This window comes from Canis lupus, chromosome 3 (genome assembly GCF_011100685.1).
Source record: "Canis lupus familiaris isolate Mischka breed German Shepherd chromosome 3, alternate assembly UU_Cfam_GSD_1.0, whole genome shotgun sequence".
Classification (NCBI taxonomy): Eukaryota; Metazoa; Chordata; class Mammalia; order Carnivora; family Canidae; genus Canis; species Canis lupus.
Genome location: NC_049224.1, coordinates 10558937 through 10814071, shown reverse-complemented (window position 1 = coordinate 10814071; position 255135 = coordinate 10558937). Strand labels below are relative to the sequence as shown.

At 34.9% G+C, this 255135-nt stretch overlaps 1 long non-coding RNA gene and 2 pseudogenes across 1 annotated transcript; 1 reads left to right on the top strand and 2 right to left on the bottom strand.

Moving 5' to 3' along the window:
- The first annotated feature begins 89889 nt into the window (after positions 1-89889).
- On the top strand, positions 89890-241020 carry LOC119876124. The gene is made up of 5 exons (XR_005356618.1): positions 89890-90260; positions 172903-172989; positions 176529-176625; positions 211595-211673; positions 240901-241020. It is a non-coding gene; the product is annotated as an uncharacterized LOC119876124 (long non-coding RNA).
- Positions 98975-99482, bottom strand: LOC100686919 (annotated as a pseudogene).
- A 10845-nt stretch (positions 241021-251865) lies between the features above and the next one.
- LOC100686831 lies at positions 251866-252499 on the bottom strand (annotated as a pseudogene).
- Positions 252500-255135: the final 2636 nt, after the last annotated feature.

The following is a 255135-nucleotide window of genomic DNA, read 5'->3' as shown; positions in this document are numbered from 1 at the left end:
TAGTTGTGGAAGCTCTAATCAAGGTCATTGTTAGAGAAAGGTAATAAGGTCTTTAAATGAAGTTACAATTAAAACTAAAACAAGGGACCAATAGTCTATTGCTAGCCCTGAATCAGGAGGGAAGGAAAGAGAAAATACTGGGGTGAAGACTATGCAGCAGTCAGTTGTGAAACGGGTCTTGATAGAGCCTTCTGCTCCTTCATAAAGCATCTTTGTTTTCTATAGAAGCAACATGCCTGCCACTGCCACATAGCCCTGTCTTACAAGAAGAATGTACTTTAAGCACACACAAATAGTCTACACACAAATAGACACAAATAGTCTACATCTTTCCCTCATCAACCATCTTGTGAGAAGCTGTATCTTATCATGAGACTGAGATTTTTGGAGAAGTTTTCCACACTATAGGAAGAGCCATGAGAAAGAAATCAAAGGATTTTGATCCAGAATCTCTTTCATGGTTTGCCAGGGACCTTTTCCAAGCCACTACTAGGAAGTGAGCCATCTTGCCCTAAAGAATTGCCACCCAGGAGGCAAGAGTTTAATTAATCATCCATAGTAGATGCCGAAGTTAGCTAACTCATACCAAACACTGTGCTTCAGACATTACATGCAGTGGCAAGTTCTCGGTCATATTGTTGTAAACTTAGAAATAAACTTCATGATAGCAAACAAGATCAAATCCCTTTTCTTCTTGTACCCAAGTGAGCACAGGAGAATCTATAGACTAGGGATTAAGAGTTGAGGACTGGAATAAGCAAAATAATCTGGAAAAAGAAAAAAAAAAGAGACCTCATGCTTCCTTATTCCAAAACACATTATAAATATATAGTAATTAAAAAAGTCTGGTCCTGACATCAAGATAGACATATAGTCCAATGGAATAAAGTCCAGAAATAAACCCTTGTGTGGACTATCCTATGTTACCTGACAAGGATGCCAAGATCACACGATGCAGAAAGAAAATCCCTTCAACAAACAGTGTTGGGAAAATTGATATTTATCTTGAGAAGAATGAATTGGATTCTTGTAGAATACATAATTAGGGGCATCTGGGTGGCTCAGAGGTTGAGCAACTGCCTTTGGCTCAGGTCATGATGCAGGGGTCCTGGGATCAAGTCCCACATAGGGCTCCCTGCAGGGAGATGCACAGCCCTCTGCCTGTGTCTCTGCCTCTCTTTGTGTGTCTCTCATGAATAAATAAATAAAACAAATACAAAATTAGTTCAAAGTGGATTAAAGACCTATATGTATAGTGTAAAACTATATAACTCTCAGAAGAAAACATGGGAAAAGCATTAGGATAGTTGATTTGGCAATAATTTCTTGAATATGACAGCAAAGCACAAGCAACAGAAGTAAAATTAGACTCGGGTACATTAGAGGAAATGACAGAGCGACTGGCCACCACATGGTGTGGGAGAAAATATTTGCAAGTTACATATCTGTTTAGGTATTAATACCAGAATATATAAAGAACTCCTAGAACTCAACAACAAAAAACAACCCAGTTAAAAATAGACAAAGGACTTGAATAGACACTTCTCTAAAGGAGATGAGCAAATGACTGGCAAACATATGAAAGGATGCTCCACATCACCATTCCCTAGAGAAATACAAATCAAAACTGCAATGAGAAATCACTTCACATCCATTAAGAGGATCATTATCAAAAGAACAAAAATTAGCGCGTGCAGGTGAAGATGCGGGAAAATCAGTTGTGCTATTGATGAGAATGTAAAATGGTGTAGCCTCTATGTACAGCAGCAGGATCGTTCCTCAAACAATTAAAAACAGAATTAGTGTATGACCCAGCAAGTTCATCTTAGGTAAATATCCAAGTGAATTGGAAGCAGATAATTTTGAAGAGATATTTGCGCACCTATAAATAGCACAGCATTATTCACAAGAGCCCCAAATTGGAAGCAACCTAGATGTCCATTGGCAGATGAATGGATAAAAAATGTGATTCATCAGTGGAATATTAGGCTTTAAAAATAAGGAAATCTTGTCACTTACTACAAAATAGATAAACCTTGAAGACTTTACCCCAAATGAAATGAGCCAGTTAAAAAAAGACAAAGACTGTATGTTTCCACTTATGAAAGGTACCTGAAAACAAAAAGGTACCTGAAATAATCAAATTCATAGTAGCAAAGTAGAATGGTTGTTTCCAGGGGCCAGGGAAGGAAGAAATGGGGTGTTGTTGCTTAATGGGTGTAGAGTTTCAGATTGTCAAGGAGACAAAGTTATAGTTATTTATTGTGAATACATTTAACATTACTGAACTGAGTACTTTAAAATGTTGAGAAGGTAAATTTATGTGATGTGGGTTTTTCTCCACATTTGGAAAAAAAGAAAAGCTTTTTGACCGGGTTGCATAGAGCAAGAATAGACACAAAGTTATCAGGTTGATGTTTAAATTTTATAATTCCAAATTTATGTTATTTATTTATTTATTTATTTATTTATTTATTTATTTATTTATTTATTATTTACAGTCTTGAATACTTAGTCTGGAACAAGGGAAGAAAGGAGAAGACTGGAGAGGAATGGAGGGAAGGGGAAATTTAAACTAAAAGGGTTTTTTTTTGTTATTGCTATTGTATGGGTTTTTGTTTGTTTTTGTTTTCTTTTGTGTGTGTGTTTTTTAAAGATTTTATTTATTTATTCACGAGTGACACAGAGAGGCAGAGACACAGGCAGAGGGAGAAGCAGGCTCCATGCAGGGAGCCCGATGTGGGACTGGATTCTGGGTCTCCAGGATCACACCCTGGGCTGAGGGTGGCGCTAAACCGCTGAGCCACCCAGGCTGCCCTGGGTTTTTGTTTTTGTTTTTTATTTTCCAACCTAGGTCATGAGTGAAGAAAATGTTTTGAATTAAAATTTTGGACATTATCATTCTGATTATTGGATTATATCATAAAATTTAATCAAAACAGTTTATAAAAGCAAAGAACAAAATCCTTGACTGATGAAATTGATAAGAAAAAGGAAACACATAAGCAAAATGGCTTATAAAAAACAAATATAGATTGCCCTTGAAGAATGAGTAATTTAGGGCTTTTGCTCAGATGTTTCTGTTTTGAGCCCAGGAAAGGATTTTCATGAGTAGTTCAAAGCCATCTTCAGCAGAAGGTTTTAATTAACCAACTATAAAAAGAAATAGCCAGCATAAAAATAGTTACAATTGCTTTGAGTCAGGCCATTTACAGTACAGACCTTAAAATGCTCATTTAAAGTGATTGCATACCAATTTACATAAAGTACTTTGTAAACGCTAAGTGAGTCTGTTTCCTTGACATCCATTAGGAAATGACCACCACGGTGGGCATAGGCCAGAGCAATGTTGGAATAGTGAGGGCAAACTACTGGCGGTGGCATTGTACACTTGTCCAAAACTGCTTACTTTAGAGGTCAGAAACCAAAGTGATAATCTAGTAATATGTTATAATTTATTTAGCTATTTTATTTTATTATTTTTTAAAGATTTCTTTATTTATTCATGAGACGACAGACAGAGAGAGAGGGAGGGAGAGAGAGAGAGAGAGGCAGAGACACAGGCAGAGGGAGAAGCATCCTCCAGAGGGAGCCCGATGGTGGGACTTGATCCTGGGTCTTCAGGGTCACACCCTAGGCTGAAGGCGATGCTAAACCATGAGCCACCCAGGCTGCCCCTATTTAGCTATCTCAAATATTGCTATATTTTTGTTGCTGAGAAGCAGGCTGCTATTAGGTTAGGTTAGACAAGCTACGTTATCTTTTCTGGTGAATTTCAAGATCAAAGTATTTCTCATTAGAGTTAGATCAGGACGTTATGCTAACCTCTGTATCTGAGCTTCCATGAGTAGCATGCTTTGATCCTTGTCATGTAATCTGTATAATTTGTTTTTAGTCTGTTATTGCCTCTTTGGAAGATAATGGATATTAGGACCTGCACATCACAGGAGGACGGATACAGCAATATTGGTCCACCAAATCAAATAGTTCTTTGGTATCGTGGGATTTATGATTGTGACTGATTCTTTGAGTCTTGTGTTCTTTGGAGAGCCACCTATAATGGAAATGTGGAAACTGGAATAGGAAGGAGGTCTGTAAGGGTAATTGTGGGGAGGCATGGGGAGGCAGCCAGAGAAGGCCTCCATATTCCCCTCTTTAAAGTTTGCCTGGCTCCTCTACCTCTCACACTTGGAGATTTTTATAAAATTGGAGAGTTAAAAATGTGTGGGGGGAGAAGGCTTGAGATTTTTGTCAAATTTGAAAGAAATTAATATAAAATAAAGAATATTAGGATGACATATATCTTTTACATCTTTGATTAGGTTTAGTCCTAAGTGTCTTACAGTTTTGGGTACACTTGTAAATGGGATTGATTCCTTGATTTCCCTTTCTGCTGCTTTATTATTTGTGTATAGAAATGTCACAGGTTTCTTTATCTTGTTTTTTGTATCCTGTGACTTTGCTGAATTCATGTATGAGTCCTAGCAAGTTTCTGGTGGAGTCTTTCCAGTTTTCTACATAGAATATCATGTCATCTGTGAATAGTGGAAGTTTTAGTTCTTCCTTGGTGTTTTGGATGCTTTTTATTTCTTTTTGTTGTCTGACTGCTGAGGCTAGGATTTCTAGCACTATGTCAAATAACAGTGGTGAGAGGGGACATCCCTGTCTTTTCTTGACCTCGAAGGAAAAGCTCTCCATTTTCCCCCATTGTGGGTCTTCTGTATATGGCCTTTATCATGTTGAGATATGTCCCCTTTATCCCTACTTTGTGGAGGGTTTTTATTAAGAATGGATGCTGCACTTTTTCACATGCTTTTTCTGCATGTATTGAGATGGTCATATAGTTCTTATCCTTTCTTTTATTAATATGGTGCATCATGTTGATTGATTTACAAATGTTGAATCACCCTTGCAGCCCAGTATTAAACTTCACTTGATCATGGTGAGTAATTCTCAATAAGACACTAGGAAATTGAATCCAACAGTACACTTAAAGAATTATTCACTGTGGTTAGGACGGCATAGAAAAAATCATTTCAAGCACACAAAAGCAACTGAAACAAAAACAGTGTGTTTTAAAAGGAGACATAATTTATCATGGAAGAAATTTAAAAACAAACACTAAGAAGGAGAAAAAGAAATTATTTAAATAACAGGAGATTTGAAAAAAGAGAAAAGAGCTATTAAAACTAACATTTGTAATACAAGGTTTAAATTTAAAAATAGTGTAAGTCATCTGGCCACCTCTTAGAAATACAGATTTTGGGACCACAGACCTACCACATGAAAAATTGTGAAGATGCAGCCCAGCAATCCATGTTTTAGAAAGACTTTAGGAGATTCCTGTGCTAAAGTGTGAGAATCACTGAATTACCTGAGCATGAGACGCATGTGGATTTCACTGACCAGTGGCACTGCGTCCATCATTGTGCGGGATGTATGGCAAAGGTTTAGGAGAAGCTTGTTAAAGAAACGAAAAAATAATAAATAAATAAAAGCATAAAATTCAGGGATCACTAAAAATAAAAAGTACAACCCAGTTAAACAGATTTAAAATATGGTAATTGATAAATATATGCTTAAATAAACAAAATACTATTTTGAAAATATATTACTAGTCAAGAATTAAAGGACCCTAGAGAATTTCCTGAGGCAAATCTGAAGTCCTTGTAAACATTGCACTGCTGAGGGAGCAAAAATTTCTTTGATAACTAGAGGAAAGCCAAGATGCAAAAAAGTGTAAACTTTCCTTTGTTTTTTTAGTTTGAGATCTGAAGCTCACATAATTTTTTTTAAAAGACTTTATTTATTTATCCATAAGAAATACACAGAAAGAGGCAGAGACACAGGCAGAGGGAGAAGCAGGCTGCCTGGGGAGCCCAATGCAGGACTCAATCCCAGGGCCCCAGGGTCACGCTGTGAGCCAAAGGCAAATGCTCAATCACTGACATCATTTTGGAGTCCTTTTTGCTTTAGTATAGTAGAAAACAAAAAAAGCATAGGACTCTTATTCACTATTCCCTGTTGATGTATTACAAGTAAGGATCCCAATCACTGCTATTATAACTCATTCTTTGGAATTTTCTTTGATTCCATAGCAAACATTGCTGTAATTTGAAATACCAAAGCTTTTCTAAAAGTTAAAAGAAGTCTTAAACATACAGAAAAGTAGGAAAAAATGTAACATATCCCCATGTAGCAGTACTTAGCTTTCTTCTATATGTTTTACCATTTAAATACATACGCCCTGTGTCTGTCTTATAACATTTTCTAGATCTATTGTTCCTCCCTCACCAATTCTGGCCAAAGATGAACTCCAGCCTGACTTACAATAACATAACTTATACCCTATATGCTAGCTAACTAGAATATACGTAAAAACTTGAAACAGAAAAAGGGAGAAAAAAAAACACCCCAATAACACAACATAGTTTGGCCTACTTTTGTACAAATGACATAATGTAGCTTTTTTGTGTTTTCATGTAACTTTATGTTTGTTAGACTTCATCCATGTTGTTTCATACAGTTGTAGATTGTTCATTCTTATCTCTCTTTGGTATATCATTGAGTGAATGTAAAACATGCTATTATGTTTGTTTTTTTGTAATTACAAATGTATTAATGGTAGGTATGTTTAGTGGATATCTTTTGGTAAAAGAACACATTGCTCTTGAGTACAATGTAGATGATGATGTAGGCCATTGACTTAGCTTTATATATAGTTAGCTCTAGTAGATGTTGCTAAACCACTTTCCAAAGTGGGCTTACCAAGTTAAACCCAATAGGAGGGCATACATTGATTAATATTCACCGCAGCTCTTGGTATTTTTTTCATCTTTTCATTGACCTATTATGGTGGATGTGTAATGGTCTTACTCTGAAATTTTAATTGGCATTTCCTCAGTAACTAGTAAAACTGTGCATATTTCTATTTGCTTGTTGGCCATTTGGATATCCTCTTTCAGAATTATCTGTTGAGCTCTTTTGCCCAATTTTTTTTTCTTTTTTTTTTTTTTAGAGTTTTCTGCCTTTGTCTTATTCTGTTTATGCTTTTTTATTTCCTGGTCCTTGAAATTCAGCTATTATTTGTAATTTATTTTTAGTCTGTCTTTAGCTTTTGCTTTTGTCTTTCAAAATGTTACCTATTCTGCAACTTGTCCGGGAGTTGTGTTATAACATGTTTCAATAGTATTCATTTGAAAGGAATTTTTTTCATATATTTTTATTTCAAAGATGAGCAGTCATTTTTGTACAAAGAAAATATAACATCTACAGTCATAAGAATAAGAGAAATATTTTCAATTATTTCAAATTTCCACAAAATATGCTTATTTATCTTAAGCTAATTTCTTTGGACTAGGATTTTAAATGGAGAATTGATGGTAATATTTTATGATTTACCTTTAAAAGATTAAATTATGAATATTTTATGTACACTAAAATTTATAGATTTATAGTACAGTTGTTTGTGTACCTTGTATATGTGAAAAACAAACCACACAACAGAAAAAAAGTCATTAAAAAAGCTGATCATAATTGGCTTGTATATGTCATTCAAAACTGGAACCTAGCACAATGCCAGTCAAAGAGTATAAAAATTTAATTTTTATAAACCAAACAGCCTTTATATTTATATTGTTTAGTTTATATTGTGACATATATGACATATATAAATGTATTTTAAACAGGTTATATATAATAAGTATGTTATAAAACATATATATTGTATTTATATTGTTTATATACTCATTCTGTGTTATGGAAACTCCTAAAAGTGAATAAGTTAGCTAAGTTATCTGGAAAATGAGAAAATTTAGGAGATGAGGAAAGTAGTGTGGTTATACAAGAGAGTAAGTACATTTATGAAGTTTAATAACTAATTAAGCCAAAATATGTTAGACTGATTACAGAAAATTTTAGAGATGAATTCTGGCTCTCATTTATAGACTGCCTGTTGCAATAATTCCTAATCCACCTGTGCATTTCAGTAAATTCAATATTCTTTATTAATGTGTCCTTAAAAACACTTCAATTATTCAATTACAACATTTAAAAAACCAGAAATATCTGATTTTATTTCTTCTTATTATTTCTCTTTTTTAGGCCCTAGAATAGAAGATCATGATAGTTCAGGACATAATTCTTTATGGAAGGATGTTTCTTAGTGTAATCTGGCTCTGAATTATGGGCTGGTTGTATCTGTTGCCATCTTTCCCACCATGGAATGACACAGAGGTACACAATAATAAAAAAATAAAAATATTTACCTCCTAAGGTAAATAGGCATGTTGCAGGAGACTATGAACTCTTTTTTTTTTTTTTTTTTTTTTTTTAGAAGGAAAACTCATTATTTTGAAAAATTTCTCTGGCTGGATAGTATGAACTGCTGGAAAATCAACTTTGATATCCTTTAATAAATTATAACTGCTTTTACCTTCTTTTCTTAAATCTTTGAAATGATGCTATAGTTGAACAGTCTGCTAGGTTTATTATTTTGCTTTCTCTACCAGATGTCTCTTCACTCACATTCTGTATTAACAGCTGCTCTTGGCCTTCCAGGGTTGTGCCATATTGCCCAGAACACCCTCCCAGGCTGGGCCCAGCATCCCAGCCTTCCCTTTGTCCTACAGGGAGACATTTATCAGGAACTAAGAACACAACAACATGGATAAGATTAATCCTTATGATGGGGAAAAATTATTTTAAATATGATCCCTGGGATCCCTGGGTGGCGCAGCGGTTTAGCGCCTGCCTTTGGCCCAGGGCACGATCCTGGAGACCCGGGATCGAATCCCACGTCAGGCTCCCGGTGCATGGAGCCTGCTTCTCCCTCTGCCTGTGTCTCTGCCTCTCTCTCTCTCTCTCTGTGTGACTATCATAAATAAATAAAAATTTATAAATACATAAATAAATAAATATGAGGTTGAAAAAACAGAAAATACTCATGTAAATAAGGAGATTAAAATCTAAATCTTGAGGAACAAAGACTCAGGACCAGTTATTTCTGATCAATGAAAAACCCAAACTGTGTTTGTTATGGCCTAGCTGAGTTAAAGTCTCATTAAGAGAAGAGAGATAGTCTGTTGAATCTCAAATAAGCAAATAAAAGAGCTTAGAATTAGAAATTGATGAAATTTGAAGGGAAAAACATTGGCTCTCAAGGACATATTTTCTTAACAATTAAAGATTTATATAATACTCTGAAGAGAAAGTATCATAGAGCCTTCACATTATCTGCCCTATTCTTATCCCATAACCTGGAGTTTGCACCATATTAGCCATTTCCAGACAAGAAAGCAAGTTCATAGCTGCTGGCAGATGAGTATTTAATGTCAGGGGCATTAATGTAGCTTTTTTTGTGTTTTCATGTAACATTATATTTGTTGGATTTCATCCATGTTGTTTCATATAGTTGTAGATGGTTCATTCTTATCTCTACATAGTATAAACCGAGTGAATATAACACAAACTTTCTATTCTGTTGTGTTCAGTGTGGGGAAGAAGGGTGGTGATGGTTAATTTCAGGCAAACTGTTTTGTGTGGAACCATCTGGGTGTTTGAAGGACACAGAATGACTGTGTTGGAGGAGCCAGGCAGAGAGGAGGGACTCAGGATGGAGGTGAAAAACTGGATGGGAGCAAAGAGAGTGGAAGTTTGAAGTACCAAGGGGGAGATAGAATGAACAATTAAATTTTTAGACCTAGGAGAACATGGCTCAAGAGTTTTGTTTTGAGTTGGAATCTTCTCATTGCTTTATGGATGGAGAAGTTATTTACCAAGTAAAGTTAGGATTTCTAACTGAACATTCCAGGTGCATGGCTCAGGAAGGCTGTCTCTTGAGAAGAAATGAGAACTCAAACCACTAGAAAGACACAGCCTGCAGTAAATTTGCATTCTTGGGTATACACTGTTCTTTGGTAATCTTTTATTGTTTTAAAAAACTATTTTATTTATTTATTTATTTATTTATTTATTTATTTATTTAGGAGAGAGCATAAGTGGGGCCAGGGGCTGGGAGAAGGAGAGGCAGGAGGAGAAGCAGACACTGGACAGGGAGCCAGATGGAGGGCTAGATCCCTGAACCCTGAGATCATGGCCTGAGCCAAAGGTAGACACTTAACTGACTGAGTCACCCAAGTGCCCCTGTTCTTTGGTAATGTTGATTAGCCTGATTCAATACCTGAGAGCTTACTAGAAATGGATGTAGATAGCAAATCAAAATGCCAGACCATAAAAGTTGAGGATCAGGCCATAGAATATAGTAGTCATTCCAAATACAGACCATTCTCTCAGTCTTCATCTGAGTGTGTGTTGGGGGCGAGGTTGGGAGTCACTTACTCTCCTTCTGGAATACTTAATATGCTGTCACTGTTAAACTGCACAAGCCTATGCGTTGCAAAAATGTAAGAGCTATTATTTGCAGCGGGACTGCTTTAATATAACCACTTCTTATATCTCGCAAAAATTAACTCAGGTATGGATATCCAAACTCAGGAATTAACTCAGGTATGTGTGTGAAGGTGTTAAATGTGCGCACATATGCTTAATTTAGTGCTGTGTTGTAAGTTAATAATAGCTGATTCGCACAGAATAGATGTTTTGAACATTTTTCCAATGTGAGCTAATATAATCGTGTTGTAACTATTTACGAACAGCTGCCTCATTACAAAAGTGCTGAGATATCCTTTACTGTATTGATGCTGATTAGTGGGGAGAAACTAACTCACTACATTACAGAGTAGAGGAGGTTTGTCTTTCTTAGGGATATTTTTATACTCCACGAGAATTTGACATTCTTTTAAAATGAAAGGTTTAGCTACTAATATATTTTCTCCATCAGACGCTATAAGTTTTTCTCCAAGGCTTCAAATTTAAAGGAAAAAAAATAAGCTTTGAACCTGTTCTCAAGAATGATTCTCACATTGGAAAATTGCTGTTCATTTCAAATCCCTTTTTGGAAGTGCATACATCAGTTCCTTTGTTCCATATATAAACTGGCCATTATGCATTATTGTATTTTAAGCACTCTGCTATGAGTTGAAGATAAAAAGATGAAATATGTGCTATTTTTCCTTAATAGTCTATAACAGAAAAGAACACATGTGTACACAGTTACAATTAAGTGTTTCATGTACAATGAGAGTGAGAGATGTACATGTTGTAGAAATAGAAGAGATTGTTATGTTCTGTGTTTGTAGGAGGGAATGGAAGACTTTGTAGAGGAGGAATCATGTGGACAAGGTTTCAAAAAATGGAATTGACCAAGCAGACAAAGAAGGAAAGCATTTCTACCACCACATACTGCCCGTGTGTTCCATTCTCACAGAGGCACCACAAATATGGGCAGCTAAAAGTCATTCAGTAGGGTTGGATTAGGAATGTAGGAAGAAAAAAAAAATGATCGGAGCTGAGGGCAGAGATGCAGGAAGTTACCAGTTCATAAAGGGTGTTTATGCCTTGCTAAGGAAGTTAGGCTTTGTCCTATAATTAATGGCAAACCACTAATTGGTTTGAAGCAGGATGATGATGTCTTAACATTTACATTGTGGCAAAATTACTTTAATACCAGATCTGGGGGTGGATGAGAGAGAGAAAGCTTGGAATCAGGAAGCAATAGTCCATGCATATGATGAGGAGGGTATATATTTAGCTGTTATCAGTGGGAGAGAAGATAAATTGAAATAGAAAATTATTTCTGAGGTAAATATACACAGGAAACAATGGGCATGAGTAAGATGGCCAAGGTCAATGTATGGTGGATTGTGAAAGAAAAAAAGGCTCTAAGCAGAATTGCAAAGAACATTCACATTTAGAATATAGATATGAAAAAAGAACCAGCATAAGACTGACAATGCACAACCATAAGAAAAGTGGGAAAAGAACTGAAAGAGTATGAGGCTATGGTTCTATATTCTTTTCTACATTTGCTTGTTGTGTTTTCCTTTTATGTAGAGCTAACTCATTTGATTTGAAGTAATTTCTAATTAATCTTGTTTCAGCACAGTCCTATGTCATGTCATATTTGAACAATCTATTTTCTGTCACTTGTGCTAATTAGCCTGAGGTTACTGAGGGTTTTTTTATACTCCTTTTTTTTTTATGTTGACACATATAAGCATAATATTTTTTGGGTAAAGGATATGGAGAATCTGATAAGATATGAAAACTCTTAGCCAAATATTTCATTTTTGATTCATTCCTAACATGAACCATAGTTTCAAATATATTCATAGTGTTGACTGGGAATTGTTTTCTGTAACTGAATATTAAATCTCATTTTTCATAATTGGCAACAACTAAAAAGTTGACAAAATCAAGTGCTGACTCTAGCCAACCCTGTATTGAGGGTGTGGGTCAAGGGGGAATTGTCAAATAATGTTTCTGAGGTGTAGTTTCCTGTTGAAGTTCAACATTTTGTTTTAAACACAAAATATGTGGAGGGAAAATTAGGCAAAATATTAAACTATAACATTTAAAGAGAAAAATTAAAAGATAGGAAATAAATTATATGCCTGACATATGTCTATGTTTTATATTCATTAGAAAAAGAATGGTTACATGGAAAGCCTGTTCATTTATGCCAAATCAATAATTAGTTAATGGTTCAAAGACAAATTTTCTAATTTTTATGTTGTTTGTCTTCTGATTTGGACTAATAGGATAATTATAATCTTCAAACATCCATTTTGTATGAGTGAAAAATTTTGGTTTTATTCAGTTAAATGCGCTGTCAGAAGACACTTTGTTTTCATTAATATATTGGACATTTTTTCACTATAGGGTCCCTTAACTCTGTTTTCTTTTTTCAATGTGCTTATAGTAAGAAAGTCCCGGTGAGTTATTTCCCACTTCTGATGTATAGAGGAGTAACACCTATAGGGCATTGGGGTGTTAATCACTTAAAAGCACTCATTGCTCATATTAACAGGGAGCACTTTGAATCCCTGATAAGACAACTAGTTTCCTCAAGAGTAGCCAATTCTCCATCATTGGATTATGGAAGACTATAATGTCCCTTCCAAAATTGACATTTTATTTATAGATGACCTTACTCCTGGTTTGGCAGGAAATACTTCATCAATGATGATTCCAACTCCTTTTTCCAGATATCCTTATTCTCATTTATGGACTAATTTTGTTGCTTCATCACTTTACTGGAATGAGGACCAATGTGTAGGCATGATGAATCATGGTGTGTAGTGTTACAGATTGATTTCTCAGATTTCTTCTTTCTTAGAGTGTCCTTCTTCTCATAGTGGACTTTTGCAGACCCTTGGGAGCAAAATTAGATTTTTGATATATAGATATTAACCCTTTACATAAATATATTAGTAATATTTGTGAAATTCTAGTAGATGTAGCCATTTTCTATAAAGAAAACCATATTACTAGCTAAGGAAAGAATTTTAAAAATAATTTATATTATTTTAAATAAAACAGATACATATTAAAATCATTTCAGTAGGGAGAGTTTTCTAGATACTGTACAGGACTGATTCTAAAAACTTTTTTCATTTTTGCACCCTGCTACACCAAAGTGTAGCTTGTAATAAATGGCATTTTACAATAGGTCTAAGCTAGATAATAGTCATAACTTAGTCATATGAAAACTTAATCTTAACACCTTCTTGTCATACCCATATTGTTTTGATTTCATTAAATACAGTCTTGGGCAGAAATATTTGAATACTAGCTGTTTAACAGTATGAAAAGCTGACAATGAATTTTCATTTTTTAATTTATCTCTATATTAAAAACAAATTATTATAGAATTGTTCTCTCTGTCATGATTCTTAACCATAACTAACTTTCAATCAAGCCATACTATTGGCATAAAAAGAGAAGAATTCAGATGGATTCAATCATTTGACCATTATCTCCTGTAAGATAAGTGGTATTATTCTGGGAACCACAGCCTTGGCTTGATCTGCCTGTGTGCATTTATCTCAGACTTGCATTTCAAAAATGATAGGGAAGCATTTTTACATAAGGATATAGCCTCTGTCTATTTCTTTCAGAGATGTAAATAATAATAGTAACAATTAATGTATAATTATCATTGTGGCAGACAGACTTGAAGGTGGCCCCATGATCCTGCCTCCTAATATTCATACTTTTGTGAAATACCATTTCCCTCAAGTGTGGGCTGTATAAATCTTTTATGTATAGCTAATAGACTCATTAGAATCACATAAGCTTCAAAGAAAAATTATAACTAGAGATGAAAAAGGATAAATAACATGTTTAGAACATTTCCCTTTATATAAAATAGGTAAAACGTTAAGTAAAGATACCTCAAGTCAAAACTGAATTAACTGTTGAATCAAATTATTTGATAAGATTATTTGGAATTTGGGATGCCTGGGTGGCAGTCAGTTGGGCTTCCGGCAGTTGGTTTCCACTTGCATCATGATCTCAGGGCTGTGGGATCCAGTCCTCCTTGGGCTCTGCACTCAGCAAGGAGTCTGCTTAAGGCTCCCCCTCTTCCTTTGCCCCTCCTTCCCCTCCCCTCTCTTCTCTCTGTGTGTCTCTCTAAAAGAAATAATCTTTTTAGCAAAGATTTAACAGATCTTTGAGAGAGAGAGCACAGAGTAAGCAAGAGAACACAAGTGGAGGGGCAAAGGGGTGGGGAAGCTCCTCGCTGAGCTGGGAGCCTCTTGCAGGGCTTGATCCCAGGACCCTGGAATCATGATCTGAGCCAAAGGCAGTCACTTAGCTGACTGAGCTACCCAGGTGCCCCTAAAATAAATAAATACATTGTTCAAAATTTATTTGAAATTTAGGAAAGCGATTTTCCCCATCAATATTTTCCAGCTCAGCATTTATTATTTTCATTTTATAAGCTAAGTAACTACCATCTTCCATGTGCTGTCATGCTGAGTCCCTTACTAAGGCCTTATTCAATGTCTCAATTCTCCATTAAAGTACTTAATTTATTGCATAAAACACATGGAAAAAAACACATAATATCGATCTTAATTCTGGCAGTGTGACTAGTACATTTAGTAAAAAATATTAGTTAAAATACAGAAAAAAAATCTAAGAATATTATTAACTAGTGTAATTGTAAGGAATTTCCATACCTCTCAGTGAAGCAAACCATGGAAGGTAAGTGAGTATCAAAGCTAGATTTTGGCCTTAAGGCATGAATGAGAAAAGAACAGGAAACTTGGCTGCTTTCATCTTGGTGTGAATAGAAGGAGGCAGTGTGGAAAAAGTATTAGAAAACAGAATTGCTTAGAATTTTCCAAAAGTTTTGATTAACAATAACCCTGATATTCTGGAAATCCAGGGAAGCTAAATAGGACACATAAAAATAAATCTCCACCTAGACATATCATAGTTAAACAGCAGAATATCAACTAGAAATAACATTTTTAAAGCTGCCAAAGAAGACCAACAGATCAAATAAAATAGCAATAACTGATAATCAGTTTATAATCAACAGCAGTAATAGGAGACAGAAGGTACTGGAATAATTTCTTCTATGTGCTGAGATAATGTAACTGTCAACCTAGAATTCAATACTCAGAATGAATGCTTTCCAGTTGTTAAAGAGAAATAAAAATATTTTCAGGAAAACAAAAACCTAGAGTTTATTATCAACAGACACAGACTAACGGAAATTTCTGAAGAGCAACATACCTGGAAAAAATATTATATCAAATAGAAGGCCTAGAACGGAAGAAAGGGTGAGGGGAGCTATTGATAAATACGAATAAATAGTATAGACCAACATTGCCTGGCAAAAATTAATAACTTATTTGTGAAATAAAGAGGGCTAGAATTAAAACATTGGACAAAGTAGCCTATGCGTCAGGATAAAAGTATTCAGAGGCCCTTTAATATTTTGTGGGAATTATGGAACTCTTCCTAAGTGTATTACTTTGTTCAGTTAAGAGGCATGTAAAATAGAAAATATAATGGTTAGCAGCATAAATCTAAATTTAATAACTTGGAAATAATAAAGAATAAGAAATGAAGAAAAAAGTAACTCAGTAAATCTTAAAGATGGGAGGGAGAGAAATAGAAAAAAAACAAAAACAAAAATAACCAGGAAACAGCTGGAAATACAGTTTTAGAAATAAACCCAAATATATCGATAATCACTTCAATTTTTCCTTTAAAAAGACTAGAAATGTCTGTATTTTTCTCTTTTTAAAAACTTTTGTTTTGAAATAATTATAGATTCATACTCATGGTCATAAGTTCAGTTGAAATGGAAAACTATTGTCACCTCAAAAATATCTCTCTTACTACCCCTTCTTATCCATATCTATGAATATAGTCTTTTTTGAGGTTCTTTTAATTTTTTGGCTTGCTTTCATTGTTCACACTGGCTGTTTCCCTTCCACTGATATTCACGCTCACTGATTGTTTTCCCTCTCTGTTCTCCATTTTGCTGTCAAGCCCATGAACTGAGATTTTTATTTTGAAGATCACATTTTTTAAAAACATTTTTTTTATTTATTCATGAGAGAGACAGAGAGAGAGAGAAAGAGAGAGAGAGAGAGAGAGGCAGAGACACAGACAGGGAGAAGCAGGCTCCATGCAGGGAGCCCAACGTGGGACTCGATCCTGGATCTAAGGATTACACCCTGAGCCAAAGGCAGATGCTCAACTGCTGAGCCACCCAGGTGTCCCACATTTTTCAATTCCAAAAATTCCATTTGTTTTTTCTGAATATCTTCTAGTTTCTACTGCATTTTGTATTTTGTATTCACTTGTTTTAGTCAAATCTATTTGCAGTTGCTTATTGAAGCATTTTAATTTTTATTATGGTTGATTTAAAATGTTTGTCAAATAATTTTAACATTGGTGTCAACTCATTATGGGCATTTGTTGGTTGTCATTTCTCATTTAACTTGAGAATTTTGTGGTTCTTGGTCTGATGAGTGATTTTTCAGCTGAACCCTGGAACATTTGGGGAATTATATGGTGAGACTTGGGATCTTATTTAAATAGGTTTGGGGCAAGCCTCCTGTGACCCAGCTCTGGTTGGCAAGAAGGTGTTGCTTCGTTACTGCCAGGTAGGGATGAAAGTCTCTGATGAGGGGAAAGGGACTGGCTAGGGGTGACAGGCAGGCCTCAGCTGATAGTACCAGGCTGGGAAGCTGAGGAAGAGTGCTCGCAATGTGGATGTGGATAGAGAGGCATGGTTTTGTAGCTGCTGAGCTGTGTGTAAAGCCCTGCTAGGCCTGCTCTGAGACCACTTCTGGGTGTTCTGGGTGGAGCTGAAAAATCTAGATTCAACCTGCAGTTTCCACTGACTAGGGTGGAGGAAACAGGGAGGTTGGGAGGAAAATAAGTTCCCTCTTGGTTTTCTAGAGTATCTAGACCTAGATACTTGTCTAGAGTATCTAGACACCAACCTAGACATAGGCAGAGGGAGAAGCAGGCTCCTCACAGGGAGCCTGATGTGGGACTCTATCCCAGATCCCTGTGATCCTGATCTCAGGATCAGGCCCTGAGCCGGAGGCAGACACTCAACTGCTGAGCCACCCAGGCATCCTTTCTTGTAGTGGTTTAATGGATTCTTGTTGCACGATTAGTCATGACATCAATTTATCCCTGTTACTTGCATGGTGTCTTTTGAAGCTCTGGTATAGGGCAGCTTTTCATTTTGATTATGCTAGGTTGGTCTGGACCTTTCTATGCTAATGAAGAAAAATAGGTACAGCGATTCTCCAGTAAACCATGGAAGACTGTTGCTAAGCATAAGAGAAATTTCTTATTTGATGCCAATAGGTCTCAACCACAACTATGGCTTAGGTTGCCATTTTTATTATGCTGATGTTCTTAACATAATTAACAGGAATAACATTCAGGTGATGTGTTCTAGTAAGAATGAACAAGTTAGGAAATCACTGAAATTATCTTGTATCGGTTGCTAAATAGTCCCTAAGTTTCTCTCCTCACCCCACTACTCACCACCACTGTGTTTGCTACCTTGCCCTCATGGAACTCTGAATTTTCTAAAGGATTATTTTCTTAGATGGTGGGGAACCTCTGGGACCTGGTTACAGTGCTGTGATCAGAATCTACTCAGATTGGAGTAGATACACACACATACATACCGTATATATTTTTTAATCTAAACAATTCTATAATCATAATGTAATGTTGAAGAAAGCTGACTATGTGATCTTTATTTTAATTTTCTTCCTTCAAATTTTTACTTAAATTCTCTTTAGTTAGCATACAGTGCAATTTTCATTTCAGGAGTAGAATTCTATGATTCATCTCTTATATACAACTCCCAGGGCTCATCATAGCAAGTGCCTTCATTAATCCCCATCATCCATCTGCCCACCCCTCATCTCCCTCCCTCCCTTCATCAACCCTCAGTTTGTTCTCTGTCATTAAATGTCTCTTACGATCTGTTTCCCTCTCTCTCTTTTTTTCCTTCTTCCATATGTTCATCTGTTTTGTTTCTTAAATTCCATATATAAGTGAAATTGTATGGTGCCATATATATACATTTTTTAACTCGAACTTGTCTCTGCAGGTTCAGCTCCATTTACCCAACTGCCTACTGGACATATGTATTTGATTATTCATGCATTACACACATACACAATCTTTCAATAAACCTAGCTTGTCATAGTGTTTATATAGTACATGGTATCAATGGATGGCCTTGAAATTTAGTTGGTTGCCTAAGCTAGAACTTGAAGGCAAATTTTGACCCTTTCTTCTTCACTTCTGACTTCTAATTAATGGTAAAATATCCCTTGTTTCTCCACTCTAGACGCCCTGCCCCCAAACTCACTGATTTCTCTTTATTTCTATTGCTTTTGCTTCGGTTGCTGTTACATCTCGCCCAGATGACTGAAGCATACTCTTAGTAGGTAGATCTGCCTTCCTATTCTTCCCACAGCTCTAGCACAGTCTCTTGCATTCTCAAATAGTAATTTATTTTCAAAATTGCAGATGATCTCAGCTGCAGCCCTCAAAGTGGTCTCCGCTGTTTCCTCCTTTGGCCCTTTGCTCCCCAGAGTGGTCTTGATCATTAAAATAAATAAATAAATAAATCTAAGCATAACACATCTTTATTTAAAATTATTCAGTGGCTTTCCATTTGTACCAAGATGGCATGCTAACTCTTTTCCTTACTGATATTTCATATTATCTTGATTCTGCTTCCCCATGCAGCCTCTTATTGAATCTTCTTCATTTCCTGTGCTTCGTACATGCTGGGGTTATTTCTCTTCATGTAACTCATGCTTTTTCCAGCCTCAATTCTTTTTTCTTTGTGGTTTCAAATTTGCAAAGTTGTCCTTCTTTTGGGTTTTTTGAAGTCCGGTTTGCTCTTTAACATTTGAATTCCAGCACTGCCTCAGAGATCTTGTCTAATTGTCCTTATAAATTAGTGACCTCCAGCTCTGCTGTAGCTCACTGTCATGTTCATTTTCTTCACAGTATTTATCACATTCTGAGCTTTTTTGTATATTTACTTTCAACCTGTATTTATTTTTAACATGTTTGTTTTTTGTCTTCCCCAATAAAATGTAAACTCCCTGCGGCCAATGTCCAATCGATCTAGTTCATTCTATGTTCCCTGGCATATGAACTGTGCCTAGAGCATAGTGATGATCATCATGATAAAGAAGAAGATGATGATGATGATGATGATGATGATGATGATGGGTAACTTGTGTTTAAAAAGAGCCAGGCACTATGCTAAATATGTTGTACCTATGATCTCATTTAACACATATGATGATGGCTAGAGTCTTGTACAAGTATTAATCCCATGGCTTTAGGAACAAAATCCATAATACAAACTATACCTGCATTAGCTCTAATTCTATTTTAGATTATTGGAAGAGAAATCATTACAGAAAAACTAGAAGAAATAGCCTTAGAAATAGGGTAGTTGGTTGCTACACTCGCAGTAATAACAGTGCCTCAGATTAGTAGAAAATAAACGAAAGGGAATATATTCAGTATTCTAGGAAGACAAGTTTTCAGTGTGTGGACTATCTGAGTAAACCATTGGGATTCTGGCTGATTTCGTGGTAATCTGGTCTGACACTTAATATCATTGATGAATCTTGCTTTTTAAGAACAAAACTTAAACTCAAATTTTAAAAGCCTGTTCCATTTATCATTGCCTTTAGTTGATGATAGGTAGGCATCTTTATTCTCTTAGTAAATTGGGCAATAGGCTTTATGGTGTGAAAATATATTTTTAAAATTTCTCTATATAACTGGCCAAATATCTTTCTCTCAATTCTGGGTACAGTTAATTGGGGGGCTCTTATGCCCTGATTGTACATTTAAGTATAAACTCACAGCCTCTTATTTACAACTCAGTTTTATTATCCACCCTCACATAGTGCATGCACTAAACATTTCTTATTCACTTTAACATATGACTCACGCAGTTACTGGGTATTAATGCTATGGCTTGGGGAAAACAATCATGTGGTTTCCAGAGTACTTGTCTGCTTCTGAACGTGGATGGTTTTGAGCTGTCCTCCACCGGACCCATCTGACATTTGAGAAAAACAAGGCATAGGATGATTAGTTAGCTTATTCATGACCATATAACTAGTGAGTCACAAAACCAGAATTTGATTCCAAATATTCTGTTGAGAGTCCATGCTCTTAAGCATGAATCTCTATTTTAATTCTATGATATGTAATCAAGATTACATGTGTCCCATGTATTTGAATAAATCTTCATTCATTAGGTCTTTTAATTAAACCTCAATGGCTTTCCTAAGAAAGCTTTCATTTTAATTATTTTCAATACTTATTGATTGGTAGCATTCATTGAAATGCTAAACATTTTTAGGTTTGATAATGACACTGCAAAACTCATATGTACTTAAGCTTTAAGTAGGAACGATTTTGGCAAGTTTTACACATGAGGGATGCATATTCAGTATGCTTCAACACATTTTATTTTTCATTCAAAAAATAACACGACTTCACTTAGCCCCGTATACTTCACTGAGAGTTGGGCTCAGTCAGCTAATAGCTTGGGCATGGGAACTGATAAATCAGAACTGCAATTGCCAGAGACAGATAAAACCAAGCAGAGAAAAGAGTGTGTAAAGTTGCCATCTCCTGAGAAATCAGTGGCAATTTTCCTTGGAAAAGTCAAGCTCCATCGGTTTGAGGGAAAGGATTAGAGAAGTTTCTTTAATTAGAAAGTTCAATGAACAAAGCAAGGAAAATCATTTTCCCTCAGCCTGATGACGTTCTGGAGGATAAAGAATCAGGTGGTTAATTCGGCTCCTCTTCAATGTTGATGCAGAGTCCAGGCTGTCGGTCCATTGATGGGTACAACGCCTACAACTCTTCAGTTTGTGTGTCAGTCCTCTCCGCACTGAGGAGACTAATGCGTAAATCCTAATAGAGAGGGTGGATGGTAGATTGGTTCTTAAAGCAGTCAGTAGCTAACAAATTATCATCCTGGATGAAAAATGAGGTCATGAAGATTTAAATGTGGCAAGAAAGAAGAAGGTGCTGTCTGTGCAGGAAAGATAGTGTGAACCCATCTGTGGTAATAGATTAATTGCCTTCATTAGCAAAGATATATAACGTACACTAACCATCAATAAATGTTTCAGATCTGCTCAGGAGTGATTACTCTGTTGATAAAAAAAGATAAGACTTACTCCCAAACAAAAGCAAAAGTAAACAAATATATTTCTAAAATTTTCTGTAATCTGAGATATAATTATGCAATAAAGAATAATTATGTATCAAGTTAAAAAAAGGATGACAAAAATTACCTTAATGAACTGCTTTACCTCTAATGACTACTTTTTAATAAAGCTCTACAGTAGTCTAGGAGGTATTTCTGGCTAGAGGAAGCTATCTTTATGGGCTGGAGTTTTTGCTTTGGCCTTAAGATAATGTTTGTAAAAAATCTTTTAATGAAGCTGTTCCCTATCTTGGGTCATAGTATTTTCCCCTCTCTGGTCACAGAGATGACTCTTGCCTTTCATTCATCCATTAGTATATCATTATTATATGTGATATATAGTGGAGAAAATAAAAATAATAATACAAATTTAAGTTTTATTTAAATAAATTTAAATAAATTTTTATTTTTCCTTAAATGATGTCCAAATAAGTGGTAGAGGATTTGGAAATTAATTAGGGAGCAATATCCATATAGCTCATATAATATGTTAGTTTATAGAATTAAATATAGTGGAGAATGAGATAATTATTGATATTTAATAACTCTTAATCTAAAGCGGTTGGAGGGAGACTTCAGGTTAACTATATATCAGGACTCCAGATTAACTCTAATTGGATTCTTCTGTGCCTTTGGCAACTGCAAACATTTCACATCTCAGAGATTTTTATTATTACCCCAACTGAAAGATCCTTTGTAGTCAGGGAAAAAGAAGCTGTCTTCAGTAGCTGGAGTGATAAGGACAAGAGAATAAGAACATGAAGTATCATCTTATTTCTTTTTAAATATTTTATTTACTTATTCATGAAAAGACACAGAGAGAGAGGTAAAGATACAGGCAGAGGGAGAAGCAGGTTCCCTGAAGGGAGCCTGATGGGGGACTCAATCCCAGGATCATGCCCCGAGCCAAAGACAGACTCAACCCCTGAGCCGCACAGGTGTCCCTGAAGTATCATCTTAAATCATGATATACCGAAAGCTCCATGATTGATTGATTGATTGATTCATTCATTCATTCATTCAAAAATATTTATTGAGCGCTTAGTATGTTACAGGCAAGATACAGGTTCTGGGATAGATCAATGCACAAAAGATACAATTTTTTTTTTTTTTGTAATAGAATTTGCATTCTAGTTGGACAGGACAAAATTTTAAAAGTAAGTTATATAAAATATTTCAAAGTGTTTAGTCTGAGGGGCAAAAAAATTAGCAGTGTTAGGGAAGCTGAGAATATGATGGTAGAAAGTGACAATTTAAATGGACCAGCCCTTGTGAATTTACCTAAAAAGATAACGCTCAAATACAGACTTAGTAGAGGTGAGGACGTATGCCACATGGAGATGTGAGGGAAGACTGTTCCAAACAGAAGGAACTAATGCAAAGACCAAGAAATAAGTACACTAGTCATGGCCAACTGACAGTAAAGCCACTCAGAGTGAACCAGAGTTAATCATGGAAATAGTAGAAAGAGATGAGATCTCGACCTTATACTTCTCTGTTACTTTTATTTGTGCTTTACTTATGAATACGCTTGCATGTAAATACATGTATAACATATACATTGTTGGCTCTTACTTAACTTATCCTGAAGAAAATATCCTATCATCAAATAAAAAGGCATTAAAGCAAACCTTACTCATTCTGCTGTTGCTTTGAAAAAGAAAAAAAAAAAAAAGGAAATGAAGATAACTTGCAATAAATATCTTTGTGGGCTTGTTTTTGTAACATTGGATTTCCTTTAAACTATTATTTTGATTATTTTTGAAAAATTATTGCTTTAATAATTTGATTTTAAAATATTTTTACAGTATCATCTCACCATTTCTTCTCTGTTGTTTTGAAAATTACATTTCCATGTCAGAAATGCCAGAAAGATCTTCCTTATTCTGAGATACTCTGTGTTCCTACCCCGCTCTGTCTTAAAAGGCCTAAAATGATCAGTGTCTGTCTTTATTTTCTGTTATGGCATTGAAACCTATCATATGCATATAGTTTGTGGAACTGGTAAGACATTAAGCATTACTATAATAGCTTGAATTTATCAGAGGGCAACATTTACATTTTAAAGCACTTTCATCACTTAAAAGCATTTTCACATAATTAGATTATTTCACTCCTTTGGGGTATTATCACCCCTATTTTGCACATCAAGAAACTAAAGCTTATAGAAATTTATGACGTGAACTTAATCATATTAGCTAATAAATAGGAAAGGCCAGCCTACACTTCAGATATGCTGATTCTAAGCAAACGTCTTTGTTTTACAAAGTGTAATGGGAGGGAAAAAGTAATTCACAAGGATTCCCTCATTGCCTAAACTCCAGATTCCTTTATAGGCAGATTTTATCTTCTTTGATCACAAATATTTAAAATAAATCTTGCTTGTTAATCTTTCTCATTGTACCTTGACTATTGCTTTTTTATTAATGTCAGTAATAATCTGTGTACTCATTTTGGTCTCTCTCTTTAACTAGAATACAAAGACCATGAGGTCAGAAACTGATGTCTTATTTAACACACTAGTGCTCTCTTGGACACCCAGCATGATGTCAAATATCGAGTTGCTGCTCAAATGACTGTTGAATGAATGAGTAACTATTCTGTGACTTTGTAAATGGGACATGTTGACTAAAAATGTATCAAACTGTGATTTAGTTCTTGTTATTATAGGGTTGGGACTTTCAACCCCCAACCCCGGACCTCTATGGGGCTGGAAGTTGAAACCATCACCAATGGCAAATGATTCAATCGATCATGCCTGTGTAATGAACCTTCCATGAAAATTCCCGACTTTGGAGAACTTCTGGGGTGGCAAATGTGTGGAGGTGCTGGGAGGGTGCCATGCCTTGAGAGGGTATGGAAGCTCCATTTCCCTTCCCACACGCCTTGCCCTTTACATCTCTTCTGTGTAGCTGTTCCTGAGTTGTGTCATGTTATAATAAACCAATGCTCTAGAAAGGAAACTGTTTTTCTGAGTTTTGGGAGCTGCTTTATCAAATTGTTGAACCCTATGAGAAGAGTCATAGCAATCTCTTATTCATAGTTGGTCAGTCAGAAGTACAGGTGACAACCTGGACTGATGGTTGGCATCTGAATTTGGGGGCAAGCAGTTTGATGGAAATGAGCCCTCAGTGGGTGGGGTCTGCACAAACACCAGGTAAATTGTATCATAATTGCATTGTAAGATACACAACTGGTATTCGAGATTTGCTGGGTATAAGACAAATCCCACACTTGTGGTGATCAGAAGTGAAATACTGAGAACAAGTTGAGAGGAGACACAGGAGAGTTTATTCTTCTCATGATTAAATGATGTTGCATATTTAAACTGCCTGTCTTAATTTTTGGCCCATGGCAGGAATTCAGAAAAGTTAAAGAGGAATCCTTTTTATTTTCTTTACCTTTTTTAAAAAAGATTTTATTTATTTATGAGAGGCAGAGACAAAGGCAGGGGGGAAGCAGTTTCCCTGTGGGGAGCCTGATGGGGGACTCAATCCCAGGACCCAGGATCACGCCCTGAGCCAAAGACAGATGCTTGACCTCTGAGCCAGGCATCCCTTCTTTTCCTGTTAATAGCTAATAGCAGCATATTTTCTTCAAACATAAAATGTAGCTCAACAATTAGCCAGAATCAGGCCCACAGTAATGATAGTCTGTTGTATTACAAAGGCCTATATTTCAGAATAGGGTGAGAGAATTTAATATATATTCTGTAATTCACCAAAGTGGGGCAGTTCATTGGTTGACTGCCAGTGGCTCAGGTCGTGATCCCAGAATACTGAGATCAAGTCCTAATCCAGCATTTTTGCCCCCCCACCACAGGGAGCCTGCTTCTCCCCCTGCCAATGTCCCTGCCTCTATCTCTGTGTGTCTCTCATTAATAAATAAAATCTTTTTAAAAAATTCACCCAAGTGACTGAATGTACCATTAATTACTGGTGATTTTTATTGAATCTCTCCAACTGTATTTTTCATTTTAATGAAAAAATGCACAAGTTAGGGGGCATCTGGGTGACTCAGTTGGTTGAACAACCAACTTTTGGTTTTGGCTGAGGTCATGGTCTCAGGATCAAAGGATCGAGACCCATATCAGGCCCTGTGCTCAGTGGAGAGTCTGCTTGAGATTCTCTCTCTCTCCTTCCCTCTGCCCTTCCCTGCACTCATGCTTACTTTCTCTCTCAAATAAACAAATCTTAAAAAAAAAAAAGAATGTATAGTTTAGTTTAAAATTAGAGAACTCATTTGAGACTTTTCCCGATGAGTATTAGAGATTTACAGAAATGGTCTGTAAATTAAAAATATGGAAACTTTTTGAAATTGAGTCTCTGAAGAAATCAAACTCAAACTTTTTCAAAGTTTAAATACTGTATGCCCCCCAAATGGCAGCTCTTTCTTCTTTATTCGTTGCAGTATTAGAGGACATTATTTTTTTATTTTCAGTTATTTTTTAAAGATTTTATTTACTTATTCATGAGATACACAGAGAGAGGGAAAGAGAGGTAGAGACACAGGCAGAGGGAGAAGCAGGCTTCATGCAGGGAGCCCGATGGTGGGACTCGATCCCAGGTCTCCAGGATCACACCCCTGGCTGAAGGCAGGCGCTAAACTACTGAGCCACCCAGGGATCCCCTAGAGGACATTTTTAAAAACTGCTTTAAATAAAAGATGCTTTGGAAAAAACATTAACTCTTTCAGGTGATCAGAGTATTTTTTTTAAATTATTGATCTCTTTGTTTTATTTGTAGAACAATTATCTAATGATGTGCAAGTCTTTCTAAACTCCTATGGAATAAAACGAACCAGAGATCAATTAAGTTTGTTAATTTTTCCATATTCAAAATAAAATCATATTGATGACATTGTTGATGAGCATTATAAGCCACAATTTATGATTCCAAAGTAGGTTTCTTCCAGCATTTTTGCCATAAAATAGTGAATTGTACTGAGTCGTGACCATGTTTATAGCTGTGCAGTAATGGAGCCATCTTATCAGAGTATTGTGTAGAAGTTAAAAGACAAAAATCTGGAATTTGCCAAGAGGAATTTTAGGGAATAAATCAAGATAAAATATCCTGCTATTATGTAGGCAATACTTGTTAAAAACCATAAGGAAGTGAATGAGCTGAATAATGGGGGTCTCTGGGAATGGATTACTCTCAACAGAGGGAAAAGCAAATGTTAAGTCCCTGAAACACAAGCCTTGGTTGTTTGTGATTAAGAAAGCAGCAAGGAGTCAGTGTGTCTGGCACAGAATGATGAAAGGGGGCAGGGTGAGTGGTAGGAATTGACAAGGACACCTGTGCTTGCTCTTTCCATTCCATCCTCCTTTGTGAGCAGATTTGGTCTTCTCTGACCACAAATATTTAATTTAAGCTTTGCCTGTTTATCACAGTACCCTGACTGGTGCTTATTTATTAGTGTCAGTAATAACTTGTTTGTTTTGGTCTGCCTGTTTAACTAGAATACAAGTGCCACCAAGTCAGAGACTGTGATGTCTTATTTATCATACTTGTGTTATCTCTGGCACTCAGCACAGTGCCAGGTACCTGGGTGGCCCTCAAATGACTTTTGAATGAATGAATGACTGTTCTGTGAGGTGGTAAGTGGAACATGTTGACTTGCTAAAAATCTATCAAGCTGTGACTTAGGAGTTGTGAGCTGCTTTATGTGCACATTTTATTTCGGTAAAAATTGATCCCTCCAAAAGTGCAGAGTAAAAATATAAACGATCAAAACTTAACAAACCTAAGGAGGTGATGATAAAAATGGAAAGAATAAAACCGGAAACAAATGGTGAACTGGACCAGAGGAGTATACAGCCATCTATTGCTGTTGGGTAGCCTCATGCCCACCCTCTCTCTGTGATGACTTTGCACTAAGTACAAGCTTCCCACTCTCCTTGAATCCTTTCTTTAGCCTCTGAAGAATGAAATCCCACTCCTGCTCCTGGTCCCAGGGAAGCAGTGGACAAGGAATCTTCCTGCCAACCTAAACTGAAAAACTGTCCTTTGGAAAGCTATTTTAACAAAAAAGCAGATATGATTTTAACTGGGATATCAAGCAGTGCTATAGTTCTGTTACATTTACAATTAAATCACCTTTAAGTAGCATTTGGAGAACTCATACCATTTAACTCACTGGAAACAGTAAGATCAGAAGACATAATTCCACATCACTGACCCTTCCTAAGTCCAACGATTGCATGTAATAAATGTTTAAGTAGTTTAAAAATAAAATATTTTTATTAATTCATTGAATGTTAAATATTAGAACAAAAATGAGCCTTCTGATGCCAATTGAAGTTACTATATATATTCCAGATGCCAACTTATTCCCTCTTGTTTGTGTTTAATTCGTACACAGAAGGTTTTAATAAATTAATAATGTACAACATACAGGAAAACCTGATTCCTTTGAAATAAATAAAGCAACGATTAGGTTACCCAGTTGAAGAATTCCAAGAGGTAGACTGAAATTTGGTTTATGTATACACAAGTTATGTAAACTTCTTCATCCCGTATACTGCCATTTACTTGATAAACTTACGCTAATCAATAACAATAATTTGAAAATTTATAATTAAATATTAAAAATCTTCAAGTTGGATAAGTGGTTTAAAAACATTTTCAATAGGTACCCCCACCCCCAACACACATACACACAATAGTTTTTTTTGTCTGGAAATCGTTGCTGAGGTATTTGGACTCTCCTTTAGAAGTAAAGAAAATCTAGTGGCTTGTGACTCCTGGGAAACAAATAAAACACTCCTTTCCATTTCACCCCACTCTCTAATTGTCCACCAAGTATCTTTAGAATTGGATAACCTAAATGTGACAGCCAGAGGTAGATGAATATATCATTATCTTTTTTATTTCCTGATCCCGCTAATTAAAAGGAAAGAAAGAAGGGAGGGAGGGAGAAAGGGAGGAAAGGAGGGAGGGACAGAAAGATAAAAAAGGAATAAAGGAAAAGGAAAGGAAAAGAAAGAAAAGCTTATTATCTGGGGAGAAAATGTATACATTTTTTCTATACATCAGCCCTTCTTGTTGACTGATTGTTTGGACCAGGTTGCTATTGCCTGATACAATTCACACAGGGAACAGAACTTAAATTAACCTTTTTACTTCTTTGTTTATGTGCAAGAGAATAGTTTTTGTTCCAATGACTGAGCTTTTATCTTGATATCCCGGTACCATTTGTTGATTAATTTGCAAAGTAGAGTTACCTCATGTACAGATCTTCTCAATCATTAAAGGTTTAATTGACTCATTATTTGGCACATGGACCAGGCTTCCTGGTCCCAACCTGACCCTGAAGGACGACAGAGTGGTCTTCCTAGACAACTGGCACACTGTGGTGTGACTGTAAAAGATAAGCAAGTGGCAACAACCTTAGATATAATTTTGAGGCCTCACAATAGATATTCTTGACAAAGTTATATTTTCTGCATTTAAGGGTATTCCTGGGAATGTTTTTATTGATCCTTGTATCTGCTTTGGTGCTGTGGTATGATAGTCATTCGATGGCTTCTCTAAAATACCCTGATTCTAAAGTGGAAAATTAAGATAGATTTTATAAAAGTGTGTGTCCTCTAACTGCATATGTTCATTTATTCAGTTATTCTTTCATCTGATATTTATTTAGTATTGATTTGTGTTTAAGGTTAGCAACCAGGCATTGGAAATGCAGTCACAAAAAGAGAGATGGCTATAGAGATCCATGAGTTTAACCATGAGTTCAGTTGGAAGAAATATCCATGCAAAGTGCAGGTCCATAGGGCTATAAAAATAGACCATAAAAGACCAAATTTTATTTAATTAATAGGAACTATTAATGTTAGTGTTTTACAACTTCAGTAAAAATTCATCCTAGTATAGTTTTAATGTAGTTGATATTCTTTGATTATAAAAATCTTATCTTCTGCATTCCTTTTACTGCAAGTTTGATAGTCATCCTACAAAGTAAAACATGTTGACATGTTTCAATTAAAATGCATTTGAAAAACTTTAAGAGCAAATGTGAATAACCTTTATGCTGTGAAAACCCTGTGCTCCTTTGATTGCAATAGTAAGAAAATTATTTTATTTAGATTTTTTCAGTCTCTGTAGAAAGATTTGTTTCTGAAAAGTATAACATGGAGGAGGAGAGAAAGCCATTTCTTGCCCTTCCTATCAACTGAGATTGTGGTTGGTGTTCCTCTGCAAATAACCAAGATAAAAATCTGCAGTAACTACCTATTAATGGTAATAAGGTGAGTTAGAATTAGTTTTACTAATCTCTCTCCATACTTCTATGTATTAAGCAGGTGTTTGTAACCTTTCTATTGGTAGTATTTTATTGCCTTTTTTATATAAAAGCAAACTTACATTGTTTAATTCACTAATATCTTCAAATTAGAAATATGGACAGTAGGAGTAAATAGAGAACTGAATTGTCAGTGTTCTATAGAAACATAGTTTTACCAACTTTAGTTTTGTAGAGAAGCGATTTCACATATTTTAGTCTGTAAAAATCTCCCTTCAAGAGAAATTTTTATGTAAAACTTCAAAAAATGAGCAGATCCCTAACCTTACATCCATTTTCTGTAAATCACCCCAACCTCACATGTGTAATCTGTGCAGGGGTACTAAACTCCACAATTTAAGGACACAACCAAAGCATTGTTGTCAAAGCATTCATTGAGTGGGAAATATCAGAAAGGGAGACAGAACATGAGAGACTCCTAACTCTGGGAAACGAACTAGGGGTGGAGGAAGGGCAGGTGGGCGGGGGGTGGGGGTGACTGAGTGACGGGCACTGAGGGGGGCACTTGATGGGATGAGCACTGGGTGTTATTCTATATGTTGGCAAATTGAACACCAATAAAAAATAAATTTATATAAAAAAAAAAAAAAGCATTCGTTGTGCCTTTCAGAGCATTCCTTACTCCTGATGGCTATGATAGGAGGCTAAAAGAACCAGGACACATTTTAATATGGGCTATACAATGGGTCTGGTTAATTTACCAAGAAAAAAATGGAGTACATCAATGTCAGAGGGCAGAGGTTACTTGGCTGACTTGCATTAAAAAGGACTTGTCTTATCTCTATACTTCCCTCAAAAGATATTGCTTTACCAATAGTTTCATGGCCTAAATGCCACAGGAACTTAGTATCCATTTTTCTACCCAAACTTCAACCAAAGTCCTGCCATCTCAGGGATACTGTGCTGGAAAGTGTCCCAGGTTTATGCCGCTCCTGGAACATGTAAACTTGCTTATTCCTCATATGAATGAACACAGCTACCAAAGGCACCACACTCATCACCTACAAGTGTCAGTCTCCATCATCTTTTTTTTTTAAAGTCTCGATCCTTCCAAAGCAAAGGCTGATAAATACCATGATTTTCAGGGAAGTTCTATCCCTACTGGGAATATCTCTTATTGAGACAGAAAGAATGTCTTATTTTATTCTTCTTTACTACAGAGACATCAGAATCTGTAAATAAGAAAGGCCCAAACATGTCTCAGTCATTTTCCTACAAAATAATGTTGGTGTGTGTGTGTGTGTGTGTGTGTGTGTGTGTGTGTGTGTATTCTCTGAATATGATAGCTAAAACATTGGAATAAGTTGAGATACTATACTTTTAGTCACAGTACCAAATGACTTTCCTCCCTAGATCTCTTGGGCATAAACCAACAGGTCTTTTGAGTCACAGAACTACTAGCTCCTTTGCTATGAGCCAGACCCATGCTACCAAGGACCCAGAAACCAGGGTAAATGCCCAGGATAACCAGTCTTCGAGGAGTAGATCTAATTCCCCATAATTTCTGGGTAATGTGCTTCTCCTAGGCTAGGCTGCCAAAGGACTCAGAAGTCACTTGATAATAAGTTATATATACCGTAATTCTTGAAAAACTACTTGAGTTCTCAGGACCTTGAGCCAGTTTTTTGCTGAGTCATGAAAGTGAGCATGTAGGCAATTCACTAAGAAACCTTGATGAATCTGAGAACTTTATTATCCAGTCCAACTCTATATGTAACAGAGAACAGGAGCTTTTGCTAAGGCATAGCTGGGATGGAGTGGGTAACATGGAGAACCCTATATAAAAAAAGGGAGGGAGGGAGGTAGAGATAGAGAGAAAGAAAAGAGAGAAAAGAGAGAAAGAAAAGAGACTTTTTCAGGTAATCATTACATGTTCAAGGGCTAGGAATTCTTACTTTTGTTAGTGGCCAACCTTTCACTTTTATCTCAGTTCTAGAAACTTAGACTCCTGTCTTAATATGTCACATATGGATCCTCATCTTGCTGTGTTTTCCTAGGATGGTAAAATAGGGTTTTCTTTTATTTATAGACTTTATTAATATAATTCTCCATGGAGACTAAAGTGGAATCTCTGAACTTCATTTCCTGTGGTTGGAATGTTAGACCTTCCTGTTATTATTTTTATTTTATTTTACATTTGGTTTGGTTTCCTAAACTAGCTGACAGATTTTTTTGTTGGTTAAAGATCTATACTATAGACCTGTACTCTAATGAATTTGCTGCTCTACATGGAAAGTTTATCTCAGTTCTAGCCTGTTCTAATATCAGCCAGTCAGATGTTTCTGGTAATCTGGAAGAAAAAGAAGATGCTTTCCTGTTGGGAGGAACCTCAATATGAAGAATAGATTCTTTTGAATAGGGGATAGGAAAAAGGAAGGGAGCTTAGTATAGGGAACTCTTTTTAGGTACTAGGTATCTGCTAAGCAACTGTGTATATGTATTATCCTTTGGACACTACATTTCTTGGGAGCTGGAAACATGTCTTATTTTAAACATAGAGTCTAGCACAGTATGCCTGGCACATTGTGAATAAACACTTCGTAATATATTATCACATTTTCCTTTCACATACAGCTAATAAGAAAGATACCATGACCATATTAGAGATATAAAAGTGACATTCAGATAAATTAGAAAGTTTGCCCAATAACACTTTAAATGACAGCCCAGCATTCAAATCTGGAATCCAACTCTAAAATATATATTCTTTATTCTATTTGATTATTACCATGTGTTTTCACTATAAAGTATAAAAACACAGTTTAAGAAAGAGATCAGGCAACTTGAATATTAACAGGTATATAAAAGGATAGGTTCTTAACATTTCTGAAACTTCCCGAATATATGACTAATTACATATAAAAATTCAATTTCAGTAAAAATTGAAATTAGTTATTTGCTTCCCTCAAGTGATACAATAACGTGAACTCTGGAAGATGAGGCCCAGGAAGATGCAATGAATTACATAGTTTTATTTTTTGACAAAATTGAAGTTGTTTTTGCTAGGACAATTTTTTTTTTGTGTGTGTGATAAATATAAAAGAGAAAACAAGCAAGACCAAACTTTTCTTAGAACTTACTGGAACTCAAGGACAAATAGGAATGATTAGATAATTAACAGTAAGGAAAGGTGGTATCGGTTTTAGCTTATGATACTATTAATAAGCCAGTGAAATCATCTAAGTGACAGTAGTAATACCAAGGGCTCATTTGAACCCTGAATCTCTGTAGTTTGTGATATATATTATGGGATATTTGGGGTTGGGGGCTCCTGATATAGGAATCCGTAAACAGAGAGCGGTCACCAAGGAGTCTTCTACACTCTTGAATTTATGTGTTTAATTTTCTTAAGATATTATTTTCTGGTATTAGTGCAAATAAGTCCATTCCAAAGGAGACTGAATTTCAAAATGTTATAAGTAGTTCTTTAAGATAATTATCAGTTGGGAAAACTACCCAACAATGTAGTAATTATTGCAAATACATAGAAAGTACACAAACTGCTAATAGGTGCTAAAGACTTCACAGGGCATACATTCTCTGAACCTCCCCACAACCCGTGAGGTAAGTACTATTATTATCTCCACTTTTATCCCCACTTTCTGGATAACTAAACTTGGGTAAAGAAAGATTGAGTATTTTCCCAGAGTCACAGAGGTATTAGGTAGTAGAGGTAGAATTTGACCCCAGGGATGTCAGAAAAAGAATTTATAAACCTAACTGCTATACCATCCTTTAAAGAATGAAAACGTCATTAGGTCAGGAAATCTTTGTTTTATTTTCTAATTTCCGTCAAATGTAAGGGTAGTGCTTAACTCATTGTACACATTCCATCAAAGTTTGTGAAATTAATATTTCTCCTTTCTTTCCTTCAAATATATACCATTACATCTGTGTTTTTTTCCCTCAAAATTCCATTCTTTTAATACATTCTATTGATTATTATTTGTAATTCTTATATAACCTCACCCACCACTTTTAACTGACATGACTCTAAGAAAGCCTTTAGTATTTCCTCTCCCTAAGATTTTAGTTACACTCCTGAAAACCTTCCCAGTAAGATAATCTGCGCTTGAAGGTTATTACACCCTATGAAGAAAGTTAAAATGCTTAAGGTCACAAGTAAATTTGAATTGTGAGACCCTGTATAAATATTTTATGTTTATTAAAGTAAAGCAATGAATCCAATTAATTTCCATTTATAATCTCTCAAGATATTTATATTCTACAATATTAAGATTCTTAAGAATCTGTTACTTCATCTACATAATATAAGCACACATAGTAGGAGGGTTTTAGCCCTCATACCTAGTCCTCATTATTTCAATTCTGATTTTGTGGCTTGGAATTTTAGTTTATTGTTATTTTTTTAGGGAATTTATTTATTTATAAGAGAGAGCATGAACAGGGGTGGGAGGGGCAGAAAGAGAGGGAGAAGCAGCGCCCCCCCCCACCCCCACTGAATAGAGAGCCAGATGCAGGGCTTGATCCCAGGACTGAGATCATGACCGAAGCTGAAGGTAGATGCTTAACGTATTGAGCCATCCAGGTGCTCCTTTGTGGTTTGGTATTTTATACTCCCATTTCAGAAAACCCAACCGAGGTCTTGGAATTCAGAATATTCTCATAGCTGACCAATACTGTGTGATGACTTAATTCCAGTACACATGAACATGCACTGTAACACTCTGACTTGATTTTTAAATATTTTTTATTTAAATTCAATTAATTGACATATAATGTATTACTGGTTTCAGAGGTGGTGGTCAGTGATTCATCAGTCTTCTGTAACACCCAATACTCATCACATCATGTGCCCCCTTCATGACCATTACCCAGTTACCCTGTCCCGCCATCTACCTCCTCACCAGAGACCCTCAGTTTGTTTCCTATGATTAAGAGTCTCGTATGGTTTGGCACCTTCTCTGACTTTGCCTTGTTTTATTTTTTTCTTCTCTTCCCCTATGATCTTCTGATTTGTTTCTTAAAGTCCACATATAAGTAAGATCATATGATAGTTGTCTTTCTTTGATGGACTTATTTTGCTTAGCATAATATCCTCTAGTTCTGTCTGCACTGTTGCAAATGGCAAGTTTTCATTTTTTGATGGGTGACTAGTAGTCCATTGTCTGTTTATACCACATCTTCTTTATCCATTTATCTAGTGATGGACATCTGAGCTCCTTCCATAGTTTGACTATTGTGGACATTGCTGCTCTAAACTCTGGGGTGCAGGTGCCCCTTCGGATTACTACCTTTGATTCTTTGGGTAAATACCCAGTCGTGCAATTGCTGGGTCATACGGTAGTGCTCTGACTTGATTTTTAAAATTATTATAAAATTTCACAAACTCAATACCTTCATTCAAAGAGTACCCAGATCTAGGAACATAATAATAGCAGCAGCCTGGCTCCCCTCCGCACCTTGCTACTTTCTTGTGGCTGCCCCTGCCACCCCACCCCTACAGGAGTAACTGGGATCCAGATTTCTCACACTGCAGATTAATTTACTTGTCTGATACTTTAAATAAGTAGAGTCATATGGTACACATCTTTTTTCCTTCTGACTTCTTTCCACATTAGGCTTGTGAGAACCACATATAATGTAGTATCTGTGGAATATTTGTGCACACGTCTTTTGATTGATATTCATTTACATTTCTGTCTAGGATATACCTTTGAGGAACAATGCTGCATCACAAGCATGTATATGTTTAGTTTTAACAGATACTTAGACTCTTCTAAAGTGACTCTAACAATTTTCAATCCCAAGGGTAGTATCTAAAATTTCTTGCTCCATAGCTGCATCAGTGGTATATTTTTCTCTTTTTTGTTTTAGCAATTATGAAGATTATTTAGTGATATCAAATTGTGTTTTTAATATGTATCTCTTTGGTGACTAAGTTACTCATTCTTTTACATGTTTATCGACAATTTACATATTCTTTTTTGTTAAGTGTTTGTTCCACTCTTTTTGCCAGTTCTTATGTTTTAAAAATACGTGCTAGACGCGGATCCTTTCTCAGACATGTGTGTGGCAAATATCTGCTCTTAGTCTGTTCATTGCCTGTTTATTAATGTCATATTTTGGTAAGTGACAGTTCATAGTTGTAATATACTCCAATGTATTTATTTTACGGTTAGTATTTTGTGCCTCATTTGAGAAAACCTTGCCTAGCTCAAGGTCATTTACCTTTATTTTCTTCCAAACACTCTATTGTTTTGTCTGTCACACATTTCGCTCTTCAATTCATCTGGGATTGATTTTTATACCTTGTATAAGCAGGGGTCAAAGTACAGTTTGTTTTCTTTATAGATATAAATTGTTTATAGATACTGAAAATGCGGTCCTTTCCCCACTGGATACTCTGACTTTATCTTACCTCTGAATTTCTTCTTGGCAGGAATGCTTTCCATTTTATACCCATGTTCTTCTCCCACCACCTACCTTTATGTCTTTCATTACAAACATATAGCTTAAAACCAGTTTATCTAGTTTTAAGAAAAACACGCAAATTATACACGAACACTGGGATTTTTTAACGCAGACCTTCATTGTCAGGACAGAGCACTGTGTTTAAGGACCATGATTGTGAAATAGTTGGTTCAGCAACTTCCATTGTGGGCAGGTCTGCGATCAATGGGGTGGAAGTGGTGTGCAGGGAGTAGCATGTGTTCCACTCCCCTGCTTGCATGCTTCCCTGTTCTGTGAAGTCAGCAAGTGTAGAAACTGAATAAAACAACAATCTTTTTATTGGATGCCTGGGTGGCTCAGTGGTTGACCATCTGCCTTTGGCTCAGGTTATGATCCCAGAGTCCCGGGATGGAGTCCTGCATCGGGCTCCCTGCATGGAGCCTGCTTCTCCCTCTGCTTATGTCTCTGCCTCTCTCTGTCTCTCATGAATAAATAAATAAAATCTTAAAGAAAAATATTTTTTTTCAGTTCCCCTGAGAACTAGGGTTTTGTATGTGGATAAGCTGTGCTCATTCAAGACTCGAGAAACTAAAAATCGCAGAGAAAGTGTTCCTGTGGCTTTAGTTGTTTCTCAAGTTCCAGTGTGGAGACCCTCGCAGGTTGTAGAGGGTACTCAGGCTCCTGTCTTACTTGGGGGGATTGAGAAATACTTATGTTTCTGCCTGCTTCCTAGACCAAAGCTCTGTTGGGTGTCTTTATAGACTGAAGGCTTGTTTTTCAGCTTTGTTGGTGATGGAAGTCAATAGTTTCTTCACTTGACCTTACCTGTAGGTCATTCTGGGAGCTTTGCCTGGACGTCTGGCTTAGAGCACACCTTCTCTGTGATGCTGACCCTTGGCTAAAGTGTCACACTTCCTATGGAAAACCTCTTAGTGCCTAAGTCATTAGGATGCCTTATTTCCTGCCATTGTGCCCCTTTGAATAAAGAGACGACAGAGTGTTACTGAAGGATGAAGTACTTGAGGAAAGGAGGGCAAAATGCAATTTGGAACAAATGGGTTCAAAATACAGTTCTGACTCTCAGAGGCAAGGTTACTCTAGTGGCAATAACAGAAGAGCACTGGTAGTAAAGAAATGATGCCACTAGAGCGGAATAGACTCCTTAAACATTCATGTGATATGATTTGATAAAGGCCTTCAATGAAGAGAAAGTAAGCTCCAGATTAATTGTCAACTTCTGCCATGCATTTACTAAATTGTTTTTCCCTACTTGTCATTAACCAAGACAGGTTGAGTTCACAATGAACATGTCTCCAACTTTGAAATCCAACTTTGCTTCATGATGCAGTTTTACTGACCCAAACTCCAATTTTGTTAGAGATCTTCCTCATTTTACAGTGGCGTTATGTCTCAAAAAGCCCATTGTACAGTGAAAATGTTCTAAGTGGATGATGCGTTTAATACACCTAAAGTACCGAATGCCATAGCATAGCCTGCTTTAAATGTGCTCAGAATGCTTATATTAGTTTATACTGTAGCAAAACGATCTAACACAAAGCCTGTTTCGTAACAAGGTGTTGACTATCTCATGTAGTTTATTGACTGCAAGGCGAAAGTGAAAACCAGAAGGGTTGTCCAGGCGCAGAATGGTTGTTAAGGTATCAATCCTTTACCCTGGTGATTGTTCCACTGAAGGGGAAGTGCACCTGTCTGCTGCTGCCCATCATCCCAAGACAGTATCTCACTGCCTATCAGTAGCCTGGGAAATAGTCAAAATTGAAAATTTGACGTACGTTCTGCTGAATGTGTACTGCTTTTGGACCATCATAAAGTTGAAAACCTCCATAATAAATGGGGTATTGCCTGTACTTGCAATAGAGATGTTTACCTGGAGGAAAGGAAAAAAAAGTAATTGGTTCTTTTCCCTTTGTTATTATTTTCCTTTGTTATTATAATTTACCTAAATCCATAAAGGATCTGAGCTAAATTATATAATAAATCATTAAAATAATGCTAAAATATGATTTATATGAAGTCAAAGATAATATCCATGCCACAATATAAACATGAGGCTAGAAACAGCAGCCGACTACAGAGTTCGACTTTAAACTTCCTAGAAACTGAGATAAACACTTTTTTTCTGTTACCTGTTACCTAAGAAAAGATAAAATTCCAGCCTATCAGAGTAAATAGAGATTTTTCAGGTATAAACTGAGAAAAACTTAGAGATAGGGTGTCAAATTCTGTTAAAACTGTAATTACAATTAAAATTGTAAGGCAATTTATAAAGTAATAAAATAAAGCTTAATCAAACATATTCTCATATTTGAGGAAGATTAATGGTAGGCACACTAACAGTTCAAAATATATTAAATTACTACTTTGGTTTTCCAATTACATTCAGTATTAATCATTAAAAAAAGTGGACAGTAAACTACTTAGTATGTATTTTTATATTGAGTTATATTATGTCCAGAAACAATGAAGTATGATTTATTGTGTTTATCATAAGGAATATTACTTTATTGACACTAATGATTTATGTGAAAATAAATATTTGAAAATACAAAAAGAGATAAAGTTGAAAATAAATAAAAGCAAAATCTTTATTAGTTCTTAATTTTTATTTTCTTAGCTTTCCTTCAAGAAATACTTTCTGAGAACATCTTTTGTTTTGAGGACTACAGGAAATCCAGCTGGTATAAAAGGCATTTAAGTCACCACACTTGCATGATCTAGTTCTTCTTCACAGACTCTGATTACTTTTTTTTTTAACATGGGTGACGGAGAAAAAATTAAACACCATTCTAATATTTCTCTTTCCTCTTTCTGACATCATTATCATTATCATTATTATTATTTTAAGCTTCCAACAGCCATTTTAGCTCTGTTATCCCGGGGTTGTGTCCCACCCCCTGCTCTGGGGATTTTTCTCTGAATCCTGGGATTCTTACCATTAAAACATTATTAAAGGGGATTACTTCCATATTGATAAATTCTCACTTATTCCAGTTTGGTTTGCACCCTCAGATTCCAGCCTGAGACATAGACTCCTTGCTCTTACAGCTCACTTGGTCTATGCTTAGCAGCTTATTTGTTGTCTACATTTTCTTTTCTTTTCTTTTCTTTTCTGTTTTTTTTAACTGTGAAGCCAAGCTGATTGTGGCTTAATGCTCATTGTTTGCTGGATTGTCAGAAAAGGATTATTTTATAAGGTGCCTATGTGGTTTGAGGCTTCTTTGCTGAGTTCAGGCATGGGGAGTGATAATCTTCTAATGCCATAGTCACATCCGTAAACCCAGTGGGTTCAGAACAATCTAGGATTTCAAGTTTTAGAACTGGACTTAACCGGATTTCTTTATCTCCACATGTGGGTCCACTTCTTTCCTATTATGGCCTTGACCTTGGTTTAGAAGACCTCCTGGAACTGAGAATTCAACATTTTTCTGTAGCTCTTAAATTATAGTGAAGCCCCAACCTGGTCCTCTCTGTCTGCCTTTCAGATATAAGTGATCAGGATTCCTATAAATGTTGCCAAGGAGACACTAGCTTTCATTTTGTGCCTTGAATTGGTGATTAATCATTCCAATCCTGTCATTACCTATCTTCTACAAATCAATGGAAGTCAGTAGCACTTAATTTCATGGCATTTATGATTAACTATCCTGTCCTACTTCTCTAGTAGCAAAGATCTTGCACCAGCTGGGTTGTCCCTTTGCACTGATATCCTATTCCAGTTAAACATTGGTGGAATCTTTAACAATTACATTGTTATAACATGCCACAGGCTGTCCACACTCCTCTTACTACCAATTATGGTTGCTCGTCACCAGCAAGGGATCCATTTCCTAAATCCCATATTAGAATATGCTTCCTCGAACTAGCCGTTGGTAGTGGCTGTCTTAAATTGTGTTTCCTGGAAATAAAACTCTGAGACAGAGAGTTGTACCAGAAGGTTTGTTGAAGAGTGGTCTCAGGGGACACACCTATGAGAAAGACAAAATCAGATGGAGAGAGAATCTATGCCCCAATGTTGTTGGAAGTGAGGCCTCACATACTTGTGGGGGGGACCTCTGGAGTTAAATGATGTTTCAGAATTGTCCGGAATTGAAACAAAGGAGCTAGAACTTGTATCCCTCTGGCAACCAATCATTGGTTTCACATCGAAATCTGAGTAAGGCAATAACTTTATATGAGGATGTTTCCAGCGGTAATTTCTAGTGATTGGCACACTGCATGAGCCATCAGCTGCCCAGCATTCCCAGCAACTGGAGGATAGCTGGATTGACTCTAGAGAGGAATGGGATGGGGTTATCTAGACAGAACACCATAGCGATCATTTTAACCTGAGAAAAGGTATGTAATACAATTTACTGCTGCCAGGATATTATAATGTATTGGAAGGAGGAAGCTGACATTTTTGAAACAATGGAAAGGACGTTTGTGTATTTAATTATGTTGTGAGGTATTTGTGGGTGAGTCCTACTAATCTATATAGATGGAACCAATTGGAAGAGATTGTACAAAGTCAACACAGGCAAAAATTATTCACTGGATTTTGCATTTTCCTCCTGAGTGTGCTCATAAATTTGGAACTCCCCTCATTTATGCCCTCTCTTGGAAGTACTATAGTAACTAGGCTTCTAACATCATCTCAAGGTCTTTATTTATCCCTTCTCTTGAATAAATAATAACTTTTGATTGTGAAATATTGAGCACTTGGGATCAGTTGGGTCTTGGCAGCCTGTTGAGCATGGCAGGTTCTGTTTCTGCACGACCTGGACTCTGGTCACTTGTGTTTCTTACACAGCTGTCTGCCATCAAAAAGGTGTGTGTTTTACTCAGTGCTGCCTTCTTCACTCACCAACTCCTTGAGAGAGCATTGGTAAATACTATATATCACTCAACCCATCGTCAAGTGTTCCAAGTTGTACGCTGGCTGCCTGCCTGTAGCCTTCTATTTCTTCTCACACATATAATCACATCTTGCTCTGCTTCCAAGGTACTTAATGCATATTTGGTTTATCTCCCTGCATCGAAATGATTCATTTTCCCCTTTGATATTGCTTGTTTGTGTCTTCCACGCAGCATGCATCCTGCAGAAGCATGACTGCATTTTATTCATTTTTTTTTCATTGGTTCATCAAATGATCTTTATTCGGAAAGGCACTAGGGGATACTCAGATACTTACCACAAACCACTGCTCTCAGAGAAATAACAATCTATTAAGGGAAAGCAAACTATAACAAATAAATTACAGTGTAGCACGATAATGTTCTTATAGTGTCTTTCCTTGTAAGCACTGAGTCTGGTACATTTTCACAATTGGGTGATCCCTGGGCACAGCATCATTAGGACCAACTTAGCTTTTGCTCATGCAATTCCTTTTGCATCAATTGTGGTTCCTTCATGGAACTAAATCCTCTTCTTTCTTTAAGACCAGTTGAACGGGTGATCCTATTTTGAGAAGTTCTTAAGCGATGCAATCATATATATTTAAATCTTGGGTACGTGAACTTCCTCCAAAATTTCACAGAAAAAAATAAAATTTGATCACGGTGCTTATTAACTAATGCCATTATTTGATAAGAGTTATTATTTATTAATAACTACTAGTTATTGACTGTTTACTATGTGCGGGCTACAACTTTACATATTTTGCATGTGTTTTTGCACTAATTATCCATGTAGTTTTAGGAAGTAAGTGTTATTTTCATTTTATTGAAAGTAATAATGCTTGTCCCTCAAAGGCAGTTTATTAGCACCTTAAAATGATAACTGCTGTCTTAAACCACAAATTCATTGTTTGCTTTATTCCTCTTGATAAAAACTGAAAATATCTTGTACCTGTTGAGAGACACTTCCTATGGAGGTTAGTGGAATAGTATATCTACGACACTTCCAGATGCTCAGAAACGGTACTATTTTTCCAATTAGTGACTTTATGTCTTTGGCTACCTAGATTTGTCTTATCTTTTGGTGTTGATTTTTACATTGTGGAACATGGCGAAATTTCACAAAAATATTCATTAGAATATGGAAATGATGCTGTAAGACTTTAGAAACATTCCGTTTTGTGGAGAGACTATGTGTTTCAAATCTAGGTAAATAATTCCCTCTTATATACAAATCTCTTTTTAAACTGTTTCCATCTGATCTTTTTGGAAGTATCATCCTTAGCCCTTAGGTAATTTCAGTCTCTTACAGATGTTCACCTACCTTATTTAATTTGCTGACAAAGAAAATAAAAGTGACTTAAGATGAAAATACTTCCTCAGATCTCTGTGATTTCTTATTCAGGCTTATAGAACATTATTAAATGTGAATCCAAACAGAAGACAAAAATATGTGTGTGTGTGTGTGTGTGTGTGTGTGTGTGTGTGTGTGTGGAAAAAGGAAAATGTGTAGAATATAATGGAAAAGAGAATATATATACACATACATAACATGTATATAAAGTTTATGTGTGTGTATGTGTGTGTGTAGACTCACGCCAAAATAACCATGAAATGTATGACTTTACAGTAAGAACCATTTGAAATTTAAAGCAATGTTTTAGAACCATAGGCTTTAATGTTTTTCCAGTTAAAAAAAAAGACTTTTTTTGGACCTTGAATCATTATCATATTGTGCTGCTTTTTATTATTATTATTGTAGCTATTTTAAGTATTATGTTGTATATATAGAAAGATTTTTTTATCATAGTGACTGATGTAAATGATTTCCCGATCACTCTAAGACCAAATGCTTTGCTCTCATTACAGTATTTTAATATCACAATGTTTTTTTTTTCCCCCTGGACTATTCAATAAATGTGGCTATTAGTTGATGGAAATCATTTCATGCTCATTGAAAAGCAAAATACATTTAAGGCTCATGGCAGTCAAAGAACCACTGAAAATAGATCTCAGTTTGCCTTTACAGCATCCATTTCTCTTTGTGAGTCAAAGAAGTCACACTGTGAGGAAAAACAGGTGCTTGGAAGCCTGCTCTTACTAGAGACCATTAGCCTCAGGAAATGTTAAATGTTAAGAAATATTTTCTTTTTCTTGATTCCTGTTCAGGTACAACTTTTTCTCCATTTACCTTGTCAAATGCCTCTGTCAACCCACGTCTTATCTCTCTTTCTGATTTCTTGTAATTGAAAGACTGATGCTGAAATCCTAGTGTGCTACATGCTAGAGCTCAAGATTTTATTAAGAAAAATAATTTAGGTTGCTGTGCTGCTTTTCTTCTGAAGCATTATAATTTTCTTTGTGAGAATAGAATATCATTTTTCTTATAGGTCACTAGTTTCAGGTAACATAGTATTTAACATTAAGATCCACCCCCTTGTAGGGTGAGAAGAAAAAAAAAACTGTGTTAAATTATTCCTTATTTGGAAGAGACATGAACAGATTTTTGTTGAAATTCCTGTTTATGGGAACAGTAGACAAAAGAATGAAGAAAGTAAATATATTTTCTTATCAAATTTCTTTTACAGTAATCATTAAAGTGGCATTATTATAGGAAAGTTCAATGTGCTTGTAAATACCAAGTATCTTACAAAACCATAATTATATACCATTCAGGTATACTTGAAATGCAAAGAGCTCTACTGGGCAAACCCCAAAACATGCATTATTAAAAATAAAATTTTATCTTTTACTTAGTAAAAATCAAAGGGCTCTTTGAAACTATATATATATATATATAATTTGTCCAGCAAATATTTTCTTGTGGCTCAGCTATGTTTGAAGAAGTTGAAAAGCAGTGACTAGTGTTACAGAGTTGCAACATTTTTAAGATAGTTCGTCAATACCCATTGTATTTTCTTAAAATTTCTATTTCACAGATGCCTGGGTGGCTCAGTGGTTGAGCGTCTGCCTTTGGCTCAGATCCTGATCCCAGAATCCGGGATCCAGTCCCAAATGGGGCTCCCCACAGGGAGCCTGCTTCTCCCTCTGCCTATGTCTCTGCTTCTCTCTGTCTCTGTCATGAATAAATAGATAAAATCTTTAAAAAAAGAATTTTGAAAAAATAAAAATTTCCGTTTCACATTGATGATTCATGATAACGTGTCATTGATAAAAAATCAATGCATGTAAAATAAGAATAAGAAAATAAGAATGTTTGTTGCTTATTTGCTATATACCATGCCAATTTACCAAAAGAAATGCATCCAACCATGCTGTCTCATCTGATTTACTGAATGATAACTGTTTATGAAACTAATCTTTTAAAGGTCTTATTTATTTATTTGAGAGAGAGAGAGCAGAAGAAGGAGGCAGAAGGAGGGAAAGGGTGAAGCTGACTACAGCTTGATGACTGATGATTGACTACAGCTCAATCCCAGGGCCCTGAGATCATGACCTGAGTCAAAGGTAGATGCTTAACCAACTGAGCCACACAGATGCCTCTATTTATGAAACTTATAATAGAATCTAAAGAGCCAAACAGTCATGTGCATGGGACAGTTACATTCAAAGATTGAAGACTTGGGATTAGATCTTTGACCAAGAGTGTTTATTGAAATTTTTTGTCTACATAGGATAAGTTTATTTACATTTAAAGGTGTCTGTCTCTGTCTGCCTTCCATTAGCTTAACTGTTCTAAATAATGGCTCTATGTCAAAACTTTTACTTGTAATTATCGATATTTTCAGTATTTTCTTCTTTCCTTCTAATAATTATGTTTGCTTTAGAAAGACGACTTTTATTTCCTCTCTCAGAATTGAAAATGTCAGAGTCAAAAAGCTATTAGGTTAGTTGTTAGGATACCCATGCTTAAGACTAGTTTGTCACCATTACCTGAAACTCAGTCTTGCTGAAATTTAGTTTTCCTACCTCTGTAACCAGAAAAACACCCAGTGCTTATTTTCACTCAGGTGGAAAGCAAAGGCTTGAGGTTGTAGTGCTTATATTTTATCTTATTTACAAATGTCAAAACAAAATGGAGAGAATATCTTTCTTTTCTATTCGTTTTCTTTTCTTTTTTCTTTTTTTTTCTGTAGTTTTGTTGTCTTTAGGAAGTGCATTTGAATTCAGTTGAAAATCTCTAAGTCCCCTTGTCTTCTGTGACTTCCCAAGAAATTAATAAAATCTTCCTTTAACTCTGAATCACAGAACTTGAGAATTTAAGGAAACAAAAGCAATGGAGCAAATTTAATCTGTATAGAAGTGTCTTGAGCTAATATGCCTTTCCCTTAATTCCCCGGTTGAATTTTCATAGGATTAACAAACATTAATAATAATCATTAATCATTGAGCTCTATGTAGTAGCAAATATATTTTATCTTAGTCACACAAAGTCTGAAGAAATGGTTTTCTTCCTATTTAATATGGTTACAAACAATTTAGCCATCTCTCTGAAGGGTTACAGCTTTTCTTATTCCACATATCACTCTTATTTATTTATTTTTGGTATTGTTTGATTACTTCCTGTTTGATTTTTCAAAGAAATACACAGTTATATTTTAAACTTAAAAGATTACTGTCTCACCTCAAGTGATAATACTTGGGAAAACATTTATTTGATGGTTAAAATTTTCTAGTAAATATTAACATAATTTCAAAGCTATTGAAGTAAAAAAATATCCATTTATTAACTGTGGATGGTCTTCTGAGATCCAGCAGTACCTGTAGTAGATTGTGGGAAACTCTATGTGTTTGAAAAACAGTTTTTTGATATATATATTTTTTTTTTTAAGTATTTTTTTAAAATTTTTATTTATTTATGATAGTCACAGAGAGAGAGAGAGAGAGAGAGGCAGAGACACAGGCAGAGGGAGAAGCAGGCTCCATGCACCGGGAGCCCGACGTGGGATTTGATCCCGGGTCTCCAGGATCGCGCCCTGGGCCAAAGGCGCGCTAAACCGCTGCGCCACCCAGGGATCCCATATATATATATATTTTTTAAGGAAATACAAAATAAAATCTATCACAAAGGAAGAAAACTTTATGTCTTTTTACTTTTCAGAGTTTCCATATTGTATTTTTAAATCATAACGAGGTGGGGGGAATTCCCTCACTTCTATGGGTGTGAGATACAATTGTTTACCTTTTCCCCCTGATTTGGACATATGTTATAAAGATGTGACAATATTTTAACTCCTGAAATATTTCAATTGAAGTGAGTAGAAAAGATGAAATCAATATTGTTTCAAGGAAATGAAAAGGATTTCACAGCGAAGCACACTATAGAGTGACATGGAGTACAAAGGGTATTTCATTCACAAAGACATGGAATTTGTTATCAGATATGAATACTATCCAATAAACCTAAGCTCTTTTATGGCAGAAAGGATTTTTCCCAAGGAAGAGGCAGAGTTATAATATTATGCAAAAACATAAATAAATAACCAATGCTAAAGAAGAAGTTCTTCAAATAAGCTAACAATTCTGTACTAAATTTCATAGTTCCTAAATGTTAATGTTTAGTATTTAATAATATGCCTTTCAATTCAAAGCAGCACCTTTAACTATCTAGAGTTTTGTTTTTATATTTCAGATTCATATTAAATTTGTAATTCTAGCAGCAATGATTTTATTTAAATGTTTTTAAGAATTGAAATAAGATAGTAAGTCTTCATTGTGATGTTGTCTCCTACAGTTTCTCCTACCAGACACATTTATTTAGATTTTCTATAAATAGTAATATATTCAGGCTCACAAATAATTTGAAATATTTTCATGCTAAAGGCAAACTGTGATTTTCTTAATATGATTTCCCATATTTATTATCTGTAGTCAAAATTGTAATGTTATCTACTTGTGAAATACATGCAGAAAAATATCCGTGAAATGGAAATGACCCCCTTCGCCCTTTTTCTTCCTTCCAAGATTGTATCTCACCATATTTTCTTATTATATGCATCAAATCTCTAGAATATTGAAATTTCATTACTTCTCCACCATGTTCAATTTTTTGAGTTGTATTTTGATGTTTCCACTGCCCCAAAAGTCTGATTCCCATCTCTTCATATATCATACTCATAGTTATTCTTCCAGAATCAGTCCAAACCTTTGTGAACTTTATCTCACTTTTGAATGCAGAGATTTTGTTTGTTTTCAATATCTTGTGTTGCCATAAAATTATGCTTATATACAGTAATTGCAATTATTTTGTGTTGTGATTGTTCTGTTTATCTTTCTGGGTTTCTTATTTGTGCATACTAAGGTAAAGATAACATCCTATTCATCTTGTATCGCAAAGCCGGCCTAATTCCTGGCTTTTAATATGCATTCATTAAATGTGTTGAAAGAATGATCAAATAAGTCACACCTATGCAGTGCTACAGAAAAGAGTCAAGGCTTTATTCACTGAAAAGAGAAGTTAGACAGGTGATGCTGATTGAATTTTTCTTTTACACTTGGATATTTGGACACCATAAACATACTGTGTTTGAGAGCAGGAGCTGTTACTGGGTGCAATAAAATGTTTTATTTCTGAGACAGATTTATCTCATAGTACTGTGGAAAATAAAGTAAAAGCAAGAAAAGGATTGGCATAAGAAATAAGTGAGAAAGCTGTAACAATAATATAATTATGAAATGATGCTGAAGAGATAAACTTGGGCAGACAGATTTAAGGAAAATGTGAAATATTTTAGAAGTCGTAAAGCAATATTTAGGGATAACTGGTTATATTCAAAATGGTGATGGGGTCTCAATTGGCAAGATTTATTATTTGGATGACATTCATAAAATATGAAAGTAAGGATAATGAAAAGATTTTATTTCTGTTTATAGTTTGGGACATGAGGGTAAAGAATATGATTTTCTAAGTTTTTAACATATTGTCATTGGAATCCTAATGGACAATTTAGAGAGAGCCAGAAGATAATAATAACGTCTAAGGAATAAGACAGAATCCTGAACAAAAAAATGAAGTCTTGGAGATCATAATCAGAAATATGATCATTTAAAGCAATAGTTTACCAAAGGCACGATTTAGAATGATAGGATCAGTGAAAAGAATGCCAGGAATAGACAAGTAGGAATAAATTTGTACAAAGGAAACTGAGTAGAAAAAAGTTAAGGAAAAATAATCCTATAGGGATGAACATCAAAAAAGCAAAGGGAGAGAGAGTGCTTTCAAGAAAGAAAAATTGTCAACAGCATAAAATCTATGGAGATGAAAGTAAGCTAAACTACTATTATAAATAGTCTGTTTTATCGTATTAGAAAGTTTCAGATTGTAGCCAATAAAGACAAATTTGGTGGACATTTCCTAACTACTAAAATAATGTAAACAGCAAAATATTTTATAAAAACACATGCACATGTAGAAAGGACACTCAAAATATGAATAAAAGAGGAATAGAAAACACAATATAAAATTCTTATGTTAAAATAAAAATATTCTAAAAAAATAGGCAATACGTTCTCTTTGAGGTGGGAGAGTCAAATGTACTCAAGGGGAAGGTTTAATCCAAATTGAATGCAGAATTTTTGTTAAATATTTATTATGTGTTGTCACATGCTTAGTATTATGCCACTTGAAATACTAAGTTTAAAAATTAATGATCTAATAAAGGTCTCTGAAAATGTTAATAGACTTGCTATAAGAATATAAGACAGGAAAACATTGTGCAAAGAGTCAGAATAGGAAATAAGTTCTACCAAACTTAAAACATGTGAAAAAAAAATCGTTGAGACTGCATGACAAATAGATTCTAAAATAAATTTGTTAATTGACAAATTATAAAAGTAGAATAAAATCTATGTGACCTTTTTGGTAAAGTGATAAGATATAAAATTAGCAGTAAAATTTTAGATACTATTAAGAAAAAAGAATATATTCCTTATGCCAAACAGAATAAGATTCCAAATGACTTACTCTTTAAATTTAGAACAAATAACAATTTGCAATGAATTGTATTTATTGATTGGATTATTCATTTTACAATTCGTACTGATGGCCTACAATGTAACAGGAATTTGGTTATAAGATGGGGGTGCAATGGTTTAAAAAGCCCATAATATCCATAATTCTATAGGTGTGTAGAGAAAGAATACCTATTTCATACTGGAAAATCAGAGATGCTGAAGGATCCTAGATTATATTCAAGAGAAGATGGTTCATAAGTTGAGGCCTCAAAGATGATTTTTTAAAAGGAATAGGATGGGTCGAAGGAAGAAAATTTTCCAAACATAGGAAAAAAAACCTTTAAGAAATGTTCTAGATGTGAAAGATATATTTGAGGACATTGAACTTATCTGAGTACAGCTGGATGAGAGGATAGCAAGATATGTCAGAGGAATTAAGGGCCTTGGAAAAAAACTTGCTTAGGAAATTGGACTTAGTTTTAAGGCTATTAAGATTGACTAAATGGTTTAAGTAGGGGAGTGTTAAATTTATAAGTAAGAAATAATATCTGAAGATGAATAAATGAGGATGAATTCAAGATATATTTTATATTCGATGTTCTCATCGAATGACTCAAGGATTTACTGCACTAGAAGATAAAAAATAGAGGGGAATTGAGAGTAACATCTTTTGGACTGATCAGCTGGGTAGATAATGGTGTTATTTACAGAGATGTGACTGACTTGGAGAACATATCTTATGTTTGCAACATGTTAATTTGATACACTTATTTATTGTAGTATGATTGCCATTGCTGTAATTATCAGGTCTGTTTAATGGTTAGAATAATTAAGTTCTAATCACTTAGCAAGTTTGATGCTTATAATTCAATATTGTTGTGTATATTCACTATATTGTATATTAGATCCCAGTGATGTATTTACTACTGGTCGCAAGTTTGTACCCTTAACAACAGACAAACAGACAAAGAAATAAGCACATCTGTTTTATCCCCTAGGCCTTTCCCCTGTCGAATACCATTTTACTCTCTGTAAAATTTTAGATTCCATATACAAGTGATATCCTAGATTACTTATCTTTGATTTTTCTCGCTTAGCATAATGTGCTCAAGCTCCATGCATTTTCACAAATGGCAGTGTTTTTGTTTTCTCATGGCTGAATTATTATATATATATATATATATATATATATATATATATATATATATAATTTCTTTATCCATTCATTTGTTGGTGGGTAACAAGCTATCCTCCATATTTAGCTATCATGAATAATGTTGCAGTAAACATGGGAGTGCAAATATTTCATTTCTTTTCTTTGGGTCTTTACCCAGAGGTGCACTTGCTGGGTGGTATGATAGATTTAGTTTTAATTTTTTAAGGTCATTCCAATACTGTTTTCTGAATATATAGCTGAACCCATTTATATTGCAGCTGACAGTGTGCAAGTGTTCCAGTTTTTCCAAATCCTTGCCAACACGTGTGTCTTCCTGTTGATAGTCATTTTAACAGGTGTTAGTTGATATTTCACTGTAGTTTTGACTCACATTTTTCTGATGATTAGTGATGTTGAACATGCTATCATATACCTGTAGGCTCTTTGGATTATCTACTTTGAAAAGTGTCTATTTAGTTCCTCTGCCCATTTTTTAAATTGGATTTTTAAAATAGTTGTATGAATTCTTTATGCATTCTGAATATGATATACGGTTAGTAGAAATTTTTTATACAGAAATTCTATAGGCTGCCTTTTCCTTTTGTTTCTTTTGCTGTGCAGAAGCCTTTAAATATAATGTAGTCCCACTTGTCTGACTTTACTTTTGCTGTGCCTATGCTTTTGGTGTCATATTTATGAATCACTGGCAGAACTAAGGTCATGAAGCTTTTCCTTTATGCTTTCTTTTAGAAATTTTACAGTTGGAAGTCATGTATTTGTCTATAATCCATTTTGAATTGGTTTATGTGAATGGTGTAAAATAGGAGTCCAATTTCTTTTTCTGAATGCGGATAAATAGTTTTCCCAGCCCCTTTTGTTGAAAAGAGTATCCTTTCCTCATTTCATATTCCTGAGACCCTTATCAAAGATCATTTCACCATATATGCGTGGATTTATTTCTGGATTCTCTATTCTATTGCTCTATGTATCTATTTTTATGATTACTATAGCTTTGGTGTACGTTTTGAAACTAAGAGGTGTGTTGTCTCTACCTTTGTCTTTCTTTCTCCAGATTGGTATAGTTATTCATGGTCTTCTGTGATTCTACTTGAATTGTAGTTATTTTTTCTGTTTTTGAAAAAAAAAATGCTATCGGTATTTTGATAGGGATTTGCATTGGATTTACAGAACATTTTAACGATAGTAGGAACACTTTAACAATATTAACACTTCCAATCAACAAACACAGGACTTTCCATTTGTGTCTTGTATAATCTCTTTCATCAGTGTTTTGTGTTTGTTTGTTTGTTTGTTTTTGTATTTTTTATTGGGGTTTGATTTTCCAACATACAGTATAACACCCAGTGCTCATCCTGTCAAGTGCCCCCCTCAGTGCTCGTCATCCAGTCACCTCATCCCCCTGCCCACCTCCCCTTCCACAACCCCTTGTTCGTTGCCCAGAGTTAGGAGTCTCTCATGTTCTATCACCCCCTCTGTGTGTTTGGTTTTCAAGTCTTTTGCCTTCTGAGTTAAATTTGTTTCTAAGTATTTTATTATTTTTGATGCTACTGTAAATGGGATTATCTTCCTAATTTATTGCTCCTATAGGTCATTGTTAGTTTATAGAAACATAACTGATTTTTGTATGTTGATTTCATATCCTTTAACTTTACTGAATTTAACAGTCCTAACAGTTTTTTTGGTGGAATCTTTAAGGTTTTCTACATATAAGATCATGCTATCTACAAACAGGGACAATTTTATTTCCTTTCCAGTTTGGATGCTTTTTATTGTTTTTTCTTTGTAATTACTTTAGCTATGAAAGAATTTTTCTTCTTATGAAGAAAAATGTTATAATAGATATCACTTCCTAGGGCTTGGGACCTGTGAATGTATTATGTGATAAAGCACGCAAGGATTAACATTGTAGATGGAAATGAGGTGCTAATTAGTTGACTTCAAGATAAGGACTTTATCCTGGATTATTTTAGGGAGCCTGATATAATCACATAAGTCCTTTAAATGTGTGGCAGGAAGGCAGAAAGATCAGAGACTGTTGAAAACACTATTTTGTTGGCTTTGAAAATGGCAGAAGGTACCACAAGCCAAAAAATGCAGGCAGCCACCAGAAGTCAGAAAAGGTAAGGAAATGGACTCTTCCCGTGAGTTTCCAAAAGGCACACAGCCCTGCCAACACCTGCCTTTTGGCTCACTCCGCTTATTTTGGACTCCTGGCCTCTAGGGCAGCAAGTTAGTAAATTTGTCTTGTTTGTAGCAATTTGTAGGCATTTGTTACAGCAGCAATAAGAAACTGATGTAGTTGGGAATGCTTTGTACACTGAAAATGCAAATGTTGTCGAGAGAATTTGAGGAAGACTTAAATAAATGGAGAAATACAACTTTTTTACTGACCAGAAGAGCAAATAATTTATGGTTGAATTCTTAAAATCTACCTGCCCAGATATGATTATGAATTCATCATAATCACAGTTTAAATTCTAGCAGGATTTTTTTTAAAGAAGTCGGCAAACTGATTTAAAAATTTACCTGTAAATTCAAAAAACTTAGTATGAGCAGAACATCTTTTTTAAAAGAACAATACATTTGAAGCACTAAATGCTATTTGCTTTCAAGGCATTATGAAGTTACAGTAATCAAGACAGTGTAGTGTTGGCGTAAGAATCGTCAATATATCAGTGGAACAGAATAGATGGCCTATGAATACGCCAACACATATGTGGTTAAAATATTTTAAATAAAGGTACAAAGGCAACTTAGTGGAGAAAGAATATTCTTCCACAAATTATCTGGAACAATTGGACATCCACATGAAAAATAATAAATATGTAAAAGTCTTTTGATTTACACCTCAGATCATATAAAAGTTAAACTGGATCACAGAAGTCCATGTAAAATGTTAGAAGTCTTTTGGAAGAAAACATAACAGAAAATTCTTGTTAAACTTGGTACTAAAAAGATTTCCAAGGGAGTTGCAAATTAAGACAAAATTGAGATACAACTACATCTATTAGTATGGCCAGAATCCAAAATGCTGACACCACCAAATGCTACCAAGAATATTAGGTATATCGGAAACTCTCATGCCTCGCTGTTCGGATTGCAAAATAGTACAGTAGCTTTGGAAGACAGTTTCAGTTTGTTACAAAGCTAAATAAAATCTCACCATGTGACCCAGAAATTGTGCTCATTTATATTTACTCAAATGAGTTGAAAACCTATGTTTAGACAAAAATTTAGAGAGGTTTGTAGCAACTTTATAATTTCCCACACTTGGAAACAACTTAGGTGTCCTTTAATAGGTGAATGGATAAATAAACTCTCGCATGTCCAATCAATGCAATGTTATTAGTGCTAAAAGGACATGAACTCTCAAGTCGTGGGAAGACATTGAGGAATCCCAGCTGCATATTACTGGGTGAAAGAAACAATCTACAAGGCTACTATATGATTATAACTGGATGACATTCTGTAAAAGTAGTAAGTGGAGATAATACAAGGATCAGAGTTTGCCAGAGGTTGGGAGAAGGAGGACTAGTCAGCGCACAGGGAATTTTTAGTGCACTGAAACTCTTATGTATGAGGCTGTGATAGTAGTTACATGTCATACATTTGTCCAGATGTGTAGAATGTGCAACACCCAAAGTGAGCCCTGATGTATTTTATGGCTTTTGGATGCTAGAAATGTGTCAGTGTAGTTCTTTTAATTATGATAAATACAACACTCAGGTGCAAGATGTTGATAGTGGGAAAGGCTGTGTGTGTGTTTTAATAAGGAAGGTGAGTGTAACCTAGACAAGGACATTACGTGAAAGGAAAAATAGGAGCTAATCTCACTCATGTTTCAAATTAAAAAAAAATATATGATTTAAAGAAAGGAAATACTTTCTTTAGTGGGAAGGCTCTATATTGTAAAAAATGTCTCTTCACCCCAAAATGATCTTTAGATTCAATGCAATCTTATTCCAAGTGCAAATGTAACTTATTGGAAAATTACAAGCCAAATCTACGATTTATATGAATATGCAAGACCAAAATTAGCCAGTGTAATCTTAAAGAAGAATATGAGAGTACATGCTGTACTATATATCAAAACTTATTGTGAAATTACAGCAATAAAATCAGTGCTGTATTTCAGTAAGAATAGTCAAATAGACCAGTGGAGGTGAGCTCTATGATTTGTGTAAGTCAACTTCGACAATTATACCTTGCTTTCCACATCCATAAATCCTTTAGGCTGTGGTACATTTTTTAAGAATGGAAAGGGAGAAAAAGTACTAGGATTAGTTGATGCAGGGATGACTCTTTCTTTATCCTTGGTATTAACTGACCAAACCCTGGAGACAGAATATGACTAACAGCTCTTACCAATGCAATTTAAAGGCAATAGATTTAGACCTAAAAGTATTAACTAAGTGAGTAGAAAGAGAACATGAAACAGAAGAACAATTAACAAAAACACTATTTCCTGACTGTTAATATCAACTTTGGTGCAAATTAGGCCTTTAAAAGAGAAAATAAGAATATTGGCAGAAAATGAATTAAGATCAGATTTTCTGTTTGCTGAAAGCCTTCCCAGGCTTCAGCGGCCACTTTAACCTATATATTTACTGGAAAAGTAAATCACTTATAACCATTGATTTCCTGCAAGCTGTGGAGTCTGGAGGGTATTCTGTTGAAGGCCATTTTGTGGGGAAAACATAGTGGAAGAGTAATCCTTGCCAGCAAGAATTCTCAGAAAAAAACATTTGGAAGAGGGTGTGTCACATCACTAATACAAGATAATGCTGATTTAAAGGGATTATTTGGGTTGTCAACTGATCCCAAGTGGCTGCAAGCTTTTGTGAGCAGGCCATTATGGGCCTGAAAACTAATGGGCCTGAAAACTAGTTTCTAGATATGAAAGCTAATCTGTCACAGTGGGTAAGAATAAGGGAGTTTTCCACACTTACCTCAAGAGGAGAAGCTATCTTTCTCCATCTCTAGCAACTAGAATCCACTTTTCTGAAGAAGTAGAAGTATCACAGTTGCTGGCCTCCCAAATTGGCTGTATGATGGTAAGGATACACATCTAAACTAAACTGAGGTTGTTGGCATAGACCATGGTAGATACTGTAATCCAGTCAGTTCCCTGCTTCTCTACTAATTTTGGGATCCCTGTATGACTCTGCTGGTAAGTGCCAAGAATATATTCAAGAGGTAGAACTGATGTGCTAGTTTAGTTTGTCTGCCTGAAAAAGCTGGTGGTGCAAGAGAAAAGGTATGGTAGGAATATTTAGCCAGTTGTGATGACAAATAGCTATTGAAAAATAAAATAAGAAGGGAAAGTTAATTGGATTGCCAGTAGAAAACACATCCTCAAAATTTGGGACAGAAAAGAGAGATTTCTTCTACCTGTAGCTGTCAATTCTGGTAGCTATAACATATTACCATAGACTGTGTGGCTTAGACAATGGAAATATTTCTTGCATTTCTGGAGCTTAGAAAGCTTAGGTTCAAGGTTCTTGGTAAGAGCTTTCTTCCTGGTTTATAGACAGATGCCTTGTTTTATTGTCACATGGTAGAGAGAGAGAAGAAACAAGTGTCTTTATCGTATTAGGGCACTGCTCTTATCATGAGGACACTATCCTTATGACCTATTACCTTCCAAAGACCCCATCTCTAAATACTTATTAGGTTTTCAGTATATACATTTGGGGTTAAACAAACATTCAGTCCATAATATGCTACTCACAGTCCCCCCAAATGGCACATTCATGCTTCTTAACGTGACCTATCAAATTAACTCTGAATGGTTTCAAGCTTACATGAGTTTAATCCTGTTATAAGAACAGAAAAAAACTTGAACATGGTGCTGAATTTGTGCTCTCATATAAAGAAATAAGACGTACAGTGACTGAGAGAAGGGTTACAATCCAATCATGAAGACCTTAGCAGAGAATCCAAGGCCTTTCACAGATGGATGGATGAGATGGTCTGGGCATAGGGTAGGGGATTTCCAGGAATTACTAGTGGGCAATGATCCCACAGGAGAGGAAGAAAGCACTCTTAAAGGGCCATATGTGAAACCTAAAGGGCACACAGATCTGAAGGGTATAGCTACAGATTGGAAAGTGTGACTGGAGACTATAATCCAGGGTTCTGTTGCCCTTACTGGAAGGTGAAATTAGAATTAATATTACATGCAAAAGGAATGCTATCTAGTTTTAATTAGACATACCAATGGGAATCTTTGTATTGCCCAAGCACTTTTCTGTAGGAAAATTAAGCAGTATAGAATTCTTAAAGTACAACATCACTGTTCTTATTAAGGAAATAATTGAAGTAAGAACATTAAATCCCATTCACTTGTGGGATGTGACAGTAGCCATTGGAGAGTATAACGCAGTGATTCTCCTCATTACTTACACCATAACCAATGTAGTGAAGACTGTACAAGAAGTGTGACTGACCAAAGACGATTGGTATGCCATACTAGATTTAGCTAATGCTCTCTTTTTAATATCTGTTTGGAACCTAGCATAATGCTATTTGCATTTTCGTGAAATAGTATTCCATATATGTGTGTGGTTGTTCTGCAGGGATACTTAAATTCAAAGGGACACATCATCATTTCGTGTAGTGGCATCTGACCCTAATAACCATTAGGAGCAAGTTGGTTCCTTGTATTGATGATATGATCATTGCTTTGCAGAAGGAAGGCAGGCAGGAGAGTCTAAGTTTTTCACATCACAAGTAATGTCTGGCTGAAATATAAGGCTGATCAAGTGTTAACACTTTGAGGAATAAAATTATCCAGAGACAGCAGAGATATCCTGCAAACTGTGAGAAACAAATGAGTATCTTTTTTTTTTTTACTTAAAAATTTATTTATTTTTATTGGTGTTCAATTTGCCAACATATAGAATAACACCCAGTGCTCATCTTGTCAAGTGCCTACCTCGGTGCCTGTCACCCAGTTACCCCCATCCCCCGCCCACCTCCCCTTCCACCACCCCTAGTTCGCTTCCCAGAGTTAGGAGTCTTTCATATTCTGTCTCCCTTTTTACTGATTTTGCCACTCACCAGGAGGCCCCCAAACAGGTGGGTCTTTTGCATTTTTGTGAAATCACATTCCCCACTTAAAGACTTTTATTTAGTCCCAATTCAGGAACACACCAGAAAGAAGGTAAATTTGAATGGAGCCCCGAGCAAAAACAAGCACTAAAAGATCCACTTGAAACTTCTCACCTGATTGTCAGCTGATTTACTAGTGTCTGCAGGTCAGATACGCTGACTGGAGACTGGCAGAAACTGGAGATTGTGTTCAGCAGAAGTCATTAGGGATTTGAACTCAAAAGCTGAAGCTATCTCAAGAGATGTGGAGGTTTTTCCAGACCTTTTGAAAGACAATCACCAGCTTGTTACCATAGACATTGGTGAAAGTGACTCTAGCAGTGAATGACAACTGATTATCCTGGGACCAGACATACCTTTCGTGTTTTGGGTGGGTATCTGGAAGGATAATCAAGGAGTAGTTTAGTAAAAGTCACTGATAAAGTGGAAATATTATATTCATTGTGCCAAAAACAGAGTGCTCTGTGGATCTCCTCCCTATCCACCTCCTTATTACCAATTTCTACATGCAGTGATGTCAATAATCAATTTGCTTGCTTTGCTGATGGGAGTTCCTAAATCTAGGATTGGGAGCAACTGCACATGGGCCACAATACATCCTGTAGATGGTATAGTTCTGATGAAAAAGTAAAAGTACATCTGTACCTTTCAGACCTATTTCAGATCTATTTATAGATATTTATATATTCTTGTGCCCGAGTTAATGGCATTTCTGTATAATCTTAGACATGTGAACAATAGCCACAGCCCTCTTGTCAATGTGGAATGCTTCATTTCTCTGAGCCTTTAGAAAAGGCAGCATTAACGTATTATAAATAAAACCCACCAAAACGATGGGGACAGGCATGCTGGGGCAGATGCCTTAGCAGAAAACTCTAAAGCTAGCTCCCTGGGTGCATGAAATAAATTGGCAGTCAGAGGGGCAAGATGCCAGGCTAGACACTTTTGGAGTAATGAAAATACATTTCCTTCATATCTTACTGTGCCAATAATGTGGGAAGGACCTCTATTCACTGCCAATTAGAGAAAAATTTTGCTTGAAGATGAACCTGTGCAGAATTGCTGATGTGGCACTGGACACCTATTAGTAACCTTGTAGGGGCTACAAATAGATGCTGACGGTGGGTGACATCATCTTACTCTAGGTGTTGCTTATTCTGAAAAACAAGAAACTTGAGAGAATGCAAAGAAAACTTAGAAATGATGATTGATCACTTTTGTCCACATGACTGTATTTCATCCGATAAAAGTTTATACTTCATGCCACTAATGTTCGAAAATCAGATATGAAAAACATGTGACTTAGACATATCACTTCCCATATAGACCTCAGAGTAGCATTCTCATTGGAAAATGGAATCAGCAAAAAAAGTATCTTAGAACTAAGATAAGTTCTAAAACTTAGAACTGGGGATCCCTGGGTGGCTCAGTGGTTTAGCGCCTGCCTTTGGCCCAGGGTGTGATCCTGGGGTCCCGGGATTCAGTCCTACATCTGGATCCCTGCATGGAGCCTGCTTCTCCCTCTGCCTGTGTTTCTGCCTCTCTCTCTCTCTCTTTCTCTCTCTCTCTCATGAATAAATAAACAAAATCTTAAAAAATAATAAAACAATAGAAATTTTGATGTTGGTAAGGCTATGGAGCAACATAATCTCTCAAATTGCATTGAGAAATTTTAAATTCATACAATTATTTTTTTTTAAAAATCTACCTCTAGGGGCACCTGAATGGCTCAGTTGGTTAAACATCCAATTTTTAATTTTGGCTCAGGTCAGGATCTCAGGGTGGTGAGATGTGGCCCCATGTTAGATAGACTCTGTGCTCAACAGAATCTGCTTGTCACTCTCCCTCTGCTCACCACAGCTCCTGTGTTCACTCTTGCTCACTCTTACATACATACATACATACATACCATATATACATACATAAAATCTAAAAAAAAATGTGATTTTTAACAAAAGGTAAATATGTACTCATTCTCTGGCTCAGCAATTTTATTGCAATAGAAATGCATGTGTGCATATACAAAGTGACATATTCAAGAAGGATCATTGTTCATAATAATTAAAAACAGAAATAGAGATTTCCTAATAGTAAAATAGCTAAATACAATAAAATATTGAACAGTGAATTAACTATAACTCTTTGGAATAAAATGGATAAAAATTGCAAATGTAATATTAAATGAAGGAAGCTTGGAACAAAATAAGACTCATGTAAGTGAAATTCAGTAAGAGACAAAGTACATTTATACTGTTATATTAGAAGACAGTGTTTAACTTGGATGGACTCAAGGATATAACTGGAGTGAATGAGTGGACAACTAGCTGTTAATATATTTTATTTCTTACCTTGTTTTATATGACTGATAATGGCCAACCAATGATTTGCACTTAAGTCAGCTAATTATAAAATCTGCATTGTATACACCACAAAGCAATGTTTCCACACTAAAAATCCTTCTATCATTGGTCATTTTCATGTTTCAAGATTGCCTATATCCACAGCATAAGCAATCTAGTCTTAAATACTACATTTTAGAGCATGTATTTCCACTAGTGGCTGGCCTTGAATGTCTCAATTCAGCCTCTCCATTTATAGCCAATCTGATCTTCACATTATGGCAATCTTTTAAGGAGGTGCCAGGCTGGTCTTCTGTAGCTCTATATTTAAAAGGAAATATTGCACTGGGGCATCTGGGTGTTTCAGTCAGTTAAGTGTCTGACTCTTGACTTTGACTCAGGTCATGATCTCAGGGTCATGGGATCGAGGCCCGCATTGGGCTCTGTGCTCAGCATGGAGTATGCTTGTCCCTGTCCCTCTGCTCCTACCTCAGCATGCCCTTTCTTTCTCCTCCTCTCTCTCTGTCTCAAATAAATAAATATAATCTTTAAAAAATATATTGCCCTAAGTTGGTCCTGATTAATTTTGACCTTTAGTTTTCATTTTTCAGTAAATCATCATCCAACATTTCCTTTTATGTATTTCACCTGTCACCAGTGAACATATTTCTCTTTACAAACTTGGTTAGCAAAATAAAAATATGTTCCAACTGTCTATTTCTGTTTAACAAATCATTACAAAATCTAATGGCATGAAGCAAAAATATATTATCATCTTTCATGATTTTGTCCTTTGGTTAGGTTCAGCTGGGCTGTGATTTTGGGGGAAGTTTCACATGTATTTGAAGACAATACATGTCTTCATTTGAAGAACCCAATCTGATGGGTTGCAATAATCTGAATGTTTATTTAGATAACTGGATTTGCAAATGGTTTCTTCCTTTGTAAGTCTGGTGTCTTGGCTGGGGTATCTGAGACAACTAGGAGTGATCATTTATCTCTACACGTAGCCTCTCCCATGGTTAACTTAAGCTTCTGCACATCATGACAGTCTTAGAGTAAAGGAGACTTCCTACATCTTGGCCATCTTCTCTGAGAATATTCTAAGAGACCACAGCAGAAGTTTTAAGAGTTCCTCTAACCTAACTCCAATCATGAAGTACCACTTCTGAAAAAAAAAAAAAAAATGAAGTACCACTTCTGTTACATTTAATTTGGCCAGCCTAGATTTAAAGAGAAGAAACACCTATATAAAGATGTTAATATATACATTACACAAAGATGCTCATTGGAGGTTGTTGAAGACTAGCTATCACAGTACACCTCTGGTTTGGTTTATACCACTCCTACATTTATTTTTTTTTTTAATTTTATTTATTTATTCATAGAGACACACAGAGAGAGAGAGAGAGAGAGAGAGGCAGAAACACAGGCAGAGGGAGAAGCAGGCTCCATGCAGGTAGCCCGACATGGCACTCAATTCTGGGTCTCCAGGATCACACCTCAGGCTGCAGGCAGCGCTAAACAGCTGCCCCCACTCCTACATTTAAGAGTTCAAAGGCCCCTAAAGCATCGTCCTATTATAGCGAGAGGCTCAGGATTTAAGTCTAGAGTATTATTGTCCAAGTAAGAGTCAAGCATGGAAGAGTTTTCTCAGGTAGAAATCTTTGAATAAAATTTATCTCAATTAACACCCAGAGAGTAAAGGGACAAATTGTCTCGAACCCACATCCCCAATACAGAATGGTGATACATGAGTAGGATAAACTTTGGGAATGAGAGGTCCAGAGGAAGCTTTGAAAAGTTCCCACATAATTCTTAGGTATTCAGAAGGCCAGGCACATGTACAAGAGAGTACATATGTCCAGGAAAGTGCAACAGTCAACATAGACCTAAAAAGGCCCTGTGTTCTCACTTCTGGTTGATATTAAGGTTGTGAACCAGTAGGAATTGAGGACTTAGCCAGCATTGTAAACTGCCTAGCTGAGTGCTTACGGCATTCCACTGTATGTGTGCAGAGCACCTCAGCAAAGACTAGGAGACTTGTTGGTTTTGGGCATGTGAGGAAATCTCTGTCCAATCATTAGCTGACCACTAGGTTAACAATCAGAAAATTCAGTGACCACTCAGGACAAAGAATAGAGACTTCAGAGATTGAATTCAGAAAAGTCACAAGATGATAACTACAACAAATAGCAACAAAATCAAACCCCGGGAGGAGAAGAACCTGATTTCCCACTTAGTCATGGTGTATAAATCCTTTTATTTGTTACCATATTTGCACTCCTCTCATTTTGTTGAGGATGTTTACATCTCTATAAGGGATATTAATCTCTAGTTGCTTTTCTTATGATATTTTTTTTGTCTGGTTTGGTGTAAGTGTACTGATGAAATAGAGTTGAAAAGTATATACTTCTCTGTTTTTAGAAGAATTTTTGTTAAGTTCCACTCCTAGTTATACACCTAGGAGACGTGAAAACATATCTATACAAAAATTTGTTCAGGAAGAGCAACACTAGGGACCCCTGTGTGGCTCAGTGGTTGAGCATCCGCCTTTGGCTCAGGGTGTGATCCCAGTTCTGGGATTGAGTCCCCACATCAGGCTTCCTGCGAGGAGCTTGCTTCTCTGTCTATGTTTCTGCCTCTGTGTGTGTGTGTGTGTGTGTGTGTGTGTGTCTAAAGAATAAATACATTAAAAAGGAATAGCAACACTATTCACAGTAGCCCACAGGTAGGAACAACCCAAATGACATCAATTGACCAATGAATAAACAAAAACTTTATATCCATGCAACATAAGATTATTCAACCATGAAAAGGAATGAAGTACTGATATATGATAAAATACAGGTAAACATTAAAAGTATGCTAAGGAACAGAAGTCAGACACAAAAGGCCAAACATTATGTAATTTATACGAAATATTCACAATATTAATGAAAACTGATTATTAAGTGTCGCCAATAAATAGGTTAAAAGGTTGAGAAGTACCTGCTGACAGGTATAGGGTTTCTTTCTGTGGTGATAAGAATGTTCTGAAATTAGATAATAAATATAGTTATACAATTTTATCAACATACTACAACTACTGAATTGTGCACTTGAAAATGTTGACTTGATGGCGTATAAAGTCTATAAAAAAACATCCTTACAAGCCCTTTTGTCTAGCTTAAATATTCTATGTTCTTCTATCTTAGATCTTTCTGAAGTAATAACAAAGGTAGACCCCATTGCCCCATCTGAGGTTTGCCCCGAAGGCATTTTTTTCTTTGCACATATTTTGTGAGGAGAGATGGTGAAAAGAAACAGTATTAATTTTCAATTTAGAAAATCATGTTTCTTTATGTTCACTTTAATTCTCTTCAGAATTGAACATTTCATTATTTAGTTTTTCAGTCCTTTTTAATGATTTGTCATAGACATATGGAAGATTCTAGATGTTATAATTCTCTGTTTTTCTGGACAATCTCCATAGACCCACAATTTATTAGATACATGTGTTTTCGTGTTATCGAAAGTGACAGTGTTGCCAAACTCCCTGCCATTACATGGAATGTGTTATTCCCCCATCTCCAGTAGCATTGTCTTATCTGTCCTTCAGGCTCTGATGAATCATCTCCTCCAGGCCTATCCCGTTTACACGAAAAGCTATTCAGGCTCTTGCAGGTCATACTTACTCTTCAGTTTGAAAGCCAATGCTAAATGTCCAGGATTGATACATTGCCCATTTCTAGGTACCAAATTTTATTCTTGTTCATCTATTACTGTGTAACAAAAATGCCTAAAGCTAAAAACAACAATTTGTGATGTGAGGCATTCAGGTAGGGCTTGGCTAGGTGAATCTCTTGTTCCAAATGTCAACTGAAATCATTCATTGGTAGTTTTTAGGTTGGTTTGGAGGGTCCAAGATGGAAGAAAGGCTTTGGCTAGTTGGGGCTTCCTCACAAAGTGAGTAATGACACAGGAACCAAACTTTTTCATGGTTCTCACCCTCCAGTAGGATTCCAAGAGACCAGGGCAGAAACTTCAATATGATTTTCTGAACCGGCCTCATAGGCCACATGCTATCATCGGTCACACATTATATTCTTCATAAGAAAAACTTAGACAAATCCAGATTTAAAGGTTAAGAATAAGAAAGGCCTGTGAATAGTGGGAACTGTGTTTCATTGGGGAACTGGGCAAATTTGTGCAAAGTTTTTTCATATTTACTTGTACTAAAATTCCATGTTATCTTATGGATATATACATGCATAGACACATAACTTCCTAGAGCTAAACTTTCAACTTCTTCTGCATTTGGTAGCTGACTGTCCTTTAGCTCTTTTGAACAGTCTATACTGTACCCATTTTTTTTTTTCATATTTCTGGTGCAATGGAGATCAATCAAAAAATAAAGTAAGTCACATGTTATTGATTCCAGTTCAAGCTGTAGGTTCTCTTTAACATCTAAGTAACAGTTTTTTGTTTTGTTTTGTTTTGTTTTGTTTTGTTTTGTTTTGTTTTGTTTTGTTTTGTTAAGATCAGCCTTGAGGGGAAAAGATATCAGCTTCCTAAATGTACAGAATCCTGTTAGATAGGTATTATTCCTTTGAAAGATTCCTTTTCACTCCAACTTCAAGTGTAGCAAATTTTCTTTGTTATAAATAATGTAACAAAATAGAGTTTCAGTATAACCTATTTAATCAACTAGCCTTGTGCATTGTAGTTTGGGTACAAAAGAAAAACACGTTGTGTCATCATTTCCAAAAAGGTCACTTGTCTTATACATGGTGATTTTCTGTTGTTTGGACATTTTCTTATTTTCAAGCATTGTCACATCTGACCTTTAGTTTAGAAGTAACTTTTGGCCTTTTGCTGCTACTGTTTCACTAAATACCTTTAAAATAAATGGAAATATGTTGCAAAGCTGGCATATTTAGGGAAGTGTAGCGATACAAATGCAGTGTAAAAAATAGAAAGAAAATCAGATGATTATATATCGTCTTGCTTAAATATTTCTGGGTTGGCAAAAGGTCTAAAAACAAAACTTACTGGATGTTTCTTTCAGATCTTTATTTGTAGTCACAATTTTGTGAGGTTGTTGTTGCTGTTGTTTCCTTGGTTTTATTTTTGTAAGTGAACTGCAGTGTTTTAAAAATCCTTGATGGGGGGATCCCTGGGTGGCGCAGCGGTTTGGCGCCTGCCTTTGGCCCAGGGCGCGATCCTGGAGACCCGGGATCGAATCCCACGTCGGGCTCCCGGTGCATGGAGCCTGCTTCTCCCTCTGCCTGTGTCTCTGCCTCTCTCTCTCTCTGTGACTATCATAAATAAATAAAAATTAAAAAAAAAATAAAAATAAAAACCCTTGATGGGGAAAAAAGCTGAGAGGAGAATGCACATGAGTAGCTCTTGTTGTATACAAGTTCTCAGTCTGCCTTCACAAGTATATAGTACACTCAAAAGCCTAGATTTTGCAAGTCCCAATTTTTATAAAAGAAAAGTTGTGACTAATATTTATTAAGAGACCAATGTCACCCAAAGGTAAAGGCACCAGAGAAAAATAGATAAAATGAACTTTAATATGCAGGTTTTTTTTTTTTTTTGAGCCATTAAAAGAAATTTACAGATCTGATAACTGAGTAGCTGGACTTTTTTTTAAGATTTTATTTATTTATTCATGAGAGGGGGGTGGGGCAGAGACACAGGCAGAGGGAGAAGCAGGCTCTCTGCTGGGAGCCCAATGGGGGACTTGATCCCAGGACTCTGGGATCACAACATGAGCCAACCACTGAGCCACCCAGGTGCCCCTGGCTGGACTTTTTGAACAAACAAACAAAATTTTTAAAAATCTGGATGTGAGAAAGTAAATATATGGGTTATAAAAGCTTCTGTCTGAAAATATTATGTATAGTTTTAAAAGGAAACACAAGTAGGCATTGTATCTTCATTTATATGTATCATCTTCAAATCATATTTGTATATTTCTATAGAACAAATTGCCCCCAAACTTAGTAACTAAACAAATATTCACTATCAGACATGTTCAGTGAGTCAGAAATTTAAGGATGGCTTAGCTGGGTGGTTCTGGTTCAGGATCTCTCATGGAGTTATAATCAAGATGTTGGTCAGGGTTGCAGGCATCTGAAGACTCGATTGGAGTGGGAGGATCCAAAGCTCATTTATATGGTTGGTGGCAGATGTCTCCATGGTGTAGAATGGCATCTGGCTTCTTCCAGAAGGTGGGAGAGAGAGTTAAGGAGGCAGAGTCATTACACAAAAGGGAAGTTATAGCATGTTGTATAACCTACTTCAGAAATGACACACCATCATGATGCCATTTTATATTGGTGACGCAGACCAACAATGATATAATGTGGGAGAAGACTATAGAAGCTACGAGTACAAGGTGGGGGGAGGAGTGGGACAGTGGGAGCCATCGAGGTGAGCCACAATCCCAAATAAGATATTTACCATAATAAAAAATATATATATTTTACCATAATAAAAAATATATATACATTAACACAATATATCTTGAAACATACTGAAATGTCTTTCTCACATCTCTATTTTATTCAATTTGTTGTTCTATAAATATGATAAATAATTTCAAGATATATTATGATGATGTAAATCAAATGTCTGAATATTTATAGGTACATAATATACATTGCATAGTTTTATGTATGTGTATTTGTGTACATTGTATGCTAATCCAGTCTATTTTCCTTACGTAGTTTCCTCTTTCTTTTGTTCATAAAAAGAAAAAAGTTCTTGCTGTATAAATTTTTACATCTCAGTAGGAAGTCATAAGCTATTACTTGGTTAATAATTACACTTCCTGAAAACCATCTCTTAAAATTTGGCGACTCTTTAAGAATGTTATTATATGTTTATATTATTTTCTGGGTGGAGTGATAAATAGTGGATTGAATTTTCCTCTGGCATGCATAAAAATATTCTAATACAACATCACTGAAAATAGCTTGTATTTTAATATGCAGTTATATTTTAAGTGATAATCTTCTCATATTAAACCAAACAGTGATTGACAGGACATTCATCACGGACAATCAGACACGTATTTTTAGGCTTGATTCAACAATGAACTATTTAATAGTACCTCTTAATTTAAAAATATCACAGAGATAAATACAGTATTTTCTCTGAGGAGTAATTCTGAACAATTTTATTGAATTGTAGGGTATGACAAATTAATTTTAAGCTAGCATATGTCTGAGTTGATTAGCTTATACATTATACCACAGCATTTTACATTTTTTAATTAGCAATAAAGTGCCAATAACTCACAGAATTCTTTAATTTTGAAATCATTTACAAGTAGTATTTAAAAAGTATCTTAAAATACTGTGTTTTTTTTTTTTTTCATGAAATCAGTTCTTGGGTAATTTTTTTGTCTCAAATTATCATATAACAATAGTTTAAATTCCAGCAGGGAGTTATGACTTAAATCTTAGCTATGTTAGGCATTGTTTAGCTTTCATCACATGTATTATCATCCCCTTCCTCAAATTTGATAAGACTGGTTTAAGTTTTAACTGGGATAAGGTGTTCACTCTCATTACTGAGAGGATAATTGTTGAAATAGATTCTGGTTCAGTTTCTATAAGCTACTTTTTCCTTCTTTCATATTGAGGGTCATTTTATGGATAAGTATAATGTTTGTACTACTGACTCATAGGTTTCCTTTGTGCAAATATACCTTAGTTAGAAGTTTGCTATTTGTATATAAATGTATTATGAGTTCAAATTTTACTTATTTATTGATATACTTACCCATTTAAGGAATAAAAATTAGTTGAAGAACTACATAAATAAAACTTTTTTACGTTTTTTTAATATTTATTTATTTATTTATTTATTCATTCATTCATTCATTCATTCATTCATGAGAGACACAGAGAGAGAGGAAGAGACACAGGCAGAGGGAGAAGCAGGCTCCATGCAGGGAACCCGGGATGGGACTCAATCCTGGGACTCCAGGATCACCCCCTGGGCCGAAGGAGGCGCTAAACCACTGAGCCACCCAGGGATCCCCACCAATTTTCTTCTTAATGTGCTTCTAAAACATTATCTCTACTGTGATGAAGGGAGCTTCACCTAGAAGACTCTAAGGCTGCCCTTGAAATAATACAAAGGATTCTTCATTCATGTATCTAGCAACTGATACCAGCTGTTACCTAGCTGACAAGTAGAAAACTGTTACTTTTATAATTAATTCTCTCTCTCTCCAAAATATTTAAGAGGATTAAGATAACCATATCAGTCATTTTGAATGTACTAGGTGGCACACATGCAAAAAAGTTTAATCATATAAATAATTTTTAGTAAACATGTATAAATACCTGTCTAATCCATACTGAAATTTATTTAATTGAATAAAGACATTTATTCTTCCAAAGACTATGAAATTAAATTGTCGGCCACTTAGAAAATTATCTTCATTAAAAAAAAAAAAGAAAAAAGAAAATTATCTTCCATCCAAACATTTCTGAGATGAATATCATTTTTCTGATGCATATGGAAATGAGAACAGACTAATTGAGTGGCTTATTCAAGGCCATGCTGAAGAGAAGTTGTGGAGACAGAAACAGCTGTCTTGCAGGGCTTTCTAAACATCCAGAACAGCTGTTGTAGAAATGTCTCCGACAGGAAGAGAACGCATTTTCCAGGTTAAAATTGCTTCTACTCATACTAATCAATGAAAGGTCCTCTCATGTAGGTCAAACAGACATTTTTCATTCTTCATCTTATATGACCATCTGTTCTACTAGGCTACCTCCTTCCTACTCAAGACTCCTCTTATCATCCATTTCACAACTCCAGATTTCCTTTGCTGTAGTCTTTGCCTCATCATTTTCAGCTCCTTTCTTACAAGTTGTTTTTCTGAGCAAAGGCCCATCTCATCTTCTCTTGTAATTCCATAAGGGAACTGGCTTTTTGTCAGCTTCTGATTTTCTGCCTACTATAGAGCTCTCCTTGCTTTCTGATCCTTCTAAGTTTAGAGTAAGAAAAGAAAGAAATTGTTTTATGCTCTTTGAGATATGGCAGGATTTTAAAGATGACATATTTTGGGTCATTTCATGCTTTCTTTGGAGACAACCCATGCTGGTGATGCCATGGTTACTACTGGCTGACAGATCTGTCTTTCCATCAAACGTCACCCACATCCAGTGATCGTCCACCTTTTACCTTGCCAGACCCCCTTACTTTTCTAGGAAGCCTTTTGCACAGAATAAAAGACAACACTGTGCTGTTTCTTTGTTTTGTTTTGTTTTGTTTTCTGTGTAGCCTGTATCCAATTTGCAGAAATGCTCTAGCTTCTTGGCCTCGACCAACTGTGGGAATGGTGTAATTCTCAGGCCCTTTGTCTGATGCCACAGTCACTTCCGCCAGCCTTTGGCTCTTTGGATTCCTCGAACACAATCCCACCTCCCTACACTGAAAGAGACACATACCAAGCCCTCTAAGTAATTGTACTAAAATCCTTTTCTCAGGAATTCTAAATAGGAGGCAGTACTCCCTGCCCTTTTTCCCTGGAACGTTGGGCTCCTAGTTAAGTTCTCACCAAAGAAATAATCTTCAGGGGGGGCTAGGTGTCTCAGTCCACTAAATTTCTGAATTGATTTCAGGTTAGATCTCAATCTGAGGTTCATGAGGTTGGGTTCCACAAGGACTCTGCTTGAGGATTCCCTCTCCTTCTTCCTCCGTCCCTCCCCTCACACTTTTTTCTCATAAATAAATAAACAAACAAACAAATAAATAAATATTCACTCATTTATGATTTTATTTACTTATTTGACACAGAGAGAGAGAGACAGAGAGCTCATGCCGCAGAGAGCACAAGCAGGGGAACACCAGAGGGAAAGGGAGAAGCAGGCTCCCCGCTGAGCAGGGAGGCTGATGCAGGACTGGTTCCCAGGACTCTGGGATCATGACCGGAGCTGAAGGCAGATGCTTAACCTACTGAGCCACTCAGGTGTCCCCAATAAAATAAATCTATTTAAAGAAATATTCTTTAAAAATAATATCTCAACCTCCATCCTCCTCATCCTTTCATACCCTTTGGGATGCGATATTTCTAGGATATCGAACTTCTAGTTTACTTTCTCTTATAATTTTTGTGTTTTACCATATAACTTACTTTGGAATATGGCTTGTCTGATATCTTTAATAATTGATTATAGTAAATGAAAAAAATCTATGACTAAAGGAATATCTAAATATATTTCCTAATTCCTTCTTATGTGAATGTTTTTCCATACTTTATCTTATGAGGCCATAAACAAAAGGATTTTCTGTTAGTGCTAATGATTTTCAAATTTGTTCATCTCCTTTAAGACAAAAGTTCCTGTAGCAAATTCAAAGGTGCTCAGGGGGCAATGTTTGAAGTGTGGTTGTGGGTATGGAGTCGGGCACACCTATCAGAAATTCAGGACTCCCCAACCTGACATGGAAGAGCACAGAATTTATATTCAAGAACTCTCATTTTCTCTATTAATACTTAACTAGTCTATGATTCAGAAATATTTCAAGAAAATTTAGAAAAATATTTATATTTTAACGAACAATTTTAAAGTTTTTCTTCCATTGGAGTTCAATTTGCCAACATATAGTATAACACTTAGTGCTCATCCCACCAAGTGCCCCCCTCAGTGTCCATCACCTAGTCACCCCAACCCCCCACCCACCTCCCCTTCCACTACCCCTTCTTCATTTCCCAGAGTTAGGTGTCTCTCATGTTTTGTCACCCTCACTGAAATTTTCACTCATTTTCTCTCCTTTCCCTTATTCCCTTTCACCAATTTTTATATTCCCCAAATGAATGAGACCGTATAATGTTTGTCCTTCTCCGATTGACTTACTTGACTCAGCATAATACCCTCCAGTTCCATCCACGTTGAAGCAAATGGTGGGTATTTGTCATTTCTAATGGCTGAGGAATATCCCATTGTATACATAAACCACATCTTCTTTATCCATTCATCTTTCGATGGACACCGAGGCTCCTTCCACAGTTTGACTATTGTGGACATTGCTGCTATAAACATTGGGGTGCAGGTGTCACAGCATTTCACTGCATCAGTATCTTTGGGGTAAATCCCCAGCAGTGCAATTGCTGGGTTGTAGGGCAGGTCTATTTTTAATTTTTTGAGTAACAATTTTAAAATTAATGTAAAAAATTAATGAAGCATGAAGCATAACAATTGTAATTAAGTGTAAGTTATTTGACAATTAGTCTCCAATATTATTATTAACAACATATCACTGTCCCAGTTTGTCTCATGTAAGTATTAGAACACACTGGATGCCACAACAGGAGTTAATGTATCAGGAACAGACATCTGCTTACTTATTTTTACCCCTAATAGCAATATTAGAATGCTCCAGTTCATTCATGGTTCTATTTATTCAGGAATTTTTTTAAAGATTTTATTTATTTTTTCATGAGAGACACAGAGAGGCAGAGACATAGGCAGAGGGAGAAGCAAGCTCCATGCAGGGAGCCCGATGTGGGACTCAATCCCGGGACTCTGGGATCACACCCTGAGCCAAAGGCAGATGCTCAACCACTGACCCACCCAGGCATCCTTCAGTCATTTTTTAAAAAAGAAAACAGATTTAACCTAGGTAATTTTGAGTCTATTATCTAAATAGTATGACTCCAAATTTAAATAAAAATATTGAAAAGAGGGTTCCCATTACTGATCCCATGTCAGGCACTCATCTGAGTGCTTTGATCGCATCACCCCATCTAATTCCACAAATCTATGAGATAATTGCAAGTACTATTTCCATTTTATACAAGGAAACTAGCTTAGAAAATTGTTTAAGATTGCACATATGGTTTGAGTGGGGAAGTAGGATCTCACACTTGTTTTATATGTGGACACAGCACAAACTCCTAATGACAACAATGCTCTGAATGTAATAATTCCCGATAGCATTTGTAGTCAGTTCAGAGACACTTCCTATTAATGGCAGGATGTTATAAGCATGTTTTTAAAAATCGAATTTATACTAAATTATCTTACCAAATTATGCAGATAATTCTTACTTCTTAGTACAAAATAGAATATATGTAATCAGCCATCTATCTAAATATCTATACACATAGGTGTAGGAAAATAGGACCTGATTACATATTTCATTCAATCATTTTTTTAAATTCAAGATACAGAAGGTTGAGCTATTGCTTTTTAAAAGTGTAATAAGTATACATATTAATCAAATGCCCAAATTATCCTGCAATTATATATATATATATATATATAAAATGTATATATATGTGTGTGTATACACACACACACACACACACACACCTGGTTCTCATTAACATTGATAAGAATTTAAAGTCTGGGGAAAGATGACTTAGTAAAGATTGTGCAAATAAAAAGTTAGGTTATGTTTCAATGACTTGAACTGGAAGAGTTTACACAGTTTTAATAATACCTGCAACATTTACATCAGATCTGAATCATGTTTCGTTCTGGTATATAAAGCAGGGAAGCTAATGTGATACTGTAGGGGGAAAATCCACATAATGAGTGATCAAAGAGCCTAAAGGCCTCCTATTATATGTCTTAGGTTTCATTTTACCTCTCATTTATGTGTAGCAATGAGGTGTGAAAATTGTGCTTTGGTTGTCTTAAGTATCAGTAAACTGCATCACACCACACTTCTTTACTACTTAATGGGAATGAATGAGATTCACTCTACAATTAATTCCTGCATTTAAATGAAAAAGGTAATATCTGAATGGTGTTATACTTCTTCTTCAAGTGAGGTTTTCCAGTGAATGATTCATTAGTTCTTTCAAGTCTAGTTAGCAATAACTTCTCTTTCGTAAGATTTTGTCTTTTATTTTTTTTTACATTGAAGAGCTTTCCACATCCATTTTTTTTAAAGATTTATTTATTGATTTATTGAGAGAGAGAGAGGCAGGCAGGCAGAGACATAGGCAGAGGGAGAAGCAGGCTCCATGCAGGGAGCCACATGCATTTTTGTACAAATTATACTCAATAAAGATTAAATTACCTAATGAAATATGTTTCCACTGGAGTGATAGGTAGCTGGAGCAATATCTAGTGATACTGATCCTAAGATCTATTAAAGAGGCAACGTGAAGCTCTCACCCCATAAAGGACTGAAGAAATGCAATTTTTAATATTACTATTACTAAATAAAGTTCTTTGCCTTGTGTAAATCACTATTATTCACAAGGTATTAAATTTGTGGTTTATGACCGTTTCATTTCAAAAGAGGTTAATTTAATAGATATCCACTAAACTATCAAGAGTTTGGTCCTAAGAAAAAGAAATTTTTTTAAAGATTTTGAGAGAAAAAGAGACGAAAAGTTTGTGTGGGTGAAGAAGCAAAGAGAGAGGGATAAGCAGACTCCCAATTGAGCAGGCCCATTTCCAGGATCCCAAGATCATGACCTGAGTTGAATGCAACGCTTAACCTACTGAGTCACCTAGGTGCCCTGAAAATAAGAATTTCTCTTTACAGCTGGTCAGTGTTATGGAATGACATGTTTATCCCCCTTACCTCTTGCCCCCGTTCTTACATTGAACCCTTAAGCCTCAGTGTGATTGTTTTGGCGATGGAGCATAGGCAGGTGGTTAAATTTAAATGATGTCATGAGGATGGAGTCCCTGGGGTGGGATTAATCCTCTTCTAAGAAGAGAGAGAGGCTAGAGGTCGTTCTCTAGGCCCAGTGTGGACATGGCTAACTGTAAGTCAAGAATGGGCTCTCATAAGACATTGGACCTGCTGGTACCTTTATCTTGGACTTCCCAGACTCTAGTATTATGAAACAAATACTTGTTTAAGCCACAGCCTATGATATTTTTAGCTCTTCAAACTGACTGAAATAATCACCTTCCATTTACTTCTGGAATTAGATTGCCTTTCTACCTTTCTACTATGTTGGCTGAAGTATTTAATTAGACCTTGAGAATGAGGAGTAATAGCCAATATCTTTCATAACTTCTTGAAAAGAAACTCAAAGAAGGCAGTGCAAGAGTAATTACAGGAGCAATTCAGAGTGGTGCCATCTCTTTTTTCAAGACCTCTCTATTTATTCATTTACACAACAATTTTTTGAGGTCATATTTGATCCAAGTGCTGCTTGCTCTTTATGATGGAAGTCTAAAAAGGTTAAGAAGTGGGGCACCTGGGTGGCTTAGTCAAGCATCTGCCTTCAGGTCAGGTCATGATCCTAAGATCCTGGGATCGAGCCCCGCATTGGGCTACCTGCTTTGTGGGGAGTCTGCTTCTCCCTCTCCCTCTGCTATTCTTCTGCTTGTTCTCTCTCTCTCTCTCTCTCTCTCTCTCTCTCAAATAAGTAAATAAAATCTTTTAAAAAAATTAAAAAAGTTAAGCTTATTGCTAAGCAGTATTGTTAATAATTCCTTTTCCATGTTTTTGCTTCATTCTCTTCTATTTTTCATTGTGGCTACAATTATATATTATCTTGCACATTGCTAATATGGGCAAATAGGTTAGGACACAGATTTGCAATAGGCTGAAAGAGGGCTCTTTTGTATTCATCCAAGTTTAACGGTATAATCAGAATGTTTGTAAGGCTTTGAAGTAATGGCATAAATTTACCAGATGTTTAGAATTACTGCCTTTTTCATCCCACTGCTCCATATCTTCTTATATTACATGGAAATTATTTGACTTAAAGAAGATTTTCCTTGTCAAAGAAGTGGCCTTTTTTTGGTCAACTGTTGAAGAAGTCAGTTCTCTGTTAGAGAAATCAAAATTCTTTTTCCTAGACTTTTCCCTCAAAGATCTTCTAGGCTTTTTGCAATCCCAAATTGCTATTAAATATTCTTGCTCAAAACACCTGGGATTTTATCTTTAAAAAGTCTGAAGATGGGTAGCCCAGGTGGCTCAGTGGTTTAGCACTGCTTTCAGTCTAGGGTGAGATCCTGGGGACCCTGCATGGAGCCGGCTTCTCCCTCTACCTGTGTCTCTGCCACCCCCCTCTCTGTCTCTCTCTGTGTTTCACATGAATAAATAAATAAAAATCTTAAAAAAATATCTGAAGACTCTCATGAAAAATTACATATATTTGAACAATCTTCAGTAATAACAATTCATCATATTTTGATGAACTTCCTGGAAAAATAAAAAGTCATTATAATCCAGTCCAGCGAATTTAGAGAGTCATCAGTCTAGAGAGAGCCTTTTGTGGGTAAAATTATGAAGTGTTAATAAAAAGGTTTTTTTCTTAGTTGCTCCACGGGCAATTTTTGTTTGTTGGTTTAGAAAAGGGAATGCTGTATTTTAAAATACTAAAACAATTTTTCAAAAAGATTTCAGAAGTAAATATGGGCTCTCATCTTCATCAAAACATCTTTTATGGTAAACTTATTCTTTTAGTCAGAGCTTAGGAATAAATTATAATAAAGTATACAGTGCTCCACATGTGTCAGGAAGACAAAGAAAACCCTGAAATTTTTTCCTCGACATCTAAAATATGGGTTGATGTAAGGAGTCTATGTCTTTGAATTGATTACCCTCTAAGATCAAACTATATAGTTTTTCTCTAAATATTAATCTCTATTGTATATAACATAGTAATCATGTCATGCCAATATATGCAAATAATTTGGAAGATTTATAAAATACACTAAAATGTGTTCTATTGGCTAGTTAAAATAAGGTCTCTAAGACTTCATATTTGGTGGCATTTGGTTTTTCTTAATTATTCAAAAAGCTCCTTCATAACATTTTGCCCTCTTGCTTCTAGGTCCCACAGTCGCCTGAATATTGTATTTTTTTCTCCCTGTAGGCATGATAAATACCCTTTTCTTTGTAGGTAACTTGTATCTATCCTCCAGTCCAACCTCTCATATTCTCTAGATTTAATGTCTCTGTGTGGACTATTTGTAGGTGATAATGAAAATGCACACCATGTAATGACTTGTAGTTTTGCTAAAATCCAATGTGAATCACGTGCACTGTGAACTGGTGTGGTAGTGTGGTGGCTTGAGTCTTTGCTCTGGTCACAGTGTCTAATTGGGTCCCCAGTAGCTGACTTTCATGAGTGGTTTCTGGTTCTATAAACTAATCTTCTGAAATTTATTTATTTTCTTAAAGAAGGAAGAGAACTTTGATTCTTTCTTAATATGACCATAAAATGAAAAGTAAAAGTTATTACTCTAAAATGCAGATATTTTTGAAATCACTTACCTTAACTCCACAAACATTAAATTTGATTCCTACTGCAGTTCTCTAGAATGTACATTTAGCTTAGTAGCTCAGTCCTTACAAGAATAGGCTATTTTGTTTTGTTTTTGTTTTTGTTTTTTTTAGGGTTCTCTTCTTTTTTAAAAGATTTTATTTATTTATTTGAGGGAGAGAGAGTGTGTGTGAGAGAGAGAGAGAGCACACATAGGGGAGGGGCAAAGGGAGAGGGACAAGTAGACCCCTACCCCACCCCCACTGAGCAGGGACATACCCCTCCTCCAGTCCTCCCCATCCAGGGCTTGGTCCCAGGACCCTGAGATCATGAGCTGAGCTGAACCAACTGAGACTTGACCAACTGAGCCACTCAGGTGCCCCCAGGGTTCACTTTTTTATCTTTAGATGAATGTGGTCTTCTTATGGCCATCTAATAAGTGAATCACATCTGTGTGATTGGGTGGTCCCTTGGGAATCTTTGAAAGAGCTTTTATTGTGATCCTGAGCAGGGAGCCCATATGTCAATTGTTTTCTCATCTTTGTTAACATGATCCACGTTCCTTTCCCTGAAAAAAATTATTTTTTGTTAACTTTTCTCAATAATTTCATCATAAAATTAACTATATCCTGAAATTGATTCTGAGTATATTGCTTTAAGCTGGATTCAGTGAGGAAACGCCTGGAACAAAAAGAGATGAGGACCATAAAGTCATTGCCTCTGGACAGTAATTTTTTTTTTTTCCTTTTATCTCCACATGGTGTAAAAATAACTGTGTAAAAAAATTATCCAAGGCAGGCCGTTCTATTGATTAGAAAAGAGAGGCTTCTAGTTGGGGACTTCCATGAGTATGTCCCATTTTCATCTCTCTGCAGGTGAACAAATCTAGTATCTGAAAAATTAATAACCGTGATAGTGGAGATATACTATAATAACATTGTTCATATGTTTTATTAAGTTAAAGGCTCATATTATTTCCAGAATTATCCCTAGGGATATAAAAAATTGTGAACTGTTAGTGATACTTAGATTTTCTCACAAATTAGCATAAGGCTTTGATACTGATGATAAATATAATTAACACCAAAGAACCATATAAATAAAGTCACTGTAACTGCTGTTATTTATCTGCAAAGCTCGAGGTTGCAATATTAAGACATTTATTGTATCTGCTTTTAAAAGAATTTTGAATAATAATCAGAAACACTCCATAAAGGAGAAAATCACAGAAATATAGAGAAGGATATAAATATTAACTACAGAAAGCTATTGTAGATATGCAAGTATTATTTTCATTACAAAGTGATGTTTTGAGTAGAAAAAAAGTGCATATAGTTGAAACTGTAATTCAACGGTTGAATTAAATATAATATTTCTTACACAAAAAACTTTACCTCATTATGTTTCCTATCTTGTGCCCTGTATTTCAAATACAATTATAATTGTCTTATTTGAATTATAGAAGAAAAATATGTGTGCATACTCTTGAGACACATTTATAATTTTATTTACCTACATGTGCAAAAAGACAAAATTTGGACAAACTTGTAAAAAAAAAGGGGGGGGGGAGGTTTTAAATAGTTTTGGCAGTGACACTTTTTTCTTCAAATAAAATCTTGTTTTTTAAAATTAATACACTAAAATGAAAATAACAGATCTATTTAAATACTGCCTGGTTCACTTTTCCTCTAACCTTCCTCCTCATGGTGGAAATCTCAGAACTTTCAGGTCTGGAAATCAGTTTGAAAGCGTCTTCCCAAGTGCATCCTTGAAAACAGAATTGATCACAACTACAAACTCCCAACAGTTGACTTAGTCACACAGAGCTTCACCCTGGGTCCATTCATTAGTAAATATGTACTCAACCTTGGGTCCTTTAGTAGACTTCACAAAGGAGGAAAGAGGAAATTGCAAGTAACAGCATTAACTCTAAAGACGCTGGGCACAGTATGCTAAGCCCTAGTCCTAATTACATAAAAATACCAAACAGAAATAAGGAGAGAGAAAAAAAAAAGGATTGAGGAAGAGGATGAAAATGAAACAAAACAAAACACAACACACATTCTTGAGTACCGTGTAGAACGTCTTACCCAGTGTGGTAGAAAATATAGAAATGTTGAATGTGTGTCATGAGACGGAAGCTGAATTCTTAGTGTAGTATGCATTTATGTATGCTAATGGGGGAGAAGCACAGCACTTAACCCAGCCAACCAAACATCATTAAATGTCATTTTTCTTGTTTGGCTTTTGGATTGCCATGGGACTCTCACTCAGTGCATTTTAGATACTTGCCTGTTCCACCTGTACCCTTCCTAACCTGTCCTGAAAGAAGGAAGTCCAGTGGGACATTGTGTGATATGCTGGTGGGCTTCACTCATTAGGAATGATTTTTTAATCTGTGGTGCATCTGTACTTGACTTCTGCTATGGAGACTTACTGACATCGCTGGTTTAAAGTTTTCTTGAAAAAATTTGATATTGCTGTTCACTGATTCCATCACTGACGTGATTTACATTTTTGATGAGTAGACTCTTGGGAACTCTTCATACTTCAGCACTGAAGGAAGGAAGGTTTGAACTTTTTTCATAGTTGACTATTATACATAGATGACAAACCACACAGAAAATGTACTTTATTGCTACACATCTCAGTTGCTATCATGGACATATTATTTAAGGAACAGGGGAGGCATTCTACTTTGTAGGGTGTCACAGCTCACTTGTGGAGTGGTCCTTGGTGGGAGAAGGAAAAAACCTCTAGTCAGCAGCTAATCGTGTGACCTCATGAAGCTTGAGTATGGAATGTGACAAGGAGGAAATAAGAAGCCGTTTTTTACCGGTTTTCATTATCTTGGTCCTAATATTTTTTTAAACAGTATTTTCTTTTTTAATTGCAAAAAATGCTAGTGTCTTCCTTCTAAATGGTAATGACGACTTTTTAAAGGCCTCTACACATGAGGTGATTTTATAGTAATCATTGCTTAAGGAGATTTTTTGCAGTATTGTTGCCCAACTTTTGACTCCTTTACAGTTACAAGACTAACCTTATTTAAATTTTTAGATATTTCTTAGAATTTTGCATTGGCTTTTGCTGCTTGTAAGTGATTTCCTTGTTCAACCATAGTATAAGATAATTTTCTTCAATTTCAAGTATATTTTTGGAATTCTTAGAGATTATTCCATGCTTATTACTGTTTCAGATGAGTTTTTGGTGTCCCGAAATTTTCTCATTAATATGTTTAACTTAATTGACTATGCTTATCCTTCAAATGAGCTATATATAACCATGGCTATAACCATAGTTAAAAATATAGTTTAACATCTGAAAAAGGAGAATTAATAAATGATAATAAAATTCTCAAAAGTCAGACATTTTGAGATTCTGTTTTCTTATTGGAGAGCTATCTGAAAATTAAAAAAAAAAAAACCCATAAAATAAATGTACATATTTCTAAAGTGTTTCATGGAATCTGAATTTGCTAGGAACTTCAGTAATTTTATAGGTTACTTTTAATGGTTTGATAAAAGACCACAGGGGAAATTAAAATAAATTTTGTACCTGAGGAGGTACACAGCACACTTGGAGAGAGCAAATGGGAAGGCAGTGTGCAGACAGGGAAGAGCAGCAGGACCTGGGGCACATGGCTTTGCTAAGGTCCACTGCAGAGGCCTTTGCGATTCCTGACGTAAGACTAGATTGGTCAATTTAAACCAAAAAAGAATGGCGTTCTATAAGCTCTCAGCGGTCTTATGTAAGAGGTGCTTATGGGAGGATATCTGGGTGACTCAACAGTTGAGCCTCTTCCTTCAGGTCAGAGTGTGATCCTGGGTCCTGGGATCGAGCCCCACATCAGGCTCCCCATGGGAAGCCTGCTTCTCCCTCTGCCTGCGTCTCTGCCTCTCTCTCTGTGTCTCTCATGAATAGATAAATAAATAAAATCTTAAAAAGAGAGAGAGAGAGATGCTTAGGGAAAGATCCTAAGAGGCATGGGAGACTGTTGCCCACAAGGAGTGTTGGAGAAGTCATCTGATATGAGCTTAGATTTGCTGTGAGTCTGTGGGTTGCTTTCTAGGGCATGCAATTATGGGTTGCCTAGGGACATTTCAAGTCCTCCACAACTTGCTTGGCCACATAAATGGATGCTAAAGCAGTAAAATTGTGGAGGGGTTTAGCTAAGCTCTGAACTCACACTCTCACCCAGATAATTACAAGTAAAACTGGGGAAAACTTGAGTAAGTTTGGCGAAATGTGTAAATGTCAACATATGGGTTGTGTTATTTACTATAGTTTTGCAAATTTCATTGGTGGAAACAGGGTGAAGTATACATAGAATCTCTACATCTCTTACAGCTTTGTGTGAATCTGTAATTGTCTCACTAAAATTTTTAACTAAAATGTTAAAAAAGATACATATTGGTTATAAAATACTTAGAAAAGACAAATAGACCCAAGAAGAAATTGTCTCTGTATAGGTATCTGTGGCCACTGTTTTCCTCATCTTCTTCAGGGCACTTTCCAGAGAGTGAAATAGTGTGATTCGGCTTCCATTAGCAATACAGTCTGTCCCAACTAAGGTCATTGTGCTAAGATTCAGTCAAACATCATTGACTAAGAAAGAGGAATTGTGGACTGTTAAAAAATATTATGCAATTAATACAGCTTCTTTATGACTGTGGGAAACACTTCCCTACCCAGTATAATGTTATAGCAGAAACTATAACATTTTAGGGTTGGAATGGATCTCATGTATTATTACCTAGTCCAACCTCTGTATTTCCTATATGGGGAAGCAGGTTGAAAGGTGCTCAGTGACTTACCAAGGGTACACAGCTGCTGAGTGACAGAGGTAGGATCACCACATTATGCTCATACTCTGACACTCTACACCCCACGGTGGCACCTAATGGCATTTAAAAGCATTGTCTATACTTAATGACTGTGTAGTTCTTATATTTGAAAATTGCAGTCTCAGATGATAGAACGCATATGAACAGGAGGCCTGGATTAAGCATGATTTTAGAACAAATTGAATGCTTCTGGAAATGTGTTCTGTTGAGATCTTCAAAGTTATCAGGCATACAATGACTGCTAGAGTTTGACATTAATTTCTCAGGATGAAATAGCAGGTTATTCTTTTTTAATATTATCTGAAGTGATGAAGGTTTAGATGAGTGCTCATTACTTAATTCATAATTATTCTAAGGAGTTTGTCACCACTCATTTATTCTTCTTTTCACACAGTCCCTCATTTGAGCGCTTACCTTCATCACTTTGTTCATTTGGCATCTTGGAATATTTCTCAGAATTCAGTAAGTGTTTGTGAAGCTTTATAATGACTTAAAAACTGTGTGTCAGTGTGTAATTAACATTAGTCAAATATATCTTAGTCTGAGAAACTTCAGTGTAAGAAGATTGAATAAAATAAAGATTAGGGAAAAAGGGGCATTTTTCACATCACAGCTGGTACATTCCTGAATGAACGTGTGTGCCCACTGCAATAAAATGTCTTACCTAAAAGTATTGACAGGCTTCACAGAAAAATAAACTGTAAATATTTAAAAATTATTAAACTACCACACATTTAGGAAAAAAATCAGTAAAAAACACAGAAGATAGAAGGCCATTTATCTTGTTTCTTTTTCAACTTCATACAAAATCCAAAGGTTGAATCAGGAGAGAAACCTAGAATAATGTTCATTTCTGAATGCCTAGCCCCAAATCTGTCTGCTTCTCTCCATCTCCTCTGCCAGTTGTACCTGTCACCTTTCCTAATACAGTAAGTCTTAAGGCACCTTCCCCTTTCCAAGATTATCCCTCCTGCTTTCCTGATTATCCTGTTTTAATCCACTGTCTGCTGGCATCTGGACTCATTATTGTCCCTTTCATTTAAAAAGGAAAAGAGAAGAGGAAATCAGAGATAGAGGAACTGGAGGATGTTAGATATGCTTCACTCTGGTTGTGGCGATGGTGTCCAAACTCACCACGTTGTACAACAGGAAAAGTGTGCAGTTTGTGAGAAATGAACAAAAACTATCCCTGTGTTCCCATTGTCCTGACAGTAAAATCCAGAATCTACCTTCTCACAAGGTCATCTATTAAGAAGACCCTGTTATTTTTCTGATTTCATCTAGTGCCCATTTCCTGGCTTCACTATGTTCCAGACACACAGACTTTTTGATTGTTTCTTGTAAATGCCAAGTCCTTCCACATCCTATAAACTTCATGCTGATATTCCTCAACATTGTTTTCTCACCAATCAGATCTGAGATTGTACATTTTCTCCTGAGAGAAAAACAGAAGTGGCCTTATTAAGGAAGGAATGTCAAGGGGTCAAGGGAAATTTGGTAGTTGCTAGTAGAGTGTGGCCAGCATCCTGCCTCAGTTTCCCTCCCAATACCCCCCCACCCCCCACCTGCATCTAGTGTCTTTGAATGTCTCTCTGATCATTCTATCTAAAATCATTTGCATAATGTCTCACTTTTTTTTTTTAAATATATATCTCAGGTAGAAATCATGTTGTATAATTCCTTGTCAGTCATTAGTTATCTCTCTCCCTTTGCTCCAGTTAGGCTCCATTAAGCAAGGATCTTTTATACCACATTTATTACTGTATTCTCAGGATCTATATCAGTGCTTAACACATGTCAGACACTCAAATATTTCTTAATGGTTGTGTACCATCTCCTAATCCTTGGTTGCTTCATATGCCCTATGAAGTAAGTCTATACAGGGACAACAAAGTGCTCAATTTGAGAAACACCATTAAAAATAGTTGTTTTTAGTATCCCATGTGATCATTAACTAGTTTCCAAAATTGTTGATTATAGACCAGTGAGTATAAACATTGATAACTAATATTTAAAAGTCACTCCGAGCTCCTCTCTTTGTTTCATCACATACATGATAGAGACAAATGATCTTTTGGAATGTACATCTATAAGGAATTTAATGGTAGAGAAAGGTCACAGCTATCAGCTGGCTAGATTGAAAAGGAAAAAAACAAAATTTAAAAAGATGTAAATTTTTCTCCCTAAGATTCTGGCTGTAATTTTTTCCTCTCAATAATTTTTCTGTTGCATATTTTTTATCAGAGATACTCTGTGAGTCACTATCACAGCTAGGAGACAATTTGACTCAAGGACTTCATGAAATAGAGTCATACGATTAGGTAATTGGAAATCATTCCATATTTGCACCAAACTAAAAGACTACCCTTCAAAGGAAAATTATCACAGCTTTCAAACAACGATTCTTTTATATTCTGTATTATAGATACTAAATTGTTAGGACAAGGCACTCTCCCACACACAGAATATTACATAATCAATTTTCCACTCTTTTATCTGCTTTCCCTAAGCATTGACAAAGAGTATTCTGTATCAGATGCTACAATTTCACAGTTATATTGAATCTTTCTAAAATTATAAAAATCTTTCATGAATTCAATTATATATTATTTTTAAAAGTAATTTTTCTTACTTTGGATAAAAATGTTTATTGATTGAATCCAAACAACAGGCACAGTACTTAGAAGGTGACAGCAACATCAGGAATGTGAAAATTGTATAATTTTATCATCATATTAAGAATTGAAAATTATTTCTTGAATGTTGATATCAGAGAAAGATGTATATGTCAAGGAATTACAGATTATCCAAAAACTTGGCTAGGTATTTATAAGAGAGAGTGGTGTGAGTGGTTTTGTTTATTTGTTTTATTATTTGATGAAGTATTTAGCCCTGAATTGTCTAATATTTTAATTTTCTGGTTCATATTTCTGGCTTACATCAGTTGATGGCAAAGATGTTTCTGACTGCCTGATAAATACAATATAGTTTATATTAGGAAAAAAATGATTATGACACAATTACTTTTCCCTCATGACAAATTAGAGCTTATATGCACACATAAAATAAGAGGGGAAATATTACAAGTCAAATTTTTAAAAATTACAAGATGCTGTAAAAATAGATAATGGTGATGGTAGTAATAGAGACCTCTTAAGGTGGCTAGGAGGGTCTTCTGGGGAAGTTGAAATTTAAGGTGAAGCTTGCATAGTAAGAAGTTATTAGCCACGACTACATCTAAGCAAAAAAGTACTGCAGGCAGAGGAACCAACAATTCAGACTCTAGAACAGGGAAGTATCATGTAGATTCCAGCAACTACAAACCAAAGTGACTAAACCATAGTTGAGTGAAAGGGGAAAGACATGCTGGATGAGGTTGTGTAAAATAGTAGACCTCTTGGCAATTATGTGGAATTTTGTATCTTCATTTAACAATCAAATCAAATTATTTTAAACAGGAGACTACAGAATCTGAGTTTATTTTTCTTTTGTAATTATAGTGTGGGTGTTCTGTGCATTATTAATTTGAGTGAAAGGAAAAATAAAAAGTCAGGAGACCATTTAGAACAATACCATGGTCTCAGAAGAAAGGCTTGATCTAACATTGTGGCAGTGGATGGGGAGAAAAGTGAACTGGCTTTGTTATAGATCTTGGCAACCATGATTTGATGGAAGTTGGAGGTAGATAAGAAGGATAGCTCTTGGGAAAAGCAATTTTGGGCACACAACGTTTGGGCTTCCACTTGGATACATAACAATAGGCCTTGGGCTTGCAACATTACCTTACCAAGAGATAAAGAGCCAAGAGCTTGTGCCAGACTTAACACTTAGCGTGCGAATATCTCTTATTTTTTCAGGCTCAGTGAATGCTCTTAGATGGTCTCCACTTAAAGCATATGCATCACATGGCACATGGCCAACTCCACTGGTTACATCTATTCTCCAAGAGGAGGGAACTGGATCTTTCCTCCTGTGGTGGACGAGGGGTAAATGTGGGCAGATTGCCCTGAAATAGCTGCTTGGAGAGATCTTCTAGCCATGGGGGACCAATGCCTACTGTTGAAGCTGTTCTTGCTCTGTGTTTTCTCTCTGTAGGGCATTGTTCCATCTAGTGTCTGATTGTGTTGTAGATTTTGTTAACGTATACCAAAATGCAGTGGGCAGAAATATGTAGAGTTCTATCCTGGGATTGATAACTGGTATGCAATACACTACTCCTCTGGGATTGATAACTGGTACATGGCACTTTCTGATAACAATGTGAATATTTTAAACTTGAGCAAGTGAATGATGAGAGGGGTACAGTTTGGGATAGGATAAAGTCAAGAGTTCAGACTTGACTATGCAGGTGTATATACCTCAGAGGAAAGATCTCTCATTTAGCCATAAGCAACTCTTTTAAAGTCATGAGAATGAGATCATCTGTAGAGAGAGAAGGTAGGGTCCAGGACCAAATTGCAAGAAATGACATTTTAAGGTTTGGCTAATATAGAGAAATTTGCAGAGAAAAATGTGAAAGAGAGGGCAGAGAATTTGGTGGGAAATTAAAGTTATGTGTTGTCATAGAACCTAAGGGAAAAGCAATTTATTAGTAAACTGGGCTCAAGCAGATTCATTGAACTGGGTGGTGGATGGGGATGGGTAGAAGTTAGTTCAGAGTGGTCTAAGAAGTGATGTGATGTCAGAAAGCGGAGGTGAAAAATGTAAGCAATTTTTTTGAAGAAGTTCACGGAGGCTTTTGCTGATAGGAATATGAAGTCAACAAAGGCTAAAAAATACTTGATATGGGAAACAACAGAGCAGCTTGACATGTGAATGAGAATGATCTAATTAGGGAGATATTGATAAGTAAAGAGATAAAGGGAAAGACAGAGAAAATTATATTTTTATTGAGTCATATGAAGAAAAAGATTCACTTATAATAGGAAAAAAAAAGCCCAAATATTTGGTTCATTGTAAGTGAAGAAGTAGGAAGTAAAAGGAGACACAGGTAGGTTTGCAGATTTTGTCACAGGGAATGAATGAGCAGTACTCCAAAAGTGTGTTTCTCAAAGATAGGAAAAGTAGTCAATGGCAGAAAGTAAGAGGGGAGAGAATCAAGAGAAATACGACTCTAGGGGCGAGCTTAATAACTAAGTTTGAATGTATCATGACAGTTATTTTATAATGTCTAATTTCATAGTATTCTCTCATGATGTTTGGCTGCACAGATTACTAGCAATCTTGGCCTAGGTATATTCACCAAAGTGGATGGTAGTGGAGGGTACACAGGTGTAGGCATGGAAAATCTGAATGCCGAATTTCATACAGACATTGCAACTGTTTTACGGTCGGACTACCGTTGTTTAGTGGACATGAACTGTTAGCAATCTAAATACAACTAGCTATGCTACTGCTATGGCATGAATGTGAACCCCCAAAATTAGGAGGTGGGGCTTTTGGAAGGTGATTAAGTCATGAGAGTGAAGCCCTCATTAATAGGACTAATACCTCCTTAAAAGAGGCTCCAGAGAGCTCCTTGCCCTTTCTGACGTGTGAGGCTATGAGAAGTCTGCAACCCAGAAAAGAACCCTCCCTCAACCACACTGGTATCCTGATCTCCAACTTCCTTCCCCCAGAATTGCGAGAAATGCATTTCTGTTGTTTCTAGGCTATCCAGTCTGTAGTATTGTGTTAGAGAGTAGCTTAAGTAGAGTAAGACAACTACTGTGGGTTACTTGAGATATTTAAACTATGTGCCTCCAGAATTATTAACCAACTGTCTGAAAAGAATATTCTAAATATTCTAAATATCCCTGCTTCCGTGACTTCTAAACAATCACCTCCTGTGTTTCCTCTCAAAATATTGTGTGTATATGCACATATGTGTTTGCATAAGTATATGTGCATATATATAATATATATAAAAATTTGTGTATTTTCATATCTATCTATCTATCTATCTATCTATCTATCTATCTATCTATCATCTAATCTATCTATCATCTATCTAATCTTCTTTCTGTGTCTATCAACATAGGGGGGAAAACCCCAAGATATGACCTTAAATCAATTGAAAATACTCAAATTTAGGATCCACCCTAAACCCAGAGGGATCCTCAAATGAAACTGCTGAAATACCTAGACATCACAGATCAATGTGCAAAATGCTTAAATTCTATTTTTCACTTATATCTTTTTCCATCATTTTACTCACCATCTCTATCCATCAGAGTTTTCTCCAAGTTCTGGCATATTATTTTAAACCAAACTTCTTAATAACTGATTAGAATTTTGTAGTATTCCATAATCAGTCTCTTGCCCCTTGTTTATATTTTGACAATTGTGATTTCATCTGATGTGTTCTTTTATCTAATGTGGCTCCCATTGCACCATGTATTCACATATTTGGGAACACACATAGATCCTTTCTCCCGAAGTTTTCTCTTATTCAATTGGTTTTATTGCTCTATTACTTGATAGAGAGATGTTGACTCTGAGCCTTTCTCAATAACAATACTATTCGTGCAACTGGGTACATAGTTTGTGGCTGTTTTCTTAAAAAATGGGTCACTTTTACAGATATGAATGGTGTCATGATACAGTAAATAGAAAAAAAAAAAAGGCAAAGGCCAGACCCCCAAAATAATACACTAACATTTATGATTCAAAGTGTGTGTATGTACTTGTATGACTATAATGTCTCTGAAAGTATACACAAGCAGCTATCGACAGCATATAGTCTGCGGTGAGGCTGGACTGCAGGATGAGAGACATGTGGAGGAAAAACTTTACCTTCTATGGTTTATCAATGTGTAATCTGTTTATTATTTTATCTTGTCATCTGCATGCACTTCAGATTATAGTAAGTATTTTTAAAGAATAAAGAAATAGAAATCACAAATATTCAAGAATGATGGCACATTGATGTCTGACTTTGTTTCGATTTCTCTGGAGTAAGAAGTTTCTGACTTCTCGATTTCTCTGGAGTAAGAATAAAAGCCAGGGAAGGCAAGCTTACAGATGCCAGGGCACGCAACTGTCAGCTTCAGTTAACTCTCCAGAGCTGGGAATTCTTGCGCCTTCACCCTGGGTGAGAGACAAGTTAAAAGTATCCAATAGCAGGGCTTGGTTTTATTCTCTGCTTGAGGTGAGACTCATCCAGTTGACTAACCAAACAACATGTATAGAGAAACTAATGAAACCAAATCATCTTGAAGTGCCTCAGGCTGGTCAGGGCTATTTCTGGTAGACATGGGGAATTACAGTGTGGCTGAGAGTTGCCACCTACAGGTTGGGAATCTGGGAGCACAGGTGTTCCCTCCTTTTCTCTTAGCACAGAAATTGGAATTTGGTGTTTCTGTTTGGTGGTATCATCACCACCAGCCTTCTAGAGCAGAGACTATTATACTTTGTTTCATTCTGTCATTCCACTTCTTGAGAAACAGACTGACCTAGTGCTGAAGAAATGAAAAGTGATAAGGAGGGAAGGAAAAGTGAAAACTTGCTTTCCAATACTAAGGCATGGGAGAGAAGAAGACAAAAATAGTCAAGAGTTAGCTTTTTGAGCTTAGGAGTTTTTGTTACAGTCCTTTGTGAAATGTATGGAGTCTCTCAAGGAGAAACAGAGTACAGGATTTTTTTTTTTTTTTTTTTTAGCTAAAAGATAGAAAAAGTTGAAGTACAAATTCAATACATATACTGAAAAGGAAGATAGCGAAGGAAAGTCTAGCCAAGTATATGCTGTTATGTTCTAAGGAAAATTATTAAACTTGACTAAATAAAATGTTTTTGAAGATATTGAATTAATAACAAAAATATCCTCAACCAAATTCACTTTAATTCACATGGCCTGACAGAGGTATTCTATCAGTATTTAACATCAAAATGACTCCTATGTAATATATGCATTTTTAGAACATATAGATGGGAGAGAATGGTTCAAAGTTAAGATCTGAAGAAAACAGCCATTTTCTAAAACCAGATAAAGGCAGTGTATGAAACAGTTTTAGGACCATCTTACTTAAAATACTTAATTTCCTTTAGAAATCTTAAATCTAAACTAATAATAACAGTAAAATGAAAATACTAGTACATCGTGACCCAAGTAGGAATGAGGTGTTTTAATATCAGGATATCTGTTGGTGTAATCTACCTCAGTGAGGGCCTAAAAAAAGAAATGCAGTCATTATCTAAAATAATGGAGAAAATACACGATAAAATAAAAAGTAGTTATGATAAAAAGTGTCATCATATTAGACAAAATTCCTTAGTTTGACAAAGCCTATCTAAATAACTAAAATTAAATATCATACTTTACGGGAAAAATGTTCATTCATTACTCCTAGTTTATAAATGAAAAACTGAAAGTTCTGACTTACCAAATAAATGAAACAAGAACACATAAGAGTATGCAATGGGAAAGAGAAAGGGCATTACTTTTAAAGGTCTGGGATTAAAAAAAAAAAAAAAAAAGACACCAACATAGAGTAGCCACTGTACCAGAAAAAATTAGAGCTAAGCAAAAGTTGCAGCAAGTTCTCCAGGTATAAAATTAACCTAAAAGTCAATAAAAGCCCTAGGAAATAGCATAGAATAAGATGTATGTTTAGAAATCTTGCTAATGAACTAGCAGTTCCCCTCCTGACTACAGGCACAAAGTATATCTAAAACTGACCCATAAGGAGGTGGGTTAAAAGAAGGCCTACTCCTAAGTTTTCTTTCATTAAGAAAATGGATTGGTATGTAAAATAAAATGTATACTTGACCTAGGATATAGCAGACAGAAACCATAAATTTAATGTATATTTGGCTCAGGGCATCAAGTCCCACATCAGGCTCCCTCCCAGGCAGCCTGCTTCTCTCTCTGCCTGTGTCTCTGCCTCTCTCTCTCTGTGTCTCTCATGAAAAAAGAAATAACATCTTTAAAAAAGAGAGAGAGAGAGAGAGAGAATCTTGGCATTTTCCTAGGAAATAGGACCACGGTTTGAGGTAATATAAACAAGCAAGGTTTTTTTTTTTTTTTTTTTTTTTTTACATCTTTCATGGAGTGACAAAATTGAACTTGACAGTCAACAAACACACAACTGGGGGTTTCTGAAGACATTTGCCAATGTGTGAAGCTTTCTGGAGAGGGCTCTTAAAACAAAAACTCTCTAAGTGGAATGATGATTTGGCATTCTCTCTGTGCTGTGGAGACCAGGAGCAAAGTTCAGGGTGTGCTTGGGAAAAGGACAATGATGTGTTTACCAAGGAAGCTAAGACACCTGGAAGGTGAAGCTTTAGGAAGAGTGATGTTATCAGAAGAAGAAACTGAACTGAAATCCTTAACTGAGTGTTGATAACATAATGAAGAGTAACCCTTTCATGAAAAGAAGAAAGAGTGAAACCTGACTGGAGAAAGATACAGCATCAGGTACTCCTATATTTTCTTTCTTACTTTTTTATCCCCCCCCCTTTTTTTTTACACACTACTATTTTGTTAGAAGTCAGGATAGAGTTTATATGGTCCAGAATGGGGCTGGTGTCAGCAAAGGGGTTTCTGAGATTTCTGAGATGCTGCAATATATATATATATATATATATATATATATATATATATATATACACACACACACATTCAATTGGTGAAGTTTTATCAAGCATTTCATTAAAAAATTTGTTCTTTCATGTATGCTATACTTCATTTAAAATCTTACTTAAAAATCACATATGCATAAAATAATTTTAGTTCCAATAGTTGTTTTTTTGTTTTGTTTTGTTTGGCTGGAAGCAAAGATATTCCTGAACTTTGCAAATAGATGAGATAATAAACTTTTGATAGACTAGTTATCAACTGTTGAGACATTTCTTAAGGTTAAGTCATCTTTCTATTTCCCAAATAAACCCTATTAAGTAGTATTATGTAATTATAATACATTCCACTTACATCTTCACATCCTAGTTCATAATTGATTTTTGTAAAACTGTCATCAGATTGTTATACTAAGGTCATGTGGCTTCTTAAAACTATTTGAGGGATGTTCCATTTTTTTGTTGGGGATCAGGAAAAAAAAACACTCTAAATGTTATTGAAAAGATCTGTTCTGTAAAGTTCAGATAGAACTTGAAGCAGATAAATTCAGCTAAGAGGTTAAGGAAATGTGCTATGCTGAGTTGTTCAAGTCTAGCAAGATGTTCCATCCCTGGGTTCTGCTTTATTTGGGAGAGCCTGAGTTGAGACTGAGGAAAGAACTTAGGTCCCCACAGAAAAATTGGGGCAAGGTTATTAGAGGGTGAAAGGATGCTTGATGGCAAGATCAATCACTACCCAACGTAAATAATCAGACAGTTTTCAGTCTTTACACTTATATGCAAAATACAAATTGTTGACTTTTTGGCTTGTTGTACTAGGATGATTCCTCAATAATCCACTTTATTTAAAATACATAGTTACACTAAATCACACAGCTATTTATAACAGAGTTTCTTTTATTATAATACAAAGAAATTTGAAGTAAAGTCTTTGATTCTAAGTTTTCCGTGCCCAGTGTTAATAGTCCTAGAATCTTCAACAATTCAGCCTACCAGCTTTGGATATATGACAGATAGAATAGTGTCCCCCCTCCCAAGTATGTCCACACCCGAATCCCTGGAACCCGTGAATGTGTTACCTCGTAGGCAAAAGAGACTTAGCAGATGTGATTAAGAACATAGACCTTGCAATGAGGAAATTATCTTAAATTATTCAGGAGACCCAATGTAATCACATGAATTCTTAAAATCCAGGAACAGTTCTGGCTGAATAAGAGAGATGAGATGGAAAATGAGGCAACAGAGATTCGGAGCTTAAGAGGGACTTGATATTGCTGGCTTTAAAAATGAAGAAAGAAGACCTTGAGCCAGGGAGCATGACACTGTCTAGACTCTGGGGAAGGTCCTTGGTCAATAGCCAGGAAGGAAGTGGGGGTCCTGTAACCTCTAGGATCTGAATTTTGCTAACAATGCAATTAAGCAAAAGGTGGATCCTTGTCTTGAGCATGCAGAAGATGAGTGCACCCTACACACCTTGGTTGTAGCCAGGGAAGACCCATGTTGGGCTTCAGGGCTTCTGACCTACAGAACTAAAGAGTAAATTTATTCAAGCCACTACATGTGTAATAATTTGTAATGGCAACAGCAGAAAACTAATACAGAATATTTTACACAATAAATTCTCTGAGAGCTTTGCACATCCATTGTACTTCTTAGAGCCTCTACAATTCAGTATCTTGTAGAACTTTCTGATACCAAGAACCTATGAGAATAAGTGATTGCTATGTTGTGTGCTTAAAGAAACTAGAAATCAGTTTATTTCACAGGAACGAGGAGGTGCAAATTTATGCAGTTTTTATCATAAGGTGTATCTTTTCATCTCAAACTTGGTCCTTAAATTGATGCTCGACTATGTACAATACAGTCCATTTCCAACAGCAATGAATGTAAAAGAAAAAAAAAAAGAAAAAGGTTTTGTGAAAAATAACATTCCTTATTTTTATAGCCGAAATTATTGGACAAGAGTCCTTTCTGTGAAAGTACAATGAATATTTTAATCATGCATCATTTTAATGTCAGTTGTGAAGCTACGTGAATAGCATCGGACTCTTAAGGAGGAAAAAATGAAAGGAAAAGAAAAGATGAGGATGGAGGAGAAATTTTAAATTCAGGACTTTTCATTTTGTGTCACTGAAAACTCAAAAGGGAAGTTAAAGATTAATAAACACAAATTTAATGCCTATAATTTTAAGACTGATGAGGCAGTTATTGTAATGACTGTCATTATCACAACATCTCTGTCAATATGAGGTCTATAACAGGCGACACAACTCTCTCTTAATGTGATGCTTTAAAGAGTGAGTGCCTATATAGATTTAAATTTCAGATGAAATCCATTTAAATGGTGGCTCACAGTATTTAATAATCTGTTTCTTTTGTATTCAAAATGTGCTAAAAAACACCATTCTTATAGAGGTCCTTTACTTCTGGAATTCTTTATTTTACTCCTTGTCAAGCTATCTATTATTCATGCCTCTCTCCGGTACATAACTCTTTACTACAGTTACTGCACTTTGAACACTAAATACCCTCATGGTCTGAAAGAGTTAATGTAGTTCCCTAGGCATCTAATTTAATACATGAGAGTGACTTGCCTGCTGATGATGAGCTAGCTCAATATATATTATAGAGAATCAGTCATCTTGTGAAAGTAGCGGTTAAATACACTTTAATTGAGATTTTTGTTACAAGTGGGGAGTTTTAAAAGTGCTGATGAATTAAGAATTCCACTTAGAGTCAGAGTTAATGTTTGGCTATAGGGCTAATGTCTAGGGTATATTTAAGGCACCATGAAAGTGGATGTAGACATAAGTAGGAATAATTCATGCATCTGATGGATGGTTGAACTAGATGACTTTAAGGTCTTTTTTAACTCTGAGAGTACATGATTCTATGCACTATGCATATTAGAAATTTAGCCCTGGAACAAATATGCATGAGCAGTCACACTATAAAATCAGAGCATAAAGAGGAAACTATAAAAATAACTAGAGTGTGGGGGAAGATGGACAGTTAAAATAAGAGCCCTGCTTTGAAACGGATTTAAAATAACTTTAAAATGCCATAGTTTGAGTGTCCTCTGGCTAGTGATTTCCACGTTTTGGGGGTAAAGGCTAATTTTATCTGATAGTTTTATTATTTCCTAAATTGATTACATACTGTTAGTATCTCTTGATACATTGTATGAAAATAAAAAAAAATATTCCATGTTTTTAAATGATTTTGTATGTTGATAATACTCAAATGTGTGCTGTTTGCTTATGCAACAAGTGCACAGGTATATAATGTTTTGTGAAAATAATCCCAGGCTCTCATAAAGGTCCAGGGACACACAGATTATGAATAACCTCTTTAAAGTATCATTTCTTAATAAGATGATTATCTTAAGATGATTCTCTTAAGACTTGAGATCGGTTCCTCAGCTGACATTTAGAGGGTGAGTGTGAAGTCCCAAGGCACCCGACATGTAGTAAATATTGTCAGAAGCTGCACACACCCCATGCCCCCTATCAACAGGAGAAGATAACTAACATGTTTTCCCTTTACCCAGTTTGCTAGGAATAATGTGAAGACTTTCCTATTACACCTCACAGAAATCTTAAGACTCATTATTACAGTTATTATAAGGTTGCTAAAAAATAAAATATCAAGATGTTAAATAACTTACTTAGAGATAAACAGACTTCAACCCCAATAGTCTATCATTCCCACATACTCTTTTCCCTTCACTAAACAATACACTTATCACATACAGTGCAGTTTAAGCAACATTAGAAAATCAATACGAATATATTGTAAAATAGTGCCTTGTATTTGCAAACACATGAAATTTAAAGTAGCAACTTTCAGTATTATTTTCAGTTCTATAAAGCTTTTGACTTTTCTCATAAACTCTGTGACAAAGAATATCAGATGGTAAAAATATTCCCTTTTTTCTTTCTCGTAATTTGTAAAACACTATTCCCGTGCCCTGGAAATCATATTACCCATTTTAACACTTTAAATGATCACAGCAACACCTTAAGTTAAATGCTAGTTTTACCTCCATTTTCCACATGCACATTCAAAGGAAGGAAGTGGTTAAAATGACATCTCTTAAATTTTATGAATAGCAAGTGGCAGGACCCAGAATATGAGCTAGATTGGTCAGATTCTAGAGTCTGTTCTCTTAGTTCTTTGCACATTGCTTTAAATAATAATACAGAATGCCTGAGCAAATACCACAAATATGCATAAAAGGACACCTGGAAAGCAGTAGAAAAATCTGATGTCCAAGAAACCCCATTTAACACCACCTGGCTGGATGATCAAAGGCAACATAAATACCTTTCCTTGGATTGGAATTTTGCAATTCTCAAGGGATTTAGAATATATCCTAACATTTAGCCATAACTTTTTGAGGGTGGTACAGGTTATTTTTATCCCTATTTTATAAATGCCTAAATGTGAAGAGGCAAAGTCTCCCTTTAATAAGTGGTAGCCTTCCATGGGCAGATTTTATCCTGGCTCAAGCCGTCTATCCATAAGGTAAATTAGACAAGTAATTTACTTGTTTACAGGATCATTTTTTGAGATCTCTGGGATTGATACCTCTGGATTTGGAGATGTTTGATATAAAAACCTTCTGGCTGAATGGATTTGACTGAATATTTTGGGACAGCAAGAGTTCTAAAGTAAAAGAAGAGGTAAAATTAGTGGCTCAAGTAAAAACAACAACAAAAAAACAAAACAAAACAAAACAAACAAACATTGACTCAAGTGTGACCATCTCATTAAACTTGAATTTCAGTCATAAAGTTGGTGAAGTAACAGAGCTATATATGTATGCATATATACAGATGCGACCAGAACAAAATCTGTATTAATTATCAGTTTTCCCATATTCGTTGTACCCTTTTCCCAGCCAATTCCATACACACACAGCTACTTTGTAAGGAAAATTATCTCTGTAACTAATCATTGTTGAGTTAATGGTGCAGTAAATGGAGATAGGGAATTAGGCAAGCCAAAGGGTAGGGAGGGGTAAAAACATACGTGCCTGGAAAAAGATGGAGACATCTGGAAGGAAAGAACTTACGATAGGAGAAGTCAGGAGTTAGCCATTGGGAGAAACATGTGAGGGGAGAACAGCAGTGTTATAAAAAGAGGAGAGATGTTTGAGAAATGGAAGAAGGAGACAAGAAAGGAAGAGAAAGGGATCCCTGGGTGGCGCAGAGGTTTGGCGCCTGCCTTTGGCCCAGTGAGCGATCCTGGAGACCCCGGATCGAGTCCCACGTCAGGCTCCCTGCATGGAGCCTGCTTCTCCCTCTGCCTATGTCTCTGCCTCTCTCTCTCTCTCTCTGACTATCGTAAATAAATAAAAAAAAAAATTTAAGAAAGGAAGAGAAATCAGCAGCTGCTTTGAGAAAGAATTTTGAAGAAAGGGAGAAACTTTGTAGCTGTTCATCAGTACTTTGGTAGTTGAGTGTGTGTGCGTGCACAGGATTGCAGATTTTTGTATTGTTTATGTTCCTTTATAGCATTTGCGAGTTTTTAAGCTTACCTGAAATACAAACCTAGAAGGGCTTGTTTTATTTGGGTAAAAAATGGAGTGATTATAACAACAGGACACATGTGACGTCTTGTTCTCCTCTGTTTTGTCTTCTGTGTCTACTGATGTCTTTGTGCCTTTGCTTCTCCATTGAGTAGTAGAAGAATTGCTATTTCTTTCTACAATCCGCTATGTGGATGAACTAATATCTCTCAAATGATATTGTAGCTTTCAAAGTACACTGCTTTGTGATTAGACTATTGTTCTATGTTCTCATTCAGCTGAACAATGCACCTTTATCTGTAGGGATCATTACACAAGATGCTAACCTGATTTCATTCTCTGGTGACAGAAAGACGGGGACACTATTTTGTCTCCTTTGGGTGAGGAAGATGTAATATCTTGTATATAGAGAACAAATTGACCTTGTGAATACTATAGTTAATTAAATGAAGACCATAATTGAATGCCAGTTTGCACTAAAAAATGGTCTGCCACCTTCCAAGATTCATCTAAGAGCAATTGAGACAGTCGATGTGTAGGTGTTTATGGGCTCGACATTAGGTCATTGCAAGTGTTCTATTAGCAATTACCACCTTTATTATCCTGCTTCCAAAGAATGTTAAGCTTTCCTCTTGCTGGATGTGCATATTACTTAATATCCTAGAAAGTGTGCTGAGCATTGATTGAAAAAATTACTTGGGCTCAAATGACCTGTGAAAAGTAAGTGGTTGATTTTAGGAAGGATTCTGGAGAAATCTACACACCCAACAATTTGGAGCATGGATCTCTTGGCATATGCTATTAGCTATATTTCCTACTGCTGAAAATAGTTGATATTTATAATATAATTATTTATTCTAGGGAACATTTGCCAGAAGTAGCTGTAGTTCTGCTGCATACGATGTTTGTTAGAACTGAATGAAGGTAAATAATATATTACATTAAATACAAGTAAATAATATTAAATAATATATTAATAAATTATTATTAAATAATATATGATAAATTATTATTAAATATTATTTTATATTATATTTCATTATTATTATATTATAATAATTATATTATTTTGGCTGTTTTCTTGTTCAGTAACCTTACTCTCTATTCCTATGGAGTGTACATCTTGACAGTCTGTTTAGAGAGGAGATCAAATTTCCATTTTCTTTAAAAGTTATTAAACTTTATCTTGTTCAGGTAGATTTTGTCACCAACCACACGTAGCCTCTTTCAGGTCATATCAGAGAATTGTGATAAGATAGGAAGAGTTAATTGTTAGATTTTTGAGAGTTAGCCAGTCTGAAAGGTTTGTGGTAAATATTCACCTCTGGCCTGTTGGTAAGCAAATGCCAGCTCAATTCCCATATAACTACCCCAAACAGGAATAATGAAGTACTATTTTGAGTTTCATGTCCACTCAGAAATCCACATTCTCCATTATCATACTCTGAAAGCAACGTCAGAGTGTACTTAAATATGATCTGTGAGTTATGGGGTGACAAAAGAATGCTCAGAATCCTTTGACTATTTTCTCTTATTTGACTTTCTAACATCTCCATTACCCATAGCTTTTTAAAGTTTTTATTTAAATTCCAGTTGGTGAACATACAGTATAATAGTAGTTTCAGGTGTATAATATAATGATTCAACACTTCCATATAACACCCATTGCTTATCATAAGCGCCCTCCCTACTCCCCATCACCTATTTCACTTATACCCCCACCCACTTCCCTTCTGGTAAACATCAGTTCTGTATAGTTGAGAGTCTGTTTCTTGGTTTGCCTTTCCTCTTTTTTTTCCCTTTGCCTATTTATTTGTTTATTAAATTCCACATATGAGTGAAATCACATGGTATTTCTTTCTCTGATGGACTTAGCATAATACTCTCTAGCTCCATCCACATCATTGCAAATGATAAGATTTTATTCTTTGTCATGCATGGGTAATTCTATTGTGTATATATGTACACAGTATGTGTTTATATATTGTGTATATATATTTCAGTGTATTTATACATGTTCTTCTTCTTTATCCATTCATCAGTTGCTGGATACTTTGGCTGTTTCTGTAATTTGACTATTTGGATAATGCTGCTATAGACAAGGGGGTGCACATATCCCTCTGAATTAGTATTTTGGGATTCTTTGGGTAAATATCTAGTAGCACAGTTGCTGGATTGTAAGGTAAGTTCTATTTTTAACTTTTTGAGGAACCTCCATTCTGTTTTCCAAAGTGACTGTACCAGTTTGCATTCCCAACAACAGTGCAAGAGGGCTTCCATTTCTCTACATTTTTGCCAACATCTGTTGTTTCTTGTGTTGTTGATTTTGGCCATTCTGACAGGTGTGAGGTGATGTCTCATTGTAGTTCTGATCTGTATTTCCCTGATGATGAATGATGTTGAGTATCTTTTCATGTATCTATCGGCCATCTGGATGTCTTCTTTGGAAAAATGTCTGTTCATATCTTTTGTCCACTTTGTTGTCTTCCAACTGTTATTAGTCTCTTTTTTATTCTTTTGGTGATCTCTTCCAGAGTTAACTACTTCCATTTGTAGGTGACAAAATGTGTAAGGAACCCACTTCAAATGTTGACCTGACTATGAGCATGGTCTTTCCCTTTCCTTGAACTCGGAATTAAGACTTTTGGTTCCTGTTTTTTATATTCCAGTCCCAGAAGTAGCTTTCACTGTAGAAGTTATCTGTGGGTAGTCTTATGCTTTCTAGCAGTAGTCTATAATCAGGCTCTAGCTTCTTCAGGACACTATATAGGATAGATTTAAAAATGTGTTAAACTAAGAATCATTCTCTCAAATGGGTTTAAATGCATTTCATTTTTGGACAATCTACATGACACATTTTTTTTCTCAAAAGCAATGCCTTCACTCCAAATAAATCAAGGTAAAATAAATGAAGAGCTCAAGGTGATATCAGTCCCATTTGTCTAAGTCCTGGTGTTGTGTGGATGTAGAGCAGCAGCCAGTTAGGACAACAGGTCATATATCCAAAGTAATAGCCAAATTCATTAACATTTTTCCATTTCTAAACCACCCTTAAAGAAAATCATATTTGCGGTCACACCATCCTCACAGTAGTCCAGCAGAGCAACCACACCATCTGGATTAATGTTTTCACCAATAATGAACAGGTCATTTTTGAAATTAATAAGGATGTGTTTGATTTGTTCTGAAGCCCTGTCATAAAAGGTTTTACTCTTTCTGGCTCTGTTCTTAAAGTTTGCCTTTGATTGATTTTATGTAATCTTTGATGTACTTCTTGTAGGCTTCTTTTGTGAAGCTGGTTTCCTGCAAGTGATGGTTGATGACAATATCAACACCAGTGATTACTGTGGTACTTTGGTACCTTTGCCCTCTAGGCCTTCAGTGGAGACATTTCCACCAATGAGCGAGTCATCCATGTTACCCTCTGTCCTACTGACCATCTCCCCTCTACCTCCAGGCACAGCCCATCTGCAATCACCTGGATCTTGTAGATGTCAGAGAACTCTCATCATGGGTGATGAGGTCCTGATTGATGATATTACAGCTGGAGAGAGACGATGGAGGTGCTAGCTTAGCAGGATCCAGGAGCTCTGAACAAGTTCAGTGTAGCCAGAGCGGCACTTGAGGGTGCTTCTGCCCATTTTTAATTGGATTATTAATTTCTTTTGGGTGTTGAGTTTTATAAGTTCTTTATTTATTTTGGATACCACCCCTTTATCAGATATATGTCATTTTCAAATATCTTCTCCCAGTCAGTAGGTTTGCCTTTTGGTTTTGTTGATTGTTTCCTTCACTTTGCAGAAGCCTTTTCTTTTGATGAAGTCCTAACAGTTTATTTTTGCTTTTATTCCCCTTATCTCAGGAGACATACCTAATAAGAAGTTGCTATGGCCATGATCAATGTTGCTGCCTGTCTTTCCCTCCAGGATTTTGATGGTTTCCTCTCTCATATTTAGGTCATTAATCCTTTTTGAATTTATTTTTGTATATGGTATAATAAAGTAATCCACTTTTTTTCTCTTGCATGTTACTGTCTAGTTTTCTCAATATCATTTCTGAAGAAACTGCCTTTTTCCCATTAGATAGTCTTTCTGGCTTTGTTGAAGATTCATTGACTATATAGTTTAGTGCTCATTTCTGTTTTTTCTGTTCTGTCCCATTGATCTTTGTGCCTATTTTTAATGCCAATACCATAAATTAGCAAGGAAGAAGTAAAACTTTCACTAATTGCAGAAGACATGATACTCTATTACTCATTACATTTTAATTTAAAAAAATCAAACGTGGGGGCACCTGGGTGGCTCAGTCAGTTAAGGTTTTGACTCTTGATTTCAGCTCAGGACATAATCTCAGGGTTCTGACAGTGAGCCTTGTGTTGGGCTCTGCACTGGGCATGGAGCCTGCTTAAGATTCTCTTTCTCTCTGTACCCTCGTTGACTTGGGGACTCATTCTCTCTTAAAAAAAATGTCATCTAACTTGGCATGTTCATCAACTTAGGCTAAGCTATTCTTAGCTACCAGTTAATTCCTGAAATATTCGTGACATAATATTGGTGGCCTAAGTTTATTTCTCCAGAGAAGTAGCCTTCCAAGTGAATTTTAAGGTCTTATTTTTAAGGTCTTATTTTCTCATTTTTCAGTATAAACATGAAGCTTTCAGGGTCAGTGTCATGATTTGAGCAGGCTACAGAGTCAATCAAGTGCTTTTAAATATCTCAGCCAAGAAATGACAATGTCAAATTTTGTTTATACTCCATCAGCTGGAAGTAGCCATATTGCCCTGACTAATTTTACGTAGGCTGGAAACTTGTCTGCTGGGTGTTCAGGAAAGAAAGGAGAAGTGAATAATGATGAGCGTTGGTAATTGCTACCACCGCCAGCAGGGCATCACATCTAGTTATAAACAGATCTCCAAAAAATTATATATGATTTTTGCTTGCTGTTGGGTAAGCAAAAATTGGACTTGTGAGCTTTTGAGCCTACAGAGCTAAGTTCTATAGATATTCCAATTCTATATTCCAATATCTTGGTTTCCTCATGAACTTCTTTGGGTTGCCTAGATCTGGTTAATTTCTAGTTATTGAAGGTTGATCCATCTCATAAAATTATCTTGCTTTCAATATCATGGGAATTAGGAGATGTGAACTGAACATTTGTAGCAAAATTCACATGATAGTTGATTTCAAATTATTACTTTTATAAGGAGAGGAAATAGCTCTTTATCATTATTAACCACTAATACATGATGAACACCTATTGAGTGCTTATCTTTCTAAGAAGCCTTGATGATGGCAGTAGAAGGTTTATAAAATCCTCCAAAATGAAAAATATGCATATTGTTTTAGACCAGGCATTCTTAACTCTGATGCATGAAACCTTATAGCATCCAGATGGCCTTTGGTGGGGTATATATATAAGACCCTTAAGTCAAATGCAACATTTTATACATATACATATATGGGTATTTTTTTCCTGTAGTCTCAAAAGGATCAGTGGTCCAAAAAAAAAGGTATAAATATGTTTAATCAGGAGAACATTTTTATTTTTTATTTAAGGACATGGGAGAAACAGAGTGAAGAGGATTTAAAGTAAGAAATGAAAATGTCTTATAGTCATCTTAGGTCACTAGACTTTATGCTTGGTGTTCTATTTTTTGAATAATTGTTTAAAGATATCAGCTTGGAGCTTAAAGCTTGGAATTATCAGTTGGGTTTCTATGGTCCAAAAAAAAAAATACTCCTTTTAGATATTTTTTAAACCCAGGAATAAACTGTTTTTGGATTAAATTATTCTATATTTCTTACCCTGAGTGGCTGACTTATATCCTCAGTATTAACAGTATTGCATTTATACATGAATTTAATGAAATGAAGGAAAATATGTTCATAAATATTTTAGGTTGCTTTAAGAATAAATTATTTCAATAAAATTATTTTTGTGTTTTTTTTTAATATGAAAGAGTTCCACATTTTCTATTAGCAATTCAGAAATAAAATATACAGTATGACCAGTATGACTTGCCTAGAGCATGAATAAAACAACATCTGTGATTCTGTAACAGTAAATTAGCTTTTGGGTCTTACAGGGACATAGAAACTGCATGTGACTAGTTAATAGAAATGAGGCATTTGAATACATTTGCTCTTCCACTAATTTAAAGAAAAAGAAATTGATCAGAATGTCCATACTTCAGTTCTTACAGCTTTTCCTCAGTCTAGGATATCCTTTTTTGTGACCGTTTCCTTTAGAGCAAGGAAAGGCTCAATTTTTGGAGTAAGATCCTTATTTTTGTCCCCAGTGTGCTACTACTTCTGAAATCTTACCCTTTGCAAAATAAGTATGGCTGTTAGACCTGCACATTGACTAGTTTAGACAAAGCCATATCAGATCTATTAGAAGCAAAAACAATACATTAGGAAACTCATGAGAGAATAGACATATTTATAAACATGTGCATACTGAACACAAATTTACTGAGAGGTATTTTTTTTTTTTTTGCGTGAAAAAAGAACTGAAAGTAAAATTATTTTATTTAATTCTTTATTTAAAAATATTTTTTTACCACTCCATTATTTCTGGAAAATTAAAAAAAAAAAATGAGACCTTTATCAAATCTAAATACTGTCGTCTATGACATGGACTTGTTACCAGAACACTTGTGTGGAGATCCAAAGCCATTTCCTTATGCTCAGAAAAATCATTGTCCCGTTCTATAAGAAAGCAAGAGTACGTAAAAAGATAATGCTTAAGGAATAGATTATTTTATTGCAAGTTATTCTATGGTTGTTAATAAAATACTACATAATACGGATCAGTCTCTCTGTCTCTTGAATTTAGTAGTTACTATGGGACACATCCTGAATTTTTTTTAAATAAGAATTATAGAAAGATTTCTTTCCAAGTCATGTATATATGACACTCTTCTCAGACAGTAAACCTAAGATGGAAGAATTTTGTGGACTTCAGTCTTATTGGATAATTTTGCATGTGTCTATAGTGCACATATTTTTTTCATATGCAAAGGATAAATAGGGGAATACAACAATCAAAACATGAAAATGTGTCTGCTCATTTCTGATATCTGATGAGATGATTTGGCAAAGACCTAACAAATAACAGCTAAAAGCAAAAAAAAAAAAAAAGTCATCAAGCTGAGTGAACAACCCATGAGTATGCACCCTCCAGCCCCCCGCACATACACACACTTGGTTGACTCATTGACTTTCTCTGACTCCAGTTTTCCACATATGTTGGTTAATTGGTGTACACTATGCTGTTATCCCAGAATTGTTGACTTTTCTGACAAGTGTTTAACACAGCATCTCGCACATGAATGAGAATGTTCCTTTTGAGAATCCAAATAAGTGAACAAAAGGGAAAGCCTTAAGTAATGAGAAGATTTAAATACTAAAACACTTAGAAAGAAATGGAGAATCAAGCCTGAAGAAATCACATTGTAATGTGAGACGGGGCTACATAAATAAATAAATTAATAACAATGAAAGCTTTACACATCACAGTTATCATCTCCTTTAAATGGAATTGAAAAGCATTTGCAATGGATTGAAATTAACAACTATAAAACTGGGTATAGGAGGATACCATTTTGTAGCATCTGTTCTCACTTGGCACCATATGAGCAATTTCTTTATGAGGTAATTGGCCAAACAACAAATGTTAAGTTTCTATTTTAAGCTAATGCATTAAAAAAAAAAAAAAAGAAAAACAGGACAATGAAGCATAATTATTAACCTACAAGGTTAAAATAATATTCTTTCCGATATCTCTTTTGACTTCAAAGAGCCACAATGCTTACTATGTTCAATTCCACCAAACAAATTTACAAAATTCTTATAAGAATTTTGTAAAGATAAAGCACTATATTTATTTTAGTGTTATTAGAAATTTAGGATGTTCAAAACTGGTGATATTTCTACTGGTTGATTTCCATTTATTTAGAATATTATTTGTGAGTCTTTGTAGATTCTTAGTGCTCTGCATCTAATTTTGTTTCCCATTGTTATTTATTTGCAGAACTTTATAACAATATGTGTACATATATAAAATTATATGCTGTATAATTACTGTGTATACTGTATTACTATGTATATTATATATATATATATATAACACATATATAATAGAAAAATAATATTTGGATGGCCAACCTAGATTTTCTGATAAAAATATATATATTTTTTGTATCTGTGGGGAGAAAAATCATATAATTAAAAAGCCACCCTAACTTTTGACTGTATTTTCTTCATTAGAATATATAGAGAATATAAATTTTTATAGGGAAGGGTTAGATTTTGTTCCTTTTATAATTTTAGACACTCCCCATATAGTAGTACTGCATTGTTTTCCAATGAAATTAAAGTGAATAAGACTTCTCAGAAAATGCATTCCTCCCATTTCACAAACTATGTTGGCCATTTTAAGAGGTGTACATTATTGGAGGCTCTCATCAGCATCTCTGAACAACTCATCATTGATTTTTCTCATTTCTCATAAATCTAATGGTTATAAGTTGATCCTTTGCTGTAACTGTAGCTAAGAACTTAAACACTTCCTTGAATGTCCTATAGGCATCTCAAATTTCGCATGCTTAAAACTGAATTTCTCAACTATTCCCCAAATTATATGTCAATATCATTTCCTTATTTGACATCTCTGGCAATATTTTGATTATTCTGCTCTCCCAATTTCATATACAATTCCTAATGACTCTGCCTACTGATGACCTTTCAAATTCACCTACTTTTTTTTCATCTCCTTTTCTTCTAGCTGGCAGTCTACTGATATCTCTTACTTAGGCTACTTTAATAGCATGTCCAAACTTGAAAAAACTTGCCCTTTTCAATATAACAAAGGCTCCTTATTATTAATCTCCCAGCAAGCACCTCTAGTGATCAATATGAGATGTCCTAATGAGCCCTCTCCAATATTCTGGTTGCTGAACAGCTGTTTCCAGGGACATTGCAAAACTTCACTGAGGTTACAGAAGCTAGCCCGTAGAGTGGAGACATAGAAGTTGTCTTAGCCCTACCTGTCAATGATGTGATGATGATGTGAAGTTTATTTGCTTGCTCTCTTAAGTTACAGACTCATTCCAACTGAATCTTGCCCAGAAATTTAAAAAAAGCATGCTTTCTAACTGTTTGAACTCAGGTCACAGGGAAATCTGCTGAAATAGTAATTTTCTACTAATAAGTTTTTCTATTAACCATTGCCTTCTCTGCTAGCACACTCTTAATATCAACACAAATATAAAAATTAAAATTCGATTTCAGATAGAATAGGGATTTTAAAGTTATCTAAGTTACCCAAACAATAAATATAATTGTTACCCAAATAAATATAATTGTTTGAACCTCAGGATCATGCCCTGGGCCGAAGGTGGCGCTATACCACTGAGCCACCCAGGGATCCCCAAATCTCTGATTTTTAACAGCCTCCTCAGTCTTTATTTTTATAAGACTTTAAGTTTAGTTAATATATATACACAAATTTCTAAAACCTCAAAATAAAAAAAATTCTATAAAGCAAGAAGTCTTCCTTTTACCCATGACTCCCTATGCTGGTTCTCAGCATCTGTTACACTATTATTTATTTCTTCTATATCATTCCCTGAGATTTTTATGAGAAGAAATTTTATGTATTGATTTTACTGAAATACACAAGTTCCATTTAACACAAAGTATCTATTTTTCTTTCTAATGTGAAAGGCATTTATTAAATAGATTAAACAATTAAAATTATTTTCAAAAGTTTTATGTTGAAGACAATTCAAAAAAGTGTGTCAAAGAATTTTAATTTCTGATCCTATATATAAATGATTATGTAATTATCATATGTAATTATTAAAAGTCAACTCAGCACTTTTTAAACAACAGATTTATTATTTTTGCCTAGCAAAAAAGTCTGGTTATATTAAAACTCCAATACTATTAAGTTCAAGGTTCAATAATAATCTCAGACTTCTAAATTATTTTTATCTTTCTACTCTATCAGTATATCACTTGCCACCTAAGTGAATGGTTCTCATGTTTGCAAGAAGCTAAAATAGTTCCAAACTTCATATCCACAGACAATAATGACTAGGCCAGGCCAAACCCACTCATTCACCTGCCCCACTTTGAAAATGAGAAATCTTTTATTTTTTATTTTATTTTTTTTAATTTTTTAAAATTTGTATTTATTTATGATAGAGAGAGAGAGAGAGAGGCGGAGACACAGGCAGAGGGAGAAGCAGGCTCCATGCACCAGGAGCCCAATGTGGGATTTGATCCCGGGTCTCCAGGATCACACCCTGGGCCAAAGGCAGGCGCCAAACCGCTGTGCCACCCAGGGATCCCCAAAAATGAGAAATCTTTTAATGAAGCATTTCCCTTCCTAGCTCATTTGCCATCACATCTCATTGATTAGAATGTCTCACATACTCACCAATAAGCCACTAACAGTAAGAGGATTTCTTTCAGTGGTGTTTTTTTGTTTTTTTGTTTTTGTTTGTTTATTTGTTTTAGATTTTATTTATTTATTTACGAGAAACAGAGAGAGAGAGAGAGTGAGGGAGGAGAGAGATAGGCAGAGAGAGAAACAGAATCCCTGTAGGGAGGATGCAGGACTTGATCCCAGGACCCCAGGATCAGGACCTGAGCCAAAGGCAGATGCTCAACCACTGAGCCACCCAGGTACCTCTACTTTCAGAGGTTTAAACAAGCACAAGCATAACATAATTATGTTGTAAGAAAGAAACACTAGAATGAATTTCAGCCTTGTCTAGTGAGAAGGAAGCCTCAGAATAATAACCAACAGTGTTTTCTATATTTCTTGTGATCCTCATTTGAACGGAAGGAAGGAAGGAAGGAAGGAAGGAAGGAAGGAAGGAAGGAAGGAAGGAGGAGGGAAGAAGGAGGAGAAAAAGACGAAAGCAAGTAAAGAAAAAAAAAGAAAAAAGAAAAAAAAATAAACGAACCGTAAGTAAAAAAGAACCCTAAAGAAATAAATATCAATATGCAGGATTATGGACCAGGAAATGAAGGCAGGAACTTGGATGGGGAACACTTAAAAAATATGACTAAAGTGATAAAAAACACTGAGTAAATTTTTTTTTGTAAAATTTTATTTTATTTTATTATATTTTTTTAAATTTATTTTTTATTGGTGTTCAATTTACTAACATACAGAATAACGCCCAGTGCCCGTCACCCATTCACTCCCACCCCCCGCCCTCCTCCCCTTCCACCACCCCTAGTTCGTTTCCCAGAGTTAGGAGTCTTTATGTTCTGTCTCCCTTTCTGATATTTCCCACACATTTTTTCTCCCTTCCCTTATATTCCCTTTCACTATTATTTATATTCCCCAAATGAATGAGAACATATAATGTTTGTCCTTCTCCGACTGGCTTACTTCACTCAGCATAATACCCTCCAGTTCCATCCACGTTGAAGCAAATGGTGGGTATTTGTCGTTTCTAATAGCTGAGTAATATTCCATTGTATACATAAACCACATCTTCTTTATCCATTCATCTTTCGTTGGACACCGAGGCTCCTTCCACAGTTTGGCTATCGTGGCCATTGCTGCTAGAAACATCGGGGTGCAGGTGTCCCGGCATTTCATTGCATCTGTATCTTTGGGGTAAATCCCCAACAGTGCAATTGCTGGGTCGTAGGGCAGGTCTATTTTTAACTGTTTGAGGAACCTCCACACAGTTTTCCAGAGTGGCTGCACCAGTTCACATTCCCACCAACAGTGTAGGAGGGTTCCCTTTTCTCTGCATCCTCTCCAACATTTGTGGTTTCCTGCCTTGTTAATTTGCCCCATTCTCGCTGGTGTGAGGTGGTATCTCATGGTGGTTTTGATTTGTATTTCCCTGATGGCAAGTGATGCGGAGCATTTTCTCATGTGCATGTTGGCCATGTCTATGTCTTCCTCTGTGAGATTTCTCTTCATGTCTTTTGCCCATTTCATGATTGGATTGTTGGTTTCTTTGGTGTTGAGTTTAATAAGTTCTTTATAGATCTTGGAAACTAGCCCTTTATCTGATATGTCATTTGCAAATATCTTCTCCCATTCTGTAGGTTGTCTTTTAGTTTTGTTGACTGTTTCCCTCACTGTGCAGAAGCTTTTTATCCTGATGAAGCATGAAGATTTATGCTTTTGTTTCTTTTGCCTTCTTGGATGTATCTTGCAAGATGTTACTGTGGCCGAGTTCTAAAAGGGTGTTGCCTGTGTTCTCCTCTAGGATTTTGATGGAATCTTGTCTCACATTTAGATCTTTCATCCATTTTGAGTTTATCTTGGTGTATGGTGAAAGAGAGTGGTCTAGTTTCATTCTTCTGCATGTGGATGTCCAATTTTCCCAGCACCATTTATTGAAGAGACTGTCTTTCTTCCAATGGATAGTCTTTCCTCCTTTATCGAATATTAGTTGACCATAAAGTTCAGGGTCCACTTCTGGGTTCTCTATTCTGTTCCACTGATCTATGTGTCTGTTTTTGTGCCGGTACCACACTGTCTTGATGACCACAGCTTTGTAGTACAACCTGAAATCTGGCATTGTGATGCCCCCAGATATGGTTTTCATTTTAAAATTCCCCTGGCTATTCGGGGTCTTTTCTGATTCCACACAAATCTTAAAATAATTTGTTCTAACTCTCTGAAGAAAGTCCATGCTATTTTGATAGGGATTGCATTAAACGTGTATATTGCCCTGGGTAACATTGACATTTTCACAATATTAATTCTGCCAATCCATGAGCATGGAATATTTTTCCATCTCTTTGTGTCTTCCTCAATTTCTTTCAGAAATGTTCTATAGTTTTGAGGGTATAGATCCTTTACCTCTTTGGTTAGGTTTCTTCCTAGGTATCTTATGCTTTTGGGTGCAATTGTAAATGGGATTGACTCCTTAATTTCTCTTTCTTCAGTCTCATTGTTAGTGTATAGAAATGCCACTGCTTTCTGGGCATTGATTTTGTATCCTGCCACGCTACCGAATTGCTGTATGAGTTCTAGCAATCTTGGGGTGGAGGCTTTTGGGTTTTCTATGTAGAGTATCATGTCATCGGCGAAGAGGGAGAGTTTGACTTCTTCTTTGCCAATTTGAATGCCTTTAATGTCTTTTTGTTGTCTGATTGCTGAGGCTAGGACTTCCAGTACTATGTTGAACAGCAGTGGTGAGAGTGGACACCCCTGTATTGTTCCTGATCTTAGGGGAAAGGCTCCCAGTGCTTCCCCATTGAGAATGATATTTGCTGTGGGCTTTTCATAGATGGCTTTTAAGATGTCGAGGAAAGTTCCCTCTATCCCTACACTCTGAAGAGTTTTGATCAGAAATGGATGCTGTATTTTGTCAAATGCTTTCTCTGCATCTAATGAGAGGATCATATGGTTCTTGGTTTTTCTCTTGCTGATATGATGAATCACATTGATTGTTTTACGGGTGTTGAACCAGCCTTGTGTCCCAGGGATAAATCCTACTTGGTCATGGTGAATAATTTTCTTAATGTACTGTTGGATCCTATTGGCCAGTATCTTGTTGAGAATTTTTGCATCCATGTTCATCAGGGATATTGGTCTGTAATTCTCCTTTTTGGTGGGGTCTTTGTCTGGTTTTGGAATTAAGGTGATGCTGGCCTCATAGAACGAATTTGGAAGTACTCCATCTCTTTCTATCTTTCCAAACAGCTTTAGGAGAATAGGTATGGTTTCTTCTTTAAACGTTTGATAAAATTCTCCTGGGAAGCCATCTGGCCCTGGACTCTTGTGTCTTGGGAGGTTTTTGATGACTGCTTCAATTTCCTCCCTGGTTATTGGCCTGCTAAGGTTTTCTATTTCTTCCTGTTCCAGTTTTGGTAGTTTGTGGCTTTCCAGGAATGCGTCCATTTCTCCTAGATTGCCTAATTTATTGGCGTATAGCTGTTCATAATATGTTTTTAAAATCGTTTGTATTTCCTTGGTGTTGGTAGTGATCTCTCCTTTCTCATTCATGATTTTATTAATTTGAGTCTTCTCTCTCTTCTTTTTAATAAGGCTGGCTAATGGTTTATCTATCTTATTAATTCTTTCAAAGAACCAACTCCTTGTTCTGTTGATCTGTTCCACAGTTCTGGTCTCGATTTCGTTGAGTTCTGCTCGAATCTTTATTAACTCCCTTCTTCTCCTGGGTGTAGGATCTATTTGCTGTTTTTTCTCTAGCTCCTTTATGTGTAAGGTTAGCTTTTGTATTTGAGTTCTTTCCAGTTTTTGAATGGATGCTTGTATTGCGATGTATTTCCCCCTTAGGACTGCTTTTGCTGCATCCCAAAGATTTTGAACGGTTGTATCTTCATTCTCATTAGTTTCCATGAATCTTTTTAATTCTTCCTTAATTTCCTGGTTGACCCTTTCATCTTTTAGCAGGATGGTCCTTAACCTCCACGTGTTTGAGGTCCTTCCAAACTTCTTGTTGTGATTTAGTTCTAATTTCAAGGCATTATGGTCTGAGAATATGCAGGGGACGATCCCAATCTTTTGGTATCGGTTCAGACCTGATTTGTGACCCAATATGTGGTCTATTCTGGAGAAAGTTCCAGTGCACTTGAGAAGAATGTGTATTCAGTTGAGTTTGGATGTAAAGTTCTGTAGATATCTGTGAAATCCATCTGGTCCAGTGTATCATTTAAAGCTCTCGTTTCTTTGGAGATGTTGTGCTTAGACGACCTATTGAGTATAGAAAGAGCTAGATTGAAGTCACCAAGTATAAGTGTATTATTATCTAAGTATTTCTTCACTTTGGTTAATAATTGATTGATATATTTGGCAGCTCCCACATTCGGGGCATATATATTGAGGATTGTTAAGTCCTCTTGTTGAATAGATCCTTTAAGTATGAGATAGTGTCCCTCTTCATCTCTCACTACAGTCTTTGGGGTAAATTTTAGTTTATCTGATATAAGGATGGCTACCCCTGCTTTCTTTTGAGGACGATTCGAATGGTAAATGGTTCTCCAACCTTTTATTTTCAGGCTGTAGGTGTCCTTCTGTCTAAAATGAGTCTCTTGTAGACAGCAAATAGATGGGTCCTGCTTTTTTATCCAGTCTGAAACCCTGCGCCTTTTGATGGGGTCATTAAGCCCGTTCACATTCAGAGTTACTATTGAGAGATATGAGTTTAGTGTTATCATGATATCTATTCAGTCCTTGTTTTTGTGGATTGTTCCACTGAACTTCTTCTTAAAGCGGAATTTTAAGAGTCCCCCTTAAAATTTCTTGCAGAGCTGGTTTGGAGGTCACATATTCTTTCAGTTCTGCCTGTCTTGGAAGCTCTTTATCTCTCCTTCCATTTTGAATGAGAGCCTTGCTGGATAAAGTATTCTTGGTTGCATGTTCTTCTCATTTAGGACCCTGAATATATCCTGCCAGCCCTTTCTGGCCTGCCAGTTCTCTGTGGAGAGGTCTGCTGTTACCCTAATACTCCTCCCCATAAAAGTCAGGGATTTCTTGCCTCTTGCTGCTTTAAGGATCTTCTCTTTATCTTTGGAATTTGCAAGCTTCACTATTAAATGTCGAGATGTTGAACGGTTTTTATTGATTTTAGGGGGGGATCTCTCTATTTCCTGGATCTGAATGCCTGTTTCCCTTCCCAGATTAGGAAAGTTTTCAGCTAGAATTAGTTCAAATACATAGTCTGGCCCTCTGTCCCTTTCGGCACCCTCGGGAATACCAATTAAACTTAGGTTTTTCTTCCTCAGGCTGTCGTTTATTTCCCTTAATCTATCTTCATGGTCTTTTAATTGTTTGTCTCTTTTTTCCTCAGTTTCCCTCTTTGCCATCAACTTGTCTTCTATGTCACTCACTCGTTCTTCCACCTCGTTAACCCTCATCGTTAGGACTTCTAGTTTGGATTGCATCTCATTCAATTGATTTTTAATTTCTGCCTGATTAGCTCTAAATTCTGCAGTCATGAAGTCTCTTGAGTCCTTTCTGCTTTTTTCTAGAGCCACCAGTAGCTGTATAATAGCACTTCTGAATTGGCTTTCTGACATTGAATTGTAATCCAGATTTTGTAACTCTGTGGGAGAGAGGACTGTTTCTGATTCTTTCTTTTGAGGTGAGGTTTTCCTTCTAGTCATTTTGCTCAGTGCAGAGTGGCCAAAAGCAAGTTGTATTGGGAAAAAGAGAAAAAGAGAGGAGAGAAAGAAGGAAAGAAAAGAGAAAGAGAAAAAAAAGGAAGAAAAAAAAACGAGAAAAAAAAAGAAGAAAAAGAGAAAGAAAAAGAAAGAAAGGAGAAAAAAGGGGGTGGGGGAAGGAAACAAATCAAAAAGCAAAACAAAACAAAAAAAGAAAAAAAAAAAGAACCACGGGGGAGTATCTTCTGATCCTGTGTACTTTAAGTCCCTTGGCTTCCCCTGGTAGTTGTCCGTCCAGCCGGTCTTCTGGGGGAGGGGCCTGCTGTGCTGATTTTCAGGTGTTAGCACTTGGGGGAGCTGCTGTGCCCCTGCCTGGTGCAGGGCTCATTGGGGGTTGTTTACCCCGTGAGGCCCCAGGAGCAACAGCCCTAGTGGCGGGGCCAGCTCTGCAGCCCTGGAGTCAGCCCCCGCAGTGACTCCGGAGCTCTCCGTCTGCAGGGCCTGGAGGCTCGGGGCGGGGCCGCTGATCTGCTCAGCTGGGGCAGGAGCGTCCTTGCTGTCCTGGGCCCTCCCGGCCTCTGCCTGTCCCGGGGGAGGCGGGATCCTGGGCTGTGTCCCGGCGCCCTGGGCTCCGAGGCCTGAGCTGTTGGATTCACGCTCCCGGGGCCGTGCAGTCCCCTCCGCGGAGCCGCCCCCGAGCCCCCCGAGCTGCTCCCGCCCCGCAGCCCCCTTCGCGGAGCCTCTTCCTCCGCCCGAGCCCCCTGAGCTGCTCCGGGTCCCGCCGTGCGCGCTGCAGCCCTTAGGGAGCTCGGCGCACTCTCCGGGGCGCAGGTGCCTGTTAGTGTCCCGGGAGCCCGAGGGCATCCCCGCCCTCCTGGGTCCTGCTCCACCTCCCTGGAGCCCCTTTCCGCCCGGGAAGGTCGGTGCAGCTCCTGCTCCTCCGGGACGGGGCTCTCCTGTCCTGGGGACACTCGCCCCGGCCTCAGCCCGGCTCCTCGCGGGGCCCCTCCCCCTGGAGGCCTTTGTTCCTTTATTTCTTTTTCCCCGTCTTCCTACCTTGATAGATGCGCGAACTCCTCTCACTGTAGCATTCCAGGTGGTCTCTCTTTAATTTTCAGGCCGAATTCATAGATTTTCAGGATAATTTGAAGGTTTTCTAGGTAATTTGGTGACCCTACTCTTCCGCCATCTTGCCCCTCACTGAGTAAATTTTTAAAAAATACTGTAGGAAACTAGTTTTGAGAAAGAATCTGTGGTTAACAGATAGATTGTCATGAACCACTTAGATGTAAGTATTAGTCAGCTCAGGCTGCTATAACAAAATATCATGAACTGGATGGTTTAAACAACAAAAAATTATATCCTTACAGTTCTGAATGTTGGAAGTCCAAGATCAAGGTGTTGGCCAATTCATTTCCAATGAGAACTCTTTTCTTGACCTGCAGATGGCTGCCTTTTTCCTGAGCCCTCACCAGTTTTTCTCTGTGTTCTGGTAGGGAGAGAGAGAGTAAGCTCTCTGGTATCTCTTAAAAAACAAACAAACAAACAAACAAACACACTGATTTTATTGGATCAGCACACCACCCTTATGACCTCATTTAACTTTTATTACCTTCTTAAAGGCCCTGTCTCTGAATACAATCACATTGGGGGTTAAGGCTTCAACATAAGAATTTGGGGAGGTCATAATTTAGTTCATAGCAATGTACCACTGTTAATAGAAATAAATATTCCAGATTATAGTGGTATATATATATATATATAGAGAGAGAGAGAGAGAGAAAAGCAGTGACTGCAAAGCATCTTTCCAAAACGTACAGTGAAAACAACAACAAAAAAAAGCCTACACTCTTGAATTAAAGCTAAAAAGTGACTTTGAAAACCTTGCTAGCAAATATTACCATAACATCTTTGGTAATGATTATTTGGTGCTTCCAGCAACAGTAAATGATTTATATAGTGTTAGTAATACTTTCAATTTACCCTTTGACTGGTTTTATCACCCAAACATAAACAGGGCATGCTGCCCTGGAGCAGACTTACTTGTTTTTGATTCTGTAGACTTTTAATACTGTAATTCTTAGACACAAGGTCAGGAAAAGGAGAAGCCCTGTGAGGATTTCTAAATCATTGCCTTTTTCTCCAGGAACACAGCTTTAATTTCTGATCAATTCAGTTCAGAAACAACGACCCTTTGAGACCTAACTTGTGAGTTCAAGTAATGTTGAGTATTTGCTTGTGTTCCTCTTTAAACTATGTTAGAACAGAAACCATTTTGTTGAAGCCTGAGCCAATAACATATGGGGAGACAGACCCCAAGATAATACTACTTTCCTATACATAGAGGCATAGTATCAAAATGTGGAGACTCAGAAAGGGCAATTGGTAGATGGTACTATTTGCTTTGTGGTTATTTACATTACAGTCCCTAAACGAGTTGTGAAATATTATCTAGGAACTAAACCCCATGAATCATAATGAGTATTAAAATATAGCCGAAGTAAAAATATAAAAAAAAAAAATAAACTATTAAAACTATTTAAACAGTTGATGAAAAGTCATACTATTGAAAACAATACTTGTATAACCCTGGCCGACCTAGAGGCTGGTTAGTAGGTCTCTGTAAAGAGAAGCTCATAATAAGAAAGCTTTTCTGAGGCAGGGGGCAGGCTTGAGTTTAAGAACACAGACAATACAAAAGACTCTAATTTTCACTCTTCAAAAATGACAAGGCACTTTATATCTAAAACTGGAAAAGCTCTGAGTTACTTGTTTTTTAATATTTTTTTTATTAATTTTTCCCCTATCAGCCTTAACCCTCTCACATCAAATGAATATTTCAATATAAAGAAGAAAAAAATGATAAATATGCAGCACAGATTACAATATAGTACATGATTTATATGAAAATCAGCCTTCAGCGCAGGAGGTGGATGGAGATAGCTTGCAATATAAGCATAGAAGATAGCAGCCTAAGAAGTGTTATTGAGCCTTCTGGAAAATCTTTGTTTCTTAAATAATGTCACAGTTTACAAAAATAAACTAAAACATTAATAAAAGTTAGGGAAATAGGAGAGTAATTGAAAATTCTTGAACTATATTTGGATCACTTCTTTATAAACTACAATAGCTCACATCTTGTGGAAGAAATTTTCCCTCATATATATTTTTTTCACATCAGTAAGTAGGCTTTACTACAAAGTGTTAACATGCTATAAGTATATGATGTACATATTATAGAGATTTCGTTAATTTATACCTTGGTATAATTAGTACAAAAATAGATACGCTTTTAAAGTCCCAAGCAAATTAACATAAAGGAATTTTATCAGTATATATCATATAAATGTATTTTTTAGTTATTTAGTTGCTCTAGCTTGCTCAGTTTTTATCTTATGTCCCTTCAGTTTCACTAGTTCATCCAAAGGACTCCATTGCACGTAATTGTTGTATCTCCATAGGCTCCTGTTGGCTGTTAACAGTTTTTCAGACTTGTCTTGTTTCTAATGACCTTGACAGTTTTAAGAATTGCAGGTTAAATATTTTTTTAGAATGATCTAGAATTTGTCTGACATCTTTCTCGTGACGAGATTGGAATGAAGAGTTTTGGTAGGAATGCTACCACCGGTGAAGAGTCATTTTCATCACGTTGTATTCAGGGTACATAGTATTAACAAGACTTATTACTGTTGGTATTGCCCTTGTCGTGGGGCTGAGGGAGTGTTTGGTTTCTCTACTACAAAGTTACTGTTTTCTCCCCCTTTTCATTCACATATGTATGAATATTTCTCTTTTTATTTCTTTTTTGTTTAAATTCCAGTATAATTAATTAACAGTGTTATTTTCATTTCGAGCGCACACTACAGTGATTCAGCTCTTCCATTGCTTACTATGGTGAGTGAATTTCTTAATCTCCACCACTTATATCACCTATTCCCCCATCCTGAATATTTTGATATGTAAACATCTGTATCTACATTAAGCCAACTATGAGTTTATACTAATGTCTCTAATCATTATCACATGAATTATTTTAGCCTTTTTTTACACTGCGTATTCCCTCTCCAGCTGTGAGAAACTTGATTACTATCATTCATCACCCATTCATTGAATTGTTCAGTTGCAATGTACTTATAATAGTATTAGAATATTTTTCCATATTATTTTAGGGCACAACTTTATCAACTAAAATACTGTGCTTATGAGCAGTTCCTTTTGCCTTCACTCTCACAGACTCCCCTTATTTCCAAAATTATTTGGTAAGCACCTTTTCCCTCAATACCCTTCTTTGAGGTTATTCTTACATTTGTGGTACAATTAGAGTCCCTTGTCACGGTCTGCATTCCTTCCTGGGACCTGCGATCTCCTCGATGAACTTTTCCTAATTTTTTATACATTAAGCCTCACTCTTTGTGCTGTAAATTTCTATGTAATTGCATGCCAGTATCCATCATTAAAATAATATATACAGTAATTTTGCTGTCCTAAAAGTATCTTTTTCTTCATTTGTTCATCATTCCCCTGCTACCCCAGATTTCTGCATACCACTGATTACTCTCCTGTCTCTGTAGCTTTGCCTTTTCCATAATGTCATTTAATTGGAATCATACAGTATGTAGTCTTTTCAGATCGGTTTTGTTTCACCTAGTAATATGCATTTAAGTTTTGTCTGTGTCTTTTGGTGGCATAATGGCTTTCTTTCTTTCTGGGTGATATTCTATTCCAAAGCATAGCTTATTTGTTCATTTATGGAAGGACATCTTGGTTGATTCTTGTTTAGGAAATTATGATCAAAACTACTATAAACATTTGTGTTCATGTTTTTCTGTGAACCTGAGTTTTCAAACGAACTGGGTACATACTTAGGAGTGGTATTGCTGGATTCTGTCGTAAAATTGTGTTTAAGTTTGTAAGAAACTCCTAAAGCTTCTTCCAAAGTGGTTGTACCATTTTGTTTTCCAGCCAATAAGAGCTACATAACTGCAGGATTAACTTGCATATTCATAAGTGATTCATGTAAACAAATTTAAAATGGAAGAGATTGATAGCCATAAAATAAGACACACAGGGGTCTAGGTCATTAAAGTCCAAGTGTCACATTCAAACTATGGGAGGGAGGAATCATCACTGAAATTTTTTGATAGATGAAGGAATACGGTTACTTAAATATTAAAATTATAATTTTTGTAGCAGTGTTAAGAATAGAAATGTCAGAAAAGTTGGAATAAGGAAAAGAATTACATTGTCAGACAAAGAAATCTGAGTCATGGATGACAATAGAAACAGTGATGGAAGATGGGAAACATAGAGCTGGAAAGGTAGATACATTCTAAATTGTTAGGGAAATGCAACTGATAATGGCTGGCTGGATGCAGGAGGTCAGTGAGGAGAATCTGGCTAGGAGTCTTCATTGTCTCACTTGGTTTATGGCACCATTAACCAGGATGTTGAACAGAAGAGAAGTCTGGCATAAAAATACAATGAGATTAGGTTGATACATATTGAATTTAAGCAGCCTGAGGGATATCCAGGTTTAGATATTATATAAGACATTTCATATAAAAATTTGGAAATCAGAAGACAAATCTTGAGTGGAGAGACATCTTGGGTGTTTCTGTGTAAAATGTTGATTGGAATCATGGATTATAAGCAAAGGATGCCAACCAAAGATGAGATGGGAAAAGACTAACCCAGTAGCTCTGGCTTTATAACCAACATATAAAATATGAAAAGAAACCTATGGAGATTAAGAAACTGTGAAGGATGCAACTGAAAATGATCATGCTTGAAGAAAAAAATCAGAGGAAAACACAGTAGTTACTTGGAAAATGAAAAACAAAAACAAAAGATCTTTTGGATTCTATCAAAGATTTACTGAATCACAATCCCTAGGGGTTTGAAAAATTGTATTTTAGGGGTGCCTGGATGCCTCAGTCAGGTAAGCTACTGCCTTCAGCTCAGGTCAGGATCCCCAGAGTCCCAGGATTAAGCTGCATCAGGCTTCCTGCTCAGCGGGGAGCCTATTTCTCCCTCTTCCTCTGCCCCTTGCCCTGACTCCACCTCTCTCAGACGCTCATCCGTTCTTTCTCTCTCTCAGATAAATTTTTAAAAAAGAAAAATTGCATTTTAAAAATTCAGTAAACATAGTCTTTACTATGAAAGACTTTTGAAAGTAAATACCATTTTGTAATGAATTGAGGGCATACAGAAGATGAGGAGATGGAGGCATTGAATAGAATTTCCATACTCATAAAATTTGGCAGCAAAAGATAGGAGAGAAACTGCAAGTGTAGGACGGATGGAGAATAAATATGTATTAAACATGAGGAGAAAGAATGAAAGAAAACTAAAGGGAGAGGATTCTTGGTGGGAAAAAATCAACTTAAAGATGTACATATTTATATATTTATATCATACATGTGCTTATGTATATTTTATATATGTGTGTGTGGGCTAAAGAGTCTCCACTCTGGAAAGTGCCAGATGTGACTTTTTGAGCATGTTACTTGACCTGTGTTTCAGTGTCTTTGTCTGCATCAGAAAAAAATAATAATAATAATAATACCTACTCCCTGACAGACTTTGGGAGAACTACATAAAATGAAGTAGAAAAGACTTGCTGTAATATTTGCTACATTAATGAACATGAGGTAGATGTTCTGCTAGTGATAGGTCTTCAGTTCCTAAAAAGGTTCTGGCCTAGGATAAAGCAAAAAATCCAGAAGTCAACACCCATCCTTTTCGGATTTCAAACATAAACTAATTAGAAAGAAAATATACTTAAAAATAAATAAATCTCTACCTTTATCCCTTTTTTCAATAGAAATCCTCTTTAGTAAGACCGTAAAGCACTCGAGAAGGACAACTCCAACATTTCTCAGCTAGCATTCCCAAAAGAAAATCCCCAGCAGCAATACCTCCAGCTCTATAACTTAGAGGATGAGTTTTTTGTACAGTTGGGGGAAAACATGCTCTTTCTGTGCTCTCTGAATATGCTTTGGTTGGTAGAAATGGTCTACTTTCCTGCAGTGAAAATTTCAAACGTTGGTTGATTTCTAGAAATGTAAATGTTTAGATACCTGGATTTTGTATTATTCTCTTTGTTAGTCAAATGTGGAAATAAGCCCCTGAGGAAAAAGTCACTGTGAAAGTTTCCCAATTATAATTAAGACAAAATATGGCACCCAGGTAGGCAGATATTTAACTTCTGAGTGAATCACATAAAGATTGTGGTTGGTGATTAGCTTGGCTGCCCTCTCCGTGGTTAATGCCTTCCTAGCCGCGATATATGTATAATTTATAAATGCACAGGATGTACATAACACACAGAAGTGGAAACAAATCTTTGATCCTTGCCAATGCTCATTCCAGATAAGCACACACTAATTTATACCTGGGTTTGGCTTTTAATTAGGTAAATAGTAGATTTACTCCCTTATGAATAATATGTAACGTTTTCCTAGGTAAATAAAATATATTTGTTCTTACCAAAGTATTAGCTGGCATGGCATTCACTTAATAATAAAGTCTTGGATGATTTTAAAATAATATTTTACTGTATTTGCATGATTGCATGTACTTTATAACAGCTTTATGCTATAAAATATTGTGTACTTACAAAGCAATTAATTATAACTTAAATTTAGCCATTGCAATAATAAACCAAAATCTTTTACTACAGTAATCCATTAGGATTACGTGCTGAGCATGTGAATGATTTTACAATATTTTGTGGTCCCTATCAATTAGGAAAATATATATTTTGATGAATTAGGAAAATATATATTTTGATGAATTAGGAAAATATATATTTTGATGAAAGTATTATATCAACAACATTTTCTAAACTAGAAAGTCACTTTACAATTTAATTACAATTTACAATTCAATTTACGTTACAACTTACAATTCACTTCCCTTCAAAATGTCTATATTTAATAACAAATGAGATATTTGATTATGTCCATAGTATTTAAGTGAATGTCACTTATTTTTCCCTACAGTTAGAATGTCTTATGAACATTGGAGCTCTAGATTTGATATTGTAATTTTAAATAATAAATAGAAATTCTGTTATTCCTCAGATCTAAGTGGGCTTACATCAGGTATGTACTAACAAAGAGTTTTATGTTTGAGACAGTGTTAATACTGTGGAAACGGAGGCTGGGAGCTGAGCTAACTTGGGGCTTTTTGGCATATGTAGTAAAGTATACATAACATTTTGACTATTTTTTAATGCACAATTTAGTGACATTAGGTATATTTACTTGTCATGCTAGGCTTGGGTTTTAATGATTAACTAGTAAGTCCTATAATGCATTTGTTCAAAATTACTTTGGCTTTCAGAGTATGTGTCCTATTAAGAAAGGAGGATCTGACTCATTAGTTATGTTTTAGGGGTATTTTAATGTGTAAAAGGGATGAAATTGCTTTTTAAGCAGGAAGACTTGCTTCCTTTGCTTAAAATAGGGTAAAACTAGGGCCCCCGGACTCAGTGCCATAGATACCTGATGCCTACAGAGACCCAGAGAAGGAGGGCTTCAGGCCCTCTTGCCAAGAAGGTTCTTGGCTTTGCTCAAGAATTCAAGAGCAAGCCATTTAGAGAAAGGCACAATGATTAATTAAGTATAGATGTAACAAAGGAGCTGCTTCATAGACAAAATAGTAGTGTCTCTCCTCAGTTGAGAAAGAGGACCCCCTTCTGTCTGCAATAAAATGTTTTATATATATATATATATATATATCATATATAATATATATTTATATATTTTTTTCCAATTAGCTAACTGTATAGGGAGGAGCTTACTCTTTAATTTTGGGTTTATCATTCACTTTGGGCAGTTAGTTTTTCATTGTTTTAGGGTTGTGGAATTACCACGGAAAGCAATTTTCAGAATGCCCAGCCTGAAGAAAACCTTAACTTAAACCTAAACCTTTAGGTTAAGGGTCACCCTAAAATCAAATTGGCTTTACTTTGGTCAGTTTGTCTCCTGAGTCTCCCTTCCTTCCTGCCTTCTACTCATTAGTAGGAATGATAATATTTTGGTTGTTTATTTGTTAATACTTTTCTCTTATTTTCTGAATTGTTTCTAAACTTGGGAGAAGAAAGTATTTCTTACTCTCTATCAGAATAATGAACCCTTAATAAAACATTTAAAATAGATAATAAGAGAAAAAATGCTTTATTATTACATTGAAAGGATGCATGGTAACATCAACTTTACGGCTTACATGAAAACTTGGTTTTCCATGTTCATCTGCTTCTGGAAAAATTGGCATCTTTCTTTCTTTCTTTTTTTTTTTTTTAAATTGGCATCTTTCAAATGGATTCAAGGCTAAGGATGAAAAGACAGAAGTAATTAGTTTTTTAATTAGTGAATATTTGTACCCAGGATTTAAGAATATGTGCTATTAATTTAGAAATCTAATCTGTGCCCAGTAAAGATCAATGTAAGAGGTTACTGCTGATTCTTGAAAAGGTAAACATTCAAATAAGTGTCATTTACTATGGCTTTAGAATACTATCAATTTTCACTTTTCTAAAAAAAATAGCTTATTCATCAAACATACTTTATAGGTACAATTCATTTTTCCGGGCAGAAGAGAAATCTCATCATGTCATCAATTTGTTTTGTTCTTCTCTTCTATATTCATGGAAACTCATCAAATTAATAATTTAAGTTTTATTCTTCCAAATGTGCACTCATTGTCAAGGAAATCAGGTCAAATAGATTTATATGTACACATATATTTATATATGTAGGTGGCATGCTGGGAATTTGTGTTACTGTTTCATTCACTGCAGAAGTCCTGAAATTCTCTTACATGACCACTTATTGCAGGCTGAATAAAATGCTCATATCCTTACTAGTCCCTTTGAGATTTGGGGACATACATTTTCAGTCTGCTAAGGACATTTTTTATTTCCCACAGTGTGAGTTATCTTCAGTAAGATGATTGTATCTTTAGGTAAAATATATTAAAATTGGCAGCCATTTTAAACATATTAGCTCAGAATGGATTTCTACTTATTAGTGCTGAATACTGCTTCCTGAACACATGTCTACGTAGTATTTCCTTAGAGAAATCTTGTTGAAAGATTGTCTGAATCTGATCCATATTTAGGCTGGCATTCCCATTATTCCAATTAGGGAAATGTCAGCTATTACAGTTCATTTACTGAGTGATGGCCACTGTTGATACTTATAGTCTTTCTTAGTGTCTTTCTTGATTCATCAGGTTTACACTTTTTTTTTTTAACAGAGTTTAAGTCTCAAATGCAAAAAATTATATTGTAATTCTTAAGGCTATTAAGAAGCAACATGGGCTGAAAGGATGGCAAGACTCACAACAGGAATTACTCATTACTAGTTAGCAGGTCCAGCGTATAATGAAATGGTCAAAAGGTTAAAAAAGAAAGAAAGAAAGAGATGATAAATAGCTGAAATTTGTCTCCAGGCCACCTCTTCTCTTCCATCACTTTTCTGTTCATATACATTCTTGCCTCCTCAGGTCCTCATTGCCAGATGCCAGAGTCCCCAGGAGACAGCGTTCGTCGTTTACCTTCCCTGGGAGGGACTTATTTTGTATTTTCCCTGTCTTTGCTCCTTAGAAAAATAATAATATAGAGTTACATTGGGTCTGCCCACTCAGCCAATGTGAATTATTTAATATGGATGTGTTAATTTGAAGTAATAAGCTGTATCACAATGAGGTAATCTCATCATGCTTTCCCCTCTGGCAAAGGGGATTTTCCTCCATACCTTACCAGCAATTGAGTCCAGCACATTGTCCTTCATGTCCCAACTCATTCTCTTCCTATTTTAGTGTTGGTGATTTAGCTCAGATCTATAACTCCTGCATGATTGTAGTAGTCTTGTAACTTGTCTTGTGTGTGGTATCTACATTCTCCAACCTTTCAATCATTGTAGACATTCTAAACACAACCTGCAATTTGTCAGTCTGCCTTTGCAGCATTTGGTGGTGATTTTTAAGGCAATATGGCTGGCCACATACCCAACAAAATTGCTTCCAGTACAGCTACTAAAAATACTAGATAAAATATTTTTTAAATCGACTTTATTGAGCTATAACTTATATCCATGAAACCCTACTGCAATCAAGAGATAAGACACTTTCATCACCCTGAAAAGTTCTCTTGTGTCATTTATAGCCAATCACCCACCAATACCTTGGCTCTAGGCAACCCCTAGTGGATAAAATATTTTTAAGAATTATTTTAAATTAATTGTTGACCTGGGAGCCTCCGTTTCATTGGAACATTATAAAAATTGAATACACACTAGGTCATAAAGCAAGCCTCAACAAATACCAGCAACAAAAATTATAGAGATCATATCCTCTGTATACAAAGGTACTTAAGTTGGAATACGTGAAAATATATTTCTAAGTTATTCAGAAATCTAAAAAATTAAAGTGAAAAATTTTAAAACAGAATTAAATTATTTTTAAAAACTTTATATTTAAATGGGTGGGATATGCCTAAATAATTTTAGAAAGGCAAACTAGTTTTAAATGTTCATGTTTAAAAGGAAGAAAGAGTTTCTGAATTCAGAAATTAGAAAAAGATGAGCATACTACACTGGGCATGTTCTTCCTGAAGGTGACAGGTGATCTTGAACCAGTTAGGATTTAATTCCTGAAGGGAAACTTGGGCAGTGTATCATGGAATCCATACCATCTTCACAACTCTCCTAGATTCCTTTGTGAATTTTTTGTGTCTCTTCTTTAAGCTTAGGAAAATCATCTCAATAGTTCTTAATTCTGAAAGAGATCATGACTTAAAATCAACTATGAGGGATTTTTTCATTTAGAGAAGCTAACTGTAAAGGGCCTTTGAAGGGTTTCCATTTGACTTGAGTCAAAGGAAGACAGAAGAAAGAGTAGAAGTGGCAAGTAATAATGTTATGTGTTATGGGAAGGGGAGTATATGACAAACATGGGTTCAAGCTGTAGTTTAGGGTGATCCAAATGCAACACAGTTTTGGGTTTTCCATCCACATCATTTACCTGTCCTAAGGAATCCTTAAGGAAGCAATTTTGGAACTCAAGATCTTTCTTTTTTTTTTTTTTTTTTCAGTCTTCCTTCTACCAAGTCTGATTCTAAAGCCCATGTGGAGGTTCTGAAGAAACTTAATATTCATTAAATGCCATTCTGCTTAAGCTGGCTAGAGTAGAGTTTTTGGTCTGTAACTAATATTCATAAATTGATACATTATACTTCCAGCAATTAGTAACAAAAACTGTCAAACTAGAGTGCTGAACAACCTATCTCTTTGGGCTTATGGTCAGTATCCTTCCTGAACAAATGGATACTCTTACTGAGACGTAATTCATATACCATATACCTATTGAAAATGTGTAGCTCAGTGTTTTTTAGTATACTTAGTGTTGTGTAACACCAAACATCATGAAAATATAATTTTAGAACATTTGTTACTCCAAAAAGAAGCCTATACACATTATAAGACATTTTCCATTCTTTCCCAGCCATAGGCAACCACTAATTTACTTTCTGTCTCTGTAGCTTTGTCTAGTATGGATATTTCATATAAATGGAATGATAAAATATGTGGCTTTTTTTTTTTGTCACTGGCTTCTTTTACTTAGCATGATGGGTTCAAGGTTCATGCCTATGGTACCATGTATCAGTACTTCTTTCCTTTTTATTCCTGAATAAGTTTCCATTCTATAAATATACTACATTTTAGTTATACATTTTTTTATTTAAAAACATTTGGGTTGATTCCATAGTTTGGCTATCATGAACAATGCTGCCATGAACATTTGTATAGACATGTTGAGTGGATGCATGTTTTCATTTCTCTTGACATGAATCTTATATGTAAGATCCCATAGTGATTCTGTGTTTAATGTTTTTAGGAAATACCAAACTATTTCCAAAATGGCTGTAACGTTATATTTTATATAACCACCAGCTCTATATGAGAGTTCATGTTTTCCCATCCTTAATATCATCTTTTTTTATTAGTCATGTCAGTAGGTATAATGTGATATCCCATTCTAGTTAGTTTAAAACTGAATCTCTCTAATGACTAATGATGTTTAGGATATTCTCATGTGCTTATTGGCCATTTGTAGATCTTCTTTGGTGTAATGCATATTCAGAGCCTGTGCTCATTTTTAATTAGCTTGTTTTAATTTATTGCTATTCCCTATTCTCAGTTCTGTAAGAAGACTTTCAGTGAACTTTCTTTTTTTTATATTTTGGAAGTTCTCCGATGTGACCAATTAATTGTAAATTATATTTGCTGTATTTTGCTATTTAGAAATAAAATAATAAGAATTGGAATTATATTAAGAATCCTATAGGAGGCCAGAGTCTGGTCAAGAGGAGATGTATACCTAGAATGAAAGAAACTCGTGAAAATATCTTTGATCAAATATGTTGTGTAAGTATCATATATCGCAGGATTCCAACCTAATAGTTGTTCCTTTTTCAGTTGGAGAATGGACAAATATACAGCCTCTTATAATAGATGATGTTTACGTGGATCTTTGCTGTACCCCGACTCCCATAAACAAATCAAGATTCGAGAAAAGTTTTCCAATTATTTGAGAGATAAGTCAAATGAAAGATTGATTGATAAGGAATCTAGGCTGTGTGACCTCGCACTTGTTATTCCTTGTAGCTGTCTTGAAAGACAAACTTAGCTGACCTATATTTGTCCTTTGCCTTGTGAACTTCCTCTTACAGACAAACAACTGAAAGAGATGAAGGCAGGTAGAGAGAGACACATGGTGTCATTAGTAAGATGACAGATTTTTCACAAAGTAATTTTCGAAAGTGATCATTTTTTCAAAAGATTCTTCAAACATAAATATACATTCCTGGGATACACAATAAACTCAGTGTTTCGGATTTCCAATATAGCACTTTGTATTCAGCAAAAACCATAGCTTAGCATTGTAAAAGGAAAGCTCTAGACACCTCAAGGACATTTTCTCAAGAGTTGGTCTTAAGCCATGGCAGCAAGGTGGTTTCCACTGGATCTTGGTGGGGTCTCCAGAATGTTGAAGATGACGACCCTACTATAAAATTAACAGGAAAATCTGTTGATCAAGCAAAATTAAATTTATTAAACTTACTGCAGCAGAGGGAACACGAACTTGGCAGAGTGAGGATAGGGAAGGTTATTTCAAGAGGTTCAGGACCTGGGTTTGGTGACTTTAGGTAGATTTTTCAAGGTAAAGAACTGACTGGAATTAAGCAGAGTTGATGATAGAATAGCTTTGTTTTGGTAGGAATAGCACAGCGATGATCTTAGAATGAATCTTGATGATCTTACTTTTAGGTTTGACATGTAGACTGTTGTGGTTTGGTTACAGACTTAATTTCTAGGAGGAAATACTTCCTGCAGCCAACTTTGAGCATCTTTTTTGTTGGTCTCAGAGTTGTTTAACTAGGAACCTGAAAATACATCCATCTTCATCTTTTACACACAAGCAGGTAATTCTATTGGCTTCGTTTCTCACTACATTCTTTATAAAGAGAAGGAATATGCAGGAAATAACAGGAAGAAAGAAATTGGTTGCACACTGAACATTTAGAACTTAATTACATTTGTTTTTTAAACTTTCTATGTGTAATCAACATCTTTTAATTAACTTTGATAAAGCAAAGCTTAACCTGCTATTTTTTTCTACTAAAATTGTATATTTTTATGGAAGTTATTCAGATAAAAATCTGAAGTGATATCTCTTCTCAGGTTCTTTGAAATGTGGCTCTTCATTTTAATATTGTTTTAAGTATTTGGGATTATTCTTTGGTCCTAATAATCTGATTTAACTCTGTGATATTTTTTGTCCCCATTAGTTTATTATCATCTTTCCCATTTCTCTTGTTACTGGTATATAAATAAAATGTACAGAGAGCCAGTTTGGGTCAAATACATAATTATTAGGATTTGTATTATAATGGCTAAATAAATATTGTTCAATTCAGAACCAAAGGATGTGCTATGATATCTATCTTTCTTTTTTGCCCACTGTCACTCCCTCTCCCTACTTATTGCCTGTATTTTTCTTTTCTTCCTTTATAACATACACTTAGGTTGTGCCCATATCTCAATCTTTGATGTCACTTGCTGCTTTTGTTCTTGGTGTTTTGTTTTGTTTTTTCTTCTATCTATAGACATGTTAGAGTCCTTGCCTTATCCTCAGTACTATCCTCATAAATTTTATCACCATATATGTTCATGTATTTCTCCTTAAGTGTGAAGGGTGATTTTAAAAAGCCTATGTCTCTTAAAATCTAGGAAAATGGTATAAATGTTCTCACAATCAGTCTATCTTCATCTGAAACTGTTGGATTTTCTGAATTTATGTTCTGAATTGATGTTCTAGCTATCCTGTATTTTCTACTTGTCTTTTGTTCTACATTTTGGGGTGTTTAACCTTTTAGGTTTCTAATTTTTTTTGTGGCATTTTAATTTTTTGCAGTTATATTTTTAATTCCCAAGAGTTCTTTCCCACTCTCTCATAACTCCTATTTCACAGTATCTCTTGCTCTTATTTTATCATTAAAACAGCTTCTGTAATTTAACTGAAACTACTAAATCAAGTTTAGTTTTCATTTTTTCCTTCATTTTCTTCATAATTTCCATTTATCCTAACATCAGATTGTGTATTTCATTATCTTAGATTTTTTTTTCTCTTTCCTGCTTCATTTTTCTCTAACCCTCAATTTTCCTCTCTTTTTAATAATAAGACAATAGAAATACTCAGAAACTGTGTATATGGATTAGGCACATCCAGGGACACTTAGCCAGTAATAAGTTCTATTTTAAGGAATATTCAAAGATTAGCTTGCATTCTGTTCTCCACAATGAAATGTTAAAATATTTAAGGCTTCAATTAAGGAACTAGGTCACTATTAGATACACCATAGATTCTTCCCTCCATACTCTATGTCAGGCTGTATTTCAATCTCTTTTTTATTATCACTGGTATTTTTTTTTAATACTTACCTGTAATTGGCAAAGTCCTGCATGGTGACGATTCTGGACAAAGAACCAAGAAGACACGTGGGGAAGTTTGACTGTTTCAATAGATCCTTAATGAATGCCACCTCTCCTACTCCTGCCCTCCATTGAAAGTGCAGTCATTGATTTCATGTCTCATAGGGTATAAACTAAGTCAAGTAATGAAGCTCACCCCTCCAGCCCCTTTTTGTGCGGCATAACAATCAACACTATTCCCTCAGTTTTCAGTCTTTGAGAAATCTGTTGACGTCTCTTGCCTGCTGAGAGCATGACCACGATTTCCTTCCCAATTTCCTGATGCCTTGAGCTTGCCCATCTTTTTCAAATTCTTCATATCATTCTGCTGGATTTTTAATAGGACAGGAAATAAACTCAAAAGCTTAGCGTGACATCCTTAAACTTACGTTTTGACAATAGTGTGTATATCCCTCTGTTTCATCACATTCAAAACCGCTTTTCATCTATGATATAAGCAATGGTTGGAATGTATAAATTGTACTGCTGTTGTTGAGAGGTAGCTGAGATCCATATCCACAGTCTGCTTAGAGCAATCTATATTGCTGTGGCACTCCTGGAAAGAAATTTGGCTGTGTAGATCAAGATACTTAAAGATTTAATGCCTGGTAATTGTAACAGTCTGTCCTAAAGAAATACCTAGGGACTTATTTGAAGAATTCATAGTATAAAAAATGAGAAGTTTGAAAGAACTCAAATGATAGAAGTTTAGGTAATTATTGAATAACTTATGGTATCAGTCATGCAAAGAATATTTCATCAAATCAGAATATGCTTAAATGATGACAATATGTTAAATGAGAAAGCAGGAAAAGACTATGTATCCAGTATAATACATATTTTAACTCAAATCATATTGAATTACCATTTTTATCAGTATAACAGTCAAACATTGGCAATTTTAAATTAAAAATATATTAAGCAATTGTAATAAATATAATTATATACATTTTATAGGTTAAAAGGAATTGTATGAAATATACATAAAAATAAATATAAGAAAGGAATACCAAGGGAGGTCATGTTGAGATTATTAGATTTCAGTTGGTTTTTATTTTTAAAATTATCTATAGAGAATGTTGTACTTGTGATCAGAATAAAAAATGCTGTTTCTACCTACATTTGGGGGTTTACACTGTGAACAAATTTGAAATTTCAAAATGTCTTAATTATTAAACACTTACTGGGATGAATGATGTAAAAGTAGGAAAAAAAATACCATAGGTCTATTCATTACAGTGTTTCTTTAATTTGCATGAACTTTATCATTTAACTTTCAGGGTATTTATATTTACATCAGTGTATACTGAATATGTACATTGCTCTAAGACAGGATTTAATATTACAGATTCACAAATAGCTGGGTCCCTATCCTATTGAGATAGTTGCGCTTTACTATTATTTGGCTTATTTTCTGCTGCCGTAGGCATTTTCATCTACTGCATAGAAAGCACCTTTACTCTGTTAAAAGTTCAGCACCATTCAGAAAGATACTGGCTTAGAAGAGAGTTTGGGACAGCAAGATAAGAGCCTTTTAAATTAATGCATTGACAAGTCTGAAAACTAAGTCATCTTCTGATATGCTTGCTGAGGAAAAAAGTTCACTTGACTGGATCCTTCTATCCATTCATTGTGCAAGAAGCTGCACTCATCTTCAACTGCTCTAAAATTGATGGCCCTATTTTTTGCTTGGTTGGGAGCTCTATATAAATACATCATATTTTCTTTATTAAAGTACACTTTTTTAAAAAGTGTACTTTTAAAACCTGTAATGCATTTTAGTATTCTCAAAAACTTATTTTTGTAAAGAGCTTCTATTAAATTTTCAGACCCGGCCAACTATAGCAGTGTTATGACACTGCATGTTATGGGTTGTAAAGCACACTTTATGTCAGTCATTTGCAGAAAACAATTTTAGGCAGTAATATAATAAGATAGATTATGCAGTTTTTAAGGAAAATGAATAATTTCTTAGTGATTAGACCTTTATTCTGACCTTTAATATTGTGATTCAGTGCAGCTGGGTAAATTTGTGCATATGCATATATCTGACAGTTTTGAATTTCTCGTTTTTCTCGTAGAGTCTGGCTACTGTAGTAGGTCTTCCATGGTAGCATCTAGTTTTGTAAAAAGACCTTTAAAAAAGAAAAACATAAACACACACACACACACACACACACACACAAAACATGTCTGTGAATTTAAACTTACAGGATTCAGATCAATATAAAGAGGTATCTCTGGATATAATAAGATTATCTCATATGCAATGAACATGATTAAAACCAAAAAGAGGCTGATGACAAGATTTTTTTTTTTTTTAATTAGACTTGTATTCTTTTGAAAATCTCAATGTCCAGGGGCGCCTGGGTGACTCAGTGGTTGAGCATCTGCCTTTGTCTCAGGTGGTGATCCCAGGGTCCTAGGATCCAGTTCCGCATCAGGCTCCCCATGGGGAGCCTACTTCCCCTCTACCTGTGTCTCTGCCTCTCTGTGTGTCTCTCATGAACAAATAAACAAAATCTCTTTTAAAAAAATCTCAATTTCCATTCATACATAAATGAAAGCTAGAGCTACACCTTCAACCATGGTGTGAAAGACAAAAAGATTAGAAGGATTTCACATGTCATGGGCAACTTCACCCTCTTCCTTAGGAAGCAGCTATGACCAGTAAGATCCACTGGGTAAGACAACACTGTTTGCCAGGCACTTTGGGGAGAATCACTTTTTAAAGAATATTAAAGAATATGCTTTATTTACATTTGAAATCTCCATATTTCATAATCCTAGCTATCTAGTTAATATCAAAGAAGACAATAATATGTGAAGTAGTGAGCATGTATAGAGAGGAAAATACAAAGACTGTGAAATTAAGGTGGCACCATTATAATTATCTTTAACTTAAATATTATCACTTTTTTGAGGCATGACCAAAATAAAATGTCAAACTCCTAATATTTGTCAAACGCAAATTGACAAGAGGTTGTTTAAAATAATGGTTTAGGGGAATTTTTAACCTGACAAAAATTCATAGTAACCAAAATACACTAATCATATTCATTCCTGGATTCAAGTTAAGAATAGCTTTCCCAAGGGAGGATATTTTGAATGCCTGTGTAACATTACTAAATAAAAACCTCCCTTCTCTACCAGCAGTAGGAGGTGTTCCTTTTTATTCTTTATTTCTTATTCTTTTTTAAAAAAATATTCCTAGTCAGCTATATTTACATTTGAAGTTTTATATTTGTTTTATATGGCTCTTTGTTATGTTGATTAAAATCCTTAGGTCTGGTTGAATTTCTGAATTTAGATTACTTTCATTTTTAATTTAGGAAAATTTGAAACACATTTCAAATGTTGGCAACACCTCAAAGTGAACGACATTAATATTTCTGCATCAAAATGTACAAACATTCAGTAAATGTATTAGACTCAATGGAATAAATAACAAAACTGATTTTATGTAAATTCTAGTCAGGTATTATTATCAAGCCAATTATGAAATAACATTGGATCTTTGATTTTAAAAATTCTGGATATTGATTGTATACCTATGGGTATGTTTTGTTTGTTTTATTTTTGTCTGAGAAGTTTTTTATTGAAATTGAGTCTCTAAATTAAAAAAAAATAAATGTCAGAAGATTAGAATTTTCAAACTAAGACAGTCATCAGTCTTTTAGTAAAGAAAAATCACCAAATTAATTATTTCTTGTCTAATTTTCCATTGTTGTTGGAGCATTGTTATTCCCATAATATAGTAAGAATAAGGGTTCCAAATTCAAAGGCTTATAGTCAGGTACCATAAATGTATGAGATGGTCAGATATGATGCAGTAGGGAGTGAGAGGGCATATGTACTGAAGATGAGTTACCTTGCTAAAAGCATCCACAGTCTCTCTGTTTTTCTGTCCCAGTGTTTCTCTTAAACGTGCGCATGAATACACACACCCACATATACAGAGCCTGATATGATCTTTGAGTCAAAAACAGTGTGTCTTGTAAGGAAAGATGAAAAATAATTTGGAAGAATTTCTGACAACCTAAATAATCTTTCACCTGAAGCTTAGTTGTCGTTGCCAGTTTTTTTCTACTTCTCTTAAAAAAAAAAAAATTACCTAACCTATCTTTTAATTATTCATCCATTTATTCAGTTAGTCTTTGAACAAATAATTATTCATTTTCTACTCTATTAAAAATGACTTGTAAAGCTCTGGCATATAGAAATGAATGAGGCAGTTCATGCCTTAAAGATGAGCTGAACAATGTGCAGTTACCATGCAGATGAAAGAGCATGGTGCTGCAGGATTCCAAAAGATGTGCACCCATCCTATTAGTCTGAGGATGTTAGAGAAGGATTCGCAGAAGTGACAAACTGTGTCTTGAAGGAAGAGTAAAAGCTAGTCAAGCAATGAAATGAGACAAGGAATTTCCAAATAGAGGAAGATTGAAGGGACAGGTGTAATTGAGAAACTAAAGGGAATTCCTTAAAGCAAGAGCCTAGGATGCAAGTTTATTTACTCTTTTAAGTAAGCAGGGCAAAAATACAGCTACCTCCATTGTTGAGGATGTTCAATTTTTGTCAATTCCACCTTTTATTCCCCCTTTCATCAGTTAACTGCAGTGTGATTTGAATATAAATACTCTTTAGGTGTCTACACTACCTTTTTCCCCCCTTCTTAAAAAGTCCCCCTCTGGACTTCCTCTACTCTGAAAAGGCCAAAATAAACAAAACAATCAAAACAAACAAAAAACAATCCTTTGATTATACTTAATAAATGTATATCAGAGAGAAAGAGAGGAAATAAAAGAATAGGAAGAAACAGAAAATGAGAGGAAGAAAGAAACTGATTAGTTCTTTCCTAGTAATTTCAGAGTAATTCCGTCTCCTGTTTCAAGGAGCGAATGCAATTTGTTTCACATTTAGGATTCAGTATTATTTTTATCATGTCGATATACTTTAATATAAATCTCATCACATGGCTTGAAACACCAAAAGAAGAGGATGCAACTAACTCCAAAGCAAGGCGTTCAACCGCGTGTTAAACTCTTACACAATAGCTACCCAGGAGAAATTGAATGACAAAAATTATATATTGCCCTCTTCTTAAAAATTCCTGCAAATGGAATAGAATATCTGTATTCCAAATGCATCCCATGTTATGATATGAAAACTGTAACAGAGCAACAATAGCTTGAAAATCCATGGGGAGAAACTTCACACTGACCTGGGTAAAACTGCTAATTTAATTTTATCGTTTCAAGTGAAAGTGACTTGAAACCAAGGGAGACTAATCTGAACAGTAAGCCTAATTGCAAATGCCTCAGTACATTATGTAGATAATAACAGCTCCCATGTGGATAATAGAAGTTAGAAGAGAACTGAAAATTACACTTTCTTTTGCTATAGTGAAAATGAACCGATATTGCATCTTATCTCCTGATCCACATACTAAAATGGAAATTGCTTTCCAGGTTTTACTAATTTTACTGACAGGATATTATGTGGAGGCTTTTTTTTTTTTCCTTATGCACTTACCCTGATTAAATATAAAAATAGACCCACTCACAATATTTGCAACTGGCAGAAAAATCAAAAAAGGGAAAATCTCGTCATGTGGATGTCTAATTTCATATGGCTTTATCATCCGCATTCATTACAATATCTAAAATGTATCGAGAAGATTCTGTTTCAAATCACCCCATATTATGCAAAAGATATTCTGTTGATGTGCCTGTGAAACTGAATGTATCCTAAATTAGCATGCGCTGCTAAACCATACACACCAACCTCACACTATTTAATTAAACACCATAAATGCCTTTATGAGTTAGTATTGAGATGTTTAATATTTGCATATAAATTTATTTTCAGTGAATGATATCTCAAATTTAAAAAAAAAAGGCTTTCATACTTCAAATAGATTAAAAACCAAGCGAGGTACTGGGAAATTATGCAACCACATGTGTGGGAGTCCAAAAGCAATCCTCCAGCACAGCCTTCTCTAGGCCCTGCAGTGAGGACACCAGGCTCAGATGGCAAAAGCTTGAGTTCCTGTGCTCACCCAGACCTGGACTGCTTGCAGCTCTCGAGAGCAATAGTAAATCAATGATGTGCATTATAATTGTACTTTGCCTTCGTAGATGTCTGCAGTGCTCTCGAGGATGTACACTCATCGGCACACATATGCACGTGGAGGTGCAGATGTTCAAGAAAATATTCTTAAACAACAAATTGTTTTTTTCCAAGTTACATTCAGAATCCAAGTCCTGTTTCCTTTCCAACATTGTGTTCTGTGGCAGGGTACCAGTTGGTGCAGTTTTTGTTGTTGTTGTAATTGTTTATTCATCAAGCTTTTTAAAGCATCTTTAAGCAAGTTAATGAAACACAGAATATTTTAAATTAGGTAATAGAACAGGATACTCTTGTCTCTTTTAAAATTCTTTCGATCCCCAATAAGATGTTTAGTAAAGTTTCTGGGGTCTGAGAAATTCCAAGCTCGTCTGAAAGGTACTACACTGGTCTCTGGAACATCATTCTGGGAATCTGTTCACCTTTCCTCACCTAAAGACTCTAAAGCAACTTAATAAAAAGGTACATGAAAAGGTATGAGAGAAACTTGAGAGTAAAATTACCCCTTATACTTGGGTTTTATTCAGGGGATCCACTAAATTAATTGAACTTACGATATTTTATTTCATTAGTGGTATGATAACCTCAGAGAAAATTTGAAGTAATGTTACTCTTTCAGTAGAGTATTTGGTTCATTTTCTAAAAGTCATCTTAAGGCTAAAAATATGCTTGTAGTGTTGTTACACCACCAGCACGTTACGTTATATGGGTCAGTGGGAGGGATGTTTGACCATAACTGTATTACATTATATGTAATGGAAAAAATATCTTTGACTGGAGCTCATTTTGCCCAGGTATCCTAGTCAAATGAAATGTTTTTTGATGTATTGCTACTTTGATGCTTAATAAGTGAAAGATTTTGTACCAAGTGCTGGGAATAATGTGGAAAAGAGATACCACCTCCATCCTCAAGAAGCCTATTGTCCAGTAAGGAAGACAGATAGTTACATAATTCCATAAAGAAATATAAAGGGACAGCTTGCTAAGTACTCTGAGGATGACACGGTGCTGTAAAAAGCATATTGTATTTGACATAGGCTGTGAGATGAGAGATGACTCCTTGGATTTTCTGTTGAGGAAGCACAATCTTAAATGTTTAGATGAATCTGCGCCTGCAGTTGGAAGGGGAGAGCTGTTCTTGCTCTAACTATAACTTTTAATTACAAACATCAGTACGGACAGTCTTCACAGCAATGCGATAAGCAAAACCTTCAACTTCTGGCATTTTGTCTCTGTCACTTTTTGCACTGAATAGTCTAAGAAAACATGTCCACATGAAAGCTGATCTTACGTTGTTAATGTCCACACACCCTGAGATCCTGCCTTATTACAAGCTTTTACCCATTCTTTCCTAGTTGGTGAGTAAGGAAATATTCCATGAGTTTCTTTAGTAGGACTATTCACAAGTCCATATATTGGCAAATCTTAATATTTAGAAGGGATTATTATCTTTGCGTGATTTACTGGAGAGGAAATGCTTTCACATGTTCTGCTTTTAGGAAAAAATATATTTTTTTAAAAAAAGAACTAACTGTTTCGGACAAAAATTGTAACTTTGTAAGAGAAAGCTAGAAGTACAAACTCAAATCTCTTTTGTATAGTCAGATTTAATTTTTGGTATAACTTGGGGATCATCTCAAGTCTTGGTTTCTTCCTTCATAAGGGACTGCTAAAAGTTAATACCTCTCCATAGGAGTCTTATAAGGATTACAGAATTAATGTATTTACATTTTTTAGTCTGAGATGAAAGTTCCTAGATGAGTATAAAATATTATTCAGGACAAATGCTATGGTTAATCTCACATTCAGGTTAATAAATGTCATTTTAGATCAAAGGTTTATTTTGTGCATTTCTGCAGAAATATGAAGGAAATTATTTATCTTCAATATTCTGCTGACAAGAATTTTTTTGTGTCAAGAATTATTACTAAGGACTGAAAGAAATCGTGTTTGACACTTTTCAACTCTGTATTTGTGGCATTATCTATAAAGCTATGCTTTACAAATGGCTTTCAAAATTAAAAGCAGTACTTCTGGATCAAAAGAAAAAAGGTATCTATCAAGACATGAACAATTTATGAAATGAGAAATTAAAATTAGGTAATGTAGATCAAAGAGAACAGAAAAGAAAATGGTATCACTGGGAAGATTATGGCAAGTTTTAACGTTTTGCATCTCTTTTAAAATCTAAGTATCATGACCAAATGAAAATTCTTTAATTTTCATTAAGATGAATGAAAGTATCACTGAGAGTCACTTATTTTAGGCAGAGATTGATTTCCTTTATAGAATGTTGTATCTAACACTAGTTTATACTACATTTGGTTTTTAAATTAGCAGAAAAAGTATTTTAAAATCAAACATTAGATTGTAGGAAATGATCTTACCATATTTTCTCTTTATGATTTTACACATGTGACATATTACACACACAGATATAGTGCAACTATAAATACTGTGTAAGACAAACAGAAGTAGTTTAAGGTTTTCTCACAGTGAGAAATTCCTGGCTTAAAGATTTTAAACTGTCATGTGTACTTCATTGATATTTATATTTTTGTTGACTCTTGGTTTTGTTGACTTTTGGAAGGAATGAAATGCAGTGGTTAGGGATAAAAATAAGAAAATTCCATCATTTCTGTTTGTTCCCTCATTGACCTGAATGAACGAAGTTAAGCAGCACGTTGCCTACATATTTATAGAATTTTGTCCCTGGGTGAAAAATAAATACTTAGCTTATTCTACATCTGTATCAGAATTATAAACCTATTATGAAATGTACTAAACTATAAAATTATATTGTGAGTGGTTTTTCCTACTAGTACTATTTTTTCTTTTAGACATCATAGAAGTCATAAATAAGCAGAAGCTTTTTGAGATTCTCAGAAAATGGGTCTAAGACATATTACCTTGAGCTAACTTGTAAAACAGTAATTAAGAGAAATTCTAAAATAAGCATAATATATATCATTTAAATATGTGGTTGAGGATTTTTTTAAATTAGTGACAAGAACAAATAGGTCTGAAGGCTAACTTGTTTGTAACAGGGTATAGTACCTGTTGAGGAAGGTCTAGGATTGGGGCGCCTGGGTGGCTCAGTGGTTGAGCGTCTTCCTTCGGCTCAGGGCATGATCCCGGGGTCTGGGATCGAGTCCCACATCAGGGTCCTTGTAGGGAACCAGCTTCTCCCTTTGCCTTTGTCTCTGCCTCTCTCATGAATAAATAAATAATAAAATCTTTAAAAAATGTTTTAAAAAAAGGAAGGTCTAGGAATGAATGGTCTGTCAACTGCTCAATTTTCTGATAGGTTAGGCAGTTTATAGAGAACTTTATTACCGTATACAACCACACATGTGGACAGGATCTTAAGGATCATCCGGTCTAGTTATTTTAAAAAACATGTTTCTAAGAGGGAGTCTCTAGATTGCTACAAAGGTAGACGCAGTGGATCAGTTCTGAGTTTACTTTTTTACATATAGCAGTTTCATAAAAGATTTCATTGGAAGAAATGGCTCAGCTACTTGATACAGTTTGAAATGAACTTTACAAAAGTTTATTTGCTTTAGAAAACTTGTCTTTCATTTCTGAGAGAGTCGGAAGGCCCAAGTGATTTTTATGTCATGAAGTCAGTGCAGTCAGTGAAGTCAGACTTCAAAATGACTTTGAAGTCATTCAGTTGTTTTTCCCCAGGACCTCAAGATTTCAATGATATGTATCCTAGCACCCTCTACTTTGCCCACTCTGCTATAATTACAGTCACCCCTGTTTTTCCTTTAATAATCCGTGTATGCTCTTGCCTTAAAGACTTGGCCCTGGATGTTCTGCAGGACTGTGATGATCTTTCCCAAGATAACTTCCTAGCTCTCTCCCACAACTACGTATTTTTATTCAAATGTCAGCTTTTCAGTGAGGCCTTCCCTTTTATCCTGGCATAACAGATTGATTGTAAAAATGGCCATGATTTTTTCCATCCCTCTGACAGTGTTCCTCACAATCTGACTTTGCAGCTGTCCCCATGATAACAGAGATTAGATGTTTTCCACCCTTTGACTCTGAGATGAATTTTGACTTGCTTTGGGAGATAGCCTGCTGTGCATGTGATAGGTTCCAATCCCAAGCTGAGGCCTTAAGAGAACTTGCACATATACATTTGATTCACACTTTTGAGCCTGGCCTCCACCAAGAAAATGAGCCTATGCCAGGAGGAAGAAGGACTTTGTGCATTAGAGGCAACTGATTTCAGCTGAGGTTAATGTAGACCAGCAGCCTTCAGCCTTCCAAGTACAGATATGAAAGAAACTGACTGAGATCAACCAAGCCTGGTCCAGATCACTAGAATGAATGCTTAGCACCTTTAGACCCATAAAATTTAAAAATGGCTACTGTTTTATCTGCTAAATTTGGGGAAATGCTCTTATGCAACAGGAGTGAACTAACATCTATGAGTTGCCTAGCAAACAGGGCTTGAGACCAAACTTAGGTAAGATTATGTAAGAAAAAGGAAGTAAGGCTGGAAAAAAGAAAGAAAGCAGTGTAAGAAGATCCTGTGGAACTGATGATGGCCTCCCAAGGAATCTAACTGTTTCTTAGATCACTCAAGCCATTTCCAGAAGTGGCCTATGGAATCACTACTTCTTGAAAATGACAAACAGGGAAAGAATGAGCAGGAAATTTAGAATGGTTTGTTTGTAATCTCCTATCTCTCATCAAAGGGTACCTCTTTTGGTGTAAATTCTCAAACACTTCTAGCCATTTTTTACAGGTAGTCACTGTGGAAGACAGATCGCCCGTAGTGAACTTGAACTAGGGTGCAGAGTTGAGGCTCTCTCTCTGGTGCACATGAAGAGAATCATGTGGAAGTTCTTTGATTCTGGGGAAAGTCTAAGAATAACCAAAGGTATTAAAAGATAAGATAACAGTGGGAATGTCTGAGTCTTTTATGACTGCAGGTCTAGCATGGTCTGGGCAAATCATGCTGTGGCCACTGCAGCTAGGATGTGGGGTAAGGGGACAAAGTCCAGGGTTCGTTAGGTCATGTAGAAGAATAAAATCTGAGATGTATATACAGTGGTCCCAGCACACAGCGTGAGCATACTTCTTTTATTCCGTTTTTCTCCTTAGTTCTTTCACATTTATCATATTATAGACATTGATTTTATTTTGAAAATTAGTTTCTTCCACTGTAATTTACATTTCATGAGGAAAGGAAATCTTATATGATTAGTTCACTCCTCTTGTCTCAAGACCCAGAACAGTGGTTGGCACATAATGGATTCTCAGTAGATATTTGATTATTGGAGGAACAGAATCAATTTTAAACAATACTTGACTAGCAAGATGTTAAAATAGTACAGAACTATTCGCATGCTTTTAAGAATTAAAGAATTCTTAAATTTAGACTATTCTTTTGAGGTCAATTATGCAATAGTAGCAACATTTGCATTACTAAATTCTATTGATAAGAATTAGTTTTAAAGAAAACATCTGTCCCCCTTTTTATTAATATATGTGGATCTAATTGGAGAGACAACTTAAGCGATTATTTTTAGACATATGAAAATCATCTAACAAGATTACTTTTTTGATCATTATGTAATCAGTTATTCACTTAGCTCACAAATTTAGGCAAAAATCTTGATTAAAATTACCACTGTTATTTTAAAATAATGTAATTCTGCTTCTTACCCTGAACCAGACACTCATTCTGCTATACTCATCCGGGGGATTTTCTTGATTAAAACGTTGAGTTACCTCATCACTTCTGTGCCCTATAAATGTATAGCATATGTTGAAAGTGTAATAGCATGTGGCTTTTAAAAATAGATTTTTCTACTTATCCTTTTTACTCAAAAATTTAATGCATATTACCCTCTTGTCTTAAGCATTAAAGATGCCCAGTAACCTGCATTAGTTTTTTTTTTTCCTCCCTGTGTTATGCTCATTTCCATTTTTGGAAATATTGTTAATGTTTCCTACATATACTTATGGCAATAACAACAGGGAAAAAGTTATGATCTCTATAGGATAACTCATTATTTCAGTTATGTCTTGGTTCTTTTATTTCAAACAAGTATTTTTCAAGTATATGAAGATTTCATATAGTCTAGAAAAATTAGAATTCATTAAAGTACATATAAAATAGTACTAATCAAATAATTAATGTTAGTTAACTTTGTAACTCCTTATTATCTAGCTTATTTGTGTTTCTCCATAACATTTCTATGTAACTGTGTTTTTTCTTTTTTGGACTGTAAAAACTTATAGTCTCTGAACCACTCTTATTAATTTTTTTAGATTTTATTTATTTTTGTAAAGGGTGTATGTGTATATGAGAGAGAGAGAGAGAGAGAGAGAGAGAGGGAGAGAAAGGAAGACAGAGATTCTAGTTTGAGAGTAGACTGTTAAACTTTGTGTTTCAGAAATGACGTCCAGATATGACTATACTTGATTAAGTAAGAGTCTGTTTCACTGAGGAACCAAGTAAAATTATTGGGAAACACTAATTCTAAGGGAGGAAGGTATCAGAACCAGTTGACTATTATATGTTATTTTCATATGTAACAAATTTATTAAGCCTCAATTATTATTTTTAAAAATTTGTAGAATTAAATTTAAATTAAATTAAAATTAAAATTTCTAGATGAACGGTCATATCATCTGCAAAAAAAGCAAAAAGGGAAGTTGTATTCTCTCCTTTCTAGTGCCTCTGCTTTCAAATTCTTTTTCTGATCTTACACTATTGACTAAAGGCTTCAGTATTTTATTGGTTTATGTTGTGATTTTTTTTTAAATTAACATTTGTAAAGTAGAGCCCTAGTATTGAATAGTGAAATGAAATGGAGAAGTTTATAACTCACAGGTCCTGGGGACAGCAGAGGGCATGTCTCCAGAGGCTACAATGACAGGTCAAGGCAGAGTGTGTGCTAAAAACACAGCAGGACGTGGGTCATGTGCCATTGTTAGGGTTCTCAGAATGCTTTAGGGTACTGGAGCTAAGGCCAGATTGGTCAATTCAACCCAGAAAGAGGGGGGTTTTGGTAAACTTCACAGGGGTCTTATTTAAGTGGTGCACCAGGAAAAGGCTCAGGGAATAGGTGGGAAAGACACTTTATCAAAAGGGTCTTTGAGGGAGTGACATTAAGAACTTAGATTAATTTGGGACTCAGCGACGTATTATTTCAGGAAGAGATTAGTGTCACCAGTCCCTGCAGGCCACTTGGTGACACAAAATGATTGCCCAAGGCAGCAATATTATGGAGCAGTTTAGCTAAATTCTTCAGTGTGGTTGAAATTTCTCATTATTGCTGATTTTAAAGGGAAAGTTTATTAATTATCTGCATTTAGGAAACAGGTCAGGTTTTTCTTCTTTGTTTGGTTTTATGAGTATTTGTATACAAAGCTAAGAAAATATTCTTCTTAAAGCTTTTTTAAATATGACTTGATATTGTGTTCTATTAAGCAAACCTCTCATTATCCAGATATTTTAAAAGCTACACATTTAAGTATTATATTAATACATAAAAATAATTAGAAATAAGATTATCTAAAGACCTTTTGTAAATCAATTTAAAAAAACACAAATGCTTGTAAAGTAGCAAGAGGAAAAAGGAATAGCCATAGGTGAGAAAACACACTTAGTTAACTAGCACATAAAGAGATGCTCAAAATTATTAGCCAATCAAGAAAGAGAAGAGCAAATCAAGATCACCATGAAATACAATTTGATGCTCATTTGAAGTCAAAATTAAAAAAAATAAAGGTCCATTTGTTAACATCAAATGCTGAAGAGCATATAGATCCACAGGATATTTTTTTTAAGATTTTATTTATTTTATTCACGATAGACACAGAGAGAAAGGCAGAGACATAGGCAGAGGGAGAAGCAGCTTCCCTGTGGGGAGCCTGATGTGGAACTAGATTCCCAGAGCCCAGGTCACAACCTGAGCCAAAGACAGATACTCAACCACTGAGCCACCCAGGTGCCCCAGATCCACAGGATCATTAATCACTAATGGGTGTGTTGTTACAATCAGGGGAAAGGTTGGCTTTATCTCTTAAATGTCAACATTTATATAGGATGATTCAGAAATTCTACTCCTAGGTTACTAGCTAAGATAAACTTGCATACATTTATAGCCAACATATATAAGAAGATTCACAGCAATATTTTTCAGAGAAACAACAGCAAAATGAAAAACTATAGTATATCCATGTAATGAAATATTGTGTAGTAGTTACAATAGATCCAATAGATCCGGTGACACACAGAGTTATAGCTGAATATCACCAATATTATACTAATCATAAGAGTATATCTTTAAATGTAACATACAGCATAATATAGTTTATATAAAGCAAAATAATCCTGAAATTTAAAAATGTTCTTTAGAAAAACATGTGAATAGACATAAAGTTACATGAAAAAAACACAAAAGATTAAAGGTAATGGTTAACTCAGGCTAGGAAAAATCAGGATGTGAGTTGGGGTTTATCAGACGCTTTAGTATAGATTTATATCAATGTTCTGACTTTTGTCTCAAAAACAAAATTGATTGATTGGCAGGTGCTTATTTTGATTTTTAAGTTAACAGTGAGTAAAAGTAGACCATACATTCAGCATTGGTTGTGTCATGAAATAAGGATAATGATTAATCCAATTTTGTACATGTGTGATCTATAGACAAACCATGAGTGGCTTCCAGAATAAAATCCCTTTCTAAAGCTAGTTCTCAGCTTAAGCTTGTGAGTATGATTAGATATTGTATAAACAGAGTTTGTAGGGAAATGTGGTCTCTGGAAAGAAAGAATTCTGAGTCCTGATGGGATGAGAATGATTTGGATTCATTTCAAGTTCATTCCTTGGAGAGCTCCTTTCCCTGAACTCAACAACAGTGTGAGGAAGAAGGGTGGGACTGCATGACTCTTGACTTTTCTGGCTCCCTTCCCAGTTTCCTTCTTTTAACCAGTGGTTCTCAAAGGGATCCCTTTACCAGAAGCATCAGTATCACTTGGGAATTTAGAAATGCAAATTCCTTGGTCCCATCCTATACCTTCTAGATTAGAAATCTTGGGACTAAACCCATCAATTTATATTATACCAAGCCTTTCAGATGATTCTGACACAAGCTCAGGTCTGAAAAACATCACCCTTGTCTCTGCATCCTATACATTTTCTTTAGTGTTTATCTCTTACTAACCTTACCATTTCAGGTAAAACATTTCAATTTAAACTAAGCTATGGCAGTGGTTTTCTTTTAGGTTTCTCTAATTCAGAGTTGCCATCTTCTAATCCTTTCCCATTTAGTGAGAGTGATCTTCTTAAATGTGAACTTCTTGTGATTATAACTTCAGTACATAACAATTGCCCTTAGCATAACATACAGATTTTTCCACATTTTGGCAATGTCTTTCAGATTCACTTTCCTGTCGCCATTAGGTTCATGTTCAAACTACCAAACTCTTACCAGTTACATAGTCTCTTCCATATCTAGTGCTTGACACTTGCTGAAAACTTTCCCACTGCTTCCTTCTTGCTCTCCTCCTTTACTTTTAACTGGTAGCTTCCAGCCTGGATTTAATTTTTACTATAAAATTCTTTAACCTTGGAATTCTTTTTTTTTTTTTATGATAGTCACAGAGAGAGAGAGAGAGAGAGAGAGAGAGGCAGGCAGAGACACAGGCAGAGGGAGAAGCAGGCTCCATGCACCGGGAGCCCGACGTGGGATTCGATCCCGGGTCTCCAGGATCATGCCCTGGGTCAAAAGCAGGCGCCAAACCACTGTGCCACCCAGGGATCCCCTGAATGTTAATTAACCTTGGAATTCTTTATCTAAAGTTAGTCATTCCTCTTGCTTTCCATTCTCACCCCTCTCCAATATTAACATCCATTATAGTTAATTATAATTAACTTTTAAGTTGTTTGGCCTCATACTTCTCAGGTTAGATTTCATCTGCCTGAATCCCCAGCATCAGAACTTTAGTTTTCACATCATTAAAATAAAGATATAATTGTATTTCTGGGATAGATATAAAAATAAATAGAAATCACAGCTTTAGCACAGTACCATTATTAGTACCTATAATGTGTTGAATGAATGAAATATTAACTCTATCCAATTGCTGTGAGTTGTAAACTTCATACTTAATACTACTTTAACCATAATAGGAAACATGCTTCACACTATTTTCATTATGGTTCAATATGTGTAAATTAGGAAGACAGCTATTCAAAGAAGTTGCATACACAGTGAATGGTGTCTTTTTAAATGTGTATCAGAATTGTTCGCTTTATTCCTGTATATAATGTGTAGGGTAATTGACATGTGGGATTTATAGAAATCTCATTGGGAGCTATTTAAAAAAATCTGTTTGCTGGCAGACTGCCAAGAAAGAAGCATGATGTAGTGAAAACGAGTCAAAATAATGCTTCATTTGACATTGCAATCATAGAACCTGGGATAATGAGTCTAGCTACTTTTCTTGATGATGTGCTGGTCCTGGAAGCGCTCTGAAATTTTATTCAGGAGAACTTACAAGTTGTATCTCATAATTAGCAGGTGCTGAATGGCTGGAATTGAATCTTTGGAAAATCAAGGTAAACTTGATGGGTAAACATTGGAATGTGCTATACTCAATGCATTAGTCCTGTGTTAAGCTAGCCAACTTTTAAACCTGCAAGAAATGAATTCATATGTATAGTCAAGAACATTACTCTTAATACTGGGTTTCTTTTCAAAATGATCTGAATGTCTAGGGATACACTTGTAGACATTGAATAACCAAGAGAAAGTTTTATTTTCTTTTTTCTCATGAGTTTTTTAATAGTACAAGACTTTTTTCTGTCTATCCTGGAACTTCATCATTTAAAAAGTGTCACGTTATGATAAATTGTTTGGTGTTGAATCAATTGGATTGTGTTGTGCTTTTCCAGTAAGCCAGTATGAAATGCCTGATAAAATCTGACATGACAAATTACAAAGATGAGTCACCTGGGGTTGACAAAAATCAGTATTCATTTGTGTACTTCAGAGGACAGGATGTGTTAAAGTGAACAACCTCCATTAGTCGTAAAATATATTAAGAGAGGAAGGACCAGGAAGGGGAAATAAAGGGTATTCATCACAGAATAGTTAGTAAAATGATTTGGTTAAACAAAGATAAAACCTGCAACCTAAAGGATTTGCTATTTGTTAAATATACATTTCCTAAAAATATCTCAAAAATTTGTGTGCAAATTTATGTGCAAAGTACATCATCCATGAACAATTGGAATACAGTTACATTCTCTACTTCATGTTGAAGAGGCAAATACTCAGAAGTTTTTTTTTTTAATTTTTTTTTTTTTTTTTTAGATTTTTATTTATTTATGATAGTCACAGAGAGAGAGAGAGAGAGAGGCAGAGACATAGGCAGAGGGAGAAGCAGGCTCCATGCACCGGGAGCCTGATGTGGGATTCGATCCTGGGTCTCCAGGATCGCGCCCTGGGCCAAAGGCAGGCGCCAAACCGCTGCACCACCCAGGGATCCCCAAATACTCAGAAGTTGAAAAGGTTTTCTTGTGGATACTGGAATTAATTGAGACATGGAGGTACCAATTCGTATGTATGAATTTGTCCCTACAAGGAGGACTCTGAAAGCACAAATTTCCGCTTTTGCATCAGGCTGTTTGTCTCTAAGTTATTGAGCAGAAAGTTGTTTCGAAGGAAATCAATCCCTGGAGGCCTTAAGACTTTGCCTTTTACTCATGATTGTAGGTTAGTGTTCCCTGGAGGCTATCATGCTGCCTCTTATCCTGTCTTAGCATCCCTTCTCTGCCTTGGAATGTTTTTTTAGAACTGAAACTGACACCCTGTACAAAGGTGAAGAGACCCCTACAATTATCTTGAAAAATTCCAGTCAAATATGTTCTTTCCTCCTGTTGCAACTTTATCTTGAAATGCATTTCTTTCCTTTGTCGGAGAAAATGTTTGCACACCGTGCAGCAAAAGAGCTTTCATGGTTGATGATGTAGTTTAGTATTTGAGTTCTGCCTCCTTCGAGGCAATTAGTATCTCAAATTCTCTTTCAACCAGTTCTAAAGGATTGTTCAAACACTTCTGTGATATTGAAAAACTGCTATTATACACCTCTAATCTTGAAATAGGAATAGAATTCAACTATTTACCAGCACAGCAAGACCCCTATGTTAGTCTAGAACTCTGTTAATTTCTTTCCTGAATTATTACAATAGAATCTTAACTACCTCTCTTCTGCTTTGACCCCTCTTCAGTCTGTTTTTAAGAAAGAAGTCAGTTGTACTGTAAAAATGTCTAAGTTTATGCCACTCTTCTGCCCAAGCTTTGCCATGATTTGTAATGTCATTCTGAGTAAAACCATGCTATGAATATATTTGAGAGTCTGTGTAAGCTGGTTTTCCATCCCTTCTTCCTTCATTACTCCTCTTTTCCTCTCATTGACTCAGCCACGTTGACTTCTTCCCTATTCCTCTCCTATAACAGGACAACTCTCAACTCTCAGCCTTTACATTTGCATTTCTTCTGCAAGAAATGCTCCTCCATAATATATGCATAAAGCCCCACTCCCTCATTCCCTTTAGATCTTTACTTCACATTTATATTCTCAGTTAAATCTTCCCTTTTCATCCTGTTGCCAGTTTTAACCACCTTCCTGACACTACGCTGCCCTTCTCAGCTTCGGTCTCCTCTTTGTTGTTATCATTATCCTAGTTTTCATAACGTATTTATCTTATTTATGGCTTACTTTCTTCACCACAGTGTCAGTACAGTGAGGACAGAGATGAATTTTCTTTCTGTTCTCCACCCAGAAGGATTATTCCAATTGCTTAATAAATATTTCTTTAATTGTTGAAAAGATATATGATTATCCTAATATATGGCCACTTGCTGAGAAACAATTTTGTTATAAAAATTCTATGTGTGTGTACATATATATATATATACATATATATGTACAAGTGTTAATTGAAAGTGGATTTATTTTATAATCTTATTCTTTTATCGATAATTACTGTTTTGTATGGCTCTGATATACATGGATTTCAATTTAGAACAGATTAAATAGTACCAATCTCCCGACAACACAGGTTAAATTTCAGTTGTTAGAATATATTAACTGTGAGTAATTGTGTGAAGTACAAACTTGACTGCCTTACCTCAGTCCATAAATCACTATGTAAATAACATAGATCTGCATCATAGTCAATACCCATCCCTTCACTTCTTTCAAAATCTGTTGAAAATTGGTCACCACACACATACTCAGTTTCTGCATACTTAGCATGTAGTTGTACTAATTCATTGTCCCTAGTGATAAGCCCATGTGATATTTTAAAGAAATGAGTTATTGAATTGGCCAACAAAGTTGAAAGTGTAGCAAAGAAATAAAAAGTGATAACACTGGAAGTCAACTTTGAATCAACAGAAGTGGAATCAGAGAAGAAATAGCTGACCGTGGGAATGTTGACACTACTGTTGACAAGTCTTTAGATATAATGCCGACAGGACCAAGTGAAGGCAAACTTAGAGACATAAAGGAAGAAAGCAGTTGTGAAAAAAAGGTTGGAAAAATCTCAGAGGAAGTTACAGTGGCCAAAAAACACACTGGAAACATTGAATGTCACTGAAAGGGCAGAGGATAAAAATGCCACCATTTCATTTCAAATGAAATTTAGAAAGGCATGTTACAATTTTAAAGATCTATGAAAGATGCTCTTTCTCTCTTTGGATCATAAATTATATGACTAGAAGGTAAACACTGTTTAAACTACTGCTATGTCAACAAAGAAATGAAATAATCTCATATGTTGTCAAATACAGTGCATTAAATAAATATTAGTGTATTAAAAACTACCTTGCACATTTATAACTGGTAGGATTTTAAAAATTTTGACAAAAAATGTTAAAATTCCCAGAAGGGTTATTAAGATAATAAATTGGACAGTAATTGTTATGGTCCCATACTACCATGGATAGAGGGGACTATGGGGACTGCCTATTGTTAAGTGTTTGGGAGTTTACAGAGATTTATCATTTATTTTACATCAATTGATACAAATCGGTAGAAAGCAATCAAAAGAACATTTTATTTTATAAATGTTAGGGGCACAGTTGCAAAGCGGAGAACACACAGTCTCTACTGATGTCGTGTTTTTATGCTGGTAGCAACTTAAGTGGTATCAAGCATTTCAGCCATTTTTTGATGTGCCTTTTCACCTATAGAACTGCAATACTGGACCCCTGAACATTTTTACTTGTGAAGCTTTAAATCAGTTCACAGGCTTCCTAAGTCAACCCAGTTTTAAGTACTTTGATTAATATACCATGTTTACTAAACTGATCTTTTATCTCTATCATTTGCCTGCATATGCAGGATCATGGGTGGTCTGTGTATGGAGAAAAGAAAACAGCATTTATTTAAGGTTTTTCTATTTAAAAAGTATTCTATGTACATTATTTAATGGAATTTTGCAGATTTAGAGCAAAGTGACTAGAATTTGACGGATTCAGTGCCATGTCATCAACTAAGAAAATAAAGATAGTGTGGAAAGATGGATTTTGAAAGTGTAATTCTCATATGCTGTCTAGCATGTAATGCTAACTGAACCACAATATACAAATAGCTTTTTTTCCAGACTAGGGCATAGTCTACATGTTACACTGTGGTGATTTCAGTTTTTTATATTGATATTTATGAACTGAATTGTTGTTTTTTTTTTTTTAACATTTTGAATGATTTAAAATAAGTTTAAATTTTTTTTCCTTCTTGTCTTTTTTCCTTCTTGTAATTACTCACTCTTTTTTCCTTCTTGTAATTACTGCTTACTGATTCAATGCCTATTTGTAGAATAGAGGTTTATCATTAGGACAGCACATATCTTCTTTACATTGTTTCTTCTTTATTGTGTAGTATATCCACACAATACAAACCAACCCCATCCATAGTAGTCAGGCATAAAACAATGAATGTTAAATCTGGCATTAAAAATAAATGTATTGGGACACCTGGGGGGCTCAGTGGTTGAGCGTCTGGTCGGTATCCCGGGTTCCTGGGATTGAGTCCCACCCATAGCGAGCTCATTGCAGGAAGCCTGCTTCCCCACCTGCCTATGTCTCTGTGCCTCTCATAAATAAATAAATAAATAAATAAATAAATAAATAAATAAATAAATAAATAACAAACCACAACTCAACATTTAAAAAAATGTATTTCTAGCAAAAGAGGTTTTTGTTGGATTTCCAGAATCACTGGTGATATCTATTTTTTTTTGTTTTTAAAAATAAGGTTTTAATTTTAAAATTGATTTTGATTTATGGAAAAGTTGTACAATAATACAGAGTTCCCATCACCCTTATACCTATTTTCCCTTATTAGTAATAAATAAGTGTGTGGTAAAGTTGTCAGTTAACAAACTGATATTGATACAGTATTATTAATTGAAGCCCATGCTTCATACACATTATTTTAGGTTTTTAAAACTTTAATCTTTTTGTTTGTTTCAATATCCCAACTAGAACATCCCATTATATTTCGTTGTCACATCAAATTACGTTCCTCCTGCCTATAACAGTTCCTCAGACTTTTCTTTGTCTTTGATGACCTTGATAGACTTGAGGACTCTCAAATAATTTGTATAATGTTCCTCAATTGGGATTTATCTGAAATTTCCTTTGATGATATTGAGGTTATGGGGTTTTGGTAGGAAGGAAGACCCTGGAGGTGTAAAATGCCATTCTCATAACATTCCTAACAAGGGTAAATGCTATGTATATGACATTACTGATGATGTTTTCATGATCATAAAACCAACGTCACATTTGTCCTATTTCTTCACCCTATAGTTACTCTTCTCCCCCCATCCCATACTGTATTCTTTGGGAGGAGGTCTCTATGCACAGCCTATACTTAAGGACTGGGGAGACATGCTTGTCCTCCTTGATGGTGAAGTGTCAGCATATATTACTTGGAATTCTTCAGGATAAGAGATTTGTTTATTCTTCTGACTTTTTTTTTTGTCATTTATTTATTTGACACAGAGACAGAGCATAAATGGGGGAGGGGCAAGGGAGAAAGACAAACAACCAAGGCTGAGTGGGGAGCCCAACAAGGGATTGATCCCAGGACCCCAAGATTGTGACCTAAACTTAAGTCAGATGCTTAACAGACTGAGCCACCCAGGCGTCCCTGTTCTTGACTTTTAAAATTTTATTTAGTCATATATTTATATCATTGTGGACTAATAGATATTTATTTTATACTTTAGGTTATAATTAAATTATCCTTTTAAAAATTTGTGGCTGAATTTTGTCCAGCCTTGGCCATCAGGAGCTTTTACAGTTGACTTCTGTGTGGTTTTTGTTTTTTTGTGTGTTTTGCTACTTTGTTTTCCATATATTCAATCATTTATTTCTTTTTGAGCCCCTTTTTATGTTCTGGCATTACAAGATACTCAAGGCACATCTTATCTCATGCCCTCCAGTGCTCCAGAGTGTTTCAGTTCCCTTTTTTGCAAAATTATATTAGAAACCGAGATCTAGGTAGTAAGTGTGATCATTGCTGGTGAGACATTGCTGCTTCTAGGTTCTTGGGTGAAAGAAAGGGAAATACATGTATATGAACTCAAGCACACACTCATACATAAATGTCTCTCTGTGTGTATATCCATCTATATCTCTATTCAACTGAACATGAGCTCATGATGCATGATCCATTACCTTTGGATCTTTCTAGCCTTCTCCCATGGACTATCTCCCATCTTCCCACTTCAGCAGTGAAGAAGACTGACTTCTACCCTCTGCAAATTCACTTGCTTAATTTTTCATATACATTATCCATGAACTGCTATGCAGTATCCAAATAACTAGCCCCTAACTCCATGGAAAACAACCTATTCAGATGGAATACAGTGCTTGTGTGCAGTTTGCTTTGCCTTGCCTTTATTCTCATAACCCACTTACTTCCTGAACATCTTACATCATTGACTTCCCCAAGCCTCTGAGTGAGGTTATTTCCTATATTGTAATACAGTTAGAGAGTTGGGGAAGGGGGGTTGTTTGTATTTATTACAGTCCATTTTTCTATGTGGGGACCTCCCAACCTGCTAAATATTTTTTTTTCAATTCTCTTACATTAAGGTTGATTTTGTCCTGTAAAGTTCCATTTTTTATTTATTTTTTTAAAGTTCCATTCTTTAAAAAATAAATACATAGTTGCATGTACCCACCATTACAGAATCACATAAAATAATTTCATCACCTTATAGGTCTCCTGTTCTTCATCTATTCAGCTCTTCCTTCTCCCAAACACCCAACAAACCACTGCTGTGTTTAGTATCTCCATAGTTTTTCCTTTTCCAAAAGTGATGTGAAACAAAACAAGACAATAGCTTTTTCAGACTGACTTCTCTAACTCAGAAATAAGCATTTATGAACTATCCTTGTCTTTGTGTGGTTTCATGGCTGATGCCTTATTATAGCTGAAAAGTTACAATTCCATTGTATGGTTTCTCACAATTTTTCTATATTTCCTTGTTGAAGAACACCTTGATTGCTTCCAGTTTTTGGAGATTATAAATAATATATATATTAATATATATACACTTTAATATAATATATGTTATATGTATTATATATAAATTATATATATAATTTATTTATTTTAAAGAGTTTATTTATTTATTCATGAGAGACACAAAGAGAGAGAGAGAGAGGGAGAGAGAGAGAGAGAGAGAGGCAGAGTCACAGACAGAGGGAGAAGCAGGCTCCATGCAGGGAGCCTGATGTGGGACTTGGTCCCAGACTCCAAGATCACGCCCTGAGCCAAAGGCAGGCGCTAAACTGCTGAGCCACCCAGGGATCCCCAAATAAAGTATATATAAATATTGGTATGCAGTTTCTGTGTGAACATAACTTTTTAGATGAGTTAAGTAAATACTTAGGAGTAGGATTGAGGCATTATATGGTAAACTATAGTTAGTTTTTGAACAATCTGCAAAACAAGCTATGGATGAGACTTCCAGTTGCTCTGTATCTTCTCCAGCAAGTTGTATTGTCCATTTTTAAATCATATTTTAGTCTATGCTAATAAATGTGTAGTAATATCACATTGTTGTTTTAATTTGTATTTTCCTAATGATAAATAATATTGAGCATCTTTTCCTATGGTTGTTTTACAACCATATAGCATCTTGAGTAGTGTCTGTATAGATCTTGTGCAAATTTTATAGTTGGCTTATTTGTTTTTATTTGTTGAGTTTTAAGATTTCTTTGTTTATTAGATGTTTTGCCAATTTGTTTTCTAGTCTGAGTCTTTTATTTTTATATACTTTATTCCTCTCTAATGCTCTAAAACGTATCTATTGAAAATAGGACTCAATTTTAGTAACTGGAAGGGCAAAGGTGAACAAAAAATGCTTTTCTTTTTTTGTTCCTGTAATTAATTCCTCTTGGTCATTCTGGTTCCATTAGTATTCTAAAATAATTACTGGAAAGAGTGACTTGTTATTTTTGTGCACTTCAGAATATTTAATGTGTGTGTGAATTTTAGTGATGAAGATAGTGTTCAATAACATATGTGATTAAGTCTTTAGTTGAAAAGTGGCAAATATATTTATAATTAAGTGTGGATGGAACTAACATACTATTTTCAGAAAACCTACTGAACTAGGAGTCAGGATTTCCAGACTAGAGTTCCTGATCTTTTATTAATAAACTATGCTACCTTAGATCAATTACTTTACCTTTCTTTTTTTTAATAATAAATTTATTTTTTATTGGTGTTCAATTTGCCAACATACGGAATAACACCCAGTGCTCATCCCGTCAACTGCCCCCCTCAGTGCAAGTCACCCATTCACCCCCCACTCCCCGCCCTCCTCCCCTTCCACCACCCCTAGTTCGTTTCCCAGAGTCAGGAGTCTTTATGTTCTGTCTCCCTTTCTGATATTTCCTACCCATTTCTTCTCTCTTCCCTTCTATTCTCTTTCACTATTATTTATATTCCCCAAATGAATGAGACTAAACAATATTTGTCCTCCGATTGACTTATTTCACTCAGCATAATACCCTCCAGTTCCATCCACGTCGAAGCAAATGGTGGGTATTTGTTGTTTCTAATGGCTGAGGAATATTCCATTGTATACATAGACCACAGCTTCTTTATCCCTTCATCTTTCGATGGACACCGAGGCTCCTTCCACAGTTTGGCTATTGTGGACATTGCTGCTAGAAACATCGGGGTGCAGGTGTCCGGCGTTTCACTGCATCTGTGTCATTGGAGTAAATCCCCAACTTTACCTTTCTGAATCTGTTTTCTCAGATTCGACTTTGCTAGGTCATCTCAGTACAACTGTCCCATTCCACGGTGTTCTATAGCTTTGCCAGAGATTAAGCTTTCAACACCAGTTATGCTGCTGTCTGTATTTCGGGTATGAAAGAGATTGATATAGAGGGAAGAAAGAGAAGGGGTATATTTGGGATTTGGAAAGACATTATCGTCGTTGTTGGGAATATTGGATGTTGTAAACTTTATTCCTAATATTATCTTGATTAGACTTACTAAAATCAAATATAAGTGTATAACCAGCTATTTTTCTTTTATTTGTGAGATTACTAAATAATGAGTAGGAATTTTTATTTCACATAGCTGATTTTGGAATCATATTTAGCTTGTTCTTTTATGGTATGTAAAGATATCTTGATTCATCTGAAAGGCTTATGGAGTGATATATATTCCTAGTACCATTCAGACTTCAAACCATTTGCTTCTTTGTTGTCCTTATAACTTAGCAAGAAATACTAGTGATAAAAATATTTTTTAAAAATTTTTGTTATATTATTTCTAGAAATTTCCACTTAATCTTCTTGATACCTTTAGTGATTGATACTATCACCATTTTAAAGATAAGGAAACTGAAGATTATAAAGTGCAGGTAAATTAATCAAACCCAGCTTTATTTATGCTTTCTATTATATTAATCTTTCCATTAATCTCTACATGGTGAAATTAATATGGGAGTTATAGACACCAATGCCAAGGAAGGCATCTAGATAATGGAAGTGATGCTGATTGGGTGAGAGAAAGATAATAAAAGCATCATGATAAATAGCAACTGATAAATTAGCTTTAGACCATTTTTGCCCATATAAAGATTTAATGTTTATCAAATACACTAACATGGCTTCTCTTTTTCCTCCTTTTCATTCTTCTTATAAAAGAATAAAATCAAAAGAGCAGTCACATATCTGAAATACCCGAATTATTCAATATTTGCAGCTAACACAAAAAATGTGTTGACATTTTGGTAGATCAAGTAAGTCTGATGTGTTGTCTGGATGTAACTTGTGTGCTAGAAGTTTCTGATGTGTGCTTTAAAGACATAGTAGGAACCGTTATCATGCTACTTTTGGTCAGCTAGCATGTATACTGACAGGTGCCTGTCATGGAGCACAGGCTATGCCACACTGTATATATACATTTTGCCATTTACTTCACACTGTTTGTATTTTATTCCATCAGAAGTATAAAATCCTTGATCAATACATGATAGAGAGTACCCAATTCCCATAACATATAATGGGAAAAATCATTAAAAATGTCACCTTTAGATGACTAAGCTGATAGACATTTTGAAATTTAATCGTGCTTGATTTATTTTTAAAGTATTTTCTCATCTCGCCATAAAAGATAAATAAATAAGACACCAGGCAGAAACAACAGGCAATGGAGTGATAGTCTTCCTGATTGGTGCTTCTTGTCAACAACTTTATTAAAAATGAAAACTCAGATGCCTAACACATACAAAATATTTTGTAGCTAGACATGCTCTCCTTCAGAGCTGTTGGCACATTTGATTAACTTGAATGTGTCAGTCCACACCTACCTCTTTCAGATAAAAATACATAATATCTCATTTTATTGATAAGGGATTGGTACCAGAGAAGTAAAACAACTTTCCAAAGGCACATGCAGACTTTTTTTTCTCACATGGTTACTGTTGGAGTAGAAGCTCAACTATATATATATATATATATATATATATATATACACACACACATAAACATATATATACACATATGTATATATATATTTAAATGTTTTAAAATTTATATAAAAATTTATATATTTAAATATATTTATATATTTAAATGTTGCCTTTTTTAAAAAAATGAGATCATGGACAATTTACAATAATATCAAAGAAGATTACAAGTTTCCAGATTAGTTCTCCATTTTAATTACAATGAGAAATGAATCAGATTATTTGGGAAGAAAAATGTATAAGAAGACAGAGCAAATAGGATTGCCATAAACTGTAGCCCTGTGTGAGTGTGTGTGTGTGTGTGTTTGTGTGTGTGTTGGTGTCACATGGGTCACAATTAGGGATTTTTTTGGATGGCCTATAACTTTCTCTGATTGAGAAGCTTACCTAGATTGCCTGATTTCCTTTCTCATTATCTACCTCATCTTGTAAGCTTCTTGTTTTAAATGGCCTCTGTAATTTTGCTAGGTTGCCCATTCTGAATTCAATTGAAAAAAGTAATTTCTATTGAATGATTTCTTTCATTTTCATTTATCATTCTGAGTGGTTTTTGATTTTTGAATTATTGTAGTATGAACTACTTTCCCATCCAATTTCATACCAAGATTTGGAGAGATTGAAGGCTCCTTAAATGACATTTTTAAAAATGAAATCCTTTGGCCGCTTCTCTTCCTATAGATGCAGTTTTTCTTCCTGTTAAGTCATTCACATATTCAGCTACTGCATATAGCCATCGGAAGATATATTTGTGAATTTAACCTAGTGATCTCTTAACAGTCTGAATGGGATGTGTTACAAATTATACAAGTTACCTAGTTTATTTAAATAATATGATAAAAAAATAAAAATCTCAAAGCTTTTTGTCATATCTTTAAAGTTGGAAACCTGCTTAGATTTTGTTAAAGGAAAATCCTAAAATGGTAAGTGCTGTATAATAATGCATTGTACCAAATACTCTGCATAGTACGCTTCTAATATATTAACTCTTTCATTTCTATCCCTGTTAGAACTAGGCCACTGATACTAATTTTATGAATTTATATATAATAATTATATATAGTTATAACTGTAATTTGGGAATTTATGTAAACTAAAGAATAATGATACAGAATTTTAATACTTTGCTTTCTTTTACTTTATATTAGATCAAGAAAATCACATTTTTAATATTTGCTCTTATCATTCTTGATAATCTTCTGTAGTCACTTGGACCATATTATCAATACAAAGTAAAATCTCTTTAGTACTCCAGTCCAAATTTGAAAGAATCCATTCTGCTTTATTCTTGTGTTCAGAACTCACCTTACCCTGGTTAAACTGCCGAAGAGTAGAGAGAGAGGTTTTTTTGCTTGATTTTTGCTTCTCATTTGTTTCATACCAGTTAATTTCCTTTTCCATAAGACCACATACCAGATGTGTTTTCCTCAGTTTTTTCTTTTAGAGATATTGCTTCTCCTCTTTACTGCTCAAGAAAGAGAAAGATATTATTTCCAACAATCTTTGGTTTTGTATTTTAAGGAATGCTATATTAGAAATGAATACATGGATCGTAAAATATTAGTCTTAATAGGATCCTGAGCAAGAAGAGATAATCTATTGAAAAATAATGATGGCAAGTTGAGATCCCCATACAGTTGAAGACAAAGTATAAGTGAGGTCAGAAAGGAAAGAGCGGGATAAAAAGAGTGCCATGCGTTGATTACCAGTTGAGCCTAAACTGGGATTCAAGCCCCTGAAGAGCTCCGTGAATGCATGGATGCACGCAGTGATCGGGGATGAGGAAGACAGAGGGCACCTATTGTGCATATGGGTCCCTTGCCAAGGCATAGAAAGACAAAGATCCATGATGTCTCCTGTCACCCCAGCTCCAAAGACAGTGCCTCATTTCCACAGAGAGTGGGATTGGTCACAGCTAAATGGGCCATGTGGACGAAGGAGTCTTTAAAACTAAGATGCAGAACTTAGGCCAGGTGATACAGATTGCAACACGCTGACAGATTTCACATTTTCTTCAGGAGGACAGTGTGGTCCCAGCAATGACACAAAAGCTTTAACAACAGTCCAGGGTTTTTCACTTTGGAGAACATTCTGGAGTAGAAATAAGAGTGACTTGTAACCTCTTTGGTAATTTTATGAAATTAAGTGAAGCTCTGTTTCCAGAGGAGACTGATTTTTTTTTTTTTCTGTCAGAAAACTATAATAGTATATGGATTTTTAAGAATAAGACAATGTATTGCTAGCTGCTGGAAACCTGCTCTGGTAAATATGCAAATCTATTATGTCCAAGATGTGAAAGCTGTCCCCGGGTGTATGCCGTACAGTGCAGGGGGTAAAGTCTGGTAGGAAAGGGGGATTTTCCCAGAGGACAGCAGCCACAAGGTCAGGGGCATAGAAAGATAGCACGTTCCAGTAGCTTATAGACCTCAGTAAGATAGGCAGGGTGGAAAACACGAGTTTTACTTGTGCATGAGTCTCACCCTTGTTAAATTCCAGAAACAAGGGAGGTCATAAAAGGAATTTCCAAAGAAGCTCACTATTAAAATTTAGTATTAATATTACGTTCCTGTGCAATTATAAATTTTGCTAGGTACACTCTATCTCCTTTTCTTTTGCAGAAAGATTTAAGTTAAATTTCATGATGTGCTCCATTCACAAATCTTTTGTTATGAGATCCCTGGAAGAAAATAAATGAGACTCTGCCCTACTAATGATTTAAGTCAAGCCCTCCGATGCTTATGTCCAATCATTTAACTCCTTCAAATGATTCCTGTCAGGCTATTTTAAGTGTTACATTAATTGTTTACATATTAGTTAGACAATTGTAGATAATGAGAAAAAGATACAATTTTTGTGAATTTTTATCACTTGATTTCCACAGGTAACAAGTTAAAAAGAGTGCAATGAGTTGATTCACAGTTGATTCCCAGTTCTTTTCTTTTTTCTTTCCTTTTCTTCTTTCTTTCTTTGCTTGCTGGGTTTTATTTCTTGAGTGATGATCTGTCTGGGAGGGCGGGAGGGAGGCGGAGGTGAGGAGGGAGCGGGGGGAGGAGGGGGAGGGGTCGGGATGGAGGGGTGAGGGGAGGGTGTCGGTGAGGGGCATCGGGGGATGCTGCGATGGAGTGATTGGGGGTCTCGTCGTCCTCCTGTCCTTTCCTTCCTTCCTTCCTTCCTTCCTTCCTTCCTCCCTTCCTCCCTTCCTCCCTTCCTCCCTTCTTTTACACCTCTTCTATTACAGACAATTCTAAATTTGAGAAGCACTTCATTTTTCTCATAATAGTTATAGTCAGGGATGCAGATGTGGTTGGGGGAAACTGTATAGAATGTGCCGTGCTATTTAAGTATCTGGCAAACTGCCTGATAAATGCAGCGTAGTCCTTTCTTCCCAAAGGGCCTACCCAAATAAATTTTTCTCAAACTTGTAATTTAAAAGTGAAGATGTTCACATGCTTTCATTTGCCTTGGCCTGCTTCTTCAGCAGGGTGTTGTGTTACTGGAATTACTTGGTAACCACAGAAAGGCCCTAATGAGAAGCTGCCATGGCAATCTTGAAAATTCTACAAATGTCTTGCTTGTAAGATTCATTAGGGCTTCATTATCATATTGAGTTCATCTTGTTTGAAACATTGTCATTATTTCCTTTTGGGCTACGTAGGATTAAAAGCCAAGAATTTTGCTGGGGAAAAAAATGCAACAGTTTTTCCCCCCCTATACTTGACTAGTTAATTAGAAATACATTTTGCTATTTCTGACCTTTATGAGCTGTAGCAGCTCAGGATTTTTGGGCTCTCTCCAACAGTAAATGCTTCAGAGACTGTAAGGCAATCACAGATTCTAATGATGACAGACCACTTTGTATTCCATTGTAATTGTCACCTCGCAGGGGTAATGCATTGCAGATGCACCATTGTCACGGAGCTGCCATAGAGACCACATCTTTTGAAATCAGGAAGAGGCTTTACCAAGATTCTATCTGTGTGTGTCATTTGCAGTATTCTTATCCTGATGATTATTGTCATTCATATAGTACAATTTAAGTTGTTCCTAAGATGCTTTGTATATTCGATCCTACTCGTTTCCATGTGGAACTTCTAGAGTTTAGCAAATAACTCTTGCTTGTCATACAGATTATTTTTTAAACTCGATTTCTCAATCATCCCAAGATCTGGTTTCTTCTCTTCTTTTTCCATCACACCCTTACGTTTGTTCTTCTTATGGCCTTCAGTCATGTATTATTAATCTTCTTCACACAAGGATACTTATAATTCTTATATTTTTCTTCCTTCTTCTATAGCATCTATTACAGTTCAAGGCACATGGTAAAAAGCCAGTCCAGTGGAATTCCTCTTCCACCCCTCCTTCCTTTCATTCTTCCATCGTTTAATTCTGTTGAATACATGTTCTACATATGATTTCATTATTGTCACAGATTTTTATTTTTTTAAGATTTTATTTTATTTTATTTTATTTATTCATGAGAGACACAGAGAGAGGGAGAGACAGAGACACAGGCAGAGGAAGAAGCAGGCTCCATGCAGGGAGCCTGATGTGGGACTCGATCCCCGGACCCCAGGATCACACCCTGGGCCAAAGGCAGATGCTCAACCACTGAGCCACCTAGGGATTCCCTATTGACATAGATTTAAAGAGGTACCAGGCTGAAATGATCACATAATCTGCTAATTCTTAGCAAGGTGTGAAAGACCACAAGAATCCCTTGGAAAACCAAAGAAGGGAAAAATGGATATGGAAGATAATACATATGCAGTGACTCAGATACACTTTACTAACTGCTAAAAGAGCTATTATTAACTTATTCCCATGATCTCCAAATATGGCCCTGGATTTGCAGGATTGGCATCACCTGAGAATTGTGTGACACGTAAATTTTTGAGTTCTACTCCAGAACTGCTTATTTAGAAATGCTGAGGCTGGGGACTAGCATTACAGTTTCTAACAAGCTCTCTTGATGATTTTGAGGCAATCTTGTTTGAAAACCACTGAAGTCCAAACCTACATTTACACATAGGAAACAGAGAACAGAGAAGTTTAGTGGTGACTCAAGGTCATAGCTAGTTTATATAAACGCACTTGTCTACACTCCAGATTCACTTTACCACACCCTGAGAGAATTAGTTCCAAGTTTAGGTCTGCCTTTGCGTGGCAATTAATGTTCCTCCCTCAATTCAACATATCTGTGTAAAACTTAATGTTATGTGTGGCCATCATCGAGGGTGTAATAAGCATATACATAATACTTAGGAATTGGAATTGGCTGAATGATTTCTGAATGTTCAGATCTCAGTCTTCTATTATACTTCATTTGACAATTTGTTTCTTAAACCCTAAAATCTTCTTACATGTATAGTTAATGTAAAATTAAAGCAGAGCTACTCATATTTTCTTTTATTAAGACATCTTGATTCTTTTTTGATAGCACACTATATTTTCACAAATCCCATCCCTTTACCCTTGTATGCAGCACCATAAAACTTATACTCCCTTTGTGCACATTTTTTCTATCATTTGGACTTTTCTTATTTATACAAGTCTGCCTACTGGTTATGTTTATATTTACTTGAACTACTTTGTAGGAGAGTGCCTACATGAATACTCTAGAAATGAACATGAGAAAAATGAAGCCCTAATGATTCTTTCCTTAGAAATAACCCTTTATTGATGCTGAAAATTGCACTGTAATCTACCTACTGTGAATGACTATATGACTATCTTTCCTTTCTTCCATTTTTTAGACTTATGAGGAGAAAAAAATTATTTGGTTTTTGAAATAAGGTTTCCAACAGAAAACGTATTCAGACAATGGCTGAAAGCTATCTAAAGATAACTTACAATCAAGAAATGACTGTTCTATTTTCTCGCATCTTATCTTGAAAATTCCTTGGAATCATTTCATAAATGTCACCATTTCCACATACGGTCCAGGTCATGAAGCTCTCTATATAGTGGTTAAGAGTGTGGCTTGAGAAAAGTGGTAGACAGAATAATGCCCCATCCTCTACCCCAAGATGTCCACATCCTAAATCCCAGGGACCTAGGAATACATTAAATTCCCTGGCAAAAGGGGATTTAAGATTACAGATAGAATTAAGGTGGCTAAGTGCCTGACACCAAAATGAGGAGATTGCCGTCAGAAGGGTTCTTGCAAGTTGAAGAGAAAAGCAAAACACTGGAGTCAGAGGGAAATGTGAATATTGAGGGAAAAAAAGGTAATGTTGGTTCTGAAGATGGAGGAAGAAGGTTAAGAAAGATGGACAGCCTCTCTAAGCTGATGAAGGCAAGAAAGCAGTTTCTCTTCTAGAAAGTAACACAGCACTGTCAGTACAATGATTTTAGTCCTATGAAACCCACATGGGACTTTTAACTCACAGAACTATAACATAAATTTGTGTTGTTTTGAGTCAGTAAATTTATAGCAATTTGTTACAGCAGCAATGAAAGATTTATACAGGAAATAGTATAGATCTGGATTTGAATCTCAGCTTTACCTCTTCCTAGGTGTGTCCTTGAATAATCTTCTTAAACTCTGAGCTTCAGCTCATTCATCAATAAAATGCATGTAGAATAAAATAGAATTTTAAAAACTCTCTTTTTGCTAACACTCCAGTGCATGTGTTGTGTTTCATTAGTGGTTTTATTCCAGTTGATAACACAAGGACACAAGATCTTCACCTCTGTTAAGGCTTTGGATTCCTGTGAATCTAGCTGGCATTTGGGAGAAAAAAGATGGAGGCAGATATTTCTACTTTTTAATCATTTTTCTCTAGAAGTTACACATTTCACTTGTGATCACATTTCCTTTAGAGAATTATTCATATGGCCACACCCAGGTGTAAGCAAGCCTGCAAAATATAGTCCCCAGCTGGTGAACCCTGCCAGGTGACAATTCTAAACCATGAAAAGAGAAGCATACCTTTTGGTGAGCAGTGAAGCCATCTTAACCTCTTTACTGTAGAGAGAGAAAAAAAAAGAAGAAGACCTAAAAGAGGGCCCAGAATTCATCTGCCGAGGACCTAGATCTGTGTATACTCATTAGATTTTCTCCTTTAAAAACAAACAAACAAACAAACAAACAAAAAACGGGCAACATGTTGTCCATTAGTAAATGCCTTATTGTACCAGAGTCTGACCAATACAGGAGTATCTTTTGCCTGGGTGAGCCAAATACAGAGATTTTTTTTTTTTTTAAGGCGTGTTTAGTGATGCTAAAATAGAAAATATTCACCTGACCTTTATTTGGGAAAGATATTTAGAAGCAATAAACACATACATGATTCTAAAAAGAGTAAGTGTTTTCAACCACTTCCAGATAAATGGGAGCCACATATTTATTCAGTGTTAATATCACAGCTTATGAGGTTTACCTCAAGCATAATTATTGGTGGTAATTAGGAGACCCAAGATTTCAGTTTTTCAGAAGAAATTCACTTCTTAGAAATGAATGAGAATGTAGTGCAATCTGTTATTTATTCATCATTAAACATATGTTGTTTTGGTTCATTCATAATGAAAATAAAGACCCAATTTAAAGTGTCCTTAATTTATTTGCCAAGTTTTAAGTATATTTTCCTCTTATCTCAGCATGACATATATTTGTGCAAGCCCTTTTGGCTTATTTTTGAAAGATGAATAAATGTCTTCAGCACCTACATGTGCTGTGTATTCCTCTAGATCTTTCAAGAAGTTGTGTTTTTTTGTTTGTTTGTTTTGTTTTGTTTTGATTTGATTTTGCTTGGAGCAAGATGTGACATAATGTTAAGTATTCAACCGAAGGAAGTCACAGGAAGATAACATTATCTATGTCATCTACCATGACAGTTTTTCATCAAGCTCCCTCATTTGCATGGCAGTCTTCAAAGACACAGTCATATGATTTTTATAAATATGTAAAAGTAATAATAAATTTTAACTTCATTAAATTATGATCACTGTGCCTTTCAACTCTGTTACCCTTCATCATGCTTCCTCTTCCAAATTTAGATATACATAACTTTGCTTTGATTCTATGCCTTTTACAATTTTTAAAATCTTTTAAAAAATTAAGTTCCTTAAAAGTAATTATATTGTTTTAGGAAATACTGAAGTTTTCATAAATTAAATCAGAGGAAATTCCCAGGGACTGTGATTTTGCTGCCAGCTTTCAGTAGTGGTATCTTGTTGCTATATGCTTTTAGATAAACTACAAGTTGTTAGTATCTACAGATCTTATGTGCTGCAAATGCTGCCTTAATAATTCATACATGTTCCCTTTGAGCTTTTAGATGTCTTTGCACATGGACACTCCACTAGAGATTTTTCTGTATAGCAGATGCTTTTAAGTATTGTGGGGGTTATAACAGAGATGATCTAAATTACTGAAGTTGCCTGGGATTCTCATTCAGTGGTATGTTTTCCACACTTTCTTTCCTGATCTTAGGGCCTGGGTAGAGGTATTTGAAAGAATAAGTGAGAATGAGGAAAGAATAAGTAGTCTTTAACTTCTCAAGTCCATTCCACTTTCAGTAAATATGTGGAGGGGAATGCAGTTTGTTCTTTAGCATTAGATGGGTTTAATGCTGGGCTTTTGGCTGGGAGTTGGAGCAGGGGTTGGGGAGAGGATACTTTTCTTTCCATGAGAGAAACTAATCTTGGAAGATACAAATTCACCCAGAGGAAATAATATCTGGGAGATTTTCTGGCAATCATTGATTCACTAGATTCTTGTCTTCTTTAAAGTTACTTCCTGCTCTTTTGGTGACTCAGCACCCTCTTTATAACCTGCTAACTAGGATCTGCATGTTCTTGGTTATCAGATCTCAGTCTGAGATGTTTACATGAGAATGAAACTAAATGAATTTCGAGTAAGACTAGTACAGTAAGCAATTCAAATGTTCTCATTATTTGTACTTTAAAAATCTTATTCAACACCTACATTTAGATAACAATATTAAAATATCTTAATATGTAACAATGCTTTTATAGTATTTTGAATAGGGTCATCAGCAGTAAGAAAATGTTTTGAATATGAAGCAAAAATATGTATTTTTTTGAGAAAGAGAAAGAGAGCGTGACTAGGGGTAGCTGGCAGAGGGAGAGAGGGAAAGAGAATCTCAAGCAGACTCCATGCTCAGTGTGGAGCCCAATGCGGGGCTCAATTTCACAACCCTGAGGTCAGTCATGACCTGAGCTTAAATCAAGAGTTGGATACTTAACTGACTGCTACTCAAGTGCCCCTGAAGCAAAAATATTCTTAATCAGGATACAAAGAAGACATAGTTGGGTATAATGCTTCTAAATGTCAATTTTTTCAATTTTACCCAATTGAATGGGTATGAAATGTATCACATTGGGATTTTCATTAATATTTCCCTTATGACTAATATTCTTGAGCACTTTTTTGTGTACTTATTGGTCATTTTTAAATATTTTATTTATTTATTAGAGAGAGAACATGAGAGAGCACAAGCAGAGGAGGGGGAGAACCAGGCTTCCCATCAAGCAGGGATCCTGATGCAGGGCTCAATCCCAGGACTTTGGGAACATGACCTGAGCCAAGGCAGCTGCTTAACCAGCTGAGCCACCCAGGTGCCTCTTTATGGCCATTTCTATTATCTGTTGTGAATTATCTGAGTTATCTCTTCTTTTCCATTTTTAAATTGGTTGTTTTATGTACCATTGGTTGTGTGTTTACTTGTAAGATTTCATTCTGTATTATGAATAATAATCATTTGTTAGATATTTAGATTGTGAAAGTGCTCCAGTCTATGATTTGCCTTTTAATTTTCTTAAAAGGGCCTTTTGATGAATAGGACTTTTATTTTTTTTTATTTTTTTTTAAATTTTTATTTATTTATGATAGTCACAGAGAGAGAGAGAGAGAGAGAAGCAGAGACACAGGCAGAGGGAGAAGCAGGCTCCAGGCACTGGGAGCCCGATGTGGGATTCGATCCGGGGTCTACAGGATCGCGCCCTGGGCCAAAGGCAGGCGCCAAACTGCTGCGCCACCCAGGGATCCCTAAATAGGACTTTTAAATTTGATGAAAGGCAATATATTATTATCTTTTTAATTTTATAGTCAATGCTTTTTTATCATCTTTTAAGAAATATTTGCCTGTTCCAATGTCTTAAAAATATTTTTCTATACTTTCTTCTAGAGGCTTTATTATTTTTTTAATATTAAAATTCAGGTGTATAATCCATCTTACATTACTTTTGGTGTAAGCTGTGGGGTAGGGGTTGAGATTTAACTTTTTTCATACATTTGTCCAAACAGTGTATTATATTTTTCATTTCTGGTTTCTTTACTGTTCAATTTATCACAATATCTAGGATTATGCTAGATATCATAATTCCTTGATTATGTAGCTTTATAATAATTTTTTAATCAGTTAGCTTTATTAAATAATGAAAATTAAACTAGGTAAATTTTAAATATTGATCTGGCTTTGTGAATTAATTAATAAATTGGGCAGCATCCCATCTAACACCAGTACAGGGGAACTCCAAAGGGCTATAGAAAGGAATAGGTTTTTAAAGGCCTGAGAAAGAAGTCATACGCAGAAGAAAATAATCATATCATGTAAGCTAACCTTTCTTTGGGAACAAAAGGGTCTTATTAGGTGGATTATCTCATTTTAAAAAAGGGTCTTATTAGCTGGATTACCTCCTCTTCTTTTGGGGAATGAATAGGGTCCTGTGATAGATTGCCTTATTGGTACTGACTGGAAAAGCCCTACCAGTGAAGACTATATTTCTGGGAAGGTCGGAACTATAATTAAGTTGGGTATTAAGCCCTCATTTGGTAACCACTTAAATCTTCTAACATTGTTCTTCTTTCTTCATCATTGTTGTGGCTTTTCTAGTTCCTTAGCATGTCATGTCATTTATTAAGTTCTTACCTTTCAATTTCAAATATTCCTAGTCTTTTTGTGATGCTGGAGATTTGATTCTTTTTTTTATTTTTTTTTTATTTTTTTATTGGTGTTCAATTTACTAACATACAGAATAACACCCAGTGCCCGTCACCCATTCACTCCCACCCCCCGCCCTCCTCCCCTTCTACCACCCCTAGTTCGTTTCCCAGAGTTAGCAGTCTTTACGTTCTGTCTCCCTTTCTGATATTTCCCACACATTTCTTCCCCCTTCCCTTCTTTTCCCTTTCACTATTATTTATATTCCCCAAATGAATGAGAACATATAATGTTTGTCCTTCTCCGACTGACTTACTTCACTCAGCTGGAGATTTGATTCTATAAACTACATTTCTCCTTTGACAGTTATCTCCATATTAAGCTCTGCCAATCCTGCGCACTACAGTCCCTCCAAGGTGAGGGACTATGCGTTAGTTGTTTGTTTTTGTTGGGAAACTTTCTGAAAGCTTGAAGTTCCTAGAAATATTACTTTAGAATCTCCCCAGTGGCAATCAAGCCCAGGCTCTCATCCTTCCTTTATACTCCCAGCTCCATTTGCACTATGAGGGCCTCACATTCAAGGTTTACCTGAATTTTCTATGTGGCCACCACTCAAAAATAGATATACTCTCATCTGTGGCATAGCCTGTTTGAACCAGAGAAAAGGCCAGAGATGCTTCAAGTGTGGTGTAGAAGGGGATCTCAGGCTCAGGTCCAGTTGTTAATTTGGTAACATAGGCCTTCTCACCTCAGGAAGGTGAAAGAGAGCAATAGTGAATGTCCTAGAGCACAGAGTCCAGGGCGTGGAAACTCTTGCCTGCCTCTAAAGGTAATTCTGCTTGTAACACACATTAATATATTCAAGACATGTAATAAGGTTTATGTATTTTGTGACTGACTGTATAATATGCCAATTATTGAACAGCCAACAAGAAGTAGCCCTATTTTTCCAAAGTAAGTATTCAGGAAGAGGCAATTACTTCTTCTTACAGTGCTCTATTGTTTGGATTTGTTGTAATGAGTATATACAAGCTGTATAAAAATAGGCTGAAAAAAAGACATGTGCAGTGCTTAAAACTGACGGTGAAATAATATAGAGAACATCCAAAAAACTCTTGTGACTTAACATGAAAAGTAGAAATACCACAAAAGAAGTTGGCAAGGGATATGAGCAATTTAGGAACAAAAATAAGTAAGGGACCTAACAAACATAAAGAGAGAATCTCAAAATCCTGCTCATTCAGATAATGCAAATTGAAACAAGATTATCTATCACTATTTATTACTAGATCCTCACAATTTAGAAGTCTAAATAATCCATCCTAAATTATAAAAATATCTCTGCAACATAAACATTGGGTAATGGCAGGAAATTGGTCATTAAATCATCAAATATGATTTTAGGCAAGTAGTTCCCAGTGGTGCATGGAATATTAAAGAGGGCAAAATATAGTACATATCCTGTTGGTGCTTATAGACTTTTTGAAGGTAAATTTAGCAACAGTCTATAATAGGGAAAGAGAAAATCTAATGCACTAAGGAAAATATATGTGTTTCAGTTTGAGCTGCATCTTGAAGAAAGTTAAACATGAATGATCAGATAAAGGAGAATGACCAGAAACCAAGAAAGTAGGAGCAGAGCAGTCCAGAAGGAAATTAATGATTTGAATTACTGTGTGTGTATAAATACAACAAAAATATTAATATACTTCCGGATTCCATGGTAAGATTTTAGGTCCCCATGCTCTGTAAGACAGCAGAAGACAACTGCAGGCACAGAGTGAAATTATCATATTCACATAGGAGAATTATGATGTCCATTAGATTATCATAGTCATTTGTTTGCTCAAATTTTTGGAATCTTTTTAATCTCCCACCATTCCTTTCTCTTTGTTCATGCCTGATGTTTCAATGGCAGTTGGAGTTAGTCCTACCAGGCCAGCATCCCAACATAACCAAAAGGAAGATTTCTATCAGGGGACACACACAAGAATCCAGGAAATGTTTTTAAAAAATTAATTAATTAATAGATGCCTAAAATATATAAGTTTTAAACAGCAGGATTTTACTTTGTCTTTCTGTGTTTATTCTTCTTCTTATTCCTTTGTTTTATATATCCATTGTTTTACACACACACATACACACTAATGTGTGCACATAAGCACTCACACACACACATTCTTTCTAAACAAATGTAAAGGGATTAGCCCCTTACATAGTTTATCTTCTGGAATGTATCAATTCTGAGTCTATTGGTTGTGAGCTTTTTTATGTTAAGAGTTCTAGAAAGTAATTTTACAGATACTGTTGGGTACAGAATTCTGTTAGTTGAGTACCAGGAATCTGGATCCTTTTGGTCACATTTTAGTTTGTTGCTCTAAGAATAAGATGAATAGCACCTTCTATGCTTCTAGAATTTCTCTGAAGCACTATAGTTAGATTGCTTTTATGTAGATTTATCTCAATGTACAGATGCATATTTGTAAAAAATAAAGAAACTTGTCTAGTTGAAGAATGATTCCAGACAAGTGCATTTTTAGCTAGTGAATATAGCTTCAGACTTTTACTAAATTAAGATTGGTTTTCTATTTACTATTATCACATATATTCACTCTTCTAGTTAAGTAGTAAAGGTCACAAATGCCTACAAAGAATGAAGGGTGGAGTCAGTTCTAGGAATTGATTTGAATGAATTATTAATATAACAAAGGCAAGAACATCATGAAATCACCCTTTTGATTGTGTGTGATTAGTAACAAAGAATCCAAATGGAAAGTCATTTTAGAAAAAAAAATAAAGAATAATCAAACTGCTTAGCATCAGTTAATGAATATTGATTGTGCACTGTGTCTCCATCAGTGTTTTGCTAGTCAAGACTGTGTTGCAGATGAATATTCTTCCTATTACTGTCTTCACTTGTTACTGAGTTTTAAGATAGAGGCAAAATTCTTCATTTAGTATTTGAAGTAGCGTTTGTACCATTTAACTTAGATAAGTAATGTTATCTGAATTTGTAACTTGCAATTGACCAAGAAGAAAACTCTTTCACCCAATCATTTCATTTAAATTTATTTTTATTCATATACTCAGAAAATGCTTTTATTTCAATTTATTTCATAAGGTCTTTTTAAAAGTTCAAATATATGTGTATTAAAATGTATTACTACTCCACTCACATAGTAATGTCCTTTGGTTAGAAAAGTCAGTTCACATTTATTGCATTCATTTTAGTCTCTCTGATTAGATTTTAACTGAAACACTTTGAGTTGCTCTAGGCTAGAACGCTTAGAATGGAAACAATGCTTCTGCTTATTTCTTTTCCCATTGTATAACTGGAAAAAAATATCTCGTGGGATTCTTGTTCCCCTGTACTTCTGGGAAAAACCACGTCAGGTTCTTGTTGCCCAGGGGTCAATTACTAGCATCAAGTACATGGCCTATAATAAAAGTGACACTAATCTACCTATTATGATTTCCTGTTTTTTAAAATAATAAAATATGTACATTCTACATTTCTTTTAACCAGTTGCTAGCCTTTGCTGCTTCTTTTACCATCAGAAAGGAGCACTTGACCAAAATGTATGGAGTTAGTCCTATGTCAGATGGTATAAACAACCCAGATCTTCAGTATTATAAATTTAAGGAGTTGTGCAGAACTTCAGATATCAACATCAAATGATTCCCACTGATGATCTGTCTCTAATGGTGTGGCACAGTGATGATAATGGCATCCTCTTTTATTCACTTGTGCCTACTATATACTGGAAACTGCTGTGGACAGTTGTTGCTTTGGTCAACTAAGCATCATTTTTCCTTCTGGTAGAAGCCTACTTGCTTACTTTTGGCAAAATACCTTTTCCTGTTGCTTGCACTTATGATCTACCACATTGATGACTTATTTTCAATCCATCAGTAAATCCTGTTGGCCTCCTACTTAAATTATATCCATTACTGGCCCCTTTGTGTCATCTGAAAGCTACCCCTGCCTCTCACCTAAGTTATTTCAAGAGCCTCCTTACTGGTTTCCTGGCCTTCTGTCTTCCCCAGCTTAGCTCTTTATGCTCTGTTCTCCACATAGCAGCCAGCATGATTTTACTAAAATGTAAGCAAAACAATTTTATTTGTCTTCAAGATTCTCCATTCTTTTCTCATCTTACAATAAAAATCAAAGTCCCTTCTGGGACTTCCATGATCTAGCCTCCTGCTGTTTCTTAGCTCCGACTACACCCTACACTGCCCACCTTCATGCCACTCTAGTCACATAGGACATTTGCATTTTCTGTTCTTTCTGCCTAAAAAAATCTCTTTGCCCAGATGTATTCATGAATTGCTCACTTACTTCTGAGTATTCAAACAGTGCTTTGATCTGAATATTTGAACAGTGCTCCATATAGAGTAAATAATCATCACATTTTTACTGAAGGTCTGACTGACTGCCAGGCAAGGTTCTCTGCCCCCCTCTGACAAGGGAGAGTCACATATCCTAGGAGTATTAATCTCAATTTCTCTTTCACTCTTTCTTTCTCTCACTCTCTTTCTTTCTGAGGAAATTGGTTATATGTAGTAAGATCAAAAAGAGGTAAAATTCATTCTTGATAAAAATCTTTGATTTTTTGATGCTCAAAGATTTGAGTTCTAAACATGATCCCCAATGTTTTCTGACTAGTGTCAGATTTTTAATTGTCATTTCCTTTTCTTCAGTATAAACTCCTCTCTGTTCCCAGTTACTCAACCACCTGTGCAAACAACCCCAGTAGTATCAGAATCCCTTCATTCCCATTCCACTTCTGTGGGCCTCTGAGGCTCTCTCTAATCTTTAAGGACTGTAGCGCATCCAGTAGCAGAGAGAAGTGCACTATATAAACATGCTCTTCACATTAGGTCAAACATTTTAACATGAGTTGCATCATAGAGACTATTTCTAGTTCTGATGGACTATAAAAAGAAAAATATGAAAGATACCAAAGACTTGGTTAGAACATGGGGACTTTGTTAGAACATTACATAAATATGAAATATACATAGCATATGGAAAATATATAGAATTTTTAACCAAACATATATTCTTCTAATCAATATTTTCTCATATAAATTGCCATGCAAAGCAGTTATAAATTTATGCAATGATTTTCCCTTTCCCCTCCTCAAAACCCCACATTAGAAAACTTGAACTTCCTTCTTTTTTTTTTTTTTTTCCTTTGAGTTCACTATTCTAGGTGGCCCAAAAGGTCTATAAACGATCTTCAAAACCCCTATCAAGTGAATACTGGTTACAAATGGAGACGTGAGATCTTATGACTTAGAAAAGGCAAAAAGCATATATTCATCAATGCATTAGTTTAACAAATATCTGTAAGCCCTCTACTATATATCAGGTGCTCTCTTTTTTTAAGATTTATTTATTTTAGACAGAGGAGCACACAAGCAGAGGGAGAGGCACAGGGAGAGGGAAAGGAAGAGAATCTCAAGCCTACTCCCTACTGAGTGTAGAACCTGATGCAGGGCGTATCTCAGGATCCTGACATCATTAACTGAGGCAAAATCAAAAGTTGGCTGTTTAACCAACTAAGCCACCCAAGCACCCTATACCAGGTACTCTTACAAGTTCAGGTATCCAGTGGTCACTAAGAAATGGTCTATGTTACCATATTTCTTGATAGACATTTGCCCATTTGCAATTAAATTCTCTACCAATTTTGTGAGGACAGTCCTCCAAAGATTTTTTTGCCTTTATTTTTCTTTTCTTTCTTTTCTTTCTTTCTTTTTTTTTTTTTTTCTCTTTTAGAGAGGGAGAGAGAGGACAGGAAGGGCCAAAGGAACAGGGAGAAACTCAAGCCGACTCTGTGCTCAGTGTGGAGTCCTATGTGGGCTCAATCTCACAACCCTGAGATCATGACCTGGCCCCAAACCAAGAGTCAAATGCTAAACTGACTGAGCCACACAGGTGCCCCTGAGGATATTTTATATTATTAAAATGTTTATCTCTAAATTAAATATTCTATTTGTAATTTATTGTTTATTTTACCAATTTTATTAGAAATAAGTAAACAGATTGTGTCCCCTTTCCAACTTTATCTCTAAAATCTATTTGACGAAAATAGAAGTTAAAGAAATATGCACTACTTGGAGTGCCTGTGTGGCTCACTTGGTAGAGTATGCCACTCTGGATCTCAGGGTTGTAAGTTTAAACCCCACTTGAGGTATAGAGATTACTTAAAAATAAAATCTTTAAAAAAATAAATAGACACTACTTCTCAAAATAGATGCTCAGTCGTGGAGGATAATTATATGGAATAAATATATTTTTTCAAGACTTAGGTAATTTTAAATGCAATGATGGATTATCTGATTTTGTTTACCTTTATATATTTACAATAAAATGTTACTTATAAATTATGTAATAACTCTTAAAATTAAATTCCATACTACATATTAGTTACTATATAGAAATCTTATATAATTACATAATTCTACACAAAAATATTCAAACTTTAGTATTTAGTAACTACAATATAATGTCAACATTATTATTAGTAAGGGTGTTCAAATTTAGTATACTGCTGGACTTTGCCAAAATTTAGAATTTAATATACTATGAATACTAGAAAATAAATTTTGCTTTCTAAAGGTCATAATTATAAAAAATGAAAAGCTATTTTTCCTCCTGGGTTGAGCATTCACACTTCTAATTAAATTCACTCCTAGGTCAGAGCACACTCGTCCAGTATAAGCCATTCCAAATTCCCCTGATGACAGCATGACACATTGTAGGAGCTTAAATAGATTCAATAGGTGAGTTATGAGCAACCAGACAAATGTCATCATGGACAATCTACAATCCTAAAATAATCCATTTCAAGAGATTTAAAATTGTGTATATTGATTCAAAAATTCTTTCATCTCAGAGAAAATAACCACATTTATTTTTCTTAAACTGCTTTAAAACTGTTTCTTCAGAAATAGATTTTCCAAGTGTCAGTGATTTTAAATGTCAAAAAAATGAAACTTTCTACAGTTAGTTATGATAAATCAAAAAATGGATGAACTCAGTAAATGAAAGAGTAAGTAAAGAAGAAATGAATTTCATTGTTTCCCAATGAGATTGAGTTTATGTCTAATTGAGATGATGTATTTTCATGTTTCTGTTCTCCAAATTTGACAGTAGTGTATTGATTTGGATTTTTCTCTGAGTATTGCATGCAAATAAATATTTTTTTCCTTAAATGCATTTGGCCCCCCTTTGCCAATGCAGAAATATTTATAATTCTAAAATCTTTTTTTTTTAAATATATGAGTTTGAAGTGAATCTAACTGCAACTTTTTGTTTTTGAGGCTAGTCCAACAGCCTATATCCAATGTGATATTTCCTTATAATTCATTCACTTTCATAGGCATAATTAGCCCCTAAAGTTTGGATAAAAGATGGAAAACCCTTATTCCAGGTGTATTTGCATCTTTGAAAGTTCACCAAATGTAAGGAAAAATAACAACAACCAAACCTAAAAAAAACAAGATTACAGAATTGGCTACACTACTTGATTACTCTATTACCTTCAGTAATTTGTCTCATATGGCTTCAATATGTTTTTTTTTCTTTTTTTGCAGAGAAATCCATATAAATAGGGTTTAAATATTTTTTTTAATCTTTGAAAAAAAACTTATATTTGGATAGGTTGGGGTAGGTTTTGTTTCTTTGCCTGTTTTATTTCCAATCTAGACAACTATACAGATAATAATTTGTAGTATTTGACATCCTTTTCAGTGTCATTGTTTTTCAGTATTCTTCAAAATAACTCTTTTTTTTTTTAAATAACTCTTTAATATATTTTTTGAGTTTCAAAGCTTGTTTGAAAGGTACAGTATTCATTTTTTATTTTGTATGGTTTATTTGGATTGATTTTTGGAACTCACTAATGTTTCTGTGTTTCTCAACTTAGTGCTATTCATAGCCTTCAGTTATTTTTCTGTCCTAATTTTAGCCCATTTATTGTATTTTCAAAATATATTTCTCACTGAATGCTGAATAATGCCTGCTTATAAACTTCACAAATCAAACACAAAAGATATGTTTGGCTTACAGAAAATAGTGTGACAATCACTGATCCCATGAAAGGTTAAAAATTTATAAAACATGTCAGGTGTCATGGACATTAAATGGGGGAAATTGTGGTCCTTTTAGTTTGCATGAATACATATAGCAATTTGTAGAAGCTGGGCTGAAACAACTGAAAGATCAGGACCCCCAGAGCACAGGGCATCTATCCCTGTTCATAGTTGTAGCGACCCTAAAGAAGCACATATTGCAAAACTACTATTGACAGTTTGGACAGTGTGGACTTACTCCAGCTGGCACTGAAGAGGCATCCCAAAGGGAGAATGTACTGGGTTACAAGGGCCCAAATGTCCATCATCCGTCAACCATCCACTCATCTCTGACTTGGGTTCGTTTCACTTTATCTTTGGGACACAGACACCATGCCTTCCATGGCATCTGACAGAAACCACACCAGATTGTGAAAATAAAAATAAATTTTTATAGCTGAACTTTCAGATCACTCTTAATGTTTTTTTTGAAAAGTCTGTCATTTCTATTGGAATGCCTGCTTAGTAAATCCCAGATGTGCTGACTGATATTCCGAAGGGAGTTACCATTCAGTGCTTGATAAACAATATGGGCCAGTGATAGTTCATTTCCTCATATTGAGTTGCTTTGCTTTGCCAGTCTGCTTTAGTAATCAACCCCGTGACTTTATGGGCAACCCGTCTAAGCAGCCCTCTTTTAGACAAAGAGTATTTATCTTATGATAAATGAGATAGGTAATGACCCATAACTACTTACACATAAAATTCCATCACTGATTTTTACATGATTTTGTTATGTCTTGCTGTTTTTTCTTTAAGATGTTTTATTTATTTACTCATGAAAGACAGAGAGAGACAGAGACATAGGCAGAAGGAAAAGCAGGCTCCCTGTAGGAAACCTAATGAGGCACTTGATCTCAGGACTCTGGGATCAACCTGAGCCAAAGGCAGGTTCTCGACCACTGAGCCACCCAAGTGTCCCTGTTAATGTCTTGTTTTAATTTCATTTATACTATTGGCTCCTTTGCATCCTGTTTTATATTGTAATAGTCGTGAATATAACTTAAAAGTTTTCATTGTAACAGCAGAATGGATAAAACCATGGAAATCTTGAGAAAATCTATTTGATTCCCCTTTCCTAATACTGTTATCACAATAGATTGCACAGTACTGTCTATAAAATAACATGAAACAGAGATTTAACTACTCTTAGTAATTTTTTTTTAACAAAGGTTTTTTCTTGGATATCATGACATGGTCTAAGCTTTCTTCTTTGTTTGCTGTTATATAGATTGCCATGATTGGAAAGGATTTGTGGTAATTTTCTTACTGTGTGATTTACAGCCAGTGGTATCTCCTCATTTTGTTGAAGTCTTTCAATTAGCCAACCATTAACACCAATTGCTATATATTAATAGGCAACACCTTAATTCTCTGTTTGACATTGGATCTTTTTATAAGCAACCCAAATTGCACTTTATTGTGATGCTTGGAGTTAGGTCCATATCCAGCAGGAACATTTTTTTTTGTAGTCTCTAAATGCCCTACTACTTTTATAAACCCATACAGTATTATTGACTCATTGAACTGTGGGAATCCACTTAATCAGCCAACAACTCTGAGCAGTCTATGGTCCATAGAGAAGTAAAAATGAGATTCCTTGCCTTCAGCATTCTTAGGATATTTTGAAGGTGACAAGCCATGAATAAAAGGAATCAAAGAAAGAATTGACAGAGGGCAAAACATGGTAAGACTGATCAAAGGGAGTTGGAAACCAAGGCCGGGGGTTACAGTGACCAGAGCCCTCTGGAGAACAGTTGAGAGTGAGAGCAAAAGTAGAATGCCAAGGTTGATGATAGATAGAACTAAACATTAAAGGATGGGTAGGTACACATTGGCAATTTGAGGAGATGGCATTTGAGGAGGTTGATCCTTACAGGTGGAGGATTGGAAGTCTAGGCAGAAAGGCACAGACACAAGAAAGCAAATGGAATTGTGAAAAAAATATGGTTAAATTATTTTGCTTAGTAGTGATATGCATATAGAGAGGTAAATCCAGTTGAAGAGTTTGGATTCCAAAACTCAGAGTTTTATATACCAGGTCAAGTAGCCTGGGTCTACTAAGTAGGCTGTATGAATCCCATATGATAAAATCTAATTTCAGAAAAATCAGTAGGTGGTATGAACGTGAATCCTAATAACCAGGTTAGAAGCAGGAAGAAAAGAGAATACTCCTTACGATGTTTCAGGTGGTATGCAGAGGTCTACAAGAGAGTGTCAGCCGTAAGAATGGAAAGGCATGGCAGGACCGAAAGTTACACAGAAACTAAAGAGCACATAATCAAGGTAAGCCTGAAATTGGTTTTGTCAAGAAAATTACGACTTCAGTTTTTGAAATGCCAAATACGAAATGAAAACGGAATACCTCTTAGTTGTTTTAGATGCAGGATCAGAATCTAGGAAGATTAAATACAAGGGACAAAGATTTTGGAGTTGAGCTTCGAGGTTTCTATGAAAATTCTGACAGCACAGCTCAGTTACTAATTATCAGTGAAGCTTCCTAGAACACTAAATCCTTTCACAAGTGTTTGCATTGAGGAAAATGTGCTTTCCCTTACCAAAGGCTAGATTCCTTTGAAACCTTTCCCCTATTCCAGTGTCTGTGAGCTATATGCCATAGTTCACAAATTCAAAACCATCAGTGAAAAATTAGCTCCAAGTACCCATCTTACTGCCATTAGACTAGCAGCAAGATTTATTTTTATGAATTTCCATAGGAAATAACACATTCCCATAGGACAGAGACATGTTTTCTTTTTTTAAAGCACTTATCCAATATCACATACCATATATGTACTTCATACATTCTTCCACTGATTATTAAGAATTTCCACAAGTACTTCATTGTTCACTCAGGATACATGTATCAGGACAAAGATTTCAATCTCTCATTTTATTTCTTGATAAACACCCTATTATTAAGTATCGATTCAGTCCTAGAAGTAGGAATCAGTGTTCTGCTTACTTACATTAAAGGCATTTTTGAAAGAGTAAGAAACAAGTAAATATCCAATGAGATATATCTCATTTAGATTTATAACTTATGAAATCTATGCTGAAGGGAACTTGGTTATTCGACATTCACTTGTATTATAAGCTATAATATCTATTAACATTATGAAAATTAAGTATCAATGATATCAGATATATTCCAGAGTTTTGCAAAAGCTGTATCTTGCTCAAGAAGCCTCAATCAAATTAAAACTATTTTATAGCGTTTTGAAGACTGGGGAGGCCCTTATCTGACCATCCTCATCTTTAAAGCTGATTGCCTCATTTCTGGTCTCGAGGATCCTAGGGTGACTGGAACCTGCTAGACTCTTAGAGTGATGGATTCAATATGGGTGCAAATCCTTTTCCATTCCTAACCTAGAGAAAGGGAATCTATATTTCTCTCCCTCTGAAACTGGGCTAGCCTTAGGACCTGACTGGACCAACAGAATGTGGTGAGGTGACCTTGTATAACTCCTGAAGCTTCACCTTAAAAGCTCTGCAGTGTCCAACTTTACCACTTGACAAGTTCTCTCTTAGAAGCCAGCCGCATGTCAGGCATCCGACTACTTTGACCCCACCATGCTGTGGAGCGGCCATCTGCATGACCCTGCCCAAGTCACTTAGCATGCTAACTTGAAAATGAGGAGAATAATATCTCTTGTATTTTCTTGATATTCTGAAGATTAACTAATTGGCCAAAAGTTAGAATGTTTATATTAGTGTATATATATATATATATATAAAGATTATATATATATTTATATTTTATATATAAATATAAATATAAATATATTTATATAAATTAATTAAATATAAATATATTTATATTTTATATTTTATAATATATATATATATTTTTTTTTTTTTTTGCTTAAGTCACTTAGCATGCTAACTTGAAAATGGGGAGAATAATATCTTTTGTATTTTCTTGATATTCTGAAGATTAATTAGCCAAAAGTAAGAATGTTTATATTAGTATATGTTTAATTTTTTAGTATATATTTCTGAGCACATGTATTTTTATGAATATGTATTTAAAAAGTTAAAAACCAACTCTGCAAATGATTCTTTTGGTATTTAAGAAAAGGCACTCCATTTATTTTTAACCAAACATTTTCATGTTGGATGTGGAAAACTAAGTGATTGAATAATATTGAAAAACACAATGAGTGAAAAACTTAAAGTATATCAACAGAAAATGGTGACTGTGTTTTGTGTTGTCTCGCATGCCTGTACATGTGTGTGTATATACCTCATGTATTATGTTGTAAAAATATGTACAAATTCTTTACAGTAAAGATCTTTATAAAATCCTATATAATTCTCTCTTGAAACCCTACCTCCTTCTTAAATCTCCTTTTGCCCTCCTTCTGTGTTTCAAAATTCCTGGATCAGCACAACTATATTCTAGTTCATCCTACCAGCCTACTTGTCACCTCAGTTTTATATACGTACATGTTATTCTTTCTCAGGAATCTCATTACTCTGGATATAGATCTGCTTTCTAGGTTACCAGCTTAAAGAGTAATGTTTAAATTTTTTTTAATTGAAAACAGTCAAGTGTTATAATTAAGGCACGAATAAAAATGATTAGCCGCCACATACAGTTCATTACCTCAGTGCTGTGTCCTAATAACAGCTTTTTACATCAGTAAATCCACGTCGGGATCTTCAGCATCGTGGAAGCAGAGGGTAGGATGCTGTTTTTGAGCACAGCACAATCTCGACTCAGCACATTAGTGCCCTGTGCACCCTCATCTGTCCTCTACCTGGAGGAGTGGTGTGGCTGTGGGAAGGTAGCCTGTGAGGATACAGGAGGCCTGGGCTTCGGTCTTCACCATTAGTAACTTTTCTCGCTCTGTTTACTGAGGTGTATAATGGAGGATATCATTACTTTCTCAATGATTTATAATTACAAAATATGAAACAGTCCCTATGAACAGGTAGGAACAAGTAGGGCCAAATAGGATATTCTAAGGTGTGGCAGTGACATTTTTTGCATGGGTCACATAGGTCAAAGTTGCTTGGAATGATGGTCCCTGGGTTGGGACCACCATGGATTATCTTATTTCACCCTCTGCACAATTTGCAGTACCAGAGAGTAATGATATGATCTGAATTGAAAAACTATGCCGATAAAGAATAGAACTAAGGGGAAGTAGGCACTGGAGGATGTTTGCCTCTTGGATAAGATCCTATTTATTTTCTTTTGTTGGTCTGTGACCTTGAGAATGCATGGATTTCATGGGATCCAGATAATATAGTATGAGATCTAGAATGATAGAAATTTCCATGGTTACATGTGCAAAGGTAGCTTGTCTCAGCCAAGACTATGCTGGCATATGTGGCACTGATTCTGTATTTACATTATTTGTAAATTGAATAAACCAACATGAGTTTAATAAAAGAAGAGCTTTATTTTGAGGATTCAAACAAGTAAAAGAATATATTCAGGGCTCAGAAAGCAGTGAAAATAGGAAATCGGAATGTATTAAGAACCCAAGATATTCTCACTTGTAGTTCTTTGTTTACTTTCTTGTTGCCTTTTTTTTTTTTTCTTTGACATCTGGTTTTTGGACTTCTTGTTGTTTGACAACAATGTTGTCAAAGCACTGGAAGAAAATTGTAGTATAGTACCCAGTGCTTTAAACTTCCTTTTTTGTTTTCTAAGAGACCAGCATATATTAAAAATATAATCCCTTAGAAAATAATCACCTAATATCATTTTCAAATTCTGAGAAGTAGATTCTAATTGTCTTGGGGTTAGCTCATCACTTCTTGTATGGGCATTTGTAGCTTTGGGGAAGGGACACATTGTACTGACCCAACCACTGAAGGGCCAACCCTGTGAATTGATGGGTAGAAACACAGATTTGATAGGGAAAAAAAAATGAGATTATTGGCTTGGACTGGGCAGTCAATGTAAAGCTGTCTTCAGGTCGTTATTAGTGGAACCTTGAAAATTATGTTGATTTGTCCTGTATTAGGATCTCTTTTAGATTATCATTATTCTAATATTATTTCTGTTGCCTTCTTCCTTTATCATTAAGGTTTCAGTCAGAGAGAAGTGACCTATTTGATTTCTAGCTGAGAAAGCATGTAATTAAATAATACCCTTGGGCTCATTCTATTTTCCTGCCTTATCATGAAATAAGAACGAAAGGTCTCCTGAAGGAGAATTAAAGAAAATGCTGATACATAGCAAATGATAGTTTAGTTTTGCCTCCAAGGGCATTCCTCTTTCTACAAAATAAGTGAATATACTGTATTAGAGAACTTTGCAGGGGGAGAAAAAAACTACATAAGCATCATAAAAATGTTGTAATGTAAGTAGTTTTTTCATTGTTTCAAAACAAAAAGAATATTAGGTTATTTTCCATTTTTTCTGCTTCATTATCATCAGCAGCAGTGTCATCAGGAGCAGCAACAGTATGTGTGACTTCAGTAAAAATGACACTAAGTATATGCTGCATTCTTGGGATTATCTCAGAAATCAAGACTTTTAAAAAGAGACTTATTTTCAATTTATAATAAAGATAATATTAAAACAGAAAACTTGTAAAGGAAAATAAAACATTTAAATGTAAGGTGGATATTTGAAGGTTATGATATACTGTACACCAAATAGAAGCTGTTTTACTTTTTCAATTTCATTATTTCTCATCTTTTCATTTTTTCTCATCTGTCCTTACCTTTTATGTGCACTTGAAGGAAATGAACAGAATTGAAAAGAATATTAGTAGTGGATTAACACAGAAATATTGCTTACAAGGCCGTTAGTTATAAACAAGAGACAAAATAAAAACCAGGCATAAAATTAAATGCTACCTTAAGGAAAGACGCAGAGGATCTTAACAATAAGCATAATAATTTCTATTTGTATAAAGTATCATACACATGGATATTGTGACAGACATAATAATTCTGTTAGTTTTAATTTCTAAGCACATTAAGATATTCAAGGAAATGAAAAACCAAAGTTAAAAAAAAAAGTCAAAACCTCAAACAATAGAATATACTTAGAAATATTTGGAAAGTTAAAACATTAGAATTCAACTAAAATTGAGGGTAATTCTGACTGTATTGATTATCCTATAAAATAAATAGACTTTTGGTTACTTAAGAAATTATTTAATTTATATATTTGATAACTTACAAGTGACATATTCAGTGAAGTCATAAAACAGATAACTTCCAGTTTTAAACAAATTACTTTAAAAATCTGGGTTTGGGGGGATCCCTGGGTGGCGCAGCGGTTTGGCGCCTGCCTTTGGCCCAGGGCGCGATCCTGGAGAATCAAATCCCACGTCGGGCTCCCGGTGCATGGAGCCTGCTTCTCCCTCTGCCTGTGTCTCTGCCTCTCTCTCTCTCTCTCTGTCTATCATAAAAAAAAAAAAAAAAAAAAAAAAAATTGCTTAAAAATCTGGGTTTTGGGCAGCCCGGGTGGCTCAGTGGTTTAGCGCCGCCTTCAGCCCTGGGCCTGATCATAGAGACCCAGGATCTAGTCCCACATCGGGCTCCCTGCATGGAGCCTGCTTCTCCCTCTGCCTAGGTCTCTGCCTCTCTCTCTCTCTCTCTCTCTCTCTCTCTCTCTGTATATCTCATGAATAAATAAATACAATCTTAAAAAAACAAAATAAAAATGTTTTTTAAAAAAATATTTATTTATTTATTTATTTTAGAGGAAAGAAAGAGAGAGTGCGTGTGCACATACATGAGAGTGGGAGGAGTGATTGAGGGAAAGACTCTCAAGCAAACTCCTCACTGAGTGTGGAGCCTCCGTGGGACTCCATCTCATCCCTCTTGAGATCATGACCTGAACCAAAACTAAGAGTCAGACACTTAACTGACTGAGACACCCAGGTCCTCCTAAAAAATAAATTTTATAGGCCCATAGTATCTTCCAATTTCGTTTTTATTAGGATATTATTATAACTACTACGATATCACAAGGCAAATTATTAATAACACATTAGTTTAAAATTCAACCAATATGTACTGAATACATAATACTTACAAATCAAGTTATAAATCCTAGAAATCAAAGATATAAAAAGCATGCAGCATGTTATGAATCACTATCGAGTATTTTTTTTTTTTACTATCGAGTATTAAAATAGTAAATACACACAGTACACAAGATTAGAACAGACTGGCAAATAATTGCTAATATATTTAATCAGAAGTTCTGGTCCAAGGTACAGTTGATGTGCTAATTGAGAGAAAGCGCTGGATAGGTTGAAGGTGTTATGATTGGTTAGGAGAGAACATTTGGCTTTCTCCACCTGGTTGTAAGTTGGAAGTAGACCCCAGTATGAGGTAAGGTATCAGTTATGATTTAGGACTAACTGGGGTTGATTGCTATACTTGAGGTGGTTTAGCTTCTTGCATTGGTCACAGGAGAATGTGGGTCAGGTCTATTTTTATATACGCTCTGGCATTGTCCAGGTGTATATTCAGTCTCTTATTGCTAAGGCAGTGACATCCTTTCATTATAAAGGTTCTCAGGAAGACTTTTTATGGCTTCTTTTATATCATCATTCTCATATATTGTGACATCATCTTGAGTTAACCCTATTTTATCCAGCCCTCCAGCATTTTTGAAATAATGGTAATTAAAATAAATGTCCCAAATAAGTAAATTTAATGTTACAGTTTAAAGTCTCTCTTTTCAGACACAGATATCTGTTTTATGAGGAGGGAAATTAAAATTAATTTTCTAAAGATTCTGTTTATTTATTCACGAGAGACACACAGAGAAAGGGAGAGACATAGGCAGAGGGAGAAGCAGGTTCCCTTGGGCAGTCCGATGTGGGACTTGATCCCAGGACTCTGGGATCATGACCTGAGCCAAAGGCAGATGCTCAACCACTCAGCCACCCAGGTGCCCCAAATTAAAATTAATTTTAAGATATATAGAACATAAAAGATTTGAAGTTGAATGTATTCAAGTCACTAGGACTTAGAAGAGTCACAAAATAAGTAGAGAAAAATGATGGAATCATGAAATGGTTTGCATTTGTTTGATAAAAGAAGTGGGAAGAGTTCATTGGAGAGTAGAAATTTAATTTTTAAAAAGATTTTATTTATTTATTCATGAGAGACGCACACACACACAGAGAGAGAGAGAGAGAGGCAGAGACACAGGCAGAGCGAGAAGCAGGCTCCATGCAGGGAGCCCGACATGGGACTCGATCCCGAGTCTCGAGGATCAGGCCCTGGGCTGAAGGCAGGTGCTAAACCACCCGGGCTGCCCAAAATTTAATTATTACAGGACTAGAGCTAAGGTCGGACATGCCCTATATCTTGTTCGCTGCCCTCCTCCTCCTCACCTTATGGTAATGAAAGGTAAACAAAGTAGCCAGATGATAGAGTTGGGACCACTTTTCATCTCTGTGCCTCTAAAAGCTCTAGAGAAGACTTTGAGAAACTTAGAATAAAGATAAATTGGTAAGGCCATAAGGAAACTTACAAGTCAAGAATGTAGGAATTACCTTGAGTTTTTCTATTCATGAATGTTTCTGAATTTTGAGGATGTCCTCTTTCACATATTCTGGTTAAGGTAATATAGATATGATTGCACATAAATATTTCTTGTTTTATTTATTGGCAACGGTGCCTAAAAAAATCCTTTAACTGAGAAATTGATGAAGCTCATTCTATTTGTTTACTATGTAAGTTGCTCAGGGGCCTAGAACATTTAATTAGGCAATTACTTTGATTGCCCTCTCTATCCTTACTATCATGCAGGTCTCAGTACAAACAGGCCATGGTAATAGAGCAGAGTCAATATTTACTCTCAAGTGTTTGTTAAATCTACATAGGATTAAGTATTCCTATGATAATTTATCATTGAATATTCTAAGGAATTAAGTACTTCTAAGTGGAAGTCCTACTATCTTATATGTAAGACCTCATCCTTGTATTCTAGTATGTGATTATTATGGAGAACTAGACATGTGCACCCTTAACTCTCATCACAGATTCAAAAGTGTGTAATGTCTAGAGGTGCCATAAAATCATTGACGTTTTCACAGCAGATAGCATGTGCTTTCACTAGAGGTGAACGAATTCATAGATCAAAGACAGTCCTATGAAGGAATTAAGATTCAACTAGAAATTAAATAATAGGATAAATTTACATTTGGGGAAATACGAGAGGGGCTACCATCTACCACGTGATCTCCTCTAATTATTTATGAGCTCTGTGGTCTTCACAAAAGCCAACAGTTCATTTGTACACCAGATCCATCCCCTTTTACCCACTCACGGCTATCATTCAGATTTCTCCCTTCTTTTTGCATAATCACATATTTATTTCCTCTCCATCAATAAATAAGGCTGTATTTTTCCACCTTAATAAAATCTTCTCCCGACCCATCATCTCTTTCCAGTGACTACCCTGCATCCTTTCCTCTCCTCTTCTCTCCTCCCCTCTCCTTCTTGAAAGACTTTTCCATATTTGCTCTTTTCATAAGTCACTGAACCACTCTACCAAAATTATTTTCTCAAAGTCAGCAGTAACCTTTGCTCTGTTAGATCCATCAGTCAGTTTCTTCTTAAAAGAGCCTATCCACTAGCATTCTTAATTTAGCTTTCTCTAGTTTTTCTCCTACTCCACTGGCTATGTTCAGTGAGTGTTTTACTGATTCTACTTATCTTCCTATGCTCCAAACACTACTTGGCCAACCTTTGGTCTTTCTCCGTTTTCTATATATAGGCAATCTCTTGGTTCACTGAGTATCATCTACTTACAAACAACTGCCAAATTTACATCTTCAGCCTTGATCTCCCCCTGAAATCCAGGCTTATGTCTGCAGCTGCTTACTTGATATTACACTTGGCTGTTTAATTGGCATCTCATATGTAATACATCAAAAGATAAACTTCTGAGAGTCTCAGCGCAGTCTTTCCCTCCTCAATAAATTTTAACTTCCTACTTCCAGGTGCTCATGCTAAACTTTTCAACTTCCCTTCTTCCCTCACATCTGATATTCAAACTTTCAACAAAATCCTATTGACTCTGCCTTTCAACTAGTAGGAGATTGCTTCTCAGCATCTTCATCCTCACAGTCATAAAGCCACTGACCCAAGCCATCTTCAGCCCTGAAATGAGTGGTCACAATAGCTTCCTATCTGATCTTCCTCCTTCCTTTCTCCCTTTCTTATTATCATCAGGGAGCCACAGTGTTTCTCAGTGGGTATATGCCCCTCTTCTGCTGAAATCACTTCAAAGACTTATCTCACTGAAAACCAAAGTCGTTAAAAATATCACAAATATTTTGAGATCTGATATCTCTTTCCCATTCTTCCTTCATCATCTGAAACTTTTCCCTGCACTTCTTCACCTTAGGCCACACTGTCATTCGTGATATTCCCAAACAAACCAGGAATCCTTCCCCCCAAGAGATATTCCCTTTGTTCCTTTGATTTGGGATGTTCTTCTCCAGATAGGTGCACTACCCAATCTCTCATCAACCCCAGATTTTTATTAAAATGTCATCTTCTGGGATCCCTGGGTGGCGCAGCGGTTTGGCGCCTGCCTTTGGCCCAGGGCGCGATCCTGGAGACCCGGGATCGAATCCCACGTGGGGCTCCCGATGCATGGAGCCTGCTTCTCCCTCTGCCTATGTCTCTGCCTCTCTCTCTCTCTCTCTGTGTGACTATCATACATAAATAAAAATTTTAAAAAAATAAAATAAAAAAATGTCATCTTCTAACAAAGGGAGACCTGCTCTGACAATCCAGTCTCTCTCTCTCTTCCCTTTCTCCCCTTTCTAAAAAACATCAACAAATGACATTTTGTATTTTAATAATTTGTTATGTCTATTTTCTGACTCTTCCTTCTTCCTACCACCACTATGAGGATGGAAACTTTATACTTTTTAAAAAAGTGTCATTGAAATTGTGAAAATTTAAATGTATCTGTGATATAGTTGTATATACAGATATTATTTGAATTACTACCTATCTTAAGGAATTATTGAAAAGTTAGAGGAGATAATGTATATAATCTCCGAGCACATTTGGTACCTAATAGAAGCTCAGTACATGCTTTCTATTATTAAGGTGATGCCATGAAACCTCAGAGTTGTAATCATGCCCTAGCATATGGAGGTGGTCCATGGAGAGAAGGAGGTACATTAATGTCTGTGTTGGTACATGAGGAACATTTGATTTGAAGGGTCAATAATAGGCTATAGATCCTTTTGTTATCCTAAACAGAAAATAATTTTAATTAAACTTAAGAGACTAAATATTGAATGCATATTTAGATATTTTTTTAGAACAAATACTGTATTTCCATTAAATTAAACATTGTAGTATAGAAGTCTGTGCCATTTCATTTTGGTTTTACAAAATGTATTTACAACAGTAAATATAAATACAAATTTTATAACACAAGTAATGTTACTAAATTTATTTCTAGTCTTTGTTATACAATATTGGTGATTACAGTGAGAAATATTTATAGTCAAAAATGCTCTAAAATTAATGAAATGTTTAAAGTTTTCAGCTTAAAAGAAAAAGTGTTATTGTCTAATTTTCAAACAGTTCCTCTTAAAAAGATTATTTGAGGCAGTTTTGTATCAGTTTTTATATGTTTAATTTCATGAAATGAGAAGTCAGATAAAACTTTCTGTATTTTAAGAATAAATACTCTAGATCTTTGTACCAGTTAGTGATGACAAAACTGAAATGTTATGGATAGCAACTTACCCCTTACTAGGTGGGAAGGATGAGATAAGGAAAATAAAAATTCTTCAAATGATTCCAAGTTATTCTTCTAGCAAACTAATATGTTTAATATATAGGAATTATAGTTTGCTTCTAAAAGTTTTTCACTTAGCAATTTTTGGGGTATTGTCACAATCAAAAATTAAATCACATTTAAACTTTAAAAAATTAAGTGTATTTTTAAAATATGTTGTTTTCCTTAAAATGATTTTGATAGTGGTGGCCTGGGTGGATCAGTCGGTTAAGCATCTGACTCTTGCTTTCTGATCTCAGGTCGTGATCTCAGAGTCATGAGATCTATGTTGATTCTCCCTCTCTTACCTATCTCTCACTCCACTTTTGTGTGTGCTATCTAAAATAAATAAACAAACAAACAAACAAATAAGTAAATAAATAAATAAATAAATAAATAAGTTAAATAAGTTAAATAAAATAAAATTATTTTGATGGGAGTTTGAGTCAGCTCTTGTGAGTACCTACAGGTTAGAAACATATGCCTCAGTCCTCATAGCATCTAGTTTGAGATCTGGTACATTCCCAATGCTCAAAATTTACTTGATGCAATTTATTGAAGATTTTGAAAAGTCCCTTTATAATATAGTTGAAATATATTTCTCACACATTATAGTATATTTTCCTTATTCTTCCCATTCTCTTTATAAAAAATATAAACACTGGAAAATCAGTTCCAATAATTATTTGCAGATAAGGGAAATTTAATTATTTACTTTGTTTATTGAATTGCTACCTTTGGGTAGACTAAATGCTAACTAAATAACAAACTATGTGCCTCTTTAAAAAATGTTTATAAGTTAAAAGGATATGGGGCTTATTTATTTTCTATCAATAGTATTGTTAGACATATATTAATAGAAACACAGCCAGACATTCTTTTACTCTTAACAGAAACCAAAAATATTTTGAGCAAATAACTTTTAGTGGAAGAGGAAATGTAGCATCTTTTAAACCTGAAAATACAGAAAGGGAACAAATACATGCTTTTATTATGTATTAGATTTATAAAGAAAAGTGTTAGGCTTCAAAATTGAAACATGCAGTCTCTAAAGGTAATGAATAAGAGCTGTGGGGGAAAATGTCTTCTTATTGTGTCTACAAATTAGTTATAGCATTTTCTGCATTGTATTACAGTATCCTAGCTAGAAATTGGTTTAAATAGCTTTACCAGGAGTTTCTTTTCCATGTCTTTTTGTTTAAACATAATTATATTTTCCAAATAGGTGATGACTTAGTCAAGATAATCCTGAGACTTTTTGTAGGAAAGGAGGGGCATGGTGACTTGTCAACACATCATATCTGTAATATTCAAATAAGAATAGATATATGGTAACTATTGAGAGCAAACTGAGGGTTACTAGCAGGTAGGTGGTGGGAGGATGAATGAATGAAATAGCTGATGGGAATTAAGGAGAGCACTTCTGGTGAAGAGCACCAGGTGCTGTATGGAAGTGATGAATCACTAAATTCTAAACCTGAAACCAATATTACACTGTATCTTAACTAACTGGAATTTAAATAAAAACTTAACTACATGGTAAAAAAAGAGTAGGTATAGTGGTTCTATTTATAACCTTAAAATTAGACATTTTACAAAGAAATTAAAATCTTAAAATAATACAAAATTCTAAACATATGTAAATAGGATTTTAACCATCTTACCAAGAAATTTAGCTGGTACTCAAAAATCTATGCAACAAGAAAGCACTCGTCATGAACACTTTTATATTGAATTTTACCAAACTTCAAGGAAATCAGATACCCTATCTTATACCATTTCTTTCCTGACAATAACAGAAGGGGAAAAACTCCCACATCATTTATAACATTAATTGCAATCTCCAAAAATATCTGCACAAAATGACTTCTTCATTAAAATATAAATAAACTTGATTCATTTATGTGTAAATAAAATAATACATTATGACCAAGTATGTTTTAAATCAAAGCTTTATTATGCTTGGATGATAAAGTATTAAGAAAACTGCTCACACACATATGAATATTAACAAAATGTTACTTTCTGTTCATATTAAAAATTTACTATGTGCAAAGTTTTATTTTTTTTTTTGTAAATAAAATGCCTACCTAAAACTTCTAGTAATTATTATTTAACATTGAAACATTAGAACCACTTTCATGCTGATTAAAAAACTGGGATTGAGACAAGACTGCTAATTACCAGAGCTTCTATTCAATATTTTATTGCTAATTGTAGCCAACATAATACAACAAGAAAACAATGGAATAAAGGATAGAAAGCAAAAAAAAATTTGCAAAGATAGAATTATGTATCAATAAAACCAATGTCTACTCAGACACTACAATTAATGAAATTCTGAAAGTATGCACATGCTGACAAATCACTATATAAAAATTGTGAAGTTTTGTTTTACCCCAGCACACAATATAAGAATAAATAGATAAACAAAAGTTTGAAAATCTGGCCTAAAAGTACTATCCTATAAAGGAAATAAAGTAAAACATAGATAATGAAATAATAATACCCAGTAACAGTTTAGATTTATCTGTCATTCTATTTTCAAGTATACACTTAAAAAACCTAGGGACACTTTGACCATCATAGGAAGACGTAGATCAGGCTATTAATTTATTATAGGCAAATAAATGTATAGTGAAATTATAAAACATGGATGAGGAAGAAATTCATCAATTGACCAATAATGATTACTGTTGGGGTGGAAGAGAGAATGGAATTAGAGAGTAAAACAAAGGAGACACACAAGAGTTAAGCAACATGAGCACTGAGCTAGATTTACGGATATGTATCAAATTTCTACAGCAATAACAGAAGATACATCACCTTTTCAAATGCATATCAATGTCTAAAAATGATGAGAGAGAAAATAGTAATTTTAATGAAATAGAAATACATCCTACTTTCATCACAAAACAATGAAACTAGAAATCATTAATAAAGCAAAAGATAATAAAAAACCAAAAGTCCTTCCACCAGAAAATTAAAGAAAGCCTTTTATTCAAATGTCTCTTGGGTGAGAAATACAAATCTAAAAATTCCAGGGATATAGTAATAATATTCATTCTTTTAAACCTTTAAGACACACAGTTGTTTTGAGTTGTATGCAGTAATAAAAAGCTCTTCAAAGCTATTTTAAGAGCTAGAGAAATCTTAAGACCAAAGTGGATAGTAATACTAATATAAATCAATGTCACTTTAACATATAAATTTAAATATCCGAAGCAAAATATTAAAGGATAAAATATTTATGCTTTTAGAAATATTAGGGCTATGGACTATTTAATAAAGAAATGGAAATTTGTTTCAATAATTTAAAATATATTAATTTAATTAACTGCATTAATAGTAATAGAGGAAAATACCCCCCAGATGCCTTTTATAAAATTCAACACCTATTCCTCAGCAAAGCAAGTGCTAAGTAACCAAAGACCATATAATAGTCATTTCTGTTACTGTTTAAAATACACAGGACACTGAAGGCAATTTGATAAATAAGATAAGGTTCTTATTTATATAAAGAGGAGACAAATCTGTTTTTAGAACCTGTGTTTAAAACCCCAAATCTCGTAAGTCCTTGTGCTTATTCTTCTAGGATTATCTTCTTGCAACTCTCTCTTAGCAGACAAACTATTAGGTATACCTATATATTACACGTGCATATAAATAGATTGTGTACATGCATATACACTCTTGTAAATATATGCTATGTAACAATCTACCAGTATTTTAATGATTTTATTTTCTGGTGGACACACATACATGCACACACAAAAGCTCTTTCATACTTTCATTCTCCACAAACCAGCTGTAGAATCAGTAATTTTGTATTTTTCTGTGTTGCTTTGGTATATGAACTACTATTATAAATATAAACACTAGTATAGAATCTAGTCCAGAAGTGAAAATTGTGCACAAAGGAATACAGAGAATGTCATCCACACCCTTCTATCTTTCAACCTTCTTGCCACCCACTCTTTGTAAGTAATCAGTACCATTAGTATTTGGTTTACTTTCTCTATTTTTATTTTCGCAAAGAAAAGAGTAAATAAATGCATTTGTATTTTTGCCACATTTTTTATTATAAGAAAAAATGATTCACTATAGATATTCTTTTGTACTTTGCTTCTTTTGGTTAAAAATATAATCTGGAAATCACTTCCTATCCATTCATAGACATCAATATAATTTTTATAGCTATATAATACTTCATTGTGTCGATGCACTGTCTGTTTAATCACGCTCCTATCAATGGAGATGGTATTTCATTTTTTATTTTCATTTACAGTTAATACTGCATCATTGAGTATGCAAATGTGCATTTTCAAGTTGTTGTTTGATATATCTTCAGCCTAAATTCATAGAAGTGAATTTGCTGAGTCAGAACTTAAATGCTAATGTACTTTTGTTAGATGCTGACAAATTCTTCTCTAGTTTGAAGTATATATGATTCCTATTTTTCCATAGATTCATCCTTGGAGTATGTTGTTATACCTATTTTTAATTTTTAGTAGATGTTTAATTTTTTTTAGCAATCTGAGAAATGGAACGTGAAAAATTTAATCACAGTGTAGTTTAATTTACATTTTTCTAATTATGAATTATAGCACTAGATTTTTATTACTTTTGTTATTCATTTTATTTTTGTTTTTCAAATATCTTTGAGAGTCAACCTGAAACATAAACTGCAATGATTCTGTCTTCTGTTATTAATTACCTCCTTATGTAGTCCGCTTCCACAGTGACATAGGACTTACCTTTGCAACCAATAGCATACTCGATATGTGATGGTGTGGTAGTGCTGAAAATAAGCCATAAAAGTCATACCAGCTTCTTCTTTGGACCCTTGCTTTGTTCAATCAGTGAGAATCCAACTAGATACTGTGAGAACACTCAACCTATCTTTTGGAGAGTCTTTGGAGAGAACAACTAAGGTCTCTCATCAGTAGCTAATCCTAACTTCAAACCTGTGGAAGTCCATCACCTTCAAATCAGATCATCCGGCCCCATTTTAGCCTTCAGATAACTGCAGCTGAGGCTGGTATCTGAACACCACCTCCTGTAAGATTCGAGTCAGACATGCCCAGCCACTTTCTCCTGGTGGTGATTCCCGCCAGAGGGTTTCCCCAGTTTCTGTTGCTCTGAAACTGTCTTTCAGTTGTCATTATCTTTGGAAGAAGATAAGGGGAAGGCTTTTTCCCCCTGGAAGTAAAATACTACTGTTTGCAGTTATTTTAGCACTTAGAAGATGGAAATCCATTATTTTTTTGTGAATATAATGCTTACTTTGTTGTTCTTTTAAGTGTGAATTGCAGGTTTTTTTGTTATTTTTAAGCCTTTTGCTTTCATTGTCTTCCTAGACACTTCTATTATGATGCTAAGTGTGTGCTAAGATTTATCTTATTGGATTTTATAGACCTCTAAAATTTTTATAGATATCTTTCAACATTTTTTTTTCAGTTTTATCAACTTTTCATCCACTATCTCTTCTAATAAACTTTGCCCTATTATCTGTCTCCTTTCCTTCTGGATCATATATTTTTTTTATTTATGACCATTTCAGGACTTTTTGTTTTATGTATTCTCATATTAATTTTGTCTCTCTACTTCATTCCACTTCTTTTCTACTAATCTGTCATTCTCTTCAAATATTGTCTTTTTATTGGTGTCTGTTTTGTTCTTTTTTTATAGAAGATTTTATTTATTTATTTTAGAGAGTGAAAGAGCAGGGGAGGGGAAGATGGACAGGGAGACTCAGAGGATCTCAAGCTGACTCCTGCTGAGTGCAGAGCGGGACATGGGGCTTGATCCCATGACCCTGAGATCATCACCTGTGCTAAAAGTGAGAGTCGGAGACAATGCACTGAGAACCCAGGTGCCCCTCTAATTTGCTCTTAATTTCATCTGTTGAATTTATCCAAGATTTTATTTATTTGAGAGAGAGAGAACAAAAGAGAGCACTAGTGGGGTGAGAGGTAGAGGGAGAAGCAGGCTCCCTGCTGAGCAGGGAGCCAGATGTGGGGCCGATCCCAGGACTCCAGGATCTTGAGCCAAAGGCAGATGCTTAACTGACTGAGCCACCCAGGTGCCCAATCTGCTGAATTTATAGTTTCACCTACTATATATTTCAGCTTTAAAAGGCCTAGTTCATTTCTTTTATAAGTTTCAATTTATTGCTGAAATTTTACATTCATTTACATTTTTAACCTTAATGGTTAAAGACAATATTTGAAAATACTGATATCTGGATTGTCTAGGAGACTTTACCTATTTTTTATTTTGATGTTTCTCTTGGTCTTATTTTCTAGTATGATTCTAATTTTGCATTGATGTAGATATTATTGTGAGATTCTGAATAATGCCATCTTTGTGCCAAAGTGTATATTTTGGTTCTGGAAGCATTTAGAAAGGGATAGGTAGATGATTTGATTCACTCTTGGACTGGGGTGATTCTAAGGAGTTTTTTTTTATTTTATTTTGATTGGTTGATTTTCATACTGCTCTTCCTTTAATATGTCTCTCTTCAGGATCTGTCCTAAGGCCTACTATTTTTCTAGGGATCTTATGCCTTTTATGTACAATGATCTCCATAATAACTGCCAAAAGCCCTGTTTGGCTCCTGAGACTATTACCTATTACTTCATACTTAATTATCAGCCTTTCTAAATTGCTGCACTCAAAAACACATTATAAGGAAAAAGTTGTACAAAGTGTAAGCCTCCATTTGACTTTTTGTTTTCTCTAAGATTTTATAACTTCAATTCATAAAAGTCCTAAACACCATCATTTTTCTCTTCAGCTCTGCGTAAAACCCTTATTATATTTCTTACCTTTTTAGTTACAACTTTCCACTCAGCTCTTCACATCTTTACCTGTGCCACTTATGGAAAATGCCTCTGGGAAGAGGTAGCAAAATATTGAAATTCACCTCATTTTATTTTTTTCTTATTAGTATATCAACTCCTAATTCTGTTTAAATAAGAATTTTTCATATAAGGTACACTTAAATAGCCAAAAATGAAAGTTTTCTTGCTGCCTTATTTGTAAGATTCATAACATTAAATTCTACTTATAATTTTCTATTTGATATTGTCAATTTGTATATTTGTGAGTTTTTTCTACCTTTAAAAAATTACATTTAAATACTGGTGAGGGAGGTCTTGAAGTCTGACTTCTTTGTACATTCTTTACCAATAATTATCAAGATGTCACCTTTTTTGTTTTAAAGATATCACCTTTCAAATAATTCTGGATCAACGTCATTGTCCATTTTCTTTCATTGTAAACTTGGTGTTTTTTTTTTTGTTGAGGTGCATTGAAAAGTTTTATTTTTCCTTTACTTGGATATTTAATTATTGTTTTTGTATTGTGAAAATTGTTAGGGATATATTTGCCCTAAGTTCAATGAGATAACCATTATTTTATAAAATAGAAAAAACATATAATAGTGCATCTTTTAATGAACTATATAGTTATTATGATGAGTGTTGATATGCCATTATTTATAAAGATAATTCAATCCGATGGAAGTAGCACTACATGAGTATCAGGAGTTTTGTCCATGCTTCTTACTGACTTAATAGCCTTGTCTACATTAATTGTCCAAAACTCAATTTATACCCATCTATGAAATTATTCTAAAGAGGGACATATGGGCACCTAGGTGGCTCAATTGGTTAAGCAGCTGACTTTAGCTCAGGTCATAATCCCACTCCGGGGATCAGGCCCCATATCAGGCTCCCTCCTCAGCAGGGAGTCTGTTTCTCCCTCTGCCCCTCACCCTGTTTGTGCTCTCACTCTCTCATGCTTTCTCTCTCTCAAATAAATAAATAAATTCTTTTTTTAAAAAAGAGAAACATACGATTTTTTCATAGTGATTACATAGTTGAAAATTTTAGTTCTGCATTGGAACAAACCAGAATTTGTGAGATGTCATTATCTTTATACATAGTTCTTTCTAAATATACAGACTGAAAAACTATGTAAGAACGTAAAAAAAAAAAAAAAACAGTAGAAACTGCATATTTGCCAACCTAAAAACAACAAAGTAACTGCAATTTATCTACATGATTATTTTTGCAGCCTATCTTAAATACTGAATTTTGTGGGGATTGTATAAACATCACTATCTATTCTTTTATAATTACACAGTGCTTCAGCTTTTCCTTGGCTGCAGTATTTCCCGAGCAGAAATTCGTATTTGTTCATGGGACTGCTTATTCAGTCTTATTCAACTGGAAGAGAAGTAACTTCCTATCTGTTATACTCTAATGGATACCATTTGGCACGTGTTTTTTCAACAAGCTTCACCTTATTCCTGAAAGGATCAGGCATTCTCTAGGCACATGAAAGATAGTAAATCAACTGTAGTGTTAATCAATAAAAGTAATCAGCCTCTGAAGCAAAACCTGTCTATTGTAATATGTAACAACTAGCTCTTGGGTGGACTTTAAAACACAGCTTCCAGAATGAACAGAGTTGTTCTGCTATTTTTTCTACTTTATGTCAAGTAACATTAGAATTTTAGATGAGACTAGACTTTAAACAGATTGTTTGAGAGTATGTGCACTGATGAGTATGAAAAGAATATGGAAAAGAACAAAAGAAGCAATGGAGATTGTGAAAAAATATTCTCTGCATGTGATGTCATGAAAGAAAATAGGCTCTAGGGTATAATTCTAAATATGACTTTGCATGTGAAATAAAAATCTATTTTTGTGGCTCATGTGCCATCCAAAGGTTTTACCTAATTTCCAGATCATTTTCTTTTGTGTAATTTCTCATCCTATAAGCAACTGTCAATTTGGTGATAGAATTCTCTTTCCTTTTGAACATTTATTTGCTTGAATTATTTGCACTTTATGCTTCGATTATATAGGTTTCCAAATTAATTAGTCAACTACATAAAGTACTTAGTAGAAAAACTAGAATAAGAGTTTAGTATTGAAGCAATCAATTAAAGAAATTATTAAAAAACAATTAAGTCAATGAAATTGTTAAAGAATGTACTGAATAAAACTTAAAATCGGGATTTTTGAGGATGGTTGGAGGAGAAGAAATGAAAATCAGAAATAGGAAAATTTATACTCTACCCATGCAATAAAGAATGAAAGTTTATTTAGGACACACATTACTTTTATCAGTTTTTTAAAACATTTTATCATTAAAAGAAATAGAATTATTTTAACCACTGATGAAGTGAACTTCTCTTATGCTAAGTACAAAAATCTTAATGGAAGATTATCTATGAACTTAAAGTCTGTGATGATAAATACAATTATTTATCAAAATTTCTAATGATATTCATTTTATAAAAATATCATTAACTAATATACAGGGATTTCTAAATGTCAAATCTCTAATATTACTAAGCCAGGATGGAATAATAAAAATTATAACTGACAGAAACAACTAACACTATTGTTTACTTTATAACATGTGGTCTCTGTATTGCAAGTTTGCAAGTAGTCTTCCAATATTTGAAAAACAAAACTTAAAACTTTAGGGTGTATTTGGCACCATTCTCACATCTGAGCTTTACCTTAAATATCTGTAACCCACAGGGAGCCTGACACCTTTCAGACTAAAGAACTCCTATGAGCAAGTCAGTTTGGGGAATAGGAAGATGTAAAGTACAAAGAATGCTTGCTCTGATGATCTCTTTATATTTTTGGTTGCTTAAATAGTAGGTAGAGAGAAGCACTGGGAGTAGCAAAATGCTCATGTTGCTGTGTGGTTGGTTCAGACACATGAGAGCCAGGATGTCACTTCTTACCTGCTGGGACCTCATTACCAGACTCATTAAGGACTTCAGCTAGAATTAAGCACTAAACTATATTAGCTCCAAACAGCATGGCAATTGGAGTATGGGGGCAAAATCTTATATTGTGATTTGTCAGATTAAGACCTGATGATGGCTAACTTTTAGGATGTGTACTATGGATTGCTTTTTCAGTTATATAATATTCCCTAATTAAGCATTTTTAGTTACTTATTTTTGTAATCTCAAAGGGTATATGTAAGATCCAATGATCTATATGTGTAATCATATTCAATGTCTAACAGTTGATAGGTATGCATGCACTATTCCATTTTCCCAAGAGATTCATGTTTTTAAAGATTTTATTTATTTGAGAAAGAGAGAAGGAGGGGGAGGGGCAGGGAGAGTGAATCTTTAAGCACACTCCCTGCTGAATAGGGAGTCTGACTTGGGGCTCAGTCTTGTAACCCTGAGATCATGATCTGAGCTGAAACTAAGAGTTAGTATTGACTTAACCGACTGAGCCACCCAGGCACCCTCACAAGATATTCATTTCCTGGTCTTTGTCCACTATATATGATAGCCCCCAAGCTTCTAGAAAAATGGTCTGTAAACATGTTCTTCCAGAGAGACCCAAATTTATCAAGAGAGTATTTACAAGTCGGATTGTTAAATGTTTAATGATCTTAAGGTTCTCAAAAACAAGCTCTTTTAAAAGCATGTTTATTTACTCCTTCATATGATATAAAGCCTCATTTGAAATAAGGCTAATGGAGTTTAATTCTCCAACTCTACTAAGGTGATTGTAAACTTTCACTTAACAATATCACTTCAGCTTTTGCTGGCAATCCCCCGAGGTTAAGAAATGGGCCCAGATAATAGTTAAATCACAATTATTTTCCTTACTACAGCTGTCTCTTTTCACACATTTAACCATTTAGAATCACTGAAAATCATTTATGTTGGTGAATGGTTTTTAATACTCTAATACAGGCCGAGTCTTTCACCAGTTTTCACTGCCACCTGGAACATATGAGTCAGCAGCTGCTTTCAACATCAAATAGACAATCAGCATCCAAGGTCACAGGGTAATAAGTTTAATTATAGGACTTAAACTTCTATCATGAGGCTAGTAATTTTGCCTTGGTTGTTAAACTCTGCAAAAATAACCTGTCTCTTCTTCTCTTCTGTTCCAGCAATTGAGTTAGTTATTTACTGTCTCAACTTGCATAACTGACTGACGAACCCTAGGGGTTTCTTCAAAGTCTATAACACAAGTGTTAACAACCATGCTTTAAACCTCTAACTTGAGTATAAAATGACTGTAGATGATGATAAATCTCAGTGTGTGTGATATGACTGATTTATAGTGTCAAAGCATAGTCTTCTAAGGCTGAATCTTATCTGTCATGTATCTAAAAATCAAAGCTCTCAAAACTCCAAAGTGTAAAATGAAATTTAAGAAAGGTCTAGATAATGTAAATCTCCCTGAAACTTGTGAAAATAATTAACTCGTTTAATTTTATCCTTTTTTTTTTTTTCATTAGCAATGAAAGCAGCTTTAAGGGAAACTTAGTGAAATTGGCTAACACTTTCCTATCAAATCTCTGTTAGGAATGCTTTCCCAAACAAATTTCTTATTAAGTTGAATAGCACGATAGCCATATTCTTTATCCACAGTAATATTTAATTTCTGTACTTTTCATTCTTTCATATATAACTGAAGTAACTCAAACATGAATTACAAATAAAAAGGTAGACATGCTAGAAGGGAAACTTGGGCTCTTTTTATTTGTTTTATAATAATCCATTTTTTATTCAAGTAATTTAAGTACATTAAACACCATTAAAAATAAAGTTGAACAAATGTTAGAAAGCAAAATTAAAATTATATCTAGTTTTAACATATTAACTGTTAATTAAGCAGATTAGAATTAGTACATTTAGAACATGATGAAGATTGTTTTCAGATAGTGGATCGAGCACTATGGCAGGCAGCCTTCTCTTCTGTTTCAAAGCAATAAAAGCACCAGTAGCCCAAATTTTATGAGGCATCTCTGAAAAATGGCAAGTGGATTGGATAATATTGAAGAAGCTAACTAAATTTTTAACATTTATGGGATGGTATATTGGGTGTTTGGGGTGGGGGAATGAATGGTTTCACAGATATTCAAAAACCTGAAGTGGTATATTCCAGAAAGAGGAAGGTTAACTGTTTCCAAGGAATGCTATAACAAGTTACCCTATTTTGGTGGCCTCTGAACTACAGAAATTTATTCTTTCATAAGTCTGGATGTCGGAAGTCCAAAAACTTGGTATTGGCAGGTCTGTAGTCCCTACGAAGCTTGAGGAGAGAATCTTTTTTTTTTTTTTTTTTTTTCCCATTTCCCAGCTTATTGTGGCTGTCAGCTTTCCTTGTCATTCTTTGGCATTCACATCTGTCAGATTCTGCTTCTATCCTCATATTCCCTTCTCCTCACTGGGTCTGTGTCTATTTTTCTGTCACTGTCTCTTATTGGATTGACTGACCACTTGGATAATTTGGAATGATATCCCCACTTCACACTTAATTGTATCTTTAAACACCTTCTTTCCAAATAAGATATTATGCACAGATTCCAGGGATTAGGACATGGATATATCTTTTGGAGGCAAGATTTATTATTATATCACTAGAATTATTTCTGGTAATACTGCGTTCGGATCATTCATACAAAATAATAATTTTTCCCCACTGTTCACATCTCCTCAGCATAAGGATTTAACAATAGAATGGTTAGTCTTTCGGTTGTGAGCAGTAATTTCAGATTTGTGCTCATGAGAGGTAAGGACACACGCGTAGGCTTGTTATAGCTGTTAGGCAAGAGGAGTTCAAGATCCTAAACAATTGAACACAAAAGCATAATTTTCAGTAATAAACTCACAATCATGGGAGGTAAAATGGAATATGCCATTTTCAGGTGCATATCCTGTATTTCACCCCTCCACACACATACGTACACTACCGTCAGGAATGATTAATCTGGGAAAACTGTGTTGTGAATCACTAAGTACCTACAAACAGATTAGATGAAAACTGCACTCATTGGAGAATCACCAATATTTAAGAATAGTGAACAGCAGGAGAAAATAACATAAAACTAACCAAGAAACCGTTTCTTACCCAAGAACAAAGATTTCATAGAAAGAAAGACATTAGAAAACACATTCTCAGTGAGCTCAGCAAAATGTAAGACGCAACCTTCACCACTAATAATGAGAAAACTTCAGCTTCAAAATTGAAAACAAACAGCTCTTGAAAGGTGCCAGGAAACATCAGAGACAGCCAGAAATCCAGAGGCTAAGATCTTAGAGAATCGGGCACCGACAAAGCCCCAGATTCATCAATGATATGATGCTTTAGAGAATCTGATCATTTGCTGCTGACTCCTGAAAAATATTTAGGATTTGAGAGCAAGTGTGAACCTAGGCCCCACTGAACTCTAAGCGAGTCAGGGAGAAAATAATTATACACAGTTCAGCACTACCATGCTGACAGGGCTTGAGACATAATCATGAAGGGGAAAAAAAACTATAAAAAACGTCATGCATGAACCTAATATTTTATAGGCAATAACACACATAAGGCGTTGGGCAGCCCCTGAAGGGAAAGTGCGGAGAGTGAGAAACAGAAAAAGCAGAAGGCAGCTGTTCTGTGGCTGAAAACTGAATCTGAAAATTCTGCAATATTGAGACACTGTGTACACACTCGATCAGTTCTTTTGTCTGGGGAACTCGAATTCGATATTTGACTCTTGTTAGCCTGGTGTGTGTGTGTATGTGGGGGGATGTACTTTGTGGTTCGGATTTAGCTGGAGTCTCAGCCACCAGTCCTGGTGTCCCTACCCCTAGATGTGTTTCTGGGCCCACCCCTACTTCCATTCCTCTTCCAGGTGCATGATTTGGTGTTTGTGTTTGTGTCCCTTTCCTTTAGATGTCCTATCTTTAGTTCAGTGCCCAGCAGTGTTAGTGATGATTGTTCTTAACCTCCACATATTGAAAATTTTATTCCAGAAGAGAGAGAGTGGAGAAAGGAGAAGGTGGAATTGTATGTCCTTCCCTTGGTACCTGCCATTCTTCCTCCAAGTCTGCAACATTAAGGACATCTTCTTATAACATGATCCAGTAATTTCCATGAGCATTTGACGGGGTTCGAGGAGAAAACTCTGAAGAGGAAGTGGACTCCCCAGTTTCTGAGGCCACAGGGGCTTCCCCCTCCCTCAGCAAGGCCCCTGGTGTCCACCAATTCACAGCCTCTGCTACATAAATTCTTCCTTGAATCTCATTGCTTCATCTGACACTGCTTGTGGCCCATCTTTCCCTGCAGGCATCTGCTTAGATTTGTTCAGTTTGTTGACCTGAAACCTCAGTGCTTAGAAAGGTTCAAGGAAAGTTGTGAACCTGTAGCTTGTTTGGCTTCCTTCTCCTGTAAAATTGAAATACTCTTCAGGTGTCTCATCCCTCAGCAGATACCAGATGCCAAATAGATTTTTTTAAAGAATTTTATTATACATGTTTCTGATCCCCAAACCAATACTTTATACCAAAGCAAACTTGAAATATTAAGCTTTGGAGGTTATTTATTTATACAATGGTTTGAGTAAAGCTTTATTTTTTCTCCCCTGCTCTTTTTCTTTCCTCTACTTTTGGTGAGATTCAGGTTCTAGTATTGTAAACAATACAGTTCCAATGTTTTCTTGGGGTCTCATATAATTTGGATTTTTTCCACTATGTTTTTCAGATATAAATGGTATTATATTAGTTTCAAGTGTACTACATGATTTGATATATACATTACAACATGCAATAAACCTAGTTAACATCCATCACCACGGAAAGCTATGCACATTTTCCTTGTGATGAGAACTTTTAAAATCTACTCTCCGAGGAACTTTCAAATATATAATACAATATTATTAACTATAGGCATCATGCTGTACATTACATATCTCCTCACTAGGATTCTGTACCTTTTGATCCCCTTCACCCACGCTACCCATCCTCACTCCCTGCCTCTAGAAACTACCAATTTGTTCTCTCTGCAAGTTTTTATTTCTTTAAAAAATTTCACAGATAACTAAAATCATATGGTATTTTGTCTTTTCCTGCTTGACCTATTTTGCTTAGCATAATGCCCTCAGGCTCAATCTATGTTGTTGTAAATGGCAGGATTTCCTTCTTTTCTATGGCTGAATAATATTCTCTCTCTCTCTAGATATATGCAATGTATATAATATACATAATTATAATTATATTCTATATATTTTATATAGAGAGTATATATTTTATTTTTATTTATATACATACAGATATATAATCTCCATATATTTTTATCCATATATTGAGTTAATGTTTTCATTTCCTTTAAGTAAATACCATAAGTGGAATTGCTAGCTCATATGGTAGTTCTCTTTTTAATTTTTGAGTAACCTCCATACTGTTAGCCATAGTGGCATTCCCACCAGGCGTTCCCTATGCTCCATATTCTCACCAATACTTGTGGGTTTTGTTTTGTTTGTGTGAGGTAATATTTCATTGTGGTTTTGACTTCCATTTTCCTGATGATTAGTGATGCTGCACATCTTTTCATGTACCAGGTAGCCATTTATTTATTTTCTTTGGAAAAAATGTCTATTCATATCTTCTGTTCATTTTTTAAATTGAGCTGTGGTATTTTTGGGTATAGATTTGTATGAGTTTTTTATATATTATACATACTAACCTGTTATTAGATATAAGATTTGCAAATATTTTCTCTAATTCTGTAGGTTGCCTTCTCATTTTGTTATTGATTTCCTTTGCTGTGCAGAACTTTTTAATTTGATGTCGCCCCATTTGTTTGTTTTGCTTCTGTTGTCTTTGCTTTTAGTGTCAAATCCAAAAAATAATTAGCAAAACCTATGTCAAGGAACATAACACCTGTGTTTTCTTCTAGGGGTTTTATGGTTTCAAGTCTTACATTCATGTTTTTAATCCATTTCAAGTTGATTCTTGCATATGGTACGAAATAGTGGCCTAGTTTCATTCTTTTGCATGTGGCTGTTTGGTTTTCCCAAGACCATTCATTAAGGATATTGTTCTTCTCTCAGTGTATATTCTTCATGAGTTAAATGACAATATATGTGTGGCTTTATTTCTGGGCTCTCCATTCTGTTCTATTGATATAAGTATTTTTTTTTATGCTGGTACCATACTATTTTGATTACTGTAGCTTTGTAATATAGTTTGAAATCAGGACACATGATGTCTTTGGTATTGTTCTTTCTCAAGATTCCTTTGGCTTTTCAGATTTTTAATGAAAATGCTTGAACATCTTGGTAGTTATTTGTAATAAAAATAATCTGTATCTTACATTGTGTGTAAAGGAAAATATCCAGTTAGAGATACAAATATAAAAAATGCAACCATACAAGTATGACAGTCAAACATGGGTAAAATTCTCTTGAATCTCAGTGCAAGGGATGGCTTTCTAAGATTTAAAAAAATCCAAAGGCAAGTAAAAAGATTGATGAATTTGAGTATGTTAAAGATTTTTAAAGCTTTTGTATTAAGAAAATTGAAAACTGTGAAACTAGGAAGAAACTTTTGCAATAATCAAGAGACTGATATTTTTAATGTTAAAAAAGCTTTAAAACTGATGAGTTAAGTACCAAAACTCTGATTGAAAAATGAGAAAAAATATGTGTACAGCAAATACAACAGAAAAAAAAAAAAAAGAAAACTGGTTTTTCAAAGATAAAAAAAAAGCATTTTCAAATTCACTCATGGTTAAAGAAATACAACCAAAACAATGAGATACTATTTCTTTTTTTTTTTTTTGAGATACTATTTCTTACCCAACAAATTGGAAAACAAAAGTATGGAAAAAGGGTGTTGATGAAGCTGTGCTATCCATCATTGTGAACCTTGCTGGGGGAAATGCAAGCAGATATGACACTTCTGGCTGGTATTTGACAGCACCTCACAAAAGTATACATCAATCTAACTTTTAACCCAGAAATCCTACTTTTAGGAATCTACCCTGAAGACTTATATCTTATTTAATGAAAATACATTTGAGCAAAGTTAGCATTGTGGCATTATTTGTCATTTCAAATATTGGAAATAACATAATGCCAATACAGAAAAAAGTTAGACTCTGGTAGTTTAAGCCTCGAAAGAGCTGCCAAGTGCCCTAATAATCCACACTACATGGAAAGTCCTCACTTGAGGTATAGGCTTTACCTATGTCATTTTTGTTTCTCACATCTTAATCATCACTATAAGCCAAATTAAAATGAATGAAAACTCTGACTTGCTGCTGTAGTGATGGTGGTTAGGATGGGTTCTTTGTGCTAGTCTGGACACTTGCATGGAGAAGATGTAAAAATTAAGCGAGGCTTTTAAAAAATATGGCCTAAAATATTCTGGGAAGAGTCCTTACGATGCCTGGCCAGGTAATTTGAACCCTATGAAGTTTGCAGGTCTGCCCTCTAGGGATGGTGCCTGAGTTTTGATTCCTAAATGATAATATTTAACCATGACTAACCAAGGTTCTTTTTGCTTGATGTCAAATATAAGAGTAGAATTTGGTCTCTGTTATTCTGTTATTTCAGTTAAAATGAAACTTTCTTGGGGTGCCTGGGTGGCTCAGCGGTTGAGTGTCTTCGGCTCAGGACATGATCCCGGGAGTCCCAGGATCAAGCCCCACATCAGGCTCCCTGCATGGAGCCTGCTTCTCCCTCTGCCTGTGTCTCTGTCTCTGTCTCTCATGAATAAATAAAATCTTTTTTAAAAAATAAGAAACGTTCCTGAGCTAGTAACCAACTAAGATTTTTAGTTAGATTTCATTGATCTGGGAGGGCAAGAGAAAATATCTATATAGCACAAAGTGTGAATAATCTTATATATATATATATATATATATATATTTACTTAAACTTTTATATATTACTGACATATTTTTATTTATCTTCACACACATACATATTTAAACATTTATCTAACATATAAGGAATATAATCTTTTCATCATATTAAGTCCTAAAATGGCAAGGTCATGGGTGATTGTATTTTATTTTTCTTTTTGGTAAACCTTAAATCCATAGATAGATATAAAAGAAAATCCATGTTTGTACTAACTATAATTTTAAAATACTAGCATCTTACCATATTGCTTTATTTTATTTTTTTTTTAATTTTTATTTATTTATGATAGTCACAGAGAGAGAAAGAGAGAGAGGCAGAGACACAGGCAGAGGGAGAAGCAGGCTCCATGCACCGGGAGCCCGACGTGGGATTCGATCCCGGGTCTCCAGGATCGCGCCCTGGGCCAAAGGCAGGCGCCAAACCGCTGCGCCACCCAGGGACCCCCCATATTGCTTTAAAATTTAATTTTCCTTTTTGGGGAAACCAGATAGAAACACAGGTGAATTTTCTCTCTTAGTTCCTCTCCTTAAACACATCATTTTGTCTTCTAAAGAAGCAAGTATTCTCCTCAATTTTATCTGTATCTATGCAGTTTATGTATTTGTATTTTTACTAATTATATATATAATTATATAATATATATATACACCCATCCATCCATTAGTATATGTGTGTATATATATATATGTGTGTGTGTGTGTGTGTATATATATATATATATATATATATGTATATATATATATATATATCCATCAGCAGCATATAGCAGAAGCTCTATTAACCGGCCACTGATAAAACTATTCAGTGGTTTAGAAGATAATTTTCCTTACCTCTGTAAAATATATGACTTCCATAGAATATTGAATATTCACAGTTCATAATGTACTCCCTGCTAATGCTACTTCATTCACCAAATGGGTTGTAGGTTTAACAAAGCTCTGACATTTTTATCCGAAATCTGTTTAGACCATATATACTTCATTTGAATTTATTCAACTTAATTAAGTATTATGCAATGCAGGAAATGCAAATAAACAGATTTTTTCTACAATTAAATTTGAGGATTTGAAAAGTACCCCCCCCCAAAAAAAATTAGGACAAAAAAGACAACTTCATAAATTTGGGAGAATATATACAAATATAGAAGGAACTTACAATACACTTGATTGATGTGGAAATGGTTTTGAATTCTTGTTATAAAGAAAATAAACTGGATATTGTCTATAATGTTGTGTATTATATAATAGAAAAGAAACCTATGGGGAATTATACAATGGACTCATACTCAAAAAGCAAAAGCACTAAGCCCTAGAGTAAACTATTCATAAATAAACATATCTTTTAAAAGAAAAAAGAAAAAGTATATATATTTTTAATGATGCAACAAAGGATCTGTAATAGCCAATGTGAAAAAAGGCCTTTTATGTCATTTTATTGATTTGATACAATGATTCGTAATACACGTCTTTTAAATATTTTGCTATTATTATGCTTTTAGCAACCTATCCATGTTATAGTGTACAGATTTATCATGTATATGCATTATTCTTTTTATGCCATATATTAGTCATTTGTTCATATATGGATGTGTATTTATACTTTTAGTCACATGCAAGAGTTTCTCAGGAGCTCGTTAACTAACCAGCTTTTAGAATTTCTAAATTTGGTATTATATTTGTTAAAGTTTTTATTTTGGGGGGTGTGTTTAAAATATTCTCTTCTATTTTCAGTTTCTTAAACATTTCTATCATGAATGAATGATAAACTTCTAGAATTTTCTTGTTAAGTTTTCCCTTGTAAACCTTTCTTTTTTTTTTTTTTCAACCTTAACACTGATGCGTTCCTACATTTCTGAACTAACCTCTCCTTGGAGTATATTGGTTTCAGTTCACATGCTGGATTTTTTTGATTAATATATTTTTTAAATCAATAATATTAAACCCTATTTTTCTTTCTTACATTGCAAGCTAGTGGTTTATGATAGTCCTATCAGTCTTAAAAAATGACTTGAGTTTCCTTATATCTATTTCTTTTTTTTTTTGATTTGTTAGATTTTTAATAACATGGAAATCCCAATCAGCCCTTCAACAAAATTAAAATACAGAAAGTGAAATTAAAAGTATTCTACAATAAATGACTTTTATTAAAAAAAAAAAAAAGTAACTGCGAACATATAAACAAGCCTGCAGGTCACTACAGTACAGCTGGAAAGAAGATAGATACATTTTCCAATGTATCTATTGGCCAATGAATTCCATCATTTTCAAATAAATTCTTAATAAAACTCCACAGAGTTGGAAAGTTTTGCTGAAAATATTTCTGGACAAAAAAAACCCAAAAACCAAAAAGCCTCATGTAGGAAATCAAACTTTCCTTCGCATTTGGAAGTGTTAAGAGGAGTTCCAAGGGAACGCTGGTAATAGGTGAAAATGGTTCTTGTGTCACCAGTGTATGTATTCTTAAAACACAGCACAGCTCAGACATGACAAAGTTCTTTCTCAGTTGGCTGTTCCCTCAAGATAGGACTGCGATGGGAGGGGAAGAAACTAAAAGAATCCTAAAAAAGCCTATTTCTTTTGTGACTTACAGGGGTATTCGTTTAGAAGGATTTAGAAAATTCGACTTTTTAATTGTCTGAGCCATCTTTTTTTTTTTTTTTTTTTTTGCTGTTTGTCAATTTGGACTATGTGTTCATTCTCTTCTATCTATTTAGTATAGTTAGGTTTTCTTGTTCGTTAATAAATTAACATCTTGATAATATCTGTTTTACCTCAGTTTTCAAAAAGCTGCTGGCATAATATTATGCCCAGTACTTCTTTTTTTTTTTTTTGTCATTTATATTTTATCTGTTTCCATTTTCATTCCTAACATTATACTGACATTACATTGGAACATGTAATTTTATCAATTTTGCTTATAAAAAATTCACCTATCTTATTAATATTTCAGAGAAATAGTTTTGATTATAATGATTTTTGTAATTTTACTCACTTTCTATTCTGATCTTGCAGATGATTTTCAGTCTCATATTCTGTTACATGTATTTACATCACAAGATTACATTCTCAATAGTTAGCAACATCCTTTAGTTTGACTTGTACTACTTTATTAATTTACTTAAAATATTTGTGTACTACCTATTTATCGACAGTAACCATTTTAGATACTTGTGCTATGTCAGTATTAAAACAGGAACAGAAGCAGCCCCTGCTCCTATAAAGTTCAAAGTATTTTTGTGGTGAGGGGCAGTAAAAGAATATAAAAAGAACATAAATAATAAAAATGCATGCTCATGTTAAAAAGGGAAGAGTGCCATCAAGGATATAAAACTCAGGTCAGGGTAAGAGAGTGGGAGAGAAGTGGTGATGCAATATCAGATAAGAAAGGTAGAACAGGCCTCATTGAAAAGGTGACATTTAAACAAAGACAAAAGAAAGTAAGAGTTAGCCAAGGGGAAATGTGACTTAAATGAATAGATGATAATTCTGGCTATTGTTAAGTAGATTAAAGGGACATAGGGAAGAATTAGAGATGCTTTGAGAGATAATGGTGTCTGTGAACAGCTGGTAGCAATAATGAGATTGGACATAACTTGTACATATTTTCTAAGTGAAGAATATAAGATTTGCTAATGGACTGGATAAAGTGTGACAGAGGAAAAGAGTACACAGTAATGACTCCAAAATATTTAACCAAATGGAAGGATGATTAGCCATCAATGGAGCAGTGATCTGTATGCAGAGCAAGAAAATATTTTAAATGTGGTCTTTTAATGTGTGAAGTATGGGAAAAGTTTCGCATATCTAACTTGAGGTGTGGAGTAGGTAATTGGGAATTTTTAGAGTTCAAGAGAGGTTTATGATGGAGAAATAAATTTGGAATTTGTCAACTTAACATCCTTTATAATTATTTTAATACCATCTCTATCTCCAAAGAACATAGCATAGAAAGAATAGAATACCAGTGGCAAAGCTCTAAAGAATTTAGGTAAGTTCAGGCAAAAAAGATTGAGATGGAACAACTCATGAGACAAGATAAATACAAGCAGAGTGTGGAGTTTTGGAAATAAAATGAAAAAAGTACATTGGGAGAAGAGTTATCAGTTGTATCAAAGGCCGTAGAAAGATTGAAATACAAGACATGTAAATGTGAAAACTCACCATTTGGATTGAGCACTGAGGTATCATCACTGACCTTCACAAGGACTTTTTGAGTCTGGTACTCTAGTATAAATCAGAGCTTAGGCCCATCAAAAACATGAAGAATGGGGGAAATCGTGGATTAAGGATTTTAAGAAGGTTAAAGAATTCTGGGTAGTGGGCACAACACCCAGTGAGTTCACAGAGAGGAGCTGGTAGTCTCAGATTAGGATACATGAAACTGAAATTATAGAGAAATTACAATAATTGACAATTGTAATTAACTCTGATATGACCATGGGAGTAGGTGGCTAAAGTAGGGATATGGACAAAATAATTAGTGGAACAAAGTTTAAAGGGCTCAATGGCTAGAGTGTAGGAAGGATGATCTCTGTATATATTGCAACTTGGAAGAATTCCTGCTGGAGTGGCCTATGAAAGGTAACAGTGAGACATTAGCTAAAATCATTAGAAAATGAAGAGTTATGTCCCAGGGCTAGGTGGATGATGATAGTAATGCGATATGGTGGTTAATATAGCTCATTGACCTGAGATTCAGAGCTGGAGATTTTAGGAAAAATGATTGTGTTTTGATGCACAACCAATGAATTAAAAATTTAGGACCATAAAAATGCAGCAAATATTTATTATTTCCGAATTTCTGTTGGTCGGGCATTTAAGAGTTGCATTGCTTCATGCTTCTGCCTTGGGAATCTCTGTTATGATATTGCAACTTTTATGTCAGCTTTGACTGGGGTCATCACGGTTTCTTTACTGAGCCTGGAAGGTTGACTTCTAAAATCGCTCACTCATATGATTAGCAAGTTGATGCTCGTGGGTGGAAGAAAATCTCAGTTACTCAAAATGTGGACTTCCTTACAGAGCTGGTGGGGAGTCTCCTCAGGACATGAAAACCAGATTCTGAGCAAGTGATTCAAAAGAAAAAGGGCAGAAACCTCGATGCCTTTTGTGATCTACTCTTAAAGTCACACTCTATCACTTCCCACAGGGTGGGAGAGGACTACGCAGAAGGGTGCATACCAAGAGATGAGGATTACTGGAAATTATATTCAAACATGGCTACCATAAAGGTGGCCATATGTTCTAAATGTGACTTTAGAAATAAAAGAATACCAAGTTCATTTCCAGAATAGTGTCATAAGGACACAGAAAAAAAAAGCCACTTCTGAGAAAAATAAACTCACCATTGAGAGAGACACTCTGAGGAATTCATGCACTAATTAGTATATCCAGGTGATAGCTTGATTGCAATTTGAACAAAATGAATGAAGGGACCATGCAGATAATATGTTGACAGTATAGGTGATTTTATGTGCAACATTCAATTTCAAGGACTAGAGTAATAAAATTTAAGAAGTGGACAGAAGACTGCAAAAGAATATACAATAGAGATGTACAGAGCTTTCCCGCATTAAGGTGTAGACACGGAAAGATAACCTGGCACTTTAGGAAATTCGCTCAGGTCTATCCTAAAAGACAGGACTAGAAGTTTCTGGGAGATGTGGACTTAATCCCAGTTGTTTTGGCTGAAGGGTTTCTGTTGCTCTTCTTGGAGTAAAGCTACTCTAGCTTTAAATTAGTGTGCTTTCTTTTGATGGACTGAATAGTGGGGAGGCTGGGGTGTTCCATCAGTATATGGGCCTCTCCCCCAACTGTGAAGGTATGATTAGAGGGTTTAGGGGAAGAAACATGCTCTAACTTCCATTTTTGTGTATTTCTAATTATTTTGTAATTTCTTTTGTGATTGCATTGTAACTGGAAGAACTTTTTAGAAGTGTTGGAGTTTCTAAAATGTAACAGGACAGAAGGAACGACTTTTTAAAATTAGTGATTTTTAATTGAATTATATTGATTTTAAAGAAAATTATTTATATGGTGGTATTTACTACTTTAGTAGTTTTTATTCACTTTTATTTCTATTTCTTATAAATTTGCTTTTCTGTGTCCTAAAACGTGACCAAATTTTGGAAAAGTGTTGTGTTTGGTGGTGGTTGTGGGGTTATTAGTAACATGTTGCGATCTATCTCTATATGTTACCATATAAATGCATATATGTTGATCTATATAGACATATATAGACATTTTGTATTTCATGTTATATAATAAAAATTTAATATTTATAATATGTAGAATGTTAATATGTGTTCTATATATAAACTACATTACCTTTTAATCAGTGTCCTTAATACTTTTCTACTGGTTGATTCATTTGAGAAAAATTAATGTTAAATGTACTTTTATTTTTTGAATTCTAACAATTCATGCATTATAACTTTTAGTCTATTGTAAAAGGTATTTAGAGATACATGCTTTTTAGATCTTGATGAATGATTATAGTTTAGGTACTGCCTTTTATTTATATACTATTCTGTTTAAATTCCCATAATAGTATTATACTGCCTTTCTTTTAGACACCTGTCTGGAATTTTGTTTGGCCCATCCCTTGATTTTCTACCCTTTTGAATCGTTATGATTTAAGTAAGACTTTTTGAAAAGGTATATTGCTGTGATTTTTAAAATACATTACAAGAGTCTGTTTAAGTGATTTTTGAAACTTTACTATTACTAGTAGATGTGAAATTATTCTTCTCATGTATTCTGTATTTTCTATTGACTATTTTTTCTCCTTTTTGCTTTATTTTAGGCCAGTGGTTCTCAAGTGAGGCTATTTTTGGTTGTCACAGCGACACAACAGGCTGAGGTGTGCTACTAGCATCAGCTGGGTAAGTCCAGGGATGCTGCTAAATGTCATTGCTTAGCGCAACCCTACCCAACAAAGACCTACCTGGTTAAAAATGTCCATGCGCTAAGATTGAGAACACTTGTTTCAAATTATGTATTCTATAGTCTATTCATTTTATTTTACTTCTGTCAATATAACATAGACTTTTTTTCTTGTGACATAGACTTAAGATTATTTTAGTTATTAGTTAAAACAATCTTCAAAGGATGTTGAACTAATAGCCATATTTATTCTCCTCTAGTGCTAGAAAAAAGACATTTAGAAAGAAACTAATGTGGTTACTTTTCTCATATTTCGTATTGTTTTTAAATATTTATTTTTATATTTTTAATTACTCCATACTGAGTATTGTCAACATGTACAGAGTAGTCATGTATCTATATATTTGGCATTTATTTAAATATATATTATATACATCTGTTTATTAATTTAATATTAGTAATATTCATATTATACATATACACCCAGACGCCCACAGGTTTTTACCATTGTTTTTTACTTCTTATATCCCATTCTTTCTCTCTCAGTCTTATTTCCTGTCTTCTGAGTTACACCGTGAGTAGCTTTCAGTGGAGGTAGATGGATAGCAAATTATCTGGCTTTCATTAAATCTGTTTTGATCTCACATATTATTTAATAACTGTGCAGCTGGAATAAAATTATATTCGTGATTTCCCTTCAGCATTTGGGAGATTTTACTTTAAAGATTTTATTCATTTACTCATGAGAGAGATTGAGAGAGACAGGCAGAGGGAGAAGCAGGCTCCATGCATGGAGCCCGATGTGGGACTTGATCCCAGGATTCCAGGATCATGTCCCTGCGCCACCCAGAGATCCCCTGCACTTTGAAGATTTTATTTCAGTAAAATATGATTGCTGTGATTAGTGTGTTACTCCTTCATAGGTAATCTTATCATCAAATCTGACTTAGTTCCAACATCTTTTTGCTTGCTAAGTCAGTCATTTTGATTGTGTGTCTTAGCATTAATTAGCTTTGACTCCTGTTTGAGACCAATTAGGGTTTTGTGGTTACTTAGTTGGATAACACATATTTTACACTAATTCTGAAAAATTATTGGTATTGTCTTGTTAAATGGCATATTCTTTAATTGGCTGTAAGTTTATGAAATCATTATTAGAAGCTTAATAGACCATTTTTTTTATCCTCTAATTCAAATTCTATTCTGTATTTTCTATCTTGCAATTTTCTTTGGAGAATTATATTTTTGAGTATATGCTTGAATTCAGTTTTCACTTCATCTGTCTAGTTTGAACTTTTAATTCTTCATTAATTATATTTTTATCTTAAAGATTCTGATTTTTGGAATCATACAGATTGGAATGTCTGTCTCTAGCTTCATCAGATATATTTATTTTAATTTTTATAACTTCTTTTTCCTTTATATATTCTCTACATTCTTACCAATTTTTACCTGATAGTCACAAGATGGCTACTCAATATCCAGCATCAGTGTTCTAACTAAGAAGAGAAATCAAGTTCCAAAATCTGAATGAGGTCTTTTTAAAAGATTTATTGGAATTCCTACCCAGTTGTGCCCCTAGTTACAGCAGGGAAAAAAAGGAGCTGTGGTTCATTTCAGTAACTTTTCTCAGAAAAGGAGGCCCCAGGAAACCATTCAAGAGTTTAGAAAACTATATGTATGAGTTTAATGGGTAAACTGCTGCAGCCATTAAGGTGCAGATCTCTTTGGCAGCCTTTAATAGGAGCATAGCTTTCTTTTAGCCTCCAGCTCTCACCTCACTGCTTCTATTACATTCAGACCAAAGCATATTTCTCAGGCTCCAAGACCTTGCTCCTTCAAGGCTGCTCCCAGCCAAAGATTGAGCCTGATAGGGAGTACTAGATCCATTTGATTTCTGCCCATTTCAGGACTGATCAATGGGCAGCTCATTGGCCAGGTCAAATTTTTCTCAGAACTGGGGTGTAGACTGATACATTTCCCACCCATTCCTTCTTTTAACACTTGTTAAACGTGCATCATGATCTGAAGGCTCTCCATCCCTACTCCTTTCCCCATGGTTGGCCATCTGCTTTCATCTTGGAGTATGTGAAGGCACTTTCATTTAGTTTGCGGATATGCTGTATAGGAGATTTTGTTGGCTCTATTTAGTCGACTTAATGGGAATTTGGAAAGACCAAAATCTGTGCTGCCACCACTGCCATCATATTTCCTAAACTCCATCATTAAACATTTACAGGTAAAGATCTAAATTTTATTTATATTTTCAAAATATATTATCGATATATATATAGGTTATATATGTTATATATATAATATCTGTATTTTAAATAAATACTAAGGTAGGTATAGAACTTCTTAGTTATTCATTTATTTTAGGACACATAGTGAAAATGTGGATTCTAGAAGTTACTTCTAAGCACAACTATAAGCAAAGAACAGAGAAACTGAGTTCAGAAAAGTTGACAGTATAATTGTAACAGTACAGGCAATTTTATCCTATTTAGTAGGCTGAATTTATATATAAAGCATTTTTTAAGGCTTTTTCCTCAGAGCTGATTAAAAAAAAGATAAATAAGAGTAGAGGACTTGTAATATATTTATCTTTTATTCTAGGAATAAAAGCTCACTGTAGTGTTAATCTATGAGTTATTATATATTAACCTTATCACCTCCACAAGAAAGTGAACTTTTCTTATATCCAGCAAACTAACAATTCTTAAAGTGAAGATAAATATTAAGATTTTAGTACAAAGACTATCAGACATTCTTTATCTTAGCAAATTAAACGTAGGATATTCACTTGGCATGTATATTTTGTAGAAAGAAAGAGAATAGGTATATTCAATTGGAAATTCTTTACCATGGCACACAGTTCTGACATAAAAGGAAATGGCATTGTAAAAATTAAAGTCATTTTGTCTGAGAGAAGTAAAACAGAGGAAATTTCTAAGTAACAGAAAGCAGTTAAAGCTGTCCTTAGAGAACTGTAACTTACATAACTGTAAGTTACACTTAAAAGAGAGATAATAATTTGTGTAGACATTGAGTTTGGCAGAGCTATGGGGATAATATCTTTTTCAGTATCAAATATTATTTCATTTTTGATGCTAAGTCTTTCTTGCAATATTAACTTTTTATACTATTTTTTCCTCCATGACCTTGACCAACATGTGGGAAATAATCAGCCCCATCTTCCTAGGTCTTGAAGGGTTTGGTAACTTATGTTGAAGAGATTTCAGTGCATAAATGTCCTCATTGCTGCTTAAAAGCTGTATCCTCCTTAAAAAAACAAAAACAAAAGTGAATGTTATGTTAGACAGATGTGAAATCATCCAAAACTACGAGTTATTTTAGTCTGCAGAATATTTTAGATTGCAACAAAAAAGGCTAGTTTCTATTTCTATCCAATGGGATTTTGTGAGATGGAATTTTTGTGTGACCAAATTCATAGTGGTTTATGAGGCAAAGGCAGGGTAGCCTGAGACCTAATCTTATTTTCCCTACATTTAACACATTTATTTTTAGAATTATATTTAAATATTTTTCCCCAACACTCAAGCTGTTAAATATGTTTGTCATGTGGCTGGTCACTAATTATATTCATATTTGATTACCAAATTGCTCATATCTTTAGATAATGTTTTTTTTTTAAGTAGATTTGGGGAATCCTTGCTTTCTCCAGTATACTAGGTACACTGTTGACAGCTTAATTTTGAAATGAAAATAAGTGCTTGATCCTTCATCACTTTGGCTTTACAACCAATGCAACTTCTATCTTACCACTCTAGTAAGATTCTAGAAGAGGCTCTTCCATCCTTCCTAGGAAGCAGTAAATTCATTTTTTCTTAGTCACTATTAGAAGTAGGCCACCCCTCTACCCCTCAACACTTCAGACAGGAAAAGGGATCAGGAGAATTTCTGGGTAATACCATTAAATATTCCACTATTTCCTCTTTCCCACCTCACGAACAAAACATGCCATCAAAGCCATTTTGAGTGATGTCACTAAAGGGCAGAGTTACAGTGAAGCTAATGAAACTTAAACTTCAAGATCCTACAGATGTGTCTACAATGACATACATTTTTGACGATTTGCAATAGTAAGATTTTTCTGTTCTCATTCTCTAAAATGGCCTTTGGCAAATGCCCAGTGCTTATAAACAGAGGAAGGATGAATCTAAAATAATCATAAAACTTTAGAACTTGGTGGAGATTTATGGGTTAGCTACTTCAATTCCTTTCTACTCAAGATGTAAGAATTAAGGCCCAGAGAAGTTCGTCTACATGGCTCAAGTCACCAACATTGTTAGCTGCAAAACCAGTACTAAAGTTCCAGTGTCTAAATCCTCAACTAGTCTTCTTTTGCATGTATTACTCTACTCCTTAAGAATATGAGTATTAGGTTTTGTTGATACAGTAGAGGGTAAATGCTTTAGAGTTGAGTTAAAGGAAATGCTCAACTTTTAAACTTAGCGGGTCCTGTTTGTGGGCTTTCAGGGAAGTTATTACTTTAACATTTACCGAGATCAAAATGACTCCAAGAAACCTCAAAGCAGGGCTCTTTTTCTGCCCTGAGCACATGTTGTACATCTGCTTTAAATAAATTAATTAATTAAATTAAATCAAGCAACCAACCACCAAAAAGGAGCATTCTAAACATAAAGATAAGAAAAACAAAACAAAAACCTCCTTCCCTGCTCCCTCTAGATTAAAATCATGCAGCTTGCACATAGTAAAAACATAAGATAAGATCTCTAACTTTCTGGAATGTCCTTGTCATGATGATTTCTCACTCTTTGTAAAACACACAGATAACCGTACCAAATGTTCCTTCCTTGGAGCGCTCTCTTCTTTGGGAAGACTTGTATCCCAGACAGATGTCCTAACTTGGGCTCCAATAAAACATTTTCCCCTTTTCTTTAAATTTTTTTTTAATTTATTTTGTGTCAACAAGGTAGATGAAGATATAATTCTAGTTCTGACACACTTGCTGGTTGAGAAATTCTCATTTTTTTTCCCATGTATTGGATGACATCTGATTGAAAGGATTGTCATGGACAGTATGTGGGAACTTTCTAAGAAAGTGATACACTGCCCAAGTAGCAACAATGCTGTGAGGTTCTGTAAAATCTCTGCATACATATTGTAAATTTGAAATTATTTTAAAATAACGAATGAAAGACAAACAAATGTAGAGCTAACAGCCAGTTCCCAATAGCCTAAGGAGGTCTCCACAAAGAATTTTCCCTCGCTTCATCTTTTTAAGTCATATGAGTATGACCACTAGTGGGATACATTTAAAATGAAATTTCACTAATGTACTACACCTGACTAAAGAAAGTTTCTACTAAATCAGGAGTATTCCTATTTTGAAGACATTGAAAACATTTCTTGCTCTGTCTTTCTCTCTATATATATTTTTTGCATTGGTATATTTAATGGGATTATGTTAGCTTTTGATCCATTAGTTACAACCATTAATGTTTATATTTATATTCTCTCTCTCTATATATATATAACAACATTTATATTATCAACTATATATATAATTATATATATTATTTATATATATATATATGCATACTATAAAATTATAAGTAATTTCAATTGGGGTACCTGGTGGCTCAGTGGTTGAGGGTCTGACACCTTCAGTTCAGGGACCCCCCTGGGGTCCTGGGATGGAGTCCCACATCGGGCACCCCACAGGGAACCTGCTTCTCCCTCTTCCTATGTCTCTGCCTCTCTCTCTGTGTCTCTCTGAATAAAAAAATAAAATCTTGAAAAAAAATTATTTTGTTATAATATTAAAAGCCCCTAAATAAACCCAGATTTCAAAATTCGAAACTAAAGCAGAATTCTTATTTAAATTTGTAATTAATAAGTATTTACTATATTTGAATTGCTAAATAAAAGCTTCATACTATATTTAAAGTTTCATACTATATTAAATACTTAATATTTTCATAGTTACTTGAGAAAAAAGGAAAATAGGAAGAAGAAAAGGCTATTAGAGATTCAGAAGACATAATAATAGAAAAGAATTAACATAATGAGATATAATCTTTGGATCTCTTCACTAAAGTTGGATTTAGCCTTTAAATTATATGAGATCATGAAATATATTGCAAATAATGATGAAAGGTACAGTAAGTCATGACTAGGGATTATAAATGGGCACATGTATCAAACATGAACAATGTTGTCTAAAAGTTCTATCAGAAACTACATCTTGAAAGCTAGATAAAATATTATTTAAAAGGTAATAGCAAAGAAAAATGATGAAAGGAAAATTGGACAGACTAAATTAAGAAATTGCTCTTATTATCAGTTGTTGTTCCTAATGCAGTACTTTTGAAAATCCATCTTCTTTTTGTAAGGAAGAAGCTGAGCAAATAATCTCTTAGTTTTTAAAATGTGATTAGATTAAGGATTACATAGTGGGCTTTGAAATCACCCACAACTCTGTTGTTAGATTGAGTATTCCAGGATTCTCAAACAGATCCAAGTGATGGATGGTGTCTTTTGGGTTATCTATTTCTTTATTGATTCTGGTTACTTGTTCTGTCAATTTCTGAGAGAGGAATAATGATGTCTCAAGTGACAGTTACAAATTTATCTATTCTTTCATTTCAATCCATTATTTCCCTGTGTATTTTGATGCTCTGATGACATATGCATACAAATTTAGGATTCGTAAGTCTTTGGGGTAAAATTTGCCCTTTTTATCATTCTGAATTGTTCCCATCTATCCCTGAAAATATTTTTTTTTACTAAAAATATTTCTTTTACTGAAGTGTAATTAGTCTGAAATTAATATAGATTTATTTTGGTTAATACTTGATTGCATTTTTCTCCATCCTTTTATCATAATCTATTCATGTGTTATATTTGCAGTGGATTTCTTACTGACAACATATAGTTGAATCATTTTTTTATGTAAAATTCTCTTAACTAATGGGTTTAGATCATTGAAATTCCCAGTGATTACTGATGCGGTTGGATTATCAAGTAGCATCTTGTTAGCTGTTTTCTATCTTCTCCATTTGGTCCTTTCTTGTTCCTTTTTTTCTCTTTTTATGCCTTTTTTGGCTTTAATTTAGCAGTTTATAATTGAGTCCCTTTAATTTAGTATTATTTAAGCATATTTTTTTTAATTTTTATTTATTTATGATAGTCACACGGAGAGAGAGAGAGAGAGGCAGAGACATAGGCAGAGGGAGAAGCAGGCTCCATGCACTGGGAGCCCGATGTGGGATTCGATTCCGGGTCTCCAGGATCGCGCCCTGGGCCAAAGGCAGGCGCTAAACCACTGTGCCACCCAGGGATCCCTTAAGCATATTTTTTTTTTTACTAGTTCTGGGTTTTAAACATACATTTAAATCCTGTAGCATATTACCATCTCATGTTCAGTCTAAAAATTTTTTAGTTGTGTAAAACGTATGCCCTCTGCCATCCTTTGTACCATCATCATCCTGAATTTTATTTTTTAAACAGCTAACATATAATTTGGCCTATTTTTCATCAGTTATGTTTTAGAAAAAGTGTGAATAAGAAAAACTGTATTTACTTCTATTTTTTTAACATTCTTCACATATTACTGACTAATTTGCTGATTGATCTCATGCCTTTTTCCTAAAGACCTTTCTCTAACATTTCTTGCACACAAGGTCTTATAGCAATGGATTCCTTTAGTTTTCATTTCCCTGAAAGTATTTATTTCTCCTTAAGCTCTGAAGAGTGTTTTCACTGTTTATAGAATACTGTATTGAGAGTTTTATTTTTTCTTTCAGCACATCAAAGGTACCACTCTTGTCTTGTTTGCATAATTTCGGATGAAAAGATGGCTGTAATTCTTAACCCTTGTCTGTTTGTAAATAGTATTTTTTCTTGTTTTGGCAGAGCTCTTAACATTTTCTCTTTGCCATTAGTTGCCACTGGTTTTCAGTGGATAAATATGCATAATTTTGTTGTTTCTTAGATTTGTGGTTTAGTGTTTAATTTTTAAAGTCCTCAGTATTTTCTTCTTTTTTTTTTATTTTTTAAGATTTTATTTATTTATTCATGAGAGACACAGAGAGAGATAGGCAGAGACACAGCCAGAGGGAGAAGCAGGCTCCATGCAACCAGCCGGATGTGGGACTCGATCACGGGTCTCCAGGCCCAGGCCCTGGGCTGAAGGCGGTGCTAACCCGCTGAGCCACCGGGTCTGCCCTATTTCTTCTTCTATACTATTTTCTGTTTATTCTACTTTTAAGATTCTGATGACACGTAGGTTGAAATCTGACATTGTCACAGTGAAAATAACTGCTAGAGGGAGAAATACTGATTATCTCTGACCAAATATTAATTTAAAAAAAACTATGTGTGATTAGGAGTGGATTACAATACAAGCTTTTTGATATTATAAGTAACCAAATGAGTTATCCTTGTCATTTTGTATCAATGATAATGCATTTACTAAGAATTTCTCACGAGACATAAAACAGAAGTCCAGAGATAGAGTTCTAGACCAAATCAGACCATCAGAGTTGCTATTCGGAACTCAGATTTCAGCCTCCTTAAATGTTAGCTTGATTTCTAGGCTTTTTTCCCATTATTTCAAATCGTGGGCATCTCTCGTTTAGCTGAAGAGATGAATGTATATTATCATTTTTTTTTTTTTTAATTTAGGGACTAGGGCCTTTTCTTTCTTTCTTTCTTTTTTTTTTTTTTTTTAGAGATTTTATTTATTTATTCATGAGAGTCAGAGAGAGGCAGAACATAGACAGGGAGAAGCAGGCTCCCTATAGGGAGCCCAATGTGGGACTTGATCCCGGGACCAGGATCGCCCTGAGTCAAAGGCAGACACTCAACCTCTGAGCCACCCAGGCGTCCCAGGAAATAGTGCCTTTTCCATAAATTATCCCCTGAGCAAACTTTTTCTTTGTATTGATCAATCAAAACTGACTAAACTATCTGTTTGCTCACACTGACAGAGGGTAGGAAAGCTAATGTCTGATATTAACAGCTTTTATAGTAAAAATCAGGCAGGAAAATATGTAGATTGGAGGTTTTTTAATTATGTAGGTGTTGGTATTACCAAACTCACTTTTCCCCAAAATATCTTGCAATGGAAGAGACATATAAAATATATAATATTTAACTTCTCAAATCACAATTTCAAATTAAGATTGCATGTCCCTGTAATCCAAGGCATTTGTTTTCAACACCTCAGTGACACCATCCTGGTTCACGCCATGGAGATGTCTCAATAATCGTGCTCTCAGTTCCAAACCATAAAACCTATTCTCTATGTTCTCATTTTATGGTATGGGACTAGGATTATATTTTATGTCTGTCCTTCCCTTGATAAAATGCAAGCTGACTAGGGTAGGGATATTTGGAATTTTTTTTATTATGTATTTTAATAATAAGAATAATAACTGGAACCTATAATTATAAATGTTTGTTTTACAGAAAAAATATATTTAGAAAAAAAATTCTAATTTTAGATATACATACATATACGTAAAAGATATGTGAAGGGAGCTATGTAAAAATGCTACCTAAGGATAAAAAGGAAAAAATACAAATGTCAGATAAATTCCTTTTGGAGACAGACCTTTAAGGAAAAGGTGTTTGCAGGGCACCTGGGTGGCTCAGTGGTTGAGGGTCTGCCTTTGGCTCAGGTCATGATCCTGGGATCCTGGGATAGAGTCCTACATCGGGCTGCCTGTGGGGAGCCTGCTTCTCCCTCTACCCGTGTCTCTGCCTCCCTCTGAGTGTCTCTCTTGAATAAATACATAAAATCCTTCTTTTTTAAAAAATATATTGCATTCAAGTTTGTTGTACAATGGAAAAGTGTAAAAAGAAAATTAATTTTTAGAAGATATAATGAAATACAAAGGGATTATGGCAAATTAGTAAACTAAGCTGTGAGAAAAACATCAATGCTCAACAAAGGAAACAATTTGGTAACAGGAAAAGTATGAAATAATTATAGTTAATGCAAAGGAAAAGGACAAATAGAGGAAGTAAAAATTATCAAGACAATAATAGCAACTTAATATAAAAAAAATTGCAAACCACTTAAAAATAATTTTACAACAGAAAAATCCAACCACTTAATGGAACAATAAAAAAATTTGCAGAATCTCAGAAACCTAAAATTTTAATCCAGTGGACAAAAGTGCTCCTCTACAATTGTCATAATATAACTGACACTGACAAAAATACTTGGCACGTTTGAGTTTTAAACATACATATCTTTTTAGGCATTCTGTCAAAAAAAAAAAAAAAAATCCCCTAACCACCGTAAAAGGAAGACTTCCTTCAGATTTTGTCCCAGAATTGTGCAAGTTCAAAGCAGAGAAGTATTTCTAAATTTCCAATGAAAATAAATGATGGAGTGATAGCTGTGAAAATGATGGGTTAAAGACACTCCAAAAAAGCAATAAAAGCAGTCAGAAACTGTCAGAATCAAATTCCTCAGAACTCTGAAAATTAACCAAAGATTTCCACAATGAAGTAGCATTTTATCAAGAAAAATGGCTGAGTCTCAGCATCAACAGGATGCTTTGTGGTATTTAATTTGCTCTGGTTTCATCCACCACTCTACATACAACTCAGCAGTAGCCTTGAAAAGATAATAGGCCATATTCCTTGTATCAGAGAAGCAAAATAGCAGTGTAGTTCTTTCTAAACTTTATTTCCAAAGAATACAAAGAATAGTAATTACTTGACCTGAGTAGTGGTTCTACTCTACTCAAATAGCCTACTTTAATTTCACCTCACTTGAACTTGCTGAGTGCTAAAAGCTTCTCCCCAAAAGGTATTTGTCAAATGTTTAACATCCTGACTGCCTAAAATGATTTATAAGAGTTGGGGAAGACAAGAGATTAACCAAAATCTTAAAAGGGAGAGGTGAAGAATGAGATGTCAATAGGGGGTCTAAAAATTTCTGACATATTCCTAGGAAGCATCATTCATTCATAGAGTTGTGCGTATATTCAGGAAAAAAGCATGAGAACATATATAAGGTCTTACTTCTGATATTCCCTGAGGCTCTGCACAGCAGGAAATGAAGGCTACATTTGGGTTTAAAATTTCTGGTTGTGTTCCCTAACAGTCACAACAGTCCCTCAGCAAAGTGTGGGAAGCTTACTTTTCTAGCAATTTTTAAAAATCCCTATTTAGTTATTACCTGATCACTAAGCTAACTAAATAGAAATTTTAATGGACATAGATTATAAAGAAACAGACATTAAAATTTGTTCAGAAATGCCATTAACAAAATAACAAAAGCAATCAGCACTAATAACAAACTCTGGGTAGGAGGAATATCTGATTTCCAGAGTTGCACCTTAAAGTATTTGAAATGTACATTTTTCATCAAAACATCATGATACATACAAAGAAACGAGGAAGTATTAACCACACAAAAGAAAAAAAAAATCAATAGAAACTATCCCCAAGGAAGCCTGGATGGTAGGACTATAAATTACCTATTTTAAATGTGTTCAAAGAACTAAAGGCGACAAAGTCTAAATAACTAAAGGAACATATGAGAACGTTCTCTCAACAAATACAGAATATCAATAAGGAGATAGAAATTATAAAAAGGGATCAAATACAAATCCTGTAGTTGAAAACTAAAATAACTGAGATAAAAAATTCAGTAGAAAAGATCAATAGCAGATCAGTGCAAGGCAAAAGAAAAAAATCAGCCAATGTGACATCTGAAAAACAAAGAAGAATGCAAAAAAAGTAAAGCTTCAGACACCATCAAATGTAGCAACAACTGTACCAATTAAAAGAACTAAAGGCAGAAAGAGATATTTTAATAATACTTGAACACTCTGATACCCAACTTTCAATAATGTATAAAGCAAGCAGATAGAAGATACCAAGGAAGTAGAAGATTTGAATAACATTATAAGTTAATTAGAACTAATAGACACTCTGCCCAACAGGAGAACACACATTCTTCTCAAGTGCTTAAGGAACATTTTCTAGGATAGACCATCTGTTTCTTCATAAAACAAGCCTCAAAAAAATTTCAAAGGATGGGACTCCTATAAAGTATGTTCTCCAAACACATTAAAGAAAATTAGAAATCAATAGCAGAAGGAAATTTAGGAAATTAAAAAATATGTGGTTATTAATCACATTTATAGCTGTAAATGTCTCCAATGAAATACGAAGATCCTAAATCAGTAATCTAATCTCCAACTTTAATGATTAAAAGAACAGCAAACAAAATCCAAAGCAAGCTAAAGAAGGAAGGAGTAAATAATAGAGAACAAAAAAATGAGACAAGATATAGAGAAAAGTAAACAAAACTAAAAACTGATTCTTTGAAAAGATCCACACAGTTGATGACTCTAGGCATACCAACCAAGAAAATAGAGAAAAATCTCAGTCATTTATATCAGGAACTAAAAATGGATCATAACTATAGACTTTACAGAAATACAAGTGGAGGTTAAGGGGATATTTTAAATAAGTATATTTAACATTTAAACAAGAATGAGTATATTTCTAGAAAGATACATATTGCCGAAACTTAAGATGAACAATAAAATGTGAAGAGATCTATAACAAGTAAACAAATGGAGTTAGTAATTAAAAAGCTTCACACAAAGAATCACTCAGAACCAGACGACTTCACAGTGAAGTCAATCAAACATTTAAAAGATTAACACGAATACATCCTAAACACTTTTTTTTTAAATCAGACATATAGGAACACTTCTTAACTAATTTTAAGATGCCAATATTATGCTGGTAAAGCCAAAGTTCTCATGAAAAAATATTGTATGGCAGTGTCCTCTATGGATATTGACACAGATATTCTCAGCAAAATAATAGCAAACCAAATTTAAAGTAATAGATATTTAATGAATAGGTGGGAGTGTCTCAGGAATGTATAGTTGGTTCAACATATGGAAATCAATACAATATTAATAAAATAATGTGGAAAATATGCATATTAGATGCAGAAAATGCCTTTGATAAAGGATATCTACAGAAAACCGATAACTAATACCATTCTTATTGGTGAGAAATTGAAAGCTGTTATCTTAAGATCAGGAAAAAGACTAAGTCTGCTTTTGTCACTTTATTCAACACAGTATTGGGAGTTCTACACTGAGCATAAGGGATAGTTTTATTTTTCACAATTTAAACTGAGTATTTTTGTTTTTTTCAGGCCTATTTGCAGATGACTGGATTTTATGTATAGGAATCCTTGCAGAATAAAGATAATAAAAATAAGTCCAGTAAGGTTACAAGGCAGAAGATCAATATACAAAACTCAATTATATTTCTATATGCCAGAAATTTATAATCCAATCATAAAATTAAGAAAATATTTCCATTTAGGAATAAGGTTAAACACGGAGGTAAAAAGTTTGTACAATTCAAACCACAAATCATTGCTTGAAGAAATTAAAGACCTAAATAAATGGAAAGACACCTATGTTTATGGATGGTAAGTCTTAGTACTGTTAGGGTAGCAATACTTCCTACTTATTTTTTACAGAAATATACATGATCCTAATATTCGTATGTATACATATATATGCAACATATATATGTACATTGTTGTATATATTGTAGAGACATTGTAATATATATTGTTGTGTGTATATATATACATATATACAGCATATATATGTGACTCAGAATAACTGCCCAAATCTAGAAAAACTAGATACTTAGAGGACTCACACTTCCCAATTTTAAAACCAACTAACACAGCTACAGTAATAAAGAAAAGTGTGTTACTAACATAAGGATAGGCAAATCAATGGAGTAGAATTTAGAATCCAGACATAAACCCTCACTTTTATGGTCAATTGATTTTCAACAAGAGTGCTAAGAAAATTTAATGGGGAAAAGAATAATCTTTTTAACAATCTTTTTATTTAGTTGCTGGGACAAGTAGATATTCATGTGCAAAGGAATGAACCTGAACCTCTATCTTAGTCCACATTTTGAGTTAAAAAATAACTCAAAATTGATCAAATACCTAAATTATTTTTAATAAGATAAAATTCTAAAGCTCTTAAAGAAAACATAGTAGCAAATCTTTGCATCATTGGACTGGGGAACAGATTTTTTGTTTGTTTGTTTTAAATATTTTATTTATTTATTCATGAGAGAGACAGAGTGAGAGGCAGAGGCAACATTTTTACTACAGATTTTCAGTCATCCATTGTTGACCTCCCTACAAAAGTCCTATGATTGTGATATTTCCTGAGCTCATATAATACTTACAATTATCCTACTTTCATGGGATAAAAATTGCTATAGGTATGGTATTATATACTTATTTTTTTAAATATTTTATTTATTTATTCATGAGAAACAGAGAGAGGCAGAGATATAGGCAGAGGGAGAATCAGGCCCCTCAAGGGAGCCCAATGCAGGACTTGATCCCAGAACCCCGAGATCATGCCCTGAGCCAAAGACTGATGCTCAACCGCTGAGCCACCCAGGAGTCCCTATAATATAATTTAAATCCATGAAGTGCACCACTTTAAAGTGAACAAATGAGTGGTTTTCAGTATATTGCAAAGGCTATACAACCATCCCAAGTAATTCTAGAATAATTTTAATATTCTAAAAAGAAACCCCATACCAGGTATCAGTCAGATTGTATCCCCACTTTCACTTGGCAATCAGAGGGAAAATATACTTTCTGAGTATATAGATTTACTTAATCTGAATATCTCATACAAATGAAATTATAAAATATGTGGGTCTTTGTTTCTTTCACAGCATAATGACTCCAAGGTTCATTGATGTTGTAGTAGATATTAACTGTTTATTCTTCTTTATGGCTGAATAATAGTCACATGTATTTATAAAATGGGTGAATTTTATATATGTGAATTTGTATATTATACTATGTTATATTAATATATTACACAATTACACAATTACATAATCTGATTCATATCTAAAATATATTTATAGAAACAAATAGAAATATCTATAGAAATATTTTTATTAAAAATATATTATAATAATATAGATAGATATAGATATAGATATAGATATAGATAGATATAGATATAGATAAAGTGTGGGCACCTTAGTAGCTCAGTGCTTGAGAGTCTGCCTTTGGCTCAGGTCATGGTCCTGGGATTGAGTCTCTAATCGGGCTCCCCACATGGAGCCTGCTTCTCCCTCTGCCTATGTCTCTGCCTCTCTGTCTCTCATGAATAAAACTTTAAATATATATATTAAATATATATAAATATATATTTATATTTAATATTAATATATATGTATATATATTTACATCCACTGATGTACCCTTACATTGCATATATCTTTTGGCTTTTGTTAATAATGTTCTAATATTCATGTATAAATTTCTGTTTGAATATCTATCTTTAATGCTTTTGTTATATAATTTCTATATACTGAGGAATGGCACTTGGGGTTATATAGTAATTTTAACTTTCAGTGGAACTGCCAAACTGTTTTATCTTTTGCTAAAATCATAGTTTCACCAGCAATGTATGAGATTTCTACTTACTCCACATCTTTGGCCATGTACTTGTTTTATGTTTGTTTCAACATTATTACAGCATTCTTTTAGGTGTGAAGTAGAAGCACATTATACATTATTTTGATTTGTATTCCCTAATGACAATGATGTTGAGTACCTTTTCAAGTGCTTATTAGTCATTTCTATATATTCTTTAGAGAAATATCTATTCAAATACTTTTCCCAATTTTAATTGGTTTATCTTGTTATGTTGAGCTCTAAGAGTTCTTTATATATTTTCAATAATAGACTTGCAAATATATTCTTCCATTCTGTGGGTTATCTTAGTGTTAAAGGTAGTACCCCTTGATACAGAAAACTTTATATTTGATTCTTCATTTTGGTGTCCTCTCTAAAAAACTGTCCCCAGGGACTCCTGGGTTGCTCAGTGGTGGAGTGATCCCAAGATCATGGGATGGAGTCCGCATCAGGCTCTCTGTGAGGAGGCTGCTTCTCCCTCTGCCTCCCTCTCTTCAAAAAAAAAAAAAAAAAAAAAAGGAAAGAAAAAGAAAGAAAAGAAAGAAAAAATAAATGTTGCATTTTAAATATGAGCTATATCTAAATATAGAATTAAAGCTAGAGTTGAAAGAACTATGAATAATAAATTATAATAGATTGACTCATCCAGTATAGCTGATACAAGAAATGTTTCATCTACAAAAATACCAATTTCAAACAGTTTAACTCAGTAAATGTTATAGACAAGGTAAAAATGTTATTTAAAAATTACAGAGAGAAGAGGTGACAGAAAATGATAGTATGTCAATTTCTGTTTTTTTCCTAATGATATAACAAATTATATAGTCAAAACTGATAATTGCAGAGCAATTTTAATGTTATGTAAAATAATAAATGTTAAAAATAAAGTCTGAACAAAACATAACTGTAGAACAAAATATGATTAATGATTGAGAAGTTGAAAATGGAAAGGAAGTAAGGAAATATTTTAAGAGTGAGACTTTTCTAATCTTATATTCCTTAAAAAAAAAACAAAAAAAAAAACAAAAAAAACTAAATATTTGACACCAGAAAAGGCATAAGAACCTAAATAGAATGGAATCAAAGGAAGAGAATTGAACCACATTCATGTTAGATTTTAATATATAATTATATTTGAATTTTTCAATTAGTGGCAAAACTTTGGAATTTTCAATAAATGTTTTTATCATAACTATTGTTCAAAGATAAAAGATGATTCACATCTTCCTTGTGTGTCAAAGCTATATAATTATAGATGATTTATAAAGGATATCATAGATGCAACACATTAATATGTTGTATATTATACTTTTGGTAGTTAGTATTATATTTTTGGAAAAAATATATCAATCAAAATGTAAAATGTCCATTATTTTATATTCAACACTAAACTCCTAGAAACTCATCCTGGATAATCACACAAAAAATAGGGAAACTCTGAAATGTATTCACAGAATTTTTCATATTATCTAAAATTTGGAATTGGCCTAAAAGATCATCAGTAGCAAATTACTATTTAAATGAAGACTCATTTACTGATTTCAGAATACGAGCTGGAGGGACAGGGATCTTCAGATTTCTACATGAACACAAGTGCTGGCAGATGCCTTTTCTCTTCTTCTTCTCCCCCAAAGTAAATAGCAGGAACCAGCCCTAATATTCCATCTATCTTTCTGGTACTACTTGCCTCAACCCCATATTGTCCCTCAGCCTCACTTCATTCAACCACCAAGGTGGCTCCTGCCCTGCCAGACCATGCAAGCAGTTCTTGCAGAAACCTGCAGCACCTTAAAGTGACTCCTGTCCTGTAGAGGGGGAAAATAAACCCACACACTAGTGCCTCTGCAATTCCTGCAGCCAGGCCTCTTGGCTGTTTGCACAAGAAGAAAGACCTACCATTCTGTGTTCCAATAGCTATGGCAGAGAGGTGGATTGTAGAGATACATAGTCTGACTCCTGGCTTCTCCCACAAAGAGCCACACTCTCAGGCCTCTCAACAACACTGGATCAAACCAACCCAGTGCTGACACAGCAGACAAACTGGGTCAGAGCAGCCAACTGGGCTAAGAATAAATGTGACTCAATCCCAACAGTAGGGTGCACAGAGACCACACAGGAGACACCCTGGATGTCTGCTTCTGGTGACCAAGGGGGTCTGTGCTAAGAGGGGGCCATAAGACCTCTTCTATATTGGGCCACACTTTCAGACCAGGAGATGTAGCTGACCTCTATAATACATGAAACAAACACAGAGAGTTATCAAAATAAGGAGACAGAGGAATCTGACCCCAATGTAAGAACAACACAAAATCACAGCAAAAAATCTAAATGAAATACAAATAAACAATATGCCTGCTAAGGAATTCAAAGGAATTATCATAAAAATATTCACTGCAATTGAGAAAAGAGTAAATGAACTCAATGAGAACTTCAACAAAGAGATGGTAAATCTAAAAAACAATTAGAACTAAAGAATTCAATACTGAAATAAAAGAATACACTAGAGGGAACCAACAGAAGACTAGAGGGTGTAGAAATAATGAATCAGCAATATGGAAGACTTTTAGAAAGATTTTAGAATGTATTAGAATTTAAACAGTCATCAACTCTATTATAGACTGCTACACACATAAGATGTTATATATGAACCTAATGATAACCACAAATCAAAAACCTATAACAGGTACACACACACACACAGAGAGAGAGAGAGAGAGAGAGAGAGAGAGAGAGAAAGGAATCTAAGTATAGTACTAAAGGAAGCCATTAAGCCACAAGGGAAAAGAGCAAGAGGAGAAGAAAAGAATAGGGAGGGACTACAAAGTAACCTGAAAATAATGAACAAAGTGGCAGTAAGTACATACCTATCAATAATTACATCGAGTCTACATGGACTAAATGCTCCAATTAAAAGATACAGGGTGACTTAAATGAATAGAAAAAAAAAAGACCTATCTATATGATGCCTAGAAGAGACTCATTTTAGACCTAAAGACACCTGTAGTTTGAAAGTGAGGGGATGGAGAACCATTTATCATACTAATGGACATCAAAAGAAAGCTGGAGTGGCTATCTTATATCAGACAAACTAGATTTTAAAACAAAGGCTGTAACAAGAGATGAAGAAGGACAATGCATCTAATAAAGGTGTCTATCCAAGAAGATCTAACAATTGTAAATATTTATGCCCCTAATTGGGGAGCAGCCAAATATATGAATCAATTTATAACAGACCTAAACTCATTGATAATAATGCAATAATTGTAGAGGTCTTTAATACCCTGTCCACAGCAATGGACAGATCATCTTCCAGATTCTCTTCCAGCAGAAGATCAAGGAAACAAGGGCTAAGAATGGCACACTGAACCAGATGGACTTCACAGATATATTCAGAGCATTTCATTCTAAAGCAGCAGACTATATGTTCTTTTTGAGTGTACATGAACATTCTCCAGAAGAGATCACATACTGGGTCACAAATCAGGCCTCAACCAGTACAAAAAGAATGACATCATACCATGCATATTTTCAAGCCACAATCAATACGATACACTATATCAATAAAAGAAAAGATGAGAGACATATGATCCTCTCAATAGATACGGAAAAAAAAGCATTTGACAAAACATAGCATCCTTTCTTGATAAAACCCCTCAACAAAGTAGGGAACATATCTCGATAACATAAAGCCATGTATGAAAGACCCATAGCCAATATCATCTTCAATGAGAAAAAACTGAAAGCTTTTCTCCTAAAGTCAGGAACATGATAGGGATGTCCACTCTCACCAGCGTTGTTCAACATAATGCTGGAAGTCCTAGCTTCAGCAACAAAAGAAAAAGAAATAAAAGTCATCTAAACTGGCAAGGAAGTCAAACTTTCATTCTTCTCAGACAACAGGATACTTTGTAGAAAACCTGAAAGACTCCACCAGAAAAAATGGTAGAACTGATACAGGAATTCAGCTAAGTTGCAGGGTATAAAGTCAATGCACAGAAGTCATTTGCATTACTAGTCATTTGCAGAAAAAGAATCAAGGAATCGATCCCATTTAAAATTGCAACAAAAACAGTAAGATACCTAGGAATAAACCTAGCCAAAGAAGTAAAAGGTCTGCAATCGGAAAACTTATGAACAAAATTGAGGAAGACCCAAAGAAATGGAAAAAAAAAATATTTCATGCTCATGGATTGGAAGAACAAATATTGTTAAAATGCCTACATTACCCAAAGCAATCTATACATTCAATGCAATCCCTATCAAAGTAACACCAGCATTTTTCATGGAACTGGAACAATTTTAAAATTTGTATGGAAACAGAAAAGACCCTGAATAGACAATGTTAAAAAAGAAAATCAAAGCTGGAGGAATCACATTTCCAGACTTCAAGCTGTATTACAAAACTATAATCATCAAGACAATATGGTACTGGCACAAAAACAGACATAGAGATCAATGTAACAGAATAGAGAACCCGGAAATGGACCCTCAACTCTGTGGTCAACTAATCTTTTACAAAGAGGGAAGGATATCCAATGGAAAAAAGACAATCTCTTTAACAAATGGTTTTGGGAATATTGGACAGCCACAGGCAGAAGAATTAAACTGGACTATTTTTTTTACACGATACACAAAAATAAATTCAAGATGGATTAAAGACCTAAATGTGAGCTGGAAATGCATCAAAATCCTAGAGGAGAAAATAGACAGCAACCTCTTTAACCTCCAGCCTCCACAGCTTCTTGTTAGACACATCTCCAGAGGCAAGGGAAACAAAAGCAAAAATGAATTATTGGGACTTCATTAGGATAAAAAGCTTTTATAAAAAGCACAGCAAAGGAAACAATCAGCAAAACTAAAAGGCATCCGACAGAATGGGGGAATATATTTGCAGATGACATATTAAATAAAGGGTCAGTATCCAAAATGTATAAAGAACTTATCAAACTCAACACCCCCAAAATAAAAACTCTGTCAAGAAATGCACAGAAGATATGAATAGACATTTCTTTAAAGAAGACAGACATATGAAACAATTTTCAACATCACTCATCACCAGAGAAATACAAATCAAAAGCACAATGAGATACCACTTCACAATTGTCAGACTGGCTAAAATTAACAATTCAGGAAACAGCAGCTTTTGGCAAGGATGTGGAGAAAAGGGAACTCTCTTACACATTGGTGGGAAAGGAAACTGGTGCAGCCACTCTGAGAAACAGTATGGAGGTTCCTCAAAAAGTTAAAAATAGACCTGCCCTATGACCCAGCAATTGTACTACTAGGTATTTATCCCAAGACTATGAAAATAGTTATTTAAAGGGAGCATATACACCCTAATGTTTATAGCAGCAATGTCCACAATAGCTAAATTGTGGAAAGGACCAAGATGTACATTGACAAATGAATAGATGGATAAAGGTGTGGTGTGTGTGTATATGTATATGTATATGTATATGTATATGTATATGTATATGTATATGTATATATGCATACACAATGGTATGTTACTTGGCCACAATAATGAAAAGAATGAAATCTTGCCATTTGCAATGATATGGATGGAACTAGTGTGTATTATGCCAGTCAGAGAAAGAGAAATAGCATATGATTTAGCTCATATGTAAAATTTAGAAACAAAACAGAAGAATATAGGAGAAGGGAAGGAAAAATAAAGATCAAAACAGAGGGAGGCAAATTTTAGGAGATTCAACCATAGGGAACAACCTAAGGGTTGCTGGAGAGGAGGTAAGTAGGGGGATAGGGTAATTGAGTGATGGGTATTAAGAAGGGTACTTGGTATAATGAACACTGGTGTTATATGCAACTGAAACTAACAATACACTATATGTTAACTTGAACTTAAATTGAAAAAGAAAGACTTTTAAAAATTAATGAAACTGGGAGCTGATTCTTCAAAAAGATTAAAAAAATTGATAATAGCCGACTCATCAAGAAGAGAAAACTCAAAATCAGAAATGAAGGAAGAGAAACAACTGACACTGTGAAATACATACAAAGAATATTATGAAAAATGATGTGCCAACAAATTAGACAATCTTGAAGAAATTGGTAAATTCCTAGAAACACACCATCTTCCAAAACTGAATCAGAAAGAAATATAAAATTTGGGGACCTGGGTGGCTCAGTGGTTGAGCATCTGCCTTTGGCTCAGGTCCTGATGCTGGGGTCTTGGGATTGAGCTCCATAAGGCTCCTCACAGGGAGCTTGCTTCTCCCTCTGCCTATGTCCTGCTTCTTTCTGTGTCTGTTATGAATAAATAAAATATTTTTTTAAAAAGAAAGAAAAAAATTAAACAGACCAATTGCTAGTAATGAAACTGAATCTGTACTCTAAACCCTCCAATAAGCAAAAGTCCAGCACCAAATGGCTTCACAGTTGAATTTTACCAAGCATTTAAAGAAAAATTAATACCATTCTTCTCATACTATTCCAAAAAATAAAAGAGGAAAGAAAATTTCCAAATTCATTCTAGAGGACAGCATTATCTTGATACCAAAACCAGATAAAAAAAAACTGCTAAGCAAACAAAACAAAACAAACTACTGGTCAATCTCTGATTGACATAGCTGCAAAAATCCTTAAAAAAATTACCAAAAACCAAATTTAAGAATACATTAAAAATCATTAACTATTATCAAGTGGGACTTATTCTAGGAATTCAAGGGTGGTTCAATATTTGTAAATTAATCAGTGTAATACATCCCATTATTAAAAAAAAAAAAGAGTAAAAATCTTATGATCATCTTAATAGATGCAGAAAAAGCATTTGAAAAAATACAACACCTGCTCATGGTAAACACTGTCAACAAAGTGGATTAAGATAAAATATTCTTCAATATACCAAAGACCATATATGAAAAGGCACAGCTAACATTATACTCAGTGGTGAAAAACGAAAGAATTTCCTCTAAGATCAGTAACAACACAAGTTTGTCAACTCGCTCCAATTTTATTGAAATAATAGTGGAAGTCCTAGTTTAGCAATTAGACAAGAAAAAGAAATAAAAGGCATCCAAATTGGTAAGGAAGAAGTAAAAATGTCACTCTCTGCAGATGACATACTATATATAGAAAACCCTAAACTCTGCTAAAAAAAAAATAAAACATATCAGTACATTTTCAGGATTTAAACTTGATATACAGAAATCTGTTTGCATTTCTATGCAGTAATAATGAAGTAGCAGAAATGGAAATTCAAAACAATCTCATTTGTAACTGCACTAGGAAGAGTAAAATACTTAGAAATTCATCTAACCAAGGAGGTAAAAGACCCATGCTCTGAAAATTATAAGATAGCAATGAAAGAGTTGAAGACAGCACAAATAAATGAAATTATAAGATAGCAATGAAGGAGTTGAAGACAACACAAATAAATATTATGTCCATAGATTGGAAGAATTAATATTAAAATATCCATACTACCCAAAACAACCTACAAATTCAATGCAATCCCTATCAGAATACCTATAATATTTGTATAGCCCTAGAAGAGATACTACAATTTGTATAGAAGCAGAGAAGACCTCAAATAGCCAAAGCAATCCTGAGAAAGAACAAAGCTGAAATCATCAGAATTCCAGATTTTATGATCTACTACAAATCTATTTTAATCAAAATATTATGATACTGGCATAAAAACAGACACATAGATCAACAGAACAGAATAGAGAGGCCAGATATACCTACACCTATCTGGTCAATTAATGTATATCAAAGGAGGCAAGGATATGCAATGAGGAAAAGACAGTCTCTTCAATAACAGTGTTGGGAAAACTAGATCACTTTCTTACACCATACACAAAGATAAACTAAAATGGAAAAATGTGACCTAAATGTGAGACCTGAAACCATAAGAAAAAGAAAAAATAGTAATCTCTTGGACATTGCCTTTACCAACATTTTTATGGATATACCACCTTAGGCAAGGGAAACAAAAGCAAAAATAAACTATTGAAGGGGAGCCTAGGTGGCTCAGTTGGTTAAACATCCTAAACATCCAACTCTTGATTTCAGCTCAGGCCGCGATCTCAGGGTGGCTAGATCAAGCCCTGCCTTGGGCTCTATACTGAGTGTGAAGCTTGATAAAGATGCTTTCTCTCCCTCTGCCCCTCTCCCTCTCTCTTCCTCTAAAAAAGTAAATTAAAAAAAATAAACCATTGGGACTACACCAAAAATTTTTGCACAGCAGAGGAAATTACCAAAAGGCAGCCCTCTGAATGGGAGAAGATATTTGCAAATGAATATCCAATTAGAGGTTAATATCTAAAATATATTTTAAAATGATATAACTCAACACCAAAAAGAAACAATCCAATTAAAAAATGGGCAGAGGAATTGAGTAGACAGTTTTCCAAAGAAGACATACAGATAGCTAACTGATATATAGAAAGATGCTAAACATCACTAGCCATCAGAGAGATGTAAATCAAAAGCGTGAGGAGATGTTACCGCACACCAATCCAAATAGCTAGTATCTAAAAATATGAGAAATAATAATGTTGGAAAGGATGTAGAGAAAAGGGAACGCTTGTGCACTGTTGGTAGGAATGTAAATTGGTTCATCCACTCTAGAAAACAATATGGAGGTTTCTCAAAGAATTAAAATTGCATGTGATCCAGAAATTGCACTACTAGGTATTCAATCAAAGAAAACAAAGACACTAAGTTGAAAAGATGCATGCACCCTTGTGTTTATTGCAGCATTATTTACATTAACCAAGATATGGAAAGAAACTCAGGGTTCGCTGATAAATAAATGGATAAAGGAGTATGTAAATGAATGTATAGACTCAAATGCACACACACACAGAATAGAATATTAGGAATAAATAAGAATGAACTCTTGACATTTGTGGCCACACAGATGGACCTAGAGTATATTACGCTAAGTGAAATCAGTCGGACTGATTTCATATAAGTAAAATCATATGATTTTACTTATATGTGGAATCTAAAATATCAACCAACCAAATGAAAAAATGAAAAACAAAATGAAAAACAAAACAAACAAACAAACAAACAAAAAAAGCCAGAAACAGACTCTTTTATACAAACTAGAGGGTTAGCCATTGGGGAGATGGGAAGGGTAGTGGGTGAAATAGATAAAGGGGATTAAAAGGTACTTTCACTTATAAAATAAGTCACAGAAATGATAAATACAGCATAGAGAATATAGTCAATAATATTTAATAACAATGTATGGTGACACTGACTACTTTAATGGTGAGCACTGAATAATGTATAGAATTGTCAAATCATTGTGTTATGTACATGAAACTAACATAACATTGTTTATACTTCAACTAAAAAAAGATAAAATGAAACTAAGAGAATCTCCTTATGTTGTGAAGAATTATTTTATCATTGACTGTGTAGTAAGTTTAGTTTTATATAACTACAGTTAATTCTAACTTGACATTTGTCACTTCCAATTTAAAATAAAATATCTATTTTGTATTATCTAATTGGAGCTAAATTAAAGTTCATGATATATCATTGATTTCTACTAGTCAAAATGATATAGAAAGGAATCTCTCTTTGGACATTATAATCACAGTTTTTCCATGACAAAAACAGAACAATATTCTAAGAACCAAAAAAGAAAATACAGAAAAATATACCAAATTAATAATCAATGTCATTTAAAAAGGCAATCAAACCATTATTTATCAACATATTACAAAAATATAAATTAAACATTTAAGTTTTTTTGAACATTTAATGTTTTTATAAAAAGGAATGTAGAACATGGTAAAATATATTCAAGTCATAAAATCATTCATGATCAAATTAAGATTAAATCTTTGCTGGTATAAATTCAAAATTCCTTAGTATTATACTTCCTAATTCTAAAGCAGTATATTTTTAGAGTGCTATTAGTGGCATGATTAATGGCTAATTCAAATTTAATAATTCAAAGAACTTGAAAATAGCATAAATATTTGGTAAATCATTTAAATCAATATGCTTGTACAGATGTTCTATGGTTCTGAGAAATTCTATAAAATATTATAAATCTTTGTTCAACTAACAAAAACCAATACTTATGGGCTTCTTATCAGCATTTACATATTTATTTTACTTCAATGATTATTTGATAAAATTACAGAATATTATAAATGAATATATATATATTTATATTTTAATGTCAAAGACAACCGATGTATCTTCACAGGTTTTAGATGAAGTTACTGAAAATTTGTATATCAGAGTTCTGACACAATTATTTGAAAAGTGACCTACCGTGAAAATCCATGTAACATACGTAACTGAAAATGTTAATTAAGGCAATAGGAAAATTTAATAGCATTACATGCAAAATTTTAGCAAAATTTCTTTAGGATAAAATCCTCATCATTTCTCTTATTTCTATATTTCAAAAGTAAGAATATTATCAATAGGCTGGGATGTAGTCCTGCAGAATAAATTTAGCTAGATCATTAGTTTTTATCTGAATGCCTACTGTGTTACAAGCTTCTAAATAGGTGGCCATACTGAACGAGATAAAGTATCCAAGGACTATTGTGACTAGTAAAGATGACAAATAAATAATTGCAGTATAATTTTACAGACTCTATGACAGATTAGATGATAGATTTTTATGGTAGTCCATGCAAGTGTACTTTTCATGAAGAAAGGAAATAATGATTGAAGTCATCAGTAACTCATCCTCTAAACTGAACTTTAAAATTCAATGGACTTGGTCATGTGAAAGTGGAAGAAGTTGACTCCCCATATGAACCGTATAAGCAATAGCACAAAGGCACATACCACAGCCCATTCAGAAGGGTGAAGATGTGTGCACGTCTAGTCATGATGTCCAGGAAAGGAAAGGGCGATAGAAAAGTCTGGAAAAGTAGACATGTTAAGATCTTAGGGTCATGCTGGTAGCCAGAGCTCAGAAATTGCCATTGTTACTCTCTAAAATTCTATCTTTTTCCTGGCTGTATGCCAGTTGTGTCACATAATGGATCTTGTACCCATGTGGAATAAAATGAATATAATTTCATAACTAGAGTGACAGCCTGTGAACAGCTGTCTTTATAAATATGTGAAAATATAAGGCCAAGAACTATATCCACTGTCAAGGCCCAGAAGCCCCAAGAGATAATTAAACCACCTGGAGCACTATCCCAAGATCTGAGGAGCACAACTCTCTTGTCTGTGTTTTATGACTCAGATTTAGGAGGCAGATTCCCAAATGCAGACATTTAAAATGCCTGTCACTTAACTTATAGCTGTTTGTCATCGATCTAAAAGATAATGACTTGAGCATAAACAAGGGATATTTCTGATGTATGTAGCTCTGCCCTTCATTATTTCCCAGTATTAAAAAAATAACACTAAAATATTTAAATAAAATGAAGAAACTATATGAATATTTGAGTAGTATTGACTCAAGATACGAAGATACTACTACTATTGAGTAGTATTCAGTAACTGGCTTTAAAATTTTGATTTTTGTTCTGTTATTCTATTTTGTGTAAGCTGGGGGAGGAGAAAGAGCCAGACAAACATTCACATGAAATTTCTTAGTAGTAAAATAATCACCTGCTGCTGCGTGAAGTGATACTCCAAGTAAGTGGATATACTAGAAGCATCAAACACATGAACATTCAACAACAGATCGGTCCTTCAAACCTGGTTGGGCATTTTACTCATCTATGGACACTATGAAAAGTACAGATTCCTAAATTAGCCTTGCAAAATAATGATTGATAAACCTGGATAGGTATCTGATAATTTATGTTTTCAATGAGAGCTTTAAATGATACTGATACTACCTGTACACAGATTGTCATTTGAGAACCACAGGTACAGGGATTCCCTTTCAGCTCAGATCTCAGCCAGGAAATACATTTTATATTTTAATATATCAATGATATCTAATATATACATTGAAACTTCTATTTAGATCAAATTATACATAAGGGCTCAGTGTGCTGAGAATTTAGAGATAAAGGGAGACAGGTAGCTCTACAAAATGAACTATAATTGTAGAATAACGTAAGAGTTATAGGCAGTTTGCAAGACATTAATGAGGAATATTATAAAATGGCATTTGTAAAGCGAAAGCAGGATGTTAAATATGGACTCTCCCTGTTATTATCTTGGTTGAGCCCCAAAGTCAAAGGATATACAAAAGATCATATAGGTTGCCTGGGTGGCTCAGTCAGTTAAGTGTCTGCCTTCAGCTCAGGTCATAAACTCAGAGTCCTGGGATTGAGTCCCGCATAGGGCTCCTTGCTCAGTGGAGAACCTGCTTCTCCCTTTCCCCACCCCTCTTGTGTCCATGTGCTCAAATAAATAAAATACTTAAAAAGAAATCATAAACATCTTCTTATCCAAAAGAAAGGTAAATGACCTTTTACATTTTTTTACAAATCAGCTCTGCCCACATTAGTGATCACTTAGGTCTAGAATATAAAATGATGGGATTGAACTTTGCAAGGGAAGATTTCCTCAGATAATATTGTCAGTGTGATATATTTTTTCCTCAAGACCATGAGGAAGGAAGAAACGTTCTTTTCCTCTCAACTCAAGCCAAGAGAAAGGGGGATTATGACACATTCAAATACTCAGATATTTGTGTAGGGAGATTTGACAGTATGAAATATCCATGTGACAAAGGTTATCAGAAAAAAAAAATCATTATCTGAAATGAGGCAAAAGTAAGGCAAACATTTTGGAGCCAACTCCATCTGATATTAAAATGATGACCAAAAAATATGCAGTAATAGTCTAAAGTAATGTACTTACTTGATCTTATCTTTTACTATTGGTTTATAGTTTCAGACTAAGTAAAATTTCTTCTTGGTAGATTTTTATACTGTAATGATACAAAAAAAAATCTGTCTGGTGGAACAGATTGCTCTAAAGATTTATGGCCTGTTGAGCATGAACCAATTTTATATCTAACCCAACAGTGTTATACTAATATTTCTTTGTTAAATTGACTATAAATAATTTAGTTTCTCGGGTACCTATTGAACCAATCATAATAACTTAATTTCCCCCTCATTAATTAATGGGCAAAATAATATCTTATATATTTTGCTTACTTTATATTTAAATTAAAGTTATGATTTTATCATTTTGAAAGTCACAGGTTTTCAAGGCAATGGCTAAAACTGCCTATTTGGTGGCAGAAGAAATAATTGTGTTACAATAATCTATCCTCCCCACTTAGGGTGTAGGAAGGGAGATAAACTCATCTTGGATTTGTCTCTTACAACTGCTGCCTGTAGAGTCAATATGATTTTGACTCTACGTAATATTGTGCATAGTGTTTTGCCAAAGCCTTCATTAATCATGGATTAGATAAAGCATATGATGTATGTTCATTTTATATTAATGTGAAAATAAAATTTTACCTTTGATAATTACACATTCTTAGTTTTGAGTGGTTGAGGAAGTGTATCATAAAAGCTAAGCCTGAAAAAGTCTTTGAGGACTCCCAGAGAGTAGTTCAAGTAAAACCCAGAACTTCACCCTCATCGTCTGTTTCCCTGCCTCATTTACTTCAAGTTTTTATTGGCTTTGACTTTGTGTTTCTGTTTTTCTAGCTTGCACAGTTAGTTATTCTCCATTCGTGGCAACCGGTCTCTGTAGGTGAAAATGACAGAGAACTAGATAAAGATTGAAAAATAAATGTTAAAACTAGCAATTTTTTTCTCTAGGTGATGCCATGAAAACAACTTGATCCTTGATAGCAAGAGAAATCTGTCTTGTTTATCACTGTATCCCAAATGTCTGTCAAAGAGTCTTGCAAAGAGTAAGCCTTCAATAAATACTTGTTTAGTAATCAATATTGTTGCTTCCATGAGTCTGTTTAATTTCTTCCTTGTTGAATTTATTATGTTAATAGTTAGTGATATTTCTGCCCATTAACTGCACCTCTCCCTGCCTTTGTCTTCCACCTGAATTCTAACAACCTACATTTTTAACTAGGAGGATTAACTCCAAATTCCATTCTATGTGACCTTACTGAGCTCTCATATGCCACTATATCCTATTTCATGGAAGGCAGTTATCTCAAAATCACAAAATAGCTTTTGGTAAACATTATATTCCAGTAAAATCAAGAAAAAATAGTAATAGATAATACTCCACCCATAATATATATATATATTTTTTTGACAGGTTCTTCTCTAAACCTGGATATAGTTATGTTTCATCTCCAGATGAGAAATGTAGATAGACCAATTTGTTTCAACATTGCTTGAATATACTGAGCTGTGAGAAAAGTGGCAAGATTGCTAATATATTAATGTTTCCATCATCCAGTAATATTTTTGTACAAATCAATATGGGGTCAGAAAAGAATTAATTATCAAAACAAACAAAATACAAAGTTTTAGGCATGGTAACTACTGTATAATCTCTGGCTCTCTATTCTATGTCCTGAAGCCCTGGTAGTATATTTTGAAACTATTTTTTTCTAAATTCTAAATCTAACTCTTTGCTAAATGCTTATTCCTTGAAATCCTCACTCTCTAATATTAAGGTTTCTCAAAAATCCACAAACTATTAAAAGACATGTCTCCCATGGTTGCATATGTCTATATTTCTCTTAAGATGTATCCTAGGCTTCAAATGGGAAACAATATCTTAAAGTACTTCCTCTCACTCAAGCATATCTTTCACTTTTACTTAAGCCACTTTCTTGATAAGGCAAGATGGTGTTAACTGGAATAATGTGCCCCAAAAAGATTAAATGAACAACCAACTATTTATAGTAAAACCACTTTTGCTTACTATATAGATAGAATGTCAAAGTACTCTATAATGTGGTAAAAGCAAAGTCATCTATACTTAAAAACTTTCTAACATTTTAAATCTGCATATCAAAAGTGAACTTTCTACTTTTTGCCTATAAGCTATTCTTTTTTTTTTTTTTGGATTATGTTCCAAAAAATGGCTCAAAACTCATTCAAATCCTGGAAGAGATTAATGAGTTTTTCTCATACATTTTGTTCTGAAATTCTTCCTGGAAGCTATAATTAGAATGCTCTTTTTAAAATCCAAATTCTATTGTATCAATTTAGGATATGATTTTTCAGTGAGTTCTTTAGGATGTTAATCTGAATAGGTCAAGTTAGCATTGGAAATATGAATTTAAAACACTGAGAAATAGGCTGAAAGAGACAGATTAAGGAGTTAAGACAAATAATATGCACTCCAAAAAAAAAATCAAGAAAACTATTAAATGGCAATTTAAGCAACTGAACAGTACTATCAGAAATTTTGGCAAAATCTGAGCAAAATATACTGAAATTTATTTTAATCAGAGCAGATATCAATTTTGGGACCATAGCCATTGGTCATTGGTAAGTTTGGTTGCCACTATATGCAGATGGCATGATGTTATATATAGTAAACCCTACAGGTTCAACCAAAAAAATTATTAGAACTAATAAATTCAGTAAAGTTGCAGGATACAAAATCAATATGCAAAAATCTGTTGCATTTCTACATACTAACAATCAGAATCATCAGAAAAAGAAGTTAAGGAAACAGTCTAATTTGCAATTGCATCAAAAAGAATCAAATATTTAGAAATAATTTAGCTAAGGAGATGAAAGACCTATATGCTGAAAACTGTAAGACACTGATGAAAGAAATTGAAAGAGACAAGTATAGCCTGTGGTTATGGATTGGAAAAGTTATTATCACCCATATGTCATATCTCATTCTTACCCAAAGCAATCTACAGATTCAATTCAATCTCTATAAAAATTCCAGTGGTATTTTTCACGGAAATAGAAGAAACAAACCTAACACTTGTATGAAACCATAAAAGACCCTTAACAGTCAAAAACAATAAAAACAAAAACAAAAACAAAAAAAACACCAAAGCTTGGAGACATCATACTTGCTGATTTCGAACCACATTACAAAGCTATAGTACTCAAAGCAGTACAGTATTGGCATTAAAAACGGACACACCAATCAATGGAACAGACTAGACAGCCCAGAAATAAAACCATGCATAGTCAACTAACTACAGAGGAGCCAAGAATATACAGTGGGCAAAAAACGGTCTCTATAGTAAGTCGTGCTGGGAAAACTGGACCACTATCTTATACCATACACAAAAGTAACTCAAAGTGGTTTAAAGACTTGAACATAAAACCTAAACCCATAAAACTTCTAAAGGAAAATGTATACTGTAAGGATCTTGATAGCTGTCTTGGTGATGATTTCTTCGGTGTGAAATCAAAAGCAAAGGCAACAAAAGCAAAAATAAACAAGTGGGACTATATCAAACCAAAATCTTTCTGCACAACAAAGGAAACCATCAACAGTATGAACCTCTACTTGTGAAGTAGAGGGAAAATATTTGCAAATTGTACCTAATAAGCTGTTCATATCAAAAATATATAAAGAGATTACACATCAGTAGGGAAATAATTAACCTGATTTAAAAATGGGCAGCGGTGGGGTGCTTGGGTAGCTCAGTCAAATGTCTGCCTCTTTATTTTAGCTCAGGTCATTATCTCAAAGTCATGAGATTGAGCCCAACAGCAGTCTCCTTGCTGGGTGTGGGGTCTACTTGAGATTTTCTCTCTCCTTCTCCCTTTGCTCCCCCCATCCTATCACATTCACACTCTTAAAAAAAAAAAAAAAAAGACGAAGAAGAAGAAGAAAATGGGCAGAGGAACTGAATAGATAATTTTCCAAAGAAGACATACAAATAGGCAACAGATATATGAAAAGATGCTTAACATCACTAGCAGGAAGAGGCAACTCAAAATCACAATGAGATCTCACCTCACACCTATTAGAATGACTATTATCAATAAGACAAGAAATAACAAATGCTGAAGAGGATGTGGAAAAAAGGAAACCCTTGTGGACTGTTGAGGGAATGTAAATTCGTGCAGCCACTATGGAATAAGTTTGGAGTTGCTTTAAAAAAATGAAATGAATTGCCATATGATCTAGCAATTCCACTTCTATGTTTTTAGCTGAAGGAAATGAAAACACTAACTCAAAAAGATATATGGACTGCCGTAGTCATTACAGCATTATTTACAGAAGCCAAGACATGGAAACAATCTAAGTGTCTATCAATGGATGAATGGATTAAAAATGTGATATATATTTATAATGGATCTTATGCACATTTATATATATATATATATATATGTGCAGATATAATTGAATGTTATTCAGCCATAAAAAAAGAAAATACCGCCTCTTCTGATAATACAGATGGGCTTTAATGGCTTTATACTAAGTGAAATAAGTCAGAGAAAAACAAATATTTAAGATCTCACTTACCTGTGGAATCTAAAACAAAACAAAGCAAAACAAAATACCTCATAGATATTTAACAGACTGGTGGTTAACAGGGGAAGGGGATGAGGGGTAGGGAGCATGAATGCAAGGAATCAAAAGATATAAACTTCCAATTATAAAATAAATGTGGATGTAATGTACAGCATGGTGTCTATAGTCACTACTGTATATTTGAAAGTTTCTATGAAAGTAAATTTTAAAAGTTCTCATCACAAAATTTTATAACTGTGTTCTGATGGATGCTAAATAGACTTATGTTATGATTATTTCACCTACATACAAATGTTGAATCATTATTTTGTATACCTGAAACTAATATTATATTATCTCACAATAAAAAACAGTAATACATATACTGATTTGGACACAATCTATTTTATACCATCTTTATTCTATAATTTTAAAGTAACAATGAAAAACTAATCTTTATTTTTTATTTATTTATTTTTTAATCTTTATTTTTTAAAAGAGATTAAGTGTAGGGGCAGCCTCAGTAGCTCAGCGGTTTAGTGCCGCCTTCAGCCCCGGGCCTGATCCTGGAGACGTGGGATCGAGTCCCACCTCAGCCTCCTTGAATGGCGCCTACTTCTCCCTCTGCCTGTGTCTCTGCCTCTCTCTCTCTGTCTCTCATGAATAAATAAATACAATGTTTAAAAAAAAAGAGAGATTAAGTGTATATAGGGATCTAAGTGGAATTATTTTACAAACCCTTTAAAATCAAACTGTTCTCATTTATTTGGTAAAAAAATTAACTGTACAATTTTATATGTACCTAATGGTAAACCAGATGCCCTTACCCTATATAAAAACTTATATCCATATTCCATGGATTAACGAATTTAACTTAAATTCACACAACACAAAGAGACGGCTCTACTACCTCATAATCATTAAACCCTGAAGGAAACATTGATTGACAATATTTAAAATTATTTTTGTTTTTAAACGGAAAGCCCTTTCCAAATTGGATGATCATCCTAAAACAAATCTAGAACATATTATTTGACAAGATCTTAAAGCCTCTTTAAATTGTCACTGGAGGAAAAAAGTATGCATAAATTTTCAAGGTTCTAAAAGGTGAATTAATTTCTATCTTGGCATTTACTCTGAGGAGTCCCTAAGTTAAGAAAATTGTTTTACCATAAGTTTACATGTTGTATCAGCCCAAGAATGTTCATCTCTTAAGTGAAATTTTAGTAGTCGAATTATTTCTTAGGTATTCCTCATTTTATAAATTTAACTAAGAACATTAGATAATTATGTTGTCACCTAAAATAAATACTTTAATTTGAAAAGGTTAGCAACATATTTTACCCTGTATCCTCCTTTTAATAGGGGTCCTTATTTCTAAGCATCCATGTTTTCATTTTCAGCATTTTAATTTTCAAAAGCTACTAAGGGAGGCTTATGTACAGAGTGATTGTGTCCTTTTGTAATGTTGACATTATATTTTAAATTTTTAATGTAGGTTTGCAGTAACTCAGTTTGAAAATTGGATGAAATCAATGCTCCCACAAACTTAATCTCTCATTAACTCAGTGGAAAGCCTAAGGATGTCTACAGTTCCCAATATACAGTTACATTTTCCTATTTATCTACTCAAACAGTTCCAGAAAAGGTCAGATTGAATTTTTAACAGTGCTTGGGCTGCGGTAGATACCTATCACTGAAGGATAAAATAGTCTTTGCAATGACTTTACTGCAAGCCAAGGAGAGCATTCGGGAATGTTAATTATGACAGACTGAGCACTGTTATGACAATAGGTCTTAAAAAGTCTTGGGGTCCTAGTTTTACTTAAGGAAATGAAGGAAGAAAAGCAAGTGCACAAAGGATGTTTTTCTTTAATGGAAAGTTAGATTTTTTTTTTTCATTTTCTTTTATAAATATACCCATAGCATAGTTGGTCAAACTACTCCATATTTAGTCTAAACTTTTGTTTTGAAAATTCAATATTCTATTACTTTTAAACATTTGAATGTCTTAGAATATTACACACAGTGAGCTGGATGGTACAATAGAAAAACAGTAACCTGTTTGTTACTTTTTTTCTCAACATGGACACCAGTCATACTTCTCCAATTAGCACAGGGTCTAATGTTGAGCAAGTGACACATTTCTTATGATGCAAGGTTTCTACATCAAATAAAGCTTTTGGACTAGGTGATATCTATGTTACTGTAAACTTTAAATCTGAGCACATGGTTTCCTATTTACTTTCTACGCTGCTAAAAATTAAGCCCATAACTTTTTTATTTCTCTGACCAAAATTGAAAGTCCTTTAAAAGTTGCAAGTTGGAAAAAAAAAAAAAAAGCTTTTATTGCAGCAATGTAGCTCACTATTTGTAGTTTCTCTGATCTGTTTTAGAAAGAACATTTTATAGTTAATGTGACACTTGCCTAGGCAACATTAAAACTAAATGTAGTGATTTCTTACAAGTGACTCTAACAAATGAAGAAGGTAAAAAACCCACAAACTCTGAGAGACTACACTACACCACAATACACCAGACCCTTCCTGGACTGAAATAAAGACTATTTCCTAAACAAGCAGCACTGGGACTTATTTTAATAAACTCAGTACAGGCTTATAGGGAAGTTTTGCTTTTAACCCTTAATTAGCTTAACTAAAATGAACCCCGCCCTTCTCTTTGCTTAAAAATTCCTCATTATTAGGAAACCCTTAGGAAACCCTTCAATCACTTCTCAAGGGTTTCCTTCTCTTGCAAATTAACAGACTGAGGTTTGTTTGTATGTATTTTGTTGTTCTTTGTTTCATTTTGTTCTTACCTTCAGTAGTGTTTTTACACTTTAACAGTATGAGGGTTCCACTGAGATTTCTTCAGGAGCTTCTTGCCAAAGGAACATTAAAACATTAGCTTTCATGGAGCTTTTTTGCTCAGGTTAGTTTTTTGGTGCCCCACACCATGAGTGAGTCATAGAGAAAATTACAGTCTCCTGTGAAAATTTGTTTTAATTCTCCAAGGGTCTTAAAATTTTTTTTTCCAATAAAATTTCAGTGTGTGTGTTTTTTTAATTTTATTTTATGTATTTATCTGAGAGAGAGAGAGAGAGAGAGGGAGAGAAAGCATGAGTAGGAGGAGGGGCAGAGGGAGAGGAAGAAGCAGACTCAGCAGGGGCTGAGTAGGGGGCTCCTTGTGGGGCTCCATCCCAGGAGTCTGAGATCAGGACCTGAACTGAAGGCATATGCTTAACTGACTGAGCCACCCAGGTGCCCCTAAAGTTTCAGATTTGATTATTTGTCTACTTGTGATTTGGGGGGAGAAGAGAAGCTATTGCAGCCTTTTTCAGGATTTCTTTGTGTTTTTCATCTGTAAAAGACCACCTTTCTGTGTCTGTTCTATGTGAAGCATGGTACTGCTAACCTAGCAACAGTTATGCCCTCGTCCCTCACTGGAATCCATTTTGATTAGAATTATGGTTAGCCTTTTCAGTTGCTTATAAAATTTGTCATGATGTGCATATTCTAGGAATATCTAGTCAACACAGTAAGCTATAAAACAAAATGGAAGTAAATTAAAATATCAGATTATAAAGTTTTAAAAATCTTCAGATGCTCTAATGTTAATCGGCTTACAAAGACTGAATACTTAGGTATTTTTAGAATAATGTTTAGCTTTCTAAGGAAAATTTTGCTATTTAGACAGCAATTTTAAAAGGAGATTTATCCTTATTTAGTTGGTTATAAAATTGCAAGGAATGAAGCTTTTTCATGTTTTTAAAGTGTTAATATGATTTTACAAATATGAAAAGGAAGAAATTCTATATGATATTTCAAATTAAGTAAATCACCTAAATTTGATAATATGATTTTGCCCTGGTTTTACCAGATTATAAAAATTTAACTGTGATCTAGTTTGTTTTATATTTACTTTACTGTGTTACAGAAAACATAATTAATCAAACTCTATTTTCTATAATAAGTTTACTGGCCTTAGGCTACTTTACATTCATAGATGTTTAAGATTAACCTAAGATTATATTAACAATGAAAAGTGTAAATTAGGCATCCAAATAAATTGAATTATAATATCCAATGTCTTCGTAAAATAGATTATTTCTGATAGCTTCAGATGGTAAAACTTACATGAACCTAGAGTTTCTCTAATAAAATTATTTAGACCAAATGGCATATTCTGTAGGATGGTTTTTAAATCAGCATTAAATCAATTGTTCTTTAGGGATGCCTTAAATCTAATTTCTGAGATACCTATTTGGCTTTGAAAACTTGAGAGATCTTATTGAGTGGTTTTAATTAAAAAGAAACCCACTAAAATAAAATTCCTGAGATGGAGGAAAAAAAAGCATAACTTATTCAATAATTGTTCATTATATTCTTTCATACATCTCAACTACTTTATCCTTTTTTTGATTTTTAAATTTATCTTACTTTTATCCTATTAGGAACACTTACCACAAGATCTACCTTTTTAAAAACGTATTGAGTGTACAATAGAATACTGCTAACTATAGACACAATGTTGTAAAGCCTATCTCTAGAACTTACTCATCTTGTATAAGTAAAACTTCATACTGAACACAACAGCAACTCTCCAACTCCCCTCTCCTAGACCCTGAAAACCACCATTCTACTATCTATGACTTTGGCAACTTTAGGTACCTCGTGTAAGTAGAATCATGTAGTACCTTCCCTTCTCTGATTGGCTAATTTCACATAGTATAATGTCCTCTAGGTTAATACAGGTTTCTGCATATGGCAGGATTTTCTTTTTTGAGTAATATTCAGATTATATGTGTATATCAAAGATTCTTTAGCAATACAGTTGTTAAACAGCCTTTAGATTGTTGGATACTATGGATAATGGTGCAATGAACCTGAGAGTGCATAAATCTCTTTGATATCCTGATTTTAATTCTTTAGGATATTTACCCCGAAATGAGATTCCTGGTTCATATGGTAGTTCTGTTTTTAATCTTTTGAGGAAGTCTCATACTATCTTCCATAGCGGCTACACCATTTTACATCCTCACCATCAGAGTTCTCTTATCTCTACCAACACTTGTTATCTTTGTCTTTTAATAACCGTCCTAACAGGTGTGAGGTGATCTCATTATGGTTTTGATTTGCTATTTCCTCATGATTAGTAGCATTATTTCATGGTTATTTTAATTTACAGTTCTCTAATTGCATAGGATGATGAGGATCTTTTCAAAAGCTTGTTTCTCATCTATATAGCTTCTTTAGTGACATGTCTATTCAGGTCTTTTGCTTACTTATCAATTGGTTTATTCATTTTTTTACTGTTCATTTTAAAATATTCTTTGTAATTTTGGATAATTGTCCTTTGTCAGATACATCCTTTCCAAATATTTTCTCCCACCCTGTGGCTTGTCTTCTCATTTTCTTGACTTGTATCCATTTCTGACCTTCAATGAAGCTGGATATACTGGAACCATGTGTATATTATTGGTATTGTATAAAAGACTTGGCTAAGTATCTGCTCATTCTAGAATATTAATGTTTGTGTCAGATATGGATCAGTTGTAATCCCATATGTTCTACTTACTAAATGTATAACCTTCAGATTTTACTATTAAATCCTTTTCACATTTATACATTTATCCCAAGATGATTTTTAGTGAGAATGAAATAGCACATGTGTCATTAAACTCTATCAGAACGTAATGAGTATATGCAGATACCCTAAACTAATGGTATAGTATTAAAATAATACAAGAGGAATTCATTAAATAGTGCAATGTTAGTATGGCATAAAATAATAGTACATAGTAAGTTTACTAAATAAATAGTAAATAGTAAGTTTATTAAAACTTCAGAGGGTTTTTCCCTTGAAAAGCTGAGTACAAGGCTCAGTCATTCTTACAACAGCTGAGTGGGCATGGAAAGGATATCTGGCCCAAAGCCATCCAACCATAGGTGAATCTGGAGCTTAATAATAATACTGGTATATGAGTTATTCTAACCAAACCAATCAGTCCTGTCTTGAAGAGTTTTGCATAAGACACACAGAAATAGAGTATAGGCAGTGGCAAGATCCGAAGCTGAACAATATAAACAGAGGATGAAGGAAAGGGCCTAGAATAGCAGATAATGTACAGCTGTTACTAAGAAAGCAATAAAGGAACCATGGCCACATGGCTGTACTATTTCCTGAATGACTGTATAGTTCCTGAACAGTACTTTACAGTGATCTGAGTAGATGCCTATTAGATGATTTGAATATGCTAATTTATCAGCAGACATTTAGAATAATATCCCCCTTATCAGATAAAGAATATCTGATATGTACAAGGATAAACACCTTGGCACTAGACAAGCATAGAAAGTGGTCCTGACAAATGCTCCCCAAAATTTAATATATGAAAATGTCATATATTTTTTTAATTTCCTGAGAAGACTTCTATATATTCTGTCGATGTTTATTTTTTTTCAATTAAATATTTATTGAACAAATGCAGAATAAATGAATCAGGGGGGCTTTTAACCTGAAGATACAATAAACACCTCCAAATATTCAGAGGGCATCACACAAAAACTGCAAGATTGTTCGGTATTTCTCCAAAAGGCAGAACTTGAACCAAAGGATAAAAATAAGCAACCAGTAGGCTGCAAGACAGTTGTACAAAGTGGATCACTTATCTTAATAGCTTCTTTGCCAATATAATGCATTCCACCCTAATATTCCCTTCTTCTGAAAGGAGTTATTACATCTAACATTTCTCCTGAAGGTCTTAAATAGTTGTATTTTCATGGCCAGCCCTCCACTGCCAGCAATGGATATACTCACACTATCAGGAAAAAATCGAAGTTAACAAACTGGTTTACTGAGGAAGTGGTCTTCTGTTCCTCAGCTACACTTCAGCATATCATTAAGAGTGATATTCAGGAGGTGAGGAGAAAGGAGAGCATATTCTCTGAAGGGGGTGCATCAGAATCCCTGGCAGCTCAGAGACTGTCTCTGGACAGTCCTCCTCAGACCCCAAAGGAATCACTGCAACTATCAACCATCAGTGCCTATGGGGTATGCTGTACGCTGGGGCAGGGGCAAACAGCTGACAACCACTGACCTACATGAAGCAGGAGAGCTGTTTTATGTCAGTCACTAGGAAATACAAACTGCATAATACTGACGGGCTCCATCCAAATTGTAAAATATTACAAAATGAGAATTGTTTCAATAACTATTCAGCATAATGTTTAAGGACAAAATATATAATAATATACTTTATATATGTATTTTATCACATACTCAGTAAGGAATGCTGAGGTGCTTCATCCATCCAATAAATTTACATTTCTATATCTGTCAGTATACAGGATTCTGAAGGTGGATCTTGGACTCAGAATGATACATCAGTTTTTAAGGAAAGCCACATACTCAGTCAGTCTGGCTAACTGCTGCTCATTGGGGATTGGGGGCACTGGGGCGGGCTCTGATAAGGGAATAAACCTGTTAAAGGACACATCCAGGGCCCCTGCAACTAGCTTTTTGGGCATAACCATTCCTGTGGTAGAGTCGGCTTGCCATCCTTGTTCCAATATACCTTTCACAGCCTCCTCCACAGGGAGCCCAACAAAGGCCACCAAGTCATCAGCAATTATGGAGGTGCAGGCTTGAGAGACCAGGGCAAAGGCTCTTCTTCTTGTTGCATCTCTAAGTGCTTCCATGATTGTTGGACCGTCTCCAACCACTGGTGTGCATTGATGGTCATATAGATCCCAGGGAAATCTCTCGGCCAGATTCTCTGTCCTACTGACCAAATTCCCCCAAGTTCAGAATTTGCAGACTCTTATAGCAGGTGGTATCCTCTTCCAAAGATATATTATTTATGTCATTGTGGAGCAGATAGAAAGCTAAGAGCTGACCATACAAGGGGGGGGCGGGGGGGGGCATTCCTCCAGGAGCCTCGAGCTCCTGGTTCTTGCACTGATCCAGCAGCTTCTTGAAACTGCTGAAGGCACTTTCCACCATCACCCACTGGCATCTTCCCAGCCGGTCCCGCAGGGGCACCCTCACCAGAGCCGACCCACGACTGTCCCTCTATTTTAATTTTTTTTAAAGATCTTATTTATTTATTCATGAGAGACACACAGAGAGAGAGAGAGAGAGGCAGAGACACAGGCAGAAAGAAAAGGCAGGCTCCATGCAGGGAGCCCGATGCGGGACTCGATCCTGGGTCTCCAGCGTCATGCCCTGGGCCAAAGGCAGGCACTAAACTGCTGAGCCCCCCGGGGATCCCCTCTGTTGATGTTTAGAGGCTTTGTTGGCTGTTTGGTTTTCCAAGCCTCTCAAATGCTTTCAGAACCCTGAAATTCTGCTAGTATTGGAGTGGGAGTACCTCACAAACCATTGCCGTGATGATCTAGCCCCGAAAAGCCTAGTTTCTGTGTTTTTTGATGTTCCAGGCAACAACAAAAAACAATAGTGTGATTTAATTTTCCGAAAATTAGGGATATCTGTTTCCTCTTAAAATCCCCATCTCTTACAGATGCAGTGAAATGCCGGGACACCTGCACCCCGATGTTTATAGCTGCAATGTCCACAATAGCCAAACTGTGGAAGAAGCCTCAGTGCCCATCGAAAGATGAATGGATAAAAAAGATGTGGTTTATGTATACAATGGAATATTCCTCAGCCATCAGAAACAACAAATACCCACCATTTGCTTTGACATAGATGAAACTGTAGGGTATTATGCTGAGTGAAATAAGTCAATCGGAGAAAGACAAACATTATATGGTCTCATTCATTTGGGGAATATAAAAAATAGTGAAAGGGAATAAAGGGGAAAGGAGAAAAAATGAGTGGGAAATATCAGAAAGGGAGACAGAACATGAGAGACTTCTAACTCTGGGAACAAACTAGGGGTGGTAGAAAGGGAGGTGGGTGGGGGTGGGGGTGACTGGGTGACGGGCACTGAGGTGGGCACTTGATGGGATGAGCACTGGGTGTTATTCTATATGTTAGCAAATTGAACACCAGTAAAAAATAAATTCATAAAAAAATCCCCATATCTTGCCACATGGTACTGGATTAGGAAACCTCAAATTTCACAAAGTAGACAAAGAAATACAGATATTACCATTTTATTTTTGTAGAAGAAGTTATTTTTTCAGTATTTTTCAGTATGATACTATTAGTTAAACCATACCTACAATTCCTTATTATGCATGTATAGTGAAGACTGAAAAAGCCAAAAACAGAATGAGGGAAACTACAGAAAGAAGTGAAAGAAATATAGTAAGATAGACATTTGTCTGTTTTTCTCAGAGAGTTTTAATATTATTTTAATTATTAAATTGCAGAAACATAAAATGTTATTTTATTCTTTCTGGTTTTCTCTGCTAACAGCAGAACCAACATTTGAGATGACTTTATCTCATTCTGTAACTTCCAATGTAGTCCATAATTTATGAGAGTAGTTTGCACAGGAAGTTTCCTGAGAATATTTTTTCACACAGGCAAGATAAAGCCTTCCTGGCATAGTGTTGGAGGTGCATTTCTGTATGAACAGGTTTTGTGGCCAGAGATCTTGTTTTTAATGCAGGCATCAAAGAAAAGAATGCAAACAAAGCAAATAATTTGTACAAAATTGTAACAAAAATGCTCCCTCAAAATCTGAAGAAAATAGAAGTGAATGCAAATAAAAATATGTAAACAGATTTGTAATATATGTGATTTTTATTTGATATAAAGCCATAATTTTAAAAAGATAAAAAGTAAAAGCCTGCATAGTAAAATATCCATTGGAACAGTGTTGACATGAACTTTTTGCTATACTTAAATCAATTTTTATTATTTGTCTAATGTTATCATTTTGGAATTATAAAAAGGGAATGTAATGGGAATAAAAGGGATTATTTTATATATGTATATAATTCTTTTATTGGCTTATATATAACTCGAAGTAAATTGGAAAAATATTTTAGAACATTATCAATTGGGAATACAAATAACAAAACCCATTCTTGGTAGATTAGTAAAATACTAATTGTTGGCAAGAGCCAGAAAGTAGGAACTATGCCAAAACACACCATTTAGTACCAGTGACACTGCATCTGGCTACGAGCATTTCTGTCACCACAATTCATGAAGAATTGAGTCTTCATTACCACACTGATTGACTCCAAACGCAAATCTTGGTTAGTTGTTTCTGACTGATTGGAATCTAGGTCATACACCTGCACCTTAAGCATAGAGAAGTTTACAGTTCAGGTTATCTGCCTTTTGTACTGGAAAATCAGGACATAAAATACGGAGAGTTACTAAAATGTTCACAATGTTGTGAAGCCGCGAATAACAGACATATACTATTAAATCATGCTTTATATTTAATCAAGCAGTAAAAAAAAATAAACTTTCTTCTTACAATGGATAATTTTGAATTAAATATGATGACTAGACTTCAAGGAGAGACTTCTGAGACTAAGTTCAGATTTCTGGACAAATGTGATGTAGAGTGTCCTCATTTTCAGGATTAGAACCAGGTTATAATTTTTTCTTGTTATGGATCAGTTCCCTGTAGTAATTCTAATTTCCCTGAAGAGCCCTAAAACTTAAACATCTAACTTCACACCTACTAGGATGGTTAGAATAAATAATAGGAT